We start from the raw sequence: 288,358 nt of genomic DNA, 5'->3' as shown, positions 1-288,358 counted from the left end.
ACAGTGGGCAGTTTTTCATTCTCCTAGTCCCTGACTTTGCCTTCTATGTCCTGGCTAGTGTGACTAGAGCCCTTGCTGTTGAAGACTGAGGCAAAAAAATTTGTTGACTACCTCAGCCTTCTCCATATCTTGGATAATCAGGTCTCCTCTTTTATTCTGGAGGGGGTTCACATTTTTCCTTGTTTTCCTTTTAGCACTGACATATGTACAAAAACTTCTCTTGTTGTCCTAGACATACCTGGCCAGATTTAATTCTGTCAGGGCTCTAGCTTTCCTAGCCCAATCCATGGATTCTTGGACAGTTTCTCTGTATTTCTCCCAGGCTACCTGCCCTTGCTTCTATTCTCTGTAGGCTTCCTTTTTGCATTTGAGTTTTCCCAGGAGCACCTTGCTGATCCATTTAGGCCTCCAGGAGTTTTTGCCTGACTTCTTCTTTACTGGAATGCATCAGTCCTGAGCTTGGGGGAAGTGATCCTTGAATATTAGCCAGCTGTCTTGGGCCCCTCTTTCCTCCAGGGGTTTGTCCCATGGTACTCTACCAAGAAAGTTCCTGAAGAGGCCAAAGCCTGCTGTCCTGATGTCCCACATAGCAAGCTTGCTATGCCCCCTCCTTGCTACCCTGAGGATGTCAAACTCCATATTTTGTGGTCACTGTAGGTAAAGCCCTTGCACTTCATATTCCCTATTAGCCCCTCCTTTTTGGTGAGAACAAGGTTTATCACAGCACCTCTCCTTGCTGTCTCATCTATCACTTGGAGGAGAAAGCTGTCATCAGTGCATTCCAGGAGCTTTCTGGGTTGCTTGTGCCCTGAAGTGTCCCACCAACAGATATCAGGGAGGTTGAAGTCCCCCGTGTGGATCAGGGCTTGTAAACATGAGGCTGCTCCTACCTTTCTGTAGAGGGCTTCATCTGCTCAGGCCTCCTGATTGGGTCGCCTGTAGCAGACTCCCACTATACTGTCCCCTGTCCCTGTGCTTGCGTTAATCTTGACCCATAAACTCTCATTTGGCTCCTCATTGATCCCCAGGTGGAGCTCCAACTGGTCACTGACATAAAGGACAACGATACCACCTCATCTCCCCTGCCTGTCCTTCCAAAAAAGCCAGTATCCTTCCATAAAAGTCATCCCATCATGTCTCCATGACACCAGTAAGATCATAACACTGAAAGCGTGTGCACATCTCTAACTCCTTTGTTCCCCATGCGACTTGTGTTTGCGTAGAGGCATTTCAGTTGGCGACGTGATGAAGCTGACTGATTATAAAAAATGCTTTGTTCCTACTAGACTGTCTTCCATGGAAACTATGCAAGACTTTCATGAAATGCCTTTAAATCCTCCACTTAAATGAACCTTATGGGTCTTTCCACTCGTTTCTCTTTTGTTGTAAATTACTTAATGTTAGAACTGCTCTGAAGGTTTTCCCAGATTTCCAGCCTTAGAGATCATGGTACATTTACAAACTGGACAGCTTTTCCTGCTTTGTCAAATGTCTGTTTTGTTTAGGACTGCTTTGCACTTGGAAAGCCAACTATTCCACTTGTTTTTACCGTTTTGAAGGAAAAGGTTATTAATCCTTATGTTAGTCTGTTCATGCATAGCCCTTGCTTTTTGGAAAATATTGCTAGGGTTTTTTTCTGACTTCTGGCTTCTGTATCAAGAGATGGGAATATTTTTTCTATTAATCCACTGAATATTTGTTACAAGCAAATGTAACAGTTCGACTTTTTAGACTTTAGAAGTCATAAAGAATAGTATTTTTTGTGTAATGCCATGAAGACATCATTACACCACAATCTGTGTAATGGGAAGGATTATCAACCTATTGGTCTATTAATGATTGTGAATGGACATTCCCTTTGAAACACGCATTTATCTTCCCGTAGATATATTGATTTTAAAAAGCCAAACCCCTCGCTTCTTCATTTTTCCCTTCCCTCGTGTTCTCAAATAATCATTAAAACACATTGTGGTTTGACATGCCTATAAATCGTGCCACTCTATGCACGGTAACTAATGTTTGAATGATTAGACACTGCCGGTCTTGTGCATTCAGAAAGGGCTGGTGAGACACTTGCCTGGGCTCTGGGCACGATCTCTTCCTCCTCACTCCTCAGCATGCGTTTCTGCTCTGTTGAGGCTGTGAAGACCTTGTACCTGTGCCAGTCCTAATCTGAAACTACTCACATCTGTCTCTTCATTAACTCTTACCATGCCTCCTCAAGGTAGGATCTTTCCTCGCATCCCAAATCTTCAACCACAAAAAGAACCAATTCAGATTTTGGTGGCTCAGAGAGGGAGGCAGAGTGCCATAGGCTGGGGATAGGGCAGTGGTTTAGACCTGCTCTCCAAGGGAAGGGGATGCTGCTGCAGGCTGAAACTTTCTGTTGTATTAAATGGGATATAATATGCAGGCAGAAGTGGAACATCTCTGTTTTGGCAAAAGTAATGATCCTGGCAGGGGAAAGAAGGTAGACAAAATCAGAACATTTGGTTCCAAAAGTCTACTGTGCTCTCCTTGTTTTTTTCTCCTTAGTCTACACATATGATTTTGAAACTTTTTCTCTGCTAATTTTAGGATGAGACTGTTCTTAATCTTTGTCCTATGAAGAGTGCTTGCACTGTTTTTTCCCTCCTTCAAAGCCTCCTGGACACGCTGTAGCTGTAAGCACAGGGCTGTGGGTACACAACAGCTGCTGAAGTCAGCGTGTGCATGTCAAAGTGGAAATTATGTGAGAATGGGTGGCATTGTGTCTCCAAGGAGAGGATCTGTGTGCCAGGAGAGACATATTCAGACGGCCAAGGCACAGCAACTCTCTTTCTCACCAAGTCAGGCCATGCAACAGCAGCAGTGGCATCCCACCGTCGGTGTGAGGATCCCAGACGTTGTCACACTGCGACAGGCCAGCCCCTCAGCACCTGTGAATGGTCTTCCCCACTGTGAGGTGGTGGAGCTGCCAGAACACCCATCTCTGCCACTCCTTCAATCCGGCCTGGCAGTTCCACACTGCCGCGAGCTGCCAAACACCGAAGAGGACAGCTGTAACGCTCCCCCCCCCCCCCCCCCCCACCACCACCACCACCCCCATCTAATCCCTTACACGAGCCACCGTGCGCCGGAGCCACGACTTAACATGCGGCAGAGGAGCCGTGTGCGTGGCAGCTCGGCTTTTTATTCACAAGGCAAAACAATCCCCACTGGCAGCTGAACAGGCAGCCCCCTCGGGGGACCAATTACTCCGACGTGCGCTGTACAAACTGCGGCAGGCGGCCGCCGGCTCCCCAGGGAGATGCTCCGCCGGGCTTCGTGAGCAGGAGCCAGCCTGATCCTCCAGACAGAAGTTGTTCCTCATGTCAAAACTGCTGCTAATGACACAATTAACTAACCGGGGACTACTGAGGAGCTCTTAATTAGGTAAACACTGCTCAGTGAAAAAAAAAAAAGGGAAAAAAAAAGCGAGCGCCCGGTTCTGAGCGTACTGGTTCGTGTCAGGCTGCTGGGAGGTGAAGCCTCCGCCCGCGAATGAGGAATCAGCTTGAAGGTCTAATTTAGGTGGTAAAACCGTAACTCATCTGGGAATTCCCTTTCATGCAGAATTAAAAATAAGTGCTAGAAACAGCTCAACAGCTTGCAGAGACGCCCTAGAAGTATTTAAAATATTTCATTTCATATACAGAAGAATATTACTTCCTTAACCGGAGCAGAGGCACAGAAACTGCTGTCGAATTTTAAGTGGATCAACTGGGAAAATTTCAGAGGCAAAACCCAGGGGGAGACTACAGAAGCATCTTGAATTCTCCATACGATAATGGGCCTGGTGCAGTGTGTGGAAATCAAGAGAACGAATCAAGGATCCTACAGCCTGAGCAACTGCAAACTTCATGGACGGGTCTGGAAAAATGAAGACCACAACAGCCAGGCGTTTCTTTTACCTCTGCAGTCTGTTATTACTTAGTCCTGCATGTTGAAAGAAACCCCATAGTGTGTAGCTGGTATTGGCTGGCTGAAATTTAGACTGAAATTTTAAAAGGAGCCTCGGGGAGTTGAAGTCCAGGTCAGTGGGATTTGGGCCTCCAACTCTCAAAGGCTTTTCTCAGATGAAATGTTGAATCCTGTCTTTATCTAGGTATTTTCAGGGCCCATTGCTGCAGTTACCACATGAGGACCACTGGCTGTGCAGTCTCTGGCTGGATGCCCACCTGCTCAGCGCTGCAAAGTAGCGAGCAGGGCGCAACACGATGCAGTGCAACTGCCACAAAAGGTAAAGCAATGCCCATGGCAGATAGGAAAGCTTTCTGAAGTACTGCAAAGAGCTCCGCCGTGTTGTGCTAATTAAACGGGAATGTCAGGAGAGCTCTTATCACATGTTAGGGGTCAGCAAGCAGTATGTCTGCAATGGGTAAACGTGGGTGGGTATGAAGGAATTCAAAATCTCTTCTTTCTTAGCACCTCTTACCAGCAAGTTTTACCACGTCTTGCCTAGTCAAGTTTTACTTTCTTTAAGCACATAGATTACTGGAGAATTCAGCTAATCTGTCTGTAGTATACAACAGATCGATTTGCACCAGGCAGCTCTAAAATCTCGTCTGTCACCTCCAGCAGGTACAGATAGAGTTATTTCAGAAAATACTTAGTTGTATCTCAAGTTGGACCTCAAGATACTTTGTTATTTGTTCTGCATACCATGCTTGGTGGGGAGAGAGAAGCAGAATTGCTTTGATACCAATGATCTCAATGCAGCTCTCAAGTTTTCTGTCAGGAGAGTAGGACCGCAGGCATTTTAAGAGCAGCAGTGTTCCTTCAGCACTATCCTGTATCAAACAATCCTAAGAAATTTGAAGGGAGTTCACCAAATCTATGTAGTGATTATTTATAGTATTATCTGTGCATATGGGAACTTCCTTTCCACCCATTCCAATTAGTCATTGGCGCATGCTCTGATGGATACTGAGTTAATAAAGTTCCCCTCCCGGTATACACATTCTCTTTCAGAGATTTCAGAGAATCAGTGTAAGAGCTTTTCCAGATGAGACCTGTTAAGTTTCACGATAACTCCAGTGTTACCTCTGTCTAATGAAGGAATGGAAATGATTTGTTATACTTTGGTTGTGATTTTCAATGCTTGCTGATTAGCTGTTTGAGATAGATGTTAACTTCATAGCAGGAGATAGAGAAGTACCTCGCCCACAGTGTCACTCAGTCTAGAATATCTCTCTTCTCTTGGTCCCCTTATTTCCTTTGTGGGCAAACTAAGCATCTCTAGCAAAGCATCATCTTCACTAGGTGGAAAGAGTAGCCCTAGGACAGGTATCTCATTACTGGATTCACTGATTAAGCTTTTTGAGACATGGGAAGACATTTTTGTCGCACATATTTTTTAAGATTTTGTCTGTTTGCTTACTCTCTTCACCCCCTGGTTTCATTCCTCTCATTTCTATCTTTAGAACTTACCTGTGTTTATTTATGCTGTTTCTTTCAGCTGCGCTAGATCCAGATTTCCATTTTCTGGTGCATACCAGCACGGTTTGAATAACCTCTTGAACTCTGCCATTTAATCCCATGCGTGTTGTTTTATTTTTTGTCCATTGCTTCCTTTCCAATTTAGCCACATACCTTCTGTAGCTCTTCTTATGGGTTGTGCAGGGCATGCACTTAGTCCCCCTGCTGAGTCTAAGGATTTTAATTTCCCTGTTTTTGACATTAGGGTCTTTCTCAACCGCTTCCTCCATTTTTAGAATTTCCCCTGTCTGAAGTTCACTGTTACCAATGTAGTTTTGGGGTATGACTCTTCCCTTGCTGAGTCGGAATTGAACTATATTGTGGCCACTGTTGTTTCTGATTTAACGTAGAACTGCTTACCAAGTCAAAACTAGCTGTGCCATAGACATAGTTTTTCTATGCAGAAAATTTCCCTTACTATCAGCCCAGTGTGTTTGTGGACATCTAAGGTCACCACAAACCATTGTTTGTTTGACTCAGCTGCCTAGTCTTCCTCAATACTGCAAGTTCCCTACTTCATACCATTACTGGGGCATAACAGCACCATTTTTTGAGGGCTGCCTTGCTGTTTAATAACACATTTGATAAAGAGCTGGCTTTCAAACTTGTTAGTCCATCGAGAGCTGGCCTGGATGGAAAATTTCCAACTTTTCCACTTTCTTGGCAAAAACCAGAAGTGAAATTAATGTAGGGAGCAGATTGAAAGAATGTAATGACATTTCATAATTGAAGACATCCAGTTCAGAGGGAACAATAAGTTTATGTTCTTTCTTACTGTTTTCTCATGCTGTTTTCTCGAGATGCAGAAAATCAAGGAGGGTCAAAGTGTCCCCCTCATTTCAAAACATGGAAATCCCCCATCGAAACAAAATAGCCCAAGGTAATTAAGGTTTGGATGTTGTTAACTAGGCCTGCCTTCCTCCTTCCGCCCCTGTAACAAAGCAAAGATGAGATGCACACAAAACATTGCACACGGAAAGATCGCTGATGGGGATGGGTCCATACCTTGTACGCTAGGCACCTTGCAGTGCTGGGGACTCCAGCATCGGATCTGGACACTGGTATCCACATCACATCCAGGGATATCTCAGCAGAGAACTATGTCAATTCACTGTGCAGAAAATATTTTATTTCTAAGCCATTTTTTGACAGTTGCAGTCTAATCAACAGCTCACTACAGATATATCGAATCAGAAAGGTGTGGTACACAAGAAATTTTCTGCACCAGACTTTATTTCTGGCAGCTCCTCTGCTCCAGTTTTGTATGGGAGGAACCTCAGAGCCTCATTAGCGATGGGGTGGAAGCAAAAACCTTCAGAACATGCCTCATGGTGGTCCAAGTTCAGTGCTTGTCTGGGGAGGCACCACCAAATTGCTTTGGCCCTCAGAGCCCTTCTGAAGCAATGTTTCTCTGGCCTTCAACAAGTGTTTCAGTGGCAGCAGGCAATATCGTGTCTGTATCTATCTAGCATAAACCATGTCAGTTTGAGGGGGTTTTCTCTCTTTTTCCTTTTTTTTTAAAGCAATTGATATTTTTTTTCTCCTTTACATGCACCAAAGCTATTGACTGCAATGGCTCTGAAACCAAAACCGCAATTACAATGTTTATTTTTAGGACCCTGGCTTGTGTCACCAATTTAGAGAAGATGTGGTTAGGCTAACCGTCACTCACTTCTACTGCTTGCAATTTTGTCTTTTACGTTTGTATAAAGCCAATTATCAGAACAACAGAATGTCTCTGTTCCAGGACCATAGATAATTGATAATTTGAGAGGAAGTCAATGCAAATTCAGCATTTTGGTTTGTCAGGTCTTTCTCACGCAGTTTATGAGCTGAATATAGGAAGACTCTACCTTAAAAAAATCTAAACAGGTAAAAAGGACTTTATAAGATATCACCACCAGCACTAGCCTCCTGTCTTGGCAGACACCAAGAAACAAATGGCCATAGAAAGAGTGGCCATGGGAAATAAGCCTGACAGTTAAGCTTGGCTTAGCTGCTGTGCATGTTTCTATGGCTCTGAGCATAGAAGATTTTAACTAGTACTAGCAGTACTACCAGGTCTTGTGTATTTTTTTAAAATACTGTGGCTGCTGCTTCAGAAGTTGGGCTGTGGACTTTTCTTGCTCTCTGTAGCGTGTCTGTTTTGAAAATTTGGCCTGTGGCAGCTCTATTCAATGCTCTGAGCCAGTCTGATCTGTCAGCACTCTGCTTGTTTTGCTGAGGAGCAAAAGACTAACACATAAGACTGAAAACTCTACTCTGCTGTGAAAGGATGTAGCTGAAATAACATTACCACCTTTAGCTCAAAACATTTTGGAACATGCACAGATTTTAATGAGGTGCTTCTGTATCATTGAAAAACCATCCATCACAACAGCCTTGCCAGTAGTTTGAGAAGTGAGTGGCACCTTATGTCACTTACCAGAGACTTTAATTCACTCAGCATACCTCACGGCTGCACCCTGTCCATCAGTAAGAAGAGCTGGAAAAGGCAAACCTCCCAAGTTGAAGAGGGAAATGGGGGAAGAGTCTCCAAATAGCTCTGGACTTTGCTCTGGATTCTGGTGCCTACTGAGAGAGGTTCTTGAGGCCCAGCCTTACAGCCACAGGGCAAAGTTCCTGGGAAGCTAAAGATGAGAAGATAGGCCCCTGCAAACAAAAGCTGGGACTAAGCCACCAGCCACCTTGCTTGGTGTGGGAGTGTGTGTGGCTCTGCACCGTGGGAAGGACAGACGGGAGGATCTGGGGCCAACAGACCCACACCTTCCCTTGCACCCCTGGAGCTTGGGGAGCAGTACAGTTATTGGCATTTCTTTTAGGGAATGTTCCTCACCTTGGCCTGACCCATGCCATACCAGCACAGGAGGTGCAGAGTGGTGGCACAACCCACCTCCTGGTGCTGTCACCTCCATTTTCCCTCCCCACACTGTCCTTTCCCTGCTTCCCTGCACAGCCACGTCAGCGAGCACAGTCACAGCAAAAGCAGATGCTTGGATCTGTGCCCATCCCCATGGATGCTGTGAAGGGATATTATCTAATCTGTGGACTTCTACAGCCACTGACAGCATTTCAGAAACAGTAAGCATTCCCCCAAATACAATTGTTTACAAGCTAAGTGAATGGGGAATGATTAAAGGGTGGGGTTATGGCATTTGAGAAGGTGGGAAATAAGCTACAAGGTATAGATGTGTGTGCCAGCATGTAGTGACAAGTGACTGAAAGCATACTGCTTGGTGTCAGACAGAGTTTCTGCTCACACCCTGCGGACTGAGAATCCAAATGATGAGGGTTGAGGTGAAAGAGTATGTAGCACCCAGGACCCAGAAAGTCACTTCAGCAAACAGAAGACAACAATTAACGAGGACTTTGCTGGAAAGGAATAATTCAGGAAGGAAACAGTTCTCATTAGGATTAGATAACAGGCAAGAAAAATGTAATAGAAACCAAATGAGGGATAAAATGTTGGAGAAGAATTAACTTCTGGGACAGAGACTAAAAACAATCCAGAGAAATTCATCTGCTCTGTTTGGAAAAAGAGATCAAGGATTAGGTAAGTTAAAAGGCCGGTGAATCATTTGCAGTGAATAATTTAGTTTGTGAACGTGGCTTCATTTACTGCTCAGAAAAAGTCTACAAGCAGGTTATGAATTAATTGGCATGCATTTGCCAGCTGTTTATGAATAATGTTCGGTGCAGTTTGTTCACATGAATTCTTTGGAAGTAGCAATTTTTTGCCTGCTCTGTCTTTGGTTAGCAAAGCAAGTTACTTATGTTGTGTCTTCTCCTTTCCTTCCTGATGAGCATCATTCTTAATTCTGTATAAGCACTTGAGTTAATGACTGAGCCTGGCCACTCGTACGGGCCCTATGGGCACTCGAGGTTCTCCATGCTTGAAACATCGTCTAGGCCACCCTTGGGATCGCTGCTGGCAGGCTTGTTCTCTGTACAGGTGGTAAATCTCATCATCAGAAGGTGTTTCATGGCATTGCTTCATCAGAGGTTTGGTAGCACATGTTGGCATTAAATCCGTTTCACAGTGAGATGCTCCGAGATCTGCCCAGGGATCTACACTGGAATGAGCGGGCTTGCACCGGTGCTGCACCCTCGTTTGTCTGAGCAATGCCTGGCACCTCACAGGGTCTCCTCATACTTTTAGGTGCCAACGTGTGAAGCCAAAGGGTAAAAATACCACAGGCATAGATTTCTGATCATACAGCTGTGATCCTAAACAGCCAGAGGAGAAAATTAGTGGGACATACCAAATTTCTTTGCAATCTAGGTCCTCACAGAGGCTGATTTTTTTGTTCATAGGACTGCTTGACAAGAGGGCATCACTCCCTGAAGAATGATCAGGGTGGAAATTCACAGGTTTATCCTGTTTATTACCCAGAAAAATATTTGTAACCTCTGCATGTGATTTGGATGTTTTTGGTGGGAAGCATTTGTATCATGGGAGCTCTGCATGGAAAGAATGACCTGTCTCCAAGGGTCCAGCCTTGTGATGAGGCTACCTTTGGCTTTGCAAGAGAAGGGGTAGCAGTGGTTAGATACAACATTAGGGCACATTTTGATTGAAAAAGAAATTAAAATCTGCTGTTCCCTTTTAGTTAGAGCAATTGCAGAGGCTACTGCTAACTGAAGGACATCCAAAGAGCTAAGCACACTCATTGTTTTCTAGTTGACTGTGCCTCTTTCAGATGTCTTGGAATTTAAGTCTAATATCTTGCCCTGTATTGTTTCATTTTAAATGCATGCCACCATTTCTGCTTCACTGCAGTACCCATCCAATTAAATCTAACTTAAAAAGAAAGAAAGGAGGAAAAAAAAGCTCCACATACATTATACTAAATGACTTTCTTGACATATTTGGGAATTAACAAAAAGCAAGAAGCCTATTTAACAACTTGCACCGTATATGATTTTAACATCCAGACTTACAATAGCTGTTCTTTCATCTATAAATTAAATGTATAACAAAGCCATAATTAAAGACCTTACCAGCAAAACTTTTCAATGGTGTGTTCTTTGCAATGGACTTTGAAGCACCTTCAATTGGAGCAATGGGAATTCTTCTGGACAATACTACAAGCTGCAGATACAGCTTAGTTAATTACAAGCAGAGATTTCAGTATTTATTCCTCCTGCCAAAATCCTTGCACACTGCAACAGAGAACTGCTTTTCCCTCGTGCTTGCTTACTAATGCTGCTAGAATGTGAATATAAAACAATACCTGTCTGTCTCTCTTGATCCTAGACACAATTATTAGGCTTCCATGCTAATTTCCCTGTCTATTGAGTTAAGACTGGATTAAGGAGGCAGAATTTCTACATGCAGTTACGCTTCTCTAAATTTTTCAAGGTAAAGCTCGATGACTGGAGATACAAGGCGGCTATTGTTTAAATACCATGGGGTTCTCTGCCACCGCCTCTTCTCACCCCCTCAGAGATGCTGCAGTGCTGATGGCAACAGCAATGGAAATTGCTCTCAGTCTACCTGAGTGCAGAACACAGCCCAGAAATACTATCTCCCATAAAAGACTAGCAAGCGTTCCTGGCACACTACGTGCTTGGATCCCTGGTCTAGGGATTCAAACCAACGTGAAGCTGGGACAGTGCATCAGAATACGGGAATTGCTCTGATTCCCTGAATATATTCCTGAATATATTGCTGAATATTCGAATAATGCTTTGCTCAACCTTGCCCTGTCATTTGGAAGCTGGTAATTAACTCCAGAGGTTTATTCAAAGATTATGGGAACACTCTGGAAAATAGCAGAGCCATGGTGCTGGAGTGGTGCTCGTGACGCAGAGTCCCCTTTCCAGTCCCTTCACATAAAATCTTTCAACACCCGATCACCTCCGTGTGAAGCCCGCTCCTGCTGGAAGGCTGCACCACAACCTCGGGCCGCCGAGGGCTGGAAATCTTCTGTGATTTCCAAACTAAATCTACACGAGGCCAATATATTTCCATTTCTCCTTATACCAATATTATTTTTAGCTAAGATTATGTTCTTTTCTTCCTTGGTGTTTATCTCTCCAGGTGTTCCCAGAGAACAGTCACACCCTTTTTCTGTCAGTTGTTTTGCTCACTTCTGACTCGTTTCTCCCCGAGAGACCCCGTGGCTATTCCCCTTTCTGTCCACCCCACCATGTGCAGATGTGCATCCGTGGCTTCAGTGGAGCCACAGCTTTCAGAAGAAACCAAACGAGACCCACTGTGAAAAATTACTGGGCGGACCAGCCTTTTCAGGCAACAGCTGCACTGCAGGTCATCATGAGCTCAGGGTCATGTTTTTGTTCTGCAGCAGGTACCATACCCTCTGCATGCTGTTACTTCACTGCTCCATCCAGCCGCTGGCAGTAAGGTTACAGCACAGAGGTGGCATGGAGTGTTCACACATGAGCTTTCCCTCAGTGGCATTTCCACAGGTTGCTGCTCCAGTGCCTTTCACCTTACCGTCTTCTCCTCCAAAAATGGATTATTAGTATTATTATTATTCTCTCATAACTTGCTTGCTTGCTCCCTTTACTAATTACCAGCTTCAGCCAGCCCCTGCTAAGAAAAACCATGCTCCCAGCATGCAGTTATCTGGCTAGGGAATCACATGAGACACCTTGATGGTGATCCTGGGGGCCAGGAAACTGAGCATCAGCATTTTTGCTATCATAATAAACAAATTCTGTATCACAGACTAGCTCTGAGTTGATCAGCCACACGCTTGCAGGAGGTGTTTGCAGGGCCAATGCATGTTCAACATGTTGAACAGCTAAACATAAAAGCAAAGAATGCAAACAGATACATCACCAGCATCAAAATAGTTAGTGATGAGTGTGTAGAATCTGGGGCTATTGCATTTCTAGGTATAAAATCCTGTTTGCGTTGGTACAGTCTCTCTTGCCATGTGCGGTGGTAACAAAACAGTACTCACTCTAAGCTCCCCCACAAAAGTTTACTTCCTCTTGCAGAAGGCTGAGCCACCTTTTCACCTTTACAGGTTCCAGACCTGTGAGATTTCACCAAATTGCTCTTGTTCTGCCGCTTCAGAAATGCTGAGGAGAAGAAAGCAGCATCAGCCTCACACCATTTCTGCTCCCAAACATCCCTTGAAGTCCAGCACTCCTGCCCCCATGATTCCCACTGTGAATCCCTCTTCATGGGACAGGGGAACCTGCCTGACAGACACCCATTGCATGCCGTGCCAGTGCCAAGAGGTGGGCAGGCAGGGCAGGCTGTGGCATATCCCCACAGGTGGCAAAAGCCCACATGGACTGCCATGGTCCTCAGTCACATCAGGCCTCGTAGATCTGGAGGAATTCACAGTAGGATCACAACTTTAACCCAGTGCTTCCCAGTCTGGCTACAATCTGCCCAATTATGTCCAATTCCTGCCTGACTTGACAATTTTACATTACTCCCCATTTTATCCATTTTAACTAAATTCACCATAAAATACATTATTGGGCTCCTTCCTTGAGTACAGATATATGAGAGCTGCTGCGTTTCTTTAGTCTGGAAAATCAGTCATTTTCATGGGAGAGATGCGTGCCTGAAGTGATGCAACTCTGGTAAATTCTTATTGACTTCTTAATTTCATTCTCCATTTAATCCTATCTTTAACTCTCCACTAACACATAGATCTTCAGTTCAGACACTGAAATCAGATTAACAGACCTGTGGTTACCTGGACTGCTTTGTTGCTTTTATCAAATACAGGAACTACAGTTGCTGTTCCCCAATCACAATGTCCCAGCCAAGCATAAAAGAAGTCATTTAAGGTCTGTGCTGTGGATCTGCAATTTTGCATGCAAATCCTTTCAGAGGTGAAGGTGGAGAGCGTCCGGTTCACCCAGTTTGAAGGCAGTGAGTTGTCTGAGCTCTGCTTCCACCTCAGGTGTGATCATTTCCAGTTCATCTTCCTTCCATTCCCATTAGTCATCCCATTTTCACCACCGCATTTTGCATCCTCACTGAAATAGGAGGGAAAACATCCACTGAGTTTCGAGTCAGGCTGCTTACTGTAGTTGTGATCTCTAAGAGCTGCCTTTATCAAGTAGTGTCTCCACTTCTTCTTTCTTTGTTCTCTTTTTATTTATATAACTCATGAACGTTAAGTTACTGTTTTTATTTCCTTTGCAAGATCTGAACCAGATTGATTTTTGGTACTTTCTGTTCTATGTGTATATGTCTGACCTCTGAGATGTACCTTTCCTTGCTGTTTTTCGTTCCATGTAGGCTCTATAATTACTCCTAATTTTCTTTATTTATTTGAGCCAGTTATTTGCACTGGGGGGAGTATTGCCCTTTGCTGCAGTCCCCTTGTCCCTTTTGCTTGCATCTATGACTTAAGCAAATGTCACACTTTGCATGTTGGCATATGAGCTGCTCAGTCCAGGTGGCTTCAATCACTAGTTCCCTAACTTTGTCAAACTTTTCCTTCATTAAATCAATAATATAATTAAAAGAACTGAATTGATTCCTTATCATTGGACTGAAAGTCATTCTCTACAACCAGATCTTCCAAAATGTCATCAGTATTGACAAAATCAAGTCGACAAAGAGATCTGTTGACAATCATACCCAAGAATGCACGGATCCTGCTGTGATTATTCCACTTCTGAGAAGAACTCTCCCGTAAGAACAACTTATGTCATTACATGCTTCTAAAAACTCAGCAGAAAACTCAATCCATATCAAAAGTGGGTTCTACATCTCTCCCTATTTCATTTTTTCCTAGCTAGTCAATCAGGACTGTAACTCCCTTCCCGCCTAGCCTTCATCCATCTTTTCTGTTTACATTCAAAACTCTCCAGGAGTGACTCTATTGCCTTGTACAGAGTGCAGTCTTGATTTTGTTTGGTCCCCGGACACCATCATAGTTATTAGTCATGTTTATATAGTGATCCTGTATCATCAGGTTGTTATGACACATTTTATTAATGTGTTGGAATCTCTTTGATGTTCAGTAGGTCTGTGAAGCAGAATTATACATCCCCAGCAATGTTTGCAGCAGTGGGGCAAGGCGCGTGGGGCTTGTATCCCAACGCTGTCTACGTTCTTTGTGGAACATGAGACAGTTGTTATTCTAACCATCGCATACCTCATCCTTTTCATTTAAACCAGTATCAGCACAATGGCTACTGCTAGTCCAAAGTGTTAACAGCTGTGTTAAGTGGCAGCCAACCAATTTCCTGTAACTTGTGGTGAGGTAGCCAGATGCAGACAATATCTATATAAAGGCATCTTTTTCTCTCTTCTTTTTTTTTCTTTTTTTTTTTTTTTGTGGAGAGGAAATAAAAAAAAGCCCCTTTTACATTTGTGTTCAGTTTCCATAACTAGGCCAAGAATAGTGTGAGGGAGGGCCAAGAGCTAATTCCACCATACTGACAAGCCAGAACAGGGTCAAGAGGCACTGTGAGTGGGGAGATGGGATGAGGTTTACCCTAGGTTAACCTCTGCTGTAATTTCGTGTCCCTCTTGGCTGATCCCAGAAGACCAACTTCGGCTTCTCTTGCTGAGCATAGAAAGGCACTACTCTTTGCTACCATATGTGTAAACCTCCTGGCTTAAGAAAACACAGGATACCTCTGGAGTCCACCACCAAGTCCTTCACCCCATCCTTGCAGGAAGCCGAAGACATCCTTCAGAAAGCCATATATCTAAGGCAGGGGAAACCTTGCACAGTCTGGCAGAGGAGAGAAGTCTCACTGCTGTGCAGTATTGCCTCTGCTGCAGTGTTTACCTGCACAGAACAGTGGAGCAGGGTCAGGTGTTTGGTCTGTAGCTGGTGCCCCAAGGGGCCATAACCTGAAGGGGATGGACCCAGGTACCTTTCAAGGTCAGGCTGTTACATCAAAGCTCATCAAGACATTCGGTGCCTGAACAGGCAGGGGACTGGAGGACATACTGGGGCACAGAAAATTTGGAGGCTACTGTGCCTGGTGCTGGAGAGATTGCTTAGGACTGAGACTTCCCGTGCTTGGCATCCCTCCACGCTGCCCGTGCAGTTTAAGAAAGGACTTGCTTTATCTCTGTGTACGTTGAGTGTGTGTAGATACATGCACACATGAAGGACTGTCCTGACTTCCTGGATTGGGAAGATAGTGAACGATGAACAGTACTCTTAAAAGGCTTTGTCCCCTACTAAGCAGGTATGTCCTGAATCGTTTGAGACAGCTCACCATTGCAGCAATGATAGGGAGTAAAGTAGAATAGAGATATAGGCAAAAGGCAATGAAAAGTGGTTGTGGGCTCAATGCTTCGGCAAACAGCACTATGGGATCTGTAGCGACTAGACGTGGTCAGGACCTCTATTTTATGTCTTGTCTAAGCAATTTGCAACAGAGCCCCTATTAAAACCATTCCGGGGGTATTGGTTTTCTCTTGACTCAGAGGCAAGGCTGCTGCTTGAATCACTAACAAGAATTCAGCAGCACCTGGGTTTTCATTGGCAATGAACCACCCATGTACTGATCAAGTGGGAGGCTGTAAAATAACAATTTCCCACCATCTGGGGGAGGAAAAAAAGCATTCACTGTGCCACACAACTGTCCAAATTCTGTGACATTGGAGTGATTTCTTACAGAAAAATTCCCTTCTTTAGATGGGGGTGGGAGGAGAAGAGGGGGAAGTAAGGCAAACTCAGACACCCTTCCCCAAGGGGAAGACTACCATTTTACTGAGTGAGCTGCTTGGACATTCTGTGAGTGCATGTGTCTAAATTCTGTCAGACAACATCCCTGAAAATTTCCCTCGAGCAGCTGAAAGCATGAGGCAGTCAGCACGGTGCTGCAAACACATCATGCAGACATCTGAACTGTGCTGCATTAGGAAACAGCAGCAGATAATAACTGTATGAACAGCCTGGTACTGTGACACTGCCTCAGGGCTCTTGTGGTACCACAACCCCTTCCAGGAGCTCAGAGCCTTGTAATTACATGGCTTTACACACTGCTCATTGCCTTCGTCTTAAGGGCTTGTCACAGTACCTGTAAAGTAGTCTTCTTAGAAGTGGAGGATTGGAGGTGCAGCTAATGGTAGCAAAGCCACCCTCCTCAAACCACAGACAGTGAAATTTCTGATGACTCTGACTGCTGCGCCCTACTTCCCAGTTCATATTTTGTCCCTTTCTGGGCAAGAACCAAACGTTTGGTATGCCTGGAGTAGACATAACCTGGTCCTGCTGAAGCTGGATGTGGTTACGCACAGCCGTATTTATGCAGACCTTAGGATGTGTCTGTGCACGCGTCTCTAATCCCGTTGTGGCACAGAAACAAATACAGCGGCAAAGTCTCGTTCGGCGAGGGAAGAAACACCCAACCAGCAGGTTGTGTCTGTTGCCGCAGTGGCTGAACAGCAAAACGGCAGCTATAATGTCAAATGCAGATCTCTGTATCGAAAGGTTTCGGTTCCCACTCATAAGTGATTATGGAAAAAGGGCTCACTTGTCCGCTTCCAATAAATGAGAACCAGGTTTCTTAGAGGCAGCGTGCTTCCTATGCTTGTAGTGCAGTGAATCTGTTGGCTAGTCTACTATTTTTGACATGCAGCTGTTGCAGAGAAACATCTGATAGTTTCTTTTCTTCAGGCTCAGTTGCTGCAGTGTCAGGAAACAGCCCTTAGTTTCAGTTCTTGTAAGATGTGAGCAGGTATGGGAGGGCAGCGCAGTATCTCAGTAACACAGAAAACCACCCTGCACCTTGCAGAATAAACCAGAGGTACAGAGGAGGGTAGGCCAATCACTTCCAAATTCTCATTACAAGTATTTGTTTTGGTGTTAAAAAAAAAAAGAATGTGCTGAACAGCTAGTTAAAACAAAAATCACAAATCAGAGTGATGTGTGTGTTGCTTTTCCACTGTGAGACCAAATAATGAGTCTGATGACTTCTGAGGTGACAGGCTGACACTTTGCATAAGAGCAGCTTCTCACCAGCAAACGGAATGATTAGCAATACAGAAGACTTAACTGCACACTGGCATTGGATAAAGCCACTTCAAATCTATGCTGCTGTGAAACATAAATGTAGAAGTGGGAAAGTTAAATTAAGGCCTTCAAGTACCTGGAACGGCTTAGGCCAGTGACCAAAACCTGTGTATCAATTTAATACAAAATATAGGAGAACAATACACTGTATTATGCAGGACCTATTATTACCCTTACTTGGGACCCCAGAGGAGGATGGTTAGCTCCCTCTGAGATGAACTTTACCTCTGAGGTGATGTGCTAAGAAATCTAGGGGCCAGGCACAGAAATCATGCGGCCAGCAACAGGTCTTAGAGTCTGCCAAATACGTTTTTCCTCTTTAAATCCTGGAAATAACTGCAAAACCTGCAGTGGTATAAGATGTTCCCTCTCCTCCCCGCTGTGAGAACAGTGCAGTTGAACCCTTGCTCTGCAGAGTGTGTGTGGGGTTTTTTGGAGGTTTGGGGTTTTGTGCATTCAGGGTTTGTTTGGGTTTTTTTCAGACCTCAGCTGACAGAAACTATAGCATTCTGGTTCTGTATCAAGTTTGAAGCCTTTGGCTTCCACAAGTTGTGGCTTGTGCTGTGGAGAAAGATAAGGTGAACATCCTTTCATGTGAGACATTTTAATGCTGAAACTAAGAAAGCTTTAGAGTGAAAAGGTGGCAAAGCTGCTTGCCTTGCACAGTGAGGAGCCCAAGTCAGCAAGCCAGTGTTCACTTGCAGTACCTGGGCTTTGCAGCACCCCAAGCCTACCTGAACTGAGCCAAATTAATATGCTTGTTATCTATTTCCTATGGCCACAAACCATTACCAGTGTCGTATCCGCTATAATGCCCTTCCTTAATGTGGGGAAGTGGGCAGGATAGCATTAGCAAAGCAGATTTTCGCCTTTAGGAGCCGTTTGTCACCCTTGCTCACCGCTGCAACTTGTAAGGCAGCTGTGTGTCAGATAGAGTCTGCACACCTTGGGGACGGTGAAACCTGTGCAGTGGCAGCACAGCACAGGACTGAGTCAAGCTGGCAGGTCCCCTGGACTTACAGGTGGCACATGCGCTGCAGCTCACTGTGAGAGAGATTGGGGTTGAGCCTGGTGTACCTGGATCTGCAGGTCAGCTCCAAACAGCTATAGTAAGAGCTGCTGCTCTTGTGCCTGCACATTTTTCAGGTGATGGTTAGATGGCTCTGACACAGAACCAGCAATAACAGAGCAGGTTTGTGACTGTTTCCTCTTGTGATCCCATCTAACAGCTTCAAGCGACCAGCCACTCTGGGAGGGTGCTTGGAAAGGCCCTGGTTTGTGTTCTACCACGTTTTCCCAAAGCCCATTTGCTGACCATGCTCCAGGATGAATAACTGCCTTTGCATTCATACGGTGTAATTTTTTTACATTCTCTGACAGCAAAAAGTGCCTAAGATACCTTGTTTTATTCCCCAAGAGTGCAGTTGGCCAAGAAAGGTCACTGGTGTATCCTCACATCTCTGGGCTCAGAGATTTAAGGGCCTGCTTCCACTCTTCCCTTCATTGGAGGGCAGCAGCCTGGGAATGTTGTCATTCTTGCCCAGAGCCTCGAGCACTTGGATTTGGCTAGTAACTAGCAAAAGCAGAGCTGTAATTCCGGGTTGCCCATGACAGTACATAAGGGTAGCAGCTCAGTCCCTGGGCAGAGTAGACTGGTGCATGCTGATCCGCTTGTTCAGCGCCTAAAACAACTTTTGTTTTGTCTAGTTCTACTTCTCGTCCTGTCTTTAAGAAAAGGAAATCCAAACCTGGGATATAAAACAGAAAATTTGTCTGATTTAAAAATGCTCCTGTAATGCGCTGACTGAGGTAACGGCTACAACCATTTGAGAGACAGCTGGTTTCTTTTTCTCCCCCACCCCCCCCATTTTTTTCCAGCATGACAAGAAACTGGTGACTGAAGGAAGAAAAAGGATATAGTTTATTCTCTTTGGGCTATCCTGCTTCTGACAGAGGCGAACACTCTCTTCCTGCAAACACAGCTAATCCTCTTTGTCTGGATATTTTATTAGCTGAAGCTTAAATCCTTGAACCCTCACTTTATCATGTGTTTCCCTTTACTGATGATGTCACCTACCCACCTTCATCTAATGAGTCACATACAGCAGCTAAACATAAGTGTCGGTAGGATATAGGGCTCTGCCAAGAAATTCAGCCTTCTAACACTTACCTTATTACTCGATGAAATAAGAATATAACTTACAAACTAGATGATATCCCTTGAAACATAAGGAAGGTCATTGAGAGCCTATAGTTACCCCATAATTACAGGAACTGAATGCAACAGGAGTTAGTAAATGGGGAGGGAGGATCGATGCTGGTTCTGTGGTGTAACTGACTAGTGGACCGTTTGAAAATCATTTTATTCCTAAATATTTCCATATGTCATTTGGCATAAGAATATCACCGTAAAGCATCAGCCCTGCGATGCCCCCTTTCAAAAGTGAGAAGAAATGCACTGGGCATTGTGTAACTGGTGATGTCATCACGGAAAGCCTACACTTTTATGTTCGAGACCCTGAAAAAGAAGGTAGGGAAGGAAATGGAAAAAATGAAGGCAGATGGAGAGACCAAAGGAGCTGGGCAAACCCCTGCAGGACAGATGACTAAGCTTTCCATTCCAAGTCAAACAGCTCCATTTTGGGACAGAAACAGGTTTTCATTTAACCTCCCTAAATTTCTTGAGCATGCTTTGGGCTTCCTACAAGAATGTGGCTACTGTCTGTGTTTGAGACTAGGCAGGCAGCCTGCTTTTTCCACTTGGCTACCTCTGCACAGTATGTCAAAAACCTTATGTGGCTTTGGTAGGACCTGCTTTCGGTCCCGCTCTGTATCTGGAATAGGCACTTCGGTGTGAACATAAGCATGCAGGGAGGTCTGGACCTCCTAATTAAATTGTCATGTTTGGGACCCACCCAACAAAACCCGACAAAATCCACTCTTATATTTGAAGAATGGAATTTTCCAAAGAGTTTCAGCTCTGATCCCAGAGAAACCAGTGAGACCAGCGTTGGGCTGTGCTTCAAGGGCAACGATCACGCTCCAATGTCCACAGGGCAGTGTTTCAAGGGAGGATCTCCCTGTTAGGATGTGCTTGCTGGGCCTCTCTGGCTGGGCAGGGGCAAAGGGTTTTTCAGTTCCTCACAGCTGTAAATCTTCACCGCACTAGCAGTTGTGGAAAGTGACTGTCAAAGACAGGGAAAGGAGAGGGCAGTGAAGTTCTCAGTAACAAAATGTTGAATAAAATGCTGAAATTTAAAATGAAAGATGAGGGAACCTACAACTCAATATTACAACTCTTCCCTCCTGCACAAGCTCAGGACTAAAATGAGTAACAATAATAGATTAACAAGACTAATAACACAAAGCCAGTACAAATGGGAAATTCCACTTGAGTGACACCAGTTAATCTGACTGGGAGGCGCAAGGTGTCTGTTTCAGGCAGCAGATGACCCTTGCAGAAAAAAATATGTTAGAGAGGGAAGAAGAAGGAAGGAAGAAAAAGCGTGAAGAAGCAAAGCCCCTCTTTACCTGCTGCCTGTCCAAGGTGAATACATGGTGGCTTTTTCTCAGCTCTTGTAGTCCCTGCTCCATTCCTGTCCTGTGCTGAATTGAGCTGGGCATGCTGCAGGGAGGAGAAAATCAGGTGTCCAAGATGCCTGTGAACCTTCCTGAAGCCTCTGAACTCCTACCCCCTAGGCTTTTCCCACACTTTCCTGCTCCTGTCCCAGGAGTGACTGAAGGGTGACCTTATATTTGGCTCCAAATCTGACAATGAAGGGGCTGGATGACATCTTTGTGATGTCAACAAGCAAAATATACAAGGGTGACCACATTCAAGAGCCAAATGAGCTGACAGGGAGGAGTGGGGTGCGGCGAGGGGAAAGACCAATGTAGACCATCAGTAGCCTCTGGGATAGGTCCCACTGGAAGTAGGAGTTGACCACTGAGTCAAAGTGGGGGATTTTCCCAGCTGTTTTGTACCAGTTTTCCTTTGCCTTTTCACATTTTTAAAAATATAATGATGGATTTCTTTAATGTATTAATAGTCTTGGATTTTTAGGGGGTTTTGTTGTGGTTTTTTTTCCTGAGACAGCTGCTGGCTGCTCAGGGCTGCTGATTTTACTGTTGAATCCAGAAGCCAGTTGGAGGGGTCACTGTAGAATTAAGACACTTGGAGGTGGTGCAGACTCCCAGTGACAGTGTCACAGAGCGTTTGCGGTTATAGGTTTATAGTTGTTGTTGTCAGCTGAGCTGCTCTGTGCTGTAAACCATATGATCTGAAAGAAGTAACACCAAAGCTGCTTTGTAAATCAGAACCACTGAGTAAGACCCAGGGAGGGAGCTGTGGGAGGGGATGAGGTGGAGGTGCAGCTGTGTGGCAGCCCCGAGCAGCTGAAACGATGCTCTTCTGCTCTAATCTTTAGCCACACTTTCAAGGAAGGAAGCAAGGGCAAGGGAAGGAATTAAAAAACTAAACAAATTACCTTTTCACCTAACAAGTAAGTAAACCAGAAAATTCATTGCCACAAACAGATATTGTTTCCAAAAAGGCTTTCACAGCCTCAGAGAAGATAAATCTGATTGGACTCATGGCAATGTGAAAAACAATGCTCTAGGATGGGTTTAGAAGTTCACACACACAGGAATCTGCAGGAGATATCACATCTGACATGTGCCTAAGCTTTTTCTCCTGGTCACATTGAGGATAGATTACCAGGTAGAAATTCCTTAGGTCCGACCCAATACAGCTGCTTTTATGTTACCAAGTGCCCACTATATCGGGAATGAAGAAGGTCAGCACATCCAGGGTGATGTCATTAAAGTCATCCTGTTTAACAGCAGGGAGGAAGGAGTTAACAGAGGATAAAGCAGGGAAAAAGAAAAAAAAACCTGCAGTCTCTTTCTCAGGAAAGATGGGATCATGTGCTCCACAGTGGCTGATGCATACCAACCCCAACTCAGAAGTCACTGTGATTTTCTTCACTGTCTCCTGAGAGGCTTGAGATAAAGCCCATAGCAAATGGGAGAAAATGACTGCGAGGTAACCTCAGCGGATGAGCAGTGGAAGGCATGGGTGTGTGCCACGCATCATGAGGCTGTCTCACAGATGTTTCTGCAGGCCCCTCTGCAGTCATTCTTTCCCTCAGTGATTTGACACCCACACTTCAGTTTCTTGTAGATGTGCTCTCCTTATGACACCGGTGGCTACGCCAGATTTGCCTGCAAACTCTGTGAACCCAGAAGCCCTCCTTAACGGCCCCATCTCACAGTCTTCCTGCTTACAGTTGCCAATCTACTTCATGAGAAAAGGGGACACTCCAGTCGTGTAGAAGACATTTTACTCCTTCCCCTGAGAAGCACGTAGCAACTTCCATGCTAGAGAAGAGTGCGAGTCTCTCTTCAGTAACACTGGTTAAGGCTGATAGCTGCCCTCATTCCCCTCTGCCAGCAAGTCAGGGAGGTTTTCAGTGGGGAGGAAAAGTGATTTGCCACACAAAGCAAGCACAACTGAATAATGGGAGAAGTGGGTGCTACTAATGCTGTCACCCCAGACCAGGGAAGGACATAGTCACATAAAAAGATTTAAGACTAAATGGTAGCTGAGCGGGAAGAAAGGTCCCCTTCTCCTGTTATTTGGGACTGATGAGTGGTGGCCAAAGGGTACCACACAGATGCAGGGGAAGAGGACAGCAGTGGTCGGGCGGGCTTGTGTGTTGTGCACGGCCCAAATGCCCTCTTCTCCAGCACCCACACAGCTGCCGCCTCTTCCACCCCATGCCTGGATCTGGCCTACAGACTCCTCCATCTCTTTTTCCCCATGGGAAGGAGGAGCCTGGTTGCCCCTGCACTGCGGAGGTAGTTGAGATCCACCCTACAGGCAGCAGCAGCCAGATTTGAGCAGCAGCATGGCTTTCATGTCAGGCCGTGAGGCAGCGGAGCCAGCGATACCCTGCAATAACATAAACGGCTCACTCCCACCTCATCAAGGAGATGGCAAGCGTGCAAGGGCTGCCTGTGGGTGCCAGGAACGGGGGGAGCTCGCATCAGGTGGTGCAAAGGGCTATCTCCTAGCACCAAGCAAATGCTGGCAAACCCGCCCCCAAGTGAGAGCCCACCTATTTCCTCTTAGAAAAAAAAAAACTGACCTCATCTCAAGCTGAAAGAAACACTGTGAAGAGGTGTTAGTGGGGAAACTTCAGTTGGATGATGCCCTAAAAAAAATACCCCAAAATCATTAAAGGGTCGCAGGCTCCCAAGGGTGTACAAATGTTGCCAAGACATCTGAATGCTGTCTGCTGCCAGTGCACCCAGCAGCTAGTGCTGCTGCTGGTCAGGCTGCTGCTGGGGGGAACCACTGCATCCAGGCAATACCCCAGTGTCTGGGAGCTGCCCATGTAAAGAGATTATTGTTTATCCTTTGACATATAGAGCCACTGTCAACCTAAGAAGCCTTGGATTCATGCTGGGCATTATGCTTAATCCTATTTTTCTCAGAAAAATAGCATTATTCCTTGGGAGTTCATCATTATTAACTTTGTTGAATGAATTACTGAGACAAAGGATGCACAGTCATTTCTGGTCCCTAGGTATTAGATGGGGGCAGCTGACTGGAATTTTGGTGTCTTCTTCATGATTTCATTTGATAGTGTCAGTCCTTCTCTCAGCAAGTGAGCAAGTGAACATGTGTCTCAAGGCTGTGGATCAGGATTATTTTTTTTCTTTTCTTGTGGGATCATAAATTCTTACTGGTTTGTTCGTAGCTATCGTTTCTGTTGGGAACCGCTGCTGCTGATAGAAAATGTCTGATGAAAGTTATGTGTAAGGGCAAGGTATGACTTTATGAAAAGCTGTTTACATGTGTATTTCTCCTCACTTGGCCCTGGCCACCCACCCATACTTGAAGGAACTTTGCTTCAAGCTTTTCCATTTTGAATTTCTTTCTTTTGGGTTCTACTTTTTTTGTTTCATTTCCAGCCAAGTTACATCTCAAGAAAGTTTAAAAGACCTTTTTTCCTTTTGTGATTCTGATTACAGTATTTTTTTCTTTTTCCAGCATCTCAGCCTAAATTTAGAGGTTCTGATGCCAAAGATAATGATGGTATTCCTTTTGATATTGAATAATCTGGTGCTGCAGCACCAAATAGTTTACATTTTCTTTAGCACTTCAGCTTCTGAAGAAGGTATGTTTTTTTCTTCAGAACATACTGCTTCATCTAGAACACTTGGTATGCTTTGTTTTAGCATTATATGTTGGGCTTGCTCTCATATTCCTAGGGCTAGATCATTACAAGAGTCAGATTCACCACACAGGAGAACTATAGAGACTCCAATTTACTGAGACTCCTAATGAAGTGCCATGCTAATTCTGGGGAGGGAACGGGAGACACTGGGAGTTCTCAGAACACCTGTCCTGAAACACCGAGCGTATGGTTCCTGGACTGCAGGTACCAGCAGTCCACCCTGGATCCTTTGCACATGCCCCTGAGTGGCTGTTTCATCCTGTTCTGCATCACACAGCACAGATGTGTGGCCATTTAAAAAAGTTTCTGCCTGGTTTAGGTGTGCAGGAGGGCACAGGTATCTGCTCAGTGCTGGCAAGGTGGGGGTGCCATCCCCATGTGGTTCCTCCATAAGCCATTGATTTCAAGATCTCTGGGGCAAGGAACATCTCTTTGATTTGGGCTTGTGCAACGCCTTGGACAGAGGGGATGCTGTCCATTAACTGGACTTGCAGGCTGCTACAACAGTACAAATAACACATCTTTAACAATCATAATTATGATGGGCAGGCTGGTGAGTTTGGATTCCTCAGGTGGATCTCTTATCCCATGGAAGTTGGAGGCACATTTCCCATTGACTTCAGCGGGCCTGGGATGTGGCCTTTCCTTTCTGGCTGTATGCTGCTTTGCAAATGGAAAAATATTTGAAGTCCTGTTTTGGTGCCTTAAACTCTGCTTCTTTTCCACTTAAAGAACACTTCACTCCAGCCAAAAGTTTCCTTTGTCTCACAGACTCAGAAAAAAAAAAAGTAAAAAATAAAGCTTTCTCCAAATAAGAACATGAGTAACAGAAGTGTTAGGAGAAAGGATACAGTTCTGATCCAAAAGAAAAGGGAAAAAAAAAACCTTTTCCCACTGTCTAGATGTCCCAGTCAAGGCCAAAAGCAAGCAGTCAGCTTTGCCAGCAAAATCCTAAGCAAAAGAAATAAATAACATGCCTCTGGTGCCCCTGGACATACGAAGTATCTGGCTTTGCTGCTGTTCCACTCCCCTTCTGCTTCCAATGCAACAGCTACCAAATTTGTCTTGCCTGGTGGGCATAACACATCAGGCTCTGGGAAAGCCCAGGTGCTGAGATGAATTCTGGAAGTCCTGCAAAGGGAGGAGAAGAACGTGAAAGAAAACATAGCCATGTTAAGAAGCTTCCTTCAAGGATAAAAATAGTTGGACACACACACACAGGAACTGAAAATCCCTCACTTCTGTTTGCTTTCTCTGTTTGATTTCTTTTTATGCTTTCTCACCTTGCTGCTCCCCTCTCCTGTCCGAAATTAATAGTAAAAAATTAATAGAAATTAAGCATAGCTCAGTTCTCTTTCAAGGCAAGATATTTTAGACTTAAAAAGAGGAGGGGGGAAAAAAAGAAAAATAAAAATTTAGGAGTTATTTCCCAGTACATAAACCAGCAAACTCCCTTAAGGAAAAGCTGAATGTTTAACTTTGCAATGGAAGCCTTGCAAAATCAGGTTTTCATTTCCGCTGACTGCTGTGAGTGGAAAACTGCATAAACATGAATACATATGGTGCACGCGTGCACACACACGCACGTACGTACACACGCCGGCTCTGCAGCTGCTGAATGCTTGCAGCTTGGGACTGCAGCTTAAGAAGTGAAGTTCTGCCAGCGCAGATTTTGAATCACGAGATAACACAGGAAGATAAATTCCCCTTTGGCGCTGCTCCTTTCTGCTCTACCAGTTACGTGCTCTCTGCTTTCTAACCAGCAGCCCCGGACACTATTTTGCCTTTAGAAGCATAGCTCCAAACACCAGGAGGGTTGGCTGCTGGCTCCCACCTTAACAGGGAGAGTAAAGAGAAGAAAGTGCCATTTGTTGTGTTGGAGGAATGGGTGCAGAGGGTAAGGCGGACGGGCCAGGCTTGCCCTGCTGTATGCACCCTCAACTTTTGTACCTACGTTTCCTAGAAGCCGAACGGCACCTATTTTCTTAAAATTCAAAAGAAAGAAAAAAAAAAAAAAGAAGAAGAAGAAGACTGAAAGTTCAGACTGGAAGGAATCAGGAAGCTGTTTTTACCAGGAATCGGGGGCTGGGGAGCTGGCTGGGCACAGCCCGCCTGCAGCACCCACCCAGCCCAGCTGCAGCCTATCTAACGCAAACATCGCCGCAGTGGCCGTTTGCCCAGAAACAGCATCGTCTGCCCGAGCCCTCCGACGGAAGGAAGCTGGAGTGAGCCCCGGCCCCCCCCCCGCTGCAGGCCCCCCAGAAATCAGCTTTGGGGGGGGGGGGGGGGGGGGTGGTGGGAGGGTGGGAGAGGATGACTGGCAGCTCCCAACAGGGAGAAGAGCTGCGCCCATAAACATCGCTGTTATTTTCTTAGGTGACGAGGCTTTCCTCCGCTTCCTGCGATCAAAAAGGGTTGTTAACAGTTCCTGTTGAAAGGCGGCTCGCGCAGCGCCCAGCTTTGCACATGGGCTGCGTTAGAAACAGGAAAGATGATTTTTTTTTCTCTCAGTATTAAGAAATGCAAAAAGCTTTACATTAACCCTCAGCGTCGGGATTTTTTTCTCTGGAGGTTTCACGGGGCAGTGGAGAACTGAAAGAACAAGTGCATCTTAAAGGGACTAAAGTTTCTGGCTCCCACCCCTATACTGGAGAAATAAGAAATAAGCTGTGGCCATCCCTACAGATTTCATTTTTTTATTTGCTGTTTTTGTCACCAAATATTTTCAACATAGCCCACTTGTAAAAAGGTCTGTATGAGCTCTCCCAGGTATGGAGTACTTTCAAGAAGTGGTGCCAGCTGTTAGATAGCCCTATAAAAACACAACCACAAGGTGTTTATTGAGCCTCAAAATGCTGAGAAAAAATAAAAACTCAGGGATGGATCCATGAGTTTTCAAACAAGAATTGAGCAAAGAATTTCAGATGCTCTAAAATTCATAGAGTTGAGCCTCCCACTTTTCTCTGACAAACAGGTCTGCACTAAATTAATTTTTTTACCTAGGTTTTGACCACTGCCCGAATCCTAAGGTGTGTGTTTATGTGACAAGGTCACACACAGAGTGAAGAACAAGTTATTTTTTTGATGAACTTTTGCCCCAAACCTACCAGTTTTATGGTAGCCAGGGTGTTCAAATGTAAGCAGGCACGGTTTCAGCTTGGGGGCCTTTGAAGAGTGTAATATTCCATCATGCTTCAGTGAAAGCATGAAGTCTTCCTTTCATTTCCACAGCAGATACCTTTGGTGTTTCACCAGAGGGTGTCTCAGTAGATGCTGAGAGGGTACCATCCTCTGGAATGGGGGGGGCATCCACTGGCTGATGTCAAAAGGGTGATGGGGTTCACTGGAAATCCTTTCTGGTTTGCAGATGCTTTGAGTCAAGGCGACATCCACTCATGCCTCCGAAGCCCGGAGCCAGCTGAGAGGGCAGTCTGTAGAGAACCTTTGCCGTTTTCTTGGACAGGCTCGTGTGCTTGCTGACAGCCACGGAGAACCTCAACCTGCTATTTGTGAACAGGGATAGAAAGGTTTTAAAGAAACTTTAGTTCCTCTGCAAGCAGTTGTCAGCCATGGAAGTGCTTTTTTTCTTCCCAGGGTTCATGTGGAGATGCATTCCCCGGGGATACATCCGACCCCTCAGAGATGTGGCCTGCTGCCAGGGGCATGCACTTGTCCTCTGCCATCCGGGCAGCAGCAGCCACTCTGTGCCGCGTTGGTAACAGCTTTCCAGTGGAGACAGCAAGTCTGGGAGCATTTTTCTTTAGAATGGCATAATTTGGCCATGATTCCTCTTATAGACACAGCTTCTCACTGAGGCCCCATCCTCGCAAATATTTATGCCCATGAGTAATTTCAAGAGTATTAGTAATGAGTTGAGTGGGATGACTCCTGGGTGCACAGCAGACACTGAGGAAAGCAATTCTTTTGCAAGAGGGGTTTACATACGTGCTCAAATGTCTTTTGCAGTAAGGATGGACTTAAGTATGTGCTTAAGTGCTTTTTGGAAGTGAAGGATGAGAATTTCCCTACTGTCTGGGTTCCTTTTTATTTGCTGTCTATTGACAGATATCTTGTGAGGGTTGCCCAGACTCTTTGTGTAAAATTAATGGTTAAATGATTTGATTTCTGATTGTATTTGCAGTTCTTCCTCCTTCTAAATATAATAAAAGACATTACAGCCATTATTCTCTTTTACATTTGTTGCATATAAAAATACATTCCAGCGCTGAGACCTGAAAGATCAGCTTTTTCCTAAAGCACATTTTGCCTGACTTATAAAAGTTTTACGAGTTATAAAACCCCTGAAACAATAAGTTTCTGATGGAAATGATGACTAGAGCAAAACTAACAGGTGTTGATATAATACTCCAAAAAGCAGGGGACATGGAAATCTAGCTCAGCTAAAAATATGCACATTTTTATTCCTTCATGTTACATGTTTAATACCTTGGTTCTTCAGACTGAACAGCAGCAGGAGATCATAGGAATCCCGGGTGAGATTTTTGCCTCAGCTTATGAACTCTTAGCAGGCAATGTGTTTGCACTTAGGAGGGAGCAGCTTCCTAAAAAGCTAGCACCACATCCTCAGCTGGTGTAAACTGGCATAGCCCTAAAGGAGTTGAGGGAGCTGATTTAATAATAGTTAAACACAATAAGACACATCTCTGTTTTGAATTGTGTAATTCAGTGCAGCCTGATGTGAGTTTATTGATGTGGCAGTCTTTACGAGAATTGTCAGACTATAGGAAAAAAGGGCAAATCCCCTCAGTTAACCTGTTTAAGCTGAGTTTGTCCGTCCAGTCTTTGATCCAGGGATCCATAAGTTGGTGAAGCCTGCATTTACTGTGTAGACACATGGCCAACTAATGACGCTAGCCCCAGGCCCAGGCAACACCTCCTTATGCTCATAGCTGCCCCTTTACTAAGCCCATTTCTGACAAGTCCTGCACACACAATGGATTTGAAACCCATCCTGAGTGATCCCTGTGATGGGGAGGTGTCTAAGTGAGGTGCCTGAAGATGTCGAGCATGAGCACCCCGTAAGCACATGGGACAGACACAGTATGTCATTATCTCCTCATTCACATGTTTCTCTCCTTGTCTTCACCCTCCTTGCTCATAAACTACAGGAAACTGCCCCAGCTGAGTTATTTTAAGACATGCATTTCTGATATAAATATATGTTACTCAAGAGCTGGAATTGGGACTGGAGCTGTTTAACATCTCTGTCAGAGACATGGGCAGCAAGATCAACTGCACCCTCAGCAAGTCTGCCAATGACACCAAGCTGTGTGGTACAGTCATCACACAAAGGGACCTTGACAGGCTTGAGAAGCGGGCTCATGTCAACTGCACAAAGTTCAACAAGGCCAAATGCAAGGTCCTGCCCGTGCGTGGGCACAATCCCAAGCACAACTACAGGCTGGTGGAAAACGGATTGAGAGCAGCCCTGAGGAGAAGGACTTGGGGTGTTGGTTGATGAAAAGCTCAACTTGAGCTGCCAATGCATACTGACAGCCCAGAAAGTCAACTGTATCCTGGGTTGCATCAAAAGAAGTGTGACCAGCAGGTCAAGGGAGGTGATTCAGTTCCCTCTGCTCTGCTCTGGTGAGATCCTGCTTGGAGTACTGTGTCCAGCTATGGGATCTCCAGTAGAAAAAAGACATGAAGCCATTGGAACAAGTCTAGAGGAGGACCATGAAGCTGATCCAAGGGCTGAAGTACCTCTCCTATGAAAACAGGCAGAGAGAGCTTACCTTGTTCAGCCTAGAGAAGAGAAGGCTCCAGAGAGACCTTACTGTAGCCTTGCAGCAGTAAAAGGGGGCCTACAGGAAAGCTGGAGAGGGACTGTTCACAAGGGTATGGAGTGGTAGGACAAGGGGTAATGGGTTTAAACTAAAAGGGGGTATATTTAGATTAGATATAAGGAAAAAATTATCTTCCCCGTGAGGGTGGTGAGGTGCTGGCACAGGTTGCCTGGAGAAGATGTGGCTGACCCTTCCTGGCAGTGTTCAAGGTCAGGTCGTATGGGCCTTTGGGCAACCTGGTCTAGTGTAGGGTGTCCCTGCCCAGAGCAGGGGGGTGGAACTAGAGGGTCTTTGAGGTCCCTTCCAACCCAAACCTCCCTGTGATTCTGTGATTCCATGATTTAATGATATGTGATTCTATGTAGATGTATTTAAAAACATCCTTTGCTTGGTCTGAGCAGAAATAGGAGTTCCAATTCTGCTGCCATCACAGGACAACTGCCCAGGAGCAATGCTGTACCAGCGGTGCAGCTCACCTTCCATGAGGGCTTCTCACCAGACCTCGTTTCTCTGCTCACTAATGAGGGCCCTGTACATTTCTGTTCCACTGGAGGTATCAATAAGTGCCTCCCCAAAAGGCCAGTCTTGCTGATTCTTGTAGAGGGAAGAATATAAATGCAGTAATGAACTACAAATAAATATCATGAGCTGGGAACCGATAATGTCTTTGATTTCTTTCCTGGATGAACACATCCAGCTGTGACGTTCACTTTTCCCCTCCAAGTCCAGAGTGTGACTCAGCAGTGCCCCGAGAGAGTAGTGCTGAACCCAAATCCTCCCTTTGCTGCTTTAACTGTTTGTTCCCAAATGTCTGCCGTGGAAATGATTTTACAGAATTGGTGATTGATGATTCAGTGCTATGTAGGGAATCCCCTTAAGCCCCCCATGGATTGACTCATCTCGCTGCTCATCGGGTCCACCTGCTCACAGCATAGCTGTGGTACAAAGCCACAGTTCCTTACATGGCTGAGGATCCCAGCTGGGGTGGCACATGGTGTCTGCTGGCAGTATGGGAGTGGGTTGTTTATTGACCTTGGTTTTCAGTCTCATGATATTTCCCAGTTCAGAGCAGTGTTAATCTGGGAAGGACCTGACCTGCTTCAGCTCTCAGTAAGGTGACACAGACCGATGACGACCCTAATCAGTGGGTTTTTAGAAGTGTGCAGGTAACTGAAGCATCCTCAACAATGAAACTGAACAGAAGAGCTCTCTTATGATATAGTTGTAAAATATCCTTACAGTCCTCCTGAAGGAAAGAGGGAGAATCAATTGGTGAAGCTGAAGTCAGACTAGAAGGGAAATGATAGATGGCTGAGAAGCCAGAAAGTCAAGATATCGCTGCTGCCATCAGGCACAGTTACAGAATCTAATCCTCTCAAAGGCTGTGCTGTGAGAAACATTTTATCTCCCTTTATCCTTCCCAATGATACTAATTGTTCGTATTCACATTGCCCTGCGGTAACTGTCCCCAGAGTTCCTGTACCTGTCAAGGATGATCACAGTTTACTTAGAGTCCCATGCTTGGGACGTGTAACCCACACAGTTCCTGCAAGAAAAATGAAGTGATTCAAAGCACAAGGCTAGATTTCCTACAGAAAAAGCTCCTCTCTGTTATCTTGGAGCCCCAGGAAATGGCCATAAGAGCAAAAATAAGCAAGAATAAGAGTGGAAAGAGAGTTGTTGAGATGAGGCAATGAGAAAGGTTTCTACAGAACCCACTCATTAATGTGTGCATAAAGTTTATCTTAACATTCAAGCAGAGATCATCTTTCAATCATTGTACTGGTAGGTGGTGTCTGGGGACCATTTGGTCAAGTGGAAGGTGGTGATCCCAAACCAGCAAGGTTAGGAGTGCTGGAAGAATGAGGAAAAGGGGAAAGAAATAAATTCAAACCTCTTGCGTTGAAGACAGTTTACAGATGAATCAGTATGACTCTGGCAGGCATAAATCAGAAATACGTGGTGGCACCATGATCCTTCTAGCTTTGAAAAGATCCCATTCCTAGCATGGCACGTGAATAATCACTACTACAGCAAATGTGGAGCCTGCCAGATATTTCATCTCTAGTTTTCCCCAGAAGCATCCCTCAGAGACATGGGAACATGATGCTGGAGTGAGTGTGAGTCTTCCCAGGGACCTGCCCAGGGTCAGACATAAAAGAGGCATCAAGGTGTTAGGGAAGACTGGGGGCTTGTAGGTACACACTGCAGGTTTCTCCTTTCCTATGGGATGTCACACCCCTGGCAGAAGTGAAGATAAAGATATATACCTGGGGCTCATCAGAAGGAGGCCAGGTTCCTTGTGTGGACCAATGATGGGTGGTACACTGGCATCGCACAGGTTGGATTTAACACCTCCAAACTGCTTGAGAAAAGCTAAATGCTGATCCTCAGATGTGTCTGATGCAGCCATTGCTTTTGTGTCTCTTTAGAGCATTTCTTTTATCTCACACCTATCTCTCTCCTGGGACTTCTCAGAAAAGGCATCTTCCCTGGAGCTTTGTGAGGGTCTGACGAAAATAGAGGATCCACTGAAATTGGCATAAAAAAATTACTTTTAATGCTAGGGCAGGATGCAAGCAGTTGAAATCCAATTTGTCCTCACCAAGATCTCAAGCTGTCTGAGCTGAAAAAGTTAAAAATTTAGAGTGTGAGTGAAATTTTTGGACATTTTGGCCTTGGTCTGAAAATTTACTGAAAGTAAATTAGGGAAAAATTCCAACTGTCTTCAATTAGGCCAATGCTGAGCAGTTTTGAAAATGTTACATGAAGGTCTGTGGGGCAGGAGCTCTCCTGTGCTCTGACTCGGCCTTCCCAGCATTGCTGTGGCACTGCTTGAATGCATTCAGTGTTGTGCAATGTATTTTTACATACCTTCGACAGTCTCTCTTTTCAGAAAGCCTGGATGTTAAAGGCTGGAGAAGGGAGGCACTTAGATGTTCAAAGCAGGGACTGTATCTCCTTTTGTCCCAGTCTTTAACCTCAGTTACGGCCAGTTAAATGCTGCCACAACCCTGGCTAATGAAATCTAAGAACTTAGTTTCTTTTTTGTGGCACATTTAAATTGACAAATGAACCAACCCTGGTAAGCCAGGACAATCCCTACATAAGATGGGACAAGTAGCAGAGTAGTAGGTACCGCTCCAGCATCATCATGACTTAGACATCCCCTCCAGCTCATCCATCTCTGGGGATCTCTGGGGTAATCATAAGGGCTGTGTAAGTTTTTAAAGATGACTGCGAGACTCTAAAGTAAAGATTTCCCACTCCTCCAAAGCTGCAGAAGCTAAATATATCCTTCCTGTTTATTTTCTGTTTGATTTTAGACTAAGCTCCAGTCTATAAAACAAAATGCATCTCTGGCCTCTCAGCTCAACAAGGAGCAGCACAGCCGTGGTTAGTAATGCAGCATCGTCTGACTGTCTGCCTCTGCCAAAGCTGGCAACAAAACACGCTTCAAGCAAGTTCAGGGGGACAGCTGGCGATATCTGGATCAAATCAGTTCTGTGGTTTAATTCAAACTTAAGGGACAAGGCATATGCTAATGCTCTTTCTTTTTCCTTTTTAGGTAAGCATTTCCATTTGTAATGAGCCATCAGTTTTGGAGGATGCAGACTGGATTCAGGGGGAGAACCTATGGAGCGTCTAGGACATGTTCGGCTTTGCCAGGCTTCTCAGCTTCTCTCTTCACAAAAGACTGACTGTTGGTTTGATATTGATAGCTAGTCAAGTATCAATTCAACTTTTGGGGGTTTCTTAATGTGATTTTTTTTTCTTCCTGAATCTTTCTGCTCACAGCAAAAACCTGTCATAGTCCAAGGAGACATTCTGTATCCCACTCACAACACAGAATTCCATTCAGTAATTGTGGATACTCTGGTTTATTCTCTACACAAAACAAGCATCTTCTGGGAGGAAAGGAACACAGGATGATGATTTCTTTTTGTAAGCAGATGTGAAGAACATGAAAAAAACCTCTTAATAGCCAGTCCAAAAATGACCAGAGGCACGATTTTGCAATGCAGGCTGTACAACCTAGTAAATCCAAACCTCTCTAATGTAACATAGCTATTCCTTCTGTACCAATCTTTTTGACTCAAAGAAAGAAAGGTCAATTTTGTATTTAAAAAACACTATCAAAGATTTAATGATTGTACCATTGGCCATAGTTCAAACAATACAGGCAGGAAAGAATGTACAGCTGTCAAGTGTAAACAGAAATGGGTAGAGCTCAGAAGTGCTTCAGACAAATCATTGTATGTCATCGGCTGGTTTTAATTAAGAACAGACCAAATATTCTCTCCCTTCCCCCCTTTCTTTCTTCTCCCCCCTTTCTCCCCTCACTCCCTAACCCCCCCCCCCCCCCCTGCCCCCAGTAACTTAAAACAAAATGATTTGTAGTGCATTGTCTTACTGGTGTCTGTCCTTGTGGAAGTAAGCAAATGAATATGGAAATAACTTGACTCAAAGTTCAAAGCATATTATGACATCCCAAGGAGACCACAAGATTGTAATCTTAAAACTGCAACAGCATTAAGTTAGACTTGCACCTTTCCACTTTCAGCATGGCGTGTCTTGCTTCAGGACCAGAACCCCATCACGTTGTTTCATGTCCTTATTTAAATCACAGTCTTGGAAGTAGATTTCAGGTTGATCACCTCAGTCAAGCGAGTTTTCTTCATTGTGTACCTCGTGCTATTACCAGGTCTGGCAGGAGGGAAACCTGTTTGCAACATAGCCTGTCTTCAGAAAGGAGACATTAACCAATGCTTAGGCTCTTCTGAGTGGGCCTTAGCCAGAGGCAATGCAGAGGAACAGAGGAAAGGAGATGTGATGCACACATTATTTGTTTTTATTTATTTATTTCATGGTAGCATCTCTGGTTTCCCCCACTTCTGTCTTTTGCTGTTGCTGCTGGTACGGATCTCTTCTGAGTCTGAGACTTCAAAGCGAGAATATTCGCCAGTAAACATGTTGTAGCTAAGGAAAGAGACGCTGAAGAAATACCCTTAGAGTTAATCCCCTCCTAGTGCTGTGGCAGAGAAATGCTGCTCTGAAAGTGCCAAATGGCAATTTGTCATGTCGTGTTGTGTTCTGGGCAAGCTCCATCCAGTTTGTTTTTAAACGGTGAGGGTTTCGTATTTCCAAAGCAGCAACGGTAGGGACTGCACACACATTGCAACTGTTTGGAAGGGTATCTGCTGGGGGGAGGGCAGAAATCACAAAAAACACACTGTCACAGTCCGAAGAGGATCCGGCCTGATCGGCAATGTGCACTGTGACTCAAGGGCGGTGAAATGAAGTTTCCACAGGAAAGAAACCATGAAAGATATTCAGGTTTATTTGCCGGCTCATCCTGTTTCTGGTTGCTGTGAAAAATGGGAATGATGGCAATAGCATTAATGTTACTGATGGTACGTTGTGGGCTTGTGAGGCGGGTAGGTGAAAAGAACATTGCATGAATCTACACTGCAATGACAACAGCGTTGGCTTCTTGTAGGAAGGCAGTCCTGCATTTGTGAGATAAATAGATGGTGAGTGCTTCTTTAGCCTGCTCACTGTGGCTGTCATTGAAAGTCTGCTTCTTCTGGACAACTGGCATTTTCTTTGCTGCTACCCTTAAACAAGGCAAAAAGGGTGCTTCTCCCACTCCCCCACACCCCCTCCCCTCTGGGGAGCGGTTTATAGCTTCCCACATAAAAAGAATTCTTGGTAGAAATCATCCCCTGTGCTAATGACCACAGAAAGAGTAGACGTCATTAGCAAATGCAGTATTGGTTATTTCCATATTTGCTCATAACAAACAGGCAGAAATAATGAGAAAAACTCAGTTAATTTGTGCCCACCAGTAGCTTCACGCCAGTGCCGATTAATGAAAACTGCAGACAGGCTTAACCTGCATAAAATTTCCAAAATTTATTTTGATTTCCTAGTTAAAGAAAGCTTCTTCATTTGAAATATTAAGGAAATATTCTTAGTCCCTGAATTAGCTGGAAGGCAAAATGTCCCCCACGGGAGAGTTGCCATATTTTTTTCTTCTTTAAACGCTGAGTTTCCACTAAAAACCTGTGGCCTAAGACTTGGTTTCTTAGAGCACTGTGTACAAACTTACCTTGAGACCAAAGGTAGCATGTTTTCTAGGCAGTAGATGAAGGCCAGGATATAAACACTTTTAGCATACAGGACATGTGCTACAGCTGCACAGTCACCAGAAGGCTGTATGCCTCCAGATCTAGGCCCTGCAGGCCAGAAGGTCGTCAGTCCACGGCTGGTTTTGCACTGGTCCCTTACTTAAGTGCTATCAGTCAATGCTAAATGCAGCGCATGAGCCTCTGCACGGGGGCTAAACTGCTTTCTTACTTTGTTTTCCTTTTCACAGAGTCTTCATGTGCAAAAGAGCACAGCAATTGAAAACCAATAGCTAGGAAGCAAAACACTTTGAACGTCTTACTAAGGACATGTGGAGAAGAAGCAGATCAGCTTTGACTCTGGCGCTACAAACAGCCTAACTTGTACCAGTTTTGAGACAAAAAAGAAAAGAAATACAAGCGATCATAGAAGCATGAGATGAATTAAGAAGACATATGGAGATCTTAATGAAATATGGTCCCTAAATTTACTGGGAAACATGTTTCCTATTTGCTTCACACATCCAAATGTCTGCTGTGTATGCAGCATAAACAGATTTCCTTGATATTCTGTGTGGGGTTAGTGTAATATGTATATTAATTTATGAAACATAGCTCCAAAGTGCATGCATGTATGTATTTTGTACATTAATTATTATAGTTCTACATAATATGCATGTATTGTATTATATTATGTTTATTGCATAGTGCTTGTATCAGGTTTGGTGAGGAAGCCAATATTTCTACCAAGTAACAGACAGAGGCCCCCCAGATGGATCAGAAGGATTGTCTGAAAAAGAGACATACTTTTTTACAAGGCTCAGAAGCCCAGTAAAACTTCTCTACATCCTCATGCAGCCTCCCAACAGAAAATAAAAATCTTTTATTAAATAATGCGGTCCTTTAGGGAGGTATATGTGACATCATCTGAACGAATTTATTTGATGAATACTGCATCATGATGCACTACTCTGTGAGTGTGATTATGGAACTCACTGTGTGGGAGGCCTTGAAAATGGGCAAATTTTCTACCTTAATATGATTCTTGCACATGAAGAGTCTTTCTGAGAAAAAGGGATGGATGGTTCCCTCTGAAATCCGCAAGATGTGAGAAGATTTACTCTTAAAAAACTGCAGAGGTATTATATTACTTTCAAAAGCCCTTTCCACTTATTTTTTGAGAATCCGTTCCAGCCCAAACTGATTGAGACAAAGCAACGCCTGTATCAGGGGAAAATCAAGTAAAAGAATGAGTTCATTTCATGATTCATCAAATTCCTTCTTTTTTCTTTTTTTTTTTTTTTAATGTCTGCTGCTTATTCTGCTAAAGTAGAACGCGGCAGTTATCATGTTCTGGAATTACACCAACTTCAGCACAGTTTAACCAAAAATACATCTTGTATTGCTGCACGTGAATAAGCAACAGGCAAATGCCTGTACCTGTACAACATCTCCTGTGGACACACAATGATGATACTAGCACTGAGTATAAAAATTTAGAGAGGAGGCTCCCAATGATGTTAGCTGGTTGATTCTTCTTATTGTTGCTACACCATCTTTGTGAAATCACGGGATGAGAAGTTGAAAAGAATAAGATCAGATTTTAACACAGGGTTAAAAATAAGAGAAGTCCAACAAACTGAAAACCCCAGAAAATGTCTTTCCTTTTGTTTGTCTAAAGAAATGAAAGAGTGAGGAGGTTCCCAAAAGCAATCAACATCTCATGTTTTGTTTGCATTGGCTCCAGTTCACATTTGAGGCTCTATATTTAACAAGCCATCCCGAGAAGACTAGATAGCCATGGCTAATGGCAATGGAAACAATTTACCCTTTGTGGTGTCCATTCTGGGGCCACTGTCGCAGTAATCCCAGAGCTTTCATGTCTGACACTGTTCAGAAGCGTTACAGTAATTAGGAATATAAAACTGAGATCTGTTGCTATCTTAATTGAAAGCTCCTACTGATGCCAGGTGGAGGCTCTCTCCCCAGCTTTGTCAGGCACCGCAGCATGTTGCAGTGAGATGAGCTTACAACATTTGCAGCAGCTTTGGTTTTATTGCCATGGGATTGCTGCATGGAAACAGAAGCAAGAAGGAGGCTCTTTCCTCTGAGCTGTCCCAAAATCTGTGATGTTCAGCCCCTGGGTGCCGAAGTCAGCCTTGCAGGCCCAGCATTAGTGTGTCCGTTAGGTTAACTCCCTCGTTTGTCATTGTTCCCCGTACCTCAAATCCACACTGACCCACCTTGTCCCAGGGATGCTCCTGCTCCACTGCCTGGGTACAAGTACCCCCACTCATGTTTGGCCCGCCTTGCGTGACTGCCCTGGACCTACAAGAGCTAGTAGAGGTTCCCCAAAAACATACAGAAATGAGCTTTGTCCATACCCCCTTGACCATTCTGGCAGAGTTTTACAAGATTTTTGGAGTCCCCTTCAGACTCAGTCCGAAAGAAAAAGGAAGAACTTCTGCAGCTGGTTTTGCATTCGGCATGCTCCCAGTTCAGCTAAAACTAGGAGCAACAGGGAAAGACTGAACAATTCAGGGGTTTAATTACAACATTCTAAGGCACTGCATCATACAGTAATATACTGCTTGAAATCCAACTGCGATCAGCAGTAACCAGCTGATGGCTTTTTCACAGCGTGTGCAAAATGAGTTGTAAACACTGGCCTGATTTTAATAGATCAACTATCAGTGTTGAAAGGAAATAAAAAGAAAAAAGGCACCCACGGTTTCTTTGGGGAAGATGTCAGCAAACAAAACACGCAGGAACACTTTGTACCGAGGGTTTTTTTAATATCTTGTAGGCGCTAGAAGTGTAATTTAGAAAATCATAGCCTTTAGAAAAAGTACTTCATAAGCTGATTAAGGACTTCTAGAAATAGAGAAAGTGAGGGTGACATGTGGAAACTTGCGTTGCCACTCCTTTGGCTACTCCAAGTAAGACATGTAGAATATTTTCCAAGTTCTTTAGTTTTGGTGGCACACTTCAGTTTTCAAGCATGGGGAAAACATATGAAGTTAAAACTACAGAAATGCTAATGCTTAAAAAAAAATTAGTAATAATCAACAGAAAACACTTTCAGGCCAGAAAAAGCCTACTTCACAGTCGTTCTGGTTTGTTTGCCCCATGTCTTACTTCTTAGTGTACATGAGTTTCTCGAGTAGGCTACATGAACCATGACGCATTACGGGGAAATTCCCACCATACACCCTGCCCCCTCACCCTCTTCCCATTAACAGTGTGAGCTGGGAAATGCGGTCTGGCAAGGGTGTCTGGAAATTGAGGTACCTGTACTACAGCTCCCTGTAAAATATTGCACCAACATATCCAGCCTAAAATATTTAGCCTTTTTTTTTTCTTAATTAATTATATTTAAGTTGTTACTAAAATTTTTCAGTTTTACTCTCCCTAGTTTGAATTATGTGGCTACTGTGAAAGCTTGTAAAGTTTCTGTGAGACTCAGACGTCATTATTTTAGATATGATAAAAATGCACTGAAAATTAGCAGCCACAAGTAAACAGCAGTCATTTATGTTCTCTAAATGACAGAATAAGCTAATGAAAAGGGGCCAGAATTAGTTATGTAGCTATACTTTCAAAGACCTGGGTTTATTGGAAAGAATTTGGTTAGAAGCTACAAAGTCCTATTCATAAAGAGCTTTGTCCTGCTTCCAGTGGAATTTCTGCCCCATTTACTATTTCTGTGCAATTTGTCCAGTATGTTCCCTCTTGTTGTAAGCAGTTATTTTTACTTGATGCATTTTTCCTGTTCTTGCTTTCCGTGACTTCACTTACATTTCTAAATACAGGCAACACCACTCGCCCTCTACTCAGGAGCCAAGCAAAATCCATGAAAGTGGTTGCTTCTGCCTGCAGTAAACAGAACAGGTCAGAGGTAAGGCCTACTGGAATGCTGGTGAAACCAATGCAGACACACGTGGGACAAGCCTAGCTCTCAGTAACTCCACACTGTTGTAAGGCTTGTGGAAGTATTATGATAGCATATTATTTCCTTAGCTACCTGAAATCCGTATTTTCAGTGGGGAAGCACAGATTCAGCAAGCTGAAAAGTGTGCAAGAGGTAGCTGTGGGTAATGGAGGATTTATGGCCAGAATCCATGTGGTGTCTCTGCAGTAGCAATGGACAGATTTCAAGTTGGATTTGGAAGTCATGTCAGGTGCCAAGTCCAGGAAAAAAACAGTCTCTGCTGAGGGTAGGTACTGTATGGCTAGGCTGAGGATGTGGGGCTAAGTCCAGGAGAGGAGTGTGGCACTGCAATGGGCTGCCTGGTGCCTGCCAAGAGCTGTTACCTTAAGACAGCATGCTCAGAGACCACACCTGGTGAGCACAGGCCACCTAAAATGGTCTGCAAGATACACTGTGGTGTTGGCCACAGCTACAGGCATACTTCCTTGCCCTCAAGACCTGAGGTTAGGTTGAAGAACCAGGTGAAGACAGAATCAATCCTTTCTCAGAAAGAAAAACAGGGAGAAAATGGTGAGGTTGCTCCTCCCTGCTAGTTTCTACCTGTGATGACTAAATTCAGGTTTAAATCCCACCACTTTGTGACCTGGAGTAGGAACAGGAACCTAATTCTGCATTCTTCCATGGAAGGATCCTAATCATTTGAGTAAATTACAGAACATTTGGGGTGAGGATAGTCTCTCCTTCACTCATATGGGGGCTGCTGAACTCTGTGTACCCCCTACCCTCGCCAAGATGAAATGTTTTCCAATCTGGTACATCCCGTCCAGCCTTATAAATGAGGGGCTTGTATGTTTATTCTCAGTGTCCTGAAACGTAAAATACCGTATTGGGATTGGGAATTGGTTCTGTCTGGATTTCAGCCCACATGATTCAGCTGTCAAGTTAACACTATTAAATGGTTCTCTTAATCCACCAGGAAGTATTACAGGGCTGTAGGTTAAGAAGCTTTTACAGTTACCTAGTGTTTAATTGCACAATCTACAATGTGTATCACTTAGGCATTTATTGTCCAAGAAAGTACTAGCATATGCTTTTACATTGAGGGTATATGTAGAATGCCATGTACGTGTCATATTTAATGTGTGATAAAAGTACAACAGTATATTGAAGTCTTTAGTTATAAAGGAGGTTAGATGGAAGGTGTGCACTTTGTTTAATGCCCTTTACCAAGTACTTCTAAAACAATCAATATTTAATATGCTGTAATTGCATTGTATTTTTAAATTTAATTTTTCTTTGAAGTAAATTAGAGTGGTGGTGAAACTGTGTCTCCTGGCTGAAGGAGTGCACTGGTCATGGTATCAGGGAAAACCTCAGATGAGAAGGGCTATAGGACACAAAGAGCATCTGTGACATCTGGCATCCTCCCAGTTCTTACCTGTGGGCTCCTATCTGTGGCCTCCTCCAAAATGGTGGATAGTCACCATTCAGAGCTGATGGTTTAACCCAAATCCTCTTGAAGCCAGTGGGCGTTGTTTCAATTAGCACTGAAAGGAAATAAAAAGAACAAAGACACCCACTATTTCTTTGGGGAAGGTGTGGGTGGGTCTGAGCTCTAGGTAAAAGTGAGCAAGTGACTTCGGCTCTGTTACTTCTTCTTTTAATTTCACATCACTGCTTTGCTCACTGACAGCCTAGTTCAGCCCCAGAAGAACTCAAGGGGAACCCTTTAACTGGCTTGCATTGCTTTAGGGGGAGACCAGAATATGCGCAGCCAAGTGCCTATTCATTTTTCAAAAACATATTCAGATTTCTCAACAACCGATACTGATGGTCATTCAAAATAGAGGGGAACATAAAAGCCACAGTGCACAGCATCATGCCTGGGATATTACTTAAACTATTCACACAACCACAGAAATAGCTTGAATCTCTGACTGCAAAACTTGCTGTTTTGATTTGTGACAGAGTTAATCTAGCCAGGAAACAGAAATAATGCTACATGATGTGCATAACTAGCTGACCATGGCACAGCTGAAAAGATCAGTTCTGATGCTGAATGCATTAACTGAAATTTCAAAGTGTTACCAAAAAAAAGACAGGGAAAAAAAAAAAAGGCGCCAGAAACTCAGTCAGACTGAAATTAGCTGTTGAATTTAGAAGAAAACCTGTGATTTTTTTTTTTTCAGTTATTCATTCATCACTAGTCAGAGGTTTTGTCACAACTTCAGTGACAAAATTGGCGCTCTAATCATGATATTTAAACTAGTCGCAGGACAGAGATGACTCAGCTGCAGTTCAAAGAGCTTCTCGTTTCTGTCAGACTGAGGCCAATAGTCTTCATAGGTTTTCTCGTGTGAAAAATGTTAACACCAAACGGAGTCATTGTGGGTTGTTCTCTGAATGTCCACCCAGTGCTCAGCAACACTCAGGAAAAACACTGCTAAGGCAGGGGCTGGGAATAAAATAGAAAACACTTTTAGGACGCATTTTAACTGGAATGCTCCTTTTGATCCCATCTCAGAGGTATGTCAAAGTACGAGCGCAGGAAGGGCACAAAGATTGCGCTATGAAAGACCATCTGCAGGGATATTAAATAAACTACAATTTGGGGAGGTGGCAGTAGGAAAGGTATAACCAAAGAGGGGTGTGCATATACAGGAGGAAGAAGTATCTGGAGCAGGAAATTGCCATCACGTGAGATCGGGGGGGTGGGCAGGACCAAGGTGTGGGAAATGCCAGAAGGAGGACATTTTCCATATAACAGTTTTCCCACGTTTTTTTAAGATGTGGATATTTCTGCCATCAAATACTGCAAAAACTGAAGTCAAAGTAGAAAAAAGGGCCACTAGGAACTACTGATACACAACAGAATAGGTACAACCTCCAGCTCAGGACCTCCCTAAAGCACTGATGGCCAGAGCTGGAGAGGAGAGAGGAGATACATGAAGATGCATCCTTGCAAACCCGCTATGTTTCTTCCTTGCTCTCCCTAGGTGTCCATTATTTACCATTGCTAAAAGCAGGACAGTGAGCTGAGAGGACCTCTGCTCTGTCCCACTACTGGCTATCCTTTAGTTCTTAAGTAAGGCTTAAAGAGAAAAAGTTTTTCCTTGGAGAAGTCCTACTGCACCTCAGGACAGAGCAGCTCAGTGCTTGGCCCTGCTCACCCACACACTTGCACACAAGTGACTTTACACATGTACGTAGGCCCATTAAATTCCCTGGGACTACTCAGGTACTCTCACTGTCAGCAAAGGACTTAAGCATGTGCATAAGCCCCCCCCTCCGCCTAAAAGATTTGGTGTCTTTAGCCGGGCAGGCAGGGACTTGTGGCAGAGCTAAACCAGTGATTTAAAAATGGGTAGAGCACAAACGATAAAATCACAGGGTACTTGCTTAAACTCTGATTAAATAAGTCAGCAACTGAGAGAACGGTGTACGGCTTGCATACTGCAGCTGCGGGTTTATGAGCTCCACAGATATCATGAGAGAAGAATCAAAATTCTTTTAGTATAGACATTTATTTCTGATCTTTCCTTTCACCAGGCTCACTAATTGGACAGAAATTACCTTATTTGTGGGCATCAATTTATCATTGTCTTGAATGTATGCAGCTACGGTTTTGTTTCTTCAAATCTCTTCCAGAGCAATAGGATTAGGTGAGACTGTCATTAGAGTGTTCTGATAAATAACCAGAAAAACCTTAAAAAGTCGCTGACTGCAGAACAGAGATACTTAAAACAGAATGTAGTGCTTAGCCCCAGGCCTTGGCAACAACTGAAACAAAATGTTTTGAAACAAAGCAAATTGGCATTTTGCTGACTTTTAATGTACTGTCTTTCCAAGCAAGACACCTGGTTCAACTACACAAAACATCTATTCAGAATTACAGCCTGAGCTTTTGTTATGCAAAAGGTAAATGAGGGCAATGTGAACTCTGTGAGAGAGTCAGGTTTGGGTTTTTTTTTTTCTTTTTCCCTAGGGTAATCTGTCAAGAAGGTACTGTTTACTGACAGGAAACCAGGAGTCTCAAAGAGGATGTGTTGGTTTCTTCTTTGGGGGGCAGGGGAGGATGGTCCAGTGGAAAAAAAGATACCGAGTGCAGTAAAACACACATTTGAATAGCAGGCTTTATAAAAATGAGGCGTGCCTCTGTGTGTGTGTGCATGCACACAGGGTCACACGGGTATACAGGAAGAGGAGATTCACATACGTAAGATCCTAGAAAGGTATGTGTCCCAGGATTGTTGAGGTGTTAACTCTGATGTTCACAAAAGCATTTTACAAGAGTCCTTCTGGATGGTAAGCAGGTCACTTGTGTGTTTCCTTGCATGTCTGCTGGCTTGGATTTTTAATAAATTAAAACCATTCAAATCTGATGGATTATAAAGTTTATTAGCCATAAAGATGGACCTAGGTCCAGAATAACCGAGACTGCAATCCCAACTTTGGTATTTAAACTCATGGGTCAATATAGAGTCAATAAAACCCTTGTCTCCTCATTCAGAACACCTGTTTTACCTTTAATTTCATTTGAAGGGTAAGATATGTCACATTTCAGTGTTAAATATCAGTTATGCTGATCAGAAGCCTGAAGAGCTTGACTGGTTTGACCACTTGCTCCTCAAGTTCCTCAGGCTTTCAGGCAATAGCAAAGCAGTTTGAGTCCCTCTGTGAAATAAAGCAAGGTGATCTGTCAAAGTACCAAGATCATAGAGAAAACCCCAAACACCCTATGTTTGTCCATCAAACCTCACACCTCTAAACAAGGTGTACAAAAGGGTGTCCCTAGCTGTTTGGAGGTAAAATGAGAGGCAACACCTGGATGCATGTCATGTTTAACTGCAGTGGGTTGATAAGAGCTGTACATGGAGATGCCTCTGCAGCTCATGGGCAGAGCCTCTCCTTGACAAATAGAAAAGAGTTGCTTAGGAGTGTTTCAATTAAAAGTATTTTGCCAAAGCTGCTGTATAAAAACTTTTCAAGAAAGACTTGCCTTTTGACTACTTTCTCCACATTAAAAATCTTTTGAAAAAAAAAAAATAGGAGTCATCTAAATATCTCCCTTTGAATTTCCAGTGGAAAATTTTGGGGTCGAGGGGGTAGGGGTGTTCTCTTTAAAAGTAGTTTTCATTTTGTAGTATAAATGAACAAGTTTTTAAAAGGCTGAAATTAAAATTAAAAAAAAAAAAGCTGAAAATCATGGAATTAAACCTGTTTTGTTCTTTGTTTTGGGGTTTTTAATTTCAAAAAGATACTTGATATTTTAACCATTTGTCCTGACATCAATGGATTATTTTTTTTTACTGATTCAAGATAGTAACATTTGAAACCTTGGAAGTTTCCTCAGCTCCACTAGAAATCACAACGTGAAAAGATGATCCTGACTTTATGCCTGGACATGTTTTTGGGATGGCGAGCGCAAAGGAGGTAAACACTATTGTCAGTAGATGCTTCACAAAAATCAGATCTGCACTGGAGCATATGGGCAGCAGATTCACCAGGCTGCAGGATGACGGGACACGTGGGCTCTGTGAGTTGATTCCCAGGGATAAAAAGGTCTAACTGTAATAGCATACACGAGGCAATTTGCTGTACCCTTCAACTAATAATTTCTCAAGGCAAAAAGGATGCTCCTCTTTGCTGATGACTGGTGCTAATATTATTATTTAATTACAATGGTATTGCAAAGTGCTCCCATAGAAAGGCAGGACTGACACATTTCCAGCAAGGGGGGAGAGAAAGGAATGGGAGTGGGAAGGTAGTCCAGATGTCAAAACAGGGATTCCAGCCCCAGCCCAGCTATCCTAAAGACTGACAGCCCCCACCTCAGCCCTCTCTTCCCAAAACTTCTACAAACCCATGCCTGCCTCAGGGATCCTGTGGCTCCCCAAGCATCCTTCCACATCCATTGCCCTTACCTCAACTCTTGCACATGGGAAGTCCCCGCCCTGTCCAGACAGACCCTCCAGCCCTTTGCAACTTCCGAGCTGCACAAGTTTTCCTTCTCACTGGCACCTCCATTCCAAACTCCTGCTCCATGGACCCAGAACCTTCCTGTTACTCCCTTCTTCCAAACCTGCATCCCCCGGCTCCCCATGCGCACCTTACGTATGGGAACTCACCTCCCTGGCTCCAAGCTCTCCCCATCTCTGAAGTCTCTCCCATCTGGCCTCAAACTCTGCAGATGATCAAAATGAAAATAATTAATCCCATTCTCTCTGTGCTAACAGAAACAAGTGCAGGCACTAATTCATGCTCCTGCCTCTTGATGTCACGCTCACCCTTGGCCTCCAGCCCACAACCCCTTCTACTAGAGGGCATTTCTCCCTTTAGCCCCTTTTCCCATCCCAGGATCCTCCTAGAGACCCTTGGAACCCCTGGTGTGCTCAGGGCTCAGCCCTGTCCCATAGGCTATGGGCTGCTAGCTACCCCAGGGCTGCCTCAGCTGGCCAAACCTGCCTCCTCGCTTCCTTGTGGAGCCTCTTGGGCTCCTGGCATCTGTTCCCAAAATCCAGACAAGAGCTGCAGCTCAAACTCCACCTGGATCAAGCCTGAAGGGAAGAAAAAGAGGACATGTCTGGGAAAAAGGAGGTTTATGGTAATTCTGCAGCAGGTAACCAGACTTCTAGGATGGGAGCCGATTTTCTAGAGGCTTGGAAGAGGACGGGGAGCCCAATATCCATGGGCAACAGCAAGTGTGAACACAGCAAGAGTAGGGTGAGACTAGTCCAAATCTGCCTGGTCAGATCCACATCTCACACCAGATGGATGCTATCCAGGACAACAAATTACAACATATTCTTCACTCTGACTCACAGCCTGGGTCTGGCAGTGGCCATAACTGCAGGGGTGAGGGCTTCCTTGGGGCATATGTGGAAAGGCAGCATTTCTCCCGAGCACCCTGGTGAGAAGCAGGGGTGGCTGGCTGGGGCAGCGAGACTGAGGGACTAAGGGTAGCATCCGCAGCCTTCCCATCAGACCACTTCCATCTTGGTTTTGGTAACGTACCAGCTCCAACACTGTGTGGTCATCAGATCCACAAGCTCTAACTTGGCCTTCTCAGAGACCTGCCAATAGCACCATGAGGACAATTAAACACAATAAAGACCATGGGAGACTTGAATGCTCCAAATGCTAGCAAATCACAGCAAATGGATGCAGAGTGAGGAAATTGGTCCGTTGCTGAGTGAGTGAGGATGCGGCTGCCAGGCACAATGGTCAAGGAGGGGGACATCAGAAAGCCATGACGGCGGTGTCCCCTTCTTGGGTGTCTGGCACGGACGTGTCCCCGTCAGGAGGGATAAGGATGGGCTGCCTGCATGCCTTGGGCAACTGTCTCAGACCCTTGGGCTCAGTTTATTGTTTAGTAAAACGAATGCGATAATATCTGCCCCACAGGGGAGTTGTGAGGCTTATTAACGTTTTGTCTAGTGCTTTGAGATCCACCGAGTGAAAGTCCTTTATGACTATTTTATTGTTATTGTACAGAGATCAAAGCAAAAGCTCTAATCTAATGCCATCCCTTTTATGTTTATACCACCCACTTGTATCCAGAAGTCAGCCCGACTTCAGCCTCTTGGTCTTTCAAGGCTGCAAGTGTTTGTTTGTCGGTGAGGTTTTCAAGGGCAACTGGCTGCTAGTCAGTCGTGGTCTGAACCTTATAAAAGAATGAGGGCAGACACAAAATTGCATCATTATTTAGAAGGGCTGGAACTAAACCATCGAGCTTAGTATTTTCTCTAGTTGTGCTGTGTTAAATAGATAGGTGTGGCAGGCCAAAAATGTACAGTACCAAGGCAGTACTTGAATTATTTGAAGTAATTTTTAATTTATTGGTGTACAACATTTGGTCCTTTTATTATGAACAGGGAGGTGGTCCTGTAAGTATGTCTGTATATGTATGTGTCCATGTGTGTTTTAAGCCACGGAAGTCTGTAGAACATAGCCAACCTGTAATTCGTGGATTTTCCTTACCCACTTTGAAGGAGCCAGTGTCAGAGTGTGATCTAATCCCACAGAGATTTTTTTTTTTTTTTTACTTTTTCCTGTAAGGGAAAGCTACTGCTGGGAATCTCAATTTATTAAGTGTATGTCCTTGTTTCTTCTTGGGCATCAATTTTACAAAGTGCCTTAATGTGTGAACTGTACACAAAGGGTCCAAGATGTTGAAGGGTGACAGTAAGTGCTCTGTTGACAGGAGACTGTGTGGTCCAATTATTACTAGGGGAAGAAAAAAAGAAAAAAAAAAGCAAAAGCAAAAAAACAAAAGAGTATGCAACTTCATGTCCAAACCTGAATGGAAAGGAGGAAAAACGTGAGCTCTGTAGAACAAGTCATACTCCTATTGTTGGAAGAAGACCAAACGTCATGGCAGATATGTTTATTTTAATACTTTTATTGTGTTATATATTACTCTAAAACCTGTTCATTTGAAGTTTGGTACCAGAGGGTGCAGCTCCCACAAGCAACCTCATTCCCCACTTGTGCAGCAATTCACACCTGCCTGGGTATAAACTGTAGTGCTGTCTGGGTAATGGACATTTCTCTTCAGTGGCTGGACTGGAAAGTGGGAATAACAAGGATTCAAGAAAATAAGTTGTCCCACAGTGGAAATTCTTTGATTCCTGGCAAATCAAAGAGCAGAGTGTTTTGCTTTGGATCACTCTCAAAAGATTATCTGGAGCCAAAACTAAGTGTTTGGAGTGGAGGGGATGTTTCGTTTCAGGTTACTTACACTTCGTAGTAAGAAACAAAGGAAAATATAACCATTGAAACAACAGCAAAAAAATCTTTTTAAAAGAACAAGCAATCAAGATGAAAACATAGGAGTTGCACTTCAAAAGTGCTGAAACAATGCATTTTGATGCTCTGGAAATGTCTCCCTTGTTGTTTTTTTTCCTCATTGAAAACTGGTTGTTGAATTAATCTCAGATTTGTGAGATTTGAGACCGCCCAAGTCTGCATTTCTTACTCGTTTGTATTTGGATGAACAAGTAAGAGCATGTGTTTAAGTGCTTTTTACAAGTAGAGAACTCAAATAATTCAAAACTGTGGGATTTATCATGGAGCAACTCTGTGGCCTCATCCATCAGCATACCAAGAGCCTACTTCGCAAAAAAGCGAAAATGTACGTATACCCTGGTGAAAATAAACGAGGGGTTGAGGAAGACTGTCACCTCCTGTGAAAAAAAGCAGGCAATCAAACCACACATTTTTCATTAGAAGAGTAAGGGGTAAGATTTTTTAAAATTTTTTTTTTTTAAGCAATTTGTGCATTTGAAATGAAAATGTGTGCAGTAGATGAACTGTGGCCACAGGGGCCCTTCAAAGAGGCACCAACACCAAGGCGGATGTGAAATGGGGTGTAAGAGCAGGGAAAGATTTTGTGATACAGGTTATTTCCAACCAGTCTACTGTCTACTTGACTGTCTACTTTCAGCGCCCCATCCGTTGATGCATGTGTGTGTACTTACCTGTTCATATAGGTGAGTATGTTTACATATATAATCTGTTCAGCAGTGCCAACACCTGGCTTTAACCACTCAGAATGTCCTTCTACTGCAAGAAAACCCAAACCTACATGACTTTCAGCTCTAAGCCTTTGACCTTGAAGGATTCCTGCAGGTAAAATTTTAACTGGCATTCAGCATCAGTAAATCTTATGCTAACACCCTTCGCAACGGGTGGCCGCCATCTGTCTTTTTAGAGTCAGATAGATCTTCCACAGAGACGAGTGCCTGCTGAACCCCTCCTCTCTTCTCCCAACAAGGCCTTCCCCTGACTTCAAAGGCATGAGAGACGGGCCAACACACATTGTTCTCAAAAATCTCACTTCATCTGTTTGCCTGCTCTCCCCACCCCACCTGAGCACCTCCCATGATGACCCTGGGCAGCAGCACACACCAGTTGCAGGTAGCACAGCCCTGACTCGTACAGTGAACAAGGAAAACTGCACACTGCTGCCCTGATGCGCGTACAGCGTTGCAGCGAGTCCTGGGTTAGAATGACAGCAGTTTTTACAGATGGTTGTGGGATTGCATCACAGAAACTACTCCCCTCCAGAGTGGGCAGCACTGCTACTTTATAGGTGAGAAATTATCCTTGTTTGGGTTTTTTTAGTTCTTCTTGCAGTAAGGACTCAAGTAGATGTGTCAGCCTGCAGTGCTCTGGGACTGCATGATCTGTAACACAAATGCAAGCTATTTTTTTCTGCAGTTCAGCAACAGGGTTGGATTTTTTTTCCCCTAGGGCCGCCCTTTTAAGTGCTAAAAGTGCCTCATCATGGTAAAACATAAAAAAGGACCTTCCTTTAAAATCCCACCCCTTCTCCTGGGGTGTTTGCCTCATCCAGCTCTTTGGAGATCAGTCTGACTCATGTAGACTATATCAACATACTTCATCTTGTCCCCCCTCACCCCCGCTTAATTTTCAATGCTTGAAAAGGGAGGAAGATGTTTAGGAAATAGTGCAGGGTGACAGCAGGGTGAAAGAGAGCTTGAGGAAAGCTGACACTGCTCTGGCATTGCCCATTCCAGGGGCAAAGAAACATGCCCGGCATTAATGCACCAAGCCATTGCCCAAGCCCATAGCCAGTATCCACCAAAACCTACCTGTGCAAGGGGCAGATGCCAGCCCAGGAACTCATCTGGCCTGAATTTTGCCTATTCCTCTGCTCTCTCAAGTCCCCATGGTGGTGATTTCCTGCAGTTTGTGCTACGGGTCCCGGATCAACCTGGGAGCCCTGTCAGCCCCATTGCAGCAGATGTGAGGGGCCAGCAGCGTCTTCCTCGTAGGGCTCTTTAGGCTGTGTCTGCTTACTGCCACTGCCACATGCCCTGAGTACCTTCTGTGGGAAGAGACAGCCTCGGCAGGACACTTCCACAGTGGGCAGTGCCTGAGCAGCGCCTTGGGAGCTTCACACGCATCTGCTCGATGGCTCGCAGTCGGCTTGCGGCAGCACGGGTGGCAGCTAAACCACAGTTCCTGGATGTCCGCATGCTCTTAGCTCACTGCAAAGGCACAGCGAGCGACCAGGAAGAACATGAAGGAAGATCTTCAAATAGAATGAGGAGCCAATTTTTCCCGGCCTTTATTAGCTCCACTAGTATGAGATGGAATCGTGTTAGTAGAAATATATGTGAGGGCACTGTGAATTACAGTTCTACACCAAACTAAGCAAAGACACAAATGGGTAGATTTTGATAACAGATATATAACTACAATAATAGATAAAGTAATAGAATTGAAACTTGAGCTGTGGTCCCAGGCCCACAGGCCCATAACTTCCCTCACCCTAGCTTTGTTCCACTCAGCTTTACAATAATGGAAGAGCTGAAACACAAAGATCAGAGCTAAATCCTGACTTTGGAATAGCTCACAGCATCTGGTCTGCCTGTTCCTTCCTGGATTTCTCTCTCCGTCATTCTTCAAGTATCACGCTGTTGATTTGCAGTGCCACTGCTATTTGACTACATGAACCATTTATCAACTCCACACTTCAGCATGCTCATTTTTCTTCATTTAACCAATGAATGAAGTAGCCCTAAACACAAAATGGAAATGAGGGAAAGTGCTTAACTGTATCTAAGTGAAATGCTGGCTGGAGTCCTCCCTGGGAAAGCAAAATAAATTTCTTTATTTCAGTGTTGAGTTTATCACATGCTTTCTCAGACTGAGAACCGCTCCCCCTCCCCCCCCCCCCCCACGCCCCCCCTTACTAGGTTTACAGTTTCCACATTGTGCAACAGGGTTTGCTCCATCCCATCTGTACAAATCAGTCATTTTCGGATCAGGGTCCCATTTTGGCAGATTAAGTTGCATGGAAGAAACATCTAAGTGGTAGAAATAGTCATCCCAGACTTCTAGCCAATTGGTCCCTGCAGACAGTCAGCTAGAGTTGGTGCTTGCAGTAGCTGTGTTAGGCACATTAACCCTTTGGTGAGTGTCTCCATGTAAATTCTTCTCTCCATTCCCACCAAGCTCTGCAGTGAGGCGCTCCTCAGCATTGCATAAGGACCCACCACCTTCTGCCTTGCACACATATGCACCACCTCCTGTCAAACCTGCCTGGTGGGTCCTAGGCTGGAAACTAATCCCCATCCTGAACTGCACTCCGAATTTCAGACAAGGACTCAGCAGGGTTTCATACTGTGTAGCAGTGACAATAGTTTGGTTCCTCCTTCCCTTGGGCATGGAGCTGAAATTTCCATAGCACTCTTGCCCCAGGCCTCCATTCTTGGATGCTCACAGGTGACTCAGAACTCAGTGTTGCATATTTAAAGTTGAGATTTTTTTTTCCCATGGTGACATCACTTTACAATGTTGAAATTCATCTTCCATTCTTATCTTCAGCTTAATGTCCTTCTGCAAAGTATGAAATAGGTTCCTGTGTCTTAGGATTCAACAGTGTTCACCATCATGAAGCATGTAAATTTCTTAAGAAATGGGCTGGTAGTAACGCATTCCTAGTACTCTAATTAATCCCTTCTATTGCCTAACATCAAATGCAAAGAAATATACTACTTTCAAAGACAGAATTTAAAAGAAACCTCACCAATGACCATTTGAGAACAGTGGAAGAAAAGCAAATAATTAAAGGCAATTGATGCCATCCCTGCTTTTTGCCCGTGAGCAAAGCAAATTATCTGCAGCACAACATTTTCTTTTCTGCTTTGAAAATGTGTGCATGGGACGAGGGAAAAAAATCACTCTAGACTTCTCAGGCTCTTAGATAATGTTGAAAAAGCGGTGTAAATGTTCTAATATTTTAAAAATATTTTTCACATCTTTCTCTTTTACTTGAGGTTTTAAAATTCATATTTTGAAAGTATTTAAAATTTTGGAATCTTGCTGTTACCTCTGTATTCAGAAAAGGGGGAAAGAAAAATGCATTTTACATTGCAAGTGAGCTTTTTTCCTCTATGGAGAATCATTAGTTGTGATGTCAAAGCTACACACTGAAAAAATTCTCACCTTACTCAAGAGACATCATGGAATGAAGGTGTAGAAAAACTGAAAGCAATTTATGGTACTCATGAGCAAAAATAGGCTGAGTCATTGCTCACAAAGTGTGTGCTTGGTGATGGGTGGAGTAAAGATCAAGACTAGGAGTTTTTCAAAGCAAAACATCAGAGATTCCTTAGCAGAAGAACAAAGTTCAGTGTGTGAGAGGAAATTGGAGCTCCCTTTTGCTGGGGGAAATGGAGGAGATGCATCAAAATAGTCAACTGCAAAAGTATTTCATAGTCTATCCTTGGCTTTGGGGATCAGTGCTTGATGCTATTGGGTTTTTCTCCCAAAGATAGACATGTGACTAAGAAACTGTTTCCAGTGCCATTAGTTAGAACCAAATGAAAGATAAATAGCAATTAACAGAGATGATCATACAACTTACAAATCAGGACTTTCAAAGCTAGTGCAAGAATTCTCCTTGAAAAACTAAGCAGAAAATTTCCCTTCAAAGCAAAAACATCAACCTGCTTTTGATACCTTACCTTGCTGGGCTCAGTCCTAAAGCACAGCGACCAGGACAGGGAGCCACACCAGGCACACGTGGGGTTTGGGTTTTGCTCAGCTAGCACACCCCACCTGCCTCCAAGCGCCAGACCACCTGCCTGCAGCAGCAGGGTTGCTGGTAAGAAAAGCAGATACACCATGCCCAGAAGTGGGAACCTGTTGGGAAAAAGCATGAGCCAAACCTGTCCAAACCAGGATTTGCAGCAGAAGATATCTCAGAGGGAGAAGCAGAGCAGTACAGTGGATGTGGGGTGAGACATGGAGCGGGGTGTGGTGGAGGGCAGAGCAGTGCAGCCAGGAGGGTGCTGGCCTGTGGGAAAACCTGGCATGATAAGGGAGGCATATCAAGAAACTCCAGAATACAGTTCTGTGATGACTCAGGCTGTGGGGAGAAAGACTTGAGATGATGGAAAGGGAAGAGATCTGCTTACAAGCGCTCCTGCTTGGATTCATATGCATGGTGTGCATTTATTAAAGCCTGGGAAGCATTTCTGGTTGAAGATATCATGTCTGCCCCTCTTGCCTCCTCTCCAAATGCAGTTTTCTCAGCCAAGTTTCGTTTGCTGTTATAATCCTTTTTTTTTTTTTTATTTTTTTTTCTGACCAGAGCACTGAAACTCAGAGGGGTATTAACTTACAGCCACTCTGGAAAATCTTGAAGGGAGAACAAAAGCATCCCAACTTTTCCCAGGATGGACGGACAGCAGCCACAGAAGCATCCCTTGGTCACGAGGGGGGAGGGAAAGCCGATGGGCCGGTTGTGGGCAACCGCAGGAGAATGGGAGCAGCGGTTCAAGAGAGCAAGTATTGGCATGTGCGACGAACGGTGATGAAACGTGGCTGAACTAAATAGTTAGGGCCAGATCCTCGGCCTTCTTTCCTAAAGTCAGCAAAGTTTTGCTGGCTTTATAGCAAAGTCAGGCAGGGCTGAGAAATCAAGCTCAGTGTCATCCAGTTTTAACCACCCCAAGTGCCTGCAAAGAGTACGCAAAGTTAAACAGAATTTACCGTAACTCATATTTTAAGCGTCTCTGAACTTGGCCGCCCACACAGGAAACAACTTGGAGCAGGTGGTCAGTGAAGCCTGCAGATCACGGCTGGCTCCACTCATGGTACTTGTGGGTTACTGACTCACTGACGAATTATGAGCCCAAACAAAAGGCTTTAAGATAAACTCAGAAGTCAAGAAATTGAAGAAGGCAAGGTGAAGGAAACTATGATCCCAGCCTGTGCCCTAAATGCACGCAATGGATGAGGAGCTGGTAAAAAGCACAATAAACCAAGGGGCTGTTGCTCTAGGGTTTGCTCCTACTACTTGCTGGGGCACCTGAAGGAGAAATTGGGGCAGTGTGACAAGAAATGGCAGGTGAGGGAAAAGCTGCACTCCATGCTTCGTGCTATTTCTGTCCCATTAATAAAAAATTTTAAAGAATATTCCAACCATCTCATCAGGCCAAAACTGTTTTCTTGAACATATCAAAAACGTTCAAATTCTTACCAGATAATCACTCCTATATTAATGTCTTATGAATACTGCCAGAAATTATTCCTAATGTGGATACTTTTTTTTTCTCTGTCACTTTTTGGAGCTAAATATTTCAAAACTGTGGGAGTAAATCCCACCAGACTGGAAAAAAATTGCTGCTTCTCTATCAGCAATGTCAGACACTGAAGTTCTGTGTGAGTATCACTTTCCAGGTACTCATGGTTATTAAGCTAGATGCTTTTTATTTCAGATACTGTTAAACACAACAGACCTGGGGGCATAGGGGAAGAAGGTAGTTTTAGATCTGAACATGTCTTTAACCACCTGCTCTGGTTTTGCTGTGTGTGCCATGCAGTGGGTGACTCTCGGCAGTTCCGTGTGCAGTGACAAGAGTGGTTTTTTACATGGTGACTCCTAAACCCCGACTTTTCTACACTCCCTTCCACATCTATAGCATGCACCCTACGAATTGGTGGCTTATCTGAAGGGACCCCTATCAGGCATGTCCTCTTAGGCTAGTTCGCCATCACCTCTGGAAGGGAGAAAGGGCAAAGCAGAAGGTTTGGGGGGCTGTGGACAGGGAGTGTGGGAAAGAGTCAGAGGAGAAGGGGAACATGGTGACACCACGCATTTATTTACTTCTCAGATTCTGGCAGGCACCCCTGTATGGTGGGGGTTGTTTTGTTCAGGGCCCTTCCTGAAGTTCTGCCATCACCCCAGACGTCCCCTGCCAAAGGGGCCAAGGGGGCACCAACCTTGGACCAGCAGTGATGTTAAGTTAGTTTCTGTTTGCTCTACTGGCAGGTCTCCTTCCCATCACCATCCCTCTCCTGCTGCTCCCTCCACAGCGCTCGTTTTAGCACCTCCTGTTTATCGGTGCATAAAAACTTGCAGTGAGGGTGCTTTTCATTTTTGTTGAAAAAGAGGCGAAAACAGTCACATTTCCTAAAAGGGGAGTTTTCATTTGGAGAGCACAGATCGCATCATGGGGTTGCATGCTGTAAACTAGGTCTGTCTAGATGACTCAGAGCCGTTGCCAGCAGACATACCTGTACAAACACACACCCTGAAGTATTATAAATTAGTCTAGTTGTCTAATGCACTCACCGAGTGCCTAATACTGCTGGTAAAATATGTGCTGGCTTTGCTAGCACGGGAGGATGGTGTAAGGTCTGATCTGAAGCCAGATTAACTCAATGAGCTTTAGATCTGGGTTTAGATGGTGAGAAATTATCCAAAACAGCTCTTCAGTTTCATCAAATCACTCTTTTCCTTCTTCAAGCAGGGGGGCTAAAATGCCTAGCATTATCAGGGGTCTGTATGGTTAGCCAACGATGCTGAGAGCCAGCACCCTCCTTCACAGATTCCCTGATTTTGTGTTAGAAATGTGGGCCAGGGCGTGTGCCATAAATGCCTGCCAGCACAGCAACACAGCTTAGAGGTGTGATCTCTCATACGTGTTTTTATACCAGGATGCTGTGTGAGCAGAACTGTACTAAACAAAAAACAGTTGCACCTGTAGCAGGGGCATTTTTAGGCATTATAAAGAACTTTTTCCCTTGACTGTAAAGTTTCTGTGGCAGATCGGGACCACGGAATCCTTTCTTATAAGTGTAGGAAGCCCAGTGCTGATCCCATACTGGGGAATCCTTTCTACCCTGTCTTGTGCAGGTGAAAAAAAAAAAATCCAGGTCTTTCCCTTTGCAAAGAGTGGTGTATTTCCAAATGCTCATATTCTGTGGATCAGCCTCCTTCAGCCAGGCAACGTGTTAAGTTACAAAGATAAAACCATGCAGCTCCGTGGGAATCTCTTTTCTGATTTATTTCTGCATGCTATGAAGCATCAGGAAATTTTCACATGCCCTTTCTAAACTCTCTGATCACAAACTGTAAAATCCCCTCCGTGCAATGCTTTCCAAGAATGGTTCATGCTGACATGTTTTTCAGGAAAAAGACTACCACTCTGAAGCTTGTGAGTATCAGGGGTTTGGTGGTCTTTTACTTCTTACCCAAAGTTAACATGTTCAGGTTTTATTTTCACTACCCTAAATGCCATTGTGATGACTGTGCTCCTTGCGGCCCGTAGCTGGCAGAGCTAGGGAATGGGGAACTGAAAGATTTTGGGATTACAGATTTTCACCCAGAGTTATGCTGGGTTTTTGAGGTATCCATCTGATCATGTTTGCCTCCTGTGTTCCTTTATCTCCCCTGGAAATAGCTCGGTCTCTCCAGGAGGCAGGCTTGGCGGTGGTCACACGCTGGTTGCGAGCATCCCGAAGCAGCCTACAGATATCAGAATGAGCGTTAAAGTTTGCACCCTGGAGCAGCTTTGCCACTGCAGTGCGACGCCCAAGGATGAGCTGCCTGACACTTCTGAAGTGCATTTTCAAGTCCCAGCGAGCTGTGTGTTGCCTCCTAGAGCCAGCCCATGGCTGGTACCCAGTCAAACACTTTAATTGCGCAAGAGCTTCTTTGTAGCAGCTGCGATAAGGCTCCTCTAGCCTAATTTGGCCCTCCTAGCAGGGAGGCATGCGGTTATCCCTCACAGCTTTGGCAGCTCTTCTGCAGCCACCTTCCAGGGGTGCACAATTCCCTTCCCTTGCCGTCCAGAGAGACAAGGTAATTAGCTGGGACTACAGGTCTTGCTTTATACAGCTGAAGTTGGGTGAAATTAAACCTTCCCCTCACGAATTCTGAGACTCTGGTGCCCTAAGTGGTTCCAGCATTGGGACCTTTCAGCTTTTACTATATCTTTATTTCACTGCAATATCCAGATTGGAAACACATTGTGGGGATTGTTTGGGGCATATGTTAGTGTCAGATCTGTTCTGCGAGTTTCTGAAATTTGGTATTCCCATGTTTGTAAGACAAGACAGCAGTTTCTGCATTAAGTTTTGGCTTTGACAGTTTGATGCTGTCTCTAAAGCAGATGGGTATTCAGTTCCATATGTCATCCAGAGCTTTGTTTTGAAAACAACAGGAAAAGATTTTTTTAAAAAAAAGAAGACACAACTTTAGTCAGATTTTTGCCTGGATCATTGACCATCACTAAAAAGTGGAGAGACGTTTAACAGTTTTGTGTGTGGCTTCGAGTACAGGAACAAGAAAAGCATGTAGCTTCCAAGTATATCTGCAGTATAAATGAATGAAGACATTAATCTGAATATTTTTTTTATTGAAAAAAGTATTTTGCAATGATAAAATCTTCTGCAACTTTTCTGTCAGCTTAGCCACATTGCTTATTTCAAAGCAGTATTTAAAAGGTGTATGACTTTGATGTATTCTATGGGAGATGGCCTCCTTATCACTTCCTTCCATTACAGTTAAAAATCATTAAAATTAAGAGGCTTTTAGGGCTTTTACTACAAAAGTTTTCAGTTTCTTGGTTGGATGAGAGAGTTTGTTATCCAAAATATAGAATCTTACTTGTTCACACCAAACTTTCTCAAGGAAATATCCTTGGCATAATGTTGAGTCTCACCCCTTATGTACTGGCAAAACAATTTGTTCCATCTTTAGCCAAAAAGACAGCTATGGCATGGTATGTTTGGTCCCTACAGCTCCCACCCTCTTTTGTTTGGCACCCTTTTACCCCCAGCACACAGCTGCTACACATGCAGCTGTACCACCCACCCCACTGCAGGGACAGCTGCGCTCCCAGTCAATCAGCACCAGAAACATCGTGATTCGTGGCAAGATGAATTCAGATTAATTCCCCCTCCTCCCCAAATTTGCTCCCAAGGCTCCCTGTTGTTGGTATGGGTGGAAGGAGGGAGATGTGGGCACAGCAGCCTCAGCAGACCACTCCGGCTCAGCCCTCCCTCTCTCAGGTCAGTCATCAGTGTTGGGTAATGGAGCTACAATGGCCTCGTTGCGTGGCTGTGTGAGGCCTGGCAGCCACATTCAGATCTTCATACACTGACTACGCTTGTAAAGTGGTTTGGTATGAAAGGGAGGAAGGCATCTGGGGCACTGTGCTAGATAACCAGCCTACCCCATGGAGATCAATCATCCCATGGGAGAGAGAACCAGAGGCCTTTAACAGTTACCTTTTAACCCCACACCTAAAAAATGTGGAGATGTGTATATCTGAAGCCAATACCTTTGGGAAGAGCGTGGGGTGGTTTCATGGCCTTGCGTTGTTTCGAGGCTAGCGAAGGGTTCTGTACGTACCCGCAGCCACGCACATGCGCACACAAGAGCACGCATTTGTTTTAATCGTTAATCCAGACCAACTAAAGATTATGTTGTCGCATTAAAGGCTAATGTGATGAAAAGATCAAGGCATTTAATGAAGTGCAAAATTCATCCTACTTATGAAAAGAAACGTCGCTCTCTCCAGGGAAAACTCCGTGCAGAAAATGTGGCTTTTTAATGAAAGTTACTTGTGCCTGTTTAATATTCTGGGCCATGAGAAAAGATTTGTGTTGTTGTTGTTTTGGCACGTTAATAGCGCGGAGTGCAGCACCACTTCGCTTTTTTCTAACAACTCGAACTCCTTGGCAGGCAGCCCCGTGCAAGAGTGGATTACCTCTCTGCTTTAATGGGATAGTTCATTAGCAGATTCGGTCATGTAATTGGGGAGAATAGTAGACAAATTTTAAGAACCTCCTAGCTGCTGTACACTCAGTTCCTCTCCTATCGAGCGCTGGGAACCCAGACCCACCGCAGCCTGAGAGACACTCAGTTAATTACTCCCTGTCTCCAAGCGATTATTCCTGCCCCAGCTTCCTCCTGCCAAGGTTAAATGCTGTCTACTGAACGTGGAGGGACAATTAAAAAAAGCCAAAACATCACAACCCTGAGTGGGCACAGATGAACCGTGTGGGACTTTTCCAGCTGCGTTGTAAAAGATGGAGCTAGCAAAGTGCATGCAAAAGAGAAATCCCTCCAAGGTGGGCAGCTGCCTGTGGCTATCACTGCACGAGTAACATCACAAAATCCTCCGTGGGAGCTCTGGGGGAGGGTGGCTCCTCAGGGACTGCTCTGCCATACACTCACACACATCTTACAATACTTAGAGACTGAGCAAGCAGCTTGGTACCACGCACTATTTTACTTGCAGTCAGGTACACCTCTATTCCTACCCTCCGATTAGTTGCAGGGAGCTAAATCTGGAATGCCTTGTCCGGGGATTTGGAGGAAAGAAATGCATTACAGATGAATGCTTTCAATAGTTTCCGTAGATTCAGTCTAAAGCTAAAAATCACCTGTTTGCTTTTCCTAAGGTGGTTTTCCTTTACAGCTGCGATTTGCAGACGATGATATGAGTGACAGTATGAAACTATTTATTTCCAGCAGTAAGGAAACGATGCATTATATTGCTCACAAGAGGCATGGTGTACTCTATTCTTGGAAGTCCATTTTCATCTGTAAGTTTTACAAGAACAAGGTTGTCAGAAGCACTGAACACTCCTGGCCCGCTCTTGAAGTCAGTGCAAACTGGGGATTTACTTGTACTTATCGAAGTGTGATGACAGCTTGCTCTAAGAAAAACCTGAATTACAGGAGTCATGCAGCAGATGTGGAAAGTTTGGACAACCTCATCACAATTGTCTATAGAGGAAGGAATGCTACAGTAGGCTGATGATTATTTTTAAGTCCCAAAATGTTTCTAAACCTGGGATTTGTGTGAGTGAGGGAGAAATCTTCAGCAGGCCGTTGTCACTTCGTCATGTCTCTGAATAACTGGAGCTTCAGAAAACTGTTCTACAGAATTGCTATGTGACTTCGGCAAGCACTGGCTTGGGACAGACACTTCCTGGTTGGGACTTCTCCAGCTGAGAAATATTTTTACCAGGAGATATGGGGTATACTGAAGGGAAGGCAGAGACACCTCTAAAAGTTTCTCTGTCTGGAGCTGTAGCTGAACGTGGACCAGCTTTGGTGAGAAGGGCTCTGGCAGTGCTGAGGAATAGACCAGGTACCTGAGGGTGATCAAAGTCCCTCAGTGCTGTGAACCCTATTGCCCTTTTGCACTTCCAGACCTTTCTGTACCATCTCAGTCTCCCCACCACGAGGAAGGATAACCAGGGTGATTCTACCGATTTAGGGCATTGAGAAACACGTCACTTATGTGGCACAAACCCTGTAAGGCCCCAGCAGGCAGAAGGGAGACAAAACTGTCTTACTAAGAAGTTAGAGGTGGCCGCAATGGTTCTGGGAGCACCTTTCCCAAAGAGGCAACACATGGCTTTCAGCAGATACTGCCAGCTTCCTAGCAAGGAACAGTGAAAATCTACCATTTATTTCAGGTTAGAAAATGGGGCTGCTATGCTCTTTCTAAAAGTCACAGAGAGAGAAGCTCACAATGAGCAAGTGCTAGTATGTGTCCAGAGTCCAAGAGAAAGAGAATATTAATAGGGTGTATATATACACCCTTACCTTGATTCCTTACAGCTGAAATTACAAGAGAACAGGTCTTTAATATTTATATGTTAACAGTTGGTGTAAATTCACTGTTTAGGACTAGCCCACATGGGAAATAGCAGCTATGCCAGGTTAGCTTCCTTTGTGGGCTCTACTCTGGAGTAAAAAAGCATTTTACTTCTTAGTAACACTCACAAAATGGAAATACTATTCTGGAAGTAGGGGATGTTTATTCTGGAGTACCACCCATATGGGGAGTCATACAGAATAGTAAGAAAATACCAGTTCTGTCCAGGATATTTACTCTGGTAGATTTTTTTTTTTTCCAAGGAGAGAACCTTGTGACAAATACATAAGAGTTGAGCATGCTGGATGCAGAAGGCATGTCTAGGGAAGGAAGAAATTTAGAGTTGCTGAGAAAGAGCCATTTTTTTAAATTTTGGAAAAATGTCTTTTTCAAAATGTTGACATTTCGGAATTCTGGGAAAGCTCTAGTCTTCAAAATAAACACAAGACCCTTAAAATGAATGGAAAACACAAACACTCTGCAAAACAAAGCTGCCTATTTAGGCAGTTACTACCACCACTAAGCGCATTGACTACTTGTGTCAGCGCTGGAGTAGATCGTTCTTACTTCCCCTGTACAAACCAGATACAAGACGTTGCTGTATTTCTGGTATTCTGTCAGAAAACGAACAACAAGCTCTGTATGTCAACTGAGAGGATCCCGGTGACAGATGTTAGTCCAACAAAGCAGTGGGAGTTTGTAGAAGGCCTAGTGAAGCAGGGCAGTGGCACGGGGCCTGCCCTTGGCATGCAAAAATAGATCTTTGATCAAGCCTGATGGACACTCCTGATATTAGGCTTGCCTATGGAACACACAGATCCAGCAGTTGGAAAGGTTTAAGACGGAGGGTCCTCTCTACAGCTGTGCTTTCTGTTTTAATGCACTCAATGCAAAACTTTTTCATATGTCCAAGAAAGAAAATGCCTACTTCAAACAATTAGGGTGCTGTCCTCAGGGGAAGCTGAAGACGCCCATGGTAACAAAATCAATAATGGAGTAAAAAAATAGGTCACGCTTTGTTACAACATTTCACGATAACGCAAGATCTTTTTTTGAAGTGTTAAACTGAGTCTTTTCTTTAGTAAAGCATACCAGCCAGCACTGGCATTCAGCAATCTGCACTTTATTAGCCATGATCCTCTTTCATCAGAAGTCATTCTAAAGAAAACTGCGGCTGTTTTTTATTTACTGTAACTCATTGTGTTCACTAAGAATGATGATCTGTCAGGTGAAAGTGAGTGATAGAGAGCACTGTTGGAGACTTTTCAGACAGGGCAGTTGCGCTGGTGGTTATGTCATGGGGCGACAGCAAACATGTGGAGAGGCAGCAAGGACCCCGCATGTGCCAGAGGCCACCCACATTCCCAGTGTGGACAGTGGTGATGGAGAGGTCTTCCCAGCAGTGAGATTCACCTCCCAGTGCAGAGCATCACAGAGGAGCTGGGGACAAGAGGGGGACAACCTGCCAGGGGACAAGTAGCACTGACTTTCAAAAGAACAGGTACAAAAGGAGGTTCAAGGCTATGGCAAAAATTGATACATTCAGGGTTTTGCTGAACAGCTCAAGTCCTCCTCTTGAGATGTAAAAGCTGCTGCTGGGAGCAGGGTAGAGGCTTAGCCTTCCTGAATCTATTTTTAATTAGCATTTTGCTTTCTGGGAAGCGGACTCCCTGGGATATACCTTATGTAAGGGCAGCACACCCACTGCAGCATGCCTTGACAGCCATTTCAGGGGATGACCTCAGCTTGAAAATCTTCACTTTATTTTTCCAACTGGCAAGTTACCAGTTTCTCCGAGGCCCATGGAAGGAGAAAATCATCACCAGCTTTGAGCTGATCATTCCCTAGAATGATCCCAGCCTTCAAGGGAGCAACTGAATGCTCAGCAGAGTCTGCTACTCCTTGTTTTGTTCATGTGGACTTTTAAATTCCCCAGTGAAAAGTTGAGCCTGGCAAAAGTACAGATATGTCCTGCATCCTGTATCTTTCTCATTTGTGCTATCCTTGAGAGATCTTTCAAATAATCTACCCAGCCTCCTCTATACTTTATGGTGAGAATATAGGATTTTATATTTTCTTAATTCAAGTCTGAGAGGGGGGAGGTGAGCAAAACATAAAAGGAGCGCCAAGCACCCAATCTAGCTGCCACACAAATGGGGCAGCTGGAGAGGAATGGGCACACTATGTGTCTCTTGTAACACCTTTGGTTACAAGGGGGTTTATGAGTTCCTTGTCCCATCTCTCTCTGGTTGAATATCATATCTAAACATAACACAACAAAACATCACTCTGCCAGTCTCCAGCCTCCATTTATCCACATGTGTGATAGGGGGATATATGTATTCAGCGTTACCTAGAAGTGGGAGATGTAGTGCTTGGTCCTGCAAACTGTCCATCTAAATGATGCCTCCATTGTATAATCTGAACATCCAGCAAGGAAGTAAATGTAAAATGAAGACAGATGGAGTCTTTCATACACTCATGGCAGGGTTTTTAATGTATTTCTCTTTTCTTATTGGGCTTTGTCTTTTTCAGACAGCCACAATTTGGTTTGCCCATGCTCTGAGCTGTGTATACACAAGCCGACTGTGCACCAAAAAACACATGTTGATGATTAGCCCCATTAGCTGTGCCCAAGCTAATAAACTGAGCTCCAAGGCAGGATATATTCAGTTGGGCTTACTGCCACCTGAATACATCTACCTGGTATCCACCTGGTACAACATGCAAGCAAGGCATAGCTTCCTTTTTCCTTCAAAAGACAATGTAGCTACACCCTCAGTTTTCTCCCCAGTGTGTAGGGAGGAAGGAGAATGTTGGTTGAAGGAAATGAGATAGAGATGTCTCTCACCTGACAGGCAAGGGTGAGGAGGAAACACTATGGACTGTGGTCAGCTAGAAAGAAATTAGAGTGTGTTAGGAGGACAACACAGGAGGAGCAGCCAGGACATGCAAAGGCAAATGGAGAAATAAAGGCTTCATTCATCCAGCTGTGGTAGGTTTTATGGAGTTATAAGCCCAAAGTCCTGCTGGTGACTGAACATGTTGGGACCACAAGAATTCTTTGCTCAGAATATATAAATGTCCTGAGCAGAGGCTACATCTCACATCACCATCCACTTCGCTTAGCCAAACTCCAAGAAACATTTTGCAGGACTTTTTGATCCTCTTCCTTCTTAGGAGCCACCCAGAGTGGACACCTTCATTCATGTCCCAGGCCTTTCTGTGCAGGTTCCTGGGAGGCTGCATGGTCAGATGTACCCCTGATATCTTAGCATCAGCACCATTGTCCTGGTTTCAGCTGAGATAGAGTTAATTTTCTTCATAGTAGCTAGTATGAGGCTGTGTTTTGGATTTGTGCTGGAAACAGTGTTGATAATATAGAGATGTTTTTGGTTTATGGAGACGGTTTTTATTACTGCCGAGCAGCGCTTACACAGAGCCAAGGCCTCTGCTGCTCCTCACACTGCCCCACCAGCAGGATGGCTGGGGGTGCACAAGGAGTTGCGAGGGGTGACAGCCGGGACAGCTGACCCCAACCTACCAAAGGGATGTTACGTGCCATATGGCATTATGTTCAGCTTATACAAGTCTTTGGGAAAAAGAAGGACAAGGGTGTGGAGGGACGGTGGCAATCGGGGTGATGGCATTTGCCTTCCCAAGTCATGGTTACACATGCTGGATCCCTGCTTTGCTGGGGGTGGCTGAACACCTGCCTGGCCCTGGACAGTGGGGAATGAATTCCTTGTCTTGCTTTGCTTGCGCATGTGGCTTTTACTTTCCCCATTAACCCGCCTGTATCTCAGCCCAAGAGTTTTCTCACTTTCACTCTTCCAATTCTCTCCCCCATTCTGCCAGAGGGGAGTGAGCGAGCGGCTGTGTGGGGCTTGGCTGCCGGCTGGGGCTAAACCACGACAACCATCTAAATCCAGAAGAGGAGGAATGGAAGCCAGTACAGGGAATTCTCCCATCCATTTCCCCCTGCCATGTTTTGTAAGATTTGGTGTGAGAAAATGGCCAAACGAATAGTCAAACCTGTGGTGTTGGATAACTATGGAGGTGTAAGAAAAGAAAATTTGTCTAGACCACAAACACCATGGAAACGGAAGCCATAAAGATTTTGGTCTTCCCTTTCATTCCCTCTCTCATCCTTAGTTTCAGCCCATCTCGTACAGCTGCTTCCCATTTCTTTCCCTCCTGTTTCTCTTGAAAACTTGCCTCATGACTGTGGTGTGTTTGATGGAGAAGGTCTGGCTACTTTCCAGACCGAGCCACCTCAAAGAGCAACTGCTGAAGCACCTCCGCTCTCAGGTGCAGATCATTCAGTCTGGATGTCTCTGGTGAGCTGAGGAATAAGGCACTGCAGAGGTTGAATGTATTCCCCACGGCTTTCTGTAAACAGCTATTTTATTTTACTGCTACTGTTAGACCAGCCTAGAGCCTCCTAAGCTTCTTAAAAACAAGTCCTCATTTCAGAAACAGATCCAGGGAATCATTAATAAGTCCTGGGTTAAGCTGGGGCCAATAGGAAGGTTGAGTTTTGGCCTATCATAGACAGAGGGCTCACCCAAAACTTTTGATGTGGAGCTGGATGCTGCCACGAGATGAGGGAGGCGGGGGGGTGGGGGAAGGAGGGAGGAGGCAGAGGTCCTTGCAGGCCCTCCTCTGGGGACCTGTAATAGATTCCCACACATTCAATTAGTGGGACTGAGAGCAGATTAAAAACAGATTATTGTCGCTGTAGCTCATGCTGAGCAGAATCTTCGCTCTGCTCAAGATGTTGCTCAGATGTGAGCCAGGGTGGCCCTTTACCTTCCCAGAAGTGGTTCAGGGAGCACTACCTCTCCCATCAGAATGGGTTTAACCTGCAAATGTCCACTCCATTTTTGCAAAGATGGCTCTCTGGGTACACATCAGACTTCAGTTAGTTAAAAAAGAATTGTATTAATCCATTATTCTTTCTCTTTTTCTTCTTCCTGACTGCTGTGTTGCTTTTAATCAATACTTGAAATTTGTAATTTCCTTAAGCAAAATGCTCGAGGCCATTTGCATGGTGACCATGCAAATATGTCCGTAAACATCCTGCTTTCTAACAATACTTTCTTCTTTGGTGGAGTTTGGTTGTGAAATTCTGACCTTCATTGTGTTTGTGTTTGCATCTGAACTCATTCAGCACAGACACAGAAAGAAACACACTGCACAACCTGTATTCATATACAAAGCACAGCAGCAGCAGCAACAAAAGACAGCTAAGATAAGAAGAACACATCTGATGGGAAGCTTTTCAGCCCAAACATGGGTGATGGGTGATGGATGATGTTGAGGCATGGTGCAGTAGCCTGGGGAGTCTGTCGAAGCTTTAGGTAGGAACAGGAAGCCAAGCAAGATGGGCAAAGGTCTGCTTCACTGCCAGCTTGCAAAAAGCCTTGGCAGGCTGCTTCCCACACAGCTTTGGAAAAATAATTTCCTCTTTTTTTGCTCTATTCCCTCCATAAAATGGGAGTGTGTGCTTCCTTCTTTCTAATCCTTTCGTCTTACACGGCGACAGTACAGGTTTGGCTTTGTTTCTCTTCCTGTAGGCACTGGCCCCAGACTGCACCTGAGGGTGCTGGCTCCTGCTGTTGTACAAGCAGACAAGAAAAGCTGGAGGCAAAGAAGGGGGGACAAGCACCCTGGAAAGAGAGATAATGCAACTGGTGCTACAATTTCCCCAGGTCTTTTGCCTGAATTCACATCAAATATGCTTCTCTCAGACTTAAGAGAGAGAAGGAAGTGATGCCATCAATAAAGGCAGAGTTTGGAGAAACAGAGCCCTGTGAGGTACAACTAACCATAAGCAGGATCCTAGCAATGCAGAATGAAGGATATGACACAGGCTTTGCCAGACAGAGGAAACAAGACTTCCAGGAACTCAAAGGGCATGGGAGTGAGGAAGGGTACAGACTGAAAACTGAACATAATTTGAAGACAGAGAACATCAGACCACAAGGCACAAAAGCCGGTGCTGAAAATCAAGAGGTGACTCAGAGGACAGAGCACACTTCTCCGTACAAAAGATATGATCTTAGAGATCTGTGTCAATTAATGTGGATCAACTGGAACGAGACAAAATTATTTCCCCCTCCTCATGCATTTTTAGTCATTTTTGAAGGAGGTGGGCAGGGAGCAAGAGAGGATAGACATGCATCAATGTGTATTTATACATACACATGTATAGTCATGGTAGGACCTTTAAGTTGCACAGAAGACCGTTTCTGGGCACTTCTCCATATTTAAAAATACATTCTGGCAATTCAAGTGAATAACACCCAGCCACTTCCACTTTGGCCCAACAACCACCTTTCTTTTCTTGATTTCATATGTCTCCCCATAACAATGTGCTAAGCAGCGCCCAGGGGCTTGCCAAAGCAAGCCTCCTCACCACGGTGCCCTCCAGACTCCCAAAGGCTTGCTCTGGAGAACTCTTGGAGGAAGCAAATTCCAGAAGCAAGAGTTCACTCCTGGAGCCAGCACACAGAGGGGAATACTCCTCTGCTGCAGAGATTACAGGTAGGTGGTTTCTGGCCCCTGTCTAGCACAAGCAATGTGTGTTGGTATGCAAGTGATATAGTTGCACTTTGTGTAAGATAACCTTCCTTTTTTCATGTAAATAGCCTTCTGGTTGCAGAGCAGATCTTTCAAAGGCAAGGTACAGTGTAATGAGGTTGTCTGGAGTTCGTGGATAATGTGAACCCCAGCCTCAGGAAAGTAAAAAGTCGCTCATGCTGTAACTTCTCTGTAGTGTTCCCTCAAATGGACATACCTGAGGGGACTGCACAGAGAAAGGCATCTAGAAGCAAGGCAGTGGAGAGGGTGAAAGAAGTACAAACAAGGACAAAAAAAGCAAAGAACATAAAGATTATTTCAGCAGAAAATGACACTGAATGCAAAAATACGACATCAAATAAAACAGCAGTAATGGTAACTAAACGCTAGTTTAGTTACAGGCAACCAAGATGAACACTCTTCATTTCTAGGTTGTCTTCCAAGGAAGCAAACCTGTCCAGCAACATGATCTCTTGTTGTTCCTCTGTAATACTTCTTGGAGAGGTATCCACTTTTAACCAAAATTTTGATGGCAGGTAGAAGGACCAGAGATTACCAGGTAGAGCTCAGTACTATCTGTCCCAGGAGATGGAGGCCAGCCAGGCAGCATGCCTACATGGAGAGCCCTAGCACCACACACCCTGGTGCAGCCACAGCCACCACCTGTCCCCCGTGCAGCCCTCAGCAGGGGACATGGGAGGGGGAGTACAGCACCTGGAAGGGAGCAGATGGCATTGGGCCTAGGGACAGGAGATGAGGTGGTGTGAAGGTAAGGAAGCTTAGGGGACGTAGAGAGAAAAGTTGGTGATGGAGGAAGAGGGGAAGATAGAGAGCTGGGCAAGATCGGAGAGTTTGTACCGGAGAAATGATGGGAGACCAGATGAACCTCCAGCAGCTGGAGGAAAGATGGGTTTATCAAGAGGCCTCACAGAATGCAAAACCATAACAAATTTTCAGGTCAATAAGGAAAAGGAGGCAGTACACAGCTGGGCTTAATGGAAAGGCTAACTTGCTGGCATCAAACAGGCAGTTTCTTCAGACCAAGGCTGAAGGTCTAGATCTGCACCTACCTTCAGCAGTAGCTCTGTTCTAAGGGAGGAACAAGCACCAGCTCCAAACTTTGGGTTAACTGCAGAGGTGCTGTTTACAGGAGTGTAGGTGTATCCTCCACCTGGGACGCCTTGGTCCTTAAAACTTGTGACAGCTCCAAGGGATCTGTGAAGGGATTTCCTTAACTCAGACCCTTCCTTCCCCCCTTAAACACCTTCCTCTTTTACAAAGCTCAGCAGAAGTATTTTATTTTTTTCAAGCCCTGCAAGTTCTGGGGCAAAAGGGAAAGACATGGGCTGAGAGCAGTGGAGTGACTGAGCCCACATATGGAAAATTCTAGCAAGTAATAGCTAAAGCCTCAGTCATTTAAAAACAAACCAGCCCTAGGGCTACTACAACCAAGGGCTTGCTTTAGGCAGCAGTCTCGGCACAGCTCTTGTGAGCAATGAGGAGGGTCCCAGGTGAAAGCCATGCAGTGGTGGCCTGAGCCTTCTCCACTGAGAGAGAGACTGAGGTAGCTAAGGACAGGTGAGGGTGATGATTTACCAAGTGGGAAAGCCCTGTGCTGCAGTTAGATAATGTGGTCTCTTTAACTGGCTCTGCCTAAAACCTGTTGGCTTTCCACAGCTTTGTCAGCAGGAAAAAATAACCAACCTGGTATGCCCGCGTAAGGTCAGTCATGGAAGGACACACTACTCAGGAGTTTCTCTTGTATTCTCTGCTGCTGGAATGCCAACAACCCTGCGAAACACATTGGTAAGGCTGCATCCATGATGCAGCTAAGACTTTTCTAGGTTACACAAGTGTAAGGAGAGAGTCTTTGCAGCTTGTAGTTGCAGAGAAATAGGAGTGGTCTGCAGCAGTGGTGCTTCCTGCCCACACTTTAAAACAGCATGATGGCCACCTTAGAATAAAAGCAAAACAAGAACTGTTCAAAGTAATCATCTTTGACACCATTTCAGCAGCAGCTTTCATAGAGCTTCACTATTGAGAGAAGCTCATGGCTTCCCAGGAGCTCCGGGCTCTATAAGAAAATGTTGGCACTTAAGAGGCTGCCTTAATTCCAGTAATTGCTTAAAGAGATCCAGCATGAGCCTCCCTCCGGCCTTTAGCTAATCACTTCTCTCCAGGTGACACATTTTTTACATAACTTGCAAAAATGTGGAGCAGCTTCCTTAATCATTTTGTAAAACATTCAAAGTCATGTGCCACCGGTCAGTGTCAGGGCAGTTGTGTGCAGCCTGGGGCCAGCTTTGGACACCATGCTTTCCGTGTGCCAAGAGCAGACCGCGGTGCCGGAGGTGCTCACTCTCTAACACTCTCTTCCTAAGAGCCATCATGAGAAAGTTTAGTTGCAGTAGTCATCCCAATAATGTTACACACTTGTCTAGGTCCACAGGACAAGGCAGTCTAAAAGGTCTGACTCAGAATTAATCCTTATCCCATTGCTCAGTGTCTTGAAAGCTAAGCTGCCCCTATTTACCTTCCCTCAAACATATATGCAGATGATTAGGTTGGGAGTCTTCTGATATACACAGAATTATCTGTAAATATTAAAGTGTTTCAGGTCTTCCAACAGCAGATGTTCTGGGGTCTCCAACAGATACCAACGCACCCTTGCATGAGAGGTAGGGTAAGGAAGAGGTAGGTTGCGTTTAGAGAAGTAACTCATGTCCATAATATTGATGGAATATATTGCAGGTGGAATTTTAATTAGATGCTTATAAATGTAGGTTTCAATTAAACACTTAAACTATCAAGGATAATTTGTTTGATTTTAACCTGACTTTACAGATATCTAGTGCTCCACAGAAGAAACATATCCATGCTGCTCCACAGCTGAAATAACTTGTTATACTGCCAATAGACCTGTGATAGCTCTTAGCAGTTAACTCTGCCCCCTCAGTATTTTCCTCTGCTGTAAACATTATATATATAGCATTTAAAATTAATTACTTGACAGGTGATACTTGACACCTGCAGTATTTTCCAGGTGAATGTGAATGTATTTCCTGTACAGGGCAGGAGCATTTCGATATCTGTATCTAAGTTGTGGAGGAACCAAGGCAGAGCAGTTAAATGACTTGCAAGTCAGCACAGCAAGTGCTGTTTTCTGTCTGCCCAGTGAAAAATGCAGATGAGACACAAATCCCCAAATTTTAACCACTGTCTTGTGTACAGGCATCCTTTCTGGGTCTACCCCGAATTTTGGCGCAGGCTCCAGGGGACAGCAGCTAGTGGAGATCTGGTCTATTCACAGGCTGTGTAAGGAAATGCAAAAAACCAGAAACAGAGCAGGCAAGGTTTTAGGGTATTCAAAACAAGTCACATGGCGCGTTTGTGGCACACTTTCTGCTTTCAGTCTAGTCCTTGGGTCTTTTTGAACTCTGTGGTAACGTCGTGTAGGCTTTTTCTCAGCTTCCTTTCCCCTGAGCACTGAGGAACAAATGCCACTTGCCTCAGTAGATCTTGAGCTCTCACAGCAGATGAGCAAGCCTGGGCAGTATTTGGAGGAGTGGAGAAGGCTTTGGTGCAGGTGCTGGGAAAGACAGGCCCTGCCCTTAGCTGTGTGTGGGACGTCTCCCAGGCAAACACTCCGGCTCCAACGTGGGGATAACAAAACAGATGTTTCTGCACTTTGCCATGTACTGGTGAAGACTGAAGTCTTACTTTTTTGAATACCAGACTCCCGTGTCTTAATTTTTACCACTGAGGTCTTTTTTATTCCATCTATATTTAGTCAGAGAAGGGATTTAGAGGAATGTAAATAAGTTGAATGTATATCTGTAAACATACGAACGAACTTGGCAGTCCACTGTCAAGTGGTCTGTTAAATGTGTTGACACAATCACACTGTATTTTGACAGATTTAGGAGCCTGACTCGTTTCCCACTCTAACTTTCTCTCTCTGCCTCTCACACACGCCCATAAAGGCCCATTCACATTTTAAAACCAATCTAACCAGGCAAGCACTATATTTGGCTGCACAACAGACAAACTGAAACTTCTTTAAGATCTTGGGCACCTTAAGTTAACCAGTGACTGTTGTGCAGATCGACAGATGGATAGGCAGATAATTCACTCATAGATTACCAGATAGGTAACATCCATTTTCTTTTGATGTCTGCACATAGATCAACCTCACGGGTGGTCAAAATAGTCACAAGCAGAGTCAATAAGGATACCGCTTGTGTGTCCCGCAGCTTTGGCACCCTGAATAGTTTTTGAAAGCTGTGAGCGCAGCAGTTGGAGTCCCCAGAAGCCAGTGCTCCTGCTCGCTGCCAAGACACAGTCTATCAAAAGGAAAAACATCTTGGGCTGGAGCCTCTGGAGTGCATATGCTGTCTAATATATCCTTGAAGAGGAAGTATAGTCAATTCTCTGCAAATGGCCATCCGTCCTACTAGCCAATAATATCAGGTGCTGAAAAAGTCCCTCTGTATAAATTATCCCGTATAATCTAGTCATCTCTTAGACTGGCAAGTAAAACAGCAGGATGTTTGCCAGCTGTTTTAACAAGTTTCCCTGAGCAGCAGCATCATCCACATAATCAGCCTTCAACAGTGCAGTAGCCGCAGTGAGATGACATCACATACCCTGGGAAAGAAAGTTTCATGCAGAAATGAAGGTTGCTGACTGAATTCTCATGAAGTAAGAAGACAAAATCCACTTTACTCCTCTCCCCCTTTTAAAACCAGGATTTTTCTGGAGTGTTTTGTGAACAGGAATGCTCACATACAGTGGGCTCCACAGCCTGCTGGCTTGTGAACTGCACAGCCACCACGGGGGGAGCCCATCTTGCATCCATCTTGCTGAGACACCCTCCTGCACCTCCTCTTGCTGACCTGGGGACAGACTCTGAGACCTGCCCACTGCAACAGAAGCAGGTCTTGAAGGGATGGCCATGAGCCCCAAGCTCTTTCTGCTTTCCAGGGATGTGGTTTAGTTCCATTCATAAAAAAATACAGAGATGCTCCATGATGGCCTCTAAGACAGAGCGAGGTGTGAGCACAGTAGACACGAGCCAGTTAAAGTGCGGTTGGAGGGTAGGTTTATACATATATATAAATGCATATAAAAAAATTTAATGAGGAGAGGAATGACTGTTTTGAAGCAGGGGAAGTTGCAGTTGTTTTCAAGCAGTTCCACAGGGCCTAGTTATAAAAAAAAAAAAAAAAAAAAGCTGAGTGGAAGGCAGAGAATAGGTATTTTCCTCAAACCTTTTTGACCTCAGCAGTTGAATTGCTGGGTTTGCATTTTTCTTTTTAATGTAGGAGAACCATGAATTTCCAACTCATCTGTGCTGATCCTGTGTGGTTCAGGTAATCGCCGTGTTCTCCATGAAGCCACTGTTTAGCTTTCACTTTTGACTGCTGGAGACCAGGCACATTTCAGAGGTGACAGGCTGCTCAGTCTCCGATGGGAGGAAAAGTGAGTGGTACCTACAGCTCCCTTTAACCACAGTGCAACCTGCCGCCGTGACCTGCTGCTCACTCTACGCAGCTTCACGCACCAGCTGAAGCAAGCAGAGCCCCTTCAGTGCTAAATCAAGCCTGTGGTTGGCAGGCACATTACTTGCAAATGCAGCCAGCGAGCGGCTTGTGTGTAGTGTCAGGGGTGGAGTACTCGAACGGTGCCTTTTTTTCTGGAGGAGGTGGGGAACAGCCCAAGGAGCTCCTGTGGAAGGAGCAGCACGGGCCACCTCCGCAGCCCTCTGCAGCCATGCAGCTGGCTCTGGTGCTTGCTGACTGGGAAAATGTAGGGAAGGGGCAGGGAAGAAATGGCAAGCAAAAGCATAGTCACTGAAATCTTTACCATCTGGATTTAAGAAAATGAAGATACAATGTTGGGGTTTTTGGGTTTTTTTAACTTACAAGCAGAGAATTTTGGGGTGGGTTTTTTTTTGTTTCTGAGGTTTGTCTTTTTCCTTTTTACATTGGTGTCTTTGACAGAGTCTCCTAAACTCTCTTGTCCTACCTCACCCCCCCTCACTTGCCTATGCAGAGCCATTAGAGGCTTATAATGGAAATATTTTTCTATCTATGTAGTGGAAAACACCCGTTTAAACCGGATGTTTGAGATCAGAAGGACTGACCCAGAATCTGCACTGGGGCAGACATGAAAGCATGAAAATTTCACTCACAAAGGTTTTCTGGGACCAGTTCTCTTCTGCCTAAGCAGAGTCACGCACATGCTGGCTCAGACGCTCCCACAGCGTTTCCAGAGCGGAGTCAATTGCTTTTAAAGTTATGCAGGGCTACATCCTTAATGGACAGAGGCCATGAGCGCGACTGGGAACAATTACCAGCTGAATAAGATGTTCATCTGCAAGGGGTGCACTTCTGCCAGCTACTACCCTTGGACGGCCCAGGGAGCGAGAGGCACAGTCAATCCCACGCCTACTTGTTTTCCTTTCCTTCATCGCCACAGTTTCAACTGATTTTGATTACTCTGGCGCCAAATAAATGAAAACATTTCATAGACATATAATCATCCATCACTGCGAAGAAAGGAAAAATGCTTGTGTGCTGTAAGTTTATAAATACGCTTAATGAAAAAAGGGATAACTCTGCCCTTCCCAGCCTCGTGCGGCTGTAGCCAGCATAGTTGTGTGTCATGTCGGAAAAGCCGGTTGCTGCTCACATCCCCACATGGTCTCTGGCACAGCTGCAGAGCTGGCAGTGATGCAGAGGGATGTGTAGCCCTGCCCTTCCCCTCCCACCAGGCTATGAAAGGCTAGCCCCCCCAGGAGAGGTAAGTGATGAGAGGTGCCCAGGGACTGTAGGGGAAACACAGTGCCTGGGAAGGAGCAAGGGAAGGGGGAAGGTGGGGAGGGGGTAAGGAGGAAAATAACCCACAGGCACAGTTGACTTCCACTTGCTCAGTCTCTGGAAAGAACCTGAGTCGGATCCCACAGGATCAGGGGACTTTGTCATGGCTGGGTGACAGAGAAGATCAGTCATTGAGAGCAGTGGTACAACAGCCTGCATGCTGCTCTCGCCTTGTGGGAGCATCCAGCTGGTCACACAAGCTCTGTGTGCAGATGCTCATCAGGAATTTTGTCTAAATATTTGGCAGTAGACCTTCCTTACATATTCATTCATTTTTTTTACTACAGGGGAGTGTTTGGTTTGCCTCTGTTTTAAGGAGTGCACTGCTTGTCATGTCAAGCTAAATACAACTCAATACAGGAATACCTTGCCCTTAACGCAACCTTTAAAAAAGCCAGATCCTCTCCTGTAAGGAGAAAATAAACGTGCAAAAATGTCAAGAAAAATTGCTGCTAGGCTCTATCCATTATGCTCCTTCGACCCTTATTCTCTACATGTCAGGTCTTCTGATAAGTTACTGTTTGCCTCTGGCTTGGACACATGAACATAGGCATACTGCTGGCCTTTTCCAAAGTATTATCTGAGCTGCAGTTTGTGGAAAGGATTCACACCGGGTTTTTCTTCCCTTTGAAGGTCTCGAGCATGAAGTGAAGATGAATAAAAATGAAACAGGTAAAGTGGACAAATTAAATGGATAAAATACCATAGCAAAGTGTCATGCCAGGTGCTTGTGGAGATGGGTACTTCTGCAGGAGCAATGAAATTGCACCACATAGTGCACTTGGAAAAACTGTGGTGAGTGGGAAAGAAGCTTCCTTCTTAGTTGCTACACCTTGGCAGGAATATCCTGCAATAGCTGAGAGATGCAAGTGCAATCACTACTCTGAATCTGAACATTGTGAGTTGTTCAATCTAAGACACAGGAAGCTTCTAATTCACAGGGTTTTTTGTTGGTTTTTTTTTTTTTTCCCCTCCAGTGCTATGCAGCTGTCTCAGCATTTCAGGTTTTGTGACCCTGTTGTAAAAACTAACAGTGTTTGTGGAACACCCCATTATGAAGAAGAAAATATCGTTAGTTTTGTTTGGGTTGTTTTTTTTTTTTCCGAAGAATGGTCAATGATTTATTTTTCTTGCATCATGATGGAGGATGGCTTTAAAAGATTTTTTCTCTCCAGGCATACTTCAAAGCCTGCCCTGTGGCTTTTGGCAGCTGTCCTATGATACCTGAAGATTTCAGATGTGGTACCAACACCACAGCAATAACTGCAGTCTCACATGGGTTGTAGAGCAGCTTCCTGCCTTCCAAAATTGAGAATGACTCTTTTTTACTCTTCTTGAAGTCAGGACACCCAGGCATGGCAACTGTCCCCTGGTGCAGGCTGGCCAACAACACAGGCTGGCTATGTGGAGGGAAGGGCTGTCTTCTGATAGAAACATAGCACTAAAGAGTTGAAAGAGACCTGTGAGGTTATCACTTAAGCCCTAAAATACAAGCATGACCAGCTATATCAACAGGCAGGACCAGTGTTTCAAGAAGGCCTGCTCTTCAGAGCTTCCAGTGGTGATGAGTTTGCAGCCTTTCTAGACTGTTTATTAAGGCCCTTGATTATTCTAAACAATAGAAAGTTCTTCATCATGTGGTGGGACCTCCTAAGTCTCCCTATCTACAATTGAAGACCATCACTCCTGTCTGCCTACAGTGAACACGGAGCACAACTTACTCCCTTCCTACTTGTTAGTCTGTGTGAGGTCTGAAGACAAATATCAGGTCTCCCTTAAGAGACTGGGAAACAACCCCACCTGGATCTGTCCTACAGAGCATATTTTGCAAGGCATTTCTCCATTGGCCTCTCTGGTTTGGCCACATTGTTAAGCTGTGGTGATCTGTGGAGGGCACAGCGATCCCACTGGTGTTTTGTCAATACCAACTTGAACAGAAAGACTGTACTGTGCGACTTGCTCATGACACTCAGCAGTTGCTTTTTCTGGAGCCACGTCACATGCTTGATCCATGTGGACTACAAGGCCCCATATCTTGCTCTGCAGAATTTCTGCTGAGGCAGCGTTTCTCCAGATTGTATTTGTGTATCTGGCTATTGCTAAATATATGACCTTAAACTTGTATTGACCTAATTTCACCCTCTTTATTCAAAGTGTTCTTCTTGACCCAGTGAGGTATCTGGTTTAAAGCTTAGTCTTCCAAAAGGTTTGTGGTTTCCAGTAGCACCTGTAAAAGGAGTTAATGCAGGATCACACCTGATGCTTTTTACTTTGTCCTTGTTAGCTGCCTCTCCATGCCATCTGACCTTCTTCTTGCTTATAGGCAAGTGGACCAGGAAAGCATCAGTGATCCAGAAGCTGGGTTCAATTCCACCCGGTATATTAAAAGTCACAGTGCTGGAGGGGACATCACCACTGGTGCTTTGGTGTGAATCAGGAGTGTGGTTTTGAAGCGAATCCCCTGCCTGTTGCCCACTGCCCCAGTGCAGCTTTGGCTCACACCTTGCAGCACTCACATGACACGCGAACAGGGCGACTTTCAGATGGAACTAAAATGCAAGGTGCGCTCTGCCCCACTCAGCGCTAATTTGAGGCAAATATCTCTGACATATGTGTGGTGTAGAGGTCAAGTCCTCAGCACCAGTCGTTCCCTGGCGCTATGACTTCTTGCAAATCTTTTCTACATAAGCTTGAACACTTGCTCCCCTGTTCATGAGAGACGACCGTGTAAGCCAGCTCCTCGTAGCTGACCATTTCCACAAAGACACAACACACCCTGTGGTTTCCTTGGGGCCTGTTACCGGGCTTCCCTCCCCAGTGAGCAGCAGACCGGCTCCTTTCTTGTAGGGCACGTGTTAGATTACTGCTTGTTCAACATGCACGTTGCATGTGCATGCATCCTCCACACAACTGTGAAAACACTGCCAGGGTGCCACTCTTCTGACATGCCCGCTGCAGCCGGGCGTCTGGCTGCGATTACGGCACAGTTCAGCCCTATGAAGAATCCCTTCCTTCACTCTCTCCATCACTGAATGCAGGGAGTCTGAATACATCTGAAATTCAGAGTCATTGTTCGCACACGTGACTTAAAGGGTTCAGGAGGGACAGAGAAACCTCTTTCCTGCGCTGGCGTAGCAGTGAGCGCGGCCTTGCTAAAACCACGCCTCCATTTCCAGGAAAGCCTCTTATCTGGTGACCAATGTTAAACACATGACCAAGTAGGTAGGCTGAGCAGGTAACTTAAAGCAGACCATAGCTGATTAAAACCATATAAATTAATATTGACTTTTATTTAGGATACTGACCAAAGTGGGTTTTCTCACATATTCCTCAACTTTGACAAATCCAGGGCTGCTATCCAGGCTCTGATATCAAGACATAACTGGCTAACTGCTACCCCCTGGAAATGCTATTTGAGGTTTTTCTTATGACATTATGTCATTGTCCATGGCATAATGTTTCAATACCACATAAAAAACATGCGTTATGCATTTTTACCGAATGACACAGAAATTCACAAAGTTACTAAGTAATACAGAAGGGAATCTATTGTTGATCACTTCTATTCAACCTTGAAGCAGACTGTTTTAATATTCTATTTAATAAGCATTTACTGTGCCTCCCATACAGCAGCTGTCTTTCCACTGAATGCCACAGAAATGTCTGAACAAAAGAAAAAGGAAGCTAAAGCAAGGAATATCTTATATTTTGTATGCATGTATGAGGTACAGTTGTACTTTGTTAGGTAGGAGGGCTTTTTTCAAAAGCTCCTATGTTCATCCTCACAGCAATTTTTTTTCTCAGGCTTGAGAAGGAATAACAAAGCAACCTACTTTGTACAAGAAAACAAAAGTAAATTAATAGTTATAATTCCAATCTTTTACAGTAATTTCCTCCTCCTTTGCAGTGCCACAGATCAATTTGTATTTGGGGGAAACCTGTGTTTGTAGTCCTTCGTCACTCTGCTAGCTGCCTGGGAAACGAGGACGGGATTTTCATTGCCCTTCACATCTGCTCTTTAAGGACGTGCATCACTGGGTCTGGTGCAGCCTTTTGGATGATGACAGAATTGAAGTGGCCTTTACCTTAAAGTCATAAAAGTCTCAAAAGGTCTAAACAGAAGAGAAAACAAACTCAGACATTTATTAAGAGCAGGCAGAGAAAGCGAACTTAAAGGTAAAGAGCTGGCATACATTTGGCCTGTTCAGCCATAAAAAAGCCAAGCTCTAGAAAACTGGTTTATTCTCAGGGCCTCTGGAGTAGAGTTGAGCCACTGTGACGTGGAGTTGCCTGCCCTCTCGCAGACTCACTCAGCAAATTACTGCCACTTTCTGTGTCACTGTCCAAGCCTGAAGGGAGGATCTGTAATGCCTTATCTACAGTTTAAATTGTAAATGGTTCAGCAGCAAAAGCTCGATAAATAGAGTGTATAAGCAAGGCTGTCAGCGCAGGCTTCTAGGGACAGTGACAGAAATGCACTGGTGCAACTTCATGGGTGTTCTCCATTTTCTACTCCCTCACCTGGTTTGGCTCTGAGGTGTGCTACTTGAGCTCCGCGTTTCTGTTTCCTGACCCCTCCACCTCCCATTACTTCTTGCAGGTGCATAAGTGTACATTTCTAGATGTCTTGACACTTCTTTCTGTGCTCTATCACATGCAGATCAGACAGCAACATGAATCACTCTGTCACGCTCTCCACCTAAAAGCAGTGTGGTCTTGGGGCTGAATTTATGCAGTCTGCATCTCATAAAGTCATACCTTCATGTGCATCTGGAACTCCTAAACTGTCCTAGGAGCTCAAAAATGTTTGGGAAGATAGGACATCCCCCACTGGGAGTGGATACCACCTCCAGAGCAGATTCTGTTGTTAGACTCCTGAACAATGATGGGTTTCCAAGGCAAGCTATGTCATTGCTAGATAAGAATATGAAAAGGGGTTAGATATCATTTTTACTTTATGTCACTTTCATGGAGTGTATCAGATCTGTGGTGGTTTGACTCTGCTGGAGACCAGATGCTAACCAAAGCCAATCTATCACTCCCCTTTTCAGCTGGACAGGGGGGAAAATACATATTGAGAAGCTCAGGAGTTGAGATAAGGACAGGGAGAGATCATTCTGCAATCATCATCATGGGCACAACAGACCCAACACAGAATAAAGGAAAGAAGCTCTCTAATTTATGACACTGCACTGCACACCCAGTGACACCAAAGTCGGGTAATGAGAAGTGCGACCAGATCTTAAAGCATCTCCCCCCACCCCTCCCTTCTCAGCAGCCTTCACTTTAGTCATGATTTCACTCCCTTCTTCCCCCCTATTGTGGCACTAGGAGGGGCAGGGACTGGGGTATTTCAGCCAGTTCCTCACAAGTTTTTTTCCTTCTTAGCCGGGGCAGAGGGACATTCCTCATACCCTTCCCATGCCACAGCGTGGGGTCCCACCCATGGCAGACAGTCCTCCATGAACTTCTCCAATGTGAGTCTTTTTCCCATGGGGCTTCAGCTGCTCCACCATGTGTTTCTCCTCTGGCTTCAGCGGCATCTTTCTCTCAGGCGCCTGGAACGCCTCCTCCCCCCTCTCCTTCTCCGCTGACCTTGGTGCCTAAACAGTTTTTTACATCTTCTCACTCCTTTCTCTGGTGGCAAAAAGTGGCTGCTTGTGGGTTTTTTTTCTCATAAATGTGATTCCCAGAGGTGCTGTGACCGTCGCTGAAGGGCTTGGCCTTGGTCAACGAAAACTCCGGCCTTGAGCCGGCTGGTGTTTGCTCTGTGGGGCCTGCAGAGAGCTGCTGGCTGCTGCTTGCAGAAGCCACCCCTGCAGCCCGCCCCCCTGTCCTGTGCCAGAACCCAGCCACCCAAAACTACAAGAAGATCTTAAATGCCAATCTTGATACCATGCTTAGGCAGGTAGGGTGGAGTTTGTGGTCCGAGCTTTGTGATGGGTACAGAGAAGAGCTTACAGAGAAGGGAAACTTAGCAAAACCTCTACCAAGTTTGGCACATCCAGAGTGTGCCCCTTCCTTGGTCTGCCTGGGTAACTGAAAGATTTCTACTACCCACAGTGGGAGGGAGGTTAATCAGACATCACTTCTTGGTGTTTTTTCATTAACTACCCCAAAAGAGGCACAAGAGGAAATAACACATAAAGGCTGATGTGCTCCTTATTAGCTGGCACATTACCCCTTCTCGGAGTCCAGAGAGGAAGCAGTGAAGTCAAACCAAGTGACAGCCTCAAATTACAAGGAATTGAAATAAGCAGCAACAATTTAGGATTCACTGTAAGGCTCAGAGGGCTCCATTCCCTTGAACCTGCACCTTAACACTTCTTCTTAACAGTGTTCACAGTCATAAGACCTTCAAGTCAGATAAATGTGCAGATAAGGAAATAGTTCTAGTTTTAAAGGGCCAGAGCAAAATAAAGGGCATGTAACATACTCTCCTAGCTGACAGCTCTGTGAAGGGATTAAGTTGCAGCCCCAGCATGCCTGAAGCTGCGTACAACCTCACAAACTCTACATAGCTAGCTTTAAGCAAATAAGCCATTGCCAGCTCTCAAAGACAAAATAAATAAACCTAAACAAAATGTGCTTATTTTAAGGCTAGAGTTCAAAAAACAGCTCCCAGTGGCATTGTTTCCACTGAGTTCAGTAGGCATAGGAGCAAGCCTTCAGATGTTTGAAACAGTGATTTCTGTCGATATCTCGGTGAGCAGTCTCTTTTAATGGGTTTCCTTCTGCTGGCATTTTATCCATCTGTGTGGTCTGTTCTGAAGCTTGATGTACTGTGCTGCTGCAATCAGTGGAGATCCAAGGATTCCCCAAGTGCTTTCCCTTGAGGGCTCTTGGCACGAGACCTTGCCAGGGAAAAAGTACCTTTGAACACTGTTTGGCTGTATGTTTCCAGAGACGAACAGGCAGGGAGTAGCATTTGGAGGCTCCGTCTGGGAAAGACACCCCTGCCCGGTTCACTGCAGTTTCTCACACACACCCCAGCACCTCCAGCTAAAGGCTGTTCAGTTACACTCTGGGGGCATTTTTTTCCCAAAAGAAGTCCTATGGCAAAGAAACTCAAATCATATGAATTTACCAGTAAATGTATTTTTATCTACTGGAAAATTGGTCCAGAAAGGTGACAATCCTAGTTTGTTTCAACGATTTTGCTCCTAGAAAGAGCAAGATTTCTCTCTAAAACTACTCTTGATGGTGAGTAACGTGGGTCAAAGTAAAACAAGGCGCCAGGCTATCCAAAAGTTTCCAGTGGTCATGCTACTGATTTAGAAAGATTTCTTCCCCGGTGATCCCACTTTTAATTCAGGTCTTTGTCCCACATTACTTTTTCAGCTAGGTCCTGGTGGACTGGGTAACATCACAATCCCTCCAGCATAGTGGAAACCTGCACCAACTTTCCCTGAGCACCTTCAATGTTCATGGAACCTAAACTGGAGAGAGATACTTATTCAATAGAAATATCTGAAGTAGGTATTTGGAGATACTTACATTGTTGCCATGCTTCAGATTTTGATGTTATTCTTTGGGAACAGGGACTTAAAAAAATAATGACAGGTGAGTATACAACTATCACCAAAAGTTTCAGAAGCAGCTAGTGGTGTGGAGTGCCTCTGTTTTCTGATAGCTTCTATCAACCAAATTAAGGGGACTTAATTTTCAGGAAGGACTTCCTATTGACAAAATTCTTCATAGGCTTATGGTGGAAGTATGAGAAATCATTAGCTGCTACCAGCAATTTTCACCATCAAGTCTACAGAAGACTTTCTAACTGAAGGATTATTTCAATAAGGTCACCTTCCCTCCCAAACTGAAGGGAGTTGCTCATTTTTCCTACTTGTGTACTAAGTTCATAGCGTTCAACCTCTGTCAACACACAAAGCAGTTTTGCATATTGTGTTGAATGATCTTTTATGTATATGCTTGCAGCATGGGGTAAGCAGGTTCTGGTATGGTACTTCAGAGAAGGTTTTCCTCATAGTTTCTAGGGCTACTGCATAAAAGGTTGCAGATACAAAAGTGGATTTCTGTTCTCAGTAACTCTAAGCTACAAACACTGCAATTCCACGGAAACTGTGGCACTTCTCTGTATTTAGCTACTGAACAAAGAGTAAAATTTAACAGAGAGGGTTGAACGTGATTCAGAGCTTGTAAAAACAGAATGAAGACTTCTCATTTGTAAGTTTCCCTCCCATTCTGATGTCTGCCTTTTTATTGCTATGCACTACCTTGAGGCTACAGAGAATCTTGTACAACAGCTTTGTAGGTCGGCCAACACATGACAAGCTTATTAAGTGATGTGAACAGCGCTCTACTGCTAATGACCGGACCTCTTGTCAAATCACACTCCCATCCTATGATTCACCAACACTTCTTTCCTTAAATGAAATTCACATTAATGTTAACTTTCTTTAGCTTTCTACAGGGTACCTCATTCTGCTGACAAACATGCATACGTGTAGCACATTGTCTTTTAAGGACAAGGTAGCACCACCAGCACATCTGCATTATCAGATATACTGAAATAGTGGGCCGATATAGGATGATTTACACAAAAAGCAAGACCGAAGCTCTTATTTATGAAGCAACCTGACTATACCCCATCTTGCTTTCAGCCCTTTAATCTGTTGTATGAGTCAAGGTGTGGATGCTCCGTGGGAGGGAAGATTGTAGTCTCTGGGGAAACAAACACATTCTTTGCCTGCTCAAGAGATTTTTCTCATCACAAAAATGTGCCCAGTGGCTGCTCCGGAAAGCCTTCAGTCTTTTTCAGAGGGGGTTAGATCAGACCCAGTCGTGCCTGTCACTGAATGGTCACGCGTGTGTAGGGGCCAGGTGCTGGCCTGTTGGCAAAGGTCATAAGATACAGATAGCCTCACAGCCACAACAAGTTTTATTGTAATCAAAAGAGAGTGTAAGTTTGGGATGCTTTTTCCCCAGCTATTGCCCTGACAGGGCCCACCAAGATGTTTGTAGGAGAAGTAATTAATGGTGGGGATATGCTGTAGGTGACCAAAGAAGCTCAAACATTGTTTTGCAGGATGTTCCGCAACTCTCAGCTGCCCTCCACTTCAACTTAGCACATCTCCAAGCCAGCAATTAATACATCCAAGCATTTTGTTTTGAGGAAAATGGGGGGGGGGGAGGGGGGGGGGGGGAACGGGAACGGGAACGGGAACGGGAACCCTAGATTATGCCATGGGGAATGCATATGGCAGGAAAGGCAAGTAAATCCAGCCTGGAAAAATTTCCTTCAAAAAGTCTATGATGATAACTTTTTTTTGCTGGTTCAAGGCAAATTGTTACTCCCACTCTGTTTCATTTAAGGCTGGATGAACAGCAGCACTCCTCTGCTTTATTTAGTGATAAGGGTTCATTTACCTGGCACTACATTCTTTTTTCATGAATGCCTGGCTCCGTTTTCTCTATCAGAATCTGCCTGCCCTCATTGCAATTCCTGCAAAACTTGTCCATTTCCCTGAACAGATCCTACCCTCTTTGAATTTATGTTTGACATTCCAATTTCTTCTAGCTTCTCTCTCCCTCTCTCTTTCCTTCTCCTCTTGACTTTTCACATGCTGTGAGATTGCTATTGCAAAAAGATGCTCCTCAATCTCTTGTTTATCCTTTTACATCACAGCTGTCTTTCCTCTGTGCTGCCTCTTACACCAAAAAGGTTCTCCCAGATCCTGCTTGTTAGGCATCTTCCCTGCTTCTAATCACACTTACACAAAATTAGTGTGCTGATCATGATCAAACAGAGCAGGGGAAACAGTTAAAACTTGTCAGGAGTGACTTTTATTAAATACATTCAAAGAAATATGGTAGGCATGTTTCAGCCAGGTTGCTTTAGCAGCTTTTAGGAACCTGAATCATTTGTACAGCATTTGGAAAATCTTCCCTGGGAATCTGTTTGCTATTTACAGGAGCTGTGTGGGGTGGGCATCCATCCATCTTTCATACTGGATCAGACTGGAGCTCCGTGTAGAGGCAGTTGCAGACTATTTTGGTAGAGGGCAGTAACCAGGTACAAATCCCAGGTCACCAGCTAGTTCACCTGGAGCCAACACATGTCATGGTACCATACTGGGAAGAGACTGGCACAGCCATAAATACAGCAACCTTCCTTGAGAACCTGGTATCAACTTCAGATCTCATGTAGCTATTACTCACAGTGTACTGATAGCCTTACAGTGAGAGCACCCTCTCATAAATGCTAAAGAGTTTTCTGAGCAATTAGACAGAATAAGGTGGTTTTGCTGGAATCCCCTGGGAAACACAAGTGCCAAGTGCAATTCTGTAAGCCCAAAAAGAAGTAGCAGATGATTAATTTGAAGCTTTTTCACTAAATTACCTGGATTACTTCTCTTTCTAAAGCAGATACTTCTTGTTAAGTAAATACTTGATTTCTTGTTTTCCTATAAAAGTAAACAATAATGAATTATCAAGTACATCCAAAAGAGCAAAGAGGGGAACAATAGCTCATTACAATATCTTGACAGTCTTACCAGTGTGCCTAAAAACATGAAAAAAAGAGGTGGCAAACCCTGCAAAATTTCCCCCCACTCATGAGTAATCCCATTGATTCCAGTAAAACAACTCATGTGAAGAAATATAAGCATGTACTACTTGTTTCACTGTGTTTGCTTTGTGACTTTACTGAGAAAAGTTCAAATTCAGTCCTTAGAGACTTAATCCAAGTTAAAATCTTGCCACTGGCTAGTGTCAGGGTAATATTTAGCTGCCTTGAGCTGTTTCTCTACTTTCATCTAGATGGGGTTTTGCTGATGGAGATAGTGAGATGGTGTAAAGTGGTGGCACTTGATGTAAAGTGAGGGCTGGGACTCTGGTTGGAATTTGCTCCCCAGTAGGTGACAAAACAAGAAAAAAAGTCAGTAGGGTGAGAAATTGCTTGTTTTTATCAGTGTGCATCACCTCTCATTAGACAGAGCTGTGCCTGTCACCAAGGAGTAGAACATCCCTGGCACTTGCTGAGTCTAGGGATGTGTGGGACAGATGTGAATTTGGGCAAACAATTCAAACCTTTACAAACCTTGGGGCAACTTTTACAAAATTTGCTGGAAAACTCAAAATGCTCAGAAGTTTTATGTGACCTCCTATTTGCAAACGACTTTAGGTGTTTATTTGGCTTTTGGAGATCTTTCCTTTTCCCCTTCTTCTCTGCAAGTTTCGTATTCCTTTATTTCCTACTTTTCTGCCTTTCCCTTCACTAGCCACCAGAATTTTATTCATTACAATCCCCAAGCAAAAGACTGATGAAAACCCCTCCAAACCTCTATGACTGCAGGGAGGAGGAGGAGTTACTGGAACTAAATAAAGCCGCTCTTGTATCCAGGCTCAAAAAGGATCAAACATGGGGGAATGATGCTGGTCAGGTTTCTGTACAAGAGCACTCTGCAGTAGAACTGGTGTAGCATTTTTGGTATGGCTGCAAAACAGGAAGACCAAAACGAAACAGTTCATTTAGGTCAGTCCTTTTTTTTTTTTTTTAGTTTAGTTATTTAATCTGGGTCAGTTTTGAAATGAAAACCTAAAGCATTTTGTTTTGGAAACTGCCAGAGTGAAATGTTCAGGGGCTGTTTTAAAAGGTTTCCACACTGTCCTCTGCTGTGCTGACACACAGCCTTGATTCATAGGAAGATCTGGTTCCTCTGACATGGCATCTCTTAATGAATTTTCTCCTCCACATTTGTTTTAATTATTATTTTCGTAACTCTTACAGCCTGTTCACAAGGTTATGAGAGGCCACCATAAGGCAGAGCTCCCTGCTGACAGCACATGACTACCAGCAGCTCCAGCTTACTACAATTCCTGTTTGCTGTTCCGTAACCTCTTAATAACTCCGCTCTTCCACAGTGATTTTGCAGGACTGCCTGGCCCGTGACATTCCCAGCCTCTCATCACAAACTCAGTGATAAGCAAGTGGTTCAGACTCAAGGTTTGTAATGCTACCACTCAATAGCAGTCACTTTTGACACATGGTGAGGGTTTAGGTTGGCAGCTGGCAGTTTTTTACTTGTAGAAAGCCTGGAAACTTGAGGGCTCTTTCTGGCACTGCTGGATAGAGGGAGACTCGTGCAACTGTTAGAAGCCTGAAGGCTTCACTTTGGCTTCCAGAAAAGTAGGAAGCAAAGGGGAGCACTGAAGGAAAATACAAATAATTTATTAAGCAAAATACCCAGGCAGCTTCTAACCTCCCCTGAGTTTCCTCTCTGCAAGATGTGTGCTAAAAGCCTTTAGAACACCACGTTGTGGCAGGGAAAACCTGGGTTGTGTTTCTTTTGGGTATGTTGGGGGTTGGTGGGAGGGTGCTATGAAGAGCAGCATGGTGCGCCTTGGCTAGTGAGGGTCTTTACCCAAACTGGACTGTGTGAGATTTAGAGTTTGCCCTTGTCTGCCAGTCTTAAGGAGATTTTTGGTCCTTTCACTGTGAGTATTTGCTTTAACCTTGCTCTGTCTCATGGACAGGACAAGTGTTTGTAAAGGAACGGCATTGTTCTGGTATTCTCCTGCTCTGGCTCGCCTCAGTCCATTCAGCACTTGTCCATCCCTGCTCGTGTTTGAACCCAACCAGCTTTGTCCCAGGCTGGGCAGGCACACCAACTGTTTCACTCTGTGAAGTCCAGGTTTCACTAGTGATGGAGCAGAGCAGTGGAGTGCATCTAACACACAGATTATGCCCCAGGGTCAAACACATCCTGCTGCCTCAAGACGTACTGTGTCTGTCTGGAAGATCTCAAGGGATTAAAGCCAGTCTAAATTGAAAGAATGAAAACTGAGAGGCTGCTATCAGTGGAGGGAAGGAAGCCTTTGTTTACATACAGCCGGTCACTTGTAGGGCAGATGGAGAGACTACACACCTCCCTACATTGTTGTGTCAAACCTCAAACTGCAAACCTGACCTCCCAACACCTCCTGAGAGCGGCCAAAATAATCCCTAAATCATTCTTGTTTGGAGCTCTCAGTAGCTTGTGGGATTTTTCAGCCTGCACGGTGGCTGTGGCACACCTAGGTAAGGAAGTGTGATTACTGTGCTCTTCGAGGAGATCCAGACTGATAAATCTAAGTGCTCAGAGCTTTTCCTACATTAATTTATCATGCCTACTGGTGAGAACTTAAGTATTTGTTCTTAAAAAAATGGGCTTCTGTTGAGGGCTTGGAGGAGGATGGTGGGGGTGGGGTATTTTTCCAAATTTTGGCAATCCTATGAGATTCCAAATGGGATCCATTGACCAAGACTTCAGAGCATGTACATGCCTGGTGTCAGGGCCTGTTTACTGGAGGTCACATTCCAGACAATTCCAGACAACTCCAGCCAATGGAGCCATGCTCTGCAGTACTAATGTAGGAAACAGATTCCAGACTGCCCTTAAACCTTTGACTCCTAGTCCATACACCAAATTAAACAAATGACTACAGGCACAATAATTTCATCCTTCCATTGTCATGTGGTTGCCTGTTAATTTTTCATGACATTTCTGTCAGCTTCTAGATCTAAGACTGATATTACTCCCTGAAGATTAACCATTATCTTACATCTTATTCACTAGAAAGCAAAGGAAGTCGAAGTACTAGTGACATGAGTTTTCTAAGGGCTTGTGTTTACAGAAACTACAGGACAGATTTAAATAAAAAGAAAAGAGACTGGCTTTAACGATGGTGCAGCTCATGTAGCAACATTTGGATGCCCTCCTTGGGGCATGAATTGTGAAATGACTGAGTTTATTTCTTTCCTCTGAGCAATGCCAGCTATGCTAACAGTACGTTTTGACAGAGATTTATTGTAGGGCTGTAGGAACAGCTGATGTGCACCCAGCATAAAATGGTACCATGGTACATTCAGCATTGCCACCAACCCTTCCCCACTTTATTAGGATTCCCAGCTTCTCTGGTGGGTATAGCAGTGGTCTCGGAGAGCAGCCATCCATCCTCTCATGTGAGTATAGCACAGACCCACATAGCACAGTCCTTTCCTTGAAAATTCAGGGTGGTTAGACCTTAATAAAGCATATTCCTCTGTGCTATTTGTGGCTGACTGGTGGCAGAGCAGAGACCGGAGTAACAGCCTACATGTCGAAACACTCAGGCCTTTCCCTTGCATCATCCGCCCTAGCTATGAGATGACAAAACCGGCCCACAGCACAGCTATGTCACATAGCATAGCTATGCCACGGCCTTCGTGGCAGATGACTGAGGCGAAGGCTTTCACATAGCTGGCATTCACTGTGCACTGGCACGCCGTGCTGCCGGGCACTGCCCAGAGCTCTGTGGATGCACATGCTCTAGCTGTCTGTCTGTCCATCCCAGCCCTGGCAGCTCTCCTGACCCAGCCTGTTGAGTATTAGAAAAAAGAAATGAAATGCAGCACAAATAGTGATTTAAGGCTGTGATTGCTGCTGCCTTCTGAAGCAGCTAGGGGCTAGAGCTCCAGCAGGAAGGGTCTCTTTCCTGGGTGCTAAAACAGAGGGTCAGAAATAAGGGGGTCTGATTTTTCACTGCCACAGCAGTGAGCTTGCCTAAGAACGCCCCTGCAGCAGCCATTTTCCTTGGGCTTGCTGAAATATGTTCCGGTTGGCCTCCTCTCAAACCTCTGATGTCATTTAAAATCTTCATAATACATCCTGCCTCTTGGGAAAGAGCAGACATATAGGCATAGGAAACTCAGTACATTACATATCTCTTCTGCATCCCTGATTTGAAAGTCTCTTTACATATATATATAAATGGTGACAGATCTGTCTGAAATGTGAGTGCTTGGCTTACCCTCACAAGGAAACGTGCCATAAAGTCCTGGTTCTGCTCTCTGGCCAGCCCAGTTAAAGTTGTATAATGGCGTTTCTGGGGCAGTTACACTGAGAAAAATGAAGCCGAATCTAAAGTACGACCAGGTGCTTCACTTGCAGCCACATCATAGCCTGTGGCACAACCCAACTGCACAGGCAGCCGAGGGAAAAATAGACACAACATCCACTCCCAGCTCTGCCACCTGCCACTGGGTTACCGGGTCACTCAGACCCCAAGCTTGGCCCGGCTTGGGGCTTTCTCCCTTTCCGTGGGAGCTCCTCCGGTCCCCGGGCTGCCGGCTCGTCCCGCCGGCCCGAGCTCCCTCTGCCGGTCCCGGCCCCGACCCGCCCACCCGCGGGCACGCAGCCCACCCGGGGCCGGGCGGAGGGCTCCGCTCCTCCCGGGAGCATCCTGCCTCCCGGGCAAGCACCCTAAGGGAGTCGGCGTTGCTTTGTCTTTGGCGGATGCTTGCTGAATTTATTTATGTGGGAGTGGAAATAGTCCAGCTCTGGGAGCGGGGAGAGAGGTTTTACCCTGGACCAGCCAAAACAGTTGGTCTGGTTGCGGTAGGATCTGTCAGAGCTGGTAAGCAAGAAAAAACCAAAACAGCTTTGAGGTACCGGGCTGATTCAAGCACAGCAGGGGTTTGAGACAGGCTCAACACGTGGTAGCCAAGTGTCCTAACCTTCCTGTTCTCGCTGCTCAGAATTGTTCTGAGATTTTTTTCTGGAAATTCATTTGGGAAAAATTCCCAGTTTCCTAGGTAATATATATCACTAGAACTGCCGCATCCTTTTGCATCATAAGAAGGTTCTCTTTCAACAGATTAACTTTTTCTGAGAAAAACCTAAAGCACACAGAAAAACACGGCTCCCCACTAAGCCTAAAAGGAAGCCAGGATGCCCAGGGAAATTGTGCTTGTGCTGGAAATGCAGGCACTGTCAGGAAATGCACTTTACTTCCATAGCTGCCATAAACAGAAAATAATCCAAATGCACTAAGCACCTAACTTTGTCTGGGGATCCCTGCTCCTTGACACTTCTGCAGAGCCCCACGGAAGCCTGGCATCAGTTTGCACAAGCAGTATCTGTGTGCCAGGGGCTCTGTCAACTCCTTGCAGGAGAAACCGCGTGTGGTTACGTCTTTGTGCTCCACCTACCAGTTTTTTTGATAATATTGCAAGGGCTTCTTGCTTTTCTTCCAAGGGAGCACTTTCACTGTGGCAGTCACTCAAAGGCTGCGGGGAGTCTCTTCCTGCTTCAGCCCTGCTGCTGGTGCCATCCTATAATTTCCATGGGTTTCTTGGCAAGGGTTTCATGGGCTTCAGTGTGCCGAACCCCAGGCTGCAAAGGTGTGAGGTCTCCTCTGGTTTGCAGTGAGGTGGGTAAGGGCTGCTGCCCACTGGTCAGAAGAGAGAAAAGGTAGACAACAGGTGGCACAGCAGCCACTTCTCTGTGCTGGTGTAAGTGACTTTGCCCCCTCCTTTTGCATTGTCAGAGCCAGAGCCAGAACTGCAAATTGATTATTAACTTTAGGACTCTTTTTTTTTTTTTTTTTCTTTTCCTCTCTCTTCTTTTGGGAAGGGAAAAGGAAATGGAAGAATTTCAGGTAATACACACCTGTTATCACCTCAGGAGATGCTGAGCTAAATTCTGAGGTTTTTACTCAGGTGTTTTCTTGAGTTGGGATCCTTCTGAAGAGAATGGGAATTGTGCTAAACAGGGACTACTGAATTTGACCTTGTGGCAGTAACTTGCAAACCTTTTCACTGGGCTCAGAGACTAGTGACCTTCAAACACTCCTTACAGGGCTCCATCAGACAGGTTCAAAATAATGTTGGGGTTTTCTGTCTCCCCTGAAAGTTTCTTTTTTTTTATTATTATTTTTTATTTAAAAAAATACCCCAAACCTCTCTAAAGTGTCCTTTTCCCTGACAGTGGTCTTCCCTACAGCTGATTCCCAATGTTTTACAGGATGACTTACACATCCTGCCTTAGCAGCAGACTAATACCCCGGGTTGAATTACTATTGAATAAGCAGCAACAAAATCTCTAACAAAATAATCAGTAGTTCCAAAAACCACAAACAACAAAACAAGCGGAGTTGAACTAACTCAGCAAGACCATTTGTAGCATCAGGGATGGTGAGTCATTTTGCTTTTCCCTCCCTCAGCAGACTCCATCGCTGCCTCGCGCAGCCCCGGGGAGGGCAGGTGGAGTGGGTAGGGCATGACTTCAGAAAGTTTAAAAAAAAAAAAAAAGAAAAAAAAAAAGTCGACATCACTCAGGTCACGTGATGCAAGGGGACCAATGGAGGCAGGTTCTGGAAAGGGGAACAGTTAAATTTGTAATTTTGGTTGTGTGAAACACTTCTTTGGGCCTCATAAACAACCACAGAACCACAAGTTGGGTACAGAGGCAGTCACACAAGAGCGGGTCCGGGATATTGGTCAGCAGGCAGGGCGAATCGTTTTGACTGCAAACCACAGAGTTTCGTAGAGTGGTAAGCATCATCAACCACAACCGATCCGCTATTTTTTTTTTCTTTTTAAGAAACAATTTCAGAGTTCTTTTAGCAAAAGAACCTTATAATCCACTTCGTGCTGCTACTGAGGCACTGGGATAAAACGGAGCGTGATGGCTGGGAGGAGGGTGGTAGCAATGACCGTTCTTCATTTTTCACTCCCTAAGGTAGAAGAAATCATATATTCCTTCACTGTAAAGAGAGAGTGAGTTTTAAAGAGGAAACAATGGCTTCGAACAGCATATTTGAGTCACTTCCTTCTTACCAGCACTTCTTGAGAGGTAAGTGCCATTCAGACTTTCTAAATATACTTTTTTACTTTCCCATACTTAAGAAAATGCATGTTTGGAGAGTATCTGGGGACATTCTTGTAGTACATGCTTTTTCCCACTTCAGTTTTCTTTGAGGCACTCTCATCAAAGCTAATATCTGGGCTTGCAGGAATACCATCTCATTACTTACTGGTCCGTTAAAGAGATTATAACAAGGACTCATTTAAGCTCTTCAAACAGCCATTGCATGCTTGTGAATTTTCTCTTCATAAATCAAAGTGTGCTAGAATAACTCACATGAATTACTGCAGATACTATAGCAGAAGCACAAGCCCCCTTAGGTTCTTTTTTTTTTTTTTTTTTTTTGGCAGAATTATGACTTTTTTGAGCCGGTGCCATGAAAAATGACAGGCAGCAGCATACAACGCGTATTACAGGCTGAAACGCGGGGAGTGAGCAGCAGGCTGGTGTGTACAGCCAGCAGAGCGTGATGCTGCCTCACTTACGCTAAACCATCAGCCTGGGTATAAGCATGTTCGCAGAGGAGAAGTCAGAAAAAGCTCAGAAACCTGCTTAACGTTAGCTGCAACTCCTGTGGCTCAGGAAAAGAAGCGGTGTGGATGAACTCAGTTTCTGTCGATGCCGCGCAGGTCTCAGATGACTGAATTACCGGCTGCAGCCACCCTTAGAGAAGTGAGGCAGTCCTGCCGTGCTGAGGGGAGGGGGACTAAAGGGCTTCACCCAGCAGTCTGTCTTTTTTTTGTCAGTGACCAAGCACACTCAGAGGCTCCTTCTAACGTACTCACAACCCCCCCATGGAGCTAATAGTTTAGTCATGGGTTATTCATACAAGTAAACCAGGGACTGGCATGAGAAGCTTGTCCGCTTCCTCATAACTACCTTTCTAAAGAGCTCACGCCTCAGCTGGACTTTTCCCCTTCCCGTGCGAGCCCTCTGACCGCTCAAGCTCTTTTTGCAGTCACGCTGCATCCCTTTAGATGATGACAAGGCACACAAAGCCCGTTGCAGACCGTTCGTTGAGCTTGGCCGGGCTGCTGCCAGAAAGCGGCACTTCATATCCCTTTATAGTTACAGTTTCCCGGCCTCACTGGCGGTGCCGGTGTGAGTCATGAGTTATTCGTATTAATAAGTGGGCTGGGGAATGCGGAAGGCTCGCCCCAGCTGCTGTGTCACAACAAGCAGCGGCTCCACCGGCACCCTGCCTCTCCTGTGGGTCAGCGCTCCCTCGAGCGGGATGCCAGGCGGAGGGCAGTCTGCCGAAACGCTAACCCCGCTCTCCTGCCTCGCTTCGGCTCTTTTCCATCCCCTCCCCGTGTCAGAAGCGTTTCTACGCTCGTCTTTCCTGGCAGCAGAGGAGAGCTGACTCGCAGGGAGCTGCCCGAGTCACTCAGGGTGCAGCACCTTCTAGCCCAGGCAGGGGAGATGCTGAACGGGTGAGCAAGAAGTGGCGAACTGCTCTGCGGCACTCGCAGTGCTGACATTTCCTTAGCACCCCCACCAAGCAAAGGAAGCAATACTGCTAGAATAACAAGAAGGGTCTTCCTGCATTTCATCAGCCTTTTTTTTTTTTCCTTTTCTTTTTTTTTTCTTTCTTTTTTTTTTTTTTTTAAGCTCACCCAACTGTTTACTGTTTCATCTGTAGCACAGGAAGACTTATTGAGGAAATTTTGTGCTTCTGATTAAGTAGCAAACAGAGTGAACCTCATGAGGCGGTGCTTGCAGTGAGTGCCAGAGCACAGCCAGCCCATGGCACGGGCTGGGGATGGCAGCGGCCGTATTGCAGGCAGGAGTCCAGGGAGTCCAAGAGCAGCTGGTTGGAGACCAAGGACCAGTTTGTTTAGAAAAAGAGGAGTTTCGTTTGAGCTGGTTAATCCAGCAAGTGATTTAGCTCAACATTCCAGAATGTGTTTTATCCTCCTCCTTAATTGCAGTTGTCATTATTGTTGTTAAGTTTATTAGACTACCGATATTTTGTGTTTCTTCATAGGCTGTGCTAGAATCTCACTAGGCTAGGAGTCTCGTGCCAGATACTTCAAGGTGTTCACACAGTTTTGGCAGTGCAGGCACAGATCCTAGCGCGGACCCAGCACAAGCAAGATCAACCCCCCACTGTACAGTGCTAGAAAAGCTTGGGCAACAGTGTTTCAGTTGAGTTATAAATCCAATGTTTCATCGTTGCGAAAGAATACTGTGTTTGAACATGGAAAGCTGTGATGGTTTTCCAGCAGTTCCCTTTTTGTTCCTTTCTTTACTCAAATGAACTTCGCACAATTTCAAAATCCTGAGCACAACAAAAGTAATGCTCAGTCCTCAGAGCCCAAGAAAAATAATCATCCCTAGGGTCGGTTGTTCTCACCCCTATTTCTCAATAGTGTTTACATAGACTGGTCATTTGAAATGTCCCAAACTGTCTTTTTCCTTTTTTTTTTCCCGCCAAAATTTATTACACTCTCTCTCCTAACTGAAATTGTGAGGTAAAAGGAAAAATAACAAGTTCTTTTGTGCCGTGGATTTCACTTTATCAGTCCATGCAGTCCTCCAAGAAGGAAATCCATAACTCTTTTTTAGCCTGATACTCTGTGAAAATTGGGAAAAAAAGAGGGGAGTGGGGAAGCAGAACCATTGTTCCAGCCCCTGCGAGCAGTGACAGACATAGAAAGCCTGACATATTAATTGAATGTGGTACACCACAAAGGATATGGCCCTTTTTCTATCACACCACACCAGGTCCTCGCTTCTGCCACTAGGTAAAGAAATGAGGATTACAGTGAAACCTCCAGTGGCATGCTCTGCATGCTGAACACATTCAAATGATTACCAGCTCCGCTTTTAATGATGGCCTCATTTTCCTAATGGCCGCTTTCAGTTTGCAGTCTGGGCTCGGTGTTAGGAGTACAAGGCAGGAGCATTTCTATGTGTCTTGCTGCAGCTCAACCCCACAGAAAAACATGGCTCCATCTGTTTGTCAAATCTAGGACTGCATCGCGAAGGCTCTGGTTTAAACTTATTCTAGCAAGATTCACCGGATAACGATGGATTTGCTGGTTTTTATTGAGGCTTCAACACAGGTTCATGTGTATTGGCCAGGTCAACACAGTGAGGTCTTTCTTTTGGAAAGGGGCACCAAAATGACACCTGTTGGACAGTCTTGTATTCAAGAGTGCACTTAGAGGTTTTAAAGAGTGCCTAGATCATTACATGATATGGTCCCGTCCCATAACTTCTTTTACCTTCTTGAGGGCTTTGAACTGTCCTGTAAGGTTCCTTAATCACACTGCCTGCAAAGACAGAATCTTTTTGCAGGGGTTTCATGGGGCTCTAAATAGCATGAAGCATAGTATTTTCCAGCAGGGCACTTTTTCCTCATTTTTCCTTTTTGCTGCAAGGTCTAATTATTTCAATATGCAAGAAGGTTACCCTTGGTTTTGCCTTTGTTGTATTCTTTTATTAATTAATCGAAGCAATAAAGACTTGTGGTGCAATATTTTGTTGGTTTCTTATCAAATGGAAACAACCTCCACCAGAGCATTTTTACAACATGGAAAAATACACTGTGCATACTTCTTAGCTGTAATATGCCAAGTAGCACCCAGCCCTTGTGGGTTTCTTCCTTGGCAAGTGCTAAATAAAACCATAGGAAGAAGCTCTTCCTGCTCTGAGGGGTTTCTCTGCCTGGACCCGTGGACACCTATACCTCCACATACTGCTTCTCGTTGAAAGTTAGTGGCTCTGGCTTACCTTGTGATGGGATTTACATTGGTAGGCTCCTAAAGTCCCCAGTGCTGTATGTGAGCAGAGGGGTGAGGTGATCGGAGGCTCTTTGTTATCCAGGCCTCCATCAGTGGTTCTCACGCTCTCAGCGCACAAGACTTCCCTAGGAGTAAATGTTTCTCTCCAGAGGGTGTTGTGCGAGTAGTGGGGTAGTGATCGTTGGTAACAGCCCTCTAGAACTGGTGGCATTAGTAGAAGTGGTCGTCTACCAGACATAACTCTGCCAATGACATGTTTCTCTGGGACACGCACGGTACCCAGCACAGTCACATATTCTCACTCACACACCCAGTAGAAGAAACCTATCTTTTCACAGTAACATAAGCTATCATGTTGCCACACTGGGAAGAGAGAAAGCACTTCTGCAGACTGCCTGAACTGTAATAAAGAGTTAATTTGTGTCAGCATTATAAAATAATAACTGCATCTTACGAATAGGAAATTGAACTAAAGCTCATAAAAACCCTGGCTTACTAGAAGAAAATACTTGCACGATGTCTGATTTACACAGGCTTCTCTCTGTTTGAGCCTTTTTTCATTTAAAAGCCTTGAGAAACCTTGTGAGACCTGAACACAGGAATTCCTGTGAAGCCAGGGGTAAAGTATCTGACAGAGATGGATATGCTGCTTTGGTAAGATCAAGAGATTCTATCCTAGGCCAAAATACTAGACTGAGTGTTTAAGCAGTCACACTCAGCGTAGTGATGTGTTGTGATGACAGCCTGAACAAGGACTTCGCCTTATGGCTGGCTTGCAGATTCCCCAGACCAGCTTGCCCTTTATCATGCAGCCATTAGTAAGAGATTGTTGGGTGGCAGCTCTGCCTTGGGCCGTGTTTTACCAGGAGAGCGGGACTCCAGCTCTGAGGTAACTCTGGTGGGAAATGAAAGCATCTTCCCCTCACTGACAGTGTATGCAATCAAACAGAAAATAAGCTGCGCTTTTTTCATGACTGGAAGATAGTCATGGTTTAGTTTGACTGCTAAGACATGACCCCAAAAGAACGGCCTGTTTATCTTTAAATGTATATGACGGCCAGTGATATTGGCAAGTTTGTACACTTGAAGGATTTTACTTCAAAACAGAGAATCTGCATCCTGTTATTTGAGAGGGAAGAGTCTATTCCTTAATCAGGAGTGTCAAAGTACTGTTCTTGGTTTTCAAAATGGACATGCTTGCTTCTAAAAGCTAAGCAGAAGCAGTCCTAAGGAAAGAGCAAAGGCATTTCTCTGTAAAATATGAGGTTGTTCCTCCAACAGGAGAAACTCATCCGGCTTTGACACCCTGCCACATGCAGAGGGGATGCACTTGGGTCTCAGTGGTCTCTGCTGCACCTCCAAAGTGGTGCCCAGAGGGCCAGGAAGGGGTGTTAGCCTAAGGTCCCCTTATACGGTTGTGAAATGCAGAACGGGCTCAGGTGCGAAGAGGGAACACCAACTGCAGGAAAAATTTGTGATGAGCTGGTGCTCTGCAGAAACTGCCAGCCATGCTGCCTCAGTAAGTGGTAATATAAAATTGCTTACCCTGAGACAAGACAGGCAAGCCTTTCTTCCTCCTGCACACTTGGGGCAAGGATTTGCACGTAGGAGGCTGCCAGAGAGTGCCTGTCTGGCCCTGGTAGCTTGGTGGAGGAGGAGGGCTGCATCACACAGCTTCAACAACCTCCATCAGAGGCTTGGGCTGCTTGTGCTAAAATGTATGGGTACCTGACAGGCTGCTGGGCAAGGGCAGCAGTACTGGACCAGCAGCCCCGGCAGGAGGGCAAGGAAGAAGTAGCTCTGGTTAAGAGGATGGATTGAGACTGGCTGAAGAGGGAACACCCACACAGCATCTCTGTCTTCCCTATGCCAGCACAGGCCTCCCGGATGCAAGGTGTGAGTTTAAATTGGGGTGTACTGCATTTCAGGTGGGGTGGCTGCACACAGAGGTGAGGCGGTTCAGCATGCAGTGGGGGAGCTCAGGCCAGGTCATGCAACCCTTCCTGGCAGGGACATGAGCCTGGCAGATTTTCTGCATTCCTGCAGGTTGCAGTGTGCAAGGATGTGTTTGCTCAATTTTTTTTCCAATTTCTATTTATTTATTTCTGTTTTCTGTTTGTTTGTTTCCTAAGCTGATAGCTCACGCGCTCACCCCTATTTCTTTCTCTGTGCTTAAACAATGAGGCAAGGCATGGTGGAAAGTTTTCTAAATGGTGTGTGATTCCAGCCTAGGACTCAGTGCCATAAAGTACCATTGAAACGAAGAGCAGGATCCATAAGACAGCTGGGTCTGCATATACGTAAGAATTTTTCAGTAAGTACCAGTCAGGTGAAGAAAAAAGAAGTTTTAGAAGGGTAGAGTTCTTCTTTCGTCTTTCTCTGCCGTGTAGTAGAGCACAAACAGATCTCTGTTAAAACTTGGAAAGAAAGCTTCCCATGTAAGCAGGTCTGTCATCTGCAAAATGAATTGTGGCTTCCTCCGTGACATCTGGCGCTGGCCACAGAGAGAGACAGACCACTGGCTAGGTGAATCACTGGTCTGAGAGAAGGACAAGAAAACATTACACTGCCTCATTACTTCTGTCATCTTAGAGGATGGATAATATTTGTGTAGACTTGAGTCAGCTTCCCAAATAGTAGATGAGTAGTAGGGATATCTCCTCTCCGGGGTGTATTAATGAATGCTGTGGGGCAACAGAAGTGGTGGCATTTGAAGCAATATAGCACCTACAAAGGTCTACAGTACATCAGTGAAATCCATGCTTGCACCAGCATATCCACAAGTGATACTGAATGCAAGGCACATCATTCTTGCTGCCAGTGGAGACTAAAAACTATATACACAGATTCCCAATGTAATCAATTTTCAAATGGTCCCAGCAAAGTAGAACCTGGGCTTACAAACAAGATACATTTTAGTGTCCAAAACATCACATTCTCTATACATATGTACTCAAACAATTGAAATGGGGGATGGTGAGGGATGGGGGGTGAGGGTGGGAGGGTGTAGAAGAACTGATTGCAAAAGCATGGAAGTAGAGGAGTGACGGTAGCTGCTACCAGGTAGAGTTTCCAATTCATCCTTAAGGACAGGACACCACTTCTGCTTGCAAGTGGAACTCTGTGGAGTTGGGTACTTTCACTTCATGGAGATCTGTGAGAACATTTTCTCTGGCTTTGATCTATGTGTTGTTTTTTGTTCAGCCTGTGCTTTTTGTTTTGAGTTTCTGATTCCAGTGAACCCAAAAGCAGCCCGAGTCAGAGGCTTGGGGCTTTTTCTTTTCCCTTCTGAGTATTTTGTCTTGCAGTGTGTTTTCTGTTGGCTGGTTTCACGCTGAAGCTGTGATTTTGAGATGTGCTCAGAAGCTGCCCTTACGTAGGGTTTTGACTGTAAGCTGAAAGGCTTACTTCCCTTACAAATCTTTCCGTGAATGTGGCGCGAGGAAACGTGAAACCTGTCAGGTTTTATATGATTTGCTGTAAACATTTCACTCGGCTGTGCTTAGGGCAAACCCCGCCATCCTCGTCAAACCAGCAACCTCAGAAGGCACTGACCCAGGCCTCCAAGTGCCTTTTTGTGGTCTTGAAAAGAGAAAGATGAGCGCTTGCGAAATACCTTGCAGGCTCAGGATGAAACGGCACAGTGCAGGGCCGAGAATCATGTTTCCTCTGCGACGTACGCCTGGCACCTTCTCGGCCTGCACGTCTCGTAAGTCCGTTTTCTAGCTGGTTCTATGGCATGTGCCTGTACTGTGCAGGCCTCATGCTGGCCTCAGAGGTATGGGGGCATTTACAGAAGTCTTGAACAACCACCAAAGGAAGGCAAGCACTGCAAGCATGCTGAGAGGGGGCCGAGAACGGGGTGTCACAGCCTCTGCAGCGGGGAGACCAGCCTCCTGGCCTGCCGGCGCTCAGGTCTCTATTTATACTTGCTGCAGTATCAAAGGGTAGTGGCAGGCGAGCTGGCACAGCAAAATGAAGGCTTTCATCTGCCTAGCAAGGATAACAGACAGATGCAACCGCATGGGTGTAAGTCACCGCCAGCCAGCCCCTGGAAGACGTCAGTACACACGGTGGTGGTGAGCGGGGGCGGGAGACATACCTCTGGGTTTTCGCTACTGTTATTATACAGGCTGGGTAGATTGAAGCTATAGCACTGCTTTACTCCCACATGCCTGCGAGGCACGCTTCCCCTTTTCTCTCTAGACATGGCCAGGAGCAGAAAGCATACCCCACAGCCAGTTCTTACGATAATAATCTCCTAGACAGGGACAAAATGGTCATCAACAGCAGCAGGGCTGGATCTGTCCTTTAAGAACAAGGAAACGTGTGAGAAGGACCTGAAGTGGTGAGTAAGACAGGAGGGGAACTCTGAATGCTGGTGTTGACCTGGGGGCTGAAAGAAACGCAGAAACTGCCACACCAATATTTCCTTTAATTGTGAACAATTATTTATAGTGTGTTGTCCAAGGCAATGAGGAGGAGGCCTCACCTGTACAGTCAGTCTCCACGCACCAAGGCTGCTATGGCTGCTGACCACCTGCCCATGTTGCACAGCATCCTGAGCAGGATACTGATATGAGGCTATATGCTGCACCCGATACATAGGAAATGCAATTTATTTTACAATACAGTTACTAGATAATATCAGACTTCTGTAAAACACTTCTGTTTTTCAGGACCTATATGTAAATGAGCTTTGGAGTTTGCATAGGCTGGGTGTATCAGAATTCATATCTGGAAGATACACTCAAGACCTTGCTAACTCCATTTGCACAGGGGTCAGTGAATTGGTTACTTCAATTAGAGAGAGGTTTAATTGATCCAATATACATTGGCCAAACACTTTGCAAAGAAATTCAGTAGTTCTTTGTCTGTCTCAGCCCAGTCTCTGTGGACCCTGGGGTTGGGAGGTACTGAGGTTACCCCATACGGGGTCCTAAGCAGACTTACATCCATCATATCACTGAGCATGCTTCTGCACCAACCTGACTCCTGTGTTGTTGCCACCATTTTATCTGAACCCAAGCTTGGGGTCAGATAGTGTGTGGGAAGCGTTCTGCCCATGACTCTGGCTAGGGAAGCAGGGTGAGCCTGGCAACTCATCAGGTAGGTTTTCTTCTCACTAGAGAAAGGACAGTACAGAGAAATGCTGTGTGGTTTGCCCTCCACATGCTTTCTTAGGACCTCCACCAACACAGCATGGAGAGATGGTGACCTATGAAAGGAAAAAGGACACTTAGCCTCTGCAACAACTCTCTGCTTCTGCACCAAGCCTGTCAAAAGTGATAACACATGGTACAAACACCCACGCGTTTTTTACTCTAAGCACAAAATAATTTGCATACTAAAACCAAGTTTCAGGTTCAATATATGAATAGGAACTTATTCTGGCTGCACCTTGCTGCACTGGAGAAAATGATTTGCTTTTCTAAATGAAACAGTGTTTCAAGTACAGTATGTTGGGCTACTGTGGAAACTCAAGAATGTGACTGGTTTGCCTAGCTAAAACAAAAAGTGACTTGAGTTCAAAAGTAGCAAACCACTTAAATTTTAGTGTAACAATCAGAACTTTTATTGGGGGGGGGGGGGGGTGTTCCTCCTAATAGTGATTGCAAGTAAGTTTGGTTTTTTTTACTGTTTCACACGCAGTCCAAACAACTTCAAGCACTACTTTTGAGGTGTGGTATTATTTTTGTACTGATGTTTTTAGGTGCATTTACTTTACACTATGCAGCAGAAAAGCTACATTAGCCCCAAAATGTTTCTTTCCTTTTCTATTTAGGAATAATCTTTACCACTATGAGCAGTTTTGTACCATTATAAGTCTATTCCCGTTTGGGAGAGTGTTCTGCTGTAACCAGACATGTACCAACATGAAGAGGGATTTACAGCTACCCTGTGGGGTGAAGTTATGCCATTAAACAGATGTCTGTATGAGGAGAGATGATTTAGGTTCACATTTTACTGGGGCAATTAAAGCAGCCCAGTATTTTGTGAACATGGCACCTGATCTGAGAGCCAGCAAAACCAGTAGAAAGACTTGGCTGACATCCTTGGGCACTGGATGAGGCCCGTGATGGCTGTTCTCCAGATAAAGGTGTTAACCTGCAGTCACATCACTGATGGCCCAAGTCTGTGGTCCCTTTTTTGCACAGCTGTCCTCACACCCTTGCACACATGAAATACGGTGGGGTGACACCTGCTACTTTTCTGTGCCACAAACTGCCTTTTCTTTGGAGCGGCACCCCCGTGCTTTTTGCCATGTTCCCAAGAGCTGCTGAATAAAAAAACGGCACCATAAAAGTTATAGACCACATTTACAGCCACCCACCGACAGGCTGGTTCCTTTTAACAGGCTTGGTAGGGCATCCCACTCCTTCCACCCCTCCAACAGCTCCATACTCTGGGCACAGCCCTGGCCTGCATGGAGATGGGCACTGAGCAGCTCCCCAGGCCCATGTCCTTCCTGCAGGTTTGGGTATGTCGCTGCTTTGACTAAACCACACCAGTTGGAGATCAAAAGCTCTACTTAAACAGAAGCGGTCGGAGGTTTTTCTGGCTGTGTCAGCTCCCCTTTCAGCCTTCAGAAAAACCCGCTCTAGGGATTAGGAAATACAGCAGTCCCTTGCTGTGTCCGAGAGGATTAGCTGGTGTTGTACAAGCTCAGGGAAGTGTCTGGACAAAGAAAGCACCCTTGGTCTACCTGCAGCTTTGCTGCTTTTGTGAAGTCCTGCAAAGGGTACCAGGCATCCAGGGTTGCTCCTGCTCCCTGCTCCCTGCCTGGGGTCTGGGCATCCTGCTGTACAGCCGGGGATGGAATCTCCATCAGGCATCTCAACCCATCCTCTGCTCTGTTCAGAAGTGAGAGCAAAAATCTCACATTTTGCTGCACAGCAGCTAAGGGTAAATACGAGCTCCTTCATGGCAGCAGCAGGGCTTGACTTCACCACCCTGGCCAGCTAAAATAAGCAGGGAGAGAAGAAAAGGTCTTTCATGCTAAACAATTTTTCAGTAAAGTTTTCATCTTCAGCTTATTAATTATCCTCTCCTTGTCAAACACGGCCTCATTTATTACTTGCTAATTTCTTCAGCAAATACTGCTCAGGTTCCAACTTGTTCACAAACACATCCTGGCATACCCAACAGTCCCCACAGGAGACACTTCCCTGCACACGATGCACAGCTGCCGGCCGAGAGGCAAGGTACACACAGCTAACCAAGGCACTACAAGGTGCCTGAGTGGTAGGCTTTCTCCCGTGTACATGCCCTAAGTCAGTAACTGAGCATTCCTCCCTAAAACCGTAGCCTCCTCCAAAGGCTCAGGCTAAGACAACTTGTTCACAGAGCTGCTTTGGTAAAAAAGCATCGAAACAATGATTTAACAGAAAATTGTTGTCAGATTCTAACTTGTTTTCAAGGAAAATCTTTTCACTGTTCCCCAAATTCCTTTCTGTCTGAAGTCCTTCACTAATTAACATCTCAGCCCCTTTTCTTGCAAGGTCTTGTTGGAATATTTTTTTGTTTGTTTTTTCCTTGCAGGAAATTCAAGCAACAGTAAGACATCCTTTATTTGAAACTGCAGTTCAAAGAAAGACTGAAATCAGAATTAGAAAAATAACCTATATAAAAACATTAGCTGTCCTATTTTAGGAGATAATTAGCCGTAGCAAAGTTTCCCTTGCTTATTTTTCCTTGGTAAGAAAACAAACTACCTTGTCATTGAGGTTTTTATAAAATGCTGCTGTTTGCAACATTTGCCACGAACAAATTAACCCAAACATTTCTAGTGTATGACTTACACTGCTCATTTTGCTGCTAGTTTTCATTTCTACATCTGGAGACCAAAATGCCTTTAGTTATACATAGTGAAGGGGAAAAAAAACAAAAAAGAAAGAATAAAGGGATCATATGTTTGACTGCTAAGGAGCATACGAGGAAAAAAATCCATACCAAGCCTTTCTTTCCAGAACCCAGCACAGAAGGGAGGGTGAAAAAGTCAGGAAGAGGGCGAGAAAGGGAAGAAGTATTCTGCTGTGTGGCAGAAGCACCGTGTGGGATTTAGCCCTTCTGTCAGCAAAGGTATTTTCTCTCAGCAAAACTCTGGGGCAAGGTACTGTTTCCACTGGGTACTGCATTTTCCAGCTTTTATAGGGCATACCCCCAACCAATTGTAGCTGACACGAATTTGGGGGATCAGTGGGTGACAGAGACACCAGTCCCAGCTGCTGACATTTGAGACACAGGTGCTTGGAGGTGCCTTTGCCAGCCAGAGCCAGAGTAATGCAATATAGGCAAGTTCCACAGGTTGTGCTCTGGGAATAATCCACTGGCATTTGTTTGGGTTTCTTTTATAAGCTCAGTGTTTGAACTAAGTCCCTCGTTCATAACGTCATCCTACCGGCTTATTAAATTGTCGACCCTTTCTTCACTGGTGTCTTCCCACTTCAGTTAGAATTAGATGGATACAGGTGGCCAAAAGAAACCACGCTTCAGTGACCAGCACCTGGCACCGGTCCCCTTTGATCATGCTGTCTGCAGCCTCGTCCCTTTCCAGTGGATAGAGAAAGTCAGAAAGGGATGGAAGGAGTGGCTTCTTGTGGTGCTGGTATGCAATCCTACTCTTTCATTTCTAACCTTGCAGGTAGTCCTGAGACACCACATTGTGTGTTTGGTCTTTTCTATGTAAGTGGTGAATACATCTAAAAATTTCCGATTTTTTTCCCCCAAATCTCAAGCTTATTACCCTGTGCATAGGGTGCCATAGGATCAACAGGTGTGTGTTTCTGTGGGTTCTTGCTTTCCTTTTTCCAGCCTCTCCTAGAAGTCTTCTGCACGAGATTTAGCTTGATAGGTTTGATAATGCAATGGAATCAATGCGAAGCTCGAAGGTACTGTGTGCTGGATGTGGGAGGGAGAACAGAGGTACAAAAAGAGTCTTTCTAGACTCATTTCTTAGCCTCTTACATTTTCATGTTTAGCACACACTAATAGATGTGAAACTTGGCAGCCTGTGTTACAGTTCTGATGCAAGTTATGATGTGGTAGATAAAAAATGATGGGGATATTAAGTTAAAGGTCTGATTGGAGTAGTAAAGATGATACCTGCAGGAATCATTTATTTATTTATTTAATCATATTGCAGCATTACCTTTCAGTGTGTTTTAGGATAAATAAATAATACTAATCATGCTGGTTTGCATTCTGCAGGGGATATCAGCACATCACAGGGTCTGTCTTCCACCAAACCAGAAGCCCTCTGGTGCATTAGCCATTCTTTGTGATACTTCATGTTGGACCTCTGAGTCCCATGCCACTTTAGGATGCTAACATGAGACTTACTAGTGCTGTAGTTTGGAAGATAGTCGGAAGTGGAGCATATCAGGACCCGTCTCAAGCCACAGTGGATGCAATGATGGGATCAGACACATCATACATGTTCTTGTCATGTTGTTAAGGAATTGTTGGGGAAGCACTTAAGACAGGGGTGGATTGAGATCTGCCTCAAACACTATGGGTAATTATGCTGTGTCTATTAGCACTAATAAATTCAAACGCCCTCGTCAGGTTACTAATGTGGGCCTTCCCCACAACCAGTGTAATGTGGTGAAAAGCTTTCATGCTACTGGGGCTGTGGGAAACTTCTCATGAGAATTTGTCGTGTTCTTTTCTCAGTAAGCCTTTCTTCACTGGGAAATTTTCAAAAAGCTAATTTGAGTTGTTGGATTGAAAGCGTCCAAAACCACTAAAAATCTTCTCCATGGAAATGTTGGGTTCAGGCTGCATTGTGAATTCAAGGCAAGTTTAGTTTGATGTGTTTAAGAAGTCAAGACATGCTGTCCTAGGAAGAAACTAGTAAAGACTGATTCTCTACAGACATGGGTCTTGTGGCTGCGTTCTCTAACATCTGATAAGGCTTTAATCTGATCAAAAGCTTTTCGTTTCTTGAGGAATCTCTAAAATCTCTTTTGGGCACCCTTCAGCTGACAGAGCCTCTCTGCTACTGCAGTGTTTTGTGAAAGCCATAGGAATGTAAGACCACTTCTGCTCTGTCAAATTTGGTTAAAGTTGGCCCAGAAAAGCTAAGAGAAGTGCAGAGAAAATGGGAGCAATCGTATAAGCAGTGCCTCGGCAGAAAAACAGGCTGATATGGGAGCTTTGTGATTCAGTTTGGCATGCACTGGGCCAGAGTGAAACACAAAGGTAGTCAGACACATTCAGAAGCTGCCTAATCTGCTCTGGGAGTAGCATGTCCCTCGTTCATGGATGAAGAACCAGGGAAGAGTGCTCATATCAGAAGTGCAGGAGAGAGAAAAGTGGAAACAGAGCCTCAATACTTTTTTTTTTTACTTACAGTTCTGTGCCCCACTATCTACAAAACAATCACTTGTTTACTTAGAATTTCAAGTTTGATCAAGTAAATGCTTTCGTCAGAACGCTGCCTTAGCATTACACTGATTATCTCATGGGCTGGATATGGTACATCTTCAGCTGCAGCTGGGAAATACAGTCCCAGTGGCAAACCATAAAGAAAATCCAGGAAAAATGTTTTCCAATTCCATCGGAGCAGCAGGAGAATTTGACAATATTATGGCTGTTTGTGGATAATATGGGATCAGGAGAAGAAGTAAGATTATCTGACAAACAATTTTTACTACAAGACCCATTCAGCAAGCTGGAATTGTAGATCCAGGAGGAGAGATGCACTAGGGTTTTCTCCAGCCTGGCTTAGCACCATCTTGGCAGTAGGCAATGCTTTGCACATCCCTGTGCCAGCAGAGCAGGGGGAACAGCCCTCGGCAAGAAGCACAGGAGAGCAGGTGTACAGTACAGTTTGGTCCTATCAACTCAGCTTGGAGACTCCCTAAAAACCTCCCAGCATCCAGCAAAGCTGGAGGTTGGTGTTGCGAGGAGGGAAATGTGAGAAGAAACTATGCATCCATTTACAAGTGTTTCTTTTTTTTTTTTCTTTTTTTTTTTATTTCATAAAATATTTCTAAAGGAAAGATTTATATTTTAGTTTTAGGTTTAATTCAGAGTTGTTTGTGGCTTTTTTTCCTGCCTTTTCTAGTGCTTACCTGCCACAGCGCTGAGCAGTGCCAGAAAAGCTAGCAGGTTGGAGAGCCTTGCTGCACAGCCTGCTCTGCTGTCGGCACAGGCTCCGCCTCTGCTGCCAGAGGCAGAGGCTAACCTTTGGTCAGGCGATTATCAGACCAGGGGCAGAGTGTATTTTGCTTTTCCCGTCTCGGAGTAGAAACCCAGATCAGTATCTCATTTGTTTGCAGGCATCAGGTTTCTCCATAGGACAGCCCAAGCAACCTTGAAAAACAGAATGTGCTTCTGGAGGAGCCTGAGCAGCAAAGCTTGGTGCATGGTTCATGCTAAGGCTGGGATGAAAGTGGGGCTGTGGGAGCTGCCCAGCACCGATGTCAGGAGCCCTGGCTCTGTCATGGGCTCTGATGCTGCTGGCTGCAAGTTCTGCCTTGGGCCTTGGCTGCAGTCTGTGCAGGGGAACTGCATAGCAAAGAAAAGCCATGCTACCCCTGCGAACACTGTGCCATGGGACCTCACGGACTGCTGTACAGACCGCAGAGGAGGTGAGCAGCTTGGATGTGCCCTTGGTGCCTAGAAGTAGCGCAAGCACTTCCTTAGTAACTGCTTTTAGGTGGAATAATAAAGACCGAGAAAGGCGGAGGCTCCGCCTTTCCTCCCCTATGTAGCCAAACCAGTACCACACGCTTCTTGTTTTGCTCATCAGCGGGGGGCTGCAGGAAGGAGATAGGTCTGTCCCCTTCGCAGCACCCTGCCCGGGGTGCACCTGAAGCCTCCCTCCCCGGGGGAGTGAGCTGAGCAGCCCCGTGGGCGGCAAGAAGGACTCGCAATGCCCCTCTGCCCCGAAGTTACAGGAAAGCTGTCAGCCTTAGCGGAGGCATCCTGTTTGTTGAAAAACAAGTGACAGTTGAAGAAGGGTTGCAAGAGCGAGCAAACCGCAGCCCCTGCGCGGGACTGATAACAGCCCTGCGCCGCTTTTGCAGCAGTTCCGTCCCCGCCGAGCACCAGCGTGGGGGACGGTGCGAGCCTCGCCGGCGCTTTCCTGTTTCGCGCTTTTTCCCGCCGCCGTTACTTGCTGTTGAGTTCTGCCACATTTTTTCAGTTAACTCGCCGGTTTCTCAAAAAGGGCCCTCCCCTGCCCAAAACGGCATGCGAGGAGCGGCATCCCAAGGGGGGAATACATACAGGCCTCCGCAGGGCTGGGCAGGGGGACGGGGCTCAGCTTCCAAGGAGGCAGCTGCACGTAAAGTCCTGGCTTGGGGTTCTGTAAAGTTGCACCCCACCTGCTCTGAGACCCTCAGCCACGGGTCTCGAAGCACTTCACAAGGCAGCATTTAAGCCCAGGCTCAGAGCATTTTTGGAGGAGACCAGAACTGATAATGCAAAGGGAAGAGTGCTTCCAAGCTGAGAGGCCTGCAGTTAGGCAAGCAGGCCTGTGTTTAAATCTCAGTGCGGTGCAGACCTCCGTTCTGCAACTGTACGTGACTTCGTTGCCGTGACCATCGCTGGTTCCCTTGGGTCTGATGGGAACCCTTTTGTGGTGGTGATGTGCCTGCGTACGTGAGTGTGTGGTTTCAGTCTGCAGCATGAGGAGCCCGGCATTGCGAGCAGCTATGCAAATGGTGCTGCTCACTTGCTCAGATCTAAGCATACGTGTCAGGCTTAGAAAGCTCAAGCTCACAGATGCACAGGCTGCAAGGGCGTTGGACACTTGCATCTCCCTTTGCAGGAAGCCAGGACGTTCACCGGGCTTCCCATGACTTAGGTTTATTCAGGTTTGAATGTCTTACCTCGTATGTTCATCCATGTGTTAACATAAATGGCTTTGCACTCCCTCTGTCTGACCAGAGGTAGAGGGATTTTCTTTCTTCAGCAAAAAAAGGTTATTTTCCTTGAGCTTTGCATAAAATCCATCAGTAGGACACACTTGTTTAAAACAACTTGACCAACATTCTTATCGGCATCAGTTACATAATTTTGATAATAATTTCTTTTTCATTTGGTAAAGGATGGGCTTCTAGTGAGGAATTTAATTTTCAGGAAGAAATGCATTGAAAAGTTGCTTCAATAAAATCTCAATTCACTTTGTTCTTATAAAAGAATAATAATAAAAGTGTGGATGGCATTTTAATTCCAAATGCTGCCAAAACCACTAGCTTTTGCATTTCACAGTTTTCCCTGTGACTTTTGTCCTCTTTCTTTTTACTGATACACTCCACTGCTGAGCTAGGAGACACACAAATGTACAGGAAGCACCCTGAAGAATTTACAACCAAGAAACCAAAATTAAGATAGGCAAAGGGTATTGACTCACTGTGCCAGTACTGTTAAAACTTGGTTTGTGAGAATCATGAAATGAAACAAAAAGATAAAAATGGTTTTGGCAATAGCTAACGTCAATCGCACAAGTGTGTTGAGGAAGTTAGAGAGCCCTCTGTAAGTCAAGGCTGTCTGAAGTCACCTTGATCTCCACAAATTACTCTCTGACCATGCTTTTACTTCTCCCCTAGCTGTAACAGAAGTTCTCAAATGTGGGTTTGGGTTTTTTTATTTCTGGTCCTGTTGCAGCCTGTGTAGTTTCAGCCAAATACTGGGATCCTTCAGGCCCTCCTGGGGCCCTACACTATGTTGGCTCCCTCCCAAAGCCCATGCATGCTCCTCTCCCCTCTCCTCCTTCGCAGTGGAAAAAAAGACCTCTCCTGGCCCTGCCTCCTTGCAAGATCTCCAGCCTCGGTGAGGGCATCACAACATGTACTCCCTCCAAGGCCGCCTCCTGCCCCATCACCAGCTCTGTTGTCCCGCCATGGGGGCACCATAGCCAACACTGCCCTTTGGTCACTTCCCCTTGCCCTCCCATCTGGTGACATATTTTCTGAGGCTGTGTACCCCCTATCTTTCTGCCTGAACCACGGGTATATGCTTGTGATTTTTTTTTTGCCTTTTAAGTGGGAAACCCCCAAGAATTCTTTCTGTGATGCTGAGACATTAGAAGGGCACTACATTCACACGTTAGCAAGCATTTAGACTGAGATCTTAAAAAGAATCTTAGGCAAGCCACCAGCAATAGGCTTCAGAGTTACTTGCACATCCCACTCCCTCAATCACTCCGAGTCTTGGGGCTTCCTGTGGCATCTCTTAGCATAGTAAGTTGTGATGAGAAAGTAGAATCAGGATTCACGAGAGACTGCTGCTGGATCAAACTTTGAGATTGCAGTTTATATGTTTAGTGCTTCAGTTCTTTTTTTAAGTGACAGGAAATGAAGAAAGTGTACTTTCCTGTGTCATTTATTGGTAAGTAAGCAAAATATACATGACCGTCTGTATTTAGTAACCCATCTGCATTGGTTTCTCTTTAAAAAGGATCGGTTTAGGGTAGCTTCTTTCCTTTTTCAGAGTTTCCTTCCCTTGCCACAGAGCATACCTGAAGAACAGGGCAAATACTGAGCTGCTTCTTTAGTTGTTGTAACCAATTAGCAAAAGTTGCTACAAACAGCAGCTCTAACCAGTGTGGCGGTTTTACAGGGCTCGTTTTCTTGCATTTGAATATGGAGTCAGGAGGTGATAAACAAGCTGGGTCTCATCCCCCTTCCTGCTCCATGCACCCTGAGGTGACAGGGGATCCTCCTGAGACCAGGATCCCACCCGGACCTGTGCCTGACTGCCACAAGTACACCGAACACCTGCCCTCACTTCATAGACACCCTGTTGCTTTATACCTCGTGGTAGCTTTTTATTTTGCTGGCACACAAAGATAACCTTTTGGTGTGTGACTTGCTTTTGCCGAAGCCTTTTATGCCCCCTCAAAGGTAAAGAATGGAGAAACTTCCAAGTTATCCAAAGCTTTTACAAGCCAAAGTTTAAGAGTTACAGGGTACTTGCTCTGATGAGTTTTGAATGCTGGAGTAATAAGGATTCTTTCCATCCCTCCTCCCTAGGTCATTCACTGGGAGAATTTATGGTTAGGGATTTTTTTCTTAGCGTTTAGTAAGTTTTTCTTCTTTACATCTAAGTTGCCTGCTTACTGAGGACTCGTATAGTTTATGAATGTGTGTTCTCAGTGTACAATACAGAGGTATATATACACATGTGTGTGTATGTATAGGCACATATATTTTATTTTACACCCTAAATAATACCTCCTCTGTGTTTTACACCCTCCAAGTGTTTGCAGGATGTGCTGACCATGCTGTGTACTCATTACTCATCCAAGGACTATCTCTCCAAGCTATCCTTGAAAACCTATTTCTCGACCTTCCACACTAAACACTTCCCCAAATTGCCTGCTCACTCCATGCCAAGGGGCTTCAGCAAGTGCAGCAGCCCCCCAGCTGTGCCATGGGCCCACCAGGAAGGTGGGAGAAGCTGAGGCCCCACTCACATTTCTTGCTCTATCTCTTACCGACACGTGTGGCTGTGCCACACTGTGACACGTGCAGGGAGCGCGTGGAGGTGCTGGTGGGGGGGGTTGGTGGTTTTGCAGGGCAGGGATGGCTTCTTCTGTAGCCTCATGGTGACAGCTACATAAGCTGGAAGCCACAATGCTGATACTTTACATCAGCACTTGGACCTTAAAGACTGGCCCATATCAGACAATAACAAAGCATTTCGGTGGTCCTCCATGTAAAGCCCTGCTCACTTCCTGGGGCTGGCTCACAGCATCCTCTGAGGTGTTGTGACCCCTATGTTTTGGGCACATAGTCCTGTGTGTGGATCTGCTAGGTGGACAGGAATTGGAGGGAGATGTCTGGAGTTTCTTCTCCAGTGCTGAGAGGGAGCACACAAGAGCAAGGAGGGGGCAGGGATGGGAGGTGGGAAGGAAAGGTCTGAGATGAGCTGAGAAAGGGCACAGAGCACTCACATGGGGCTGCCCTCTGGGAAGAACCATCATCATCCAACTCAAATAAAGCCCTAAATACCATTTTACATTCCTCTGCCCTTCATCCCCTCTTCTGAATTCACAGCTGCCTCCCAAAATCAGAGTTGGCAATAATCACATTATTTGGAACTAAGACTAGCTTTCCCTGCTGGGCTGGGTGCCACGTAAAAGCAGATGAAAGCAAGCACCCCTGCCTCAGACAGTCTCCCAGATTAAAAAACAAAAAAGAAAAGCCAGAGATGAGAAGTGGACATGTGGGCAGCCAAGACAGGCTGGCAGGTTAGCTGGTGCTCCCAACACCACGGCAGCTCACGGCAAGGCTTTGTAGGTACCATGGGAAAGGAGGACTTGTAGGGAGGTGGTGTGACAGTATGGCAGGAGTGCCACAAAGTGAGGGTGGCACAGGGGAAGGGTAGAGGCATTTGTTTGAAAGAAATCTAAGTGGTTGGGTAAGAGCACAGAGTGCCATAGGCTAAAGAGTGGTGCATTCAGCCCTTTGATCCCAAAAGATAGGTGATAAGCAGGGCGGGGCAGTCTGTGAGTCCATCTTTATTCTGTCAGAGAGCACCACAGGCATGGGGCTGTGCTGCTGGCTGCCATGCCTGCGCGGGGAACAGAGGAGGAGCACGGCCCACAGGGCACTGCAGAGCTCACGGGCTGTGCAAGTGTTTCTCTGGCTGTTTCCCCACCAGCACCTGGGTGATCCCAGGCCATGCCTTCTGTGATGAACCTTCCAGGTGTGAGTGCAAGTCAGGGTCCTCCTGAGAGGGTGCAAATAGTCATGGCTCTTCCCTGGAGGACACAGTGCAGAGCACTCCTTCCTAGGTGGTATGAGTCAGCGGTCAGTATGTCTCTGCACCAGTCTCCAAAGGAGCCTGCTACTATCTTTGCCTGTTGCCAGCACAGTTTTGTTTACTTTTATTTACCCTTTCTCCTTGATCAGTGGAAAAAGCTTCTCCTTAGAAGACAATCAGCATCAGTGGCTTTGATTTTATGCTGCTGTGATTAGCTTTGATTTCATCTTGTAGCTGCCAGAAGTGTGAATGAGATGCAGTTTGCCCCAGTGAGTTTCATAGAAAGTGAAGCTGTAAAAAGTATTAGGTTTTCTCTTGTGGGAAGGCAAAAGCCACATACACCACTAATTCCACCACAGCCATTCCTTGGGTGCTGACGATAGGCAGGCTGGAGGTAAATGGGGTACTCTGCCCGGCCACAGATAGGGCTACGCTGACCTCATTTTTCCCAACAGCATTTCACGTTTATTTTGCCTTATTCCAAACATGTCTTTTTTGCATTGGACAGACCAGCAGAAAAGTGCACGGGTGCCACCCCTCACCTCCCAGAACTAACAGCCTTGCAAGGAGAGAGGAGCGTGGCTCGCTGGAGGCTGGACTAAAGAGCCGATGGCGTATGGGAAAAAGCTTGTGTCTCCACTTGTGGATGGACCTTCCCTGGACCAAACACATTGGGGATTTTTTTTATTTAAGTTTTTAATTCTCCTTCCTAGAAAGCATTTATTTACTAAAACATAGTCACAGAGCTATGGTGGGAAAGAAGCATGATAGGTCTTAAAATGTTAAAGCTCAACCAAAGCCTGCTCTAGGCATGAGATGGCCATCCTTTGTTTTGGCCAAGGTGTGCAGTTCAGACTGCAATTTTGTTTCATGTATAAAATTTCACCCTAAAAAGATTACTGGATTGAACCACATATCTGCAGTTACCTGAGGGAGCTCTGCCTCCAGCCTTCTCAGAGGTCTCTGCAAATCTCTGCCTCTCCTGACTCAGCACAAACTCTCATATTCCAAAGTATAGGTTCAGCTTCAGGATTTCAAGTTGGCAAGCTCAGATCAGAGTTTCCAGTTTAAGCTTTAGGGAAAAAAAGTTAAAGCTTGTGTTTTACATTTCTGACCATCAATAGAAGAGTTGTTTAGGCATGAACCATAAACTTCTATTAGTAATTTTTTAAACAGACTGCACGGTGCTTCACTGTCTATTTTATACCATCTGATTTTCAATACAAATAGCTCTCTCCTGGTAAAGGCTTTCCACGCAGATGATCACAAAAGCCACGATTTGTTAAGTAAAGTTACCTTCAAGACTAGATCCATTTCCCTTACAGGACTAGCTAAAGGATGAGTATCACTGTTAAACACCTCTGTAATGTCTTGCTGTCTCAAAATATTTTGTCTTCTTAACAGAAAGCAGAATACAGAAGATGGCTTGTATTAATGACTAGCCTGACAGAGCCATTCCACAGGGATTTTGTTAAAGCCCAGAAGGTATCACCACTTCTGGAGAATTTGTCACAAAGCCTTCATAGCACTTTCAGACCATCCCTTTAAATTAGGATAAATACCTCCTAGACTATTTATTTATCTGGACTATTTATCTAGACTGTTAGGTTATCTAGATGGAAAGTGCCCCCTCCCCTTCCCGCCCCCCCCCCCCTCCCCCTGCAAAAGGCAGTGGTTCAGGATGAAGTGTATCTGTCAGCTGCTGCAATCAGCTCTTCGAAATCACTCTTTTGGTAAAGGCCAGGGATGAAATGAATGGGTACCCCTCTTTTCTTAAGGTTATTGATGTCTATTGCATTGCTTGGGAAGCCGCAAAGTCTGTGCCAGTATTGGCAATGCTAGAAGTCCAAACCCTCTGCGCACCAATCAGGTGAAGCAGAAGAGCAAGCGTACATCCCTCCTTAGAGAGCCTACTTAATACCTGATGTCTTGAAAGGAGAGAGGGCAGTTCACCTACCTGTTTCTGAAAGAGGATCCAGGAAGGATCTTGCTTAGGAGGAGGCAGTTGCTGGATAAGCCTTGGGCTGAGCTGCCTGGTAGGCACTGCAAACCCATGGTAGACTAAGGCTTTGACTAAGGGATCAAACCTGGCTCAAATCCTCATTAGCTCTTAGTGCAACAGGAGTGTACTGAGAGTACTGCTCAGGCTGTCCTTATCTGGCTTGCAAAGCTGGGTTGCTTACTCTAGAAGCATTATGTGGTTGCTGCTGGTGGTCTGGATGCACGACTGCCTAGAAACCGCAGGGCAAAGGCTGACTATTGTGTGCTTGGTGAATGCCTCTGGGTAGTTGGGAGTTTTTTTTTCTGCAGTGCCAGAGCATATATTTTTTAAAAGTCCCTGAAATGCAAGTGCCAGAATTCTATGAATTACCATGAATCAGCCTCCAGCAAACTTGCTACCGAGTAAATCAGGAAATGCGTGGTGTTGCAGAGCCTGCTTGTGCACTTCGGGCTTTGTGGTAGGCAGCGAGCAACTCAGGCGGGTGCCAAGGGTGGCTCTGCCCAGGGGGGGTTGGAGCAATCCCTGCTGGCTGTCCGGATATGCCTCACAGAGGGTTAGGAGCAGGGAGCAGGGAGGCGTTGCCCTGGAATAGCTGGTGTGATGGCATCACTCAAGCAGATGAAAGCTTCTCCCATTGTGCAAGAGGAGCCTGCCAGGGAGCAGCCCCGCTCGCCTGGAGGACAGGTGTGCTCGCTTTGTGCGGGAGATGCTGTTCTGGGCTCTCCTTTTCATGTGCCTTCACTCCAAAGCAAAACGATGCAGCTGATAGGGAGGAGGGTCAAATGTTTGTAGATGGGGAAAAAAAAAAAGGCATAAAAGATGTGAGGACAGATAGCTGTAAAACTAAATGCTATTATTGCTAGTTTAAAACAAACAAAAATTTCTCTGACCTCTATGAAACAGTTTTCCCACTATGATGAATTAGCTATCTTTTCTTATCAGTATGAAATAATTCCTTCCCTAATGCAAACAATATGCTTGCCATAAGAACAACAAATAGCTGTGAAGCTCACACTGTAGAAATTTCTGGAGGATCAGCAGTACTGATGTGACTCCTCTCCTTATGAATTTGCCCCTGCTTCTTCAGGTCAAGTCTTCAAATTCAACATTCTGCATTTAGAGCAGAAAAAAAGCAGGCTATGAAAGCAGAGCTATAAAAAACCCCACAAGTGGTAGTGTCTGGACAAGGCAACTTGGCCAAAGCTTCTCCTGTCAGCGAGGTCCCACATGGGGCAGATGCGGCAGAGATGATTATGGGGAAGGAAAAGCACCAAGAGAATCAGGGGGATTTGTGGGGACAAGGAGACACCATGGGTAGGGCGTGGGAGGAAAAGGAACCCAGTTTTAGGGGAAAGGGAGTATCAGTAGAAGAGAGGAAATGGAAAAGGTGGAGAGGAAAAGACAGGAGAAGCTGCTAAAGAAGGACCCCCTGGGGCAGGCAGTGAGTCTGGGCACCCCTTTCCCCGTGGTATCTCCACACAACCCCCCCCTCCAGGCTTTCGCATCTTTGAAGTATGAAGCGGGTTCGTGTGCCCCCCCACAGCGAGGAAGAGGGTATCTCACAAGTTCCCTCCTACTACACATCTGCTGCTTCGTGGAAAGCTTGGTCTCTTCTGCGAATATGTGACTCGCAGTGCAACCCCAGCTAGGGGCTTTGGATGTTTATCCTGCCAAGGAGATTGGTTCCCATTATTCTGCTGCTCTGATGCCACAGCTTCCTAGCCACTACAAAAAACTTGGCATCCTACATTTGACAACGATATTAGCTGCAGCTCTGAGCCCATTTCCTGAAGCAGAAATAAAGCTGGGTGTCCTTGCCCCTGCTTTAGCATCCCTTTGAACACGGTTTGGGATGACTCCTGTCAAAAGCAACTGTTGTGTTGGCTCAAGGTTTGGGACGTTTTTGCTCTGTCTTCAGGGGTGAATTGACAGTACAGTGTCACAGAAGGTATTCAGAATGAGATTCTGTTATTTCTCAACTGCATTCAAGAAAGCAAAACGGTTAGATGATTTGTAACCAAATATGTATTCAGAAAGAAAAAAAAAGAAAAAAAAAAGAAAAAAAGAACTACAAATTACCAAATCCCTGGTAGGAGATAAGGAGGATTACACAGTAGATGATGTTTACTTAAGTAGTGCAAAAAAGCTCCAATGCAGAATTTGTGCATGGCCCCCTTAATCCGGCGGCACCTGCCAAAGGACATCCAATAACCCACTCTTTAGCTGGGAGAGCACACAAAAGAGAGCATGGAGTGCAGGACTCGTGTTACAGGACAGCTGCTTGGTAGGATCATTAGGCTTCTGGAGGAAAAAGGGTCCAGAACGCTTTTGTGGCTTTCAACAGAGTTTATTTAAAAGCTGGGGGTGGAGGGGAGGAAACTTCATGTGCAAGTGCTGAAGAAGGAGAGCTAGTTTATAAGCAAGCTGTGAAGAATGTCTAGGCTTGGATTTTTATGCATTTTGATCATTGGTATTAGCATGAATGTTTTAAATATTAGGTAGTATTTATTCACTCAGTACATAGGAAACGGGCTACAGCTGACTGTGGTTGGAGGTTGTGGTGCAACTGAAGTGAAACATAATTTTTGGTCTACTTAGAGGCACAACTTCACATTTCCAGAGGTTCTCAAGGGAACTAGGACTCCATCTTCCACTTGCTTTTAATGGGGCTTAGGTGCCAAACTTGCTCCACACCATTTCTGAATCTCAGGTCGGGAGGGGGTCTTGGCTACAGAAGGACCCTGCACTGCCTGCGGAGCAGCAGAACCACCTGATGTTGGTGGAAGCGCTGTGGAAGGAAAGCAGGAGGTGGTTTTATGAGAAAAATCTCTTCTTACTTTTGTTGTCAGATTCCAGCTTGAGACAAAAGTGGATTTAATTGCTTCAGATTTTAGTCATAACTGCAGATACAATACGGCTGGAAGTATTTTGTGCAGTCTTTGATTAAAAGAGCAAGAGCCTCTGATCTGATTGGGAATGGTACAGAACATCCCTTTGGTCAGTTGGAGTCAGATATTCCAGCTGTGTCCCCTTCCAACTCCTCATGCACCCCCAGCCTACTCACTGGTGGGGCGGTGTGAGGAACAGCAGAGGCCTTGGCTCTGTGTAAGCCCCTGCTCATCAGTGACAAAATCATCCCTGTGTTATCTGTGCTGGTTCCAGCAAAAATTCAAAACACAGACCTGTTCCAGTTACTATGAAGAAAATTAACTCTATCCCAGCCAAAATCAGCACAGCCTCATAATGTGGAAGCATACCCATAACTGGGTCCAGCCAAAAATCCATTGGGTCCCCTATCTTCTCCCTGAGAAAGGCAGCCTGCAGATACTCGAGGAGAACATGTAAGAAACACAGCAAGATATGACATGCTTACCCCACCTTGGCTTGGGACTTTTTCTGCCATAAACTTGAATAGTTGCTTTCAAAACTTTTGACATCCCCAGCTGACTGTAACTGAAATTTTGAGCTGTGTGAAAAATACACCTTCCATGATGGGTGGTGCTGGGTAGAACAAATGGCTGGTAGGATCTCTACAGCTCAGTCATGATTTTTCCTCCCTTTCCACCACAATTTTTCTTAAGATACTTATGGTTTTATTCCTCAAATAAATTGAAGAGGGCTTGGATGGATGGGTCCTCTTTGGAGACATGAATTTATAATTGATTTTTATGCAGGGCAATGAAACAAAGTCATCAATTTGTTTAGTAGAAAAGCCTTACTTTGCAGAGTAGTTGCTTAGAAAAGGCAACTGCTTAAGGAATGGAAGTTTTAAGAATCCTAAAGACTCTCTAGGTTCAAATAAATGTGGAACCAAATGTCTTCTGTGAAAATATAAGGCTAAAAATATATTTGATATATCTATTCTATGTTATTATTAGATGTCTTTAATGAAGTGTTCTTTTCAAAAGAAATTACAAGTCATAATCTTGAGGGGGTGTACTTTTAATTTTCTGTGGAGGTCTGAACTATTTTTCTTCCATTTCCTTTCTCACACACACACTGAATTCAATGAACTGAGGTAGAAAGCTTTTCTTTTCCTCTTTTTTGTCTCTGACGTTACATCGAAGAAGTTTAGAAAGCTATAATCCAGGAGACAGAGATACATATTTGCTTTAATTAACCTGTAACTCTTCAAAATCAAGGAAGTTTTGCAAACAGAATAGTAAAAGGGCCAGGGTGGGGGGGAAACAAATGGGAGAAACAAATTAAAAACTCATTCAATATATTGCACTAAACAGAGAGGGGAAAAACTGTATGGGGAAAGCAAAACTTTAAGATAAAAATTGTTGGGGGGGTTAGCTAGTGTTGAGAGTGCCCAGATGTTCTGTTTCAACATATTTCAGATGTTTTGTGAAACTTTTTCTCTATTTTTGACCACTTGTAGTCCCCTGAAAATCAGTATGTTCTTCAGTGAAGGGATACACCCAATTTAAAACACTTGAAGTATGCTTAAAAAAAAATAAATCACTGATTGCACCAAAGAGAAGGGGGAAAGGCTTCAAGGAAAGATTGCTAAATCATCCCAATGAAAATGGCTTGCCTGAGGTTAGAAGCAAGCGAATCCCCGTACATGTTCTCATTGGAGTGTTTAGTAGAGGCCCCATTCCAGTCTGTAACTCCCATCACTAAGAAACTGGTAGATTTAAAAGGAATGATAACTCTGGCCAGAGGTAGGGTCAGCGTAGTGGCACCATAGTCTGCAGAAAACGTATAAAAAGATGATTTCTATTTGTGCTCAGAGCTTGAATTAAGTATTAATCAGAACTTCAAAAGGTAGAACAGTAAATCCCAAAGGGAGCAACAAAATCACTTGGCTGAGAAATAAGTTTCTTTAAGTATTTTATTTGTTGTAACACTTCATGCTAAATACACTTTACACTTTTTAAGGCCAATGCTTAAACATGAGTACTCTTAACTTAAACATGAATACATATATGAATATGGCTTCCATACCTTGGTCTTCCTCTAGGGCAGAGAACGCAGCTGCCACACATGGCAAACAGCTTCACATCCCACGGCTGGAAGCTAGAGGATGGGTTGGGTTATTTTTCATGCGGGCCGTCAGGTAACAACACCGTGTCAGTGTGGTACCCAACCAGAAGAGGTAGAAAAATAGGCCTGTAAAACGCTCCTGCACTTTCCCCTGACCAGGCCAGGGCATGTTACGCCCTAGCATGGGGACAGTGGTTTTGCAAGCAGGGACGTTCAGTTGCTTCCTCACCAGCACCTCGGCCCTAAGTGCTTCTCTCTGACCAGTCAAAATGGATCTGTGCCAGGTAACTTGACATCTTATTTGACTTTTCACAATGAGCTTAACTGTGGAAGCAAATTGGATCCTGATCCAACCAAAGTGACGTAGGGTTAAAGATGCTGCACTGTGTTCCCTCCTGTAGATCAAGTTTCCATTTGATGGTCTTTTACATTCTTTAGGGCAAACAGTAAAAACCACCGATAATTGCCTGTTATTCAATGCACACACGACCAACTTTCCCTCTGAGAGCCGTGCATCTGCCTCTCCTTTACCATCAGATTTATATATTTTTGGACCAGTGATTCTTTTAATGTGTGTGTCTGTTTGATGTCCTAAGACAGTGAAATTTCATCTTGCCCTCTAAGCCTGTCCTGTTCACAACCATTAATTATCATGCCATAATCACTAGAGCCTGTTCACTTGGTTTAACAGCATGTGCTCACTTGCTGTTTAGAGTGTACACTAATTATGTTATTACTTTGTCAAGAACAGGTACTGGGATAGATGGAGCAAGTCTGTGCTGGGTCTCCAAGGGGATGCTTGGGAAAAGGTGGAGTCCAGGAGGAGTAGGGTTTGCAAAGGCTGTGGCAAGGCACCTCTGGCTTGTGGCAGCTGGGTCTGCAGGCATGGAGCTCCAGCAGAGATGTGGTGGAGGTAGATGCTGGAGCTGGGTGAGAAAAAAATGATGATCCCCTTATTTCTGTGCAAAGGGGATTCGCTCCTTTCCATCCCAGCTGCTTTGGAGATGGGGACCAGTGAGTTTAGGAGACTACTCACTATGCAGTTTGAAAGCGTTGGTTGTATCTCACAGTGCTGGTAACCCCACTCAAGATGGACAGACAACGAGTGGCAAGTGGGGACCCGCCACCTCCCTTTTCGCTGAAGGGGAAGTGAGACAGGGGGAACAACCGCCTTCTGCAAAGTCATACAGGAAGTTCGTGCGAAGCAGAGCTCAAGCCAAGCTGCATGACGAGGGCCCTCTGAAAAATACAGCATCAGTGGACAGGTCCAACTCTTCTTTTTAATTCCATTTCTGGTTAGCTCAAACTGTAACAAAAATCTATGTATTTTATATACAGTTTAATATCACATTTCTTTATTTCCACCAAGGTAGAAACAAAAAATACTTGGCCTTGAAGGAAGCTTCTAACTGCATTCCCAACCTTCCCTCATATTTCCAGTACCACGGAGCGTTACGGGGACCCAGGTGTTGCAGACAGAGCAGCAGAGCAGGGGGTGGTACAGGGTCTGTCCTTCCGGAGGCCGGGGATGCAGACTCATGCACAAGACCTGGAAAACACTTTTACAAACACTGACTCAATGGCTGTATGACTCCTGCCCTGTCAGGAATTAAGCGTCCAGCTCAGTTATTTCACACTTGTGTTTTTGTTTGGTTTTCCAATGAGCAGCCGAGGTGTAGGCAGCAGGCTGCATATGCAAGGTTAGCCAGAAAAAAAAAAAAAAAAAATTAATCACTGGGAATTATCAAGAGGCTTCAGTTGTTCTGTTTTTAAAAGCCCGGAGTGGATGTTTTCCTCTTGGCCTCCTCCTGTTTTCATAGCCACTTGGAAACTCAGCACTAGCATCATCTGCAGCGATCCAAGCTCCCCTGCTGCCAGTGCAGGATGGTTTCCTACACTGCCTTCTTGATCGTTTTGTCCTGTGTAGTTTTAAATGACTCAAGCTATGGTGCTTCCTACCACTTCCCTCGGGAGACAAGTTTACAGTCTAAATAGGCTATATGGTAGCAAATTTTCCTCCTATTCAGCTTAATTTCTTTCCCCTCGGTTTCATCCCGTAATGCCTATTCCAGACAGAGGCAGTCTTGTTGGAGCAGGGGGAAGCAGCCAGAGGAGCTGGCAGGACTTGTGTCGGCACCCCTCAGTGATGGAAAGTGTGACTGCTTTTCGTAACGCAGGTGCATTACTTGGGTGCGATGATAGGTCCTGGGCTGCTCCTGGCTACTGAGGGCTGTGACCGAGTGTTGGAGAGCCAGCAAAAGCCAAACCCCTCCGTTAACCTCTCCGGCGTCACTGCAAGAAAGTAATATGGAGTAAAGCCAGGGCTTTCCCTACCACAGTCTTATTTCCTCTCCTTCCAACAGTTTCTTTTCCTTTAGTCTGGCAAAGGGAAGCAACTTCAGACCTCTGTTGTGCATTGACCTCCTGATTTTAGTTGCCTTTCCACTGTGAAGAGGTTTCTCATTCCTCACCGTTTCAATCACAGCATCATCCTGTCGTGCCAAGCACATCACAGAATCCCTTCTCTAAAATGTGCATTATGCTTTAGAAATTTAAAAAATAAAAAATTAAAAAGGTAGTCTAGGTCACTTGTACAGGTTTCCAAAATAGTTTAGCCTGAGGGAGGGGAAAGGAAAGGGTTTATCTTTCTTCATTTCTGTACTTGGCAGATTTCTAGTTTTAAAAAAAGAGAGAGAAGCTGTCTGAACTGAAAGGGGGTCGGGGAAATCTCACTTAGAGGTGGTTCTAAAAACGGTAGTTTTAAAGTAGGTTTCCTGCAAATTGTGTGTTCTGTGTGGGAAGCGTGACAGTGTGGTATAAAGGTGTTATTGGTATTGGATGGAGATGACCTCAGTCAATAGCTTTGCCACTCAAGAGTAATGCAAGCTTTTTAACAATCAGCAGCTAATTTAATTTCATATGTAATATGTTAGGATTTGCGTGCGCTTATTGTATTTACATATTGCTGTTACGGAGCAAGGAAAGCAGCCACACTCCCGACTCTCACATTAAACTCTCAGGCCTGGTTCTCCAGAGCTGGTGACAGATGAAGCCCAATGGCCAGGGGGTGAGAAGCAGGGTGCCTGCATAGATACAGGGCTGCGGCCAGGTCAGACAGCCCTGAGCACGCCTGTCTCCGAGGGGAGGGTGCTGCCAGGGGAGCTGTGGCTCTCTGCGTCCCCTCCACGGGACCTACGTGGCGACTCGAGGGACCTACGTGAAGATTTCACATACAGACTTTGCAAAGTGCCGTGCAGGACAATGTGTGCTGAGTGGAGCCAGCTTCTCGTCGTTCGTCTTGGGCTTCCTGACCTCCCCTGCTCCAAGGGAAGAGCGAGATCCACCTTTCACAGAGCATGTGCTCATGTGCCTGTGGTTTCGGGTGAGCGTACTGTTGGATGTCAACCGCATCATGCTACACCTAACCACCCCTGGCTGCCCGCCCCACTTTGCACCCACACCGACTGTCGTAGAAATCAGCCAGCTGCGGTTCCTGGTGCCTACACATCACTACAGCCCTGGCACAGGGGCAGAAGCCCCTTGCAGAGGGACTTGGAGGAGATCTGAGGACTTCAAATCCTAGAATTGGTAGGATTTTTCTGGAATCCTCCTAAGTCACTCAGTGAATAAACAGGCTTTAGTTTTTCTGCCTCTTTTTTTTTTTTTTTTTTTAATTTCTTTTTGAATATGGAAGTGGGCCAAGGAGGTCACAGACCATGAGAAACCATTCTGGCCGCAAGAGAAAAGAGGTCCTCCTGGTAGCCAGTGAGAGTTTGAGTACAAAGCCCAGGCCAGAACAGGCAGCAAAGTCAGGATTTTAACTTTGGACACCAGCTCAGAAGTATTTTGTTTCAAGATCTTAATGTTGTGAAAACTGTCTTAGGAGGTGGAATCAGAAAGATGAAAGCGACAGAGTTGTGTTCAGCAAGCTCAGGTAGTTGGGCTGTGTTAAAGAGAGAATGTGGGTCGAGAGGAGGGAGAGTAACTGGCTCAATGAAAGCCACTTTTTTTCAAGCTGCTTTGCAAACTGGAGGCCGTGCAATGACACGTTTCTTGTCCTGAAGCAAGTTTGCTGTGCTGCCTAGCCTGGTCTAGGGAAGGGTTTAGACAGCTAGAAGTGCTGAGGTTGAGCAGTAGCTTTGTTCCAGGAGGTGTTGCCAGTGTCAAGGCAGGACTCCTGAGCATGATGTCAGGATACAGCCACACAACGTGTTTGTGGACACACGCTCCTAGAACTGCCTTTTAGAAGTGAGACACGGGATTAAAAACCATGTTATCTCAGTGTCCAGTGAGTAACCCTGAGGGTATTTACTGTAAAATGTGAGGATTCTTAATTTTTTTTTTCAAATGCACAGACTAATTAAATTACTCAGAGAGGGGAAAAAAATCAGTTTGATCAGACTTCAATTTGACTGAAGTCTGGAACTAAAAATGTGGTGCTTTGAAAGACAGAATAAGCAGTTTCCTGAGTCATAAATTGAGTCACACAGACCCCTAATGGTGTTTCCAGGACTGCAGACAAGCTGCTGCTCTTAAGACAAAAAGTAAAACCTTTAAAAATAAACTAGAGTTTGTGGCAGATTTCCAGGCAGATTTGTAATGTCCTGTGAGAGTCACTTCAAAGGTACAGATCCTGCCCCTGCAAGCCCGTGTCTTGACATGAAGCGGACAAAGGGAAAGCTCTGGCAATGTGCAGAATTTGGAGCTACATGGTAATAATGGGGCGGGGGGGGGGGGGGGGAAGTTGCATCCAGGGAAGCCCAACAGCGGAGTATTTTACTGTAAGCCTGCAGCATGCTTTAAAAAATAAAGATGCTATTCCCTGAGAGGCTGATGGAATTGGCTGCCGCTGCAAACACGCAAGCCCTCACACACTTGCTTGGGCACACAGTGATAGAACCAAGCAAAACGTCCCTGCCCATTCATCTGGCTCACTCTCCCAGAGGCTTTTCAACAAGAGACAGAAGGTGATTGCTACCTGCCTGTCCAGCTGCCATGCCCAAATACATAAAATGCCCACGCTGGACAAGGAGGTAAAGCCATCATGCCTCCAGTGTGAATGGCATCAGGTACCTGAGCCCAATCCAGCAAATGTTTTTAGGAACAACCGAGTGCCACAGGATGTCTGCTAGATCAGGGAACTCCTTTATGGAATGAGAAGGCTGCTTCGTATCCCAGTTGTGAATTTTCTGGCTGTCAGTCCCGGCGGGGACTGGGCTGCCTGCATGTTCTGCTGTGCCTCCCCTCGCCTCTGAAGCTGGTTCTCTGGTCCTTGTGAAAGGAGGCACATCGTTGGCAACAACAAGTGGGAGAACTGTTTGCTTTCTCTCTTTTATGGATTAACTGAGGATGTTAGTCTCTGCAGCTATCAGTGAGTGACCCTTCACAAGCAATATATTCACACAGCCACAAAAATGCTGCTTTATATTAATGCTTAGGTGCCACTGTTGATGATTTCTTGCTGTGATCCATGCCAACACCACAAACATTCATATTAACGTGCGAGCTTCCAAGCCAGCTGATGGAAAATATTTAAGATAAGAAGAAGAAAAACATTGAACCCGGAGGCTTCATCTTTAATTAAAACATAACAACAACAAAAAGAACCCCAAGCCCAAAAAACCCCAGCCCTAAAGAAACTATCTTACATCTCTCACTAATCTGTATTTTGTGAAACAGATTTTGTCTTTTCTCTTGACTGTAATTCTTTGCTGGTCATCATAATTAAACTCTAAGTGAGGTGTGGGGAGAGAGTGCCTCTGTGATATAGAAGTAACTCACCACCTCATTCTGATTTCAGGTGTGTCCCATGCACTCTCCTTGAGCTTATGGTAAGAATTTAGTCCATGGAGGATGCCCCAAAGCAGCACCTGAGATATTGTCCTTTGTGCTGCCTCATGCTCTGGTGTATGTCCCATGGCACAATGACATCTTTAAGTCTTAAAGCTGATTCGAAGCAAGAATGGCTCTGGGTGTCCCCAGCCATGACCGGCGTGGTAACACCAGGGTGCACCTCGCTGGGTGTCCAGCCCATGGTCCTTTCTGACCTCCCTTTTACCCTTTCACCACCACTGCGTACCCTCCTCCCATTTAGTCCACAGCGATTATCCAGCAGGTCTGGTCTGATTATGCACACATCTCTTAGAGTACCTACAGTGTCAGAGTATCAAGTATCAAGTGCAGCTTGCCTTGGTTTTGTGCCTGGAAATAGAAATCCCAACCGTACTGTAAGGGGTTTCGGTTTACTTTCTTGAATACAGTACACCGCTCTTTGGCAAGGGAGAACACATTTAGAGAAGAATAGACTATACACACGGATGTGGACCTGTCATAAAATTCATTTTAGTTTCCAGTTGAAATTACCCCTGCTAGAAAGATCTCGTTACCACGCAGTCTGACAGCATAAGGCCCTGTAGAAGAAAGTGGCCACCACTGTGAGGCTGAGGGATGGAAAATGACTGTAGATAAACCAGAACCCATACTTGTTCTGTTTTCACCAAACTCCTCCTAACTGATGCTGAAAATCCCATCTACTGTACAGCCTAGGGTCTGGAGAACAATCACAAGGGTGCAATGCTGGCATTGTTCATATGGGCTTGGGACATCTGGTGGTATAAGCATATGCCTGGCCCTACCCGATGCAGTGTACCTAGTTTGACTCAGTGGCGTAGGAGCAGCTCTCTGGCAGCTTTCAGTCAAGATGAGAAGGTTTTGGGAAAAAAGCCAGAAAAGGAATTAGTTCCCAGGAGGCCCTTTGGTTGATGCTGTAAAGGAGGACAGAGTTAGTGACCTGGGTCACCCCTGCAACCTTAATCAGCTATGAGTCTGGTTTTTAGGTGGATCAAGGAGGTAAAGGTACAGGCTGCTTCCCTTTCAAATCTCTGCTAAAGCCAGAGGTGGCCTGGTGGGCAGCCCCAGGACAATGCATGGCCACCTCCTGCCCTGCGGTGTGCAGCACCAGCAAAGGGCACAGGCACTCCAGGGCTGGGGCAGAGGCAGCCACCATGCAAGGGATGGGAAGGGATGGGATGGGATGGGATGGGATGGGATGGGATGGGATGGGATGGGATGGGATGGATGCCCCACAAGATGCCCGATCCCGGCTGTGGGCCATCCAGTCCTGCCCAGAAGCAGGCATTTTCCCAGGTGGCCATCTGGTGTGTAACTGGCCATAGCACGCATGCCTGCCTCCAGTGACAGGACCTGGCAGAAACCCCCCGGTTCAGAAAGCCCCAAACCACGGAGTGGCAGCAGCGTGCAATGGCCCATCTCAGCTAGCTGACACCTAAAACCTGAGTTTGCAAAGGCATTTAGGAAGCTCTCTCAAAATATTTTTCGTTTCGGTTGTATTTATGAGTCGGTCCCTATATGCTCGTCTAAGTAAGTGCAGCCACTTACAGTATTCCAAGATGAATTTGTCAGTTCCTCAGTGCAGGACATCTTTTCTGGCTTTGCAGTCACTCTCTGTAACATCACTTCTGGCTTTGCAGTTACGCTCTGAAACGCTGCTTGTGCTTTCAGGAGGAAGATGCACTTTTCCCTTTGCAAACACTTTTCCAGGGCTCTCAGACTATTTAGGACAGAAACATTGCCCAAAGCAAAGCTGAGGAGGATTTCCTGAACACTTTAGGACATTCTTTCCACACATGGGAGAAAAAAAAAAAGGAAAAAGAAAAATAAGTTTTATTTCTTCTCAGGTATGCTAACATGCCAAATTAGGCCCTCTGTTATTTCCATGTCCTTCTATGTGTGCCTGGAGTTTAGCATACACTAGTTCCCTTCCTTAGCTGGCCATGCTGCTTTGGGTACAGCTAATGGCAGAGCCACAGCCCTGGAAGTTACAAGAAACATCTTCATGTATATTCCTACCCTCAATGATGTCATGCAGCAACACTCTTTCACAAGAGTGACTTTTTTTCTTTTTTCTTTTTTTTTTTTCAAGAAAAAGAAATGGATGAGTCATGTCTTACAGGCAGCTCTTTGCCTTCTTGTTCACTCATCATCAAAGTGCAAATCATGGCTTAACTATGTGCAATTGTAAATTGGTTTGGCATAGTTATGTCTAGATCCACTGAGTTTCCCACTTGTGGGAGTCTCCCATTACCCTTTCTCCTCTTTGACTCACTTGCATGTGTCCCAGTGATTTCACTACCAGCTGTCTCACTACTCCATAAAGGTCTAAAATGGGATATATCTATATATTCCCTGAATTAGATATCTATCTTGCTGCCATTTTGGCATTGTGTGCATAACCTAGGATACACCTCAACCCATTGACATTCACTCTTTTTAATATTAAATTTGGGTGCAGTAACTGCTTTTGCAGACAGGAAAAATAATAAGGACATGCGTTTCCAAAGAAGTGTGTGGAGCATTAGCCATGCAGTTCTTATCCACTCTAATGGAGGTTTCATATCTAAAGCCTTGGGTAATTGCTTTGGAAGTTTTAGGGGAATTTATAACTATGTCTACTGGTTGTTATTGTTTTACTGGTAGCTGTAATCACTGTAATGAAGTTAATACTTAGAAATAGAAGGTCAGAAAACAAATGTCTTCTACTCATTACACTAATGCTGTTAGTTCAGCTTATACAGCTGATGGGAAAAAAATAGCAACTTTCCATGTGTGACAGATAATAACTATTTCAGATTTATGTCAGTCCTGCATGCTGGATCTGCATGCCAGAAGACTGTAAGTTCCAGAAAATGGGCATGAAAAGGTGACTGATGCTCTGGGAGACCTGTAAAGTAAAAATATATATGGGCTCATATATATATATATATATATATATATATTTTATATGGGCTCATCTCACCAAACTATCTGTCTTGAGTTGGTCTCCTCTCTCCTCTCATTAATGGGTGTTATGAGAGGCAGAGAGGCGCCTCCATATAGGGTTTGTTCCCATCACCAGATAAGTCTCTAAGATAAGTAGGCTGAATCACCCTCTGGCAGTGCCTTTCTAACTTCCAGTGACTATAAAGGGAGGATGGTTTAGACTGGCTTAGACAAGGAAGAGCTAAAATTAGGCGAGACATATTCCACCCTAAGCTTTGCACCCAGATAAATTGCTGTACAGCAGCAGGACTGGGGAATCTGAGACCAGTAGATTAGGCTTGCTGGCCATTTAGTTTCCATGTACTGTTGTGTCCAGGCCACCATCTTGCTCCCTTGGAGAGAGTGCCCTACCCCACAGGGGGTCACAGGAGTCCTTACTACATTTGAATAGAGCCTGTGATGCTCCTTGATAAGTTACACATGTAATTGTTCTTTCCATTGGGAAAACTATGAAATGCAGGAAAACAGGATTTGAATAGGATGATCACAAGGATTTTTACCACTACTTTCCCCTGGCTTTTTAAAAAAGGGAAATTTTGGCAAGGATGCAAAACCCTTGAAGATCTGTCCACCTTCTTTCTCTCTAATCTTATCTACCTCTTCTGCCCTGCAGGAGAAATGCATGGGATTCCACAAGCTGACAGTTCCTCCTTAGTTCTAGGAAAGTACTTCATTATCTCAATCACTTCATAATTGACTCATTTCCACTACTCCAAGAATTGGACTGCTAAATCCCAAGGAGTATAGCTGGGCAGCAAAATCTTGCCAGTAAGTGTATTTCCAGGAAATATAACTGTCCACTGCTTGGCTTTCTGACTTTTGTCCCCTCATTACTGGCTATTGTATTGCCCTTCTGAGTTGCAGCACTGCTGTCAGCATGACACTTTGGTTACAATTCAGACAGTTTGTTTTACAGACAAAAAAGTGACATGGGAAATGTGTCCCATTTGATGCCAACAATCCTAGAGAGCATCTTCTTTGGATACTTTTTTCCCCCTACTTTTGTAAAGGAGCTTCCATCAACAGGAGCATCACGAGCAGATGATGAGTGAGCTGTTGGCATGTTGTCATTCATGTTTGCCAAAACGCTTATCTGAAAGGTCTGGGGCGTCCAGAACTAGCCTGGAATTGTCCCAAAACTGAGATTGCTCGTGAGTTCCCCAGCACTTCTCAAGTCCAGAGGGATGGACCTGCCATGAGAACAGCCCATGTTGAAGGACTGGCACCTCCACCTTAAACCCTGGCTAGCACTCCCCACCCTGAGTTGTGCAAAGAGTAAAATCAACTTGCAAATCAGCTTGGAGGGAGAGGATCCCCTCCAAGGATGCAGTTAGAATACCACATCTCTGCACTCTCTGGTTTTTACAGAGAAAACCCAGACTTCCACTGCATGGTGGGAAGTTTAGAACTGTTTATAAGATGTCAGCATTTCTGGCAGGGAAATACCAAAAGTAGTGTTATCTGAATTCTCATTAACAGGCATTCTTGTTTTTAAGACAACAGTTTTAAGACACCCTAGGAAAAAAAGAATGGATTTACCATCAATTAATCAACACACTATAAAAGTGTCTAGTGAATTAGCCATATCTCTATAGTTAAGTGTGGTGGGCTACAGCAATTAACCATACCACCCTGGAAACTTTGCATTCTCACCATAATGTTTTTTGAGTTTTTCCCATAGTTGCCCGGTGGCTGTTCTTTTAGCTTCAAACATTGTGATAGGGAGAGATAGAGTGCAAAGTCAAATTTATTTTTAGGTGCATGTTGAGATGATTGTGGTAGATATTTGGGGAGCCAGTCATTTGCTGCAAACTGCAGTCTGAAATTACCATATTTTGTCCAGTATGTGTGAGGTAGCAGTGCTGGTCTGAAAACTGTCTAGATGTTTAATTCAGTCCCTTGTTCTGCAATAGCTTTAAGACCCTCTCCGCGCATTGCGGAGGAAGTATCAGAGGGGCAATTAAGGAATGAATTTACACCACATTTTGAAAGTGAATCAAACTGCCTTGCCCTGATGTCCAGTGAGAGTATCCACTAAAATTAATTAGTCTGGAATAACTTGTGCACCATCAGTTCCCATTCTTGATTACATTGAAGTTCTTACACAAAGCCTGAGATGTGGTTAAAGCAAGCCAGTGACAAAGGTGCATGAAGATAATCGCGTAGTTATCTACAATTTTTTGGTGCTTTCCAGTTTACCCTTGTGCTTTGTGATATGATCCTATCAACCAGACCCAAAATGCATTTCATTAGTGCAAGATCATTAGCTGTGTGACTACTGTCTGTATATTAATAGCCTACTGGCTACCAAGGAGACTGATCAACCAATTGTGCCTGTCCATAGAAAACAGAAGATTTTCTGTGGCCAGTCATTTCTTTTGAAGGAAAGGAAGAAGTCTGAGTCATCTGGATTTTCTTCACCAGCCCATCTCAGTGAGTAGTACAGGACAAACTTTGTAAAGCTTGTGGATTTCATATCCAAAATAGTCTGCATTAAGAAATCGTTTCAAACCCCAAATGTTTTGAATTTTATTTGTATTTATAAAATTTTTTAAAAAGCATTAATGCTTAATATAAGTAGATTAAGCTTTCTTAACACTTGAAAAGGCTTTTGTGGATGCACCCTTATAGGAAATTAGTGGAATTTCCTCAGCTTTTACCCAGCTACGTAAGAACAAGATTTTGACTGAAGTTCCACTTGCTTTCCAGGTCAAGATGAAGGGGTTTTGCTGTGCCTTTATGAGCTAAATTTCTCTCCCTTAGCTTCTACCTTTGTCCTTACATGATACCCTAGCAGCTAGAGCGAGGTGAAATGCTCGTGCTGGCTCCTTCTTGAATTAAACACTGGCAGGAAAAAGCATACAGTGAAAGACTCCTGTCCCTGACAGCTGCTGGACATCCTGATTTATAAGCGAGCCTGCCTACTTGGCCAGTCTTGCCCTGAGCAGAGAAGTATGTAGGGCAGCAGCATGTGTGGGATGGAGATATTGAATTTCTTGGTCGGCAAACAGGCTCGCTTCTGGACACCTCTGCTCGGGGTTTTAATGCTGCTTTACAGTCTGGGAGAAGAATTTGTGGGAGGTTTTGGTGGCGGGCAAGGTGGGGTGCAGTGTAGGCAGCTCTGTGGCTTCTCTTTTGAGGAGGGCCTTGATCCTCCCAGCACTTCACCTGCTTGCGGGGTGCCACTGAGCTGACACTGTCAGTGCAAAGACACGACACCTTTCCTTCTTTCTGAACCAAGTGGGTAAGACTGCAGTCAGGGACCTTCAGGGGGTTTCTCCTAGGAGTAGAGGCTGATGTTGGAGGCAGATATTTGTTTGCTGTAATCCTGTTTGTTTACAAACACCGTGCGAAACCTTGTTTCCCTGAACACAGCAAGAATCAAACAGATTATGGTTTCTTTGATGGTAACTCCAAGCTTCTCTCAGCCCAACCCATCTTTAAAGCTCTCATGGGTTTTTTTTTCTTTGTGGCACCATGCTATCGCTCTGTCTTCCATAGTCCCTCCTCTGTTGGGTTTGGTTCTCTCTTATTTCATCCCTAAAGGAATTCACTACCATCTTCACATTTATCCTGAACAAAAGGTTACTCTCAAGTTCTTTGGGGAACAAAGCTCTTGACTGCTGGTTTGCAGTGCCCTGCTCAGACCTGCCACTTAAAAGACCCACATTGGCTTTTCCCTGCTTTCATCTGGATGAAGTCAGTTCTGGCCAGAGGAAGCCATTAGGTCCATGTTAGCTGGCCCAAGGCTATATGTCCCACCAAGGGGCTGAGGATGCCTCTCAAACTCTTCCAGGGTGGTGCAGGTTCATGTCTGGGCTGCCCTGAGCAGAAGCAGAGGATCGGGGCCTGTCTGCATATGGGTCATGTAGAACTTCTCCTGAGTAGTGTTGAAAAGCAAGTGAAATTCTTAAGAGAATTTCTTGAGCAGCAGCGTCAGTTTTTTGTTTTCACTAAATGGAGTTATTTGCTGGCAATTATTTCAGACCGGAATAGCTGGAGACTGTAGAGTTGTATTTGCATTTTTGTTCAAGTGCCTGCACATGTACTGCACACTGTGTTCCTTGTGAGGCAGTCATTTATTGTCCAAAAAGTTTTGCTTTCCACATCCAAGCACTAGAGCAGGAACCTCACAGGCAGACCTAGGTTTGGAGAACAAAAACTGAATGGTCGTGTTGGTGTAGAGCCACGCATTATTGTTATTAAATTATTATTTTACACAAAAAAAAGCCCTAAGCCTTCCATAAAGTGATTTGGTCTTGCTTCTTGTCTTTTGCATTCCTTTAAGAACACATGCCAGTCAGACTGAAATCCGGTCTTTGGTTCAGCACCAGAAATTTGGCTCAGTAGCCCCCAGAGGATATCCCCCACACACACTCATCATGCGTATGTCTGAAGGTGGATCTCCCACTCAGCATTTCATTGTGCTGCTCTCAGGAGCTGCTGAGCTACCGTTCACAGAGTCTTTTCAGGACTTAGACACAATTCTCACTTCATTTATACCCTGACATTGTCCTCTACAAGCCTGACACCGAGCTCATGGTTGGAGCAGGTACTGAGCATGTATCTCACTGAAGCTCCATGCAAAATACTGGTTTCTGAAAAGAAATGCCTACCTAGAGTGCCACCTACTCATTGCCTAGGAAACCCACAGAAGAAGAGTCTCCTAAAGGCTGCGGTTATGTTTTTTTTTTTCTATTACATAGCACAGAAAATGCAGTGTAATTTGCGTCAAGTAGCATTTACTACTGGTGGCAGCCAGTGCCAGTTTTAAAGGCAGAAAGAAATGACCCAGAAGAAAGGTTTTCAACTAGGGTTCGTGCAAGAGACTCTACCACAGGTTCTGATAGAGATTTGAGATCAGCAAGACCCTAACAAGCAGGAAACCAAAAATCCAAAGTGTGGTGGAAAGATTAAAGCAAACCCAAAACTCTAGCAAAAAATCATGGGTTTACAGGCAAACGGGAGCACTGGCTGCAGCAGATTATTGTTGTGAGCACCCTTTGCTTTGGTTTGGTTTCAATTTGTTTTCAGGGAAGCATCCAGCAGACTTTTTCAGCTTGCTGCTAAAGCAACACGTTCTCAGCCGAACCGGGTCCCCAAATCTTTTTCAGATTCACCTCTTTCGAAGAAAGAGAGCGGGGATTCCCTCCTCTGCCGTGGGAGTTTCCAAAGGCAATCCCCCAGCCCTCGGTCATCAGCCGATGATGCACCCGCCAGGCTGGAAGTCAGGACTCAGTATTTTTTTGGAAGGAGTCAGCTCCTAACCTGAGCTCCCACATGCAGAAATAAACATTTATATTGATCTGTATCCAAAGCACATTCCTATGACATCAAATCAGTGCCTTCCAGCTCTTCGGCCTGACAAAGCACGGCATTTACAACTCCCCAGTGAAACACGGAGCGGGATTGCGGGCAGCATGGGGGGGGGGGGTCGTCTGAGCAGCATCATGTCACGCAGCCTGGCAGGGTGGTGGTGGGATGGGGGAGAGCAGGGGTGCCCTGTGTGCTCATTTTCCGGAAATATAAACTCAAAACCCATCAATTAATCCACAGCAACTTCAACATTTACCTTTCCCTGCCCTTCCTATGCCCAAGCTCCTGTATTCGGGAGATTTAACAGAAGTTTTAGATGAGGGTTGGTTTCAATGTTGCTGGTTTGGGTTTGTTTGGGTTCTGGGGTTTTTTTACTTTCCTTTGGGAGCCCACAGCAGGACAGCCTTGGGGTCAGCTAAGCCTCCCAGCAGGTCGCAGGGGCTGTCATCCGGCACGCGCCTCCTGCGAAGGCTGCTGTCTGACACGGTATGGACACGGGCTGCAGTCGCACAGCAGACTAAACGGGATTTAATTCAATCTTTTGCCGGCGGTTCACTGAACAAAGACCTGACTGTGCCTGGCCCTGGCCCTCCCTCAGCAGGGAGCCTGTGGGACAGTCAGCCCGGACTGAACAAAATTTGCCAGTCTGGCAGCGATGGCAGCCGAAAGCCCTGTGAAGGCCAGGAGCGGTGGGCAGGGTGCCTTTGCCATAGCAGGGCAGTGGGGCTGTGGACGTCTGCCACTGAGACTGGCTTACCTGCTGCAGGCAGCTAGTGTCAGTTCTGTGGGAACGATCGCATCCCTTCTAAACCCACCTGACCTGCTGAAAACGTGGCAAGCAGCTTGCAGCTTACCGCAGGTTGCTCCTCTATCATCCCCGTCATCTCTCATCGCCTCAACCCACTTGTTTCCAGTGCCTTCAGTCTGCCTCACCTGTGGCTATCCTAAAAGTAACCCAGGTTTTTACACGTTTTTAGATTTATTTTTACTTTATTTTTCAAGATGCTTGTGATTTCTGACAGCTTTGCAGGGTTGGCTAAGCGGCTGCAACCCCTTCTCACTCAGTGACTGGTTGCGGTGCCTCTCCTCACACGAGTTATGTCTCTCAGCACCGTCCCTGACAGGGGACAGATCAGTACCTGGAAGACATCCCTACATTTCCCTCACTCCTCCTGCCAGAAGAACAGCATTTTTCCCACCTGGGGGGTTCTGATCCCATTTCCTGTGCCCCAAACAGAGCAAAAAGCAAAGGGGTGCAAGCCAGCTAGTCTGGAGTCTTGCCACACATGATTTTCTACCAGATGTAAGCTCCTTCTCAGAGTGCCAGGGACAGCACAGGGGGCAGGAGAAGGGAGCCCACAGGCCTGCGATGTGGCTGCTGAGGTATTTGGGCCAGTCCCGGTTTTCCCGTCTCCCCGGTACAGGCTGCGATAAGCCCAGGCTGGCTTTCCCAGGTCTGGCTCTGGATGCGGTGCGCCGAAGGAGTCTTTCCACAGGCAGGAGTGGACTTCTGCACAGAGCTTGCTTGTACTTACAAGGTAGCAGAGCAAATAAACTCTGTTGGTACGAAGCTATGCCTGTAAATTTTTCCTCACTTTAGACTTTTTCTTCTCTTCCTGCATTTTTTTCCTCCTCCTTTCTATGAATGTATTGTGGCTGCCTCGCAGCAAGCTGGCCAAAAGTGTCCTCCGCCTTTTCTACCCAAGTTCTGTAGCTCAGCACCCACTGAGTTTTATTCTGTGCGCGTATCTTAGCCTAATGCTACGGAATACATGAAATTTAAGACACCAGCTACCCCACTTAAATGTCGTGACACTCCACAACATCGGGATGAGTAACCAAGCTGAATCCTGAATCCTCCCCACCCGGGCTGCATCCCATGTGAGCCTCATTAAGAACATTTAAGCAGTCAGTCACGAGAAAATAAAACTAAATGAATGGCAACAACCACACTGGGGAGAATTACTCACGCTAATAATGGTGTCAGCACTTGCTGACGGTGCGCTCTTAATGTGCACAAGCGTCGTCTGTGCTCGATTAGCGTGTAATCCTGTCCCAGCCAGGGGTCCCGGCTGGCGTGGCTGGCAGTGTGCTTGCCGGGGCCCAGATGTGTGCTGGCTGTGGGCTGCTGCCCTGCAGGACCTGCTCCCTCCAGCAGCCCTCCTCCGGGCTGGGGGAAGGAGGGACAGCAAGTGGTGCAAGGAGGACATTTTATTTTGAGTGTTGGGGTCAGCGGTTAGCAGGGCCCATATGATTCCGGGTTGGCATCCCCTGTGACTTGCACTGTGCTCAGGAGGGGGTTGCTACAAGCTGGCGGGGGCATGTGGTCGCAGTGACAGGAGAGGACCTCAGCTCCTCTGTGTTCCCCCCAGAGTCTGGTGCCAAGACCCCAGGAGGTCGCTGATGGTGTCCTCCCCACTGCAGCTGAGCGGCCTGCAAGGGATGGGCGACGGAGGCTTGGGGCTGTGCAGCCACACCTCTGAAGATATATGTATCAGTTCTGCCTGCATTGCTCTTTGTCCTCACCTAGCTCTCCAAATCGTGTCCAGAGGGTAGACGATGTCTGGTCTAAATAAATATGCTGGAGAGGCTGAGTTTCCTGCCTCGTTCTCCCCCTCCTAGCACATCTGTGCCGGAAGAAACCTAATTTAAGCCCTGTGTCTCTGGCACAAACAAACGGGAGTTCCAAGCCCTTGGAAAGAGCAGACTATTCTTGCTTTCTTAGTACCTTCTTAATGCTTGCTCTTCCTTGCGGTTTTGGGTCTCGCTGCATTTGAGAAGACGGGCAGCAACTGCACTTTGAAATTACTTTTATTTTGTACAGTGGAGTCGGCTGGGAGTCGAACTCTGCTGCGAGCGGCCTCACATCCTGCCGCTTGGGATCTGTTTATTTGTTCGGCAGTCGTGAGAATCCCTCCGGCCCCTGCATCCACCGGCGAGCTTGCCATGGTTTGAAGTGGGTTTATCTCGATCTGCAGAACGCGTAGCAACGCACTGGTGACTCACAAAGGGCCCGGTCCTGCAAAGGCACATGTTTAAGCACATGTCTAACTTTCAGCACATTATTATATCTCACAGAAGTCAACGGGAGGACCCACTTTCTCAAAGTCAGGCTTCTTGTTCTTGAGCGCTGTTGAGAGCCAGTGTCAGAGAGAGCTCTACATCTTGCAGGAGCAAGCCCATAAGGCTTTTCTTGCCCACGTAAGTCACATTCCTGAAAACACGCTCTCAAGGATCAAGTTCTGCTACTGTTGAATAGCACATATTCACAGATAGTCTGGTTTTAATCAATTGGTGGATGACTTTGAGCAAATAAGATCCCCCTCCCTATAACTCAATTTCCCACGTGTAAAGGAGAGATAATGATACTTGCCTTGTATGCAGAACTCTCAAAGATTTACTGCGAATTCACTCTGTAAGAAAAAGGTTCTGTATGTGGCTCTGAATAAATCCCTATTAATGCTTTCCCTCACCAGTGAGTACAGAATCGGGGCCGGGGAGGTATTTTTTGATTTTATGCAGTTGCTGGCTGTCAGCTGCAGGCAAACAATCTTCTCATGAGAACACTGGTGAGAGACAAACCGAAGTTTCACAGCGCATCTTTTAGTACAAGAGGCGCAACCTCAGGGGAATAGGTTCTCGTTCTCCCCACGTGCATGCATGTTCAGGCTGTTACAAAATGCCGAAGCAGCAGAATTCAGGCTTCGTGCAAAAGAGAAACTTTTATGCTTGTGACACACCTTTTTCCTAGGAGAGTAAAATTTGCATGGACAGCGTTCCTGCCGCTCCTGGAGGCAGATCCCTGAACATAAAATCCGGATTTCCTGGTGGCTCGGAGTCAGTGGAAGGTATTTCCTACCTCCACCTGAATAGGGTAGGATGACATTGTGCAATGAGCCTGCTCCTAGGAAAGAAACACATTGACTGGTCCTACCTAAGGATCAAGCTCTTTTCATTTAATAGTCAAGATTTTAAGCAAAAAGAAAAGCTACCTTTGAAATATATTTTGGAAATGGAGTTGGAAGGTTGACATTGCCTCTACATGGCCTCACGAGTACGCCATTGACATTTCCTAGCAGAACTCACCTTCACATCTTTATAATGACACCCGCATTGTATTGTTTTAACTTTGGCTACATTTAATCCAAAAGTTTCTGACATAGTCACATTTCACTCTCTATATTTGAGTCTCCAATTATTAGCATGTAGATAATGCTGGGTTTCCAACCCTGCAAATATAACGTTGGTTGACACTTAGAGCTGTGAGTCCAGTTTCTGCATTTTCCACATCTTTGTGTTTTCTTTTCAGTGGAGATTTTGTCTGCCATGTAAAACAAAGTGACTATTCCATCCAAATCTTTGGAAAATTCTGTTCTTTGGCACAGTATTGTGTTGTCTGATACTTTCCTTTTTTTTTTTTTTTTCTTTTTTTTTGAGTTTTAAATTTCTGGAAGGGAAACCCTTCCTATGAGGACACTTAAATTTCCATCAGTCATGAGAAAAACTGTTCCCTCTGGAATATTAGAGGTAAGCTTGGAAGACAACATTAAACAGAAATAAAATTCCAGATTGCTTCATTTTGAATTTCAGCCCTGTTTCTTTGGAGGGGTTATTGTTTCCAGAAAACACCTTGTTTTTTAAATTTTCTTGGCCTTTTCAAGTCTAGTGCATTGACTGTGGTAGCCAAGACTTTTTGGATACACAGACGAGATAAATGTACAGCATCTGTCAATATATGTGTGCGTTTGTTACACAGGATGTAAAACTTTGTGTTGTGCTGCTATAAATGCAAAGCAGTCCTGAAATGTTGCAACACTGGCTTTCCCTCGCAGTTGTTTTGCTTTGACCAAGAGAGGGCTGGGGATTCTTGCCGAAAGTTGTTTTGCAGATAACTTGTGAGGCATATTTAGAAAAGTTCCATGTAAGTTCTCTGCCTCTTTCACAGCTTGGATGAGCCCATCTTCTCCCTAGTTTCTGAACTCTGTTCCTACATACATAATATGTAGTTCAGGCATATTCACTGAGATTTCTTCTCAGTGATTCTGAAAATTACATTCTGATGTTTCTTAAGACTAACCTTAATTCCCTTGATCCCTGAGCTGCAGGCAAATGTCTCTGTTCTGATAAGCAGGCAGTGATGTGTAGCTATCAGTGACTACACGCTGTCTAATTGAATAAATGCTGAAGCTTGCATTCTTCTTACAAGGACTGACAGGGTTACAGATTACTCGAGCGGATAGGTGTCCCAAAATAAGTGTTTCCTAACACCACCAGGCTTTAGGATTCTGTTGCCCATTCACAGACATCTGGCACCATTTGAGATGCCCTGGCGTTTTCCAGGTGGCCTCCACTTGCCACCTGGCTTGTCTTCCCTGCAGTACGTGGGTCATGTAGGATGTCTGCTGTCACCAGGTGGACATCCTGGACTCCTTGAGGCATCTCAAGTGGGGGTATCTGAATCCAAGCCTTGGAGTCTGACACAGTTACCTGCTCTCAGCCAAAGACCTCCTAGCGATACGGGATTCAAAGAAAGAGTTGTCCTCCAGTAAAAGACATTTTTGTGGTAAATCACCCGAGAACAGGTTTTGTGGCATAGGAAAGTGCCAGCCATCCTTCTCTAGATATCACGGGATATTTCATGCTGTTTCAGAACAGCTTTGCTCTCTGCAGCTCTCAAGTCCCTGTGAAATATCAAACAGCATAGAGAGGGCACTGCATGGTTCCCTTCACGCAACTGGTTCCTAAATATTTGCTTTGGAAGAAAACAGCCCTGTTGTTTAGTATAAATGAAAATGTAATTTACTTCTCCTTTGATCAAACTGAAGCCAGTCGCATGACAGGAGCGCCGCTAACACACGCTGTGTATCTGCCTTTGTCTATTCCCACTAGGCAAGCCGAGATTGCTTTCGGTAGCAAGGCATCCTAGCACTTGGGCGTGGTACAGAGGAGGGTTCAAGTAATGAGCAAGCTCTCATTTCTCTCAGAAGACCTGGCAGAAGGCCCTGTCTGTTCTTTAATTACATTTCAACAGCTGTTTTTTATATATTTGTGTTTCCTTATTCAAACGTGGCTTATGAAAAAAAAAAAGAAAAAAAAAAGGAGTGGGGAGAAAAAACCCAAATGATGAGCATGCTTTTAACCAAGAAACACAAAACTGTGCAACACAAGAAGCTGTCATGGACTAGCCAAAATCTTTCCAAGAAAAATGATTTCCTTCCCAGACCCACGTCAGCATTGATGCCACTATGGATGAGGTGGAAAGAAAATAGAGCAGGTTGGGACTGGATTAAGAGCAAAGGCTACGATCCATATTTATTTGCAAAAAATCAAACATTTTTAGCTGCCAGTCAGTCATCCTGACAGTGAAGTAACAGCCCCGTGACAGTACCCACAGGGTGAATGGAGAGGCACAACTTTCCAGGTTGTTCCAGGGAACATTTGTGTTTCAACAGCAGCTCCTGGATGTTAGCTGAAGAGAGGTGCCTAGTTTCAGGGGAGTCATCTGCAGTACTCTCACCCAGGCATGCACACCTTAGCCCAGGCATCTGCTCCCTGCTCAGCAAAGCCACAGTGGGAAGGGGAGCTATGGCTGTGAATATCACCTGCATGCACAGGGGCCATCCCAGCCACCAGAGTCCATCTGTCATTTCCCCTCAAGGCCAGCCCATCTGCCAAGAAGTGTGAAGAACCTTCCAGAAGACTTCTTAAAGATCAGCTATTCAGAGACAAAACTTGTTCCCATTAGTTTACCTTATGTGAGCTAAGGGGCAGTTTTCCCTACTGTGATGTGTTAATCTTTGCATCAGCAAGGGTAAAACAAAAAGAGCTCATACAAACCCTGATGTGTGGAGGCAGACTTTTTGGTTATAGGAAAAGAAAAAGTTTGCCCTCCTTGGGCAAGCTGAGACCCTAAGCTAAAGAGTCTTTAGCTCTTTATGGCTTCACTGGCTCATGAGAGGTTGTCTCATTCTGAGTACATCATATTGACCTTGTCCCTTCTTCACTTCCCAAAGTTGTAAAAATAGGCATGTGGGGATGACAGCGAAGGGTCAGCTTGTTTCCAGCACTGGTCAGTAGCATACGGTTAAGGAACATACATAGGACTTGGCACTTAGAATCATAGAATCCACTGAGTTGGAAGGGACCCATAGGGATCATCATACGGCCCGTTGCAGCTTCTAGCAGTCAGCAGTGCAGAGATTTCTTGGGATGGGAATTGCATATAGGCTGTTATGCTTAGTAGACAGTGACAGACCTTTATTTCCAGGGTTTCATCCAACGTGTTCTTTGTAAACATGTTTAAATGCCTTTGAATTAATTTCTGATTTGACCTCTGGAGCATCTTGTGGCATAAGTTCAATCATTCAATTTGGAGCTGTGTGAAGAAGTCCTTCCTTAGCTCGTTACAAAAATGCTACCTGAAATTTTTTTTGCTCTTATGCGGTTAGAAAAAGTGGATAATTGTTGCTTTCACCTTCTTCGCTCTACTTATGGCTTTATAGCCCTGTTTCATACTTTTTCTACCAACACAAACATATGCAGAGTCTTTTCTGGTCACCAAGAAGAGGAAAAAATGGAATGTGAAAACATCTGGAATACGAGTGGCTACATGCCATCTGGTTAAAGCAAGATGGTTGTCCATAGCTGTTCGTGTAGACATTTGTGTAAAGAGGAATTATAAAACCAAGACCACTCTGTTATCTTTGTAAGTTAATGAAGACAGAGCAAAGAAATGATATATTTAAACTCTGGTGAGACTAGGTAGGCAAAACAGGAGGACAAAAAGTCCTAGTCTCTGCTTCCAAAAAGGCTAGCTGTGGAACAAGTCTAGGACCAAGACAGCCAAGTTCGGACGAGATGTTTCCTACTGAGGAATGTGACGGATAATAATAAAGTCCATTAGCAGTGGCTCCCAGCCCAAAGGGGATAATAAATGCAAGAGTATGGTTGTCTTCTGAAAACAAAGCTGATACAGAAACACAGGTGCTAATGAAATGCATCAAAAGCGGGACTGTCTTTGAAACAAATGTGCCAAAGTGTCAGAATCAGCTGGCGAAAAATAGGAACAAGCATTAAAATCAAGTGCATTTCTCGCAGGAGGTAAGCGAGGAGCCTTGTCCTCAGAAGAGCCCAGTATAAAATCTCCCTGAAACATTTGCCTCTGGTTTTGTTTAAAGGGATATGCTTAAGCACCGTTAACTTACAGTTCTTTGCTTTTGTTTGCACAAGTGAAAGCAACATATGTTATTTTATGAACTGCCAGACATCATGGCAGAGAAATGAGCTCTCCCCCTGCGGCGCAGAGTGGAAGGAGTTCCAGTGCTTACCAGTGTTACCAAAAGCACTGCTGGAAAAAGATGGAAAGAAGGACAACCACTTTTCAAGGCATCCCCTGGCTCGCTCAGTGCACAGAATGCCATTTCAACCTTGAAATACCCAGAACTTGAAATGCTGTAACCTAGAGAAAGGGTGCCAAGGAGGTGAGGGTGCAGGCCTCAGTGCTTATGAGGTACCAGAATACTGTAGCTGCAATAGTTCATCTTGGGTGTTTTCAGATTAATTTCTATAACAGATTGTTCGTCCCTGCAAAAATATCCAAATATCCAGAGCAGATTTGGATCTGAACACTGTAAACTGCTCATTCAAAATAACTCTAATGGATTGCTTTTGCTAACTTAGCACGACACCAACCTTTGGACTTTCTTTCAGTTCTCATTCCTTTTTAGCTTATTTGTGGAAACTTATAATTAGATTTTCCTTTTCCTCCTTCTCCCCCTACCCCAGCTGATAAAGTGCCATAAATCCTGGACATCATCCATGAGTGCAGTCATTTATGAATTTTGCTATTTTTTGCACATTGCACCATATGTAAGACAAACTAACTCAGAGGCACAGTTTCTTATTCCTGGCATGCAGGAGAGTCACTGAGAGATATCATATGGTCTGCTGGCAAAAGTACAAAGTGGCTCTTGTTGTTTGATCTACTGTCTTAAACTTAAATGCAAAATCTGATAATTGGGTCAGGCAGGAGAAGAACCTTACTAATAAAGCTCTTTTCATTTCCTTTTCCTATATTTCCTCTTTTCATCTTTTCTTTCTCTCTTTCTTGGTTGGTCTGAGGAGCTGGAATCAGCTGTTAGCATAAGGGTTAGCAGAGGAGCTCAGCTTCGGGAATTTCATCTTCTCCCCAAAATCCCCTTCTGGCTGTCATCCTCCAACATACGCTGTTCCCTTGGCCGCCCTGCCAGTGGATTTCGCTTGCTCTCCTGGGCTTGCTATGAATGTTTTCTCAGAAATGTCTCAATCTTTACAAAACCTGAATTGTTGAATGTGTGGAAAATGCTCTCCAAAATCATCATCTCTTTAAAAAAAAAAAAAATCATCTAGGAATCTGTATCATGCTATTTTTAACAAAGGCAGTGGTTTGTACTCGTGGGGATACACCAGCTAAATGGACACCGAACCATCTTTGCAAGCTGAATGTCTCCATAATGTAAGAAGCTGAGACCTGAGCCCTCACTCAGCTGAGTGATTTTTTTTAAGCAGCAATAGAGCACTTTTGTTCTCTGCTAGGAATACTAGGAATAGCACAGCAGGAACATTTCACGGTCAGTTTAATGAATGGAATTAGATACTCGATGGTTGACTGCATAATTAGATTTGCTGGACTTCTATGATTTTTGCCTAAATTTCATCAAAAAATATGAAATCATAATTTTGACAAATCAGCCTATGCACTGTACAGAAGCCCTCAAGCTTCTAAAGTAACCACATGCCTGCCCACCCACCCCTATCTGCTAACCCTATCCCCTCCCTGCCTGCAGTATGGCAGGTAAGGGCTCTGGTTGCAGCTGCCACTGACCAACCAGCCTGGCATGATTGCCAAAGAAGGGCTTTTAGATCACGTGGGAGAGGGATGCAAGATGCAGTTGTTGGCCAGGAGCGACCAAATAAGAGCATTTTAATTGATCACTAAGCCTCAGCTTAAAGGCTTCCAGACCTATGAAAATGATCAGTTTTACTATAATACAAACTCTCGTTTGACTTACTACGCTCTTGGACCCCTCACTTTCCCTCCATATCTTCCCTCTGGGAGGCTTGGGAGTCCTTCTCAAGGCAGGAAACAGATTTGATGTTTGGTGAATAACAAAAGGAGGCATTTTTATCCTCAAGTATTGACCATGAACACGTAACTCCCCCGCTATGATCAGGAAAAATACTCCAAAAGCTGTTTCTCTCTATCCCATTAGGTACAGAGCAAGAGAAGTTTTGTGGGTACAGCTGCACCTGCTCTCCCAAATGCATTTTGGCTGGTGTCTATGGGAGCAATTGCCCCACTGGAGTCCTTACAAGCTAAATTGGCTTGCTAGTGAAGAATCCCTCAGCAACTCCTCACTCAGAACAGAAACTTAGGTGATAAAAAGAAACAATGCACAAAACAAAGCAAAGCCCTTTAGGCAACATGTACTAAATAATGTGTATATTTTTAGCCAAGATGGGCCGCGCTACATTTTCAGTGTGCATTCCAAGTTCAGCCTTAAATACTGCGTCTCGGTCCACAGAAGGGACACTCGAGCAGCTGTGCAATTTCATAGCAGAGAACATCAGAGACAGCAAACACAGCATACGTGAGGAGAAAATACAATGTTAAAAAGCTGTAAGAGACCTTCAGGATGCGTGCTGAAAATGGAACTCAGGAAGAATACCGGGTTTTGCAACTGGGAAATAAGAGGGCAGAATAAGAATGCAAGGGGCTCAGAGGAATGTTTTACTTGTTCACAAAACATTTTTTCCTGCCTTTCTCATTTGCAGAAGATTAAACAAACTCATACAGCGAGGCGATAAGAATACAAGCAAGGACTGTCAGCAGGGCTTCTGGGTTATTTTTACTTTTGGCAGACATAAGAGGGATCAACTCCTAGTCCATTTCATGTGGTGACTTAGACCTTTTGCAGGTTTGAATATTTGAACTGGGGGGGGACAGCTTACAGTGTCAACTTTCCTCATGCATCAGAACGCCAGGCAGCTGTGTTGATCCGCTGTCAAACCTCAGCCTCGCACACTACTGAGCACGGACAGGGTGGTCAGGTGTCACATCCATTATGTGTCTTTATTGGTCCCCGTTTTATAACCCAAGTCGTTTCCATCCCTGCTTTCGTTGCCATTATTTACTTCACCCCCCACCAGGAGTATACAATGCAGGCAATGAGCTGGGTGTGTGCAGGTGAGAGGTTACCCAGCAGTGGCCCTTTTTAGTCCTTTTACAAACCAGAGCTTTCTGCACATGAGGAATGAGTGGATTCGTGAAGGTAGCAAAAGGTGCTGGTGCTGCTCTGCAAATTCCCGCGTCCTTATCTTTGAAAAATTACTGTGACTTTTGTCATTTGGGGTTAGTGGGCTGTCATTAAGCTTTTCTCAGTGTGGAGCAAGCCTCTTCGGGTTAAAATATTGTCAAGAAGGGCAGCAAAGCCAAAGCCAACATCCCTGTACTAACAGCAGCGCTCACTTATAGGCAAGGCACGTGGACGGTGAGCTCAGGCCAGACCCAGCAGGTGACCCTGGTGATCATCAAGCATCAAGGCCAATGCTGTAGACCAGGGAGAGCCTTCTGGGGACTCCTTTCCCCGGGACACGACCCTTCTCCCTCTGCAGTAGAGCTTCCCAGGAGGTGTGCGAGGTGCCCAGAGCCTCCCTTGCCTGAGCATCAGCTGTTTTTTTTTTTGTCTCTGCAGCCACTACACAGGTCTTTGTGGCTCGAGGGAGCCTTTGAGGACAACACAGGCTGGAGCAGGGCAGTGGCTTCTCCTCCTGTCACACAGACATAGATCTCCCGAGCCCACAGCCTCTCCCTGTGTTCAGTGAAATGAAAAGTCCCTGGGCGGGCAGCCAGAAGGGCAAAGCTGCTGTGGCTTTTTCCACCCAGCAGCAGTCGGCTGGGCTGCAACCGCTGCACCAGCAGCCGCAGGGAGAGAAAGGAAGAGAGAAAGAGAGAGAGAGAGACAATAAAAATTCTTAGCCATGTAAAGTCTGCCAGGGATTGCATGGCTTCAATTATAACCGTTTTGCGTTGTTTGGTTTGTTTTCGTATCATTTTTATTACTAATATTCCAGATTCACTGATACAGTATTTAATTCTACCCAGAACTTCCTTTGTTTGGTTCCTTCTTGCAGACTGGCTGAAGACTGCCCAAACTTTTCAGTGTGTTTACAAGTTGACTTCTTTTAAAAAAAAAAAAAAAGTTTTACTTGAAAGGGCAGCAGCAGCGACAGTGTCAGTTTGGTTCAAAAATAAATGTGAACAAAACTGCTTCTGACAGTTAACAAATATAAAATACACTTGACTTCTAGGCTATTAAACAAGAGCAGCAAAATGTTCCCAGTAGTTGCTTAATGCAATTACTTGATTAGAGAAAGGCATTTCATTTCCTAACCGCTACAAGAATAAGCAATATAGCTGTCAATAATTTTGCAGTGAGGGCTAAGGGCTGGTGGTCAGCCTTAGACCACATCTTTGCATGGTCATTAGCACATATCCATCAATGCACGCAGCAAAGCCTTAAGATTCTTAAGGGATTTCAGTCGTATGCGAATGACCTTTTCCTTCATCAGTTTCCAGGATGTTTTTCATTACTGAATATGCAGCACATCATAATGTTTTACATCAATCCTCCATTTAAGTCATATCATGTTATTTTGAGACAGCCTACGATCTGGGCTGCCTTATGCGTTGAAAGAGTCGATGTGTAAGTGGGGTGGTTCCCTATCAGAATATGCCATCAATAGGCTCCAACACTTTGTAGGTGGTGGTGCTTGCACAAAATGTATATTCTACCAGGAGACAGAGGGGTTTGTCTTTTCTGTAACTAGTGTTGCAGCAAGCAACTCATGGGAGATGTGGTGGTCGATCAGGTGGCATTGTTCTTAGCTCCTGGGGGACGTCCGTCCATTTCTGACTCACTTATACAGTTCTGGGGGGAAAACTGACTCCACGCCAAAAAAGGCAGCTTTTCATCCCCCGTAATGTCTGCAAGTGCGTAGGGGTGGACCTCTGTTCAGAGGATTGGACCTCTGAAGGTCATCTCCCAGCCATCCCCAACCACACTGTGGTGCACAACATGGAGGGGTGTCGGCAAGCATGAGCTGGCTCCCTCTCTGCTGAAATAAGCATGACAGTCAGGGTCCAGAGGGTTGAGGTAGATGCCCTGACCCCCAAAGGGCTGAAGGGCTAGCCTCAAGCAAACATCTCTCAAACACATGCAGTGTGACTGCCAGGCCGGCAGCACCGTGGTTTCTCCCTGCTGACGTACCCCTACACCTTGTCCTGTGAACAGAGCCAGAGTGCACGCCTCACAAGCTAAAGAGCCACTGGAGCAGTGTGCAGCTGTAGGTCACAGCAGAAAAGTTGCGCATTTTTCTTTCTGTTGTGGCATGAGCGGCCCAATACAGCACAAAAACCAGGTGCTGTTAGACCCCGTGTCAGGGTCATTTATATTGTGAACAGCCAAAGCCCATGCACCTACAAAACCACGTGCACAAAATATCAGTGACACCCCTTTGCTTAAAACTGAGAGTCCTAGGCAGCTCTGGGATGGCTGAGTAGTCCACAGCTGGGAGAAGGGGCTGTTCACATCTCTGTGCTCCCTGTGGCCTGAGGGGCAGGAGCATTTCTGTTTCCATAAAAGTTGTAATAGCTGCCCTTGTTCATTCACAGTCTTACCTGAGTCATATTTATAAATATATTCTGTGTTACTAACGGAGACGTATTGGCCATGTGTTCAAAATCGTACATGTGAACTCATGGTGTTCTGTTGTACATAAATATTGTCTGCCACGCTGTCAGTTCTCAGCTTGGTGCCTTTAAACTCATTTATGGTATAAATAATAATGCTTCCTTTTAGGGTGCAAATTCTCAAGTTGAGTGATACACCACACCTGGATTTATTGAGAGGATGAGGCAGAATTAAAGGCAGGTTTTTCCTCATCCTCCCTCAAGCTCTGGGTCACACAATGCAGCAGGAAATAGCCAGATCTGCTGTAAACTCTCCACCTTGCTGAACTCTATCACAACTAAAGCCAATCATCCAAAGCAGCTGGATGACTTATGAATTTCAGGGCTAATTTCTAAACATTAAGAAAAAAAAAGGAGAGAAAGGGAGTGAGAGAATACACCGCAGACAAATTAAAAACTAAAAAAATTTAATTTAAGTTGGTGCAAAATATTTTTGCTCAACCTGAATGCAAATATTTCAATTTAGGTTTGGGTTAGCATATTGCTTTTTCCTTTTTTTTTTTTGTTTGTTTGTTTCTTTTTTATAATGTATACCAATCTTCAAACAAACAAAAATTACCAATATGAAAAGTCAAAATCTTAATTTTAAAAATACCTTAGTGCAGTTTAAGAAAAAAATCTTGTTTAGAAAATGTCAAAATGAAATTAACTGCTTTACAAATTTCCCCATTTTTCTGGACCAAATCTATATGCAAATGTTATTCAAGTTGACGAACTGTGGTTCATCCCCCGAAATATCAGCTTTCACTGGAAAAATATAAAAGTCTCCAGCTCCGCTCAGAACTTTTCCATGATGATTTCAGAATCAGGGGTATTTCCTGCATTTCCATACCCTGCTGCACCGTGGACACCAAGAAGACCAGGTTTTTTCCTGACAGTGGGTGCCAATGAGCACGGAGGGGCTGGGGAGGGGAAGGGGGGGAAATGTGCAAGCGTTAGACGTGGAAAGGCAAATTCCCCTCTGCTGGAACAGAAGGAAACTCCCCACTGTTGTAGCCACTCAGCCCCAGCCAGCCTCTGGCATGGCCCAGCGCACGTACCCGTTTACCTTACCACAGGTGGGAATTGCTTTCTAACTTTACTTCAAAAGGACTCTGAGTGTATGTGTTACCACAGCTGGGGAAAAACCAGAACTGGGAAGTGCTCTCCTTGATGCGCGATTCATTCTCCTACTTGGTGCATCAAGGGCAAAATTCTCCCTCTTTTCTGATCTGGAGCGTAGCTCATAAAGATCCCGTGCTTGCTGCTTGCATTTTCTGGGTCTGGCCTCCAAGGCACACATATGCCACTGCAATCCTCACCCTCTGTAGCTGAGAGAACTTCTGTGTGCTGGCAGCAGTTTGCAAACAAGTGACCAGGGCCCTCGTTTCTCTAGAAAAGTGGCGTTTATAATTGCAGTTCAAGCTACAAAGCGCTACTGCACTGAGCCCAGCGGCCTGCGGACCGTTAGACACTCCCAAGTCAGATATTGCACTGGTAGCAAAGTGTCTGGTGTTCCATCCACCCGGTTCCTGGACCTGCAAGCAATTTACTTGCATGAGTAATTTCTCCGAGTTTGCGCTCATACATAGGTTTGTACGATAGCGAACTCCCATCTTGCATTCGTCACCGAGCACCACACTTCATATGAAACTGGTGGGGAGTTCAGGCCTCTGCGGTACTAGTTTTTTCCTCTTAATATTTTCAGAAGTTCTACCATGTTACTGTAGGCGTCAGTGCTTTTTTTTCTGTTTCTCCGTGTGTGTGTGCATACCCATATATATATATATGCACACAGGTAATCTACACATATTACATATATATATATATTTATATATATGCTCGTGTACGTTTGTATACGCCAAACCACTTGTGTGCAATGCAATGCGTTTTCAGCTGAGGTGATAAAACACAACTGCCACAAAGGGTCTTGTATCACGTAAGAGGAAACTAGACCCTAAGAGCCTGAATTCTACGTTTCTATGCCTTACGTGCTTTCTCAGCCATTTCAGTTGATGAAATATGAAATGTCTCACGCTGGCAAATGCGAAGAGAGATGCTCACTTTCCAAATCCCATAACTAAATATTGCACATCATAACAGCACCATGACGGTCCATGAGAAACACTGGAATATAAAGTTGGTTGTAAAGTGGAAAAAACATTCCTTTTGCGACCAAAAATCTGCATTTGAAAAGGTACTTTTCTGCAGGAAAACCCCTCAGTTTCGGAGGTCTTTTAGGCAGCAATGTTTGGCTGCATTACATCTTCCCGCTCTCCTTTCCCAGGCAGTGGCTGTGTGGGGACACCTCCCCAGGCAGCCCTGCTGTGCGATGCACTTTTGAAGCGCTGCACCTGGTGCACCCACCTGCTCACCCATTTCTAGCCCAGCCCAATCCGATTTAGGCAGCTTTAATGTCTTCCTTGTAACTGCTGAGCATGTGGGGGTATCTCCAAACATGGACTGTGGGATGCACACCTCTTCCAACTGCCTATACTTCCCACCCCAGCGGCCCCGAAAAAGCCACATGAGAGGGCTGGCACGCCTCTAGCCTTGGGTGTCAGCATTCCCCTTTCCCCTCCTTTGCTCCATCCTCCACCTCCCCTGAAGACCCCCTGCACCTCCTGACCCTGCCACAGCCATTCGGCTGGGTGCTCACTCTGGCTCAGGCTGCTCTACTATATATATATGTATACATCTAAGAGGGAGATTGCCCCTCCTAGGTGAGAATGAGAAAAAAACCTATCCCTTTGGGTAGCTTTGTAGAAGGAGTAGGGGGAGAAAGTGTAAGGGGGGGGAGAGGAGAGAGAAAACAAACTGGAAAGCTGACATGAGGCAATGCAATTGGATGTCAGAGCAAGGGCTTTGATGTTGGTGCAGGAGATTAAATGTCCACATAAAGGATTGGACTCGGGTGGTCTGCGCTGTTTCCCGTCACGTGTGCTGCAGTGTGACAATTTCTTTTCAAACATTAGAAACTTACCACCTTCTAAACTAGAACTTAAAAAGAAGAAAAAATTACATCAAAGAGGGAGGGTGTCCTGGTTTCGGTCAGGATGGAGTTAACTTTTTTTGTAGCAGCGGGTGGAATGCTGTGTTTGAGAGTTAAAATGAAAGCAGTGCCTATAACACCCTGATGTTTTTAGTTGTGGTCAAGCAGTCAAGTACTTTCTCAGTTCTTCATATTTCTCTATTCATGAGAAAGGAGGGGACAAAGCCAGGACAGGTGACCGAGCTGACCAAAGAGAGTATTCCATGCCAATTATGTCCTGCCCAGGATATCGGGGGGCTGACAGGAGGAAGAACAGGGGCGGCTCCGGGACGTGCGGTTCTTGGGGGACAGTCGCGTTCCGGGGCGGCTCTGGGTGGCACGGCCTGAGTTGTGGGTTCGGTGAGAAACTGCATTGTGTATCAACAGCTTCATAGATTTTTTGCTCTAAAGTCCTGTTAGCATTGTGATATTTTATCTTTCTGCTATTTTAGTAAACTATCCTTATCCCAACCCACGGGCTTTTGGTTTCTTGGTTTTGGGGTTGTTATTTGCCCCTTCCTTTTCCCTTCCCTTCCCTCACGCTCCCTCCCCCCCTCCCCCCACCCGCCCTGCTTCTCCCCCTCCTATTTTCCTTTAAAGAACAGACAGCTGCATGGATCTCGGCTCTCAGCTGGGGTAAAACCATGACAAAGGGCTTCTGGGCAGGGTATGAGCATGGCACAGGTTCATGTGTCACACAGTCCCGTGGCTTCCCTGCAATGGAGTGGTGCAGCACTTTTGGAGATGCATTGTCAGGAAGAAAAAAAATGCCACTGCAGAGGCCCCACACACAGTGACATGTCCTGACAGGAAAGGTCACCAACAGTGAGTTGTTCTTCCCAAATCCTCTGTGCTGGGATCCCAAGCTTTCACCAGCGTGAAATGACAGGGGAGCTGCTAGAAACCAGAGAAACCCAAGGGGGGAGCATCACGCATGTAGGTTCTCACCCAGGCTCCTCTTCACAGGACAGCACCTTCCAGCACCGCAGTTATGAGCTTTCCAGATTTGAAGCACATTCTCGAGTCATCTCACCTCTGTGAAAGCCCAGCACATTATTAATCTTCACATTTAAGTGCTTTGTTATGTTTCACCTGGAGCCCCTGCCAGTTTCTCTGCAAGTGCTGAGATGTGAACTACAACCTTATGAGCCACTCTCTGTAACAGAGGATTTATTGGAGCTGTATTATTATTATTATTATATTATTTTTATTATGGTATTATTATTATTGTTTCTGGGCACAGATAGTTGGGACAGTTAACTTTGTAAATGGAGGTAACCAAAAGTCCTTACTGCATACGTTTTAAGAAAATACCAGGAGGTATAGGGAGCGCATAGTGCTGATGTTTTGTCCCTTCAGTGTCATTCCTCTAAGTGATAGCTGAAGACACGAGCTCATGCTTCAGCATGCTAAATATGGCCTAAAGATTTAAACAGGAAAATTTTGATTGATATTAATGGGCTTCAGATCAAGCCTAAAAATAAGAAAGAATGCACCTCAAGTGACAAACTGCAAACTCTTCTAACTGGGGTACTGGAGACTGAGGCTTTTGCTGATGATTGAAGTTTGAACTTGCAGTAATTTGGCTAATGTGGTTTCGTGCATTTTCTGCTGTGGTCAGCATTTTTATTCTGCTCCGATTGTAGGTGCATTTGCAGTTTTTAAAAGTACGGGTAGGGTTGTTTTTTGCATTGAATAATTAAAGGATAGGATTTACTGTTATTCTCTCAAATATTTTTTTTCCTTCAGGTATTTATTCTGCTCTTTTTTCTTCTGCACAAATTTTCTGCAATCTGTAGCTTTCTGTGAAGATCAATAATCTTACCATTGACATATATTTGATAGAGACAAAAAGAGAAAGTTCCATTCAGAAAGGTAATGTAATAAAAACCTGGCTGGTTTTTGATGCTAGGGGAAAAAATAACCAAGCATCCTACCAGTTACACTGAACCATATACTGAATCCAGACAGACATTCAAGGCTTTATCAGGAAAATGTATATACACTAAGCATGCACAGCACTTAAAATGAATATGCTAAATTCATGCCTGAAAAGGATTGCATCGATACACATAGATCTCATAGATTTCACAGACTCATTTGAAATACGTAATGCAACCCCACCATATTATCTGTGTAATAACAGCCCTGGTTACTAAGCTCTCACTCCCTACTTTCAATCTCTACTTTCTCTGCTTAGACCATAACTTTTCAATACTGAAAAGTTTCTCCTTACTAAATCAGAAAGCAAGCGAATGAGAAGGTGAGGGTGAAATTGCTTCATTTATCGTAAAAACACTGTGGACAAGTGAGTGGAGTGTGGTTACTGTGGCAATTAGTTCACATTTTTGTCACCCTTAGAAGGAGAGTTTGCAAATCTCCCTAACAATAGTGCAAGGAGTAAAGGCTTAGTCATACTTGCAAGGAAAATATTTGAGTGCATTTGATGTATGAACTCCAAAGCTTCTCTCTCTCTCTCTCTCTTTCTGGTATCTCTAGAATGGATAAGATAATTGTATTGCGTGGTTCAAAATACCAAACATAAATCAAAGGGTTTAGCATAGTTTTGTAGGACACCGAGACAGTCTTAGCTTACTAAGCTTAAGTTACAGCACATGTTTTTCATTAAAGGATCCGATCCCCGATCTTCATAAAAAAACCCAAAAATCATTGTCTTTAACAAAACATCAAACAATGAAATTATCATTAGCTTTCTAGACCATTACGAAACGAGAATCCCTACATTAATCTTGCTGTTATTTGGTTTTAGTAAAGTGACCTTCAAAAAGAGTTGGGCTGAACAAAGCAGTGAGGCATTTGCAGCAGAGCGGACAGCCTGACATTTAAGAGAATTCTCCAGTTTTACTGTAATCAACATAGCATCACACATGCAGAAGCAGCGATTTTAAAAGTAAGTCAGGGAGATAAAAAGGTTTCTTGCTCAGGGGAAAGGCCTCAGGAACATTTAAGAAAATGTCCAGGCCATAGCAGAAAATACACAGGACCATCTTAAGACAGTGAAGTCACCAAATAAAAGCTCATCGGCAGTAATGGCTTGTGGGGAGCACACATGTCTGTGAATCAAAACAATTCCTTTACAAGTCACCTGGGTGGCAAGGAGGATGACAAGGAGGAGGCAGGCGTGCTGGCCCTGTGGCCAAGGGCAAGAGCAAAGCCAGCAGACCCCGAGTGGGGGGCAGCCAGACTTACCCCCCCACACCTTCCCCTGCAGCCCCCAGGCAGGGTGCATCGGCGCCTCTGAACTTAGCACAAACAGCTTCCACTGGGCTGCCCTTGGGTTTATTTCTAACTTTATTATTTGTGGCTTCTGATTATTTTTAGTTACTGATGGATATATACAGGAAAATACAGTAAAATCTGTGGTGTTTAGATATCTCTAATTCAGAACACATTTAGCAAGGACATTCGAGGACAGGCGAACACTTAGCACAAGGCAGACCGCAAGTTGTTTTTTCCTTTCATCTGAAGGATCTGGAGCCTAAGCTAGAACGGATCCTACTATTATTAATTGTATCCCAGATCATTAAAGTCCATTCAGCACTGCTGATTCATTGGCTTTCTCAGACATCCTTTGCAGGCGCCCACGCTGCCCTGGGTACATCCAGCCATCGGATGATGTGGGAATAGCAGCGAAGCCAAGAGGAGTCTGCTGAAGTGGAGGGACACACAGATACACAGTGTGTCTTGATCTGGGGGGACACTGCAGAAACATTTCTAGGTGACCATGACCGAGAGGGTTCAGCACACGCATGCCACCGCAGATAGGTTTTGGTAGCTACCGGTGAGATTTCATCCACTCACATAAGCTGGGCAAAGGCTGTACTCATGGGAGAGTCCTCCAGGTTAGGTGTGCGGTGCAAGGTTTTGCTAGTGCTTCAACGTGGATCTTGAAGGAACCATAAATCTGTGACACGGCATCGCACTGGGCTCACAGGGCCCCTGACTTGTCCCTGCAGGCCGCTGGGGAATTTATTCCTCTTCGGGTTAAACAGCTCCCATGTTCCACCTCAGATGTGGTTGCACCCACTTGGTGCTGCCAAATCCTCTGTGATCAGCAACACTCAACAAAATTCTTTGGGATGAAAAGAGCTACGTAAAGAAAAATCAGTATCATGTATGCTGCCAAAATAGGGGGCAAGGGATCTTTACATCTGCAAAGAGAAGGAAGGAGGCATTGAAAATCCCACTTACATCGGCCTGAAGTTTTAATTTCGATTGCGTGTTCGTAGGACATAAGCAATAGCAAACCTGCATAGCATTATGAAATTTACATATGGGAAGAAACAAAGTTGAACAAAACATGCAAGAATGTACAGGAACATTTTGGAGCCAATATTCGCTGTCAGCTTTTTAAAATTTATTTATTAATTTGGAAAAGAAGATGGACATACTTCATTTAAGGCTAAGGAAAGTAGAGCTCTGACTATGAAGAAAACGCACTGCTTTTTTCTCCATTCGACAAAATTCTGCAGGATCCAAAGTGTAAAATAGGCTATTGTCTCCTGGCTTCCTTTTTTTGTTGTTTTCATTCACGCAGCTAAATAAGAATAATTTTGCAAGCAGAAATTTAAACCTAAATGATTTAATAATATAATCTAATTGCTTAGATATTAGACAGAACATGAACCAAATACAGCCTTGGTATGTACAAACTTGTCTTGATTAATTCTACCTACTTGCTGAAAGGGCTGGGTTTGGCTGCACTTTTTTTCCCCAGTCATAATATTAAAAGCTGATTTGGAGCGAATCTGAAAAGCTACACTAGGCTTGTGAGAAGCAAATTCCCAATTTTTTGTGTTGTTCTTCCCCAGGCTTGTAAAGGACCAAGAATGGTACTACATGTAAGCTTTTAAAAAGCACCTCCTAGCCCAGAAACAGCACCAGGAGAGTTTCAGCTTTGCAACGTGGGCAAATTCTCCCTTCATACACTTGAGAAGCATTTCCTTTCAAAAGCACATCAGCTTTTTGTTTGGTTCCTATACTCCAGTCCTACAAAGCAGGACAGATAGAACACTGAACACCACCTGGAAAGGGTGCAACATTTGCCCTCCACAGGGATCTCAGGGATTTCTGGGGTAACTGACATCGTGCCTGTGCCTCATTTTGCTGTTCCAGGTGTCCAGGAAAACAAAGAAAAAGGTGTCAGGGAGGTTGCATGTGTGTGTGCATGTGCGTGTGCATGTGAAAGTGTGTGTAGTAACAGCCATGAAAGCACCCTGGTCATGTGAATAAGTAAACCAGTGCATTAAATTAAACCTCCACTTAAATTCTACTCAAGAAAAGTGTCTTTGACTTTTAGGGGTGAGAAAAAAAGGGGGGGAGGGGCAGGGTTGGGCGGGTTTTTTTGCAGCCATTTAGCCAAACAGCATTAAAAGATAATCCCAAACACTGAAGGGAAGGAGGAAAGCTCCTTTAGTTTAGGCTTTGTGAGTGCATCAAACTGTGCAAGCATGGCAAAGAAGAGCCAAGTGTCAGTCTCTGCAGGCAGGAGTGGGCAGGAGATGTCCAGGAGAGAGGTGTGTGCATCTGAACCTCATCCCTCTCACCCAGGTCCAGCGTCAGACCCGGGCCACAGCTCCCACACTGGCTCACATCCCTAGAAAACTTCTGCCTACCTCAGTGGTGGGATCTGGATGTTGGTCTGCCCTTCGAAACTTCAGCTCTTCCTTTTGGGCTTCCCGCCTCCCTTTGGCGTCCGCTGCAGACGTAATATTTAAATTCAATTTATTCTATCTTCTCAAGTTCGAAATACGAAGGGGAGGGGAGGCAGGAGGAGAGAGGAAACCATATGTCAAGAAGACTGAATCAAAGTGAAAGTGGTGTGTGTGCGCACATCGGAGGAGGCTACATTTGCCCTGATGTTTTCTATTTTGACTGTTGGAAAATTTTGGTGAGATGTGGGCTTGGTGTGACATCTGTTTAGCTTTGGGGAGCGTGTCCGTGTCTCTGTGTGTGTGTGTGTGTGTGGCAGGGACTGATGTCTTTCTTTGTATGAAGCTGCACAGTATCACATGGTGATATAAAACATGAACACCCACTTAGAAAATCCATGCACAGCCTGCCAGGGTATTTCATCCCTCTTCTTTCTAGTGGGTTTAACTCATGGGGCACATGTACAAAGAGTCTTTTTCATTATCAGTATAGTGCTTGGGAAAGCCCTGCACCAACGATGCTTTGTAATCCAATGGTCCAAACCTGCTAATCTTGTAAAGTTTCTCTATGATGAATCCATCCTAATACATTCATCCAGGCTCTGAAAAAATATGACAGCAGGCATCGGAGCACGGTGCTCCAGCTAATGTAGCTTCCTATTCTGGTCTGCTACCTACCCTAAAAGCCGCAATATTTGCAGTGCCTTACAATCTCCCTGTTTGAGTCACCCCTGGAAATCAGGCCACCGATTTTCTCTTCTCCTGATGAGAAATGAGACAAATGCCCAAGGGGGTGGTTGTTGTTGTTTTTTCTGCTTTCTCCATATTAACAGTCCGAATATTTGTATATAAAATAAAGGGGTGGGAGGCTAACAAATGTATTTACAGAGACTTTATAGGATGTTGTGTACGGCTCTGCTGAAAAGAGTCCGATACTTCAAGGGTAATCAAGTGCCTGCAAAACAGTTTTTCCACCACTGCTGGCAATAATTAGCCATTCAGACTGCACTAAAAGCTGCCTGAAGGCGGAGAGACATTGCTAGTTTGGGGTGCTGCTTTAAAAACAATCCATCAATATTTCTTTGCCGCTGTTTTGCTCTAATTTAATTCCATTTTCTGTGGCGTCTCGGTACAACCTGGAAATTTGTGGTGCCCAAAAAGCAACACTCAGTGTTTGTCAGTTTTTCAGGCACTAAAGCATTTGACATTAGGGTAGTTTCTATTTTTGTTTAAAATCCCAAACATCTGTTCCACAGGAGATGGGTTTGCTACCAAGCACTACTGTTAGATTTCTCGCCAACAAGTTTCATTGCTTCATGTGGTTTGTGTTTTGTTCTTTAAACAGTTAATTATGTTTTACTCTTTCTTCCATAAAAGCTAAATTTAGCCAAGATCTTCTCTAATCTGAAACATTTTATGGAAATGACAGTGTCGTTTAAAAAACCCCCATTCTGGATAGAGATTACAAATATACAAAATAAGTGAGTGCTGGGTCCTTTACATTGTTCACCACCCCATCTTTGATGAGCACGGGCAAAGGCTGTTGTAAATGGAGATCCAGTAGGCTACTGCACGTACACATGTGTGCACGAGTAGGCTCACGCACACGAACGGATGTGCACGCACGTGCACAGAGTGGTTTATATGCTGCTGTCAGCAACCGGGCCCCAATTCACTGAGCTCAAAGAGGGGGATCACAACCCGGCCAATAGGATTTAGAAGAGCAGGGCTGGAAGAGACCTCAAGAGTTGACTCTGTTTGCGTGTCCCTAGAAACATCAGCCCAACCTATATTATTGCCAAGGAGTATTTGCATGCCTTACTCCTCAGAGACATCCCGTACGGGGATGATGGCTGCTGCAGCGAGGGTTCGCGGCTGCCTTGCAAGCACCTTGCATCGCTCTGTGTGTGCCCCGGACTGCATGCCGGTAGCTGCTGGGCACAGAGAGGTGCAAGCAGGATGGGAGCCACTGGTCTGAGCGGGCAGAGCAATCCTGAACATAGACAGCACTTCTCTGATGACAGAGGATCAGCTATGGGAGGGATGGGTTTTGCTGTTCATTCAAGTGGCGTCAGGATTTCAGCCAAAACATATATTATCACCACAGGGACATGAAATACAGGGACAAACTCATAAAATACTGCCTGGAAGACCAGCACTCTCACTTGTCTGCCCCTCACCTTTTATCAAACTGGAAGATAAAGTCTGTTTACAAGAAAGCACTGAGAAATCAGTCTGCAGTGGGTGTGCTCTGAACAGGCCACCAGCTTTTCCAAACATTCAGCATCTGTGTATTAAGCTGATTCCTAGGCGTTCTCTGTTTTCATTTTTTCCCTCTATACATGGATGTTATCTTTAGGATGATGAAACAGACAGCAACCGCTTTTGTCAAATGAAATATGGGTCCCTGTACTTCAGCTCCATCAAAGTTCTTCCTCCTTAGGCTACCTCTGATTGAACTGCTGCCTTGTTGGTCAGACCACACAGCACTGTGTCCAAGGAGCAGAAACTCAAGTGCTCTCATTACAGAACATCAAGTACTTTCCATACCAACCTCCAGAAAAAATGTAAATGGGGAATATTCATGAGGAAAAATGTGGGAAGCTCTCCACTGTGTATAACCTCAACACCCTGTGTGGAGGAGGAGCTGTGCTCAGCCAGCATGGATCCTCCCGCTGCCATCCCACATGTTAGCAGTGGGGAGGTTGCATCTGGCTACCCGGGTTTCTGGTAGCTGTAGGTCTCTGGTCTGCTCCACCCCGCACCCGAGCACAGGGTGCTTCCCCAACAAGGGGAACCAAACAAGACCCTGATAGATTTGCATGGCATTGCAGAGGCCTGCTGCTCAGCAGGCTGCCCCGCCGACTCCTAGCAAGGAAAGAGCTCAGACAATTTGCATGGCATTTGCTTGGGCTAGCAGAGAAAGGCATGGCACCCGGGTGCTGAGGCCACTCAACACAGCCTGCTGCTGTCTGCTGGAGAAAAGAAAACCCAGATGCTGGTCACAGCAGCATCGAGGCGCAGGCTGTGGAAGGCGGGCAGGGCTGTGATGGATCCCAGCGCAGCGCTGTCCCGCCCCTACTGGGCTTTACACAAATGTTCCCAGTAATCTCACAGAGAGGAAGGAAAACAAGAAGACAGGGGTACATATATATTTTTTTGAGCAAAAGAGCAAGAAAAAGTAATTAAGACGGACGCTAATGCTTTCCTTCCCTCCCATGACTCGTGGTTGGCTCTTGCCATGCCAGAGACCTCCCTGAGAGTGGCTTGGAGACAACTCTGTCTCAGGCACGGACTCCCACTGGTGCCTGTGCACACAGCTCCTGGCAGGCAGCTCCTGTGGGTGGGGTAACTGTGCCCAAGCACCGGACCTTTTAGTCCCTGAGGGGAGTTTCAGGAGGCTACAGGTCAGGAGGTGCATTTCTGGGGCCTGTGGAACTCTGTAAAGGTCCGTGTTGCCACTGGTTCACTGTGCTGGTGATCACTGGTTTTTAAGTGATCACTGGTTTTTAATACCTTTGCAACTTTCTTTATAAGAAAGGATAATGTGTTCTGTGCACTTTTTTTTTTCGTGTTTCAGTGATTCTTCAGGGATTGAGCAGATTTAACCATCTGCCTTCAGCAATTACTTTGACCTTGCTGAGAGACTCCCAAGATTTCAGGGGCAAGGGCTTTTAGTGCAAGGGAGTCATAGTCAGTTTCTTTAGCAGTCACTCATTAACCATCTAGCAATACTAATTGCTGTTCTGTATGGAGCATCACCTGTATTGCAGAGTACCAGCTGCCTAACAAAGAATTACCACCGAAAGGTGCACCAGGTTCTGAAGAGGGGCTGCATCTAGTGCAGCAGCAAAAGGAGAGTGGCTAGAGGCAAGGAATTTTATTGTTTTTTTCTGATCTGCATATAGCTTCTGTAACACTTTGTTGCTCAGAGTGGCTACACCTCTGTAGCAGCTACCAAAAAATGACCAGAGGCAGAATTCTGGTCCATGTTGTACTTGACACCAGAGTGCATGCTCCTTCAAGCTTGCATGTGACTGTCCTCACATCAGGCAGCAGAGCAGCCCCTAGACCAACTACTTCCCTGACTTGTAAAGAGATACCAGTGCAGTTCTGGGAGACTGTGGATATCATGGTGCATTTCATCATGATGGAAGTCCTTAAGCAATTTGAAATACGTATTTTTGATATCCAGGGATTTGGCTTTCCCTGCATCCTTCCTGCCTGTGTGCAAGACGTATTTAGTGTGGGTTATACCTTTCATTCAGGAAATGAAAATGGGCAGAAATGCTATGGAAATGTGTATAAGCATCCCCTGTTTTTTCCAGAGCTACAATACCCCTCTGTGCTTCTCCTTTTATTACTTTGCATGCATTTGCAAACTTTCAGCCTCTGTCTTCCGGGGAATGTGTGACACATCCTTCTGAGTTTTCTGTTCGGCACTATCAAGCTTTAGCCTCAGAAATACCTGCTGTTTCCTGGATCTAATTTCGTTTTGGCTATAAAATAGACCACCCAATTCGAGAAGGAAATACTGTTATCTCCATGCTAATTGTTAAATGATTTTTTGTCGGGCTTCACTGGAAAAGAGCCAGATGTGTGGTGGGATACAACCCACTAAGAACTGATCAAAGACCACCAGATACATTCTTCTACAGGCAACCCATCAGCAACACACAAAAACACAAAACGGGCTGCCTTTCCCACCATATGAAACAGCAACTGGAACAATTCTGCACCAAGTTCCTCATCTTTCACTCAGTGCCAAGGTATCTAACCTTGCCTTGCTCTTATGCAGCAGATTTCCTTGTAAAATTGGCATTAATTCATTCTTCCGACCTGCTTTAAACTTCTCTTGACAGTCTCTTCACATCACCTTTTATTGCCAGGCTCTGCCTTGCCTTTATCTACCATCAGAACCACGCTAAAGTCGTTGACTTTCTGTGCTGCAGATAAGTTCACCCTTGTTTAAGCCCCTGTCCTGGCGCCTGGCTCTGCAAATCCCTTTTTATGCAAAGAGGTCAGCACTGTCCCTGTTTCAGGCTTTACAGAAGGGAGCCCCAGCTCTGAGAATCAGCTTCCTGGGGTGGGGGGGGCTTCACAGCACAGGCAGGGGTCTGTGGAGCCTTCACATAGCCAGCCACCACGTGCTGCCACCTCACATCCCAGTTTTCTTCTCACTGTTGCTGGCAAATTTGCGGTTCCTTCTTCACAGAGCTGCAGCACTGAAATGCTGGCGGTATAGCACATCCATGTGTCCTCGTATAATTGTCTACTTCCCACCCTTTGGATGGAAGGAAAGCAATGAACAGCCCTGAAGGTAAACGGCAGTATAAGGAAAGGGATGCCATTCCTTGCTGCACTCACCTGACCTCATTCAGGGCCAATTATGACAGTGGCTTGCGCCACCTAAAACCAGGAACCGTTTTAACACCATTCTTAAGGCAGTTAAAGGTGTTCAGGGCATGGCTGGGTGAAAAGATCTTCCTCCACATGCACACACATGCATAGGCACACAGCGTCCACTGAAACAAAATTTTTCATAAAAATTTTTCATAAATCAACAATAAATTTAACATTCCACTCATACTTACATGCTGTTTTTAATCTTAAAGCACAGAAAATACCATCATGAAATATTTTAAAATATTTCATCCCAGAAATGGTTCTGTCCCTTGAGAAATAAGGGGGAGAAATGAAAGGAAACACGTCAACTACTGAAAACAAATTTCAGACCATTTTCAAAATCTTTTCAAGGACAACTGTCTGAAGCAGGTCCTTTTTGTCATGAAAAGATCAAACTTACAGAATCACAGAATACTTTGGGCTGGAAGGGACCTCAAAGCCCATCTAGTTCCAACCCCCTGTCATGGGCAGGGACACCCTCCACTACATCAGCATGTGAAAAAAAACCAAATTGACATCTGACTCCAGGACAGATCATCATTCCCATTGTAACCACTAAAAGTTAGTAACTTCAGACTGTTACTGAATCTTAAAACGGAAGATTCCCAAGAAGATAAGAAAAAAAAAAAAAAAAGTTTTTTAAAGGAAGCGACATATGAAACTGGAGTCATTCAAATGCAAACGTGTCGACTCCAGAATGGTGTCTGTTACTTTAAATATGACATTGTTGAGCAAACTTCCAGTATTTCCATAATGTTTTCACCTTCTGCTTTGTAGCTAGTATGTTCAAAAGCCTGCGAAAGATAGACTTCTCCTTCCTACTGCTCCAGGCTCCAGAGCCTGACGCGGGGGCTTATCACCCCAGCTCTCCAGCAGAAAATACATTTCCTTTTCATGCTTTGGGCAGGTGATTTGTGAGTAGGGAGAGGCCACATAAAAGCTAAAGGCGGTTTGTTCTTCTCATGGGCCTACAATCACCTCTATTAAGAAATATTCCTTTTTTTTTTTTTTTCTCTCCAATATAAAATGAGATGGTAGAAAAGCACACGGTCCTCTGCTACCTACGCTGATCTGGAGTGTCAGCATTTCTGTCTGACCTGTGGGTCTGGGTGTTGAAACAATATGCTGAGACAAAGGCTTGAAGGATGCTCAGTCTTCACAATGAATTTTGGTTAGGCTGGTGAGGAAGCCCTTTGGTTTATGCATTCTTTCACATCTCCAACTATGATGATTCTATGATTCTATGATAACTTGAGAGGAGAGGAGAAAGTGACACTTGGAAGGGTTGAGGCCAGTGGTGTCCCTCTGGCTGACAGGAACGGTGAGAGAGGCATACAAAAGCAGGTATTTCAGAAAGGCAAATTGTTTCTAGAGCTAATGATTGTAGCCATTCTGTCAGTGCTAGCGGGTAAAAAAAAAATTAAATGTAGAAAACCTCAGAAAATTCTCTGGCCTGAGTTGATGCAAAGCAAATTGTTAGGAGTTTTGGCAAGCTACTTTAAAAATTAATCTAGAACCAAGAAAAAACCCATAGGAGTTTCAGCTGCCAAGGCTTGAAGAACTATTTCAAAATGAAATTAAATGCAAATTATTATTTCTAGTAAAAACATTTGATGAAATAAATTCTGAAAGCAGTTAGAAAGTACTTCAGTTTTGTATTTTCCACTCCTCCTTGAGGAAAATAGGTTAAAAAGTAGTCATAAATTAATGAAACATCATTTTAGCCTAAAACTGCATTTCCAAGGCATCAAGTGGACCACCCCCCAAAAATATTTTGGCTATAACATTTTATCCAGCTGCATAAAGCAGAATTTCTTTCATCATGTTTTCTTTTACTCATCCACACCCACCCACCTTACAAATTGTTGCCTGCTTTTCCCGCTCTTTCCTCCCCGTATGTATCGCTGCGCGCTATATAGCGCGGCGTAATCAATGGCACGTGAGCAGTGCTGGTGGGAGGAGGAGTCCCGTTTACCTACGGATCGGATCGTGTGTCTGGCACTGCCATCCAAGTGGCTGCTTCCACGTCTTTTCAGTTGATGTGTCAGAAAATCAATCCGTGACCTCAGCAAAATCTTGACGCTTTCCCCCATCTGCAGGGAAGGGCTGTTAATAATTCATGGCCTCTCTTCTTTTTCAAAACTAATTTATTCTGAAGCTAAACACCCCACAAAATGCTCACTGCAGAATCGGCCGCCGTTCTTCTACCCCTCGTCTCCTGAAGATCAAATAAGCCATCAAAGGGTTGCAGGTATTTTTAATGGCCAAATCTCAGGAGAGGATTGGTGATAAATAATTCTGAGGGTGGAGATTGTTTTGTGGTGCAGGGACTCTGTACCGCGCTGTGCACGCAGTCAGGTCAGCCAGTACCGTAACTGCAAAAACAGGATGGCCTCAGCGAGGTTAATTTCCTGTAGCGACTGCTAGATTTTGTGACAAGGCTGAGTGTGTATACAAAATGTTCTCATATTCTTGACACATGAAAGATAAGAATGGCAGGCTTTCTTGAGGTAAATATGGACATAAACAGCTGCGGGAGGGTTTGTGCACCAGAAAGCTCCTTGGGTTTTCCCCATTTTTACAGCTGGTGCAACAAAAGTACTTACTTCTCACCACAGACACTTCAACATAAAATACCCATGAAACATCTATTAAGTGAAGGCTTTTAGAGGGGAGCAGGTCCATTCTTCACCTTACACTTCTGCGGTGTTTTGTAGCGAAGGAAGGAGAAAAAAAGCTTCTTTGAGAAGAGAAGCGAAACAAGCACACAAGATCAGCTCCCCTATAAGGCATGAAAATATTTCTAGAAGTGTTCCCCGTGCACTATCTACCCGGGTCAGAGTTTTCAAGTCTAAGTAATTAAACAGTAGTTTTCTGGATTTGTGATTGCGGAGTGTAATTAATGCTCATAAGTTCCTCAGATAATTTCCAGGGAAAAAAACCCAAAAAGCCTGTCTTCTTTTCCTTAGTTACCTGACAGAATATGGCTGGTCAAAACATTCTGGTCACAGCAATTTATTTAACCTGCTGTTGTCACCCTGCTCCAGAGCTTACCAGAACTGGTGATTTACTGTAAAGATAAAAAAAAAAGCTGTATAAACCCCTCTTAATCTCCAGAAACGGGTTCTGTCTTTTTGTCTTCCTGCTTCAGACTCATCCATATAGACCTCTGCAGTGCTCCTGGGTTTCAAGTGAGGAGAAAGGAGATGCTCCAGCAGCCTCTCCCAGTTGGGCTATATACACACACATAAAGCCCTTCTGCAGACTCCTTTCTTTTAACATGTGCTCTTGTCTCCAGCAGACAGAAACCGTGTTTTCATACCTACCGGATGTTCTAAATTTAAATACTATCGGTCTACTGTAAATAACAATGAAAGACTTTACTCTGACAGCATTGGAGGCAGCATATGGATTCAAGTTTTAGACAACACTACATGTAAAATGCCTTTCCTTTTTATAGCAGAATATATTTAGAGTCTTTTAAGCTCAGCTCCTGAACCGAGCATGATGCATGTAGTCATCCAGCCCAATCAACAGCAGAATCACAACTTCATGTCAGTGCAATACATTGTTAACTGATATGTCAGAAAATCAATTAATTACTTTTAAGTAGCAGTTAAGAGTATCCACACAATACTGCCATGTGAATTATTAAAGAAAGCAAGGTTGAGTTTTCTCCACAATTGAAACCATGTCTTAAAAGAAAGTGCAAAATGCTGCTTCTGCCCTGAAGCCTAATCAACATTATTGGGCAGGCAACAGGAACCAAAAGAGTGGTGGAGGGTACAAAACGGGAAAGATGCTGCCTCCCAAAGCAAGGGTACTAGAACTCTGTAATGGCTGCAGTTGTTATGAAGCCTGAATGACAAACCCTTCCTTCCTTGGAGGTACAACAGCCTCCAAACAGATGAATGTCAGACATGGCTCTGAGAAACTAGAAGGCAGAACAGTGGGAGAAGAACAGAAAGAATCTTTAATAGCTCCACCAGGGGACCTGCTCAGACTCTGTGCACCCCCTGTCACTGTCTGTTATAGATTTTCGACTGAGATTCTCCCCTGGCATGCTGAAGGGAAACATTGCCTTAGTGAGACATCATCATCATGGAGCTTTCTGCTTTCCGCGGGGCTAAAAGGACAATTAGGGGACGTGGAGCATCTCTCATATCAGGAAAGGCTGCAAGAGCTGGGGCTGTTTAGCCTGGAGAAGAGAAGGATGTACATGATCCTGTGCAACCTACTTTAGGTGATCCTGCTTTAGCACAGGGTTAGACTAGGTGATCTCCAGAGGTCCCTTCCAACCTCTGCCCTTCTGTGATTCTGTGATTCTTTGTGCTTTGGTCTGTTGGAGATGCTACATGGGTGAATAAATCAGGGAAGGTGGAGAGGTGACTGTAAGGTGGGATTCAGCTTGGGATTTTTATTTTCTCTTCTTGTGGTGGAAAAACTTCACAGATCAGGGTCTGGAGAGCTGAAGTACGTCTGTGAGAGTGAGTGTGTCCAGAAGGTTATCCGTTGATGCCCCAACCAGTGAGGCTGGGCAGGCTATGCCGCATGGTCCTTTGCTCTGCAGAGTAGGAGCATGCCCTGGGGTAACAGAGAGTTGACAGCATTTGTTGTGACATTCCTTCCTGGAAAAAGCATGATGCTCTTGGTTCAGCTTGGCCACAGGCAAAAGCGTCCCATCCAAGTCTGTGAAACGTGGCCCTCGCTCTTTTCCCTTCTCCCTCTTCCTCCTGCCAAGAGCTGTGGGAGAGATTGGAGTGGGGCAAAAAGAAACCCCATGCTCAGCCTGGGTTTTCTGGTGTTTGTTGTCTCTATCACTGTAGCCAGGGAGCTCCCATTGGGTGACATGCCAGAGGGGAGGATACAGCAATGTGTCTGTAGTGCTGGGGTGCTACCACTACCCAGTGACCTCAAAACACCGTAGGTTCAGGCACCATGTCACTGCAGCTGCGGCTACAGCACAGGCACCATGGTTTGCTTCCTGTGGGTTTCCGTCCTACCTTTAAACTACTCACCAAATCTCCAACAGTGCTTGAGGCCTGGCAGGCTGCTAAACGGGAAAGATTTTGATCTGAAAGCTAATGAGTTGTGGTGTATCTATGGTGCCTTTTTTTCCTTGCCTGCACGGCCTTTAGGAATTCTGGCTTCAGGGTTCAGATACAGAGGTCCTGGTTTTGGTGTTTTCCAGGCCTGGCCCTGGAGAAGTCTAATAAATGGCTCAAATTCATGGCCATCCAGTGGCTCCAATGGTGCTGCTTTGGCTCCCCAGATCACATCCGTCCTTCTGGCTGAGAAATGGTAGGTAATTTTACACGCACACACCTTTTTTTGGGGAGGTGGTCAGAAAATGTTAGTTCACCAGAACTAAAGCTTTTCAGAAAAATATATGTACTGGCTTTCACCAGAAAGCCTCCTTCAGTTTCTGGGGTGGGATGTCAGGACAAACTAGACTGAAGCCCAACGTGGATGTGGGAGGCTCCAATCCTGTCCCTGCTCCAACTGTACTCAGCTATTCCTGCAGGTGGGACCCACTGCAACAGGGGAAGCTAGGACCCCGAGCTGCTCGGGGAGTAGCACAGTGCAACCTTCACCTCCCAGGCATGGCTCATCCTGGCCATCAGGCAAGCCCCCCTACCTGCTAGGAAGGTTTGAAGCCCCACACAGGAGAAGAACTTCCTGAAGTTTTTCAGACAGTCCATGAGCTCGCAGCAGGCCCTGTGTAAGGTCTCTTGGCAAACCTGAAGCAACAGAGGTGCAAGGTCTTCAAGATGGTAATAGAGGTGTTGGTGGCTTGTAGAAATCTGCATGGTAACAGCTTGGCCAGGCTTCTAGATGTGGCTTCATTTGGCATTTGAGCATTTTAGTTGTACTGTGGCACATGTGCCTGATGTTGTTTCCAGTCCTGTGTCTAACCAGGTTTCTCTACACCAGTCTGAGTCCATGGGCCAGGTTCTGTGCTGGTGCAAGGCCAGGGAGAGGAGGGAAGTTGAGCTCACAGAAAATGTGTCAGTTCTGCAGTGCTTCTGGCTGAGTTTGGCTGAGAAAGTCTCTCATAATGGACTTTAGTTTTGTCTAAAGCACATGATTGGGTGGCTTGGGGTAAGGGAGGCAATGGGCACTCTCATCTCTTCCTTGTGGCCATGTAATTACAGCGTGGGGTGGCTCTCAGCAGAGGAGAGAGAGATGAAAACGTCTCATCATTGCAGATACAGCTGCTGCAGGCAGAGCAGGGCAGAGACCCTGTCCCTCTGGGTGGACAGAGAGTCAACATTTGGCTATGGCACAGCCTAGCTGGCTTGGCACCGTCACTTGGCCAGGAGGCTACTGTGAAACTCCCTCTCCTGGCCAGCACCAACCTGAGACCTTGTGCTTCCCAGAGCCTGCAAGCCTACAGCAGAGCTTAGCACGGGGATGGACATGCAATGGAGCAAAACCCTTGGTGCCACGTAGAGTGTGTGCTGCTGCTGGGCAATCCCACAGCCCGTGCTGGCAGCTGCCCGAGGGCTGTGACCCCAAGTCAACAAATGCATTCCCAGGTTGCAGGGCTCCATCATTTCACAAGTCTTTGACTTTATTTAAAGGAGACAGCAATGGAAGGACAGCTCGTGTTAAAAAATAAAATAAAATTAAAAAAAAGGATAAACATGCTTTTGATCGCTTTCAAATGTCCAGTAGGCAGCTCCAAAACAAACGTAATCCTAGCTGGTGTTCCAAATGTCTCACAGCATTTGGTTTCACGGGAGAACACATCCAGCTTCAGTGTGATGAAAGTGCACATAAATATTATCCTTATCCAAAAAAGCCCTGGCATTTGAATTTTCCCCAGTAGCCATGTGTGTCTTTCAGTGAAGTCCAACCTCACCCACAAGTATGGCGATTCCTTCAACGACCCAGGCAAACACCCATGGCATCCCACTTCCAGAAAAACAACCTGCTTCAGAAGGGGGTTGCTAAATGCCCTGCAAAGAGGATGTAGTGCTTCAAAGCTAGTTAAAGATGGTGTTGCATGTTGAAAACAGGACGTGTGCTCCATCCTGTTTCATTCTTACTTGCCTCTTTGGTGTTTCGTTTTGGTTGGTTGGTTGGGTGTTGGGTTTTTTCTGTTCGCATTAATGCTTTTTAAAAATATGTCAGTCATTTATCTCAGCTCAGAGAACCCCCAAAATGCTCCTGTTCATTAAGTGCTTTATCAGGTAATCTCCCTGTACGTCTCTCAAGAGATTGAGAGATGCTGGATGTTAAGATGGGACAGAGTTAAAAAAAAAACCCACCACCCCAGTTACGTGGTTTTTGTATAGCGCCATCCACAGAGGTCTTTCTATAAGGAGTCCGGACCCCTGTGTTTGAGGAATGTCAGCTTATCACAGCCTTGCAGAGTACATAAAGGGATGTGTGTGGGAACCCTGGCCTCTCACAAGCATTCCTGTCTTGTGCATTCAGTGAAGTAAAGCTTTTATTGTTAACATGAAGCTGCTCTGGAGAGGTGTCCTGCAGTATGTGTGAAGATGTTAGGAGCAATATATTAGAAGATAAAACACCACATAACTTTGGGAAACATACTTTTGTTAACAGGGCTATTTTTACAGTATGGCTAACACCCCTTCAGTCTGAAAACAGAAGCCATTAATCCGCTTTCACTTTTCATATTACCTGTTAACAGGATGCCATCAAATGGCATGGCGTTCCCAGCTACTTCCATTTTATTTCAGACTGATCTGGTTTTGCTTTACAGAAGCTCCCCAAGGACTAATCTTAAAATATGTGCAATGCCTCAGATTACTGAGATTAAAAAGTTTTCACAGTCCTGACTTGCAGATGATCTGAACATCAAGAGCTTCACTGGAAGTCCATGAGAGTTGCAGGTCTTTAGCACCTCCAGGAAAACACATTTCCATTTTTTAAACTAACACCTTGCCAAAATTTGTCTTCCTCAAATAAGTATGGGGCTACTGCTGGAGCAACACTCGCAGTACATATGTACAAATTAAGAATACCTCTTTTCTTGGCTCCCATAACCTCCTCTCTGCCCCCTACCATCTCCAGGCTAACACCATAGCGTACAGCTGAGAAGTGGCTAGTGGGACAGTGAGTGCAGTTGATGTAATTAGGGTTTAGCTGGGGTTTCACTTGCGCGTGCATTTGACTGTCTTGACGTGTGCACACACACACACACATACTAAAAAGCACTCATCTGAAAGTAATGACAGCTTTTTCCTAGAATCCCAAAGTGACCAAACTGAAATAAGAAGTAAAATTTTTTACAAGCTCTTCAATTCTCTGTCAACTAAGATATAGTATCATATCTTATCATATCATATCATATTTATTATCTATAAACTCAAATCCACCTCAGTCCATAGTTCAGTTTTCCTTGGAGATCCATCCTCTCTGATGTCAGTATACATGTATCTCGCACAGCCCCATAATTCCTTATCTTTATGTAAATGCCCACAAGGTGCTCACGCTCTGATAGATGGGCAACAAACAATAGGAAAAGGAAGGTGAAAACTGATAATAAAAAAAACCCAAACAACATGAGAGAGATGAGGACTGAAGGTCTGTACATTTCAAAAGCTCAAACCTAGCACTTTATGGAGGGATGGAAAGAAGGAACCTTTTCTGTAGTGTTAGCTTCTGAAGATAGCAGCTAGTGGGGGTGCTTTATCTGCCCTGTAACAGAGGGGCTATTGCATCTCTGCTGAACCACTGTCGGCAAAGCCCAGGAAACATCTTGCTGTGCAGTTGATGAAACATTTGCCTGAGGTCTCTCGCAGTCCTCCTGTGGCAGTTGAATAATGTCATAACCCAGGATTGTGTAAGAGTTGCTAGAGTGGTACAGATTGTGCTGTTTCATTTCATATCACCGGGCTTTCCGTGGGGGTTTCTTCTTTCTTTTTCTTTCTTTTTTTTCCCACCCTTTTTCCATTATCTTCCTTAGGAAAAGGAGTACATTTCTTGGGCAGGTCTCTCCTTATTTACTCCAGCGGTTTTAAGACAAAGTCCAGAAGAAAGGAAAACATCACACCACTTCTTGGTTTTACACTCAGTACAAGAGTAATGGCCAATGAGCCCCAAGCAGTCTCTGGACTAGCCTTTCCCAGAAGTACATTTCATGTCACAGTCCCTTTCCCACTGGCTGGGGTACAAGCCTTCCTGTGACTCCATGGGACTCGTAACCTGCTCTTGTGGACCGACGGCTTCGACTGTTCCTGGAATAGCTTAAGCACAGGCACAGTGTTCCCACAGGTGATGCTGCATGTGCTGAAGTGTTTGCAGGGCCTGTAGGTTTGCAGCCATATGGTGACAAGTGAGGCTTTAAGATTTTTATAGAATATAATATTTGAAATGCTAACAGTGCTGTCTACTTGAAATGCAAGGTTTTTGCCTAGCAGCAAATCTCACAGCCTTTTGTTCTCACGTGCATTCCCCCATTTCATTAGAAATTACATACTGGACTCTGGAAAATGCAAACAAAAACCACAAACTAACAAAAAAAAAAAAACCCCAAACCCACCAAAACCCAACCAACCAAACAAAAAACCCCCACCAAAACGAAAACCCCAGCCCCCCCAAAAATAAGCAGCTATGCATAAGGCAACATCTATTTTCATCTACCCAGATACAACTGCTACTACTCGACTTTATTTCTATTTGCCACTGTCTCTGACCATCTATTTCCTAGGAGGAAAAATATCTAACAGAAGGTGAAATGAAAAAGTACAGGGAATACATTTTGCATCCTAGCCAACACTCCCCTCCTTAAATTTAAAAAAAAAATTAAAAAGGAGATGGAGGGGATTGCCAGGTGGGACACTAAGTGCACAGGGGTTTTACAGTGCTGTGGTACAAGAGATGCTCTGTAAATCTGCATTGCAAGCCAGGATCTGGTTGTCCCCTGACTGCCTTTTGCACTCTTTCAGTGGCTGCAGCACATTGGTGTGCTTTGCACAACATCTGGACTTCACTTTGGAGTCTGGTTCAATGTTTTAAAAACATCTCTCTACCTCTCTATCCATCCATTCCTCCATTCATTCATATATCTTTTCATGACCACCCTATGGAATTCCTGAATTTCACACTTTGTGACAAATGTGACAGGTTCTGACAGTGTGTGTGGCACTTGCACGCTCGTGTGCTTCTAAGGAAGGTTTATTTCCTCTTGAACGCTGGAGAACTGAGATATGTATCACTTCATCTACAGCAGACATTTCAAGCTTTGCAGATACTGACTTGTATTTACAGATCTATCAGAACTTCTGTTACCATTTCTCACACAAATTCCCATCCCAGGGATGCCAGTGAAATTATCCCTGTGCACTGGAGGGATGAGGTTGACTTTAAATCACACTGTGTATCTACTGGGAGGAAGAAAAAAGTCCCTTCTTCATAGTAGTCAAGGGCGTTCTCATGATGCCACTGTCTGGCTTTAGTGACTATAAAATACCCTGAGTGGGAGAAGTCTGCAGAAACAGTCATTATCAGTATCATTTCTCTCTCTACTGGCAGGAGATCCTTGTGCCTTTGTAACAGTGCATCGGCCGAGACAACAGGAACAATCCCAACCTGGTTTCTAAGAACTTAAATCTTCATCCACTTCCACTCTAATTGGGCAGAAGAAAAAAAAAATCATCTGAGAAGCCAAATGAAAATTACTAGCCTATAAATGCCTGAGGCAAAAAAAAAAAAAAAAGACAAGAGAGAGAGAGGGAGGGAGAGAAGAGAGGGAAAGATGGGAAGTCTCATGTGAGTTTGGTTAGTGGAAGAAAAAAAAACAAAACACGTACTAAGTATGGCTACATGTCATTTTTCAATTTGCTCATGTTAAATAATGATCTCTAGGGCAGTGAAAGAGTGGAGTGAAAAGGAAGAGCTCTCCCCTCATCTTGTTTAGTTTCTGCTGGTCTTTTGCAGTGTCTGGTCACTGCCTGGCTATCACATAAACTTAAACATGAACCACGGGCAGTTCGGTGTGTCTTCTCCTCTATCCTGGACCATGTACCTGATGAGGAAAAACAGAGCGGCCGCTGGCTTCTTTGGTAAAGACTTCTTTATCTTCCTTTTCAAAAGTTTTTTTCTTTGCCTTCTTATGAAATAAGAATCTCAGTTGTAAAGTATTAGAAAGTATTTGATGGGGAAAAAAAAAACCCCTCTTTAAAGTAATAGAGCTTCTGTTGGAGCAAAATAAGGGAATCCCTCGTTGTGTGCATGCGCGCGCATTGACTTCCACAGGGCAGTTAAATGCGTGTGGGGGCTGTCATTAGTCTGTTATGTGTGTTGCAAGCCGTCTTAACTGAACCTCTTTCTTCAGAGGAAATGCTTCAAAACAGTTTTCATTTCACATGCTTGGGATGGGGGTGCCCTCGAGGCCGGAAGGAATCGTGCCGCTGAGTGTGGCGGTGGATGGTGGTGTCTGTCCGACGGCATTTAACGTTTGATGGTTTGCAAGTCTGTCACAGCGGAGCCATCGCAGAGGGACAGGTAGTGCAAATGGATGTTGTCAATTGATTGGAGTCCCAGGGTTGCCATCACTAGTGATGCTTTTATACAAACTGTCTGCTTGATGAGGTTTTAACCCCTCAAAAATGACAGTGCAGTGAAAATTTTCCCATCAGAGCATCAAAGATAACTTTTTATTGCAAGGGTATTTTAGATAAAATAATAAGAATTTTAACAAAACACTGTCAAGTTTGCCATGGTCCATTTTGCGGTGTATCTGTAGATCTGTGAGACTGCCTTTTCCTGCATCACTGGCACCTCTTGCACAACCAGTGTGCCATACAGACATCGTACATCTCTTTTTAATATTCGGCACACTGCAAAATTTGTTTCTTTTCTCTAATGCTGGGGCTAGCTTTGTTCCTAGGGACACCCTTTCAGCTAAATATTTACTGAACTAACCAAATTGGTATCTGTGTGTAAAGGGGGTTTATTAGCAAGGTTGTAGCTGTTTTTATGGTTCAGGTTTTAAAAGATCCAATGAAGATGAAAGAGTGAAAGTTGGGAACAGAGAGGAAAATCTATCATTTTTCATTCCCGCTTGAAGGTTCCTTCACTTTTTCTCCCACCCTATGTGTATATGGCAAGCCTATGTGGCGCCTTCCTCCGAGGGCTGCTGTTAACATGAACTGCAGCAAACTTTCCATTTACAGTTCGACAAGGGGACAAACATTCTTGTTATTTATAGTCCGTGAATCCCTCAAACTCCAAACTCGACTCATTCTAAACCGGCACCGAACTGAGACAATCACCATTTGTGTCTGTCACAGAGTGCCCAGGAAGGTGGCATTGAGGCATTTTTGCAATAAACCCAAGTGCTAGGGAAAACCTGACACTGAGGACTCACCGCCCCAGTGCTGAGAGGGGATGAGCAGGCTGTGGCTGCCGGAGGAGCAGCCGTGTGCCATGCCGCTGGGACAAGCCTGGCCTTTCCCTGGCTTGCTTCTGCAGAGCTTCACACGCAGCTCCAGCTCTGAAAAAGCCCAACGTGTGACTAGGTGATTTATCAGGCTTCCAAAAGCAGGCAAAATGGTGAGACGGTACTTTGCCCACCTGTCCAGGGTATTATGACCCATGCCTAAAAGAAATCTTGGTGTTGGTGGGATGCTTTCTGCTTTGTAAAGTATGGGGATCCTTGTTGGTTATCTTTTTCATAGCATCAGAGCTTGCTCAAGACCATGGAATGAGAAACAATTTACAGAAGGATCACAGAATCCCAGGAAGGCTGAGCCAGAGGGGTCCAGCCCCTCTGCCCAAGAAGGGCTGCCTAGAGCTGTTTGCCCAGGACGAATGTGAGTGTCAAGTCAGAAACATTTGCTGTAATTTAGATTGTGTTTTTAACAGATGCACGTAACTCTTGCTCTGTGGGACACCAAAGACATTGCAGGTAACAAAACAAACACCAAAGATACTGCAGGTTAAGTGGATGCTGTGAGAGACAGGTTGTGCAGTGCATTAAAAAAATGAGCAACTACCTTTGTTTAGTATTGTCCTGTGTGAGTTTGATTTAGTGGTGATACTTCACACCTAAAAATCGAGTGAGGATGCTTTGTGTTTGCTAAGAAAGGCTAAAACATACTGTTACATGTCTGCTGCCTAGAAAAGCTGAAACTAAGGCATTTGCAATCCCTAATTTCATAACTGAGCAAAAGAGCAAGGGAAAAGCAGACTAAAAAAAATCCAATTGTCTTTCAAAACAAACTTGCCAATTTATAGACGGCACATTGTGTCACCGGGTATCATACGCAGCATCTGTAACTGGAAAAGCAGTAGACGAACATGATCTTAAGCTAATCTTGCTAAGCTTTGTTCACTCTGCAGCAAATTTCCTTTTAAGAGAGTTGTGCATTGTAGTTGGTATTCAGGGAGCCATTTATTATGACTTGCTGCCAAGAATATTTCATGCTTTTGAATATTCTATAAGGTTAGGGTATATTTCAGGGCAGATTTGTAGCAAGACTGAAGTTAGAGGTCTGGAATTACAGCTGTTCTTCTCACCTACCCTGATACAAATCAGGGCCTCGCAGCTAGAGGGGTGTAAGCCGAGAACCAGGCTCATGGAGGACTTTGTAGCTCAGGGGAGATGGTAGGTGTTGGGTTTTGTTAAGCCCTGAGAGATCATCATCCTACTGCTTGGCACTTCCAGGCCACAGGAGGAGAGCCCATAGGTGATCCAAGCCCAGCGTCACTGTCTGGGGACATGGAGGCATCAGCAAGGAAGAGTCAGGGGCTGGAAGGCTGCCTGGGATGCGTGGGGGGGGGGACAGACCTGCCTCCCTTCGGCTCCTCCCTCCCTCTCCCCAGACAAGACTCAGTTCCCTTGCTGGCGCACAGCTCTCATCTCGGACAAATGAGAGCAGAGGCTCGATACGAAGCTGTGCCTCATTATGACCTGGGGGAGATCTGTGGTTGAGATCAAAGGTAGTAGATGACATATCCGGTAAATTAAGAACGCTTGAGAAAAACACCACCCAAGAGCAGTGGCGAAGATCTCCATTTAAACAAAGGAACACTTCCGTAGCAATTATTTGTGCTCATTTTACATCCAATTATTGGTGGTGAGGGACACCAGGCTGACAGCCCTGCCGGTGCTACCTTCTGCCTCAGCCAGAGAGCACCCCGCTCCAGGACCTCCCCCAAGTCCTGCAGCTCAGCAGCCCCAGGGATCCCAGCTTTGGCCAACCTGATGCTGGCGGCAGAGTCACTGGGGCTGCTGAAACGCCCCACAGACCTCCCACCGTGCGCTCACACACTGGTTTTCTTCCAAGGGAAGCCAAAGCAAGGGGAGGGAGGTGGTTCATGCCCTGTCACACCCCTGTCACCCTCAGGGCTTGCAGGTTGCCCCATTCAGGGGTGGACCTGGATGTCCCCTCTGTTTTAGTGGCTGTTCCTCTGTTCCCAGCAGAGCCCAGGCACCCTGCACCAGCCATGCAAGAGATCAGTCCAGCCACATCCCAGGCCTTTCAGGGATCCATGAATTCTCCAGGAATCCTCTCCCCACTTTCCCTGTCCTCACCAGTGGAGAAGTGGTGGGTTTTTTTCCCTCCAAGTTAAGCAGTTGTTTTGCCCTGTCTGCCAAACACTGTGAAACTCCTGCATCCCACAAAAGGTGCCCACACAGGGTGAACCCTTGGCATAGTATTGATCGGCACTGGACATGGGCTGCAGCTTGCCTGGTGTAAACTGGTGCAGGCCCACCCATCTGAGCAGAGGCGTGCTGTCATACCTTGCCTGAAGGCTATTTTGTAAAGTATGGATTTGCACTGGAGTTTAAATAAGGTTTTAGACTATGGAAAGCGGGAGGAACTGCCACAGCTGAAACAGAGACAGTGCTGCAAACAGCTAATTCCTCGGTCTCAGTGAGAGTGACACTGAGACCAAGAGTGACACCGAGAGGGATGCTGAGGCTAAAGAACTACCTGTCTTCCCTAAAAATTAAAAATTAACATAACTCTAGCACGGCTGTGATGGGTATCCAGACCTGCTCTGAGTTATCCTTGGGGCTCTGGGACTAGGTCTGATCTTACCAGAAGATCCTCAAATTGGTAAAACTTAAGAGTTCAGAACAGCCAATCATAGACATGAATGCCTTGGAAAGTCCTCGCTTCTCCAACTGACACAGAAGGGTCCTGCAAACATTTGCATCAGCTTAGGAGTCCCCTAAAATAATCAAACTGTAGAACAGTTTTGCGGGTTCAACTGTAATTTTAGTACCAAAAGAAAGTAACACTGAAAAAAAGATAAGGAATTAAAAGAAAGGAATTAAACCATTTGGAAAATATACTTCTCCTTAGACTAACAAAAATAAAACCCAGGGGACAGCGCCATGCTATGGGAAGTATCCCAAAGAAGTAACCTGTAGAGTTATTTTGGTGCCTTTTGGCTCTGGGGAGGACATGTTTTGAAAGGAGTGCAGTATCCAGCCTGCAGACCTCCTGCTTCCCCTGCTTGTGCCACTGTGGGATTAATCATGCAAGAACGCAGTGAAGGGTGATACATCTAGCTGCACTTGTCATGCAGAACTGTCTGGGCAACCCAGGGAAGACATACACAGAAAGATCCCAGGACAGATTTCCACCTATTATACACAGCCATCACCATCAAACAGGCTGCCCAGAGGAGCTGTGGCTGCTCCCCCACCCCTAACAGTGTTCAAGGCCAGGTTGGATGGGGCTTTGGGCAACCTGGTCTAGCGGAGGGTGTCCCTGCCCATGGCAGCAAGGTTGGAACTAGATGAGCTTTGAGGTCCCTTCCAACCCAAAGCATTCCGTGGTTCTACGATCAGTTGGCCAGCACAGGCGTTGCTCTGTCAATGAGCCCAGCTGGGCATCGGGTCCTTTTGCTAGAGGATTATTAAAAGAAGTAGCATTTAGCACCCATGTACAGTCCTGAGCAGCTGATACTGAAGCAACCTTCATGCAGAGAGATCTTACAACACTGGGTGCCTGCACCCTATATAAAGCATGTCATGCACATGCTTGTACTGGATTTTTCCAGTAATCTTTTATTATCAAATCAAAAGAAAATGTATAACCTTACACACAGATAGGGCTGGTCCTAGTTCATCCTGCTCTTCCCTAGGCCCTGCCCTGTGAGTACATGCTCAATCTAAAATTGCAAATGCATCTTACTGGGTCAAGTTCAGCAGAAGCTCTCATGTGTGGGCAAAATGCCGGTTCTGCCTTAGGAGTATGTAGCTTTTTCAGATGGACTTTTTGTTGTTAGTCATGGTCAAAATCATCCGGTTATTTTCTCTTCTTATTACTCTCATTAAGGTCTGTTACTAGAGAATCTACCAACATGCATTCTTGAAACTTTTCTAACTGCTAGCCCGTGTGTCCCATGGCTGATGAGCTCCTGGGCATGGGGCAGTGGGTGCCCAGTGACACCAGGCTCAGACCCAAGCACAGGCAGAGTCAGGCACAGGTGGGATGTTAAGTGGAGAAGAAACAATTTAGGAGATGTGGCTGAGGGAATGCATTAGCAGTGCTGAACGTGGCTAACAGCACCTTTGCATCTCAGTCGGGCTTTCCTTCCCCCATCCCCAGTTCGATCAAGTGCTGTTGTGGTAAAAGTCCCAACGACAATCCTGCCAACAGCTCAGAAGCAAACTCCCTTTCTGCGTGAGGCCATCGCTGGGTGCATGAAGCCACTCTTGTGCTGAGGAGGGTTAAACATAAAGCGTGCTGGTCAGCAGAGAGCAGACAGATGCAGACTGGGCTGGGTTGCCAGCTGAAGGCACTCGCAGGGCCTTCTGCAGCTGAGACCAGCCCCATCATCTGGGACAGGTGCTGGAAGATGTCTAGTTTAGAGTGAGGAGCAGCTTCCAGCCAAATCTCTCTCTGTGACTCCTTGCAGAAATGTGGTGTCTGGGATTTACGACTCCCAGTCACACTGAGAGTGATGCCAGAAGTCTCACAGGAGCTGTGGGTAAGGGGGGCAGGGAGGTTCCTCTGTGTCATGGCAGCAGTGTATGCCTTTCTGATTCTGCTTGATGCCACGTGCTGTATTTAAAGTGGCAAACTGGATTTGAGACTGAAAGACTGTTTCTGTCTCATCCAATCTAATTCAAGCCAAATCTTCAGCTGCAATATCTTTTCAATGCGTCCCCTCTGCAGCTTCCCTGGGGAAGAGACCCTGGTCATTCCCTGGCTGCCGGTTTTTAGGCAGCTACTGTAAATGCTCTGCAAATCCGCTGCATGGAGCATTCCTGTGTGGACAGTGCCCAGCACCCCTGAATGGGTCATGGAACAAGGGGAAATGGAAGCAGAAAAACAAAACCCATCCTGACCCTTTAAAACAGGAGATGAAGGGTGGGAAGGGACAGGAGGAGCAGAGAAGCCAGTACTTCATTGAATGTCTTTACTAATATCACCTTCTGACACAAGTGTCACAATGTCACACTGGGAATAATGTAATCATCTTCTGAACACTTCCTGTTTCATCATTCCAGTCTGTCACAGTTTCTGAATGGTGAAAGTAACATAGGAAGAAGGATGCATCCTTATTTCTCCTTGCTGTTAACTCCATTCCAAAGTGTTGCAAGATCACAACTTTCCTTCTGGCAAGCCAGGGAGGGAGGGAAGGACCCTCCTCTGGAAACTGCCTTTCTTCTTTTCTGTTACGCTGTCAAGAGCTCCTTTTCCTTAGGATCAAAGCATCTCTGTTGGCCTGAACAATGAATCCCATATTTAGAGGGATAATGGAAAGGCATTTTGCATTTCAAATTCTTTCTGTCTTAATTTCACTGTTTCACACTGGGGCCAAAACTAGCAGTGATTTAGGCTTTTGTACAAAGTTCTGATATTGCTTCTCTGCTGAAAAACAATGTTTGCTTCACAAAACTCCTCTGTAATCAACGACTTACTGCCAGAGGCTGAGCCTCCCATTAAAGGGGCTATGATGTCCCAGAACTTCCCAGGTCCACCATGAAGTGCAGTGGGGATGCCTAGGGAAGGAGCTTTGCCCTGGGAATACACCCAGGCTCTCAATCTCCTGTTTACTATCCTATAGGAGCTTTTGCAATCATTTATAATTCCTACTTAATTTTAACTGAAAACCAAGCAAACTGACTCTGAGAAAGGCAGCCACATTCCATTTAATTTGGATGAGGTGCAGCATGAATGCTACCATTACGTTTTGCCTATTGGTGCCACGGCTACTTTTCCTAGACTGAGTACATTCAGGGGCCTGACTCTCTGCCTGTTCATCACCATTAGCTGCAGGAGCACAGTGTGGGGCACGGGAGGGAAATGTACCCAGTGTACATCAAAATATCATCGGGGCTTCTCCAATATGATTCGAGCTGCCCAGAGCACTGGGGGTCACCTGACAGCTGAGCTGCAGTCCCTGCTCCACTGGAATGCCCTCCCCCTCAGAGGGTCTGGAGGGAGGATAAGTAGTTATATTCCTTCGGTGCCATCTGCAGAACCCTCCTTAGGCCAGGCTTGTTCCCTGCCATCCAGTAGGTCAGATTTACTGCTCCTTTTAAATGTCCCAGAACCAAAGGAGACAGACTTTTTTTCTCTTTCCTTTTTCTCCCCTCCCCATTTGCTGGTACGAGGCATCTGTATGTTCCTACCTGAGCAAGAAGATCAAACGCCCAAAAGTTACAATTAGCACTGAGGGTTGTTATGCTGTGAACCTGAGTACATAAAATGCCACAGAAAATACTAGGTGTGGGTGATGTTATCTGCATTAATCTAGGCATGTAATGAGCATAGTATAATGGCACACAATGCGTATTTTTTAAGTCTCTAAACCAGCAAGTACTTATACCAGATGGCAGCTTTTCAACAATTTCCATTCCCTTCTCCACCCCATACTCCCAAGTATTTCAAGTAATTGGCTTCTCCTCTAGGGATTAGCCCCAGCAGAATCACATTAAATGACTAATTTTCCTCGCTTAGCCTTTCCTCCTTCCCTCCTTTTAATCTGAAACCGTGCGGAGCAAGAAATCATCCGAAAGCCCTGCGCGTTCGTGTGCACTCCTTCCCCGCAGCCCTCTCGAGCGGTCTCAGAATTATTTGGGCTTCTAGGTCGTGCGCTGTATCCCGGCGCTTTTTGGCTTCACTTCTACTGTTTCTTAAACTTTCCCCTCCAAGGCGCTCGTCAAGCTCCGACTTGAAAAAGTTCAAGCGATGTTGAATCTGCAGCTTCCCTGGGAGCGCGTTCTCCTGCCTATTTGATCTCCGGATCAGCGTTGCCCCTGCTCTTAAAACCGAACTCGTTTTACTTCAGTTGGCATCTGTTATTTCTTGTCTTATCATTTTCCACTAATGAAAACAGTTCCTCCCCTTCCTCTTTATAGCTGTCTTTCATGTACTTGTAAACCACAGTCACGCCGTCCCCTTGGCTTCCCTTTTGCCCCAAATTGTATGTATGCATTTAGTTCCTTTAATCTTTCCTTATAGGTAGTTCCTTCCAGATCTTTAATCGCCGTAGTTGCCCTTCTCTGCAGTCTCTCTAGTTCACTGATACACAGCCAGTAACACGGTAGCCAGGGCTAAACCCGTTGCCCTCCCTTGGATTTGAGCACTAGGAAAGTAAACTCAGATGCTCCCTCGGCCTTAGACATGCCTCCTCTGCTTCTGCACCTCCGAATTGCCTCTCCCTTGCTTCTCATGTAATCAAGTTTGCTTTGAGGAAGGCAAAAGGCATGGCACCCTGACTGCACGGCGGTGCATTTCACACGTCCAATGCATGGGTATGGGGAGCGTTCACAAGGCGAAATGCCGAAAGGTATTTTTGCAGCAGACAATTTAACCTGGTCCCCAGTCCTACCCACGTGTTTATCAACAGTCCTGTAAGACCCAGGAGAAAACTCCCACTGAAGATGTTTGAGCAAGTGCTTTTAAAGCCAGATGAGGATGCTGCTCATTAAAGCAGCGGAGGAAAGAAGCACCCCCTGCCCTCTGCCTAGCTCCGTGGCCCCTGGGTCTGGGCACTAGCAGGAAGCACACACCGCACCCCTGAACACACCTGCAGTGGGTGAGCGCAAGACTGAGCCCACCCTTGGCCTTGGCCCTTAACACAGCTCCCAGCAAAACAAACTCAGCCTGATTAAGCAGGATAGAAGGGAGCGGGAACACCCACATGGGCTGCTGCCGCCATGGTAACTTCATGATTATTAAATCTCCCCCTTGAGGAAATGGGAAAATGACCCATGGAGAAATGTCCCCAGGTGTGGTGGCACTAGTGAGGTGCTGTATCGGTCACACAGCATTGCTGGGCATTGAGACTGAGTGTATGCCCGTAGGGAGAGTCGGCCAAATCATGCCTCAGTACCCATCCTTTTGGGGCTCTGCCCTGTCTGAGCTCCTCCTTCAGCTATTAGTTTGGCTCATTCCTTCACCCAGCAAGACCGTGGACCTGCAGCCACCCATAGGCCTGCAAAGGACACACTTAAACAGTTTAGCCCCTCCTGAAAGTTGTCCTTCCCTGGATGTACCCCACTCCCTGCCCATTACTGCCACCAGTTGATAGTTTGAGTTAAGAGAGCTGCAGCTCTCTGGACTGCAGTTTCTGAAGGATGAGGGAGGTGAAATAGTAAAAGCTTGCTCCTTACATATGTAGGTCCATGTCCTTGCTATGCACAGCTCTAATAACATGCCAACCGTTTAGGCAAATCATTCCCCACACCCTCAAAACAGGTGCCATGCCTAACTTCTAAAATATTTTGAGTGACAAGAGCAATAGGTCTGCTGTATTTCAAAAGAAGGTGGCTCACAGTTTCTGCCCAGGAAGAACGAGGTGGGTTTTTGACCAAAATTACCACCTGTGAGTCCTAAAGCAGAGGGAGAGTCCTTGGGAACTTCCTCAGTGGTAAACTCAGGTCACAAGTAATTAGATGCCCAGGTTAAAGGTACTGAACGAATACATGTTATTTCATCTTTTCTCACAATCCCTCTGCTTTGCATAAACTGAGCTGCAGCCAGTTTCCCCGCTCCCAGAGTGAATAACCTTGTATCAGTTAACAGAGATCAAAGACGAGATCCCTGGAGGGGTTTAGGCAGTTCCCTCTCCCTGAAATGGGGAAGTTAGACATCATACACCTGCATAGCCCTGGCCATGTTTCCATTCTCACGTGCTGGCCACCTCAGGTCTCATTTTTGGTGGCATCCTACGTGCCCTTTACATGCCAGGATGAAATACGTGTTACCTCATCACATGTGAGAGATTGCTGCGGGAAACAATCTTGTTCTTTTCCTTATCAGCTGCTGCTTTTCTCTGGGCAAAGTTTCATTATTCCCATAGTCCACAAATAATTTAATGTCTGACACTATGGCAGGCTTTCTGTCAGCTCAGACAGTTGAATCACCCGTGATGGTAACTGCCGTGCACTAAACGTGTGCAGGGGCAATTCAGGAGCCTGACCCTACAGATTTCATTAACCCACTGATTCATCGCTAGCAGAAGGCAGGCACGCTTACGCCACTATAAACATCTTTAAGAGTGTCTTAATATATTTAGCAAATGAATTCAGGTGCAAGAGGCAGGAGCTGCCCCACTGAATAATGCCGCGCTAAGCCCAGATACTCCAAACAATTAAGTGCACATATAATTGCATTCCCCAAAGAGATTTTTATTGCATTCAGCAGAAACACCACTAAGAATGAGGACGGGCGTGTTTCCTAAGCGTTGGCAAGATGAAGGTCTGTTGCCAGTTCTCTCAGTTTGTGCTCACACGAAGCATACACCAGCTCTGTTACAGTCTGCCTTTTCGTTCTCCTTTAACAAAATGTTTTGTTGCCTGCCTTGTGCAAGTTTTCTCCTGTCCTGCAGAGATCCCTTGCAAACAAGTGTCCTGTCCCTACTTGGCATGGGAATATTTACCTGTGGAGTGGGAACTTGCACTCTCTTCAGGCTCTAATTCACCCTTTGCAATTTAGGCTGTTTAAAATTCATCGTTGCTCCCTCTCTCGTATTTCTGAAGCTCTTTCTTAACTGTCTATGTAAAAAGCTTGGTGCTTTGTGGTCGAGTAATCCTGTATGACAGAGGCAGGGCATGGCAGATAGAGGTTCGCTTGTGGTTTGTTTACGGCGGTAATAAATTGATGTCAAAATACAAACGTAAGCAGCGCTGAATGTGAGTCGGTGAAGTTACACCACCAGTTGTGATTTCCGCTTCTAAAGGATTCCTGCTCAGACGACTGACTGTCTCTGTCATCCTAGGGAGGCTAGAAAGTCTTACCATGGGAGAAGAAGGATCAGCTTTAAATACATAATTTCCTTACTTTGACTTGTCCCTGATAATCCCGCAAGATGCTTAGCTCATTAGTTCCTATTCTTCCAGAATACCTGCACAAGTTATAGTAAAGGGACAGTGAAATCCTCTGAGAGTTACTCTCTTTGTCACACAAAAATAGAAGTATAAGGAAGACGAAAAACAAAATTTGCTAAATAAACTAAATTCTCCCCCCCTCCAAACCCCACAAAAAAACCTCAAAAAACCCACCCCCAACAATCCACATGTAGTAAGTGTTAATGGGCATGAAAAATGCACAGCTCAATCTGTACCAAAATATCCTCACCCCGGTATTCCCCCTCTCTTACTTAACTCTTTAATTTACCTTGCAAAAGCTTGGCTTGTGTGCAGTTAAAAAAGAATATCGTCACCTTTAGCCTACATTACTGTCCTTCAGCATTGGTCACGCTGCTAAGTTATAGAAAAATGTAAGCATGTAGTATTTTCTGGCATTTCCTATCTTTCTGACTATCCGTGTGTGCAATGGATTGGGTTTAATTTGTATTTACAAGAAGGAGTTCAGGTTAAGTCGGGATGCAAAGCAGTGAGTGAAATTCAGCCCAACGCATTCATTAATTTAAATGTAAAATGCTTCCTCACTCTTCATTATTAAAAAAAAAGCGGGGGGAGGAAAAAAATCCCGAAACACGACACGCGTATTTTCACATTTCGGGCGATGTATGTAGATGTATGTACATCAAGAAAATAATTCTTCTTATCTCTACAATGCCCGTAAAAAGTTATCGGCCACTAATATACCCCAGACGGCTTTTAACCTGCGGTTTACAACACCCATATGCCTGTAGAGGGGTTTTTTTTTTCCTTAAAACAGACTGAAACCTCTCCCTAATATTTTAAATTCGCGGTAATTTCACACAACAAAGAAGTAACCGTGTGCGAGACGGAATTAAAAAGAAAAAAAAAAAAGAAAAGAGAAAGAAAGAAAATAAACCCAGGCACCGACCATAGAAACTTGGTGTGAAAGAAATAGCTTTCTGCACCGAACTCGCCTCCTTTAAAAACAGGGACCTGTTGCAAGTGCGGCGGGAGTGCTGGCTGAGCCGCTGCCACCCCCGCGGTGCCCCCCTGCCCGGCCCGCGCCCCCACCGCTGCGCCTTTTTGGGTGGTGTTGGGATTGTGGTTTGGTTGTTGGTTTGTTGTTGGTTGTTTGGGGTATTTCGAGGGGGAGGGACGGGGCAAGGACACGACAGAAAACCATCCCCGCGTCCTTCAGCCGAGGGGAAGGAGGAGAAGGGGGGCAACTCATGCGAAGATGAAGCCGTAACCCCCCGGCGCGGACGGGCGGCCCCCGGGATGGGCACCCCCAGGGCCCGGCGCCGCCTCAGCGGTTTCCCCGCAAAGGGCCGGCGGGGCTGAGGGAGGCAGCGGAAGCCTTGGACTCCCTCGCAGAGGTTGTGAAAGCGCTTCTTACCCTCGCAGGAGGGGTGCGAGGAAGCCTAAGCCTGGCGCTAGCGCCGTAAATTTCGTGGAAGCCGGGAGTTGCGCTGCGCGGGTGGGTCTCCGCGCAAGGAGCCCTGTCCCGCAGCGCTCCCGGGAGCATCCCTCTCCCCGACGGCAGGCTCCGGGGAGGCGAAAGCCGCTTCCTCTCACCCAGGGCACTCGGATCGCTTTCAGTTTACGTTGCGTGTGAGCCGCGTAGCTTAAACGGCGGGAGCTCGCTCCGCTCCCGTGTCGTGTGTGTCGTCCCCCCCCCCCCCCCCCGTCGTCGCCCCCCCGTTCCCGGGTCGCGGGGTGCCAAGACGCGTCCTGAAGAGTTGTTTTCCCAACTCCTCCGCGCTCCCAAAGCGGGTGTCGGCAAAACCGAGGATTCCCCTCTGTCTTCTCTACGCCCCCACTCTGCGAGTCCCGCGGTGGGGGAGAGCCGCCGGTGCCGGAGGGTGGGTGCCTTGCGAGGCTGCTGGCCGGGAGCCCCCGGCACCCACCCTCCGGCACCGGCGGCTCTCCCCGGGGTGCCGCGTCTCAGGGGATGCGGCGGGTCGCGCCTTCGCAGGGCTGTGGTCCCCGTGGGCTCTGGCGGGGACGGGCGGTGCTGGCCGTGACGGGTCGAGCAGGCAGCGGCCACCCTCCCCGGGGGTCGCCCCGCGGCCCTCCCTCCCGAGCAGCCCTCCGCCGGGCCGACGGCGGGCTGCGGGCCCCCTCTGCCGGCTTCTTCGCGGAGCTGCACCGAGGGCTGTCCCCGAGGCCGCTGCCGCCTTGCTCAAGGCCCGGCAGCCGGGCAGCAGCGCCGGCCCGTTTCCCTTTCCGAGCCCGGGTCCCCGCGGCGGGAGCCGGCCCCGCTGCTGTCCCCTCCGCGGTTGCGCCACCCACCTTCCCCCCCTCCCCACACACGCACGCACACCGACCCACCCGCCCACCCTGCCGCAGCTGTCGTGGCTCCCCTTCAAAGCCCTCCCGGCCCCGGGGGAGCGCGGCCGGCCGCCGCGGCTGCTGAGCTGGCGGAGGCGGTGAAGGAGGCGTCCCGCGGGTGGCTTGCGGGGAGGGGGGAGTGCGTACCGGCGCGGACACGGGGGGACCGCGACAGGGAGGGGACACAGGGGCGAACGAGGGGTGTGAAATTTCACGGAAGGGAACCCCAAGCCTGTGCCAAGAGCGCGACGGGGACACGGGCGGGGGCTCCCGCCGCCACGGCGGCCGCCGATCGGGATCGCCCCGTCCCCAGCCCGGCTTGCGCCAGCGGCGAACCCGCCACATTCGCGACCAGCACCAAAAAAAAAAAAAAAAAAAATTAAAAAGAGAAGCACCAAACCGACAACAACAACATGAAGAAAAAAAAAAAAACCCAACCAAAACCCCAACCCGAGAGGACAGACACGCCTCCACCCAGCATCCTCACTACCGGCCCAGGGCCGGCGGGCGAGGCAGGCGCCGGCGGCCCGCTTGCTGCCCGTGCGGCGCTGCCCGTCCGCCGGCCTGGCTTCGGCCTCGGCGGTGCTACCGGGGGGCACGGCCTGTGGCTCGGCTGTGCCAGGGGCAGCGTTCCCCGGCTCGGGGGCTGGCGGTCGCCCCTACATGTCGGGCGCGACGAGCAACACCTCGGGGCCGCGTCCTGGTCCGTGGGGGGCGGGATGCAGCGGGGCGGGAGAGGGGAGGCCAGCCAGGCGGTGGTTGCTTCGGGGCTCCCGGTGCCGCCGGGCCGCTGTGCGGCTGCGAGCCCCTCCGCGGGGAGGAAACGCCGCCGGAGCAAACCCCATCGGGACCTCGCCCGGTGGGGAAGGATGAAAGAGTCGGGGGGGGGGGAGCAGGGGGGGGGGCAGCTGGGCGTGTGCCGGCGCAGAGTCAGCGGCGCTGCGGGCACCTTGCGCTCCCCCGAGGAGCGGTCGGTCCGTAAGCGAAGGGCAGGCGGGACCCGCGGTGAGGCTAGGCAGAGGCGGGGTCGCGCCGCTCTGGCTGCTGTTAACACCCCTCGGGGCAAGCCCCAGGCGCGGAGCACCCTTGCACACGGCTTGCGGCGGACCCCGCCGCCGGCTCTCTTGCGGCGGGCTCGGGGGAGCGGCAGCCCGCGGTCCTCCCGTGGGTGCGCGGTTGCGGCGTCCCGCCGACCCGGCGCTCACCCCCCGCGCCCCACAGTAGCGGCGGCGGCGGGCGCGCCAATTCCAGGAGCCCCTGGCCCGCGGCCGCGCCCTGGCTGCTCCCGGAAAGAGCTGTGATTGGCCGGCGCCCTCCCCGTATGCAAAGCAGCCGGGGGAATGACATTCCTCCGCACACCGCCCGCCGCAGCCAACTCGCTCCCGGCCACCTCCATTCATCCCGGCGGCGGCGGCGGGCGCGGGGCGGCGGGGCGCCGGGCGGGCGGCGCGGACCCCAGCCCAGCCCAACGCGGCGGGTCGCGGAGCGACGCGGGAAAGGCCCGACCCGAACGGACCCGACCGAACCCGTCCCGGCGGAGCGACGGTGCCCCGGCGCCGTGGGCGGCCGGTCGGCTGGAAGCCTGCGTTCCCGGCGGCTCACGTGAAGACCCGGGAGATCCCCGCTGTGGAAAATGCGCTTTCTCTGAGCCGTCGTCTTGGGCTGGAGGCCGTCACTTCTAACCCTGGCTGGCAACTTTGAGGGATCTGACTTTCCCCGGCGCTTTCCGTCTCTCTCTCCGTGGGACCCCCACGGAGCGGCTCGCCCGCTCCCTCCCGCCGCCACCTCCCCACTCCTTTGCGGAAGGAAAGCTTGCACTCGTTCAGCAGCAGCGGGGGTTTGCTTGGGTTGGGGAGCTTTTTTTTTTCTTTCTTTCTTAATTTTTTTGTTGTTGTTGGTTGGTTGGTTTTGGTTTTTTGAATTGTTGCCGCTTGCTCGCTCTTGGTTTTCGGTGTGTGCGTGTGCGTGGGGGCTCTCTCGGCGCAGGCTGGCAGTACCCATCCCGCTGGCTGGAGGCGGTCGAGAGAAAAGCCATGTTTCCGAAAGCAGGCTTCCACCTGCTGCGGTTAAAATATTGTTAAGCAGCCGGTTCCTGTGGCCGAATTAGAGGAAGACTGCCTCAGATACTTAAAAAGGAAAAAAAAAAAATTGGCAATGACTGCCGAAGTTGTTGCAGACTGTTGGTTTGACTGCTGAGCAGGACGTGAGTGAGAGAGAGCGCTGTTGCACACACAAAACCACAGAGGGAACCCACAATTTAACCAACATCCCCAAACCCAGGTTTTTCAGCTGTGGACCTTTTAGCCTCAGTGCTTGCGATCGGCCGCGACCTTTCTTTAAGCTGATGAAAGACGTTATACCAAAGACAAGTACAAAGACAGAGATTTAAAGCTTGAATGCCACGCACTGAGCTTTTTCTGGGGGGGGTTTCTCTTCTTGTTTTTGCGCAAGAATGACTGAAAGGTCATGACACGAGTACTCTTAGAGCGACGCGAACCGAACTACTGAAGCTGATTTCAAGGCTGCTTTAAAAAAAAAAAATCTTGCCGAGAACATTAATGGATTCCTGTTGTGTTTAAATTCTCTACAGATTATACTGTAAATATTTTATGAAGTACAGTATATGTGTGCGTGCATGTGTGTACGTGAATTTATATACAGTTGTAGCCAGCTGACCTTTGATCAGAAAGTCTAGCTCGCGTACAGCCTTCTCTGAAGACTGACCCCGATTTTTCCCTCCCTTAAAGAGCGATTTTTGCCTACGGAAGACGCTGATGTGTTTTGGTTCCCCTTGGGACTGTAGCGAAATCACCTGGAAGAAACTGATAGGCAACTGACCCCCTGGGAAGCCCAGGTTTTTGCATGTGTTTCTGACCGCGTCTTGTATTTGACTTGCCTATATTATTACTTTTTTTCCACGGTGCCTGGGTTTTCGGAAGGAGCTTTCTTCCCCCCGGTAACTTTTTGCGTCACGGCCGCAGACTAGATGCAGAGGCATCGCGGTAAAGCCCCTCACGGACGACCCTTTCGCTTATCGGATTAACGTGATCTGTTCCGCCGCGCCAGGAAGCCAAGAGTTAAGTCTCGGCGTGCTCGCTATCTCAGCCGCCTTCAGCAAAAAATTAACTTTGGGGACTGGCGTAGAAGCAAGTTTCCCCCCGGGTCCGCAGCCTGTATCCGTTTATGTTGGTCCCCAGAGAGCAGATCGCTGAAGAGTTACGCTCGTGTCGCTGTTTTGTAAAAACTCTGTGGAGGTCTTTCACTCAAAAGGCTTGTTGTGATGCGTATCCCCGTAGATACCAGCACCAGCCGCCGCTTCACGCCGCCTTCCACCACGCTGAGCCCGGGGAAGATGACCGAGCCGCTGCCGCTGCCCGGCGCCGAGCACAGCGGCGCCCTGCCGGGGAAGCTGCGCAGCGCCGACCGCAGCATGGTGGAGGTCCTGGCGGACCACCCCGGGGAGCTGGTGCGCACCGACAGTCCAAACTTCCTCTGCTCCGTGCTGCCCACCCACTGGCGCTGCAACAAGACGCTGCCCATCGCCTTCAAGGTACGTCCGCCGGCTCCCGAAAATCGCGCTTCTGGGGACCCGGGTGGCGGGGTGGGACGGCGGGGAGGGCAGGGAACGGGACGGGAGGGGAGGGCAGGCTGCGAGCACCGCGGCTGGGGGAGGCACGGAGTGCCCAACTCTGGTCTCGGATCGGGACCTGGACCGGGACCCGGCCAGCGTTGGGGCATCGCCAGCCCTGCGCTTCCTTCCATCCATCCTTCCATCCTTCTTTCCGCTCTCGCTGCCGCTCTCGGCAGCGTGGGAAGGCGCGGGATGAGCGGGAGCGGCTCTCGGCCGGGCTCCGGGCAGGAGCGAGCAGCGGCGGCTGGGGCAGGCTGCCTCCACCCGCTACCTCCTCCTTCGGCCCATTCATAACTCGGGTAGTGAGAGGTGGCTCTGTTCAAGGGGAAAGAAAAAAAAGTAAGGCCAAAGCGAAGGAGTTCGGCTGCCCTGGGTGGGGACCAGATGCCGGCGCAGCCCGTTGCAGACGGATGCGGGGCGTCCCGGAACTGAAGGAGCCCCGGGCTCACCCAGAAGCCGCTCACGGCGGGTCCCTCCGCGGTCACCTGGGGCCTGCCCCTGCCGGGGAGGGGGAGTAGAGGGGGTTGCCTCCGACTTGGGGATACCCTCCTGCCGCTGCCGACCCGCTGCCCGCAGCGGACGTCCGCCGGTACCGGTCAGCACCGCTCCGGATGAGATGCCGGGCTTCCCCTGCCAGGTCCCAGGGGCTCTTAGAAAAACCCACATCTTTCTTTCTTTTTTCTTTTTTCCTTTTTCTATTTCTTTTTCTTTTTTTGTCCTGTGGTTTGTTGGGTTTTTTTATATAACAGCAAATGCCGGGGCCTAGCCTGGGCAGATATTGGGGCCGCTTTGATTTCTGTTTCTAGAGCCCCTCGCTAAATCCGTAGGCCGAGTAAAACCGCGGCAAGAAGACGAGGCAAAAGCACGTACCCCGGTTTTTCCCCTCCCCGCCCGCCACGGGCCGCCGCCGGCGGTGCTGCGAGGCGGTGCGGGGCCGGTGTCGGAGCCCTGCCGAGCCATGTCCCCCGGCCGGCTGCGGGCAGGGAAGGACGGGGGGGGGGGGGGGGGGGGAGGGTGATGCGTTTTTTTACCCGGCCTGCGTTCCCGTTACCCGGGTTCAAGTAAAATTCATCTTCCCCACGCACCCCTCCGCTTGATCACGCTCTTTTATTATTTGACCCGGGTCTGTCTGTAGCTTCTTGAACGCGGTGGCTTTCTTGTTACCGGTGCCGATGCGCTTCCGAGCAGGGAAAGGGAAAGGTAATTACTCTCGTTACCCTCCCCTGCGAAGCGGGAGCCGCAGAGGCTTGCACCAGCTCCCTAGGAGCCCCGGGGTTAGATTTAGGGTCGGGATTTGTCAAGTTCGTGCTTTCTTTTGCGGTCACTGCTTAACAGCGGCCCTCTCAGGGCAAGTTTGGTGGGTTTTCTTTTATTCGGAAGGCGACCTGAGAGTTTCCGATAGCTTCTTGGAGGAGGAAGAAAGAGGGAGAAGGAAGAAATCGATCAGTTTTGCTCCCAGAGCTTTGGGAAAGCCTCATGAGGAGTCGGCTTTAGGGAAAAGTTTGATTGCGACTGGAGAATCGTCGTGCTTTACGTGTATGAGTTCGGGGAAAGGGAGGAACTAATCGGCAGGGTCAGTCCCTAAATTCGCACGTTTAGATTGATTATTACACTGTCACCCACGCAGTAGGCAACTGCTGCTAATTACTCGGGGAGCTCTCCTCCTGGAAGGCAGAGTTACGGTGCGGAACAGGCGTGAAAACCTGCTCCGCCCCGCCGGGAAGGGAGATAAGCGAAGTCCCCAAACTGCGGCCGGTGTTTCTCCTGGGGGGAAGGTCCTGCGGGGTCGGAGCCCACCGCGGCGGCTCCCCGCCGTGCCACGCGTGGCCGCGCCCGGGCCGCGCTCCCAGCCCCGGGGGGAATCGGAGCGTGTGCGGGGGGATGTGGGGAGGCACGACACGCACACACACAGCAAGAGGAGGCTCTCCCCGCTCCAAGCCGCCGGCGGAAAGCGGTGCCGCCGCCGCCCGGCCCTGGCTCGCCCCGGGAGTCGCCGGGATCCGTCAGCGACCGGGACCCCGCTGCCTCTCGCCTCCCTGGGCAGGATGGGGGGACGGAAGAGGGGAGGGGGGGGCTTCTGTCGGCAAGCGGCTGCCCTGTCTGTGTGAACGTTTCCCGCAGAGAACAGCCCCCGGGGGCTGGTTTCGAGAGATACCTGACGCCGCTCTCATTCCTCGTGTGCCGTGTGGGTCCGCGCCCCCGCCCAGCTAATGCCACCCTCCGTTTTAAGTAGCGAGCCCTCTCCCAACCTCTGCAAACAGAGGAAAGGGTCAGGTTCTCCAAACAGAAGAAAGCAAGCGTTTGTAACACCGAGGTAGTTTAACCTAGAAATACGCAAGCAAAAAAAAAAAAATAATAAAAAATTAAAATCCAACCCATGACCCCCTCTCCCCCTCAAAAACCGGGAGCGGGTACTTTCCCTGTGAGCTCCCGAATGGTGAGCTAGGGAAGCACCTGTCTTGCCGGGGGTTCGATGCTCCTCGTGTAAACTTCTTCGTCGTACCCCCCCCCCCCCCTCCGAAAAAAACCTAAACCAAACCCAAACCAAATCCAGATAACTCTCTCCCACCGTGGACCGCTGAGAAATGAGTCCTGAAATAGTTTGCCGCGTATAAAACAACCTCATTGGTTTTCTACTAAATATCGGGTACTCGCAAAAGTATTTTTAAAAGAGTTTTTAAAAGGTTTTTTTAAAGACAATTTGGAACGGGAACTAGAAAATTCGGTCCCGATCGTTCCTGTGCTGCCAATATCTTATCTGCATCTGACAAAAAAGCGCCGGGTTTTATCAAGTATTTGCTAACAACCATTGCATCGATAAAAAGAGAGAGTCAGGGGGGTTTCTCTTCACGTTTCCTCAGAAAAATTCGCTTACGTTTGACCTTTAGGACCAGGGTATAGTTTCAAACCAAAAAGATCATTTCCGTGCGCTTTTTTTTTTTCTTTCCTAAAGAAAGATTCCGAGAAACTCGGAGAAAAATACATAACAACCCTAATAAGGTACCATTGTCCAAATGCTGTTAGGAAATAATCTAAATCTTAATTTAAAAGGCCAATTTTGTTTGATTGATGCGGCAAGAGTAGGTAATTTAGATACCCGGCAGCGCTGCAACTGCGATACTTCTCTCCCTTCTCTGGAAATACATTTGTTTTTCAGAGCTAAAGAGCACAGCGGAGATAACTGCAGTCAGCAAGTTCCAACTTATCTGTTTAGTCTCTTTTCTAATGTAAATGTTTGTGTTTCTTTTTCTATTGCCTGTGACGTTTAACTCCAGTTTCTTTTCTGTGCTGTGCAGTTTTTATACTTTTTTTCCTCTAACATTTTCTTCACGTGTCTTATCTCTGAGGGTTCCCTTAGTGTAATTTGAAAACGGTGATTTAAAACACTTGTTCTGCAAGAGACAACTGACCTTGGATTCACGAAGGCTTTTCGCTCCTCAAAATGCTAGCTTCTGTCTTCCTTAAACAGGCATGCAAGCGTTTGCATCACAGGGAGGTGAGGGTAATGCCCCGATTTCCCCCTTTCTTGCATCTTTCCTATATGTGCATGCGTTAAGGTTTTACGGTACCTTTTTAAGGACTAGGTGAGCGCGTTGGGTTCGCTGTTGCCGACCTTGTGAGCCAGCGTGCCTCATGACACGCTGCTGTGCGAGGAGAAAGCTCCCTAGCTTCAATGTTTATAGCAGGTCTGGATTATGCCAAGATCAGAGAAACGTGAAAAGCGCAACTGCTGAGGGGAGCACAGGCCACAGGAACACATCGTGGCACGCAGAGGAGAACAAAAACCCCAAAAGCCTGGGCCGCAGAGGGATGGGAAAGAGGAAGTTGAAATATATACGTAAAGAGGGAATTTTGACACAGTGATTTTAACTTTGTATGTGGAAGTGAAAATAAGGTTTATTGGTGGCAAACGGGAGAGCACTGAAGTGAGAAGTGCAGCGTCCTGTAGGAGGAAAGGCTGTGAAATACCTGAGGCTGGAGACCTCCCTCACCTTATGGGAGGTGGTGATGGCTGGGGAATAAGCATCAGAGAACCATCGTTTAAAGGAGCCCCTGATCCTGTTTGGAAAGAACAGTGTGAACAGAAATAAGACCGGGCCATGACAGGTTTGAGCCAATTCAAACTGCATGGACATAAGCTAGAAAACGCTAAGAGGAAGGAAAAATATCAAGCTGCAACTCAGAGGACATGATGCAGGACTACTTCCTCTTAGAACGTGTAAAAGAGGAAACAAAACGTAGCTAGATATTTTTTTTTCTTTTTCTTCATGGTAGTAGTCCTGAGGCCGCTACTTGACTTAACTGGGGGATCAGCAACGACATCTAAAAAAAAGTATGGCAGAGGACTTAATTCAAGCCCTTACCTTTGCCAGCATTAGTCTAGAGACACACCGGACATCTGTGTTCAACTGTAGCAGGGTAAAGTTCTTTGGGAAATTCAGTCCTGTTCAAGATAAAATTAAAATTTTCTATGTGGACGTTTTAGGTACACGTCAGAAAATTTAAGGTCAGAAATCCCTGTATCTCTCAGCGCAGCGCATCGGAAACGAAGTGAATCCCATGTTCTTCCTAAATATTTGTTTGATAGATGCTGGCAGCCAGGAGCTACAGTGCAAACATTTCAAGCCAGGTGAAAAGCCTTTGTCTGAGCGAGTGCAGGTTTCATTAGTTCAGATCGCAATTTCCATCCATTAGGCTGCGGGTGAGGTTGGTTGCAGTGAGGTCTTAAGTCCGCGATTTGCTTTCATGCTTCTAAAGGAAAAGAAGAAATTGTTCAGTAGGTTGCAATTAAACATTTGATTGAGGCCTGCTTTTCCATGGATTTATTCAGAATTTAGGCTGGGGTGGCTCTGTTCAGAGCTGTGAGAAGAAAAGATAGGGAACTGGTGCAGCTGTGGGCGCTCTGATCCCCTGCATCCCTGAGACAACTGGCTTGGTGGTGTTTTCTCTTGAATTCTGCATTTCCATGGTCGTGCTGACTTTGCTCTAGCTTAGAAGTAATGCTACTGATGTAAATCAGACCAGAATCCATTCCTGTTGCTTCAATTTATTTATTGGCAATTAGAGAAGTATATTTTGGAAAGCTCATTTAATGTATTCTTTCTGTGTCAGAATGAACGTTACACTGTATTTCAGTTGCACGGTCGATGTAAAAACTTTTCCATAGCTCTGCAAACCAGAAACGGAAGCGATTCCTGTTCTCTGCACACAGGTTTTCAGTCTGCATGGATGTTTGTTGTTCCTGTTTTCTTCCTATCGTATCACATCACTTGTTGATGATGTGGACCTGGAAATAAAGGTCACGTAAAGAAGGTGAGGATTCAGGATTCTGCTTCTTTTGATTTCACAGGTGGTGGCCTTGGGAGACGTGCCCGATGGGACGCTGGTAACAGTGATGGCTGGAAACGATGAAAACTACTCTGCAGAACTCAGAAACGCCACGGCTGCCATGAAAAACCAAGTGGCAAGGTTCAACGACCTCCGATTCGTGGGTAGAAGTGGAAGAGGTACGTGTTTGTCCTCAACTATGCTTTCGCCATGTTTGCCAGTTATGCCAAGTTCTGGTTACGTGGAGGGAATTGGAAGACAGCGTCTGTTGGATTTTCCGTGGCAGGGAATACTGCAATATCCGGCGTAGGCTAATTCCAAAGGCATGGAATTAGCTGTGTGTTTTCCTTGCTTCATCCTAGCTTGTCCTCCGTGTCACTTCAATTTCGGAACAGTAAGATCTCATTTGAGGGGAAAAAAAAAAAAGGTATCACATAGCCAGCAAGTCACATTTTGACTCCAAAAGCTGTCCTGTCCAATTTAGAACAGCACAATATTGCCCATGTTTAAGTTTAAATGTTATTAATTTAAAATGAGCATTCTCAGCCTGTATGAAGACTCACTGCCACCTTGGGGCTCCCAGGTGCTCTCTGTAAGAGCTGGTGGCTGTAATGGAGCGGGTCTACCAAAAATTAAAGTAATTCCTGGACAGATCTAAAAAAATTATGTGTTCATCATGACCTGATGAATGCGCCGGTCACTTTTTTCCTGACCTTTCTCTCTCTGAAATAGACATGGAGCAATCTGCAATAGTCCTGCTATCTGCCACGCTCCTGAAAGGTGGATAGGACAGATGAGCTTTATCCCGCTGTATCTCTGTGATAACCAGCAATCACTCGTACATAGTATATAAAAAGGGCTCATGAGCATAAGTGACAAGTAAGAGTCAGAGATGACTTAGACTAGAACTGTACAAAAACCTCGTTAGGAAGCTGGGAACAGCGTCGGACGCGTGCGGCTCACATCACATGTGAGTGGGCAGGTGTACAAGGCTCGATCCAAAGGCCCGTAAAATCAACAGAAGGACCCTTCGCAGCTCCACTCTTTGGCTCCGATCCATAATCTTAAACCCCATAAATTCCAAGCGATCGTGTTTACCTTTCCATTACGGGACTATTTTAAGCGTTCCTCTTGCACTGCTGCCCCTGCTGCTGGGCGTGTGACTCCCCCCTTTGTGTGGATTGGGGGTGGGGGGGTGTCAGTTAAACCCACAGAGGAGAAGCCAATAAGCTATTGCTCAGAAAGGGCTCGGGGAAAAGATCGGTCTCTCCCTTTTAATGGCCAGAATGATAAGCTGTCGCATCTTCCATGTGACTTCATATGATATTAACGTATGTGGTTTTCCTTCTGCTTCATTTATATCTTTAAGTAAAATCAGAACAGGACGTTACGGGGCTCCAAAGACAGCAGTGTTGTTTAGGGACAATTCAGGGCTGTAACAGTCACGAATCCACGCTGTCCACTGTGCTTCAGTAGGTTTCTGTATTCTAGCTTTTTCAGCAATTTATGCGATGGGGTCTCCCTGAAGCCAGGGTTTGCTGACCCTTCCTTTCTTCTTTGCCCTCCCTCTCTCCCCATGTGAGCATCCGGGCCATCTCCTGCAGCGTGGTCACATGCGTGGCTCCTTCAAACAGGGACGGAGTTAGGAGCGCTCTGCAGGAAAGCTACAAAGGTGACCCACTTCTGCTCACTCGCTCTCAAATCGTTTTATTCCAAATGGGAGATGGGTCAGGCTTCAGACTGAGGAAGTTACCCTGATTATACACAACAGCCTTTACTTGCCTTTGAAGTGAAATGCATCTGTAGATATTCTTCCAATATAAATACAGTCAGCGATTGTGGAAGAGCATGGCCCTGTTGAAACATAGATGGAAGCAATAGATACATTTTGGGAATAAAATGCCAGTCCAGTCCCTCTGTATCCTACGGCTTTTTTAGCTGAAGATACAGAGGGAGATGTCTTTTAAATCGTGTTGTTTGGGGTGTCTTCAAAATGCACTTGGTGGAAAACACCCGCAGCTGAGAACGTAGCTTCGTAATGCTAGCAAAGAATAATAATAGGGTAATGCAGAGAAAATTATATCCATTTACTGAAAACATGAGAGATGCTGTAATGTCTAAAAGTATCAGTCATTAAACATGTTCATTTGTTATATTAAAGGTTCCACCTTTTCAGTAAATGGAATTTGCATTATGATTCAGAGATGACTGTTTAGAAGATTCAAATGAATAGCTGGCAAAGTGGTGGAGAAGCTAATAAAAACAAACCTGTAGTTCAGTTCCTGGCCATGGTAGTGAAGCTAGAAATCATAACAGTGAACCGTGTGAGCTTCAAGGTCAAAATCCAGAGGCCGAGAAAGAACAGTCCCCATTCATACCAAAAAGCTTGGTGGGGAGCTTCGCTGATCCCCTTACCATAAGCGGTCGCTAGCGGCGGGTCGCTCACGCACAGTCATATACCTTGTGTGTCCTACGACACCCAGGTGCTCGGGATCGTTTAAGCGATGGAGCGATTTGGGAACGCTGCGTGCTATTAGTCAGTCTTGGAGGCTAACTCTCATCACCTCCGTTGGCTGCCCATCTCTGGAGCGAGTGACTAATGTATGCTTCTGTTTACCCCGCGAACAGGGGATTGTTTTCCAAAGGTGGGGATTGTTTGCGTTTGGTACGGGATTTCTGAGGTGCTGTTCTGTAGGGCTGTGTAAAGCCTAAAGCGTAAGGTAGCTGCTTCAAAGGGCATTTGCTTCCTTTGATACTTCGCTGGAGGAAAATTAACCCGAAACTTTGTTTGCTGTGTAATATTTGAGTTTGAATAAGTTCAGTTGCCACCAGTGATAATGTGATGCCAGGAGTATTATGTGAACAGCGATTGAAAGTTCACGTCGGTTACGGTCAGAGTGGACGCTCTTTGTGTACCTCGGGTGAATTGAAATCCCTGCTGAAGAATGAGGAACGGCTTCAGCTGGTGACAGTTCCCCGTGCATGGGTTGTCACCCAGGTGTAACCATCCCCATTGGAAAGCTTTGCTGATCTCTTCGAAGGTGGTAGGCAGTTGACATTCTTGACATTCTTAAATAGGTCAAATTTTCTTAAATTTTCTTCTGCAGGCTTTAAACAAAATATAGCAAGACAGCCTGATGGCTGTTGCAGACGTCAGGACTACTGCCCACATTTTCATTTCAGCAGTAAGTGGCTCTGCACTGACTGTAGAGAGAGTGACAGTGATTCCCCCTGTTTGGGGGTCCCATCTTGCCTGTCAGAGCAGACGCACCGACCGAATATTGGCCAAAGCTTTAAAGAACCAGGCTGGTTTCCACACTTGTTTCGTATCTAACACCGAGCGCTATCTGACAGCAAAGCCCTGCTGCTCTGACTGAGCCTGTTGCTCAGTATTTTAAAAAAACAACAACACTCATGTGATTTTCTTGACACCCGGAGTGGGAGCTGAGAATATCGTGGGTCACCCAAAACATCGAGATGTTGTTTAAAAGCAATTTGGCTCTCTTTCCTGAACAAAACAGATTTACATTGGAATTGGCTGGGCTCCAGAGTTACTATTCCTCACCCTAGTTTGAGAATGCTACTGGGAAAACCTGCCCGTCTGGCTTGTAAGCCCTAGTAAGTAATTTCTGAAAGAAAAATGTAGTTTAAAACTTCATCCAATTTCAGCTCCCCCTGCCTGATTACCTGGTTAAAAAAAAATTAATCTTTATTTTTCTCCCTCTGTTCATAAACACTCCAGACTTCAAAATGTTATCACTGTGAAGTACCCTGTTTTCTTAATGTATAATGAACCAGTTTAGGTTACTATGATGAAATAAATCTGATGCAAAAAGCATGACACCGTGGAAGTTCATTGGATAAAATTAAAAATAAATAGTTATTTTGGAGAGGGAAAGCTTCATGGCTCGGTAAGCATTACATATTTTCCTCATGGAATCATTAATCCCAGTAACTATCTTCTTTGTAAAACGTAGCATTAAAAAAACCCTCAACAAATAAACATGTTTTCCAGATGAAAATAATTATTAATAGCTTATCAAAATAGTAGCTAATTGGGAAGTGTCTCGGCTTGCTGCAGAAGATCTCAATCAAAAGCTGAGAGCTGGAGCTCTGTGATAGCTTTCCAGCAAGGTCTTTTTAGAAACCGTGTCTTGGAAAGGACTGAAAATGAAGCCTATGTATCTGCTTCCTACCAGCTTTTAGGATCAGACTCACAAATAAATGTTGTGATAGTTTTCCATTTCCCCAGAGCCAAAGAAGGGCTCCTTTTTCATAAGAGTAGCTGTAGGAGAACATGAGAGATGCTAATAAGCATCATCAGGAGTTTCTGCCATCAGGATTCTTCCTTCTGTATATGATTTTTGGGAAGAAAAATAATTTTTAAGCTAGAATATAAAAAATACTTAAACCCCAGAAATTATTTGCCCGGTTTCTGAATCCAATTATTTTATTGGCCTTCTGAAGTCAGAATTTTGCTCCTTCTGTGCAGCTTCAGCTTGTGGTTGCATTACTTAAGCACTTTGCTAAACTTTGTTAGGTTTGGTTTTGGTTTTTTTTTTACTTAAACACATTCAAAATTACAAAAGTATGTGCAAAACAGAGGAGGATGTTATTCAACAGCATCGTAAAATCGGTATTAAGCAGCAGACCGGGTCCTGGTCCAAACCATTGGAATGCTTCAAGGGATGTGGTATCAGATACTGGAGTAACAATGAGCAGCGCTTGCCAGACGGGACAAAAATAGAAGAAACCCAACAGCAATCAAACTGAAAAAGAAAACAAAAAAAGAGTCAATTGATAGAGTTTAAAAACAGTCGCTTATTTATGCTTGGGACTGATAAGTGTGCGGTGCTAGCAGGACGCTGCAGCCAGTGTGAGGGCGGCTTGGCTGCAGAGAAACGGGCGGCCCCTTTGAGTCACGCTGAGCGCTGCCGTCACCCTGGGCACAGGCAAGGCTGGCACGGCCCTTGGGGTGGGAAAGCCAGGACAGGCATCTGCAGCGCCGCTCTCCCGGGGCTGCCGCTGGTGGTCCTGCAGCCCGCAGGTAGCTGCCAAAGCATGGGTCTGCCTTGGTGGTCACAGGGCTCTTCTCCCTCTGGCCTGGTCTAGATGGTGAATTTTTCTCTAGAAGACAGAGGCCAGAGGCTCTGTTTTTGCTTTTAAGTGACTTAGGGCTGCTTAGGTGTGCCATTAATTTTAATCACGATTACTGTGTAAACCAAGAGGCCGTGGAAGAGTTCGATCTGCAGACTCCCTGTGCTGGTACAGAGAGGCCAATGTCAATTTCAAGCCTGGCAACTCGAGTTGGCATCGGATTGATCAGCCCTTCCGAGATGATGGCTGCCTTGGCGCTAGCCTTTGGCAGGGATGTAGTGTAAGGAGGAGGGGAGGGGAGACTTTTCTCCTCACAGCAGTGCCGCCCGAATCACCTTCGGCACAGGCTGGGTACGTGCAGCTGGGTGTGCATGAGCCGCTGATTGTGTAAGGAAGTGTATGTGTGATGCAGCAGCTCCGCGCAGGGCTTCAGCTCAGAAAACATCATGTGGTCCATGGGGCCAAGCATGACTGTGGCTGGCTTTGCCAGTTCCCAAACACTCTCTGCTGGGTTACTTAAAATTTCGTCTGGGTGAAAAAACTCTCGATCAGAAAGCATCAACAGGAGAAAAATAATGGCCGAGCGATTTGGAGAACTTCCTGTCTCCGGGAGCATTACTGCTGTAAACAGTGGCCATGCCAAGTGCTGAACCACTGCCCTCAGCCCAATAACAATAAATCTATTTTTTGGTTCTGCAGAGGGCTGCCTGTACATTTTTGAAACTCGTGCTGACGATGAAGATGAGGCAGACACTGTCCTCTGAGCATATTCTTTTCTTTTTCTTTCTTTCCTCCTTTCTTCTTTTTCCTTTTGCTTAAGGAAAACAAAGTACCTCTCTAGATGAAGAGGTTACATAGTTTCAAATGATCTATTTGCCCGTCAGCTTCCCCCCTCCCCCCCCTTCGTTTTTATTTTGTTTTGCCTCTTTCAGAGGCTGCTAGGGTTCTGGGTTAAAAATAACATTAAATAGTTTTGTGTGTACCTATGCACCTATCTATGTATGTACCTATATGGTAACCTAAATAGCAGCTGCTGTCTTGTCATCCAAATGAAATCATTCTGAGAGATGAATTAGGACCCTGGCTTCAGGGCTGGCTAGTGAACTTCAGATGACTATTCCTATGGCATGCAGTTCTTGTCAGCTCACTCAGGATTTGGAGAAGTGAGGATGTTGCAAATCAGTGGTTTACAATTGCTGTCAGAAGAGTCTTTTCCAGCATAGTCATGTGCATAAACCCTCATCGGTCTGAATCAGTCTCTGTTCCCTTCAAAAAGCCCTTCAGCAACAGTGAAAAAAAAGAAAACCCACTAAAAAAACCCTCAACACCCCTCTTTTTTTATTTGTTACCTTAATCCTGTTTTTCTCATCATATTATTTCAACATAGTTTTCTCAGCCTCTCCAAATCGACCTTATTCACTTCACCTCTGTCCTGCATCAATCTCTGCCTCTTGTTCTCCTTCCTCTACTGATGCTTTTCCTGCCCATCCCCTTGGAGAACTGCTGCCTCTCAGCACAGGTTGGGATGCCATGCAAGTCTTTGCCTATCATGGGAGCAGAGTTTGGCCTCAAAGCATGATGTTAGGAACTATCCTTAATTCCTTCCAATTTTTTGGACCGTCCCCTCTGAGGACAGGGAGCTGTGGGTTGCGGGCAGGGAGCCGGCAGTGCATGGGGAGAGGGAGGAGGTTCTGGAGGCCAAGGCAGGAGGTGAGGAGGAGGGAAGCAGCTACTTTGAAGGCTTGATGCCATAAGAGCTCTTCAGCAGGGTGGTGCTTGGAGCAGCATGTGTGCACATCAGTTCCCTGCAGTTTAGGGGAGGAACCAAAGGAGATGTTTTGGCAAGCCCACAAAGTTTCCACAGGCTAGACTTTATGCACCACAACTCGAACAAAGCCACATCCATATCTGAGGCCACAGAGATTGCTCTGCATTTGAAAGCTGTCTCTGGTGGAACTTGGCAGGTTCCAAGTTTGTAATGGCAGTGTTATCTCCCCCATCGCTGGCTGCGTGTATATCCATCGAGTGACCCCAGACCTCTTCTGAGCTCTGAAATCAATGCGCGTTGCATTAGTCTAATGACAGCACAGAGAAGTCCCTTCTCTAAGAGAATAAACTCAGAGTAAACAGTCCCAGTGCACACTCCCACATTCAGCTAGCTACTGAAGAAGTGACTTGTCAGGTTGTCTTCTGGCATTCACCTGCTTCAGGCAGAAGTCCCTCGCTCGCTAAAATGGCCCTGATGTGCCTTTCATATTCAGAGCAGGGCATTGCTCTTCCAGAGAGCCCACACCTTCCCTCTTCCCCGTGCCCAGTGCCTCTTCCTGCAGCCATGCCAAAAGGCCATCCTTTCCATTGCTTTGTAGGGCAAGGAGCATGTTTGTTCCCAGCTCTAGCTCTGTGCCAGAGCGCCAGGGGGTATGCCAGCACCTGTCTGGACAGGTAGCCAGGATGGGGCTGACCCCAAATGAAATGCAGTGCTGGAAAAAGGGAAAGGGAATGAGGCAAAATCCTGGTCTGCCAGGGCTTTGTCTGGGTTCACAGGACAATGCACCATGAAACGAAATGCCTCAGAACAGGAACTGTCAAAAACCACAGCACCCATTACTCTGAGGTTTTCCCAGTGTCACGATTAGGCAAAGGATGGGAACAGGGCTTTGAGGAGTGAGGAGATCATGGGTTCAAACCCAAAAGCAGTCCTTGGAGAAGTGACTAGAATGAGGCACTCCCCTCACCCCAAACACCGCAGTCACCAGCCCTGAGAGCCAGGCGTGTGCCTGAAGGACCTCTCTGCCCAAAGGACCTCCCCAGCTGGGGTGAATTTTAGAGAAAAATTCACCATTCTGACAAGAACCAAGGGAGAAGAGCCCTGTGACCTGGGTTGAGGACTCTGCCACCCCACTGCAGCCACCTGGCCCGGGTGCCCTTTGGGGAGGTGCAAAATGTACATCTGAGGCACATCCTACAGAGAGAGGAGCTTCGCCGGGGTAACATTCTAATGCTTAAAGCAGGTGAAGGAGCCACCATGAGAGGCTGAGGCAGCGGGTGAGCCCTGAGAGTAGCTCCATGGCCAAACTGCCCCGGAAGAGTGGCAGAGGAGGGCTCAGAGGACAGGGATGGGCTTATCACACAAGGCTGCTTCTTCTCAGGGGCTGAGCTTGTGACCTGGAGGGCTGTTCAGCAGGGGAAGCCTCCTCAGATATCCACTGCATTTGCTTCTAGGCATAACCTGGACTTGGCAGGGGGGGAAGGGGGAGTGGTGCAATTTTGGACTTACGCATTTAGATCAAACCTGAATCCCACTTCAGGCAGCTAAATCCTCTTGTGAATCTGGGCCTTAACCTTTTCATGTCTCTCTCATCGCCTATAAACTGCGGGTGATAATTTCTACCTCAAAAAGCTTATTAATGGTTTGAAATTATAGCTGGGTTAAGGGCTATTATTAGGCTTAAAGATCCCCAGGCATTTTCTGTGAGAAGGTGGTAGCTTTGCATTGGAGTCATTTAGTTTTGAACTGTCCTTTCCACCTGGTGTTCCTGTTGCTGTTTCTGGACCATCCAGCAGTGACACAGCAGTCTGCCGAATGATCGCCTCTTTGTTCCGCCCTAGAGCAGGATGCACTTTGTGGAGGCTGAGTCCTTTCTGAACACTTAGGCACAGACAGCCCAAGCTCCTCTGTAGGAAAGCACCTTGTTTAAAATGATACTGCACCGAGAGGAAAAAAAGAAATCATCCAAATTGCCTGATTGGAGTGGGTCACAGCTTGAAAGTTCAGGTTTTGAGGTAGCCCACTCATAGGAGCAACCAAGGTTTACGTTAAGAGTCATCTTTGGGGGCAAAAGAATTCCACCTTCTCAAAATCTGTGTTGAAACATTAGCAACGTGCATTTATATAGATTTCACATCTACACTTAAAGTCTTAAAAATATTTTAACAATAAGCATTGCATTTTCAGACTCAAACTGTAATCTTGTGCTGCCACTCTGCTGCAGAAGCCAGGCACCCCATAGCATCTCATTCCTCCTGTGCTGTAATTATTGTCTCCACCCAAGTTCATAAGAATTTTATAGTGGTTACTGCAGCAACTCCACTTATAGTTAGAGGCTGCTTGGCTTTTCCATTAAAAGGTCTTCACCCCCCATCCCAGTCTTTTAATGCTTTAATCCATTTTGCAAACTTGATCTGCAGGCTTTCTGTCTCAGAAGGCATCCCACCCCAAAAATTCAGCTAAAACTTGGGCTGCCTTTCAGAACAACCCCTTTTTTTTATTTTTATTGTCAAACCTTGTTGTTACTCTGGTTCATGTGCTGACACACTGCTCATGCATATGTGTCACCTCCATCGCAAAGCCTAAAAGCTGGTATTTATGTAGGAGGTAAACCTAAGGATGCTAAAGTAAAAATAATGTTCCTGCCAGCCAAACTCCTACCACAGCCTGAAATAGTCTCTCTTCTGAAATTAGACAACATCACAAGAGAAGGGGATTCCTGGTGGTTTTGTGTGTTTGTGGATTGTTGGTGTTGGCATACAAAACCGGCTAACAATGTCTAAATTAACTACTGTGTGTCACCCTGAGCTGACCCATCGGAGACCTTCTTCTTGCCACCTTGGTCACAAAACTCTTGACCTTATATGTCTTCATTTAGTTCATATGTGTCGTTTCCCATAAACTCAGAGTTATTCTCCCACCTGTCTTCTGCAGCAGCTCCCTTCTGGATAAATGGCCATGACCATTTAGTACCCACACCTGGTATCTCCTGCCACTCAGCTGCCACAGTTTTGGTCTTATTTTTTTTTACACTAAACACAATGAATTGTTCTTTTGTGGCTCTCTGCTGAAGCTTTTTCACAGGAAAAAGTAACACAGAGTGAGTAGAAGCAGTAACCTGAGGGAAAGAACCCTAAGCAATCCAACCGAGACCGATACCTCATGTCTAACGTTTCAGACATGAACATTTCAAATGAGTGCAATTCAAATCCAAGGATTTTTAGGTGGAGAAGGGCCATCAGGTTGCCTCGCAGGCAAACAGTGGAGCAGCAGCGGCGGCAGCAGCGGCTGCACTTTTACACACATTGTCAGGCTGTCAGGGAAGGGATTAGCACAGAGGCCCCTGCGAGGCTGGAGGAGGCGGTGGATGGTATCATCATGACAGCACACGGGACTGGGAAGTGAAACCGCTCATCAGCGCAGAAGTGAAACTGGCTGCACACAAACTCTTGTCAAATTAAAATGTAAACATCTGGCAAAAAAAAAAAAATCCCAAACCAAAACCAAAAACCTGTGGCTGTGTTAGTGAGCTGAGTCCCACCCTTGCAACACTTGAAAATGTTGAGCGATCCCCAGTTGTGCATCTGAGACTGACTCTTCTGAGGGCTGCAGCTCAAACACTGAAGGTGCTGCTACAGTCCTGGATAAAAAAGCAGCGTTCAGGCAAAGATGAGATTTTTTGAGCTGATGGTGACATATTTCAGCTGAGAGGTGTGAGCACTTTTTTGTTTATACCAGCAGGAAGATGCCCTTTTCCCTGAAGAAAGGGATCTGAATGTTGATACCCCTATAGCATGGCAAAAAGGGGGATGAAAACCGACTTCAGGCCCAGCTACCTGTGTGGGCATTCTGTGGTGCAAGGAAAGCATGTGATGTAGGGGATTGGTCCTGTAGCTATCCCTGATGGCAAGAGGCACGTACAAAACACTGCCGGGCCTCACCAATTTAGCATCTGCTGGGATAGGTGCTGAGGGCCAGAGTCAGATCTATGTTAACAGCCAGGTCACACTGAGTACATACCCAGCTTTGGTGTCTGGTTAAATATTTCATGTCCACAGCTTGCAGGCTTTGGGCTGTGCCTTTGCCTTATGAAGTGAGAAGATTGTCAGGGACAATTTGCAGGAGAGCGTCCGGGACTGTTCTTAACACCCACACAGTGGTTTTGAGGTAAACTTTGATTTTAGTGCCTGCTTAGGTCGACATCATCTCTATCAGTGTTACTTGATTACAGTTATGTAATTTTGGTTGCTTAATATCATTTTCCATGTTGCCTTAAGTTAAATGCACAGAAGTTTCACCAGAATAATGCCTTGAAACACTTCCACCCCAGATACAACCCTCCTCCAGACCTCCAGCACCAGGAATCCCCAGGGTCAGGACAGGAAAGACAGGGGCCCTGCTGCTCTGCATCGCAGCATTGGACTTGTTAGCTGGAACAAACCAAAAATAATCTTTGGACAACAGGTGAAAAGAGAATGAAGTGCATGTCTCAGTTAAACACTGAGTAGCGCTGCAGGGAACTGGGAAGGAAAGGGAAGGGGAGTAGCCAGCGCTGGCCATGCTCACACAACAGCAAGTTGCTTTTCCACAGCTTATTGCAAGGCAAATTCAACAGTTCATAGCTAGGTCTAGTTTAGCAGCAGGGCCACTTTTGGCTATTTGCATGACAACTTCACCCCATATAAATACAGAACAAAACACCTATTGATTTAATATGATGGAGACTTCATTCTGGGTAAGTAGACGCTATGTAAACACAGATATAAGAACTTCCTGGAGTGAGACACTCAACAGAAATGTTCAAAAGTATACCTTTAAGTGGACCCAGGCTGGTTTGGCAGGAGGCAAGTGGGTGTATTTCCCAAATCTCCAACTTGACACATGCTTACACCTGCAAAACACCCATAGAAATGCACAAACAAATCCGTTGCCCCTGCAGCTGCTTTGCATGGGCAGCTCTTGCATTACTTTGGGCAATCGCCCCCATTTCCTGACATCTACTCGTGTTGGCATCTATCTGTTTGGACCGTTGGTCTGTGGTGGTAAGAGTTTGTAAACCATTTGCAGTGTCATAGCAGATGAGGTGAATAACATTTTTTTTTCCTCATATGTAAATTCAGTGGTATCTGTGGTGCTGATGGTAAACAAATTATGTTCTTTTTGATGCCAATCAGCTGCACCTCTTTTCTGATGAAATAGTCACTGGACCAAACGTAGCAGGCAAAGCTGTGTTCTGGTGGTGTGACACTGTCACCAGGGGCAGGAGAAATCAGTCACCACCCGAGCACACAGTCTGGACTTGTGCAGGTTTTTCGTAACTGGGCATGCAACTTGAAGACCTACCAAAATATTTCACTCGCATGATGAGCAGCAGCTCACTAAGGAAGGGGTCAAGTTCATCTGGCCCTGCTCATCCTAATTGATTACATTTGGAGCATTCAGCAGCCTAAGTGATAAGAACGGTGAAATTTGGCCCCAGTGTGCAATGGTTAATGTTTGAGAACGAATACACAAGCGTGCGTGTATTACATCTTGCCCAGAGATACCATCAGATATGTTATTAAAATGCAGTAGACATCTTTGCTTTGGCAGATGCCCAGGAAGATGTTGTGAGAAATTGTAAACATATATAAAATTGATCATTTAGGATGGTTTAATAAAAGTAAGTACATAAGCACTAAAAAGTAGAAGCTGGATTTAAAAAAAAAAAAGTATCATAATCTTTCTTACTAGAACCTGGAAGTCTCTCACTAATATAATAGAAAAGTCTGTAATGTAATTTGTATTGCATTTGTGTATTACATTTCACATTTTCCCATCTATACCTTTTGTCCTTGTCAGCACAAGCATTCTTGGCTCCTTTCCCTTTTTTATTTCTTCTTTTGATCTAATATTTTACTGTAACAATTTTTAAAAAAAACCAAAACCACAACAAATCCAACCAAAAAACACAACTCTAATGACACATCTGTGATCATCAGAATAAATCCCAAACCCAAAAGATAGTAACTGTAACCATATCATCTGTTGGCTTCCCTTTCCCTCCTACCCCAAACTCCCTGCCTTGGGCAAACTTGTGAAGCTTTAACTCCATTTTTTGTGTGTGTCCTCATTTGGATGAACCTTCGTCAATGGAACTGATGACTCTTTTTGCCTGAGAAAGAGGTGGATTAAAATGAAGTGATAAGTTCAAGATGTGTGTCTGTTCTCATTCCCCTTTGCATCTGCCCACGCAAGCGCTTATATTTTAAGCGTGCCTTCCTGGTGCCAGATCCATCTGGTCATGACACTGCTCAGGGATGACTACAGAAACACACAGGAGCTTCATGTGACCATGTTGTCACTTGGGATTAATTTTTTCCCCCTTAGTTCCTCTCAGACATTCCCAGGGGCCATGGCTTACAAGCCTATTGCTCCCTCTAGAGCCCTTCAGTGCTGTCCTGAAGGACCACTTCAGTAATCTCTCATCGTGCTAGATGTGAGCTCATTGCTCATTTTGCTTCCAGCCTCTAGCAGATGGGATGCAGACTTAACGCAGATTTCAGGTTTCTGTATTGCATTGTAGAGGATGGGCACATCTGGTCTTCCTTTTTGATGATCCAAGAACAGTACTGCTGAGCGAGTGCTGAGCGATGTTAGGCTTTGTGCTTCCTCTTAAGTTCTTGCAGCTTTGCACAGTGTCAGGGGATCTCACGAGCCATTCTGTAAAGTCACGAGCTGGGGGCAACTGGTTTAATCTGTCTGACTTCAGCTGCCAAGTCATCAGTGAGTCTTGAGGGCACTGTTGATTGTACAGTCTCTAGCAAACCCATCAACGGTCTCTAGGTAAAAGTCAGTATTTCATTTTGGCCAGAAATGCTACTGTTTCCATTATTTTTTTCTGGAAGGGTTCTGACCTTACTGTTCCTGCAAAAATAAACATTATTGAGCAACTTTTCCTACCCTAGTTGTGAGGGAAGACTTGATGGAAGCAATGAGTCTTGTGCTCTGCCCTCACACATAGGAGGGTATGCTCCCTGTCTGCGGGAAGGGTGTCCAGAGGCAGAGTCCTGTCCCGCATCTGGAGAATTCAGTCCTTGTGCTCACGAGGTGTGATGTGTCTATTATTTGGGCTGCCAGGGACAGTTGCAGAGAGAGAAACAGCCTCTGAAGTGACTCTTGCACCCCAGCAAGACACAGCTTTACAGTGACATCACCCTTAAGCCCTTCCACTATTGGCAAAGACTCACACGATGACATGGTAGTGATTGGCTTCAATATACTGAGTCACACATCACAGACGCTAGCTAATGTGTATATGGTTTTCTATAGATTTATGGGACTGTTTAACCCAGAGGGTCTCAGGTTTTTATGTTAGCCAATGGTGGGATACATGCTGACTTGCTGTGACTGCTGGGATGTCATCAAATAGTCATCATGACTATCTGAGGCACCCAAACCAGGCCAGTGTTTCAGAATGCCTTCTGGGGTCCCTCAGTACTTCTATGTTTTGGTGGCACCCACCCCCTTCTGAGCTGAGCAGAGACACCAGGTACTCAGTGTAGGTCTTCCACCAATAGTTAGGAGATACACTTCCTTAGGAGCCAGAAATCATGGCATCTAATAGAGGCTCCAGTGCTAGGGAGTCTGAAGTCAGCCTTCACTGACCAGTCTGGTATTACTTCCACCAGCCCAGCCTGCGCATATTGCGCGCACGCGCGCGCGTGTGTGTGAGTGTATTATGCAAGTGTATATTGAAAATAAAAGTCTGTATCATAATACATGATGAGTTTATAGCAAGGAGACATTTATAGTCCTGCTGTCACCCTGAAAGAGGTACATCCATAAACCACAGATTTCACTAACAATACCTCCAATCTAAACCTGCCTTTGTCAACCAGACACGTAAACGATGTGTGATGTGGAAGCTATGAATAAAAGTGATAAAACCACTTAATAAAGCTAAATGTAAATGGAACAGATTAACCAGAGAAAAAACACAGCCAGAATTATTGGTAAGCGGCAATGAGTGACACGGAGGTTTATGGTTATATAGTCTTGTGGTTAACCAGTATGTGGTTAATGAATAGTCTTCTGTCAACAAGAAGTAAGCTAAGTATCTTCCTGCTTTTGCCAACGTGTGTCACAGCCTTATACAGGCTCTGAGATCTAGCCTGTTCTGTAGAAAATCTTGAAAACAACTTCACCTTCCTCCTCTTCTTTATTCTGGTCTCTTAGACTGGTAATCTGGCTACTGGTGATGTGGCCACATTTTGCTACATTTCACTGCTAATGAATTTTTTTCTGCATTTCTTTTCTATCTGAAAAATCCACAAGAGTGTTATAAAGTAATAAATTGAGTATGTATTCTAGCAGAACAGCAGCAGTACCTTATCTAGTGCATCAGAAGTTGTCAAGAAAAACCCCAAACAACCCCACCTCATGAACAGGAAGCAAGATGGAAATACCATAGAATACTAAGGAGAATAAGTATATTTTCAAAGTCTCCTTCGCCTTAGTGATCTGGGAGTTGTATATATTGATAGAGGGCAACTATTTTTACAAAGAAGGAAGATCTACAGGTGCCTCTAATGTTTGTTAAGTATAATGATATGGGTAATAAAGTTTTTTGGAAGGAACGTTACTGAAATTTATTACTGATGCCTCATAGACAGATCTGCTGGGCTGATGGAGAAAGACTAACAAAGTTGTAAAGCTTTATCATGTATTTAAAGAGTGTCAATAACACAGCAATCCTTGGTCTGGGCAGATACAGGACTGAAGAGTTGAGGGCCAGAGACCCCAAGACAGGGATCCAAAATGACTTTTGCTTCTGTTGCAATTCTTTTGATCTCAGGGACTGCTTTCTAGTGAGGATGTGGAGGTGGGAAGGCACTGGCCTGGAATTTGTGAGGCTTGTGTTTCAGCTTCTGTTTTCTCAGGGCTGTGATTCAGGATTATAGTCGGATTTGGTTGCAGCAGCCAAAGTGGTTAGCATCGCTGGCCGCAGGCTTCCTGTGAGATCTTGGCCAAGACACTTTATCTCCCCACGGTTCCTCATCCATAGAGTGGGGAGAATACCTCCCTAATTCACAGGGATGTGATGAGGACAGTTTCCAGTAACTGCTATGTGTGTGTGCTCGCAGTGAAGTTGATGCAGACCATTAGCACCAAAGTAGGAACTGCATTAAGAGAAGTATTGAATTGCAAGTGAATGTGCATAAGGAGGCGGGGTGGGGGGGAATATTGCTGCTAGAAGCAGGCATTTATATTTACATTTAAAATTATATTTATTTATATAGATAAACGAAGCAAGCAATAAAAGTGGGAAGTCTTAGAAGGGAAGAAACTTAGCACGCAAGAGGGCTGGAGCCAAGTGTTAAAGCAAAGCAGGTAGACCTGCATGGGAACGCTCACACAGCATGAGCCCGAAGGGAGAGGACCTCAATTTTCTTACAACAGTTCCTGGTTATCTAACTTGGGGTGATGTCCCTTGATGTCTCTGACTGATAATGGAGATTCCTGTCAGTATCTGAGTCCTCCGTGATGCTGAGATAACAATGCTAAACCTGCTGACAGGCAATGTTTTTATTGTTGTTCAGGCCAAAGCCATAATGAATGCATACATGAGGTCTTATCAAAGATGCAGAAAGTTACTTTTGTTATTTAAAAAAATGCCTGAAGTAAACACTGGCATTGGCCAAAAGCAAATCCAGGGGCAGCGAGATCTAAAGGCATTGCTGTCACAAAGGGGTATGAGACCCTCCCAAGCAGCCATCAAAATATGTACCTTTACCAAGTCAGAGCTGTGCCACGCACGTAGCAATTTTGAAAGGCCTTCACAGTTTTCTTACTGAATAATAGAGAAACAAATCATGATACTCTGCTATGTCTTCATAAAATGCTTTAATTCTCTCTAGACAAGTTGTAGGGATTATTGCTGGGTTTTTTTTTCCATTCCCTTGTTTCTTGGCATCGCAGTAGCAGATTATTGTTTAAGGATTCTGGTTTGCAATATGGAATTGATCTAATGCTAGCTTCAACCACAAAGCGTGGGATTTTACGAGCTGCCTAGGGGATCTGAGCACCCAGTTCTCTTTAATTTTAACAAGCACTGTTGATCAGATTCCTGTGGCAGTTTTGGAAGGCTTAGCCACAATTTCTAAGCCTCTCTGAGCTAACACCCTTTAGAAAGTTCAGATAATGTACCAGCAGTCATGTAGATCAGATAAACTCTAACTGTTGGGGTAACCTCCTTTTTCCACAAACATAGTGTAGATCATTTAAATAGAAATTAATTTTTTTTTTTCCCCTGAAAGCATTGAGCAGTTGCCACAGAGGGAATGCATCCAGCACCGGGTCGTTGTGAAGCCATACAGCCGGCTGCCTGGGTGCATATCTGCCTCTCGATACAGACAGCTCAAGTGTTTAAGGGCCATTTGGTGTCTGCTGGTGCTCCCTGGCAGGAGGAGTCCACCCTTTCTCCACACACGTGCTTAGTAACATTTTTTTTTCCTCTTGCAGGGAAAAGCTTCACGCTGACTATCACGGTCTTCACCAACCCACCACAAGTAGCCACATATCACAGAGCCATCAAGATAACAGTGGACGGACCTCGCGAACCCAGAAGTAAGTGAGCCAGCGACGGCATTCGGAGAGGGACAAGTTGACGGTTTAGCGTAGGGGTCCATCACCCGCGTCATGAAGCGCAGCAATATGGCGTGCATGTGGAACAGCAGGGAGTGTTTTAAGCCAAGGCTGTCCTATGAATGGCTTTAATTACGCCTTCCTGAAGCCTTATTTTTCACGGGTGTCCAGCTGATCTAGAATACGACTTGCATTGCATTTCTAAAGCATCCACCCAGGGATGACTTGGATCATACCCAAAAGCTGACAGAAGGGATGCTGGTAAAAGGTGGGCAGCGTATGCCTTACGCATCATTTCTTGCTAGTCTTGCCTTTCAGATGTTAAGAGGGTTTTAAAGCATTGGAAACCAATATGCCATTGATCTAACTTTTCAAGCTCAGCCACCTTGCAAAAATAAATAGATGCCGGAGAGAGGACACCTGGTTGCTGCCCTGAGGAGTTCACTGGGCTTCATGCCGTCGTATAGCTTAGGAGCACCCATTTTCACAGATGGACAGTATTTCATCTCTTTTTTTTCTTAAAAAAAAAAAAGAAAATAGTTTGTTTGTTTTTAAGAATTAAGTATGAGGAGATGAACAGTTTGATATCTCCATGGGGAATACCCACACCTTTCACACTGCCAGTTGTTTTGTTCGGTTGGCAAGGGCTGGCTGTTTTGGCTGGGGGGTGAAGTGAGGGTGGAGGAGATCTGCAGCTATAGATGCTTCTGCAGCACATGCGCTGCTTGTTACCAGAGGCAGTCGTTAACCTCAGTCACTAGCCCGAATGGGGAATTTTCATATTTTTATCGAAATGCCCTGATGGAAATTGAGGTTTGTGGTTAGTTTCTTGCACTCCTTCTGCATGCTTGGCAGAAGTTCTGGCTGTTGCTTAAGCGAAATCGTCCCAGGAGAAGAGAGCAGCAGGATTCAAACACCCACTAGAGAATGAGACTTGCAGCTCGGGGTTGCTAACTGAAAGGGGGGAAGAAAAGAAAGGTTTGAAGCTTCAACTAGAATAGCCTAGAAAACTCATGTCTTTCTTGCCTGTGCATTTTCTTCTCGAGCCTTTGTTTTGTGAGTCGCGTCATGATGCTGAATGCGTTTAATAGAAAAATTTGACCTGTGTTTTTTGGATTTGAGGCCAGACTTTAAAACAAATACTGCTGTCGGGGTAAGGCTTCCTATTTAGTTTATATTTCTGGGTTTTGAACATCGTGGTTGAATTGTCCCTGAAAAATACCCCTGGTGAAATAGGCAGCTGTGCACATAGCAAAAATATTTGCATATGCAAGTCTTAGATTTGCATATGCGATTACCTGGGCATGTTCATAGTTTGCAGACAACAAATAAGCTTTAGGCTTTTGAATATGAGTCTGCTGGAACAGTAAGAAACAAAATCATCCTGCAGGCATACTGCTGTTTTAAATCAATTCTTCAGTTGGTATCATAGTTAATATTTAATAAGATTCTACATTTTAAAAAGGAAGTAGAGATATAATACATAGTGAAGTCACATACGTGTCTTCCCGACTCAAACGTATGTAAAAGCTTCCTTGTAAATAATTTCACTTTGTCATAGGCAAATAAGCTGCAGAGCAGAGGCTTTGTGTGTGTCAGGAGGTCAGGCCCTCCACCCCCGCCCCGCTCAGGAGGAACGCACAGCTCCTTTTATTGCCGTGTCATTCCACGTGGGGTGGAAGGGATTATGCTCCTTTCACTTGTGAGTGGGCTGCAAAGTCCTTCAGTTTGACTTCTCACCAAAGGTTTCTGTGCCGGAGCGGCTGCCGCCATCAGCTTGGTATCTCCTCTTTTTATGTGTATGACCGAGGTACAGACTGGCCTGAAGAAATGCACCATGGACTGTGAAGGGAAAAAGAAGTGGTACCCAGGGCATCCTCCATTCTGAGACAGTTCTGGCGGGTTTGGGCTGTACGCCTATTTTTCTACACCCTCGCTCGGTGGGTGCAGCCTATTTTGCATTGGTTCAGCTAGATGGGTTACGTGTGCCTGCGTAACCTCACATGCAAGATCTGTGGTCAGAGGTATCCAAACATGCATGCTGTGTACCGCAGGGATTCAAAAGGGCATCGGCCTTCTTGTATTGAGACTAGAATCAAAGTAAAAACTGCTGGATTAGAGCGCTTCTAGTTCCAGTGATCGATATTCGGGAGCCTTCGCGCTCACAGATCCATGAGTCACTCGCTCGCCCGAACTAAAGGAATTACAGAAATACTGAGATGTGCTTTCTAAGATGCGAGAGGCTGAGGGAACTGGGCTTGTTCAGCCTGGAGAAGAGGAGGCTGCGGGGGGACCTCATTGCAGCCTTCCAGTACCTGAAGGGAGCTTATAGGCAAGAGGGGATTCGACTTTTTAAAAGAGCAGATAATGGCAGGACAAGGGGGAATGGACTAAAGCTGAAGGAGGGAAGGTTTAGATTAGATATTAGGGGGAAGTTTTTTACAGAGAGTGGTGAGGTGCTGGAACAGGCTGCCCAGAGAGGTAGTGGATTCCCCGTCCCTGGAGGTGTTCAAGGCCAGGTTGGATGGGGCCCTGGGCAGCCTTGTGTAGATCCAGGCCTGGAGGTTGGTGTCCCTGCCTGTGGCAGGGGGGTTGGAGCTCTGTGATCCTTGGGGTCCCTTCCAACCCAGACCATTCTATGATTCTATGATTCTATGATATGCCTCAATTCAAAAGAAACCCACGGAACACAGTAATGGGAACAAAATTAGATAAAGCCGGCTTACAAAGGTCTAGAAATAACACGCTGAAGTGCAAAACCAACTCCAGCAACAGTTTCTGATTCGTTTAATTTATGTTTATAATGGTTCTCAGACAGTTTGAATTCTAGCGAGTGCCTGCATGCTCTGTGAAAAACGCTGGAAGGCAAGAGGCCGTTTCTAAGGATGGAGGCCATCTGAGACAAAAGTCAGAACTTCACACCAGGATGGCTTTTAGTTACCTTTAAAACAAGCAAACGAAACAACTTTAATTAATTTAAGAAATATCAGACACAGTTTTGTTTATCTTCAGAGAATGTTGGATCTAGAGCAGTTTCTGAGCCAGAATTAGATGGGTTCTCAAAGTGGGTATTTTCTCTTCACCTGGGCATGCTTGAGGAAAAACAACTTTAAAAAGTAATACAAAGCAGGGTATGAAACCATTTTTGGAAAACAGTAAAATGCTCAAACCAAAGGCTCCAAAAGAAAATATGCAAAGCACAGACTTTTTGGCTCAGTGGGATGTGCAGAGATGTCATGCTGGGTGACGATAACACAGTGTGTGTTATTACCCCTGCCACCCTCACTCTGCACAAAGGTCTGCAGGCTTTGGGTACCTGCACATCCCATTGTTCATTTGGTCACAGTTACTGTGATACCCAGGTCTTTGGCTAGAGACATATTTACATATGTAACCACCAGAATTGCATTTACAAGTATGATAATTACTTGTGCACAGGACTTACACCATTGTTGTCTATTTTGCTGTTGAATTTCTGACTGTGCTTATCCAGACGATGCTTCTCATCAAATTGTCATGGCTTGTAGAGAGTGCCAAGATACTTAAGAATCTGGCTCTTCCTCCTCTGCCTTCATTATGTATTTTTAAAATCTCTTTTGAACTTAGCATTTTCATTCTCCAGCTCTGAATAAATGCTTATTTTCAAAATTTTTTTTTATAAAAAGAAATAATACTGCACTGTCAGGGAGAAGGGCAAGATGACCTAACCCATCATTTTCTTCTCCAACTTCTATGATTCTATGATTCATAAAGCAATTTATGTTTTTATGAGCTAAGTCTATGGGGAAAATCATTAGCAGTAACCAGATCAAGAGTAGTGCTCCTGATGAAAATACTTTTGGTTAGGAAACTTGGTAGAAATAGTATGACTCTTAAATTAAATATTTCCCTTAGGCCATTTGACCTCCTGTGTACGTCTGCTGAAAAATTAGGTTTTTCTTCTTTTGACTGCTTCTTTCTGTTTTTCTCATTGAATTGTTTTAACCTACATAGCTCTGAAAAATTCACTAATGGGCCAGGTGCCTGAAAGTGGCGCAAAAGGAAAAGGCTACATGGATTTAGCCCCAGTGGGCCTGAGACATCCAAGGTTAAGCTGGGCATTAAATGTGATTATCCCGTACTGGATATGTGGTTTTCCCAAATACTTTTTTGTATCCTTGTATCAAAGGGCAGGATGCTGAGGAGCAGAGATAGAGAGAAAGAATACTATTGCTGAGCAGGATTTGAGAAGGAGCTTTAAACGCTGCTGGCCTAGGAAGTGCTTTTTAGGAATGGAAATTTTCTTTTGCCTCCTGGCAATGCTGGGTATGGGGCGCAGGTACATATTTGGTCAACCACAGACCTTGATCTGAAGTTATCCCATCTAACTTGTAAGGTTCAAGGAAAGCCCCGTGGCCCATAGCTGTTCTGAATGGAATCTTCAAACACTCTCTTGTGTGGCTTGAGGTCTTTTTTTAGGGAATCCCCAAGGGCTGGTGGTGCTAAGTACACCTCATTCATTTATCCTTTTTCCTACCCTGTCTAACCTTTGCCCATAAACCCTGGATTCCCAGAGCAGCTTCTGTGGGGAGGGTTGGCAGACCCCACAAAGTGCTGGCATTGTCCATCCCATGAGAGAAGCAAGGAAGACTCTTCCCATGTCAGGCTGGGGAGGAATGATTCCTCTGAGGGTTTCACATCACTCCCACCTTCAGCCTTCCACGCAAGGAAAGGCCAAGCAGGTCTCCACAGAGACTTTGCATCTCAGTGAGTTGAAATAATACTAAATACCTTCATTTCTTGCTTCCTTTCTGCTGCAAGTGCCTCCCCATCTGTTGGAAAATGAGACTAATGTACCAGAAACAGTTTAGAAACCATGGAGAAATGAAACATCATGTCATTGGACTATGGACACCATATAGATTTCGGTGGAGGCTTACCAGGTACTTCCATTCACCTGGAGCCTTATAGTACCTAGAGGTCACTTAGCAGAAAACACGCCAGGGGAAAAGGCGGTGTTGGCAAGTTGATTGTCCACACAACAGATATGCAACGGGGACTCTATCTTCCTTTGCTGGCACTAGCTGCGTGCTCCACAGCACACCACCCTCTCAGTATCTCAACCCAACTTTGCTAATCGCTTTTCAAAAAATCTTGGCTGAGGTACGTGCCTCCAAAAGCTTCCAATCTAAATAGACCATGCACAGACAAAAGAAAGGGATGGGCTGCGAGAGAAGCTGGCGGTTGCCCGCTGCCAGGTCTGTGCCTGCGTGTTTGTGTCCCTGGGTCCTATTGTCTGGGTGACACCAATGTGGGCAGACTAGTGCCGAAATTACGGGTACGCTCTGGGGACAGCTGTTGTTGGCTTGAGCAGTGGTTGTGTGCGAGCGTGCAGTGGTCAGGGGAAGTTGCAAAACGTGGCTAGCTCACTCTCACCCAGCGTGACTTGGTGCACTGCCGTCTCTGCGTGGATGCAGGGATCGCCGTTGGTTTCCTTTCTCTGTGTGTGTCTCACCAAAAGACGGCCAAAGAAGAGCAATTGAATCCATTTAAATAAAATAAACCAGAATATTACTGCAAGGGCATGCTTGGAGACCAAAGGACCTGATTCTAACCAGGCAGGGCAGCCCTAGCAGTCCCCCCAGCAGCCAGGCCAGCTCTGTGGTTCCCCCAGAACGCCAAGGGAACAGCAGTCTAAGCGTGCATCCTGCGGTTGAGCACGTCTCCCCTCCCCACTGTGAAAGCTGCATGCCACCAGCCCATTTTTCATAATGAAAGTACACAAAGAGTGAAAGAGCAGAGAGCAGTTTGTGCCTTTGTGAGTGGTGTTTTCTGAAGAAACGTGCAGAGTGAGAGGGAAATCGGACTGTTTCCATTACACACTCACTGTCACACGACCAGCCTGAATCACCCTGGTGATATGGCATCGGACCCTCTAGCTTAGCACAAGAGCACCACATAGCACAGGGGCACCTGACACTGCATGTTAAGTTTGGCTACAGAATGGGGTCAGAAGTTGTCTGGATGGAGTCAGTTTTGCAGACCATCCACGGACACCTCCGCAGCTGTTCCAGAAAGACCTCTCTGTGCCCCACATCCTGTCTGCTGGGCAAACTCCTTCTGAAAAGGCAAGTAAAACCAAAGACCAGTAACTGCTGTAACTGCCCCAGTGCAAAGATCCCTCAGCGCAGGCAAGGTGCGTGCAAGACCTGCTTCGTATAGACTTCAACTGGCTGGCAGCTACCTGTAGCTTCTAGAAACTGTGCTGGTTGTTCTCCATGAAATTTGTAGAATGGTTGGCAAGCCCTGGCCTAAGAGGGATAAGGGGGGGATCCTTTTTGTCCTGCTCAACAGGTAGGCCCTTGGTAGGTTTTCAATGCCAGCACCCCTGAGGTTTCACAGTCCAGACTCTCCTTTTCCATATGGGAAAGATGGAACATGGTTGTTTTCCCTGGAAATTTTCTGTCTCACTGCAGAGTCAGTTAGGACAGTTGATGCTGGGTGATGTGAGGCAGGGAATTAATCTTTTTAGTTCAGTAAAATTGTCAAATGTGTGCAATATGAAATCTTGTGTCAAGACTATGTTTCTGGGAGTGTGGTAGCTCAGATATGTTTGCTTGCCTAGTTATTTGACCCTTATTTTAAAGACACACAGAAGTGTTGACAAGACAAGCTCCTTCCCCGCATAAAGCAGGTAAACAGGAAGCCAGAGCTGGCATGGCGTGGGCTAGGAACAGTGGTAAGACTGACCCAGTCCTATAGAAATTATTTCAACTCCTTTTTTGAGTCACTTCATCCCACACAGATGTTTCCCTGCCCCTCCCCACCTTGCATTAGTGTGATTTTAAATTGAGAGCAAATGGGTAGTTATTTTTAAATTCTTTCACTTTTTTTTTCTTGGTCAACCTTTTATTTTTCTTTTTTCTTTTTTGTTTCTTCTTTTCACTTCATTATCGTATCACCTAGCCACAAAGGCTGTGGTGAATATTTTTCAGAATTTGCCTATACTTGCATGGTGGGATTTTCAGGGGCTATGCAGTCTCAGTCCAGTGCTGCCAAAATTAGTGGGCAAGTACTCTGTAACTGTGACAAAAGCAGAATTAGGTGAGTAGTCAGCAGGTCTGACTTTTTCCTGTCAACAGCACTTACAGAGAATTTGTAGCTGTTAAGATCAATGAGCATTTTCCATAGAAATGGGAAGTCTTAGAGCAAAGGATTGTGGCATTTTCCATAGAAATGTGCAAAAAGACCGTACAGATGTCACTTGTAGTGTGTGAGCATTCATGTAAAGAAAAACATTAACATTCAGCACCCTGGCAAGTAAGTTGACCATGGGGGATGTGGTCCCCATTGGTCCCCACTAAAGACCCTAGTTCACTGATATGCCAAATATCTTCCAGTGAAGTTAGTTGGTGGTGCTCTGAATCCTCCTCATGTTTAGGTGGAACTTCCTATATTCAAGTTTGTGCCCATTGTCCCTTGTTGTGTCACTGGGCACCAGTGAAAGAAGACTGACCCCATCCTCCTGACACCCGCCCCTCAAGTATTTATACGCATTGATAAGATGCCCCCTCAGTCTTCTCTTCTCTAGGTTAATAAATCCCTTGTCCCTCAGCCTTTCTTTATAAGAGAGATGTTCTAGTCCCCTAATCATTTCTGTAGCCCTTTTTGTACCCTCTCCAGTAGCTCCCTGTCCTTCTTGAACCAGGGAGCTCAGAACTGCACACAGTATTCCAGATGAGGCCTCACCAGCACATAGTGGACCAAAACATGTGTGTTAGATAAAGGCTGGATGAAGCTGTGTGGCTCTGCTAGCAAACAGCCCCATTTTTTCCTTGGAGTATAACTGGTTGGGGTGAAAAACCATCCCAGCTTCCCCCGCCCTGGATTATCAGAAGCTGTAGCAGTTTCCTCCTTGCAGGCCCATCCAAAAACACTGCAGGCCTTTGCTTCACCCTCTGTCACCCATTGTGAAGAATGCAAAAAGGACTTTTGCTCTGTATCTCCCTTCGTGCCCTTGCTTTTTGCTTACCTGCTGCAGTTGGGACTTGTAATGAGTAAATGCATTTTCTATTAGTGTTTCAATGATAGATCTTGGTCATCCTGTTCCTATGTTGGTGCTGCACAGGTCTGTGCAAAGCTGGGGAGAGAGAGCTATGTTTGGGAGAGGCCATCTCAACTCTGCTTCTGAATCGTAAGAGAAGGAGTTGTAAGAGAAGGAACTAAAAGAGAAGGAGTTGTATGAGGACACAATGTGCTTGGTAATGATCAAAACACATCATAGAGAGAGCGAAGGATATGAACATCTCCCTTGCCTTCTTAAACACGGAACAGATAAGGAACAGCCTGTAAAAGCAGGAGACATGAGAAAGAAATTAACCAGCTACAAATGAAAGGTTGTGGGGTTTTTTTAATTGATTTTTAAATTTTTTAATAGTGCCTAACCTTTGTTCTTCCTTTGCAGAGTGTTGTAGTTAGAATGATTAAGCACGACATGCGCCAGGCCATCTTCTCAAGGCTGACCAGTCCAGAAAAGCCAGGCTATGTCATAACCTTAGCACATAAAGCTGCAGAAAAATTTAGGCGACAGTGTTGATTTAATTATTAAGGCTTCTGTTTGTCTGAGTCTGTCTGCCTCTCCTACCAACACCCTGCATTATGGGCTGTTCTTCATTACCTGCTCTACCTATCTTCGCAATCTAGCCGCAAACAGTTTTGGTTGACCACACCACTTCCCTCTTGAAAGTTAATACTGTTTGACTCATTCTGTACTGCTAACACCAAGCCAAAGAAAACAAGCCAAAGAATAACCTGCTTGTATGCAGTTTGGAAACTTCTCAGAGGCCCTGCTTTCAAAATGCTATACAGTAGCTTACTATATCTCTCTGCAGCTGCAAAGAAAATGAGGAAAGCAAAAAATGGCTCAAGAACCTAAAATAAAGACTAGGCAGAACCACATGAAATTTATGAGCTTTCAGTGAACTGCAGTCCTTTGTAGGCACAATGGAGCATTAGTACGGAGAAGGGGCTGTTTAGTAACTTACAGATTAAACTATCCAACTAATTTATTTGGAAAAACAGGTATTTTCAACTATTGTGTGGAAACACCAGTCACCGGACTTGGTAAAAGCAAAGGTCTTTAGTTCAAGGGAAGCGCATAACCCAGCTGTATACTTTTTTTGGACAGGAGCGAAGTTTTTTACAAGTCATCAAAGCCTGAATGGTCAGTATCCATGGGGAGTAAATTTACTTTTGGGCTGCCAAATTCCCCTGGTTTACACAAACAGCAAGCCACAGAACTTGACCTTTAAGTTGCAGGTCCCTTGTTCAACTCTGTCTGAGGCTGAATGATGGAGACCTTTTACTGTCTAGAATTCTTTCAGTGGACATATGAAGTGGGTTTCCATCTAAGCTATTTCTCTGACCTCCAGTGTTTCTGCAACCCACTTTCCCATTCATATGTCCTCTCAGAGGCACTGCAAAGGTGGTAAATGCAATTATCCCTTGCTTTTCCCACTCGGCCTGAGGGAGTGGCTCTAGATTTATCCCACCTTACCTTATGCATTTGATTAAGGTGTCCGAATTAGGAGCCTGGTCCCCTGTATTCAGCAGAGAGACCACTTTTTCCCAATCACTGCTCCAATGGCAACTCAGCTCTTGATGCCTGAACCTTGTGGTTCTGCAGCTTTTCTTTGGACAGAGGTGTCTTTTTGTGCCTGTGTTATTCTTGGTTGCTCACTGAGCTTCTAGTTGGCTGGTTGTGCCTCATTCTGCACCTACTCTCTCATACATATCTTCAACTATGATGTCTCAGCCCATGGCTGGAGGGTATTCCTTACGGCAGTTTGTACGTGTGGGAAGATGCAAACTATAAAGAAACAAAAGAGGCTTTTGGCAATGTGGTGCTTAAGTTGGGAGTCATTCAAACTTTGACAAGGAGTCAGGATTTTTGAAGTATACATGTTGACATGGGGGAAAGGGAAAAGAAAGCGAAGGGTATAATTTTGCAGACTAATTTACCTTTCATGAACAACTTCTTCTCTCCAAACTCCTAACGCTCAGCTCCCTTACTTTTACTTTGCTGTGATGACCTAATTCCTGGGGTGAACCCACAGAGTAATTGCACTTCCACGACAGAAATAGTGGGCATGCATATGTCAGATTCATCAGAAGTTTTGGTGGATCCATGGCAAGCAAAATAATTGCGTTTTAAGTGGAAATATGTTTGCGCATTGCTATTTGTTAGTACAGCACAGACCTCACCAGCAGAGCTGTGGGGAGAGGAAGCACATTTCCTGCCTCGCAAAAATTGTCAAGATTGCTTTTTCTGGCTGTGGTACCTCAGGGTAGACGTGAGGTTTTTCACATGTTCCTCAGGAGGCGGGGAGAGAGCAGGAGGGAGCCAGCCCAGATGAGCCTGCAGCCTGACAGTCAGCGTGTCAGCTGGAGCGAGGGAGACCGGCAGCCTCCGCTTGTCCCTTTTTCTGGAGACGTTCCTTACTGGACCTCTCCTGGCAGCTGGGTAGTGAATCAGTGACAAAAAGGGCTCTCAGCCTCTGATTAGGGCACTCACCTGGAAAATAGGAAAGTGAAGCCTGTATATATACAAACTATATATAGAGTACTCTATATACTATAGTATATATACTGTACTATAGTATAGAGCAGGCAAGAGAGGCTTGGTCCAGGCTCTCCTGCCTGTCTTCATTTGTTGCGGGGCAGGAACCCCTCTCATCACAAAATTTTGCTCTACCTATAGCATCTGTTTGTGTGGTTGCTTGGTGTTTTTTTAAAGCACCGTGGGGTGACTAGCCCCCCAACAGAGGTGCTTGTTGGAAAACGTGGGGTTTTCCCCAGGCAAAGTGGGGAGTTACTGAGGAGCCAGGAACCTGCCGTGCAAATGTTCATTCACCTTGTTGGTATCACCAGACCTTTGCTCATCACATGGTCAAATTGGATCACCTGATGGCAAAATTATGTGCTCTGCAAAGGGTCGTACCTGAAGCACCCAGCCTGTCTGCAGCAACTGGGAGAAACAGTCAGGTTTTTCCTTGGAGACACAGAAAGGGTGAGGTTTTCCAGGGAGCTGACAGGAGAAGCGCATCTGGAAGGGCTTCCAGGTGTCAGTCTGTCTGTGCTTGGCATCGCTCGGCTTGTGCTTCTGAAGGGCAGCTGGATGTCAGCCTGGTCATCTAGTCGCATAATATCCAGCCTCACTCACACAATTCCCAGCATCTACAGTCAGGTCGGATCTGATGACCAGCACTGATCCTGCTGGTAATTACAGACAAGGCACGAAAACATTTAGCATAATATCCTTGCCACCACGATGTTCCTTCTGGCTGGAGAGAAGGCTTGTGTTGCACGGTGCTTAAGAAAAACCAGCAAAAAAAATGTAATTGCTGAAGTCTGGCTACCATCACCATTATTTTTCCTCACCAGGACAATATTAGTTTTAAATGAGAAAAGAGAAAATACCCTACAGGGTGTCCAATTCCCTTTTAAGTAACTTTTTGCTGTATATTTTTAATACTGTACAGGTGGTTGGTGAGCTGTGACACTGTCCCATGCCAATTCTTCTAATGTCTGAGTGCAGCATGTGCCTTTTGCAAGTGATGGCACATAGAAAAATATTACTGGTTCATGCACTCAAGGCACTCTTTCTATTGTTAGTAAAAAATATTTGCAAGAATATATAATTTTTTGCACTAAAAATCGCGTGCTCACTCCCTAGAATAATGTGAAAGTGTATTTTCTTCTCGTCATTCACTATGTACAAAATAACTGGATTTAGCTGCATGGCACAAAACAATGTTTGCCACTTTATTAACAGGACACAATGAAACATGGCTTATTTTATACCCTGCTAGAGCTGGAAACAAACCAGAGCCCTGAAAAGCAGAGATGCTTGAATTGAGGTCCAACGTGGTTCCAAAGCAGCCAGATTTCATTACACCAAAGCCTCAGATCTCATCAGTTGCTCCCTAGTTCTTCAAAGTCTGGCCAAATGCTGCATTTCCCTGTGTATAATCCCATTTTTGAGTGTGAAAAGTTTCCGTTTCCACCTGGTAAACGGGGGAAAGCAGAGGAGAGAAGGGGAGATATTCTGCTCCCCTTGGAGAGAAAGGGCTCCGCATAATTGAACTCCCCTTATGCTACCTCCACACAAGTACAACCTGATTTGGGGCAGAAAACTTGTGGATAATACAGACAAAAACCTGTGGCATTTCTGCTTGGGTTTGCCTCTGGCTGGGATGCTCAGCTGCTGTGAGCCAGCAAGTTTCCTCAGACACCCGGCCTGATGAGCCCAAACCTTTTGTGGGCATTAGTGCCTCCTGATGCGCCAGCGACAAGAAGTCAGATTTGTGAGGGGAATTAGAACAAGTGACAGAAGAGTTTGCTCATCCTGTGACTTGATTAAAAGAGAGGGGGAAAAAGGGTTCATTAATCCATCCCAGCAGTGTTTACTTGTAAAGCTGTCCTGGGTACCCACAGGAATTTCGGTAGCTTCAGCTGGCAGAATGAGAGTAGCAGTGCCTTCCCTTAGCCTCCTCCCCCTCTGAACCTGAAAGGTGTCTAGTGACACTTTCAAAAACTAGGCTAAAAGGAAGGTAATGGGAGACTTGTTCCTTTCCCTGCACCTGGAGCACCTGGAGCGCTGCTGTCATCTCCACAGAGCTGGCTGCGGTGTGAAACCCAGACCAAGCAACCATTCCCAAGGAGCGAGTGCCCGATGTGCACGAAAATGGGGGCTGCTGAGGCACTTTGTTCTTGTCGTTTCTACATCCAGAGCCCCGACCAGATGGCCACGGGCCAAGCTGAGTGCTCCACGGTCTCTTAAAGTCTATAAAAGCGCGTTTCCTTCCCATTAAGAGGGAAAGCACTTTCATGTTGCGCTGCTGTAAAAGTATCGGAAAAGCTAATGTTTTCTCTGCCCTCCTCATTTAATATTCTACCTTTAAAAAAAAAGAAAAATCTGCCTGACCTCTCTGAGACAGTGTTTGAAAGGGATAAGGGAAAAAAAAATATATTGCCCAGAACCCCTCAAACCCTGTGGCTTGGACAAGCAAGCTGGATGCCCTGTTTATTCCACCATTACAGATACCGACCCTGCATCTCAAGGCAAAGAAAAATAATTGCTATCCTTTTCATTCCTCTGCAAATTGATGCTTGATGGAAAGTATGGGGACATGGGGAGGGAAAGAGGACAGAGGTGCTGACTCTTGGCCAGCTGTCTCTCTCTGCAAGCTCAGGTCCAAGGTCTCCTTCATTCAACAGCTTGACTGACTTCCATCGTGTTGTGAATCCCATCAGATTCACAACAGTGTCCGATCCCCGTGGCCATGCCACCGGCTCAACAGAGCTGCACTGGTTTCTGAGCACCTTCCCACTGCTCTTCATCCTGCGTCACGCTGCTCTCCTGTGAAGGGGGAGCCTGGGCTTGTGGTCACCACGCTGAGCTGGGAGGCAAGCGTCTGCCACAGGGTCACTGCCTGACCACAGGCAAGTCGCCTCATTTCTCTGTCATTCCGTTTTCCACGAATAAAAGGGGGATAATAATAGTCCTGGGCTTTACAGGGGTGAACTGAGGATAACTTGCCTGCTCTTTAAGGAATGTGTTTAGAGGGTAACTTCAAAGTAAAGCTAATAATCATGAAAATACAAGTCACCCTAGCAAAGCTCTGCCTGTGCATTTATAGTGGCTTGGGAAAACAATTCATATTTGTTGCACTTTTCTGACACAGTTCTTCACTTCCCTGCTGCAGACCTTCATGCAAAACAGATTGGGTGCTGCTACCTGAAGCAATCAGCAAGGGACAAAAGGTTAAATGGCTCTTGTGATTGGGGTGGGGGCAATGGGAAAGAGCGACTTTTGGAACTATATCTTGAGGTGACAGTAGCCTGGCATTGATTCTAGGTAGTTCCCACCACAGATTACAACATATGGATGAAAACAACAACAGAGCTCCCCTGAGAAGGAGCCTGGTGCTGGTGGTGTTTCTTCCCCAAATGCATTGACATGAGTGGAATTCCCACAAGCCCAAGAGATGAGGCAGATGTTGGGTGTGCTGAGGCACCACAGGTACCTCCAGGCTACAGATGAGGTCCCGTGTGGGAGGCTGCTAGCTGAGACACCCCCACTTCAACATCCAAAAATTCATCAAGATAACCTGGAGCAGGATGGGGTGGGTTGGCCCAGGAGTTTCACTTGGTGGATGTGCAGTGCAGAGACAGGCAAAAACACTCCCATCAGCTAACAGGGAGCCGGCTTGGGAACAGGGTGCCCTGTGGTGACCTCGTGAGGATGCTGCACCCAGGTTAATTTGCCCTGCTCACCGCCTGCTCGCTGGTTTGCTCACGAGCGCAGGTTTGTCTGCCCTGCCCAGTGCCGTGTGCCAGCTCGACACGAATTCAGTGCCTGTGCTAGCCTCAGAGAAGGGAAGTTAATTCCTGCCTCAGTGGCCTTATTGCAGCCCTTGTCCTGTTGGAGCCCGAGGAACCACTCACCTCTGTGTGAGGCTGCTAGCTTGTGGGCTCGCTCTGCCAGGACACTCGGTTTCATGCCAGGCAGGTGGCATGGGGGATGCTGGGAGGGCAGCGGCAGGGAGGTTGGAGAAGGTAGGGTAGCAGGGGGTCAACCTTGGCACTGGCACACTTGCTTAAAAGCAGAAGATGTCTGAGCTGATTTTGAAATTAGGAATAAATTGCATTGGTGGGGAGGTGGGTGTGTGGGTTTGGAAGGATCTGGCTTTTGGCCCTGCAAGCACTGGGTTCAGCCTGCTGAAGCTTAAACTAATCCAAATGTATGAGGTATTTTACACATCTTGTATGACCCTGTGGGTGTGCACGCCCAAATCCAGGGTCAGGAGCCCAAGGCTTGAGGCAAAATCCAGGTTTGCTCTGCTGACAAATGAAGCATTTGCTCCTGACCAACTAGAATGTCAGATAAAAGTGGTTTTCATCTTTGTGTCTCTCTACCTTTTTTTTTTTTTGGAAGGCCTAATGGGTCTCTTTAATGATGAAACTGCTACTATATAATATGTCTTTATATTTTAATTTCCTCCTCCCCCCTCCCCCCTTGGGATAATTTACAGCACAGTGTGGAATCTGAGACAGTTCAAGCTGTGCCAAAGGGCCTGGCAACAGGAAGAAACACCGAGCCACTGCGATTTGGAACCATAATACAAGTTATAAAATTTAATTTTAGAAATGCAGCTACTGGGAACTGCTTTTAAATGCACATTTTCCTTCTGGAGCATAAAACCGCCCTGTGTTTCGCCTGAGCTGTTGGGGTGGCTTGAAAGAGGGCTCTGTAGAGCAGAGGGCATACAGAGCTCCTCAGAGAGCTTTTGCTGCTGCGCTCACTGACATGCAAAATTGGATGCTGGATGTTTATGAATGTTTATGTATTAAATACTATGAGGATGTGTGGAACAGGGCATGGTGGGTCATTTTGGGGAGTTTTGTGCAGTCTATTTCACTGCTGTAGCTGTGAGCTGAGAGAGGGCTCACCACAGGAACAGCTCTGGGCATCTCCTTGCCACGGGGAGGAATGTGCAAAGAAACCTGCAGAAGGCAACTCTTTGTGACAAGAAAATGAAAGCTGGGAGCGGATAGACAGCAAACTATGGTGTTCAGCAGAAGCTAAGGGTAATGCCACCTTCTTCAAAGGAACAAGTAGAGAAGAAGGATGTTTGGGCTGGGGATTTGACCTGTATTCCTGTCAGGGTAGTAATGTCCTCTGGGAAAAGGAGGAAGGGATAAGCCATAAAGATTCATGAGGCAGCTATTTCCTGAGACAAATTTAGTCTAGGTGATCCTGCTCTGGCAGGGGGGTTGGACCAGATGATCTTTTGAGGTCCCTTCCAACCCCTAACATTCTGTGATTCTGTGAAATGCAACATGAAGAAATGGGATTTGGTTTAGGGGAAAAGGAGAGATGATGACATCCACAAGAAGATCCCCAAGCAGACAGTATGAAAATTACATTTTTGGAGCTGGGGATTCTACTCAACTTACTAAATACTAATGGGGCCAGGGTATGTCCGCATAGATTCACTGCAGCCAGTACCTTGCCCTCCATTTGGAGAGAGCATCTGTGAAAGGACAATTTGTGTATCAGAGACAGTCTGCTTTTGGGCTTTCTGTTGGAGGGCTGTTTTCCATGGTGTTTAAGAAGAAAATAAAACCTATTGGGGATGGGGGAAAACGAAAAAGGCAAGTTTTGCACCCACCTGGTTGGGAATGTGGCTGAACCATCCCATTTGAGACATTTCACTGAACAAGACTTCTAGGGGGATTTCTATTTCAGTCCCAAAGTGTGGTGACAGCAGCCCCCCAGGAGAAGATACCCTGCTTTTGAAGGGTATCTCATAAGACTGGAAACCAGCAGACACAAAAGTGGCGTGCAAAGTTGTTAGCTCTTAAGAGGATGAGAAAAGGATTTTAGATTTGTGGTTTTATCATACTTACTGGAGTCTCATCCAGCAGATGAGACATCCCCTCTTGTATGCTCTGTGTGCAGTCTTTGTGGTTACAGGTTGGCACACAAAGGTGCTGAGAGCAGCCACAGGCAATGGTTAGAAATGCATTACCTTAGTCCTCGCGTAGCACTCGCTGCTGCTGCGGCTTATCTTGAACCCAGTCCCGCCCGTGATGAGATAGATACGTCTCTTCTCTCCCAGCTGAATCTGGACATGTCCCGATGCAGCACTGGAGCTGGGCATCTCCAGCGTGTTCCTTGTCACCCCCCAGCCCCTCGGGGACATGACACCAGAGCTTCATAGGTCATCCCTGGGGAGTGCTGGACACTTTACCTCCTATGTAACAGTGAGCAAGTCCGCTGTGTGCTGGCCGATGCTGTGACATCAGCATCTACTCTCTTACAGTCGGATGTCTGATGCATGTTTCTGAAGCTCTCGATGCCACTGAGAGGCTTCGTTAGCCCATAGCTTCAATTCTGCCAGCTTCTCGTGTTTCTCTCCTACATCCATGTACATGTGCATCCTACATGTACATCTCTGTACATCCATTGCAAAAGGATCCAAAATTTTGGTTTGTTATTTTATAGCCCTATAGTGCTTATCTAATTATGGCACCTTCTGGCAATCGGGGATGGAGTTTTTGAGGAGTTATTCCAGCGCAGGTTTAGCACAGGGGCCACTCAATGTTTACTCCTTTCATGCATCCCCTGAGAGAGTTCTCCTTTTAGATACACCTCTCCCCAGTGCAAGGTGCAAGAGGGCACCACAGTGCCTGTCGGTGAATCTGGTTCTTCAGATTAGGCCACGTCTTGGGCTGCCCCACGATATGGTTGCAATGCATGACTTGCTTGTGTCTGCTATACCTGCTGAGAGGTGGTTTCAGTTCAGATGGCCACTAGCTGGTTAGGTATTTTGCCAGTGGATGAGGGGTTAAAAAAAAAAGAAATTAAAAAAAAAAGAAAATAAGTCAACAGACCTCATGTATCAGTGAGATTTTCTGATCTTTTTCCCCCCCCTCCCACAATAGGACATCGTCAGAAAATAGATGAGCAGACAAAGCCCGGGAGCTTGTCCTTTTCAGAGCGCCTGAGTGAACTGGAGCAGTTGCGTCGTACGGCCATGAGGGTCAGCCCACACCACCCAGCCCCCACACCCAACCCACGAGCCTCCTTGAACCACACCACTGCTTTTAACCCTCAGCCTCAGAGTCAGATTCAGGGTAAGTACCTGAAATCCTTCCCCTGCTCGCCCACCTCCATCCTGCCAGCCTGGGGAGCGTGGGGGCTCGCAGGCATTGCCCCCCTCATCCCTCCATTTCTTCTGGACTCTCCTTGGCCACCTTTAAGGAGTGGGAGCCTTTCATGAGCAAGAGGAGGATCTTCCTAATGTATGTCTGTATTTCCAAAAACCTGATAGATGTTAAGGGGTCTGCTCTGTCTTGCATTCCCAGTGTCAGTACAGCTCCTGGTGTTTGTTAACCTGACAAGTCGTCATTTTCCTGCACAGATGCATTATGCCAGGCCTTTTTTCTGTGTGTAGGTGTGTGTTTATCAATTACAGTGTGTGCTTGAATGAGAAATACCGTCAGCACCTTGCTCTGGCGTTTCCCAGGAAGGCAGTGGCAAAGAAAGCCTTGGCAAATTGCTTTGTCCCCTGAAGACAGCCTCTTAGTGCTAAGGCATTAATATGTGCAGACTGGTTTGAGTGTATTTCTGTGGCTGGTGGTTATCCAGTGAGTTTTATTTGAATGGAAACCTGCAAAACAGTGACTCAGGAGTCACACTTCCTCTGAGGCTCAGGCTTGGAGGATGTCAATGAGACTGAGTCATCGAGCTTGACATCTTTCTTACCTCTGCTAGAGCTGAGTCTCTCCCTGATAAAACCAGCTCTGTCCCTGGGGTGGGCTGGAACTGGGCAAGCAGTGAACCAGGGTGCTGATACGAGTTCTGCAGTCTGTGTATCCAAGTGCAGGTTCATAGCGAGATGCACCGCACGGAGTTTTCCTCTGATCTTCCAACCAGGATGAAAGAGCCTCTGTTGAGGTTCTCTGCTGGGGTTTGGGGGAGAAGTAGTTACTGCGAATTGGAGTGAGTTTTTTTTTTTTTCGGCATTATTTTTTAAACCCAGGGTACTCTCTGTTGCATGCAGAGAAGGTTGGCGCTCAGTGGCAAGTGTTTGTTGCATCATTCTATGCCCAGGGTTAGGAAGGTCTTTGACTTAGTGAAATCTGTGCGAATCTGCAGTTGACTTTGCTGTGAGCAGAAGCAGGCATTTTTGAGAAACATAGGAAATAAATCAACACATCACCACAGGCCATACTGTAGGAAGAGGTGGGCAAAAAGGCAGCTGGAAGGATCACAGAGCTCCTTCCCTCCCTGGGCTGACCACGCCAGGTCAGCTCAGGCAAAGGATTCAGCCCCGCACCTCTTCCCAACCTCCCGGCAAACCCTTCGTGTAGTTTCCTGATTTGCAGAGAAAACCACCTTGGGTTTCTCCTGCACACAGCTCTGTTCCTACAAAAGAAAACGCACGTATTATTACGGCTACTCAGCAGCCAGCGGCTACGTGGGTGGAGGTATCGGTCGCAGACTTGCATTCTTCAGCTTCTTGGGAACACTATATGCTTAGCAGAGTATCAGGTTTAACGTCGAGTCTCCTTCTTCCCCGGTTCCCTGTGCAAGTCCCTTGCCTGTACAACTTCAGAGCAATCGGCTTTTCACGCTCGGCCGGGGATTCAGCTGCTCTCTCCAGAAATAGTTCTAGTACCCTGCTCTGCTTTGCTCTTTGCAAAACAAGAGCTGAATGCGCTTCACCTGCGGACGTAGCTCAGAGAAGAACGATAGCGATCAAACCGCTAACGTTTCCTCATCGGTATCCTGCTCTCTGCTTACCGAGCTGCTTTCCCCACCGTCCTCCTTTCCCTCTGCCCCTGAAACGTGTGCGTTACCCTCCAGCAACTCGTTGGAGGCTTGCGGTCACTATCAGTAAAATAAGCCCCAAAGTGAATCCTCCCTCGTTTGGGACTGTCTCTGCTGCAGGCGCCTTTTCATTTCTAGGGCTTGTCTTTTCAGGGTCACGTTATCGCGGCAGGGGGGAAAGGGCTAGGGTGGGAAGGAGCTCCAGCACTATCCGCTTTAATTCGGTGTTTACAGCATGATTGGTTTGCAGACGATCGCCTGTGTGACCTCAAGGGAGTTGAGATATTGATTATTATTATTTTCCCTATTTTTAATAAATGGCGCTGTATTTCAGAGCTCCTCCAAAAACTCAACACTCCGGACATGCTCCATAGTATTGCTATGTCTATCCACAAGTCTTTGCATGCCAAAATGCTTCTACTGAAGCTCCCTCACTGAAGAGAGCACAGAGTGCTTTTTATATAGGCGAAAAATAAGGCATGAAACCCCCTTATGTTGCTCAATTCCAAGAAGCAGCATTAAACTTTGCTTTAACTCACACCAGTATGAATCACAGGCTAGTCCTCTGTTCATCCAAGTCCAATTATCTTTTTTTAAGCAACAAAACTCACTCAAAATAGCCATCTCAGACTAGTTCTTGGATTTAAAGGGGCAGGTTGCCATGCCACTAAATCGCTGTTTGTTTGTTGAGGTTTTAATCTATAAAAGGATTGAGGTTAATTTTAACTTCCTATTTTACCAAGTCTTGAATTTGAGCATAAAGCTGCTTGTGTCATGGATACAAGTCCAAGCAAGTTAAGAGACCATAAATTGCTATAATCGAGTTTTATGCTTCTTTCATATCACAAGGAGGGAGAAAGTACACCTGTTCATTTAAAAGATCTGACCATAGAAAATTCACAGACCAAAGGGGAACAGAAGGGGAGAAAAGTCTTCCACCACATCACACATGGTTTAAGTTGAAAGATTACTTTATGCCAGCACCATGCGTGCAATGTCAAAAGAGCTGACCTACACGCACAGAGATATTCAGTTAAAGCTCCAAACGTGGCCGATGCTTCAGCCTTAACCCACCCATTCCTTTGGGGAGAGGGGAGAAGAAAACAGACAGAGCCATGTGAATGTGAGATGTGCTGGGGTGCTGTTTAGGTAAGACCCTCGATGAGCGTTTAAGTTTAGATATAGAATAGCTATAAATATATCTACCTGTATACTATGGTTGTGTTCCTTCTAAGACCAGCCTGAACTGGATACTAAGTTCTGTGGTTAATGTTAACTGGAGTAGGCAGAGCTGTAATTGAATAGTTTTACAGAAATATGAATTTAAATGGTTCCTTTACAGTATAATTCTTTTCAGGGTCAATAGAAACATTTTCAGAGTGTAAAATTGTCAGGCCAAGAAGGTATTCTTTTGGAAGCATTAACGTTGAGTTAATAAATTGCATAAATAAATTTCTAAATAGTGGGGCTTGTAAAATAATCCAAAACTATCTGTAATTATATAACTTAATTTTTCTCCCCCCCAAATTAGCCCATAGGTTAAAAAAAGTAAAATTAAATAAACCTCTATTTCTCCTGTCTAGGGAAAACACATGATCGTTGTAATCACTTTAAACTACATGCTTCTGGTTCTTTTTATGCTTTTATAGCCTTAAAATACCTGACTTCGCTCGCTTTTTTTTTTTCTTCCTTTTTTTTTAAATTTTGTAACCTTATATGTTAAGTTTCAGCTGGGACCACATTTTTATGACCAAGTCTAAAATCCCTGGAAACAAGAGGCTGTAATAAAATTACTGACAGATCTTGAAGTGAAGAAGCAGAATTAGCACCCACAGCAAAGCAAGAGAGATCATTTAAATATCACCTCTTTGAATTAGCAAGAAACATAATGATTGGGAGATTATTTTGTTACAAGCCAGCCTTTTGTCTTCCTCCAGGTGCAATACGCTTTGTTTAAGAGACATTTCAAGGTCCTTGCTATCGTAATCTTGTTCCACCAAAACCAGCCCAAGTTTATCAGAGTTCCCATGTATCAGTGAAACACAGGAGCGGAGTCAAGGGCAGCGTTTAAGCCTGGGGACTTAAAATGGCTTTGTTCCTACTATGGCTGTATCCTGCCCCGATTTTTAATATTTCCACTTTTAAATCAGTTTAATAGGCCCTAGTTTAATAGCCTGAGAGGCGCTGGCAGAGCAGCGTTTCAGTGCAGGCTTCAACGGGGCTGTCATCCTGCACATCTGATTGATGTGCTCGTAGCTCCCTGCAAAAACAGATAAAGAGGCTTTCGAGATTAGGGACTCACCAGCTCTTTCTGTTGTGCAGAAGGCTAAATGTCAATATCTCTGTGTTCCCTCTGGATATCTCTGCATCTCCCCATCTTTCCTTAACTCGGCACACTTGCAGGGTGAGTACATGGTGCTCTACCGGTGCATCGTCCTATTTCCACTCGATTAACCGCCTGACCTCTCCATCCCAAAATACACTCCCTGGCATGTCAAGCGAGTGCTGCCCAAGCTTGGCACCCTTTCTGTCGGCGCCACTGCTGCCTGGAGGAGTAATGGGGGGATGAGCCACGCCAGCACGTCGGTCGGCAGTGCGGGCAGCGTGGGCAATGCAGGCAGTGTGGGAGCTGGCAGTGGGTACATCATTTCCAGTCAGCGTGTCTGGGGCTGCCAAGGTCCCTGGCTCCAGTGCTTCTCCTAGATGTGTGAGCCCTCCTCCCTAGCCCTGGAATACAGTTGCCCCACCACGAGCCAGGTCACCTACATTTTGCTAGTGACCAGGGGAGATCCCCTGGTCCTTAGATGGATTCTTTGATGGAGCCCCTCCCTCCATCCCCAGGCAGCCAACAGGGCAAGTGCGTGCCAGGAGCTTGCTTTGGGAGAGGGGAAGAGGCACGCTTTCTCCTTTCCCCTCCTTTCAGTGCCAGTAGCCACCAAATAGTTCCTGCATGGAGAAAAAGCAGGAGGCGAAGCCACGGCAGTGGCATGGATTCAGAGTGCCACAGCTGCCAGGAGGCTGCAGGAAGTTTGTTGAAATAGTAATGTTTTCCCAAAATATTTTGCAAACCAGATCTGTTTAGCTGGAAGGTTTCCAACTGGCTCTATCAAAAAGGAAACCTTATAGACAGAAAATACCTTTTCACTGAAAGTACAACACATTTCTGTCATTCACAGTTACTGCTCAGCACATCATGCTTTTATATAATGCCTTGAGTAACCTCAGCGGTTTTTCTTTTCGAGGAGTACAGCTTCATTAGCAGCAGACTCACCCTGCTATCTATTTATCGTGTCATAAACCAGCTTGCATCCAAAGAGATGAGCACACAAGCACGTGAACAGGATTAGCATATACAGAACAATTCTTCTTTCATCCAGTCTAATAGAAGTCCACTCCAGGGGGGAAAAAAATCCCTCCTTTTTCACACCCCCTACTAATAAATATATATATATATATATATATATATAAAACTCCAGTTTAAGGGTGTCTGAATCCATCCAGGCACAGGGGCTCCTAGTTTTGTCCAGAGTTACATCAACCAAACTGGAGCACATTTGAGGAAGTTTGATCTAAAGCATAAACTAAAAAGGAGCAGCAGGAATGCAACTCTTGCCATCTGCAGAAGCATGGAACTTGGTTGTGCAGCACTTCTGGCCCAGTGAGGCTTCTCATTTTGCAGTGAGACGAACATCCTCTGTATTTGTATCTTGGAGAATGTGAGGTTGTGCAGTACATACAAAATATATTGTATAGACTAGAAAATAACCAGTCTGGTAAAGATACGCGCAAGATGCGCACAGCATAATATAGTGTCCATTTTTTCTTGGCTCCAGCTCCCAACATTGTTTTTTTACTCAGTCATTTCACCCCCTGTGGAGATAGCGAGGGGCATGTCTTCCATTTGATTTGTAAAGTTTGTAGTACGATTTAGATCCTCTCCAAATACTAATTTTGACAGGGATAACATTTTGCTACCGTGACACGTTATCTCTGCCAAGACTTTGCTTATCTGCAGGGCCGGTTGTGCTGTGACACACGAGAGGGGTGGTGATACCCAGTAGCAGCCCAGGAATGAGAACGTTGCCAAGGAATCCCCTCTGTCCAGCATTAGAAATCTCCCTTCTTCCCTTCCCTTCCTGCCAGGAGCAGGCCAGCAGCGTTGCTGCTTTGAGACCCCGTAGGTGGGATACTGTATTACCAGCAGCATAGAAAGTTTTAGAAAAGCCTCCTCTGAGGTCCAGATGAAGTAATGATTAGCATGTGTGTTGGAGAAAAATGAATTCAAGTGGCAGCAAGAGAAAGGGGGGTGAGGCTGTTGGTATGACAAGAGGAATAAAGACCTTACTTTAAAGAAGAGGTTAGCATAGATAGGTTTATTCAGCATGCTGAAACACAGGCTGAGGGGGAAGATAATTACAGTCAATAAACACAGCAGAGAGGTTCAACATCCGGGAGGGAGGAGAACCATTTGCACCGAAGGACAGCGTTGGCTCGAGAACAAGTGGTTATTCTGTAAACTGACCGTCAATGAATTTATGCTGGAAGTTAGAAGATGGTTCCTAGGTATCAGAGCAGCTCTGGCAGCCTTCCAGAGGGCTATTAGAGTCAGAAAGACGTAATTTAAGATGGATCTTGCTATGTTATGCAAGTGCAGAACACGAGATGTGGCTGCACTGCAGGGCCCGAGAGATGCTCTCTGAGCCCTTATTTTCTTCCATTCGATCAATTCTCCACACCTGTGGCTTCACCGAGGTGAAACAAGGGAAGTTTTGTTCTCCAAAACAGGCAGGAGGAGGCTCAGGGGTATTCTTAACTCTTTGCTCTGTTGGTTGTCAGTGATGACACCTCTGCTGTCAAACTCCTTCCTCCCACTTGGACCACTCCAAGTCCTGCCTGGGATGCAGGCTCAGCCATCTCTCCAGCACCAGCAAACGGAGACCTCATGTTTTGCCTGCTAAGAGGAAAACTTTTCCCGTTTGAGGGTGGCAGGGAACCTTCCCACTTCCCCCTCCATGCACCTCGAGGATTCATCCCCTTCAGTCACAGATTCGTGCCTCATCCGCCGGTTCCCACTCGGGGCAGAGCGAGGTGAGGAAGCCAGTTCCTCAACACCTGCCCGCATATCGCAGGCAGCACGCCCAGCTCCGGGGCATAAGCCTTGCTCAAGAGCCTCCCCTGCCTCCTCACGTTCAGCTCTGGAGAGGGAAAAAGGAAAAAAAAAAAAAAAAAGGCTTTAAATTGTTCAGCTTTTTCATCAACTTAAAGCACTAATGGAAAGAGTTATGTAATGGTGTTTAATCCAGAAGATTTCCAAGTGTCGATATATTTACAAGATACCAATCTTCATATTCCAATTGCCTGGCATTTCCTGAGTTTAAAAAAGCAGTAGATAAGGCAACAAATATGTTCTCAGTCCCCAAGCAAAATCTCCACTTACACAAATTTTCCTTCTGTTTTGATTTTTGTGTTGTTTTTTTTCCTTTTCTTTTGTCCTCCACACAGAACATCCTAAAGGATGACTTTAACTAAAGAAAAGGAAACTTTCCTTCTACAGCAGGAATCAAGAAGTTTAGAGAGCTGAATTTCCTTCTAAGTTTTGCCGAAGCCATTCTGTGACTCTTTCAGCAAGCTATTCAGAACTTGAGTTTTCACCAGAGTGTTTAGGAAAATTTAGCACACCGGAAAGGTGTCTTAGCAAGATTTTTGACAGTGCCCAAGCACCTAAGCCACAGAGAAATCAGTGGCAGCTATAGGGATGGCTTTCAAAATCCCTCTAGCTGTATCTTTAGGTGGGTATAAAATTTGGCGTCAGAGTGCCCAGACACAGCTTAATTTTTCATTTATCAGCCCATGTCTTTTACCACGCGAGAACAACGCTGAGCTGATGGATACTGCTAAGAGAAACAGAGCTTGCAGGTAGGGACAAGTATCCCTGGTTCAGTTTTTAACTTGCACAGCGATCTTCTCTGGTTTGTTTTGTTTTGTCATCTTCAATGCAGTATGCCAAAGTCCCTTCTCTCTGATGTCAGTGCAAAAGTGGAGCTGCTGTCTGAGATGACAGACGACTCTTGTGCCTGCACCGCTGCTACCAGTCTAGCACTGGTGCTCTCGGTGGTCACTGATGGCCAGAGGAAAAGAATTACTCAGGCTCGCTTCTTGCTCCTTTGGTGGTGCTGGAGCCACCCTTCCAAGGTGGAGCTTCTGCCTGCTCTTCTCCGGATTTCTGGGGCAATTCGGAAGGCTTGGCATCTTTCAAGATGGGAGCTTTATTGCACAATACTTCAGGGGACATTCCTATCTGCTGTTGAGATCAGCTGGGTCACCAGACTCTCTCGCTTTTCCATGGAAAAACCTGATTCTGGCTCACTGCTTCTCTCGCCTGGTGCCAAATCTCATCTACGGCAAAGGCTTGTGCTGGAGATGTCTCAAGTAAATATCGCTGCTGACCCTAGAGGCAGGTGCTCCCACTGTCCTCAACTCAGGACAACACCATGTGTCCACGTGCTTGACAGCATTTTAGCATTTGAGGCAGCTACTTGATGGTTTTTGGGTCATTCCTCACCTGCCCTTGGTCTTTGAATAGCCCAATTGTGAGGAAGATTAAAAGCCCTGATTGCAAAACTCCAGTAAATAAAATCTGTCTTCGTTCTTTACTGACAAACCCAGTTTCTTTCCATAGCATTCTCCTCTTTAATCCCCTCTTGGCAGAACATGACATGTTTTGATACAAGAGCTCAAATTACATTCCATGGTAAATAAAACAAACAAAAAATAAATAAGAGCTCCTTACCCTAAAAACAAACACCCACTGAAAACAGCTTATTATTCAGCTGATGCTCCCAGTGTACAGTGTACCAGAAGGTACCGTTTTGATTTTGTAACTGAATGTATTCTTTTCCCTCAAATACTGAACTGAGCTCCCCCAAACTCGAAATGCTGAGGGGTTAGAGCTAAGCGACCACAGACACGTGTACTATTTGCCATCTAGGAAACAAAGGAGGAGGAAATGAGGAGACTAGCACACAAGTCAGTATTCAAATGTTTGTTTCTGAGGTGAAAACCCCACCTCAGTATACAGAACCTGCCAGCTCTGGGTTGGTGCAGACAGCTAGATTTGGATGGAGTGAAATCAACTCCTCTAGCTCTGCAGGAGGCTGCAGTGGCTGCCCATGCTCTTACCAGCCATGGGGCTTTGCATTCAGCAGGACCGGCATGGTCTCTGCTGTCTTCATCAGTGGAATTTATCAATTGATCATGGGGTGGGGGGCTCCTTCTGAAGTGCCAAGTGCAGACATGCCCTCGTCTCTTCCGCTGCCATGCCTTTAACAAGGCGTTGCGTCAAGCCAGATCTTCCCTAATGATCCCACGTGGTTAAAGAGTTCACAGGGCTTCTTTTACACAACTGAGTACACAGTACACCCTTAGCAAACTGATTTATAAGTTTTCCCTGTGTATTCAGTATATTATGACCCCCTATAAATGGAGATTGTTCACATGCAAAGAACAATGGGCTTGGATGTGCTCGGTAAAACAATTCTGTGGGGAAGTGCATGTTACGTAGCCAAACAGGCGATCGTCTCCATCTGACCATTTCCATTCTATTTATACATCTCTTCACTTAAAAGCGTTAAAAAACAAACAGATAGGAAATAGATCCATTAAAAGTTGTGGGTTTGCTGTCAGGGCCGGCTTGATTTCCAACGTTAAATGCCTCAGTCTGTTTCAGAGGTTCAACACTGGCAGTTCTGAGAGCTTCTAGGTTTTGGTGCTCAACTCCGGGCACCTTCAAGGAGCGTGGATACCTGTGGAAAGAGATGTCTTGAATGATTTTTATTAGGTACCCAAAAAATGGAGCTGTATCATTAGGCATGCTTTAGAATACAAACTATTGCAATTTGCATCCTCTGCATTTTAAAATAATAACAATTATGAGAGGTTTTTGGTATGACTTGGCCTGTTTAGGTTCCCTTAGGTTCTGGCAGACCAAATTCAGGTGATCGTTGCCAACACAAAACAATGAAACAAAAAACCCTTTGCCAAGCAGAAAGTTATATATTTGCTGCCTTATTCATTGATATGTTTCCAGTATCCAGAGAAGTTGCTGTAAACTGCTACGTCCTTGGGCCCATAGGAAAGACAACATTTCTTCAGAAGTGATTCTTTGTGTTTACTGGCAGTGTGATAATTTACAGCTAGCTGAGCAAGTATAGCATTTATGAGTATTTCAGTTCTCATTGCATAAGGCTACTGAAGTATTTCCAATTCTAAAAATCCCAAGTCCAGACAGTGGACTTCTGCAGTAAGGCGTGTGAATTACTGCTCGCAAGAGAAGTGTCTCCAGTATCCTTGAGAATCTATCTACACATGAGCGATTTTACATGCAAACCCATTTGCAAATTGGAACTTGGTATTAGTTAGTTCACGGGGGGGAAGGTATCCACCAGAAAACAGCGCTGCTCTGCTCTCTGTACGTTACACAAGCAAACACTTGTGTTGGCTTGAAAAGGAACCACACGGAAGGGAGGGGGACACTTCAGGCATGTGCAAAGCGAGATTTGCCAGCGAACGCTCACCTAGATACAAACTCCTCGCTGGTGTATTGTCATTGTTACCCCTCCTCTGCAAATACAATTTTGAAAAGCTGACTTTCCGCTTCCTGCAGCTTTCAAGCACATACCTGGTGTTTGTGCCAGGCTCCTGTGCTGATGGCGCTGCCCGGCCTCCACCCTCGCAATCCCTCTCCTGCTGCCCGGCCAGCAGATAAACCCTGCAAAGTGGATGGAGCGGGGGATCACCTCGGACCTGCAGGTCCCTCCTTGCTCGGCAGGGGTCTGTGAGTGCTGCCCGTCCGTGTTATGAAATGCAAGGGCCCTATGTGCTCCCCAAGGATGAAGGAGCCAGAGGAGGGAGAAGGACTTAGAGCTGTGTTTGAGGGCAGCTAAAACCGAGCTGCCAGGACATAGGAAGAACCCAGGAGGAGCAGGGCTCGCCAGATGCCTCAGGCGTGGTGGAGGGCCAAGTGTCTGTGGGTCACTGTGGGTGACCGAGCCCAGGGTGTCAGTGTGTAACAGGGGATCTCTCCCGGCACCTGCCAGAGCCTGCGGGAGGAGCGGGAGGCCACCAGCACTGCCCGCTCTTGCCCTCACTGGGGTGACTAATGCGGTCAGATGTAGAGCAGGGACTAGGTTGAAGCAGGTGAGAGAAGTAAAGGCAGAGAGGAGAGAGTGTGAAAACAGGTTTTCCTGGAAAAGTAAAGGAAATAAATCCATGGAAAAGAAAAAAAAAAAAAGAAAAAAAGAAAAACAGCTGTGCTAATTCTTGTGCTTGTTTGATCATGTTCAGAGCCTCCTAAAATCCCATGGAAGGGAATGGTTTTGTTTCAGGAGGGTGGTGCATACTGAGTGCGTGTCCATGTGATTTTTGTATTTGTACATTAAACATTTCCCCGAGATGTAATTCCTTTCCTCCTGCACTTGGAATAAAGTGACTTTACAAGAAGGACTGCCTCCAAACAGCAAGCAAAGGAGGGCTGTTGGGGCAAGATAGGGCAAATGTAAATGTGTCTGAGCTAGCTGCTCCACCCAGCCTCTCATCTTTATATGAAGAAAGAAAAAAAAAATAATAATAAAAAATGTTTCCAATAACCCAAAGAGGCAAGGTCTGATCTGCACAGACCGTCTGCAGGCATCTGCCCAAGAAGCTGACGGTTGGTTGGTACATCCTCATCTGATTTATGTTGTGTGTGTGTTAAGCCTTAAATTGTTGAGTCTCTGGCTGGCTGCAGTGGTATTACTGGATGGTTGGTGTATGTTTTCAGCTCACAGAGCTGGCTCTGATACTGGGGTTGTTGGCGCTGAATCAATTCCAATCTCACACCTGTCTGAGACAATGAAGGCCTTGTTGCACACATCTCCACCAAAGGCTGTCATACAACTTATTTTTCACATTTGAAGAAGGGAAAAAAAAATAAAGGGAGGACTGAGGAAACGCTGAACACTGTCTCCTCACAAGACATGTTCCCCACGCCTTGATGCAGCAAGTCCTTTTCCTTGTGGGAAAATATATTTACAAAACAAAGACAGTGGAGTGCTTATGGAAAATATAGTTAAATCCTGACACTTCAATGTGACTAAGGCTTGATCTCTAGGGACTTATTCCATAGGACCTGGTGGATTAAGCATGGGAGATAGGTGTCTAGTTTGTTGAACTCTTACTGTAAAGTTTACCTCCAGCTGGATGAGTGCTATTAATAGCTTCTTATCGGTGTGCCTAGCACCTGTGCCTTTACTTCACATTTTGAGACCATTTCAGGACCATTTCTCAAGATCTCAGCCGTTGTGAAAGGTGTTGGATTCAGATGCCAGCGTGGCTGAGGTCCTCTGCTTCCCAGCACTGAAGCAGCTCAGCCTAGGTGGAGGATCAGCCTGGCTCCAGGCACCCTTCACTCCTGTGTTGAGGGCAGGAGTCTGATCTTTGTCTTGGTCATGCATCTTTGCCTTTGTGGTCTCCATCCACTCTCCCTCCTCTGTTTCTGTGGCTCAGATGTGTTAGGTGCGCATCCTCTGGAAACTGTATTGTTGGCTATTTCTTTCCAAGTGTTGAGTCAAAACAAAGTCAGATTTATTTTCTAGCTCTCTTCTGCTCAGGTGGTATTTCTGACCCTGAACTGGAGACTTTTCCTGCCCTTTCCGTTGCCCCCTTCCTTCTTGCAGCTGAGGGTGTGTGGCAGAGGAAGGCAGGGGCTGCAGACCACTCCTGTACCCATTTTTTTTCCATTTACAATGTTAGTGGCAATTTTTTTCACCGACTCAAGAGCAGCAGCACGTGGCTGAGCACTTCCTCAGAGTGGGAGTTCGCTCCCTAATGCTGAAACAACCTGAAAATGCAGAGTGACCTTCCGGACTCTCCCCACATACCCATTTGCCATGTATCAGCAGAGGCTCACTGAGCCTCCCTAGTCAGCAGAACTGCTGTGGTACTTAGTGGGTCTACCAGCCCAGGTGAAGGACTTGTTGTGCAGTCAAGTGGCTTTCCCATGTCCTTTTTCTATGCTTCCTACCCCAATCCCCTCCATTTTTGTCAGTGCTGTCACTGGTTGCATCGCAGATACAAGTGGGTACGTGGAGGGGTGGGTGGGAGGAGCAGCGTGAAATGCAACACAGTGTTGTGTTCTTGTGCCTCCTCACCTTGACTCTTAATGCAGTCTTTGTTCTTCGCCCCAAAACATCTCAAAAGGAGGAAAGTAGGGAGGAGAAAATGAGAGCATGAGGCACCACAACCCTGCTTGTATCCTGAGTTTTGAAAAGTGAATATAAGTCGGCCTTGCTCTACCAACTAGGCCAGCTGAGGATCTGCCCTTTTGCCTTGTTGGGGTGGTCTTTGGCATAAAAATAAATTATTAACTATGTAATGAGTGAATCTAAAGACAGATGGTAAAGCATACTTCTGTTGGTACTTGCATGCCTTTGTTTAAGAATACAGAAAAAGGCCCTGAGGTGCTGAAATGCAGACGGGAGCGCGATGTTATCTTGCACCTATAAACCTTGCTCTGAGTCCACTGGTGGCCACTATCCAGAACTGCTGGGTTCAGACACACTGGCTTGTACTCAGGAGAAATGGCGCTTTCAGTCTTCAGTAAACAGCATTTTTGCCGCAGGGCCCAAATCCTTCAAACATTTGCCTAGGTAATTGTCTGGTTTTGCCTTCTAGTGTCTCATCATCAGCTTATCTGTAAGTTCAGACTGGCTAAATGAGCATGTGAGGATGGGGGAAGAGCTGCTGGAGGATGGGGGAATAAACCATTTCATAGTTAATTCACTGGCAGGAGAGACTAATGTGAGTGATCATTTCAGGATCACGTTGGGGAAAAAATGAGTAATACAGCATATTAATTTAAACAGATTAAAGACCTGAGCAAATAAATGAAGGGGTTTATTTTATTTTGGCTTGGTTTGGTTCTCTGGCAGTCCCAAAATATCAACAACTGCAAAACAACAGCAAATACACAATTTCTGGTTGAATTGGAATTAATTGTTTCAAAATGTTGCCAATTTTTTAAATTGTGAAAATGTAGACCTAGGAAGTATTTCAGTGAGGGCAGTTTCTGAAGTTCAGTTGGAATTTTTTTTTTTCCTTGATCAGGCAACCAATCTATACCCTGCAATTACCTTGTTTCTTGCCGTCACATTGGATTTTACATTAAACGTAGATGCCTTGTTTGGTCTTAGCCTTACTTAAATAATTATTTAATATTTGGTTATACATCATGATGATGTTTAGCTTTGAGATATGCTGCTTAAATGGGAAAAAGATCATTTTCCTTATAAAGATGACTTGTGATCTTACTTTCCATGCCACAGTTGTCTAAAACTGCTCAGTTCAGCACATTCAGAGGAGATTAGCTGAGTTTAGCTAAGTTTCTAAAAAGGTTTTGATGTGTCAGTGTTTCGTATGTTCCAAATTGCTAACAAGGAACTATAATTTTACATAGAATCAGAGAACACCCTGAGTTGGAAGGACCCATAAGGATCATCGAGTCCAACACCTGGGTCCACACAGGGCCAGCCAGGTCAGAGCACGGGACTGAGCGCATCGTCCAGACGCTTCTTGACCTCAGCCAAGCTGGGTGCTGTGACCCCTTCCCTGGGGAGCCTGTGCCAGTGCCCCACCATGCCCACAGTACAGAGCCTCTTCCTAATGTCCAGCCTAAACCTCCCCTGTCACAGCTTCATGCAGTTCCCCTGGGGTTCTATCACTGGTCACCAAAGAGAGGAGATCGGTACCTGCCCCTTCGCTCCCCCTTGTCAGGAAGCCACAGACCGTGACGAGGTCTCCCCTCAGCCTCCTTTTCTCCAGGCTGAACAAACCAAGGGACTTCAGCCTCTTCTCTGAGCAGACAGGCTAGTCACAGGGTGCAATCTGAAAAGAAGTAATAGCGAGCTGAACTTATCAAGCCATTCAGAAGCATTTAGTATATTAAAGGTGATTTTTAAAGAAATTTAGTGCAGAAAATCAAACAAAACCTGATATTTATAGAAAACATCACACATTTCCTCTTCCAAGAAAGAAATCTGCCTCAGCACGGCAACACAACAGCTGTTTGTTGGTTAATGCTGGGAATTACTTTATTTCTTCCACACCAGGACATTTTGCAACATTTGACATGTGTTGACACCTCTTTTCTACAGTGGATTACAACTTTCCTTCAACACTCCTATTCCTTACTCCACCCATTCTGGTAGCGCTTACCTGTACACAAACCAGAAATTATGCTCAGGATGAAGGCACACAAAATTTGGGGCCACAGTGCCTGTTTCTGAGCAGCCTGGTTGTGTGAAGAGCTCCAGGAGATGGGGTGGGAGACTATGGGAGTTGGGGGCATCAGCAGACTCCCCCTGGGCCTCCTCCAGACATCGCTGCCCTGATGGGTGGCACAGGGGTATCCTTCCAGTCCAAGGTAGACCCCCCTTCCTGACCACCCTGATGGATAGCGTGTGTCCAGGGCATTGCTGTCTGAGCCCTGCATGTTCAAAGCCCTGCGTCTGCTTATTCAGGGTCTAATCTTTGGCACCTTCCTTTAGAAGGCCTACTGAGGGGCTTCAGCCCTGCAACTGCCTCCATACATGTTGATTTGCTGAGCTTCTGTCTGGCATCTTACGTAGCCCTACAGAGAAGGGCTCTGTAACTTCAGAGCTCTTGCTGCCTGCATCTTTCACTCTTTTTTCAAGCTTTAGGTCTAGCTTGCTCTGAGTGAACGCACGAGCTGAGCTGGACCTAGGGTGTGTCTCGAGCACTCCTGCTCCCAAAACTGTAGCAAAAGGTTGAATGAGGAGATGAGTCTTTACTTTCCTTTTAATCCTTCTTCCTCTGGCTGTACTCCTCTGGCGTCTCTGGGTCAGGGGTGCGGGGGGGGAAGCCAGGGGAGATGTCCTGCTGCCGCCCGCCAGTGCCATACGTTGGGTAGAGTCAGTGATGGCTGCAGCACAGCAGGATGCTGCATTCCTCGGCTGCACAGCAAGTGCCAAGGGCTTTCATGAAGGAAGCAGAGCAGTTCTTAAACAGTATTTTAAATGTATTTCTGGATTGAATGCCCCTGACAACTCAGTGAGTTGGGGCTTTCAGCACATACTTCTGGGCTTGACTCATTTTCCATTTCGGTTTTGTAGAACTCCTCAAAACCAGCTTGACAGTTCAGAGGAGCAGATCATTTAATACAGTTTTCAACAAGTCCATTTTGGTTTAGTGCTATAATGAGCAACAGTTTCTTAGTTACTTCCTTTAAAAAAAGAAAAAGTCCCATGCATCAGTTTTAAGTCAAATGTGGCTCTACAAATATATGTTCACATGAAGAAGACCTTACTTCACCTTGTAAATCAAAGCTGCACTCTGGAGAGAGGTTTCATACCACTGGGCTCAGTATCATTTTTCTCAAGGTGACCTCAGTTGTTAAAGTATGAAGGTTGCATTTGATATGTCACTTACTTTCTCTAAGTTAATAAAATGAACCAGTGTGTCTTTAGATCATCAGAGATCTGCTTATTACCAAAAGTTGTTTTAATCCTGATTTGTGTTGGAATTTAAAAGAGTCCAAGCAGATTTCATTTGCCATCCTGAATAAGGGTTTGGAGGGTGATACTCCGCTGTGTGTGCAGAGTGCCCCTAGATGAATTCTACTTTATTAGTTTATAGTCTTTCTTCTGAGCACTTGGGATGAGATCATGAAAGTGTAAATGGCTGTTATCTTCAAAGGCCTCCTTTGTACTGACAAAACTCCACCTTACCGACTCGTATTAATAATCTATTGCAAACCTAATTAGTTCACATCAAGGTCAGTGTTTTGTGGTGAGTAAAATGACTGTAAACTCCAGGGAGTAAGTTTTTTCTTCTACTACTTTCATGTTGAAAATGAGGAGGGAGCACTGAACGTGTAAAAGAAGAGATTGATGAGGACTTTTTGTTTATCTGTAGGCTAAAGAACTTTAATATGGAGTAATTAGTTCACACCATCAGGAGCAACTTATAAGATACCTGAGGCCACACTGTAGTCATTCCTTTATCACCGTGTCTCCCGGTAGATTGCAGAGACTTCCTTGTCCAAGTCTGCTCCTTCTTTCATGGCATTGGCTTTCCAGTGGGAATAATCCACCCAAGGAGCTTTCATCCTTGTATTTAATTGTCTTGAAACATTAGACACAAAGCTATGAAATGTCTCACTGTGGCATGAGCTCGTGACTGCCTTTTTGAACACCCAGAGGCAGAGTCCAGCTCTGGGGCTGGGCACCAGGGCATTAGCCACCCCATCCTAGTGCCATCAGGCTCAGGCCCAGCCCACAGACATGGTGGGGATTGCCCTAGAGAGGAAGGTGCAGGTAATCCTGTGCCTGCATGTGGTGACTCAATGTGTCTTCCAGGTCCTGGCCAGCGAGATCTCTCTCTGCTTCCTTTGGTCTTGCTCCACCCCATGAAAGAGAAACTTTGAAGGTGTAACCAGGCTGGGATTCAGTTCGCCTAACTTTAGACACCCGTGTTTTGTGTGTCTCTGTCTGACACAGTCATCTGGTATCTTTGCGATCAGAGAGCGGAACAGCTGTTCCTCGGGCGTGATTCACCCGCCTGGCTTGGCTTAGATGTCTGCCTGGGGATGAAATGGCTTGTACCCCACCACTGCCTCTTTGACCCCACTGGCAATGGAGGCTAGAGTCTAGACAAGCAGCTCATAGGTAGACACCTACATTGGAGACCTCTCGGGTGGGATGAATCCTCCCCCAAGAGCCAGGGCACCGGGAAACAGCATCACACTTTATACACGAATAACTACCTAGTCCTGCGTCTGTGTTTCCAGGGCACGATAAACCTGCCCCAGGCAGGCTGAGAGCAGCTGCTTTTGCCAGCAGCATGGTAGTGAGATGGGCTAATGGACCTGCTTCTCAGCGAGTCCCGTACCCCACCCAAGCCCAGTGCTTCAGGTGTGCAGCTTGCAGGATGCGGGCTAAGGAGCGCAAAGCAGACAGGTCTCCCCCCCAGCTGTTTTTACAGGTGAACTTTCGCCGCCGGGGTGACGTCAGGTAATTCGCGCGTGCTCTGACTCAGCCCAGCACGGTGCCCCGAGTGCTCTGCTGAGCTGAAGCCTTGCTTCCTGTGTGCATCAGTTCTCCGTCTGCTAAAACAAGGACTGCAATAATACTCTTCTTTGAGAAGGGGGGGGGGGGGGGGGGGGGGGGGAGGGGTCGGGGAGCAGCGTTAGGATCAAGGAATTAATTAGCTGGGAGGCGTTCAGGTACCTGGAGTAGTTCTGGGAAAGGCAAAGAGGAGAGCGGTAGGTGGGACCTAGAGCGGCAGAAGGGAAAGGCTGAGCAGGGGACAGGTGGGAGAGGAACACAAGCGCTCTATTGTCAGTCAGGGTTTGTCATACGGGCTGTGACAGCGGGTCATGGGAAGCTGCCGCAATCCCCGTGCAATTCCCCTCCAGACTGGGAGAGATGTGATTTCTAGGTGTGGGTTTACCAAGATGGATGAGGAAGCGGTAACTGCCCCCATAGTTCCAAGCCCTTGGTCCCAGTGCAGGGCACCACAGATCACATGCCCTCCCAGCAGCAGCACAACCCTCCATGCTCCCCCTCCCACCTCTGAAACTAAAGGGAACTGCGGTGCCATGCAGCAAGGGGACAAATATATGAACCATGGTGCCATGCAGCAAGGGGACAGGTTTATACATGTATGTATGTGTGCGTACACATGTGCACGTGCTTGTACTGGCATCCTTCCACCTGAGCCACGGGGCTCTCTGCGTGGTGCCACCTCCCAGGCTGGGTACAACGGGACGAAGGGTGAAGTCCGCTCGCCGCCGACATCCGTGTGGTGTCTGTCCCTGATTTCCTCGCTGTCTCAGTTTGTGCTTTAAAAGTACGCTGGGAGATAGGGGAGAACACAGCAGCGACATCGAGTCTGGCAGCATGTCTCCTCCTGGGAAGCCAAAAGAGTGGAAGGTCAAGGCTGAATTCTTTTCCTTCATTCCTTGTTGATGTGGGGAGAGAGGCAAGAGGAGGACGGGTGCTGGAATGGAGTCTCCGTCTTGAACAATTAACTAACGGCAGCTCTCCTGAGTGGCTGATACCTCCAAAGACATCCTTAATTTGCAAAACTCTGAGTCCTGTGTGTCAGGGGCAGCCAGAGACTTTGCAGTTTGCCCATAATGCCATCGTGTTCTTCAAAGCAGCAGTGACGTCAGCCCAGAAGGAGTGTGCTTACTCAGGAAGAGAGATGGTTTATATTTCATTTGAGCAGCTTATGTACCAACCTGCTTGGGCAGCACATATGTTGATTGTGAAATCAAGAGTTTTCACAGTTTGGTATCTGGAGTTGTCTGCACTTCCTGCTTCTGGCACCAAGATAGCAGTGAGGTCTGAGACAGGTTTTTAGGGGACCCTCAGCCCAGAGTCAATTGCTGTAATTAAAACGCTGCCTGTTTCTTTACATTGTGCATGTGCAGTTCTGATAGACTAAACAGCTCATTAAGGTAGCTTTACACTGGGAGGATTACACACCTCGCCTCCTTCTGTCCGCAGAACACACACAGCTATATCAGGTGCTTTGTCCTGCTGCCTTTGATATCATCTCCAGGTGTTTTACTATCAGTGGAGCACTGACCTTCTTATCATGGACATGAAGAGCGTGAAAGGAATTAAGCCAAACCTTTAGGAGGCACATTTCTTCCTTCCCTGCCATCTATTTATAAAGAAAAGATAGTAAAAAATCTTCATGTAAGACTAGTCTTCCACTACATTCCACACTGGGGGACTGGTATCCTCAAAGGCGCTGACAAATTTGCATAATTTTTGTCTTCAAGCCCCTTTCTAGGGATGAGCTAACAGCAGGTGAGTTGAGGATAGATGATGCACAGAAACTGAATGCAGAGTACTGGACAAGCAGGACAGATGGTGCTCTGCACCCCGGTGCCTGATCACACCACTCTTAATGGCTCTGCACGGTCTTCTGTACACTCAATCCTTCTCAGGGGCTGGTACCCTCCTGTAAGTCCATGCAGCACCTAGCATATTTTTGGGAAGTTCTCTGTCAACACTGAGTACCACAGCTAGAGCAAACAGCCTCAGCAACTGTTTTTTTGAAAGGTTTCTGCTTGAGGCTGGTATTTTTCTCCTTTATTCTCGAGAGTGTGATGCCTCAGTGTGGAGAAACTCCCTCATTCTCCCATCCCACAGGAGGTATTTTTTAGAGGCTCAAATGCCTCCAGAACTTCCCCAGCCTTTGCAGGAGTCCACAAAACCACAGTAATACCGAAATAAAGTGAAAACAAACATTGATGTAGGCGGTCACTGCTGAAGATCCCTCTTCCAGAGAATAGCTGGGCATTTGGGTGGCTCTTTCACCCCACCCTCCCCAACTTAAAAATTTCCAGACACGCAACCTATCTGTCACTGTCGTTCTCAACCAGCATAAGTCCCGTCACCTGTTAGCAAGCTAAAAGGGGCTTTTCAAGGCCACTGTGTGGAGTGAAGGCTCATCTCCTATAAATTTCCTGTGGAAATGAGAAGACTTTGAAAATCTTTCCCTCGGATGCAAAATCGGAACTCACACACCTCTCCGTCTGCTCCCCCTCTACCCCCCCAGCCCCTTTGTGAAGGCTGCAGGTCTCCCAGCTGTTCCCCAGGGAGGTGGCTCTGTGGTGTGACAGCGGTTCCCACAGCCTGGCACACAGAGGGAAACCACCCCGCGGGGTGAAGTAGCTGCTGGTGGAATTTTACAGTTTGCTCTGTAATTTTCCAGCTCCTCATGTTCCAGCGCTGAGAGGTATGAGAATACCGGCCTTGTGCGGCCGCTGCTGCTGCCAGTGATGAACTTGTCCTTTGGAAAGTCCCCCTTATTTAAGCTACTGACTAATTCCTTCAGCTGCCGGGAGATGACACACCTTTTCACGGCGCTGCATTAGGCTGAGGATTTGCTGGGTCCCGAGTGAGGGAGGGTGATTGAGTCATTTTGGATGCCTCGCTTCAGAGAGAGACTGGGTCGGACTCGTGCAGGACCGGAACGTGGTCCCTTGTCTTCCTCACAACCTTCACTGGAATCCCGGGGCTACGGGACAATGAGAGAGGGCAAGAAGAGGCAAAGACAGGCACGTAACAGATGTTGGCCAAAGGGTGGGGGGAGGAGAGGCTGAATTGAAGCTTTGAGGCAGGCGGCACCTTTCTCCTGAGCACAAACGCTACGCGGAGCATTTCTGTTCTCGTAGTCCGTTTCCTCTATTAAGCAAGACACCTCTCTGAATGAACAAGTCCAATCAAGACCGTTCCTGCCTTCCACACGAAGGAAAGGAAAGTCACACTATAAAAACTGTTTCCCTTTGGAAAGATTAGCAAATGAGACCAAGGGGGGGGGTGGGGGGGAGGGACGGGACAGACAAATCCCAGTCTCAGAAAAGCCTTTCAAAGCAGTTAAGGATCCAGCTCTCTCCTTGTCTGCCTCTGAGTTTGACACCAGTAAACTAATCCCAGCTTTCATTCACCCCACGTCTTCTGCCAGTTGCTGCCTTTAAAGTGCTTGCCAGGATGGTGGAGGAATTGCAAAGCTCAATGCTATGCAACTTTCGGGGTTTGTTGCGTATGACTGACTGAAATTTTTGCAACTTGAGAAAAAAACTCTGGCAACAGCAGCAGCTATTTCGCAATTCATCTTCATCTCGCCGTGCCAAGGGGGACGGGGTGGGGGGGGATGTGTGCATTTTCACTGACAGAGTGGCTAATAGCTGCTGGCTACCCAGGGCTGGCTCCTGTGTCTCCCCTGACCCTGTCTTGGGCAAGTCACTTGTCGTTTGTTCAGATAATTACATTTTCGAGCAGGCAGGTGTCATTTCTGAGGCAGAGGAGAGAGGACGCTCAGGCAGTCCACACGCAAGTGCAGCCAGGCAGGAAGGGGAAGGTGGAAAGGCGGGCAGCCTGTCTGACTCAAAGACATACCTGCTCCCTCCCGGGCCGCTGCCGGCCCCGCCGCCATCCCGCCTCGCGCCACGGCCTACTGACTCACATCCTGCTGCTCCTTTCTGAAGCTTCCAGGAACATGCTGTATCATACCGAGATTTGGCCACGCAGCGCCTCTTGGCTGGGAGCAGGCAGCGATGTCTGACCTGCACTGACACACGGAGAAACGTCTCCTGCTGCGCTCCAAGGGCATAAAACAGATTCGGATGTGCACGGGAGCCAGCCCAGCGCAAGCCAGGCGCATCCAGATCAACGTTTCCCCCCTTGGCTCGTACGTGCGGTGGAACCCCTTACCTGAGTTAAATTAGAAGGTTAAAGCTTTCAATATGGATAAAAAAATAATTCTTTTCTGATCAGAATGCATAATCCTGTGAGGGCTTTCTTTTAGGCATCCTGGTATGGATTGTTAGGTTTGTTGCATAGAAATGATGGGGTGATAGGCTTTTCTGCCATCGTCTCAAACAACATCCTGGGCTGGTCCCATGAATCACTGCAGCCCCATTGAAATTTGCTGATTTACACCTGATTTTTTTTATATATGGTGGCAGCAGCAAAGTGTTTTCTTCCAGAAGGAGGTGCGTGTGGTTTTTTTACACTTTAAAGCATGTGCTCCCTCTGAAAAAGAATCACATAGAAGTACCATCCTGGGACTTCACGTTTATTATGTCCCAGTGATTTCTCCGTCCCGTATGCTCAGGATCAGTTTTGCAGACAAAAGGGTGTTCTGTGTGAGCTCAGGAGACAGGCTCTGGTTTTGACTGAGGTCTTGACCCATTCGTCCCATGCTCTAAGAGTGAAGGGAGTTCTTCTCTTTTTCTACCTGACTACCAAACACAACTCTGGAAACCACAATATGCCCCGTGTCACACTAGGGCATCTCCATTGCCTGGCAGGTGTTTCTTTGCCCTGCTTCGCCCGGCCAGTTGTGCTGAGCAAAGGGTACTTTTGGGTGAGGGCGTCATACCCCTCTCCCATGCACCCATTCTCTTAGACACCCGCTGGGCCCAGAGCTGCTCCCACGAGAGATGCTCCCTGCGCGCAGCGGCCGTGCAGAAGCAGAGCTGCAGCGGGACATCACTGACGGTGTGGGAATGACTTCACAGGTGTTGGCCCTGTGGAGGCTCCGGGAAAATTCACGCCCAAGCTGGGCGTTTTACAGCGGGTTTCGAAGGCTTTCGGGACGCCGCATCCCTCGGCCCGGCGCGGGCAGCCCGGCAGCCGCCGACCGGCCCCGGGGCGCTTCGGAATGCGGGGGCCGGGAGCCGTGGGCAGCAGCCGGTACCGACGGCGCCTTCTGCAAGGTCTCCACCGCCACCTACTGATGCGCGGCTGTCCTCGGCGTCTCCCGGCGGAAGGAGAGACCCACCGCCGCCACCGGGTTCGGCTTTGCGTTTTCCACGGCGACAAGGGCAGGGAAAACGCTACGTACTAGGACCGGAGGGAGCATCATGAAAGGGGGAGGCCGGCTTTTTGGGGTAGGGTTTTGGGGTTTGGGGTTTTTTTTGGTTTCCCCACCACCACCCCTTTTTTCCCCTTTCCCGCCAAGTCTCCAACCGAAGCTTCTCTCATTAAACTATTAAACATTATGCAACATTTGTAGAGCTTAATTACATCTTTTTAAGACGAGCAGAACGCAACCCTTTCGTGGCAATAAAACATGACGAGGCATGAAAGATGGTTCAATACTTTCTGCTTAATAGCTTGTTAGGCGTGAGGCTAGAGGCCGAGAGCTCGTGACTACACAGCAAGGTGTGAATTATTGCACCATAATTCTCACCCTGGAGTGTTTTATTGCAATTAATAACTGTTTTCATGTTTTAAATACATTTTCTCACACCGTAAAAGGCAGAAATGGAAAGTACTTACTAATGGGAGAAATACCAGGAGGACTGGGCACAGATCACCATCTCGGGCAGAGTCCTTGGTTTTGTGCTATTTTGATCTGCTTTTAAATGATTTTGGAATCCTGTTTGGCTTTGAAATGGTGTGGGCCCAAAGCCCTGTTATTTCCCTTTGTTGAAGTAGCTCTCCCTGTAAATCTCTGCGCAGATATTCTGAGTTGGGAAGCAGCTCCCATTTTATTTGCAGCGTATTTTCACCAAATTACCTTCAGCCTCACAACACCACACATTCAGTGTGCTCCTGGCTTCTGAGATGAGCACCTCTTTATTTTGAAAGTGGAAAGGAGATAGATTCGGGAAGAGTTTGTTGCCTGTTAGTGGAGCCTAGTCCCGTGGCAAATTTGAACCCATTCCAGTTTAATTTTGGGCAACCTGAAAGCTGAAGAAAAGCAGATACCACAGAAACAAAATGCTGAGGCTCCTGATTCGGATCCTGTTGATGCTGCTGGAAATGCAAACCTGGCCTTTACTGGGAGCTGAGCCTACCTCTCGACACTGAAATGGTGCCATAAAAATGCTATTACAGTGATACTTTCTTCCACTTGTTATTAAACAACTGTGAAGGTGATGCCTGGCGTGAGCACAACCTGCTTTAATATGTGTGCCTAATATAATGCGCTGTATTAACATCGCCGAATAGATTGCGACTTGTTTACCGGCCTGATGTCAAAAAGCCAATCTTTAAGAGCAAATACAGGGATTGGGAATGCAGGTACCAAGATGGAAAATTGATCGGCAGTTTGAACTTTCACTTAAGAAAGACTTAATGGGGTTAGGAGATTAATAACGGGGGTCTCTCGGGCTGCCTGTCACAGTTGCAAGTAACCCAGAGGTCAGTAATAACAGCAAATGGATGAAGCAGGTCAGATGATACCTTGGTAGTCGCTTTCTGGATGTTACTAGACGCGTACTTGGTCCATTATCTGGTTTCTAGTCAGGACACGGCACTGAAAGAAAGACATCTTATTTCAGTGTAGTCTTGTCAGTGTTTAGTAAGCCCATGACAAGGTCTTGCTTCCTCTGCTGCTGCTGCTGTGGCTTGTTCTGCATCTTCTTGCTGTCATTCATGTGTTTATTGCACTTACGGGTGTTTTAAGGACCAGGATCCCACACGTGCTGGTCAAGGTACAGGGCAAGACCATGTCTCTTGTCCTGAAGAGCCAGCAAATGTAAGAAACAGGAGAAAAGTGGCAGATACCAGGCAATGACAGTTTGTACCAGGAGAAAAAGATAGTGTCTTTTCCCCTCTTGTCCGGAAAAACAAGGATAGGTGGCAGCACCCCTGTCGCACCTACCCAGGTCACTGTGGAGACAGACTTTCTCCCCTCTTCTCTGCAGTGCTGGGAGCTGAGGAGCTGGAAGGCAGGTGATAGAACATTTCCAGCCAGGGGGGTTGGGTGGCTTCTGCGGTTACAGTGTTGAACAGACCCCATGAGCCAGCGAGGACCAAGTGGGGCCTCTGGCACCTGTGCCGTCAGCCCTGGCAGAGCACGTTGAGGGCTCCACAGGCGGGAGGACTGGCCGAGGGAGTTCCCACTCCCGAGCTGGGATCCCTCCAGCACCCGTATCACAATTCTAGTACTCAGCTGCACTGCTGAACTGAAGTCAATGGGATCGTGTGCTGAAATAAGGGAGTAATGATTTAATTAACCCCATTTCATAATTGAAACGCACAGTGCCGTACCATTGCAACGCTTACTCTGCGGATGCGTTGCGGTATTTATCCTAACAGTACCCCTGGAGACTGAATTCCCTGTCTCCCTGTCATCTTCAGTAAACACTGACCATACGTTAATAACACGATGATGCTGTAGTTCAGAACTAGGCAGGCTTTGTGCCTTGGTCTTTTTGTTCCTTTTTACTAAGGTCCATTTAATCCAATTGGATATTGCTTTTAAAGCAGCATGAGTCAACTAAATTTATTTTTAAGGAAGTCTGCCTGAAAAAGAATTAAAAATTAATATTATCTGAATTTGAACATGTTACTCGGCTACAAGTAATTTAGTATATTCTGCAAATGATTTCGCTGGTTACTTTTCAAGGGCCTAGGGTTTTGTATAAATCTTCCCTTCTAAACAGATGAAGCAAACAAAATGTAAAACTCATCTCAATAAAGCACAACAAAATAATAATTTCCAGATGGGCTTTCTGATGGAAGATCAAAGTCCTTCGTCCCAGACTTAGGAAATTTCCCTTCCATCAGTTTTATCTGAATGCAGTTCATCCAACATTTGTTTCTTTCTAAAAGATAACTAGCTAGATGAAGCTGCGGGTGAATGCTCTTAGTGCTGAAGAAAATTTAAAAGATTTTACTAAAAACAGTAAAAAACTCTGGGTAGGGAGGAGGAATCTTTCTCATTTTGAATTATACAAAAATTTTACATTTATATACACTGAAAACTGCAAGTTTTATTTGCAAAGATGAAATAAGCTGTAAAGAGTTGTTTCTACATTGGTGCAGCTGGTTTCTATGGACTCCCTTGCCAGGCATATCTGATTAGAGATGTCAGACAAACTCATTGCGTGGCTAAAAAACAGCAGGTCGGTGTTTTTCGTTAAATGTTTTCCCTATCTCTGCATATTGAATTTCTGCTTCCAAGAAGCAGCCGTTTCTGTGGAAAGCCTGGACTCACAGGACGTCTGTATGTTCAGCTTGGCAGTTCTGCAGAGTTCGCATAAGGGTCTCTGCTTCTGAAGTTCAACCAGTGCTAGTGGATGTACCCGCCACTCCGAATTGTATTTCCATATTTTATACATGGCATATGCAAAAGAGATGTACAGAATACCTGCTCATTAAGACCAAGATTTTAAAGAGACCGAGGAAGACCGATTCCCCAGTGCTATTCATTCACTTCGGGGCCTGCTTTCTTAAGGGCACTAGTTTCACTCTCCATCTCTGCTGCTCTCTCCCTCACATACACACATTTGCCCTGCCCACCATCAATGTGAAATATCAACCGATCAAAACTCAGGGACGAGCAAGTACTGTTTGAGAAAGCAATTCACCTGAAGGGCTCTTGGCAAAGGGGATTGTGGAACTGAAACGTAATTCTCTTGGCATTTAAGTTCTGTCTCCACCATGAGGTTTGGTTCGTCTATTTGGTTGCAAAGTTTTATCATTCAAAACAGCCTATAGGTCTTTTTCTCATTGCAGACACAAGGCAAGTACAACCATCTCCGCCGTGGTCCTACGACCAGTCCTACCAGTACCTGGGCTCCATTGCCACCCCCTCTGTGCACCCCGCCACGCCAATATCACCCGGCAGGGCTAGCGGCATGACATCCCTCACCGCTGAGCTTTCAAGCCGCCTGTCAAGTAAGTACCTAAAAGTCTGTGTCCCCACACCAGGCTTCACTGAAGCCTCTTCCAACACAAACGGGTTGCAGTGTCCTCAGGTGTTGCCACCGTGCTATTCTCCAGTTGCAGTGAAGCCTATTGCAGGCCCTCTGCCTTCTCCAACACTTTGCTCGGATTTGTGCTGTTAAGAAATATGATTTGGGGTCCAACATATCATTGTCAAAAAAAAAAAGAGAAGGAAAAAAAAAAAGAGGAGAAAGCAGCACTTTGAAGATGTATGGAACTATAAAAATAGTTTGGAGTGCTGAAGAGCTATCATATCTGCCAAGAAATGAATGCCACAGATATTTCAGTTCTGTTTCCTTCCCTCGCTCTAAATTCAGACCAGAGAACAGCAGGTTATGGGTGGACACACTGACTGCAGGATGTTGGGGTTTGACATTTTAAGTGCTGCACTGGATTGTCTTGTTACTTCTTCGTCAAATTGTACCGCAGAGCTTTACAAGTCAACATAAAAACATAGCATGGGAGTGAAAGCTACCCCCCTGGTTTCCACCATACTCAACTGACCATCTGCTGACTCTAACCCACACATATTGAACCAATATGTGTGTGTTCAATCGCAGGAATTTTCTTAAAATGAATGAGAGCCATGTAATTCAAATTTGCACACAGCTTTTTCAGAAATATCTTTTATGGCCCCACATATTTCTCTCATTTGAACACTCGGGGCTCCGTCTAAGATCAGAGAGAATCACTTGAACATGCTCTAGCCTGTCCTATTGTTGTCACATAGAGCCTGCTTCGAAAGACTCATGGGGATGTTGCTAACCAAAAGTAAATTATTTGTTAGGTCTGGGCACTAATTACATCTTGAAGATTGCTGAAAATACAGGATACCTTTGAGAAGAACGAGAAGGAAAAAATAAAGGAAAATTCTTGTTTTAAAAGAATTCTATAAAAAATCCTCATTTTTCATTGACACACTTTTGTTTAAAAAATTGAAAAGACTCCTTTTTACCATCTCCCTGTGTATCCCTCACTTTGCCATCTTTTCCACTGGCAAAATGCAGAAACAGAGAAAATGGAGAAGGATACAAAAAGTATCTTCTTCATAGAAACCTACAAATTTTAAGTAAACCAAATTATCACATTGAGATTTTTACTTAGAAAAGTCATTTTTTTGGACAAAACTATTTAAAATCAGTATTTACCAGCTATTTTGGTTATCCAACCGTTTACAGGGATGCCCGATGGATGTGTACCTGTAGTGTGGATACATGACACGAACTGAGTGGAGACCTTAGTCACATTTTATCTTTGCCAGTGTGGTGGCTGAGGCATCACACAAATGAGTGAACACACTGTATTTAAATGCAATGTTTTTTTGCATTGTCATAGCACCCAAATATCCTCACTGTGTACCCAGGCCCTTATTGTGCCCTGTGTGATAGGAGCACCAAAGACTTCCATCATGGCTATCCCCAGGAGTAGAGAGTCTGACACAAGATAGCCACGGGTGTGGGGAGGAACTGCACACTGTGAGGTTTTGTGGCACACAGTGAGCATGGTGGTAGAGCAGTATGACCAGAGAAGTCTTTCACAGTATTTTCCCCCCAATCCCATTACAGTTCCACACACTTGCTATCTATCTAAGAAATTTCTCCTTTTCAGAACAAAGAGCAAATCTGAGGATGTCTTAGGCCCTAGCATCTAAAGACACAGTGCCTCAAAGGCAAAAAACAAAGATACAGGACATACTGGAAACACCTTTCATTATTCTGCTTTTTGCCAAACTGGGCAGAAGAAACCCTCGTCTGATAAATGATGTGTCCACGCAGTTTCAAGAAGTTTGATTTCTTTCTCAGGAATGAGGTGTGGAAGAACCATTTAAAATTTGGCAGGTTGTCAAATGCCACCTTCAACCTTAGCTACTCTGAAGCTCCTGCCATTCCACACCATAGTGTGTCTTGCCATGTCAAATCTAAAGGTGCTGGTGTCTCAGGGAAAGAAATGTCTTAAGCGGCCCCATCAATCTTCCAGGAAAAAAATGGAAGGCAAACTCAAAAAGGAAGCATACAGCATGCATCAGAGCTTTTCTAAGAAATTTATAGAAATTCATCAAAACGTTCTGGCTGTGTCGTTGACGAGCTTTCAGAACTTGGCACTGGGGTGTGTCTGCTCTAGCTTTAAATCGAGTTAGAGCCAAGAGCTTTGTTTTCTCTCTGCTTCTTCTCATGAGTATTTCCTTCAGCGCATGGCTCCTCTTCTGCAGACTACACGCCTTGTCTGACAGAAGAAGTTGTCTTCTGTAAAGGATTTTTTTTTTCTTAATTATTGTTGTTGTTATTTTAAACACGCATAGCTGCCAACTCTAGGGACCGACACCTTCCATTAATCTGAGTCATGATGAAGATCCTTCCTAAAGAAGCCATTATCCGCTCTGCTCATTTAATCCTTGCACACCAGGGAAGGAGACAGTGGGACCGGGCATGCTTCCACTGATGTCAGACAAAGCGGAGCAGAATTTGACTGTCCTATAAAACACTTCTCTTAGCAGGACGAGAAAGGCTTCTAGCATAAGGGCCAACTCCCAAGTATATCACTCTGCTTTAAAAAGGCAGCTCTATTGTTGTCCTTCTTTGTGTACTCGTTAGAGGCAAGAATTTCAGAAGTCAGTAACAATTAGATAGACATTATATGAGGGCCCAGCTATGAAGACCTTAAATGAACCTGACTTGTGTTGACTTTGGTAGCGTGGAGAGTCAATGGGGAACTGTGCTCCTAATCTGGCTGAGCCGGTGTGCGTAAATCCCACCTGTGCGTGTGCTCACGTACCTGAAGGACAGTCTCTGCTCTGTGGAGCTTCCCATTGGAGCTGGCAAATAAAACAGGGTGCAAGGAGAGACTATGCAGAAGCCAGACACCAGACAATCTATATTTAGGCCCCATCAGTGTCCCCAGTGAGTCAAGTGATGCTGGGCAAGGAGCTTGACATCTGTAAGTCCTGCTTCCCCACCCACCAGCTCACCCACCCACCCACTGAGGACGAGGGCCCTCTGGAAGGGTACATAATTGCAAGTGCTGTCTCTAAGGTCTCTAAGAGCGAACGCGTGCTCATACGGAGCAGGGCGAGATCTTGGCACTCCTCTTTAATTGCTGCTTTACTGAAATTAATCCAAAACATCCAGACCCACGAGCACTACAATGACTGCACTGGAGAGCAGGTGAGGGCTGGCTCTTGTTCCGGCAGTAGCAGCACCGCTTCACTTAACCACAGACCAGTTTAGGTGCTAGTTGTCACCTCAAACAGGTGAACCTCCACCCCACCAGTTCAACAGTTCTTTGTCTCCCTTCCCCACCACCCAGGTGCTTCGGACTTGACTGCGTTCAGCGACCCCCGGGTGGGAATCGATCGCTCCTTCTCTGCGCTCCCCTCCATCTCCGACCCTCGGATGCACTACCCGGGAGCGTTCACCTACACGCCGACGCCCGTCAGTTCAGGGATAGGAATTGGTATGTCTGCCATGTCCACGGCCACCAGATACCACACTTACCTCCCGCCTCCCTACCCTGGCTCGTCACAGGCACAAGGCAGCCCGTTCCAGACCAGTTCGCCCTCCTACCACCTCTACTACGGAACCTCCGCCGGCTCCTATCAGTTCTCCATGATCTCAGGGGGAGACCGGTCTCCCCCTCGCATCCACCCGCCCTGCACCAACGCCTCCACGGGATCGACGCTCCTCAACCCTAACCTTCCCAACCAAAGCGACGTGGTTGAGGCAGAAGGGAGCCACAGCAACTCCCCCACTAACATGGCGACCACAGCGAGGCTAGAGGAAGCGGTGTGGCGACCATACTGAATGAATTTTAAGTAATTATGGGCCAGGACTAACAAGCTTTCCATTTCCCGGTGCCCGTAGGTATCCCACAAACACCCATCTTGTTTATGGGCCCTGCCATGTTCATACATCATTTTCAGAAGCAAACCCTCCAGAAGTCAGCGCTCCTGGGAATGGTGGCATGGATTAGCCAGCCCCTGGTGAAGCGACATCACTCCAGCAAAGCATCCCTCGTGGGGGGCTGAGCTTCTGGAAAGGAGGACGCCTTGAGTTGGTGGTCCAGAGGTAGCGAGGGTGGGTAGAAAGGTACCCAGTCTGTTTCCAGGCCCGTGGCTTTCTAATGTGCCTGGGCTTGAAGGTCTCCACAGCCCTAAAGAGAGTTTCAGTTCACTTCTATTTTTAAGACTTAAAACCTAAAAAAAAAAAAAATAAATCTTAGTGAGTTTACTGCATCTTATGGACATATTAACTGTAAGGAAGTATAGGAAGATTCCCAGAGGGAAACTGTGAACGCTTCTGTTTTAGCAATGCTGTGAATGAGAGGTTTTATATGTTGGACTTCACTCCTTTTTTTTTTTTTTTTAACCCATGTTGTATATTCCAAAGAATATGGATTTTTTTTATTGCTGGGGTTTTTTTTTTGTTTTGTTTTGGGTTTAGGTTTTTTGTGGTTTTTTGTTTTGAGGGTTTTTTTTAGGATGCAGCTCATCCTGCTTTGCATCTAATTTGTTTTATTTCTCTTGGCACCTTATGAATTGCAAAAAAGAAAAGGATTTTGCTCTTTTTTTTTGTTTTAATCATGCTTGCTTCTTTCTTGCTTCGTCAACTGAAAGAATCAGCCCCTTTCTCAATGAGTTAATTTAACTTTTTTCTCTTGGAATTTTTTTTTTTTAAATACAACGGCTACAGCCTTGGGTCATTTTCAACTACTGTACTATTTTGATAAGTTCATTGATATTTATGCTTGATATTTAGACTTTTCTTATTTGTTGATACTATTATTATTTAAATATGCCTATATTAAAAAAAAAAAGATCAGCAATTGCCTTTTTTTGGTAGCAGCCAAAGTCAAATTTATCACATGGAAAAAGGCTGGAATAACGATGGGTAAAGTGACCTCCTAATTTACCTAGAAATATTGTTTACAATTATCTCACTCTCATTTTGCTCAGCTGACTGGGCTCAGATCCTCAAAGGCATTTAGGTGCCTAATTCTCACTGAAGTGATTTAGGCACCAAGATCCCTGTGAATTTCTGTGCCTTCCCACCTGGAGGAATCATCTGTCCCCTCTCCTTCCTCTCTTTCCCTTCATCACCAGTGGTGACCCTCCGGATCAGTAATTAGGATGTATCTACTCCATAAAGCAGACTCAATATTCCCTATCTAAATACACCCCGATCTGGCCCCATTCTGCTCCCGAGCGTGCCTGGGCTTCCTAACAACACTGGTGGATGCCTCCTATTCTTTCAGAAGCAAAAGCCAGCACGCTGTTAGCATGGCATGGGTGAAGCCCGGCTCCGATGGAATCAGATTTACTCCTGGCTCAGCAGAGCCAAGATCCCTGTGCAGCACAAAAGCCACGCGCTGGAAAATAGATCAGTTCATACACCACAGAGTAACTCAAGCTGAACAGGGTGGCCAGGCTCATCTGGAAAGCAGGCTAGCAAAGGGGGTGCCTTAACGGTTCTCCCGTCACCATCTTCTGAGGGAAGAGGGAGGGCGTTTAAAACCGGCGCATGCAGCGCTCTGCCCTGCAGCACATAGACAGGGCCCGTTCTAACAGCGTGTTTCATACAGGGTCGTCATCCTTGCCCATCGTTACAGCGCAAACGTATCAGATGTCACTGTAAAGTTTATGGCATTATTTTATTTGAGGGTTTGGTCTGAGTGCAGTTGTTGTACTACTCATTGATTACAAACTGCTGATGTTGACACGTGTGCATTCCCAATTAGCTGATTGTTATTTAATGTACCTCTTAAATGAGTGAAACAATTGCAGGTCAACTCAGAGAGTATTTGAAAGCAGGACTTCAGATCAGTGTTTGATGTTTTAAAAAAAAAAAAATTAAAAGGATTTGAATTAAAAAGATCCTTGGCTGCAGGCAGCAAAACAGCTGGACTTATTTAAAACCATTTGTTTTTCAAGTTTTCTCTTTTTTATATATGATTTTGCTTCTTTGTTTAAGTCAGATGCAGTAGCACTTTGGTATTGAAAAGTTACAAATTGAAGAATTTACATTGTAAATAAGGTCATTTTTGTGCAGAAAATGAGGAGTGTTTCAAGAGATCTCAGCAAAAGTTCAAAAAGTTTCTGTTAAAATACATGCACAGCCTTGTGCTCTTCATTTAGTATGACATTCTTTATCATATCTCTAGAGTTTGCTATGAACAAAAAAAGGCAGAAGACATCAAAATTATACCAGAGCAATTAAAAACACATTTTGGAAGTAGGAGACCTTGCTGAATACAGAAATAGAGACCCTGTCCATTGTGACATTCACATAGTTGGAATCTCACCTCTTCTGTAGCCTAAAAAAAAAAAAAGTAAAAAAAAATGTCCTTCATCTCTAACTGGTAGCTCTGTTGCAGAATCCATCTGACACACTATTCTCTGTCACTGTGCCATGAAAATCATCACTTACAACAGCTCTTACATCTGCTTTGTGACTGAACCACCCAAGCACATAGTACCCAGAAGTGAGGGAGAGGAGGGGAGGAGAGGAGCTCAGAGGAGCCACGTGCTTCATTGCAGAGGGCAAGGCCGCCATGGCAGGGTGACTTCAGCCCCATGGCAGAAAGTGAGGTAGATGTGGTTAGCACACCCGCAGGCCTGTCTGTTGGCACAGCCTGCCTCCTGCTAAACCCCCTCACCCGTAGTACCGCGCTACCCACTTCTGAAGCAGAAAGGTCAGGTATTTGCAAGGAGGGGGAGCTGGCATCTCTCAGCCTGGAGATGAGACCTCACGTTGAATGTTCCTCATGCCCGCGCATCTTCCCTCTTTACACTGGTCTATTTAATTTTACTGTCCTTGGTGCAAACAGGACAAACAACTGCAGAACTGGTCACCACACTTGCTCCCTGTCTTCACTGACAGGTAACAAAACCCACAGGTCTCCCAGTGTCTCTCTCGCTTGTGATAACTGCCAACAACTCAACTCTTTGAGTCATGAGTATGTCAAGCACAGCACCCTTTTTTAAAGAGGAAACGCCGAGCTCGTTCCCCCTCGCAATTAGTCTGTTTGATCACTGTGGGTTGCAGCGTATTCACACAAGTGATTACGAGAAGCCACAGTTTACCCAAATGTATATTTTTGTAGCCATCCCCCATCCCGCTATGGACAGCAAAGATCTTCCAGGCTGTAAAAATGCTCTCATGTCATTCCTCTCTTACTTTAAGAGCACTTAGAAGGCAGAAAGAGGACATTTGGATAAAACACCACCCCCACCCCCCCTTGTCTCCAAATTATAGTATATAAGTATATATTTTTATATATATATAATATATATATATTTATATTGTTTTATCACCCCGGTAGCTGAACGGAATAAAAAAATAACTACTGTGCCCCTGTTTGCAAGTGGCAGTCAGCAGAGTGCCTCGGATAGCTTCCCCTTCCAAAAAACAGTCCTTACTAGCAGCTTGCGTGTTCCTTTCACAAGACACACCTCCTCGTCCAGATGCAGCTGTATCGAACAGCTTCACAGCGAACACAGGCTCTCATGTACTGTAAGGCCCATTGCTTCGCTCTTGGGCGACACTGGTGCTTGTTTTGGGAGCTCCCGCTAGACATCTAGGGCATCGTACAGGAGCTTTAGCGCAAGGGGGAGGTGGACGCAGAGCACATCCCTGCTAGGAAGGGTTTGATTTGTAGAATTATGCCAAATTAGCTGCTGGAAAGGATAAAAACCCTTTCCTCCAAATGGCCCACAGTCTTTGCCAGAGTGTTCCGAACTGCCTGCGCTCTTGAAACATTCATTACTGCTTTCTGGGTGACCTTTTGCATCGGTGTATTTGAAGATTCAGGAGGAGTGGATCATTTTTCTATTTGAGCAAAACACTTGCTTGTTTTCCTGCATTGTAATATTTCTGTATTTTATTTTTATTAACCTTGCTTGGTCAGTACCGATCACTTGGCATTTTTCTCCTTGTCCCCAAAGGGTTGCATCAACAGAGTTACCTGTATTTATGTGTGTAAATAGATTTCAAAGGCTTCACAGCAAAATATTTAGTGCTTGTAATTACACCGCGGGGTTTTTTTCATTTTTCTGTGGTTTTTAATGAACTTGCCTTTGTGTTTGCTTAAATACTGTAGTGAGACTTATTTCTTTCTGAGTTAGTTATTTTAGGCTTCAAGATTGACTACATTTTATTCACTTTTGTAAACAGTTATAGCATGGTCTCTATTCAACATTCTTCACTTTCTTTGTGGTAGGGGAGGAATGAATGTGCAAAAATCTGTGGGTTATTTGTGGTATTCTGGGTTTGACAGTTAACATCTTTCTTTGAAACAACACCTAAACTTTCAGTCTGAGGTGGCCGTACGGTTAAGTCCGAGGGGAGGACACGGTGGGGGAGATCTCGCACTCCTATCAGAATGGCATCAAAGTCTATTTGTTCAGCACTCATCCGCTATGTTTACAAACCAGATGCTGGAGCATCCTGCAACAGTCACATTTTCCCTTGACACTGTCATGCTGAACATTTCCAGAAGAGGAAACTGCCAGGTTCTGGAAGTTTGCTTTTTTGGTTTTCATTGCAGGGGATTTTTCTTTGGGGGGGGGGTGTGGGGGGGTGGGGAGAAAAGGAATGGGGGGGGGGTGGGCAGGGGAGGGGGGTGCTGCTGTTATTTGGAAACAGACAGGAAAAAAAAAAAAGAGTAGATTATTTTCCCCCACGACAGGAAGTCTCTAGATACCACGTCAAAGTAGACTCTTGCTGTACATAGGGATGGCTGTGTCCAGCACCACGGGAGAATTCATTACAACTGGCACACAGGGCAGCTGGACTGCTGTGTTAGTTCTAATGAAGGCTTTCTTTCCTTCTTTCTTTCTTTTTTTCTTTTTATTTTTTTCCTTTCTTCCTTTGTACCACAGTTTCCTCTGTAAATTCAATATCATAATTAGTGTGAATGACAAATAAAATGTTTGACAAGTATGCACGTTGGCCCAGTGCGTTCTTTCATCAGGGAGAAAGCAACTCTTTAGAGAAAAGTAACCATCAGACAGAGGGTATTGGCTGTGTGTCACTCACATCATTAAAAGTATGTTTCCATACTTTTTTTTTTAAACCTGATTTCTTTCTTTTTTAACAACAACAAAAAAATAAAACTGGCATTTTTCTGCTGTGGAATGATATGCCATAAGGCCTTCAGTCCTATAGGACCATCAAAATAGGACTGAAATGAGACTTTGCAGATACTAGTCTGCCTTTTACTAGAAGTCTAGTAATTGCATTATATCTCTGGCTTCTTGATTAAATTTCAATATTTCAAGGTCTTCTACAGCTCTTATTTTTCTCCCTTAATCTTTTTTTTTTTCTTGGATTGGATCCTTTTTGATATTGATGAGTTGAACCTTACTTCAGAAGCACCAAAACAGAAAGTTTGAGGTCATATTACTTCTGAGATACATTGGTTGTTTTTCCCTTTAAATAAATAATGAAACAGTAGTGTTAATGAAACATTAATATAAGGGAGCCAAGCTTTCAAAATGAGAAAAAAACAACACAGAGTCAATACAGAAAGTTCAACCTGAAAGTCTCTATATCCATGCATATGTAGATATTTATATAATCTAATATTGGCCCTACACAACATACTGCACTATATTAAAGGAGCCTTCAGTATCCTACACAATAATGCATATATACACAGATTAACTTTCACCTACTGCTCTCATTAAAGTGAAGAACAAGCTACAAAGCAAACTATTGTTTCCTGACAACTTGTTGGGTAGCACTCCATCCCTCAAATAATAACTCCTATTATCTTTTTAAAATTATGGCCAAGACACTAAAAGAAAACAGCTACTGAATTCCAAGTACCTCTTTTATGGTTAGAGACACTGGCACACACCTCTGACATGGTTGCTGGCTACCCTGCGCCAATACTTGTTTCTGGCACCATCCCACGTTATCTTAACAACATTGCACTTATATTTTTGCCAGGGTCTACCATACAGATTCTTCTCCTTACTGTATGAAACCCAAGAGCACTCACTTCTTTAGAGGAGGATGATGAAGTAGAGAACATATTTATTTCGTTTCTTACTTTAACACAACAGGAAAAGAAGCCACAAATAGCGACAGTCAAAACAAAACAAAAATATTACAGCCAAGGGTATCTCAACAGACGTATCTGTCACTAGATTTCGAAGACTATGTAGAGGACATGCCAGCAGAGCTCTCGTTTTGTAGAGGAGGGTATCAACACCAGGCTGCCACAGCCATGTTGCCCCGATTCACATATCCCAAAGCACCTGTGGCCGCCTGTCCTTAGGAAAAAGGCTGTGTCTTTCTTTCTTGACAGCAGCGGCTCAGGCATTTGTGCAGGTGAGTCCTTCCCAGCCCCAAGCCCACCAGCCTTCACAGTGGTTGTGCTGTTCCTGGTCAGTAGCACCGGCTCTCGGCAGGGTGCAGGGAGGCAGTGCAAGCAGCTGGCCTCCCCTGCCCCTCTGCACAGGGAATCCAGGGAGCCAGGTACCATGCAGTCAGGGCAGCCCTCTGGGATCCCTGGGCACTCAAGATTATACCGGAGCATTTAAAAACACAAGACCCCTTCATGCCTGTTTTGGCTACTGAGAAAGTCCAGCTCAATTCCCCACCACCACTCTGGCTGCTTGAGTGGGGAGGAAGAGGTAAGGGCAAAGAAGGTGATGAAGACTAAGGCTGGAGGCCGCTGTTTGTGAAGAGGAGGGGCTGGCAAGGGTGAAGGCAAAAAGGCTGTTGACTTCTCGTTGCACCTCACACCCTGACTGACAGCTTTAAATGACCTTTAATTATAAAGGCCATTGTCATGGGTGTTCTCCCACAGCACTTTGTTTGACTTGCGCAACGAGGAAACAGCTGTAAGCCAGGCTCCGGCGCAAAAGCAGCTTATTAAATGCTATCAGCCTGCAAGGCAGCGTACAACTCAACACAGATGTCCTGGAAAGACAACACAGGTGTGTTAGCTTCAGTGTACATGGCTTTTTCCCTCATTTCAGTGGCTCATCTCACCAGAAAACATGCCGGGATTAGTGGTGCATTGTCCTCTGCCCAGAAGTCCCTTTTTCTGAGCAGATGTGGGAATGCTGGTTACAGGCGCTGCATGTGTGGCCACAGAACGGACAATAAACTCTGTACTATCTGCTCGGAGACAGACCTTGTTGGCAGCATTCATAGCTTAGAAGCCTGTCACCACTGCAACTGCTACGATACTGGAAGACCTTGTAATGGCACTGTGGTTTCCAGACATGACTAAAATATGACTCAGTCCAGTGCTGTAAATGGGCCAAAAATACAATTTATCCATGGCCCCGTATCTTTTTACAACACTGAGCTTCTTAACAGGTCTGCAAGATGATTTGGGAACATGTCTCAGCTATTACTTCATGCACCCCCTTTTCCTCACTGGAAGACAGCACCTTTTTTTTTTTTGCTCACTGTTTACCTTCACTGAGAGCTCACAACCACTTTGCCACTGGGATGCCAAACTTCTAACACAGGCAGGATCTCAGGGAAGGAATGTCCGAATTACAGCTCATCTCAACTCCTGCCTGCCGGGGGAGGGAGGCACAGTGTAGATAAAAGCTTGTTTAACCCTGAGGAGAAGGAAAATAAAAGCTCAGAACCTGCAGGTCTTCATTGGAATGTCTAGCTACTGAATTAGGAAGCTTGTTTTCTGGTTTTAAGTTACAAGGACACCTAGAAGTCTCCCAGACTGGATTAGTCAGCACGAGTCACTGTCTGGGAATTGTTTGGGTTTGCAAGAGGAGGATAAAACAATTTAGAAAGAAAATCTAATACACAGATTTAAAACATAGCCTGCTTTCAGAGCAGGGAGGGGGTCAGGTCTGATTTGTGGGCTTTATAAAACACTGGTTCCTAAGGGTAGGAAGGCTGTCAAAAGAGAGAGAACCTGTTCCCTGCTGCTGCAGAATTGTTTCCTGTAGCATGTAAAAAGTGCCTCTGGCTGTTTTACTTTCAAATGCCCCAAACAGAGGAACATCTGTAGCTTTTCTGGGGAAGCTTAGATGGCAATCTTACTCTTATCTGCCGCTACACTTGACATGTCCTGTAAGCAGAGAAGAGAGCCTGCACTTACAGTTCCTCAGGAGCTCTCTGACATCTGAGGGTGCTTCACGCAGTCACTGGCTTTATGCCTGCTGGCTGCTGAGTCCCATTTCCCCTGTTTTCACATATCAGGGTCCCCCAGGTCCAAGACCTCCCAGTTCAGAAGGCAGCTCCGGTTGCTGTCTCCGAGGGTACCAGGGGTACAAGGATGCAGGTTTGCCAGCCCTAGCAGCTCAGCAGGTGTGTGCCCAAGGGGCACTGAACCCCAAGCCACAGAGCCCGGCCCAGGTATCCCAGTGTCCTCCCATACCAAGGGCTGCTCAACTTTTTTCTATGGCTTTCTTCAAAGGAGCCCAGCATCAAACCATGCCATGTCTTTGCATCGGGTGAGCATCATAAGCATGGAAATCCTTCGAAACTGGCTGAAAATCAGCCCATTTTCACAGAGATAATAAAATCCCTGTGTGAAGCCCCCGTGGCAAACTTCGCCCTTCCCCTCTTAAATGTCCATGAGAAAAGAATTGCTCTGAAACAAGGCAATATGGGTTATTTTAAGCAGGGAATGTTTCCTGTTTCACTTTTGCCATGTAAAACAGTAGCTGAATTTGTGGAGGGGGAAATTAACTGTCTTCCTTTCATTTTCCGGTCTGCTCTTTCCTCTAACAACCATGTCTGATATTTCTCCAGCTTCCTGCAGAACTGGGAGCTCTGTAGTGTCAGCCCAATGCCTGTAACTTTCGGCAATGTATGATCACAACAAGTCAAACATCAGCATTTCCATCCCATGGGCATTATGATTTGGGGCCTGGATGAAAGGAAGAGCTGTTCTATTTTTGGAACAGAAAGTCACATTTCCAAAACTTTCTGCACACAGCAAACATCTATCCATGTGGTCCTAAAATAATCTTCAGCAGTATCCCTCTGAAAATGCTAAAACCAAAATGATCTTGGTTGCCAAAGGTTGGAGCCTGTCAGCCTAGCTGGGAATCCTGGACCTTCCAGGATCCTCACTCCATGGGAAACAGGCAGCGCTGCTGATGGCCAGCAATGATGACACAGTTGAGGTGAGTCAGCACGTTGCACCAGTTTATCAGAAATACTCCCAACCAGCCCAACACATGAGTGGCTCTTCCTAGACAGGCCTTTTGGCTACTTTTCAGTGCTGTCAGGGATGTGATCCCACAGGCTTGCTTGGGTGACCTTGCAGACCTAAGCTGTTAAAGGGGCAGATAATTTGCCTTGTAGTTCTGCCTTTCCAAATGTGATACCTATAGTTTGACTTGATTAGTGAGATCACCTTGTAATGCCCTGTATACCTCCTAACCTCCCTAGGTCTTTAAGCACATCCCCTGTTGAAAAATATTTATGTCCTTTCTCAGTGTCCTGTAGCCAAGCTTGACATTTTCTGCTTTCTAAAATCCTACATGTACCTTAATTCTCCCTTTAAGTCTTACCTGCACCTTAATTCTCCCTCTAATGTCTTATTTCTCCCTCTAAAGTCTTACGTGCACCTTAATTCTCCTTAAGACACAAAATCTGTGGGTTGCCTTTCTCAGTTCTCCCGAGGGTAAAGTTAATAAATGAGGAGTGGATCCAGCAAAGCAGAGGTGCCTTTTACCCACAAGCAGAACATAAGAGACTTTAAAGGCTGGCAGGCTGCTCTGTTTCAATGAGTAGCCTATAGCTGAATTGGTATTTGGCTTCAGCTGCCGTCTCCTGAAAAAATACCTGCCAGCATTCTTCCTCACCCTCAAAGGGGTGCCTTCTTCTCACTCATGTTCGCTTGCACTCTTTCCTCAGAGAAGGTTACATCAGTCCACAGCCAGCAACCAGAGCAGGCTGGAGATGGGGAAGGAATGAAAGGAAGAAAAATCATGACAATCACGAAGCATGATTTGGGTGACAAAATTACAAGTGTGTAGTCGCTGTGTGAACGAAGCACGTCTGTTCTCCACGTATGTCTCAGGCACTGGTCTTTGAGGCAAGCTGCGCTGCCTGTCTCAAAGGAGGTGACTGTTCTCTGCCTCTCCAAAGTCTGCTTCTCAGGCATCAAAAGTCTCAAGATGCTTCATTCATCCACACTTGGCCATCGCACATACACAGTTATGTGGTACAGGCCACAAGTTTCCGAGTGCCCGTTTGACCAGCGTGGTTCCATTAAAGGTGAAAAAGGAGTCGCTCGTTGCCAAGTCCTCTCCTTGGGGGCGGTGAATTTGCCATTTCTCAAGGCTTTCAGTATGACAGTGTACTGAGACAAGAGTGGGTGGAAGCGAGAGCGCCCTTCAGTCACTTCTCTGAGGGATATTTTTTGTGCCCTGTTTGCAACAGTATTGAGATTTTTCCTCCCACAAGAAGCTTGGTGGTTTCAGTAGCACAGCTAAACATGTGGGAAAAGTGAGTTGTGTTTGGTCTGCTTTCTGGGGAAGAAGAGGGGCGAGTGGGAGGTCAAATTTATTCCAAAAATTTAAATAAACAAATTTATGTTTCCTGTCCGTTATCCCTCCCACCTGGATTTTGCAACTAGGAAAGAGAAAAATTTCCAGCAGAAAAAACAACTTCTGTTAAAGAGAGTGAAGTTTTTAATCGTCTGGTAAAGAGGTGCAAGAGCAGTCCCCCAAGAGTGGTTTCTCCTTCCAGTGCAGGAAGCTCTAAGTGGCTGAAAAAGTGAAAACTTCTGAGGGTTTTTTTCCTATCCATGATAAAACAAACATGCTCCATCATAGGAACTAGCTTTTCCTCTGTGATGCTAATGGAGATAGATACTGCAAGGAGAATAACTTCATCTCCTCACAGTGACTGCTCAGCATCTCTCAGAATTAAATTCCTCAAGCGTCTCTTCCTGTTTGCACCATCACTCACACACACACACCATGGAGTTTTATGACCCAGTACTCTCACCCACCATTAGGAACTAACACGGGTCCCCCAAGCTGCCTATCTCCTTGCCAGCTGTTGCGATGCTATATTAAATGCAGCTATTCCTGTACTTCCCCCTACCCCCCCCCGCCGCCCCCCCCAACCCTCAAAACAGCTCTTTCCATTTGTCCAGCTCAGCTATGTTCTTCCATCACTTCTGGGTTTTATCCACCCCTGTGCAGCCTCATCAGATGCGTTTCTCTTTCAGATGAGTCCATGGGCCATACAGATACTGGGGAGCATGATGAGGGGGGAAGCCCCTGCTGCTGCAGTAAGATGTGCCTCGTCTCAGGTGCCATTTGTAAATTTAGACTTAAATTTGCTGAGTGACATAGCACAGAACATACTCAACTAAGGATCTGCCCCTGGGTTCTTCACTTGCTGATGGCTGTAGCAAAATTCCTTCCTTCCTGTGCCTCGGTTTCCTCATCTGCAAATGGGTAGTGACACTGATCTTCTTTGAGAAGCACTTTGAGCTCCATTGATGAAAAGGTCCACACAGAGAAGGTTGTTGTTATTGTTGTCTGCAGTCTGAAAACACGCTCATAAATCATCTTTCAGGGATGGTGAAGCAGGTCTCATTGGCTCCAGAGCTGGGTGACTGAACAGAGAAGAATTTCCTTCTTTGGCATTTTCCCCTAGTTTTAATAACTTTGAACTCTTGCTTTAGATCTTGTTTACATTAGGCTGGTTTAGTAACTGTGTGTCTCCCTCCAGCAATTGTCTCCTTCTTCCCCACCTTCCTCAGGTATTTGGTTTAGGTACCAAACATCTGACTCAGGTCTTCCTGGAGAATGGTTGAGCTGGGGTGGATGGAAGAAGGAGTTTTATTTCCCTGTTGGTAAGTAGAGGGACTTAACGGGGAAAGCAGGTGGAGGCCGTAACTGCCATGGACATGGGCCCTGGGAACATAAAAATGTAGGCTCTTAACATACCCCATTTGGCCTCCTGATGAAATGCTAAACACAAACTGTACGGATGGACCATGCTAAAAATGTTGGGGTCACAGACTGTAATGGGTCCTGCTAAGCTCTACAAGCTGCCAGGCGGCAATGCCTGCCTTTCGGGGCAGGGAAGCTCCTTTGAAGGCGGCAGGTCACCCACAGCTACCCCCACCTCCAGTCAGTTGCACACGGGCATGCATCACAGTGTGGCCCGCAGAACTCCATCCCCACCCGGAACAGCAGAGCTGCTTCGCACTCGGTGGGGGTTTGAGAGGCTGGGACAAGCCACAAGGGTGGTCAGAGCACAGCCCGAGCTGTCCCTTCCGCAGAGGCACATCGAAGACGCAGGGACCCCAGGGTTTTGGGGGTAGGCTGAGCCCTTGTTACAAGGGGCAGGCTCCCTCACCCCGAGCTGTGTGGGCTGCCCCCACCCCGGCAGGTGCTGCCAGGCCGGGCTTGGCTCCCGTTGCAGGCGCCGAGGTGGCTCTCCCACCGCCCTTACGGTCCCCAACGGCCCCCGATCACCCCCGCCCGACCAGGGCCCCGGGCTAAGAGCCGTCCCCTCGCCGCCGGGACTGAGGCCGCTAGAGGGCCACCGCGGCTAACGCTGGGCCGCCCCCGCCGGCTGCCAAGGCCGCGGTGGCGCCGCTGGGAGGGCGGCCGGCGGAGCTGCTGGCTGCAGGCCGTCCCGGGGAGCTGGGAGCGGCAGGAGGTGGCACGGTCCCCGGGCCGGTGGCGTCCCGGTGTGCGGTGGGCTGGCCGAGGCGGGCAAGCACCGCGGCTGAGCGAGCAGAGGGGCAGGCGCAGGGAGGCACCAAACGGCGCGGCGCAGGCGGTGGCAGTAGTGCCTCCCAGCCTAGCAGGAGCCGGGAGAAACAAGCGCTGCCGCGGTGCCCTGGCGAGGAGGGTGAGATAAGGTCGGGGGATAGGTGAGGCGTGCCTGAGGGGTACCCTGTTTGCTGTGGCTGGGTAGGGTGCCTGGCAGGCGGGGCTGGGCTCGGCTTCGAGCGCCGCTGCCGCAGCCCTTCCTCGCGGACCGCGGCGCTTTGCCTCAGCGCGCTGCCTTGAGGAGACAGAGCCTTACCCAACCAAACTCCAGTCTAGCCTGGGTGTTAGCAGAGCCCCGCATCCGTGAGTGAGATTTTTCCTCCAACCCGGTGCCCGCTAAGCTCCCCGACGTTTCGCTCCCTCCCTGCCCAGCCGGGTCAGCAGGGGTGGAAGGATTTATTCTTAGGCTGCCCTTTCATGGGGTTACCCCCCTCCACGGGGACCCGCAATGTGACACGCACACACACACACACCCCAGAGCAACAAGAAACGGGAATTAAATCAAATATAAGCAATTGCCAGGCATTAAATTTAGCACTGTCTGAAGGTTGAGCACCCTGAAAGCTGCTTGATATGCTATTCAGTCAGTAAAGGGAGAGGGGAGTGTTGGCAACACTTGTTTGGCGTCTGTGCGCCTAGCAGATAGGTCTCTTGGTTCACACGGTGCTGGCTTGTTGGGTCTCAACTGGACAGGTCGTTGTGTGAAGTAGTAGCTAGGCACCGGGCTGGAGGGGAGCGCCGAGGGCTGGGAGACGGAAGGCCGCAGCCATTCACCACGTCTCCCTGTAGGGCCTGGGCAGCCCTTGAGCTCAACAAGGCTGCGGCCAGGCACTGCTGGGAGGGATGGATATCTGTTAGCGGGGGCTGTGAGAGGGATAACAACATGCTTTTCCTCTTGACAGAAAGGAAATTTTAAAAAGCCATTGGCCTTGTCTGCAAGACATTTTCACCTACTGTGTTCACTGCTGCTGGATGAGATTTTCAAAGCCGTGCCAAGGGTGTATGTAGCTATGTATCTCCTGCAAAAATTAATGGAATACATCCATCTGGCGTTTCTTTCCAAGTTTCAGCCATGGATCCTTTCCTTGCTTCTTCATCTGGGAAAAAAGTCTTGCCGCCCACTCTGTCGCTGTGTGGGGGACTTGAGCAGGACAGCTCCAGGGAGGGATGGCCTGGAGCAGCCCAAAACGCAGCACTGCAAGGAGCAGGGGCAGTGAAATGTGACGAAGAAAAAGCTCAGGCATACAGCTGAGATGAGACAGATTATTTTAAAGTTTCTAACAGTTGCAGATATGTAAATCTGAAGGGGGGGGGGGGGGGGGAGGGAATAAATCTTCACTTAGTTTTCCAGTAAGAGGCTTTTCTAATTAACTGAATCTAAACCTGGCAGGAAGGTAAGCAGTATTGTGTCTCTGGGCTTGGGCCGTCTAATTCTGACCCATTCAGAGAGAAATCTTGTCCTTTCCAGGCAGATGGGCTAGCTGCAAATGCGCCGATCAGACAACCAGACAGATCCATAAATGCTTATGGAGGATAAATTTCAAGAAGTCTTGATCAACACTGTCAGGAGTCATAAGTGCATCCAGATGGGAAATAGCTCAGAAGAACTTCCCATTGCCACATCAGAGACCTGGAAGCTTGGATAATGTTGAAAGTTGACTGTAATATGAGGTTCAAAGCTAATAGGCTGGGTTGTCTGCAGTGCTGTGTTATGGCTGTAATCTCAGCAATGCATCAGGCGCCCTGCCTGGCTGATAGGAAGACTGTGACTCCTGAGGCAGGACGATTCAACAGTATGCAGAATGTTAGCACTCATTGCTTGCCTTCCATTCTTTTGCATCCAAACTTCTGGAGTGCCAAATACTTTGTCATCCTGGACCTGTAAGATGGCTTGAGCTGTGTGGTAGCATGTTTCCAGTCACATCTGATGAGCTGTCCCTGAGATTTATGGCTTTTTTTCCAGCAGAATCCATGTTGATCCCCAAGTCGTAAGAATGAACCAGATAACAAACCAGATTGTTCTGATACGTTTCTCTGCTTTATTGATATTGTATCATCTACATGTTTGGTTTCACTTCAAAAGCAAATGAGTTACCACTGCACTGTGACGACAGCAGGTGTCAGAAAGGTTCACTGCAGTATTCCTCAACATCAGGACCTGTAAATGGCAGGTGTTTTTTACAAGCATTCTGGCAAGCAGTCTTTTTGATAAAACTTTGGCCTAGATCTGAACATATCTCATATCCCATTCTACAAGTTCAGACACAGAGGCTGGGTTGTATCTCTAAGAAAGAGGCTTGAGTGTTCCTGCCCAGCCTTCCCCAGGGCCTGCCCCCACCCTCGCCCATGGGTTGGGGGCTCCCATTTCAGTACTGGCTTGAGCTCCCAGTCCTGCCTCAGCTGTGCTGGTAGGTGTGCTTGTCTCCAGCCCTGCTGCTGGTCCTGCATTGATACTGGTCCTGGCTCACTCCCTTGCTGTGTTGGAGGCTGTCCATGGGCAGCCCCCGGCTACCAGCCCCTGGCTCTGCTTCTGCCTTCAGACCCCGCAGAACAGTGCCTGCCAGTGAAGGCACTGCCTGCACCTGAGCGCCCCTTTTCTCCTGGCTCCCCGTTCCTTGGGGATCAACTGACCTTTCCTGGTCCCTGACAGATGCCCTGAATAACAAAAAAGCACAACAAACTAAAAAAAAAAAAAAAAAGTCCAGCAAACATCTTATGTCAACAAGAGGCATTTGTGTCCAAGCCCAGTTATCTTTTCTGGTCTGGATATGTGGGGTTTTCTCACCGAAAATGCACCACAGTTAGCACTGACAGGCTCTGCTGTCGATTGCTTCTGTGAAGAGATCAGTGGCTCACCAGATGGGGAAGTTAAACTGTTCATAACTTGGGCCAGCCCTTCTGAGGCAGGGTAACTGAGTTAGTTACTTTTGAGTAACTCTGAGGGAGTGAAGCTGCTGCTGCTGTTAATGAGGTTTTTCACAGGAGCTTACTTGCCTCCAGAGTCATCAAGCATTTCCTTTTCCAAGGCTTAAAATTCAATTTTAAATAAGATGAATGAAATCTTGAAGAAGTTAATAAAGTTACACAGTGCAAATCATAACATTGTAATGAAAGAAAGCTGTGATCTTAATATAACATGGTTTGGCAGGTTGGAGTAGGAAATGGAGGTAATACCCATGTATCCCAAATTGCATGCTAGTGTTTATGTAGTGCAGTGGAAAGACCCATGAGGTTAACCTGTAGTACTTGGAGCAACCTAAGTAAAAAAAGCACTCTGAGATCTTCCCACCCAGTTTCCCAAGAGCTTTGCTTTGCCATTTGGTTTGAAGGAGAATGCCCAGAGCTAGTCATCAGTGTTGTTTTGGATAAACATTGCACTAGGGAATGGCAGGACCTACTACTTGTGTTCCTGGCAGGGTGTCTGCAGAAAAAAAATAATTAAAAAACCTGTGGGGGTTCTTACTGAACCCCTTATGCCCTTTGTCTGAAACCATGGTACAGACCTAATCCTCCTGAGCAGCATGCTGGTACCCTGCCATCTAGTACTGTAAGGTAGTATGGTGGTTTGACCCTGGCTAGAGGCCAGAGACCCACCAAAGCTGCTTTTTCACTCCTCTTTTCAGCTGGACAGGGGAGAAAATATATATTGAGAGGCTCAGGAGTTGAGATAAGAACAGGAAGAGATCATTCCACAATCAGCGTCATGGATACAACAGACTCAACACAGAATAAAAAAACCTGTCTAATTTATTACACCCCACATAGCCCCCCAGGGTTGGATAATGAGACCTAAAACCAGATCTTAAAACACCTTCTCCCACCCCTCAGTTCTCTGCAGACTTCACTTTAGTCATGATTTCACTCCCTGCTTCCCTCCCAGGGTGGCATGGGGGGGGGTGTGGGGTGTAGGGGGAGTAGTGCAGGGAGGGGGAAGGCAGAATGGGGGTTTTGGTCAGTTCCTTATGAGTTGTTTTCCTTCTTAGCAAGGGGGGCATTCCTCACACCCTTCCCCTGCTGCACTGTGGGGTCCCACCCACAGGAGACAGTCCTCCATGAACTTCTCCAACATGAGTCCTTTCCCACGGGGCTTCAGCTCTTCACCAGCTGCCCCAGCGTGGGTCACTGCTATGGGGTGCAGTCATAAATCACAGAATGGCTCTCAGTCTCTCAGGCCCAGACTGCTCCAGCCTGGTCCTCCATGGGGTCACAAGCTTCCCCAGCAAGCCTGCTCCAGTGTGGGTCTCTCTCTCTGTGGGCTGCAGGTCCTGCCAGAGGCTGGCTCCAGCGTGGGTCACAGCACCTTCCATATGTCTCCACCTGCTCCAGCATGGAATCTCTCCATGGGCTGCAGGTCGGATTCTGCTCCCCATCATCTTCCATGGGCTGCAGGGGGGACAACCCGCTCCATGATGGTCTTCTCCATGGGCTGCAGTGGAACCTCTCGGCCTTCTCACCCCACTTCTTCACTGACCTTGGTGTCTGCACAGTTTCTTACATCTTCTCACTCCCTTTTCTAGCAGCAAAAAGCTTGTGGTTTTTTCCCCTTAAATGGAAGCACTTCCTCTTCTGAGGCGCTGTGACCGTTGCCGATGGGCTTGGCCTTGGTCTGCGGCAGGTCCAGGATTGAGCCAGCTGGTGTTGGCTCTGTTGGGCCTTCAGAGGGCTTCTGGCTGTTGCTTGCAGAAGCCACCCCTGCAACCCTCTCCCCCTCCCCCCAGCCCCAAACCCCCCACACAAAACCACACCAGGTAGACAGCATTTATTTTGGCAGCTTCAACCTGAGATGCTGTGTGTCACTGCTCGGCTTAACTTCGAACACTAACTGGTTCCAAACATAGGCACAGTCTAATTATGGGTGCATGAAAGTAGCTGTGTGTTCTTTGGCTTGCTCCAGGCCTTGAAAAAGCATATCTACAGTGAAGTATAAAACAGGTGCATTTTCTCAAGTCCATGTGTTTTCACAGCAAAATAGGAAAAAAAACCCCACAAAACAGGCAAAGATTTATATACCTACTGCATGCTGAAATTCCTTCTCTCACTTAGATATGCCTGCCTTTGACATACAGTAAGCCAGGTATCTCAGAATCATTAATGCATTTATTTTCATTGCTGTCCTGGGAATTAGATATTCATGAACCATAATTTTAAGCCCTGTGAGTTTAGACAGCTGCATAATAACTTGTATGCCAGAGCCATACAAGATGCAGGCCTGGGTAGATTCTTCCTCAGAAGGTTCCAGAAGTGCAGAGGTTTCTACATGGAAGTGCTGCTGACCTGAGCTATCTGCCTGGCAGTGAAAATGGCCCCTGGCTTGGGAGTCCTGTGTGCAGATGGGTTGTCATGGCTTGTTTTTTATTTTTCCTCTTGACATTTGTCAGCCTTGGTTTAGCAAACATCCTAAAAGAGATGCTTCCTTCCACTCCAAGGAAACACAAAAAAGCAGAGTACTCCATTGACTTCTGGTAGAAAAGTGGGGAGATAAATGAAAGGAACCGATGGGCAGGCCTGAGACATGTTTACTTTGCACATATTATTTTATTATGTTTGGGAGGCATTTCTGGTAAAAAGAGGAGCATAATTAAGCTCAGGAATGTTTGTAATTGCAGCTAGGGCTAGAAGTCTGGGCCAAGGAGCTACACTTCATTGTCCCTGGGGTGAGTTGGTCACCCTCACCAGGGTAATAGCTTCCAGAACTGGAATGCAAAAGTTGAAGCCTCAGAAAAATAAAACAACAAACCAAAACCAAAATGGCAGAGAGGCAAAAGAAAAAGGCTTTGATTAGAAGTGTTCATTAAAGAGTAAACCAGGGTAGAATCCTTTCAGAACACTTCACCATGGTGAGAGACCAGAATAGGGTGAAAGGTTTCCTGAAGGCTGAGGGACAGGGGTAACCTTGAGATGTTGCATGCAGTCTTGCTGAAGAGCTGGAAAACCAGAAGTCGTCTCCAGCACTAGCTTGGAGAGTAAGGACTGGTGAGGAGGAATGGTAAGAAAGCCCATAGCCCGAGTTAGGACTCACTGCTCAGCATGATTTGACCAACCCAAGCTGGAAGTGGTATGTTACTACAGGAGGTAGGGAAGCAACTGAGAGCTTCCCCAAAAAAGACAACTGACAGTTAGTAAGACACCAGGAGTTAAATATTTTCTTCTATGCTGCTTATCTACCTTTCTTCTTCTTCCATTAATAAAATATTGTTTATTCAGTCAACTGAGTCATGTTTGCAAATGAAGAAAATTACCTTGCTGAGCACCAGACACTTTAGTTTTTATTTTCCCAAACCTCTGGATGGGCATCTGAATTTAGAAGTGACCCTTAGGATTTGAACTCAGCCCTTCTTGCCAGTCCAGTCAAGTCCCAAGAGAAGGGTTATACAAATAAATGAAGTTTATCTAGCCTTTCACTGCCCAAGGCTTCAAACAGCAGCCTCAGCTTTTTTTTTACATCCAGGCTATGTGGGATCCTGTCAAAACAATTCATTAGTCTCTTTCTTGTGGTTTCCTTGGCCGAAAGCACAGCACAAAACTGTCTGTAGCCAGCTCGGACTGCTCGCCCAAGCTTTGGTTTCAAGAAACTGCCACCAAACAGGAGGCAGAGTCACGCTGTCGGCTCACCTGAGGCCAGCCACAAGTGACCGACCAAAGGCTGACAAAACAGGCACTGGAACCAGTTGGAACAGGGCCAGAACAGTGTATTCATTATTCAGTATGAATGTATTTTGGGTAAGGAGGTGTTGGGCTGGGGGAATTCTTCAAAATGAAGCTACCAGGTGTCCTCCTCAGGAAGGATCAGCCAAGTGCATCCTTTCAGGGTGGCTTAGTATTTTCTCTTTCAGTAAGAAGACCAATCCTCACCCCTAGCAGTGCACTTGCAACACATTGGACATGTGCTGGAAAAAAACCCCAATTCTGTAATGAGGGTACTGCAGAAGAGAGCAGCTCTTTGTTCCCAGCATTGCTCTCAGCCCTCTTGCTGTGCTTGGGAAACCTCACTTGGATTCCGGGCTTCATTCCCTGAGCCTCAGCAACGCTTTTCCTGCAGGAAAGCTGCAGTTTGTGAAGCAAAGAAGCTCCTTAGTCAGCAGGGGAACATTGTGGTTTAGCCACAGCCAGCCCCCAAGCTCCATACAGCTGCTCATTCACTGCCCTGTGGTGGGATGTGGGAGACAATGGGAAGGGTAAAGGTGAGAAAACTAATGGGTTGAGATAAAGGCACTTAATAGGGAAAGCAAAAGCCACACATGCAAACAAAGACAAGGAATTCATGCCCCACTGCCTGTGGGCAGGCAGGTGTTTGGCTATCTCCAGGAAAGCAGGGTTCCATCATGTGTAACCGTGACTTGGGAAGGCAAACACCATCACTCTGAATGTCCCTTCCTTCCTCCTTCTTCCTCCAGCTTTATATGCTGAGCATGATGTCATATGGTATGGAACATCCCTTTGGTCAGTTGTGGTCAGATGTCCTGACTGTGTCCCCTCCAGCTTCTCATGCAGCTCCAACCCACTTGATGGTGGGGTGGGGGTGAGGAGCAGAAAAGGGCCTGGCTCTGTCTAAGCACTGCTTAGCAGTAACCAAAATCAACACTCAGCACAAATCCAAACCACAGACCCATACCTGTTACTATGAAGATCAGTAACCCTATCCCAGCCAAAACCAGCACAGGGAACCCAACAAGTGGGCATATGGATTTAGCTACAGAGACTGCGTTGCAATGGGTAGTGCAGCCCTGAGCCAGGACCAAAAGGCAGCCTTTTGCCGAGCCAAGTGGCAGTGCTCACTCCAAGCTGCTTTTCACTCCCCAGCATGGTTCTGGGATGCCTTCTCCCTGTGTTACACTACCTGAACGTTGGGGAAGTACAACCCAGGGTGTACCGAGAAGTTAGGCTGCTGTTCTGCTACTGAGAATGCCCCTTGTAGCTGTTCCTCTGGTGCCAAGTGCCACTGACACACATGGGTAAAGCCCTTGGCTATCATTTCATGCAAGCTGAGGCAAGTTCTTGAATCAGTGGTATATCACTGTTGGCTGCCAGCAGTTGAGTGATTTAGCCCTGCATCTGACAGCTTCATCCAGACTGGTTTCACCCCTATCTCGCTTTTTGATTTAGTCCTCAGGAGCACATGACAGTGTTTGGAGGCTTTGCTATTTGTTCAGTTCCTCACTGTTTGCTGTGCTGACAGCTGGTGTCAGCACCCTGTTTGAAATCTTGGCTCTCAAAGTAGTAACTGTGTTTCTTTTCTGGGCCTTGGTGACAGGAATCCTGGAGACTGCCCCTCTGCTGCTGTTAGTGGTGACTACGCTCGGTCCCAAAGTTTGCGTACCCGTTCGAGCTTCTCCTGTTCAAGCAGTGACAGCACTCATTGAAGTGTTTGCTCGGGCAGAGAAAAGGCTTCTGACGTTGGTGACTCTAATAACAGAGTGGCACAAAGCAAACCACAGAAAGCAGGAAAAAAAATGCATCACAAAATGTCAAAATGCACATCACTGAAGTGAAATGGGATGTGGAATTTGTTGTCCAGGTAATGAAGCAAGGCCAAGGATTTATAAGGCAGGGGATGGGATAGTCCGTTCAACCTGAGAGAAACTGTGCATGGAGGAGCTTTGACTGTATTTGTAGGCAGAAACTTCAACACCCCAAAGATCCTGCTGGACCACAATGGCAACCAACCTGTTGGCTAATATCCTCATAACTGCCGTTATTTCAGAAGGGCTTCTAGCAGCCGCTTCTCCAGCCATGCCTACAAAACCACCCCACCCAGCAGGTAAGGGCTGCTTCAGTGCAGCATCCTGGTGCTGGCCTGTGCTGTGCCTCAGCAGGACACCAGCCTGCTATCACGGCTGTAATGCCAAGCGTCCTGCTTGGAAGGGTGAGTTGACAGGTATAAGCAAAATGAATGAAGAGAAGATTTTTGTATTGTGGTAGGGATTACTAAATACAAAGCCAGGTATTCTCAGGTGCAGTAAATCTCATAGCCGCACTGAGGAAACTGGCTTACCAAAGATGCTGCATTCCTTTTAATAAATACTTTTTGTTATTCAATATTTTTCCTTTTTAAGTAAAAAACATAATTTTATTATACTTTAATAATACAATGGTATCATTATGTTTAACTTCAATTATCATTTAATAATTAATTTTTACCTTGTGTATTAAAGCTGTGTACAGCAAACTACCGTTGAGCTGAGCTGTACTAGAGATCTGAATTTGGGGTAAACAGATCTCAGAAGAAAAATTACAGGCTGAGAGGAGAATGGATTGAGAGTAGCCCTGAGGAGAAGGACTTGGGGGACAAGGTCAACATGAGCTGGCAGCTCAAAAGGCCAACTGTGTCCTGGGCTGCATCAAGAACAGCATGGCCAGCAGGTCGAGGGAGGTGATTCTGCCCCTCTGCTCTCGTGAGACCCCACCTGGCATGCTGTGTCCAGCTCTGGGCTGCCCAGTACAGGAAAGACATGGAGCTGTTGGAGCGAGTCCAGAGGACGCCCACGAGGGCCTGAAGACAGGCTATGAGAGTTGGGCTTGTTCTGCCTGGAGAAGACTCCAGTGAGACCTAAGTGCGGTGTACTAAAACTTAAAGGGGTTCTACAGAAAAGTGGGAGAGGAAAGATTCACCAGGGAGTGTAGTGACAGGACAAGGGGCAATGGCTTGAAGCTGACAGAGGACAGATTTAGATTAGGCATTAGGAAGAAATTCTTTACCGTGAGGGTAGTGAAGAGCTGGCACAGGCTGCCCAGAGAGGTTGTGGAAGCCCCATCCCTGGAGGTGCTTAAGGCAAGGTTGAATGGGGCTTTGGGCAACCTGATCTAGTGAAGGTGTCCCTGCTCATGGCAGGAGGATTGGAACTAGATTATTTTTGACGTCCCTTCCAACCCAAAACATTCCATGGTTCTATGATTCACACCTAGTTTTTCTTCTGAGATTTGTTTACCCCAAATGCAGATCCCAAGTACAGTTCAGCTCAGTGGTAGAGTTTGCTATAAAGTGCATCAAATATAGATACAGTTTTGCACGTGGCATTGAAGAAGATTGAAATGCTGCTTTTTTTTTCCCCCAACCAAGCTCAGAGGAAGATGTCGTTGGAGATCCTTATTGCAAATCAGCAAGAAAGGATCCTGAATTTTTTGTTGTTTGATGAAGCACAAAAAAGTGCCATTCCCATAGCTGGCCCTAAAATCAGTGGAATCAAAGGTAACTGCCAAAAAAGTAATTGACAAATTCGCTACTGGTTTTGCAGTGACTAACTGATTCTGTGTATGCATTTTTCTACAATGCATGTAAGAGCTGGGTAACAAGAAGTGCCAGGTACCTTTCTGAATGGAGTGAGATTCTTCCTTATTTCCTTGACTGTAGTTTTTAAAAGTTTTTTGTGAGGAAGGGGCACCTGAATGTCTGTCTGTGTCTTTCGGGATGACTTTTTGAGAAGGAGAGGTGAAACAAGAAGACTGTCTTCACTAAAAGGTCTTGCCAGCATGCAGGTTTTCAGAGATTTGGAGATACTTCTTGCTGGTGAAATCCAAGAATGGAGAGGAGAGGAAGCTGTAAAAAAGAAGCAACGTGTCATTGCAGGTGGTTTGTGAGTATTTTAATGGCACTTCATCTGTTAATGTTGGTTCTGTATGTTATACTCACAGTACAACTTGCCGCGGCTTTCAGCACTGGTGACACAGCATTAGTCACATATGGAAGAGATAATGATCATATCTGCAGGGCAGAGGTCATGTTTGAGTATAACTGGAAGCAAAAACACACTCAGGGAGGTAGAGGGATTTAAACAAGAAACAAACCCACAAAGCCACAGAATTTCCATTCACTTCTATTTGGACCAGTGACCGTTTGTTTTTAAATCTTAGAAGAGCCTCAGCAATTTCTTTTACTAACACTTGTAGGCCATGTTCTAGCTTCAGAAGGTGAATGCTAGATAACCCTTTTCATGTCCACCATAGCAGCATGCTATAAACGAGAGTTTCTACACCATATTCTAGCATGGCAGATCTACCATCTGCTCGGTTAAACAGTGATCTCACTTCAAATGTGCATTTAGTCTAGGTTCAATATTTGCCCATAGTCCTCTCATGAAACTTCTCCACAAAGCAACAGGGGATCTGTTTGCATTTAATGAGAGATGGAGGTGAGCAAATGGAAACAAAGAACAGGACTTAGGTGAGCAGTTGATGCTAAGCTTGTTATTAAGTGGACATATTTAAATGAAGAAAATAGGCCTGTGAGCACTGAATGCTGCTCAAGATCTTGGCATGAACATCCTGCTATGGGAACCAGCATTAAACTTCAGTAGCCCATAAACAGTGCAAATTCTGCCCAACAAAACCACTCAGCTAAGCCCAAACCAAAAAAAAGAGATTTGAAGCTTTCTCAAGTCAAAATTGTTAGATGTTTTAGGACAAGAGAATTTGGTCTGGATTTCATGCCTTGTCTGTAGTGATCTGAAAAGCATGTCTGCTCTGCAGCCAGCCACATCAGACAGTGGAGATCCTTGTCATGGCCAGAGCTGCCACAGTCCACAGCAGGGTCGTCTGTCATGGGTGCTTGTCATGAGTGGGGAGCTCTGTCTGGATACATCTGGGTTCATGCTTGTGTGATGCAGGTCATCTGACCTATAGATTTCTGTACCAGGATAATTCCAAAGATCCCATCAGAGCACAGAACTGCTTTCCCGGATCCTCATGTGTGGGACACAGGGGGAAATGGCCAGCCTCTTTTCAGTGGTCTGTGGGGACAGGACAAGGGGCAATGGCTGCAAGTTGGAGCACAGGAAGTTCTGCACCAACATGTGGAAGAACTTTTACACAGTGAGGGTGACAGAGCCCTGGGACAGGCTGCCCAGGGGGGTGGTGGAGTCTCCTTCTCTGGAGATAATCAAGACCCATCTGGATGCCTACCTGTGCAACCTGTCCTAGGGACCCTGCTTTGGTAGGGGGGTTGGACTCGATGATCTCTGGAGGTCCCTTCCAACCCCTACAATTCTGTGATTCTGTGATTTAAGACAGCCATGTGTGTCTTGAAAGGCAGCTCTCATGTAAGTGGAAAAAATGGAGGAGGTTTTCCAGTAGAAAAGCAACTGATTCAGCACAGAATAATAGTTAGTCCCTCACCAGGCTCTACTTTCAGTTAATTGCTCTCTTGTTTAGCATTTGCTTTGGAGAATACTGTGAGCAGTTTTCTCTTAGGTGCATCTCCATTGTTTCAAAAGCTGTATTTTAAGTAACGTTTTTTGTGAAATCAGACCATTGCATACTCACTGCACAGACTGTTTACACCAACGTGTTGTACTGGAAAGTAAATAGGTAGTAGACTCCACAGTCTAGTGAGTTTGAAAAGTTAGTTAGATATTATTACATTTGCTTCCTGGTCCCAGATTTGGTCCCCTTTGAGTAACCTTCAGGGAAAGTTGTAACTATTTTCTAAGCTGATTTTCATCTCATCAAGGATTCCTTGAGGATTTGGCTAAAATGTTCTCATTAAACTAAGGTTGGTGTAGAACCCACAGATCTTGTTTGAAATGGTGCAGTTTTCTATGAAGCCCAGAGCCTGCCAAAACAGGGAGCATCACCTGAAACTGCTGTGCAAGGGTAATTCAGCAAATGCTGCATGGTACTGACACTGAATATTCTCAGTATCTGTGGAGTTGACATCTCAAACATATCAAGCATGTCTGGAAATCTCCTCACAGCTCTGCTAGGCACATATGTACATAACATGGACTGCTGAGGTTTCCCAGTCTGAGCTCTCTCTTCCCAGCCAGCCACAAGTATTATGTTCTGCAACTACGTACCTTGGCTTTGCTAGACATTTATTCTAGCAGACATTATTTTCACCCTCCATCTGTCATTCAGAGGCATTGTCTTCTGTGCCTCTGTGGATTACATTGTGTCTATATGATTGTGACATCTCTTAGGAAGGGGTTTAATGCTCTAAAGGAACATTTCCCTCTGTGAGTCTGATTTGGTTTTCTTCAGTCTTTTGTTGTCTGCTGCTTATCTTGCTGGTTCTGTCTCGAAGTGGCAAGGAAAGTTCACCCACTGCCCTGACTAACCCTGATTGGGGTGGCCATGCCTCTTGAGGCAGAGCAGGAGTAGGGATGCAGTCACCCAACACACACCTGATATTGCATTTTTCAGGTCTGTTATCCACAGCAGAGGCATTGACCAGGAGCCTCAAATAGACTACGTACTTCAGTGCCTTGCTCCTGGCTGCCCTGTTGCCTAGAGCTCCTGCGTTAAGGCTCAGACTCTTCCAAAAGCCTGCAGAAGGTTATGTGCTTGGAAACTTATCTGAGCAG

At 45.9% G+C, this 288,358-nt stretch overlaps 1 protein-coding gene across 2 annotated transcripts; it reads left to right on the top strand.

Moving 5' to 3' along the window:
- Nucleotides 1–93,062: 93,062 nt before the first annotated feature.
- Nucleotides 93,063–262,122, top strand: RUNX1 (RUNX family transcription factor 1; the record flags this gene model as incomplete). Of its 2 annotated transcripts, XM_084268269.1 has the most annotated exons (7): nucleotides 93,063–93,117; nucleotides 190,535–190,788; nucleotides 196,220–196,376; nucleotides 213,566–213,670; nucleotides 231,179–231,370; nucleotides 258,116–258,277; nucleotides 261,629–262,122. In XM_084268269.1, the coding sequence occupies 7 exons, from the start codon at nucleotides 93,063–93,065 to the stop codon at nucleotides 262,120–262,122; spliced, it is 1,419 nt and encodes a 472-aa protein (XP_084124395.1). The 2 variants fall into 2 exon arrangements, with proteins under 2 accessions (XP_084124395.1, XP_084124396.1); XM_084268270.1 differs by lacking the exon at nucleotides 231,179–231,370.
- Nucleotides 262,123–288,358: the final 26,236 nt, after the last annotated feature.

The sequence above is a fragment of the Gallinula chloropus genome, assembly GCF_964237585.1.
Source record: "Gallinula chloropus genome assembly, chromosome: 1".
Lineage (NCBI taxonomy): Eukaryota > Metazoa > Chordata > Aves > Gruiformes > Rallidae > Gallinula > Gallinula chloropus.
Note: the sequence above shows the minus strand (reverse complement) of the source record. Positions and strands in the feature narration are given on the sequence as shown.